General features: G+C 36.0%; 9 protein-coding genes and 1 non-coding gene across 20 annotated transcripts; 5 read left to right on the top strand and 5 right to left on the bottom strand.

Annotated features, from left to right (window-relative positions):
• Positions 1-8,146: 8,146 nt before the first annotated feature.
• LOC115447846 (60S acidic ribosomal protein P0) lies at positions 8,147-12,351 on the bottom strand. Its single transcript, XM_030175086.2, has 7 exons — positions 12,142-12,351; positions 11,883-11,977; positions 11,219-11,455; positions 10,488-10,644; positions 9,887-10,011; positions 8,859-9,095; positions 8,147-8,432 (listed from the first exon to the last, which is right to left on the bottom strand). The coding sequence occupies exons 2-7, from the start codon at positions 11,934-11,936 to the stop codon at positions 8,289-8,291; spliced, it is 954 nt and encodes a 317-aa protein (XP_030030946.1). The 5' UTR covers positions 11,937-11,977; positions 12,142-12,351; the 3' UTR covers positions 8,147-8,288.
• LOC115447861 lies at positions 9,237-9,367 on the bottom strand. Its single transcript, XR_003939048.1, has one exon. It is a non-coding gene; the product is annotated as a small nucleolar RNA SNORA36 family (small nucleolar RNA).
• Positions 12,352-12,764: 413 nt separating the features above from the next.
• On the top strand, positions 12,765-22,428 carry LOC115447851 (PAX3- and PAX7-binding protein 1). Of its 2 annotated transcripts, XM_037444899.1 has the most exons (16): positions 12,765-13,077; positions 14,355-14,482; positions 15,551-15,805; positions 16,461-16,614; positions 16,939-17,043; positions 17,255-17,393; positions 17,764-17,953; positions 18,160-18,283; positions 18,577-18,777; positions 19,037-19,212; positions 19,630-19,694; positions 19,870-20,048; positions 20,204-20,402; positions 20,866-20,999; positions 21,383-21,557; positions 21,813-22,428. In XM_037444899.1, the coding sequence occupies exons 1-16, from the start codon at positions 12,918-12,920 to the stop codon at positions 21,865-21,867; spliced, it is 2,439 nt and encodes an 812-aa protein (XP_037300796.1). In that variant the 5' UTR covers positions 12,765-12,917; the 3' UTR covers positions 21,868-22,428. The 2 variants fall into 2 exon arrangements, with proteins under 2 accessions (XP_037300796.1, XP_030030952.2); XM_030175092.2 differs by lacking the exon at positions 21,813-22,428 and having other exon boundaries at positions 12,766-13,077; positions 20,204-20,406; positions 21,383-21,522.
• Positions 22,429-22,649: 221 nt separating this feature from the next.
• On the bottom strand, positions 22,650-50,497 carry LOC115447844 (E3 ubiquitin-protein ligase RNF13). Of its 6 annotated transcripts, none has more exons than XM_037444904.1 (11): positions 50,317-50,497; positions 46,733-46,917; positions 33,132-33,298; positions 32,640-32,731; positions 29,484-29,586; positions 28,617-28,692; positions 27,687-28,037; positions 27,331-27,426; positions 27,104-27,147; positions 26,527-26,777; positions 22,650-26,139 (listed from the first exon to the last, which is right to left on the bottom strand). In XM_037444904.1, the coding sequence occupies exons 2-11, from the start codon at positions 46,820-46,822 to the stop codon at positions 26,087-26,089; spliced, it is 1,323 nt and encodes a 440-aa protein (XP_037300801.1). In that variant the 5' UTR covers positions 46,823-46,917; positions 50,317-50,497; the 3' UTR covers positions 22,650-26,086. The 6 variants fall into 6 exon arrangements, with proteins under 6 accessions (XP_037300801.1, XP_037300797.1, XP_037300798.1 ...); XM_037444900.1 differs by having other exon boundaries at positions 28,584-28,692; XM_037444901.1 differs by lacking the exon at positions 50,317-50,497 and adding an exon at positions 50,036-50,054 and having other exon boundaries at positions 28,584-28,692.
• Positions 50,498-61,428: 10,931 nt separating this feature from the next.
• On the top strand, positions 61,429-89,510 carry LOC115447847 (solute carrier family 22 member 3). 3 transcript variants are annotated; one of them, XM_030175088.1, is made up of 12 exons: positions 61,429-61,628; positions 78,444-78,667; positions 80,309-80,495; positions 81,544-81,673; positions 82,584-82,712; positions 83,018-83,210; positions 84,506-84,611; positions 84,789-85,021; positions 85,343-85,422; positions 85,736-85,911; positions 86,991-87,145; positions 87,327-89,510. In XM_030175088.1, the coding sequence occupies exons 1-12, from the start codon at positions 61,626-61,628 to the stop codon at positions 87,394-87,396; spliced, it is 1,686 nt and encodes a 561-aa protein (XP_030030948.1). In that variant the 5' UTR covers positions 61,429-61,625; the 3' UTR covers positions 87,397-89,510. The 3 variants fall into 3 exon arrangements, with proteins under 3 accessions (XP_030030948.1, XP_030030947.1, XP_030030949.1); XM_030175087.2 differs by lacking the exon at positions 61,429-61,628 and adding an exon at positions 76,884-76,989; XM_030175089.2 differs by lacking the exon at positions 61,429-61,628 and having other exon boundaries at positions 78,530-78,667; positions 80,296-80,495.
• Positions 89,511-91,477: 1,967 nt separating this feature from the next.
• On the top strand, positions 91,478-102,189 carry LOC115447859 (solute carrier family 22 member 3-like). 2 transcript variants are annotated; one of them, XM_030175102.2, is made up of 12 exons: positions 91,478-91,550; positions 92,332-92,555; positions 94,515-94,701; positions 95,611-95,740; positions 96,824-96,952; positions 97,269-97,461; positions 98,697-98,802; positions 98,964-99,196; positions 99,553-99,632; positions 99,955-100,130; positions 100,497-100,651; positions 100,837-102,189. In XM_030175102.2, the coding sequence occupies exons 1-12, from the start codon at positions 91,527-91,529 to the stop codon at positions 100,904-100,906; spliced, it is 1,707 nt and encodes a 568-aa protein (XP_030030962.1). In that variant the 5' UTR covers positions 91,478-91,526; the 3' UTR covers positions 100,907-102,189. The 2 variants fall into 2 exon arrangements, with proteins under 2 accessions (XP_030030962.1, XP_030030963.1); XM_030175103.2 differs by lacking the exon at positions 91,478-91,550 and having other exon boundaries at positions 92,417-92,555; positions 94,502-94,701.
• A 3,201-nt stretch (positions 102,190-105,390) lies between these two features.
• LOC115447854 (general transcription factor IIF subunit 1) lies at positions 105,391-112,384 on the bottom strand. Of its 2 annotated transcripts, none has more exons than XM_037444542.1 (13): positions 112,155-112,384; positions 111,905-112,080; positions 110,363-110,497; positions 109,848-109,949; positions 109,452-109,520; positions 109,048-109,166; positions 108,718-108,834; positions 108,050-108,155; positions 107,629-107,694; positions 107,347-107,492; positions 106,964-107,086; positions 105,855-105,999; positions 105,391-105,629 (listed from the first exon to the last, which is right to left on the bottom strand). In XM_037444542.1, exons 1-13 carry the CDS (start codon positions 112,173-112,175, stop codon positions 105,428-105,430), a joined length of 1,527 nt encoding a protein of 508 aa, XP_037300439.1. In that variant the 5' UTR covers positions 112,176-112,384; the 3' UTR covers positions 105,391-105,427. The 2 variants fall into 2 exon arrangements, with proteins under 2 accessions (XP_037300439.1, XP_037300438.1); XM_037444541.1 differs by having other exon boundaries at positions 111,905-112,083; positions 112,155-112,299.
• Positions 112,385-112,624: 240 nt separating this feature from the next.
• Positions 112,625-117,404, top strand: LOC115447855 (kelch domain-containing protein 4). The gene is given in 9 exon segments (XM_030175097.2): positions 112,625-112,992; positions 113,317-113,490; positions 113,739-113,854; positions 114,025-114,133; positions 114,448-114,675; positions 115,064-115,276; positions 115,496-115,673; positions 115,971-116,186; positions 116,440-117,404. Coding segments are annotated over 9 exon segments (1,479 nt in total). The 5' UTR covers positions 112,625-112,881; the 3' UTR covers positions 116,574-117,404.
• A 233-nt stretch (positions 117,405-117,637) lies between these two features.
• Positions 117,638-218,323, bottom strand: LOC115447853 (glypican-4). The gene is made up of 11 exons (XM_030175094.2): positions 217,891-218,323; positions 148,109-148,261; positions 133,524-133,647; positions 131,893-132,003; positions 127,755-127,911; positions 124,331-124,493; positions 123,601-124,179; positions 123,224-123,380; positions 122,501-122,688; positions 121,842-121,979; positions 117,638-121,531 (listed from the first exon to the last, which is right to left on the bottom strand). Exons 1-11 carry the CDS (start codon positions 218,108-218,110, stop codon positions 121,161-121,163), a joined length of 2,361 nt encoding a protein of 786 aa, XP_030030954.2. The 5' UTR covers positions 218,111-218,323; the 3' UTR covers positions 117,638-121,160.
• Positions 218,324-218,699: 376 nt separating this feature from the next.
• LOC115447842 (probable pseudouridine-5'-phosphatase) lies at positions 218,700-229,137 on the top strand. The gene is made up of 4 exons (XM_030175080.2): positions 218,700-219,013; positions 219,403-219,621; positions 228,140-228,372; positions 228,647-229,137. The coding sequence occupies exons 1-4, from the start codon at positions 218,899-218,901 to the stop codon at positions 228,818-228,820; spliced, it is 741 nt and encodes a 246-aa protein (XP_030030940.1). The 5' UTR covers positions 218,700-218,898; the 3' UTR covers positions 228,821-229,137.
• Positions 229,138-230,065: the final 928 nt, after the last annotated feature.

The following is a 230,065-nucleotide window of genomic DNA, read 5'->3' on the forward strand; positions in this document are numbered from 1 at the left end:
ATGGCGTTGGTGTCACAGAGGTCAAGTTATGTACTTAAGTATTAATATTAAGTTAACAAAATTTATTCATCGTGTATTTATATGATGTAGTAAGTACATCATATAAATACACGATATATATTATATATTACTTATATAGAAACTTGAGACATCAGTCAGAGATATGATGAAGTAACAGATGTAGCCACCACGTTTTTTGTCTGATGAACCACGCACTTACACATCTTGTGTAGGTTAGTTCTAGATGCACTAAAATTGGCAATAACACCATGTTTGAAGTTAACGTTGCATCAGCGAATTTATTATTTCATCTGAAGAGTTCGTATTTATGTTTCGGCAGTCATATGTGTACATGGCGATATTCAATAAATCTCACAAGATGTTATAACACTTGCTACAAAATCTCACAGACTAGAACACAATAGTAACAAAGCCTTAAACGAGACGTTGTTTATTATCAGAGAAAGAAAACAAATACGTAGTTATTTACGAATACAAAAATTATTATATTCACTGGATAATTAGCATCGATACTAACGTTATCAATTTATTTCTAATTGTGATTCTCAAAATTCTCTTAGCCGCTATTTACTATTTATATGATATTCATAGCACGGTGGGCATGGGTAGAGACTTTCCAGCCCTCACACTCACTACTACAAATCCTGTAAGCCAGGATCAGCAGTGGCACGCATTTTATGACACCGAGCACCGATGCTCGGCGAGTCTCAGGGAAAACTAGTATGTCATTATTCCGCAACGAAATTAATTAAATAGAAAGATAGGGAGGAATTGGAAATATTAATTGTCCACTTCCCTCCATAGCAATGCATGTGACAAAGTCATGATCTAAGGAGGCGTTTTAACCTGAAGGATAGAGACGTGGATATGGGTAGTCAACTGGCATACTACTCTACCAGGTATAGTAGATTCAATTCAGCATTTCTCTACTGAATGTTATTACACATTGTGTTATTTTACATTGGTTTAGTTAGTAACCAGTTAATGCTATACTGTACTAGTGTGCCATACTCTAGCCGTGTACAGCGGGCTTATTATTTATAATTGTTTTCAGCAAAAGCAAAGCGAATGCAATTACAGATTTTCTATGAATGGATTATGGATAGCAATGATCGCTTACCGACGTCTTACCGGAGGCGATATTTCATCATTTTTTTAAAAATACATGATAAGTACAATACAATGTCTTGTAGCGGGAATGGCTTTTAACGTCAGCCAAGCCGCGAGTAACACCTAGTTTATGTAAAGAAAGACGTTCAATATATTATGTAGGTGTATGTTGCAATTTCACGACTAATATACTGAATCAGTTTTGAAGACAATATTTGGGACGAAGTAAATTTGATCCTCAAGAAAGGATAATACCTACGATAGGATATATACCTAGTCTTGCCATAAATATTGTAATAAAGAAAAAAGAAAATTGTTAACTGCAAATAACATTTATTACTTTTACAGTGTGTCAGTTTAATACATAAATATAAAACAATTAAAAATATAAAAAGCTTATTCGAAGTGGTCTCCATTGGCTGCAATACAGTCCTTTAAACGATGAGGCCAGTTATCAATAGAAGCACGCACTCTTTCCATGGGAAAATTCTTCACTGCCAATCGTATAGATTGTTTTAGGGACTCCAAATTATCATGGCGTTTAGAGCAAGCTGTACTCTCTAAAACTGACCACAAATCATAATCCAGCGGATTAAGATCGGGACTAGACGACGGCCAGTCTTCAGCTCTGATGAAGTCCGAAACGTTCGATTCCAACCAAGACTGCGTGGACCGAGCTTTATGACCCGGCGCCGAGTCTTGCTGGAAGGACCATACTTGGTTATTGAACATGGTGATGTTAAGGGGCTTAACTACCTTCTCAAGAATGGTATCTTGATACACTTGTGCCGATGTTTTGATACCTTTTTCACAAAAATATGGCTCAGTCACTCCTTCATAGCTAACACCCCACCAAACCATCACTGAAGTCGGATAATGTCCACGTTGCACTCTGTCGACTAATTGGGAAGCTTCCTTAGAGCTTTGAGCATAAATACGGTCATTTTGTTTGTTAAAATGTTGCTCAATTGTAAAAATTTTCTCATCCGTAAACAAAATTTTTCTGTGACCTCCCTTTGCGTACCGCTTCAGTAGTTGTTTCGATTTTACCACCCTATTCTTCTTTAAATTATCAGTTAAGAAATGGCCAGTGCGTCTCTTATAGGCTGCAAGTCCTAAGTCATCTTTTAAAATACGCGACATGGTTCTAGGTGCTATCTTCATTTCCCGAGATAAAATCTTTTGCTTTCGGACAGGATTTCTTCGAATTCTTTCCCTTACTGCTTTGACCACCTTTTTCGTACGAACACTACGTGGACGGCCAGATCTTTTTCTGTCACAAACAGAGGAGGTCTCATTGTACCTATTAATAGCCCGGTACACAAACATTTTACTAATACCAAGTGTATGGAGAGTTTTAAAAATTGCATTTGGCTCCATACCTACTTTGTGTAATGCTATCACAGCGATTCGGTTCTCTTTATCACCCCACACCATTTTAATATCGCAAAATATTTTACAATGTATTGGCGCCAAAATGAGAAAACACAATGAACAATCGTATAAAAATGACAGATTCGAAATTCAAATGTAATATTTTTTTATAATTAAGTGTAACAGTATTTATGGCCAGACTAAGTAGATAAGAATAATACACATTCTTCTTTCTTACGAACCGAATTCAATGTATGAAACTTTCAACGATGTCGCGAGCAAATGCTAGTATGTTATAGTTCAGAATTCAAGTATCTAAGTACGCCTAATAAAAAGAACCTTATACTGGAACATTATAATCACAACAAAATGTAAAGTAGAGGGGGGACGAACTACGTATCAAATAGGGGAACCTCGCCCAACCCCAACCCCTCCCCCTCACCCCCTGTGAGACATAATTGTCACATATTGATATTAAAGCCCATTTCGAATCATTAGAAAAAAAAATCTACAAAAACTTACGCGTCTGAGTGAACAATTTTGGTTAAATATATTTTAAACAAAGCCAATCAACTATGCTCTGGCCTCTACCGTTCGATCGATGACGGTGATCAAAAGTTAAAAAAGTAAGTATTTTGTATTAACTAAATATATATAAAAAAGTACATAAGTATTTTAAATAAAATATCTAATGCGTCTTTAGAAAAAGCATTTAGATGCCAAATAGAAATATATGGGTATAAGTAATGCATTTACTATTTTAAAAACAATTATTTCACATATTAAGTACATCTCTGAATTGAAACAAAGGCTTTTCTTTATATTTTTTATGAAACTATTTTATGAAGGTTTATACTCAATTATGTGGACCTTAAAAGGTTCCTTTACCTTATTACTTATAAGGTGAAGTAAGGTATGTCTATCATGTACAAGTAACGATGCGTGACGATTTGATACTTATTACTAAATGTTTTTTTTATACAAATAAATGACAAGAATAACAAGCTGTCCGTATAAAAATTAGTATTGTAATCGCCCATAAACAGTACCAAGCAAGTTCACCTGAACAGTGGACTACAACCTAAATGACAATGTACTACCTTAGCTCCTCTCAGACTTAGGGAGGTATGTAGCCAAATGATAGATCTTGTAATGCCCAATATTTATATTGTCCATGTTATATGGTGGCCGTGCCTGACAAAAACAGTGTTCAGTACCTATTTATAAACTGCTTCGAGGGTAAGTAAATCTATCTGCCATAGATTTGTTACCAGTTCTTGGCTACATCCACATCAGAGTCTAGCCCTGAAATAAGTAGACTGATACTCGGGTAATTATAATGTATCTTCTTATCAATGAAAGAATTGTTAGAACCGAATCAGTAGGTTTATAGATCCTTCCCCCTAGCTATTTAAATAATATGAATAATAAATATATTTCAATTTCATGTTAATAAAAGATAAAAGACTAAAACAAGCTAGTGTCCACAGAAAGCTCATTACCTACATCCGTACCTATCTATATTCTAGGATATCCGCTCGAGTTCGGTCTCATTTAATTTATTAAATTCCCTGCAGCCAGTCTGGACTATAAATCAATAGTTACACGCATGTGTAATGTCTCGTAGCTATAACAGAGTGTATTATGCAATAAGTGCAGCTGCAGGGCTAGTGCAGACGCGCAACGCTTCCCGCGCAGGGGACGCGTAGAGGTCAACAGGTATTGATGAGATGCACCCAAACTACTGATATCATACCTGTGAAGCACATCGAAATATGCCATGTAACCTTTGACCTATAGATTTATCATTTACAGGCATCATTCTGTGTATTCGCTTAGTACAAGTATTTTTCAAACATCCTAAATTTCAAAGGAGTTTTTAACATCAGATTTAGTTTCGAGGAAGTTTTTATTTCATTTATATACTTAAGTATAAGTTGTTTAGACGGATAAGTTAGTTTCAATATCTAATATGGCACATAAAAGGACGTACGAAACTTACATATTATAAGAAAATGAATTTTACAATTATAAAAAGACCTAAAAGGAGACCTAGGTGGTTTTAGCATTTGAAGAGGATGGATGATAGGAGACTGACAAAAGGGATATATATATAAGGCGAAGTAGAATATATAAGGGTCGACCGCACCGAACTTTCGAATGTCAGATATCTGATATTCTTAGAAAGGCCAGGTCAAAAGTACCCTAAACCGGCGGGAATGCATGAAAAGATTGATGGACGTGAAGGAAGCGAAAAAAGTAAGTATGCCAGAATAATACAAAGTGGCAATCCATAGTCTCTGCCTACCTCCTATGCGATAGAGGCTTGATACTATGCGTGTATATAGGTATTTATAAAAGGACCTATTGCGCCTGAAATATTTATTTTTAAGCAGGCTCGATAATCTTTACATTTGCAATCAAGTTGGAAACTTCGAAATAATACTAAACATAATTAATTAGACACACGAAAATATCTATTGCAATAATAAGCTGTAATAACTGTAGGTATGGGGTTATTATGGTTATTCTGAACTTAGTATCAACACACGCAAGTTCATCTCTTCTCTATACATCAATATGTGTGCCTTTCGGCATATTAGGCAAGAGTTGCAATTTCATGCAACTCACATGGGCCTCGCCAGGGGGAAGCAGAAGCTAGCACTTCCCCCTGGATTCAACATAAGTAATATATACTTCAGTATCTATTTGTGTTGCATTATTGCTAAAATTTCCGCTGTGACACAGCCCTAGATCAAAATTTAGCATTTGTCCCTCTTCCTCCAATTTGAAAACTGGCGATGCCCGTGATAAAGCATCTATAACAAATCGGAAATCACAATTTAACTGCCATACCTAGGTATCGACAGGTGTGGCAGGTCAATTAATTATTTATATTTTTCAGCATTTAAACTAATCATATAAATTACTTATATTACGATTAATTAACAATGACCTAACTATAAATATCAGACTATATTAACAAGCTACAGTATAGATGGAGTACCCGTGGGTTGGCATTTAAATATTTAAGAGGTCTGTAAGAGGTGTATGGATATTAGCGGCGGTAAGTAAATTTAAGGCCTATGACGTGGCCGGACATTACGGAATTGTGGATTAGGTATGCCTATAGAAGATCTATTCCAAAACAAATGAATCATTAACAAGACCGTATAACTAAGGGTGAAAATATGTGCCTTGGAAGAAATGACGACGAATTTCCAGCAATCTATATAAAATCATACCGAAAATGTAGGTAGTACCTAAGTATTTATATTATAGTTTTTATAGTCAAAGAAAAGCTTTTTGTATTGATTCAGTAATACTCAGGTACGACTTTTGGTGTGGATTCCATAAATAGGCGTTACATTTAAGTAGGTACGAACAAAGCAGTGAACAATACAAAGAGAACCTCCGTAACTAAAGTATTGAGATTGTCTTATAATTCTAAGGGACTGCCTGGTTTACTCGCATAGTCAAAAAATGTGATGAGTAAAACTAAGATGTTTTGTAAAACGCCATTGGAATAAATAAGGAATGTGCTCACAGCCTTAATTCCCATAACAATTTATGAAATATTCATTGTCAAGTTACATCTAGTCAACATTTATAAACATGAATAAACGATTTATCCATTTAGGTTCAGGTGATATAAAATTCTACAACGTTACACACTTTCAAAATAAGGCAGAACTATTGGGCGTGGCCGGGCGGGATAATTCTCGAATGTACCTCAGTGGGTTAAATGGAAGATAGAATTTATTTTTATTACAAACTGTATAGTTAGGTGATTTATAATTTTCATCTCGTAATGAAAGTGGGATTTCAATAATAATATAAGTACAAAAAAACTGAAACCCGACTACGGAAAAAAGCAAGAAAAGACACGAAATGAGACAATAATGTCTAAGGTAAAACTTAATAATAGTTGCAATTCGCATGCCGGTGTGCTCGAGAGTAACATAGTTTGTAAGTGCTTACTTACATTATTAAATTAGTTGTTTATAGCCCCATGCGAGTACGGTTTTGTCGTACCCTGAACAATAGGTATTGTTTTATGTTTTATTTTGCTATTACTTTGTTCCGTAGTAGGATTTCAGTTTTTATAACTTAATTTTAATTTTCTCTGTTGGTCTTTACAAAAATGCTGTAGGTAATGCCCTAAGAGGCCGTTCAAGTATTATGTAGCGCAATTTTTGCAAATTTTTGACCCCCCGCCTCCCATGTATCGCGCTGTAATGTTTTCCTTACGCCCCCGCCCCCTCTCCAAAAGTTATGTAATTCTAGTTACAAATTTATTTCTAATATTTACAATTATTTTACGCAAAATACCGGAAAGTCGCTAAAATACCTTTGTTATTGTTTTAAAATAAAAAAAATCAATGTTACATAACGCTTTGTACGAAACGCCTCTCCCGCCCCTGTAACGCATCGTAACGTTTTACAAGACCCCCCCTCCACCCCAAATTGCGTTACGTAATACTTGAACGGCCCCTAATACTTTTACGATAAGTGCTTAAAAATCTGTCGAATTGGGAAAGTCTTCCATATATCAAATCGGTAAAAATATATAGCCTACGTATCAAACTAACGATCTCAAATCAATACACATTCGTCAAAATCAGCCTACTAGACGCGACACTTGCGGAACATAAAATGGTTACCTATATCTTTAGTTTGTTAAAATCATTATCTCGCTACACCGTAGTCGGGAAAAAGGAAATGTTCCGCAAATGTAATATTGTTTTTAGAGCTTAGTATTTTACTAAATGTACGATTACCGTGTCGAAATCAAAAACTTTTTGAGGGCCAAATTATTTTGTCTACGCGATGATCACAGATAAGCTGCACAAATTACAGAATAGGAAAAATTTTGGTGCATGAAGAGCACTAGGAATAAAGTTAAAATGACGTCACGTGACTTCGCCTAGTTTACGCTGGGAGATCCGATATCGATTCCCAGGTTAGATGTGGCCAACGATTCTTCCATTGGATCCTTTATGGGAAGCTTGTCAGACAGGGGTGCAATGTGTAAAATGACAACAAAACGTATGGTGCGCCTATCTTTGAAGATAAAATCATATAATAGTTAAATGTTATGATTAGACATGGCATACCTATTTCTTGTATAAAAAAACTTCTTAAAAGTAATTTGTTAATGTAGATTTGTATGTTGAAATTTTATATTTTGAACTCGTAAAAACTCCTGATACATACATATTTTAAAACATAAGATAGTCAAAGTATAGAATTTTAAGTGGGTGCTATTTTATGTTTTTACGGCACATAACATTACCGAAAATATATTTACTATAAGTAATTCTATAAAAAATCGCAATGCTGTCATGAGCATTTCCATCGCTAAGCAATAATCTACTAATTCAAATGATGATGTGAAGCATAATTAAATTGCAGCCGAGAGTATATCAAATATGGCTGCGTGTGTACTTACTAACTTATGAATGGAAATATACAGCAGTGTAGGCTCAATATGAAATAAGGGGCGAAAAAAATTTAAGCTAGATGTCATATACAAATAGAATTGATTTATTTTGATTTTTTTCACCCCTTGCATCTCAGTGTTCATATTTCGCAGTTTTGTTTGTAAAGCGGACGCAATTATACAAATAAAACAAGCAAGTATTATCAAGTGGCTTTATTGCAAGCACGCGATGCTACAGACGTTGTCAGCCGCCATATGGGTTGTCCGTCCCGGCGGCGTTGACGTGCCCGTCACAGCGAGTGCGAGACGCGGCCACGGGGCTCAACCGGCGATTGCTGGTTTAGTCAAAGAGACCGAAACCCATGTCGTCATCGCTCTCAGACTCCTCTTTCTCTTCCTTCTTCTCCTCGGCTTTCTTGTCAGCAGCCGGCGCGGCGGCGGCGGGGGCAGCTGCTGCGGCCACCGCGGCGAACTTGGACGGGTCCTAATGAAAATACACTCATTTAGCATTGAACTTCATAATATATTTATACAATTTGGAGATTCAGGATACAACTGTGCCTTCAAAATGCCAGTGCAATATGTATAAACAAAATCACACTAGGATAAATTTGAAGACTGATGTAGTCTGAAAGCGATGCCAGAGAACTTAGGGTGAGTATCTCTGGTATTAGAACAGACATTAATTAAAATTTTACCCTTAAGTATAATAAAAAAGGGTATAATGTATTATTAGATGTTCTATAATGGAAACATCCTATCTAATTTAGCATTATTAATATTCATACATATAACTGTTTATCAATATTAGGCATGCTTTGATGAGTCAACTGAAACAGTTTTGTCAATCAGAGAGAAACTTCTGTATATATATATAAGCTAGCTCAGTACATGACACAACAATACCAACCTTGATGAACTCCTTGATGGTAGTGGCCTCCTTGAATTCCACTTCTGTAACGGCTGCAATGGCCAGCAGGTTCTTGAATCCGTTGGCAATGGAGTGAGGTGCAGAAGCCACGGTCGGGTATCCGATGGACAGCGACAGAGCCGCCACATTAGCCACTCCAGCCAAGAACTTCTCACGAAGGTCCTCAGGCTTGATGTCCAGGATGGCCGGCGCGAAGATGGTGCCAGAGTCGTACACCTAAGAGGGTAGTGTTAAGAATTATTTACTGCTAAAAATGCTGTTATTGTTTGTATAGTGTGTAGTAATATGTTGGCTTTGAAGATTTTTTCTTTATTAATGTTGTTGCTTTTAAATAGAATATGGTCTATAAGAAATTTTATTTGTATGCTATGAGCAAACAATATTAGCACAATGAAGGCTAATATATATTGCTGCATAACAAATTATTTACCAAAGGTAAATTATCAGTTTGCATTTATTTTATGCAAGCTGTACTCAACACTTTGGCTTTTAATGAGTGTTAGACCATTTTTATTAAAATGCAATAATGCTCAAAATAGTACTCCTGTACCCTATATTTCTTTAAACACACATGATATTGGTCTTGCACCTCAAAAATACAATATTTGTGTGCTTACAAAATATTTTTATAAATCCTTGGTATAAATCACTGGTCATCAAAATATTAATCATATTTTTCAGTCAAAGAAAAAAGAAACATTCATACATACACGCCACTTATCCCTGAAGGGGTAGACAGGCGCATAATTTGTGTTCTTTCTGTTCCAGGTACAAATTTCAGCCTCCAGGCTGATACTGATTAACCAAACCCAATATAACTTTGCCTCATCCGGGGATGGAACCAGAAACTTCAGCATTGCAGTCATACCATAATACAACTACATCATGAGACAATCTCAGTAAAGAAAATCCTACACTTATATACATTAAATAGTTTCTCTTGAAGTCTCTTGCATTTGAAGAGCAACAGGACTAATTTGATTGATAATAAAAGTTATTTGGCTCACCTGCTTGACGACAAGACCGTACGAGAAGGGTGAGATGTTCAACATGTTGAGAAGGGTGGCCTCAGAGGCGCCCACCTTGTCGCCAGGCTTCAAGATGTGCACATCGTTGATGATTTCAATAGTACCTAGAATGCAAACATAGTCCAGTATTAGAGATATGTCTGATAAACATTTATTCCACTTTTATTGATAAAAAAAAAGATGAATGAAATTGGTTAAGTCATTCTGAAATTATGGCATGACCAAGAGAAAAATATATTATTGAAAAATTTACAAACATGTAACTTCAAAATGCCAGTGCAATACACATGGTGTATGCCATCACACTAGGATAAATTTGAAGTGTTTACTGTAGTCTGAAAGCGAAGCCAGAAAAAATTTAGAACATTTCCCTGGTATTAGAACAGACATGATTTAAGTCTTGTAAGTAAGTAAAATGAGTAAAATTGTATTTTATAATCAAGTACTTGGTTCTCTATAATCAATATAATGCATGATGGATGAAAAACAACTATTAGGATTGTATATCGGAAAACCCAACATAAAATATAATAAAACCCTGTTGATATTGTACAAGTCTAATATTAATAATGTATCTCACCCTTGGAAATCTTGGTTGGGATGGAGAGAGCCTGGAAGAAGGAGGTCTTCTCAGGACCCAGGCCGGTGTTGTGGGCCGGGATGACGACAGACAGAGGGGCGATGGCGCCAGGACGGGCTGGAGCCTGCACTTTGTTCTCCAGCAGCTTGTCACGCACCTGGGGGTACACAATCATTGATATTGAATGATCTGGATGTAATTAACACGTTCGCAGACGCTACCACATGAGTCAGCGTTCTAGATTGACACAGTAAAGTGCGGGTGTACATACCCATTACCGCACACTATCATCTGCCCTCATTCGAAATGGTTTAAAACTTGCTTATGTGACAGTAGAGTCTCGGGTATTTCACATGTTGTGACACAAGGTACATCCAAAAGGATTTTAGCTTGAAAGTGCATCAGAAATGAACATTCTGTCATAAATAATTTCATTCAAACGTCTTTGTATATTGCGTCATATCAAAATTTCAAATTGTGATGTATAATCACATTCTGTCCTCGAATGTGTTAAGGTAGTAGTAAATAAATATCAGAATAAGAAAATATGGGTGGTCTCATTTGTTGCCACAATAGTCATTTAGCAACAAATGAGCTATGATAGGAATTCATAGCTCATTTGTAACTTTTCCAGGAAATCAACAATGTTGTTAAATGCATATTACAATGAAAAAAATAATTGCATACTTATTGCTGAGAATCAAGTATGATAAACATCAATAGTTACTCACATCAACAAGGTCTCCACGGGTGAAGACAAAGCCAACATTGCCCTTGATGTGCGGCAACAGCTTCTCAAGAGCTGGGTTGTTGTCCAGGTGGTCCTTAATGGCCTTGCGCATCATGGTGTTCTTGCCCATGAGCACAATGCTGTGCCCGCGCAGCGAGATACGGATCTGCTGCATCTGCTGCGAGCCCACGTTGTCTGCACCCACTATGAAGCATTTTGGGTACTCGTCTAACAATTGCTGTGGAAAATTTACATTGGAAAGTTAGTTTATTGCCGATAGTGCATCAGCATTTCGTAGTGCTTAGTTCCTACGTTAGCACAAGATAAAATGTTCATGGCTATTCAAGCTCATATTCATGTTCGGGGGAAATCACGTGTTCTTAATAGCGAAACAATCAAAACAGTCAAGGAGTTGAGAGTTTTTAGCAAGGAGTTGGAGTTTTTAAGCTGCGTTTTTAAAAAATGAGATTATTTGAGGTTAACTATCACGAACATCCTATGAGTCATATAAAAAATGTATAATATTAATAGTTATTAAGCACGTTTCTTTAAGTTAGTTATTTTATTTATCTGAATTAACGGCCCTTATGTTGATTATTACGGCTAAGTTGATAACCACTCTGATAATAGGTTAGGAAATTCAAATGCAAATATGGAATACTTACGATGATCTTGGTGAAGTAGTTAGTCTTCCAAGTAGCCTTGTCCTCCCTACCCATCTTGAATTGAGTGGCGTAGGGACTTCGAAGAAATTTAAGGACTGCAATATGAAAGATGCGTCGTCAACAAATCATGTTTGGTATTTGTACGAAAATATAACACGCAAACGATTATTAAATATCATTTCCATAAACAACGATAAAATATTTAATGTAAAAATCATGATTGATTCGATAAATTTAGATGTATTTTAGAAAAACTTACCAAGACCAAACGCACAACTTTCTGTGCGGGACAAAAATGGCAGATATAGTGATGTCCGAATCGGAATTAATGAATAAGGATGCACACTGTCATTCGATTTCTTATAATTGTTACAAATGTAATCAGAAGTCGTAGTATGACCCCTTACTTAGATTTTTAAACACAAATCATACATTAGTCATTAAAGTATGCAGTATTAGGTCACATAAGGGGTGGAATAACGTAATTTATTTGTATGTATTGGCTATCATAATTATTGAATATATTATGATTAGATCTGTAAAAGGATTTCAGGCCGTATTTATTAAAACTATTAGGTGCAGTCTGAAGTATTGTGGATGATATTGAAACCATAATAAATATCGATATTAATTGTATTTTTATAAAACACACATATACTATTTGGATACAGATTGGAAAAATTACTAACATGAAATACAAGATTTTCAAATTCAAATTATATTTATTGTGGTACATAGGTAGGATTAAAGTGTATGTATTATACGTTTATATTATAGTACAGCTATGACCGCTATAATGGCATACAACAATTTAACTCGAGAATACAGCAAATATTCTATACATTAATCGATTAATTCAATAAGTCACCACAACACTCAGAAGTCATAACGTACTTGGTACTTGTCTATATGATAGTAGAAAAAAAATCAACTTTTGACAGATATTTCACATTTTATTTAGCTAGATTTTTCAAAATAATAGTAACATATCGAAATTACATAAAACTATCCTTTTAGTGTACGAGAGCCTGTAAAATGTTTTCGTTTCGTAAACCAAAGCGGATCCAGCGGCGTGTGGCTTGTGCTGATGATGACGAAGACGCGGAACCCGAGGCGCCACCACCGCCGATCATCAGCCACGAGAAAAAGGAAAAACCTGTGAAAACCACTTCTTTATTAAGCTTTGTTGATGAAGGTAGGCCTAGACGTAGCCAAGCCCTAGGGCAAATTAGCATAGCCTTGATGCTTTATTAGTCTTTTCCGGAGTGGGTTTCATTAGATGTTTATTGGGACCGATTTAACGCGAAATTTTTTCTCATCGAGTATCTTATTTTTAGATACACACAATTTAAATCTTTATTAGAAAACATATCACTCTTAAAACTAAAACAAATCTTTTTATTTAGTGCATAAAAGTAGTCGACTAAGATTAGGGTACTAGTCGTATTCTCGAGAAAAATATTTTTTTATTTTATAGTTTTCAATATACTGGCTATAATACACCTCTAAGGTATTTACCATGTTGACATAGTAAATAAAAATAAATACCAACTAGCAAAGAGCTTGTGTGGTTCACTAGAATTAAACATTTTCTTTGAAAATAATACAGAGAGGACTCTTTTTTACAGTAGGACATCATGCTTGACAAAATTTGTATTGGTGTCCTGAGATGATTCAAAAAATAATTTAAATATAAGCATTGTGTAGTAAAATAATTTTATAAGTTCTATTTACGTAACAAGTTTATTTCTGTGACCTTTTTGTGTTGGAGTCTGTAGACATACCTACACCATTAACCTTCAAACTATTTGCAAACATTAGATAGTTATATATAGGCTATTTATAAAAATAATAACTAGTATTTTTCAATACAATGTAATTAATATATTATACATTATGTAGAACATCTAATTCTATTGTTTTTGAAATGTAATGTGATGCAATAAAAAAGCAGCATGACTTGTTATATATTGATAGAATTACACATTTTTTTTTAAATTGCAATGAAAATTTGTATGTATTGCTAACTATATTTACAAAATAAATTGATAACATCTCAGGCATAAGCTCAAACATATTTGTATTATCATATTTACAGTGGAAATTTCAAATGTCATCAGGGGCAATTAGGAACTTTAAAGGAAAACTAAAAGAAAATATATTTCTTTTTCCTATTACTTTCTAGACTGATACTTATAAAATTTGTGGACATAATGGAAAGTAAAATAAGTTGTATACTTAAAAACTTCTGACATAATAACTTGACTTATATGACTCAAAGTTTTCTAACTGTATGTGTTTTCTACATAACTAATTTGATGTTATAGCCCCTTCATTTTAAGAAATATCAAAATTTTTGAACATTCATATTGATGGAAAATAAAATGTCCAGTTCAACAGTAAAAAATGACTCTCATGAAATTTTCACTGTTGATATACTGTTATCTGTTTATAATATTATTTTATACACAGAAGAGGAAGAAGAAGTTTTCAAGGTAAAGAAGTCATCACAGAGCAAAAGGCTGGCCAAGCGCAGAGAGAAGGAGAGACGGAAAGTCCCAGATGGTGATAGTAACAAATATGACAATAACATCAATGAGGTGAGGTATTCAAAAAAGTAACATTAAGATGACATAACAGTCACATCCATGGCAATAAAACATTTTGAAGAATTTTTTTTAGGAATCATCAAACTATTTTTTCAAAATGCAAAATATTTTACTTCAGATTTGTCTTAGAGTATGTTCAAAATGCTTGGGTTAAATTCAGTTATTTTCTTGTATTGAAAAAGACTTTAAATGCTCAGAAGTTTAGCTGTAGCAAATTTACATCTGTCTTTTAATTTTACCCCAACTGGAAATTTATATGAGTATGTCAGATAATTTAAGAGATGCTTGTATGCAACACAATAAAGTATACATTAGTGTTAGTATCCTATATTTTCCTTGTGGTTTCTTATCTGTTGAAGGCATAAATGATAAATTACACCACTACTACAGACATCCATATCAATACAATGATTATTAATACTGTATACTCTGAACAAGCAATTGGTATCACAATAATAAATATTAGCTTTCAAGGCCATGATCTCCAAAAAATTTCAGTAGAACAAACCTGATTATTAAAATTGTTATCACATTTTCTATTTTCTGAGATTGGTAAGTATAAATTGGTGCCATGTTTTCAAAGTGGGAAATCAACTGAAACCTTTTATGAAAGCAGGACACTTTAAGAGCAAAAGGTTTATTTATTTTAATTATTTGCATGGTGTTAATAAAGTTTGATGGTAGAAACCTTTTTCTGTTATTTATATTGGCATTGGCATAATAGGCGCATTTATAGTCCTGAACTAACATAAAGTATAGGTGATGTCATGCATGTTAGGAACTGCAAAGGATTCCATGATCCATCTTACAACACATGGAATCTGATAATTACTCAGTGTGGCCACTAAACTTATTAGCTGCTGTTTCATGACTGGGTAGTCAGGTTGTTCCGCGAAGATAGAAAAATCTCTTATCAATGTTTCCCAAACTCCAAGATACCAATGTGAGATACACATAAAACAATTTCAAAAACTCATCGCGTTTCTATTCTGTTCGTTAACTGTGATTGAGCGTAAGCATATAATGTAAAATAAAACTTCACTCGCAATTAACCAATAGGATAACAGCAACCACATGGACGTGGATGAAGAACCGCCCAAACCGAAGAAGAAAGTGACGCTCGAGGGTTTGATACTGTCGGGGCGGGAGGCTCTCGCGGCGGACGGCGCGGGTGACATCTCGGAGGAGGAAGACGACGAAGAGGACAGGGGGTTCCACCGGTACCGCGCGGAGTCGGTCAGGGCCGCGCTGGCCGTGCCCGGCGCCATTCCCGACGCGGCGCTCATCCACGCCGCGCGCAAAACGCGACAGCAGGTATGAGAGGTGAGGGACCAGTGATGCCGCCGACGACTGCTGCGTGTAGGCTGGCAGGCAGATTATGTGGAAATGGGATGTGGAACATCGGCTCGGAAAAGTTACAGTAGATTGGGGTTATGCCGAAAGTTTTAATGAAAAAAAGTTGAAAATATCGCGCATCGACGTTTTAGTTTTTACTTTACCCCTGTGAGTGGGAAACTGTTTATTTGAAAACCAGTCTAAGCTTTGCGTGTTTCATCGATCACTCACATGATTCTAAACCTCGCACGTCGCTCACTTCAGTCACAAATCGGCCTGAAAAAGGTATCGTTTTATCTATAAGTATTTGTTTATTTATGAAAATAATATTCATGCCATTATTATTTGTAAAAACGTGTTCATAGCTGCAGCACGGGAAAGTTGCCATTCTTTTTTATCTTATTTTCATTTACGTAACATATCATAGATATTTATAAAAAATATATTTTTTCAAATTAAATTTTATAAAAAACTTAAAAGAAAAACATACTTTACATTTTTCGCGCAATTCCCATATTCACACTGAGTTTTTTTTATATTCGAATCTCTTACGTTTTCTTTATTATGAGTCCCTGGCGTCTTCCCAGGCTGCACAGCATACAATACAAACCATCCAATAGCAATACATTTTCAGGCGCGCGAGCTCGGCGCTGACTTCATTCCTGTGCCTTCGGAGGCGCCGGCCGGCTCGCGACTAGTGAGAGACGACGACGGATCCGCCGACGAGGATGACGACGAGGGAAGGATCCACGTCAGAGGCCTCGACTTACCCAGTGATAAGCCTAAACGTTAGTTGCTTAGTTTATCAGTGTATATTCTAAAATTGTTATTAAATGGTGGCTTTACTATTCCTTATCGTACAGTTAGTAAGATTGCCAGACACAAGATTAATTTCTCTTCTTATTGGACAGGAATACGTCTCCGTAATGAAAGCTGTAATGATCGAATACCCACTTCATTTAAGTTGCATACATTTCGGTTTTTTTAAAAAAAGGTTGAACGTTAAAAATGTTTGTAGATTAGTAAATCAGACAGCAACAATTTATTGATAAAAGAATATGGCAGCTGATGTAATTAACATGATTACATGACGTGTATCCTGTTGTTGGCAGGTGGCACGGCGGCTGCGTCGCCTGATGAAGAAATTAACAGCGATGTAGAAGAATGGGAGGAGCAGCAGATGCAGAAGGCGATGCCAGCCATTGTTGATATATCAGGTTAGTTATAGATCCAGTTTTATATAGAGTAACTGTTCAGTAGACTGGTTTTAGTTTCACCTCATGGCCCTATTGTCACGCAGTCAGTACGAATAATTACTGATCTGATTCTACGGGTGTTGGGTATGTTTATGGGTGCAGTAATCACTCAACCACATGAGCAACTAGTCCGATGTTCGTTTCGAGTCTGAGAGTGTTGCGTGTGTTGCAGAGAGCGCGGTGGAGCTGAACCCGTTCGCGACGGCGTGCGCGCCGGTGTCGCTGGGCGCGGTGACGCAGCCGCACCTGCGCCCGCTCGCCGCCACGCCGCCCAACACTGCGCACGATCTTGTCGTCGCGCTCAGGCAAAGGTGAGCGGTCATGTACTTACAGTAGTTGTGATGATAAAAAATCATTGTAGGTCAGGGGGGCGTATTCCGTCTATGGCCGAATTTCTGCAAATAGGCTCGTTGTGATCGAAGGACAGTTTTGATAGCCGTATAGGTAAATAGGAGATTTTTTTAGGGTTACCTGTGCCCATGTGGACATATTAGGGTCACATGACCATATTTTTCATTATTTTTCATCATGTATTGCCTAATGATACCTATCCACAAACATTACGTAAATACTTCATATGTTTGCATGATTGAGTTACAATCATCCATGTTTTTAGTTTTTAATGTGATTTTGTAAATACTGTGTATAATATATTTATTGACTAACTAATAAATTGTACAGACTAGAAGAGCTAAAAATGGAGCGCAACAAAACAGCGGAGAAGCGCGAGGAAGTGATGACTCGGCTGCAGCAGTCGGCGCGCGTGCGCGTGAGTGCGTCGGAGCGGTGCTCGACGCTCGGCGCCGCGTACAAGCGGGCGCAGGCCGCGCGCGGGTACCTCACCGACCTCGTCGAGTGTCTGGACGAGAAGGTATCTACTGCTCGTCTTTGGTTACGTTTTGTTTTTATTAGGGAATGGTTAAGAATGATGTGCATAATTGTTTTTAAGTAGGTTTTCTTCATCTGCCTAAATACTTTTCATTTGCTCTTTGTTTTGAAGCTATCACGTTTGTTTTGTTTATTTAAATATTATTAGGTATATAGGCGCTATTTTTGTAACAAAATATTTTTTGTCAGATGCCACAACTGGAGGCATTAGAGAGTCGCGCGTTAGCGATGCATCGGCGTCGCTGCGAGTTCCTCGTGGAGAGACGCCGCGCCGACGTCCGCGACCAGGCGCAGGACGTGCTAGCCATGGGAGGTCAGTACATAATGTGTAATATTTATTAGAAGGTACAACTGGAATATTGTAACAGTCTGACCATATACATACATGCGATAGTATCGTGCGTTGTTCACGCCATTTTATAAGTGATTTTTATTGAATAACCACATCTTGCACCATCTATAAATTATTCCCGTTATGTGTTGTGTGGAGCCAGAATGCTGAAGAGTTACAAGTTTCACCTAATGGAGCGCAAATATGCAATTTAAGCCATTTTTACTGTCCTGTTTGTGTTACAATAATAATATGTAATCGTTGTGCATCCTCAGCGCGTGCGGGGTCGGTGAAGCCTGTGGATACGGAGGAGAAGGTGCGGCGCACGGCGGAGCGCGAGGGGCGGCGGCGCGCGCGCAGGCTCAAGCGCGAGGCCGCCGCCGCCGCCTCGGGCGCCGCGCTCCACCACCGCGACGGCGACTCCAGCGACGACGAGCTGCCGCCGCGCGAGCTGCACCACTACCGCGCCGAGAGAGGTCTGCAGCGGTCACATTCAATTATTTTATTATTATTACTCTACATATTATTAAAGTAACATGAGGGTTTTATACAGCTTGAAGTTATTTTGATAGGTTTTGATGGTGAAAAGTTTTTTAATTTAATTAGATTGTAATACACCACCCGTAAGCCGATTGTACGGCAAATTTGCCGATATTTATTCATATGGCCTGTCTCTTATATGATACAAATTGATGTGTAGTGAATATTTGTGAATGTTTGTTGTTGCGCCACCAGAGGCGATCGCGGCGGAGGCTTGCGCGCTGTTCGCGGACGCGCTGGGCGCGTGGCGCTCGGCGGCGGGCGTGTGCGCGCGCGTGGCGCGCTGGCGGCGGCGCGACCCGGCGCTGTACGCGCGCGCCTTCCTGCCCGCCGCGCTGCCGCGCCTGCTCGCGCCCTATGTCAGGCACCAGGTAACGACATTGGTGCATATTACTCGCGGCTTTGGCCGCTTCAATAACCTTTCCTACAAAAGTCACTAAATCACTGCAGCCGTCCATAGTGCTATTTGTACGACGCCAGTGGCATTTATTTCAACATAAGACTGAAAAAGCCAAATATAATCCCATGAGATAGAATAATCGTCATAGAAATGTAATGGACCTAGCCTATATATGACATAATAATCTAGGTCGTAGTCTAACGAATCGAATCAAATATAGCATTTTCATTTATATTATTAGTAACTAGTAAAATAAAATACGCATTATTTGTCAAAACTGAAAGCTTTACAGTCACAAAATGCTTTATAAGTTTTTCAAATAACTATATTTCATATGAATTATGTACGACTTTAACACTATATCGAAATTGTTTTTTTTTTATTGCAGTTGATACTATGGAACCCTTTAGCGGATGAAGACAATGATGATTACGAGAAGATGGACTGGTACAAGTGAGTAGGAAACATGGTTTTATGTTATATCTATAAGACATATTATATAACGGCTTAAGGAATCCGTTGCACCAGATCCGAAAGAAACACGCGGATTTAAATTCATAAATGATTGTTATCTAAAACTTCGAAAATTGATCCTTAACATTTCAAAACATGAATATTCAAAATTCAGGTCCCTGATGATGTATGGTGTCCGCTGCGAGAAGGCAGCGAGTGGCTCGTCGGGTTCAGACTCCGAAGAAGGCGAGGAGGACGGACCTGTCGTTGTGACTGAAGACTCAGTACGCGACGACGTGGATCTCCTGCTAGTACCTACTATCGTCAACAAGGTTGTGCTGCCCAAACTTGTCGGTGAGATATTGCTTACAATTATTTTTTTTAACCCGGAAACACATTTTTCGTATTGCTTGTTGCACAGGTGGAAACCGAAGGCTACGGCAATTTTTTTTTTCATTTATTAAATAGGTAATTAAATAATAACAACAATGTCTTTTTTTCTATTGCAGAACTAGTGGAGCATGCTTGGGACCCGATGTGCGTGCGCGCATGTGTGCGCCTGCGTCAGCTGCTGCTGCGCGCGGCGACGGGCGCGGCGGGCGGGGGCGCGGGCGGCGCGGCGGCGCTGCGCGTGCTGGCGACCGCGGTGGCGACGCGACTCGCCGCCGCACACAACGCAGACGTCTTCCTGCCCGCGCTGCCGCCACAGTCGGTTCAGATACACCTGTTTACTATTCGCGATGGCTCTGTCGTATATTTTAAAATTGTTGGCTGCTTCTTTCGTACTTGCAAGATAGAAGGGTTTATAAAATTTATCGATAATTATCAAATTGTTGAAATTATTACAAGTGGCAAACGCCATTCAATGATAATCTTTTTGTTAAGCTGAGAGATACTTTCTTTGTATTTTATTCATTGTTTGATGAAATTGATAGTAATTGACGTGTATTAATAATTGGCATATACTCCAAGTCCTCGATCCGACTGCACATATACCTAAGGAATAGCCAATGGTTTTTTGTGCACTGTATTAGGATTATATACAGGAATTAGGTCTTTTGTTTAAACTTGTCACCACATTATACTTTACAGTAACACCACATACCACATGTTTGATGGGATGTTAAATATTTGAAGAGAAATGTTAATGTGTACGTTGCGTGTTGTGCAGCGTGGCGGAGGGTCCTGGCGGTCCGTTCTGGCGCCGCTGCGTGGGCGCGGGCGTGCGGCTGCTGCGCGCCACGCTGGCCCTCGCCGCGCCGCCCGCGCTGCTGCAGGCTGACCACAGGGTGCTTGCGCTCATCGGTAACAGATCTTTTATTATCTTTTTTATTCTGTTCGCAACGAGCTGGCGCTGTTCAGTTTGCATTTATTATCGCAAACTTGAAGGTATCACATGATGTTGCGGGAATGTTGCGATACCGCAGTAAATTCATTGTATACCCGTGACGAGCTTCACTTTATTAATTGCCTCACTGTGTCATAGTGAAAAGAGAGTGAACACCCATTAAAAGCAGACGTATGGAGCGTCATGATCGTAAAATTACAACCAAGCTCCGCAAGCAATTAAAATAAAAAGTAACAGGCTTGCATATCACCAATGTGATGAGGCGTTTAGCATAAGCGTATAGATATAGAAGTTTATTTGTATTTATCTATAAATAAAAATGCATTGTGTGTGTGTGTAGAAACGCTGTGCATGGCGGCGGGCGCGGCGCCGCCGTGCCTGATGTGTGCGGCGGGCGCGGCGCTGGCGGACACGCTGCCGCGCACCGGACCGTTGCGCCGCGCCGCGCTGCAGCGTCTCGCGGCGCTTGCGCAGCTCGCGCTCAGCCGCCTGCACTCCGACAACCCCTTGCACATGTCAGTAAACTCACATCTCTAAAATGCTCAACATTTTAAAATTTTATACATGTAAAGTCTTATTCTTCGATCCACCTTGTCTCATGCGGCAACTGCACTTTGTAGATCCTCTCCGTCCCATCAAAGTATAAAGTAATTTATAGATAGACCCTCGCTTGTAACTATATATTCAATATTTTTATGAAGCGGAGGTATGAAGCTTAAAATCAACTATTGTATTACTTTCTACGTTTTCACATGTATTTTTCATTTCAGAAAAGCGTTGGAGCAAGCGCGTGCGATCATAGCAGACGCGCGCGCAGCGGAATGACACCCCTGGTATCTGCCCGCGCTGGTTAATTACAAAGTTGTCTACAAACTCGACTCCAACCGCTATGCAACCATGCCTTACGAAACCAATGCTCTGGAGAAATTATAATCTGAACAAAATAAAGAAAAATTTGTTCTCTATATAGACACGAACAATTAAGTTATTACCCAATTATATGTTAAGAATGGATTTTGATGCATTCCTTGGAAGGCAAAATGCAGTAATTATGAAAATAAATGTTGATTCCACGATTAATTGATCGAAATACTATTGTGTCGTATGTCATGAAAGACTTAGTAAAGACGTGATAACACGCCGTAACGTGTAATTTGTCTACCTAACACGACCAATCACCAGCACTGAAAATAAGCTTCCAAAAGAAATATGATTTGTTCAAACTAACACCTGCAGGAGGCTTCAAATATCTATTATTTTTGTAAGGTATTCACGTAGTCGTGCATTTTGGTGACATTGTCATCCAAACGCGTTTAATAATTGTAAACGCTGTTGTGTATAGACATGGTGTACTGAGATATATAAATAAATGTGAGTGAAATAACATTTTTATTTTATTCCATTAACTCTAGGACTACTTTGTGTTTTGAAATATTTTACGTGAGTCGTAGTCAACGTGTTAAACCAATATGGCTGTAAACTTTCAGAGGTTTCATTTTGTATATGCTGAGGTCGGCTGGGCCGGAGATAGTGAGTTGGAACCTCTTTTGGACTAAAAAGGCATCCATGAGGGATTTTTTCATGCGAAAAGGTTAAGTCAAACAAAATTAAAGTCAAATGATTTTTATTTCTTTGGAGTGTTCGAATAAAGAAGCGCATGCGCCACGTACCCGCGCAATGATCTTTATACAATACACAAAACTAACCGAAACGAGACAAATCAACTGTGTCAATACATAAAATTATTCTATACATATCACAAAGAACGTAAAGCTTATATATTATTTACAGCTGATGCCAATCTTAACGTTTGGTCTGAAGTTAACAATGAACCCATATGCAACTGCGACACCGCTTCTGACTAACTTCATGCCGGCGATAAACATTGGCATTAACTGCATGTACTTTATAAACATCTTTTAACTAAATTTCGAAAATACACAAGAACAGCAAGCGATAAATAAAAATTTTTTGGTAAACTAAATGTGACGGCGCTAGATGTCAAACAATGTTTCACAATGATAGCAAACAATGAACAATAAGAACATAATACTATTGTTAATAAATCCTTAAGTATAATATAAAGCGAAAAATAATTACAGTGCCGTCAATGTATTAGAAGCCAAACCATCACTGGCGAACTAGTCATCACAATAGACACTTCAATAATGCATCCTTGCCAAATGTAAATATAAAAATAATTTTAATATTCCAATACAAATCGGTGCGCTTTTAGTTACAAACATTATTATGGCATTAATGTATACAATTTACTACACCTTGCTTTATAACTATAAAATATATACATACATTAACTTTTTACAAATAAACAATTATCTCTGGATCGAACTACGAGGCATGATATTTTATTTACTTCAGGGGTTAAGACTGTGGTATGTTAACGATACTTTGAGGTAAAAATCTACAAATCTGTAATGCCATGTCCACACTAATTCGATGTTGGCTTACTGAGGTTTCTACATGCCTGTGTCGCATCAAAAACGCAAATCCAAGTTGCAATGTGTGAACATAGCTTAACGTAGTTTTATTCAGAATTTTGAATACAATTAACCTCTTGTAATAAATCTAATCATAAACCTATTAAACCTAAAATATTACATTAACCTACAGTAACACCTCTACAATTGTTACAATATATTAATTTCAAGTACACTGACGTAAGGTTGGTCATCCATCGTGATCATGAGTTCCAAATATTTTATCGATTATTAGCATGAAATAAAGTATATTATTGTTTGAGGATCGTATCTAAAATCTTCTCGATATATTCTTCAGATAGAATAAAACGGGGGTGGATTATAATGGATATATTTGTTTACCTTCACATTACACATAAATCACATACTCGATATAAAAATACGTTCAACCAAGGTAATATACCATTCAAAATACTTGACACAGGTCACGGTAGATGACCAGCCCAGCATGGTATTCGATCTGGGTACTGCTATAGCCGCCTGCTCACAACCCGTCACCAAACACGCAGTCACAGACTAGTAAATATCAGAAGTATAAAGATCGTTAAAATTATAAGATAGCCTAATGTACACTAATTGTAATTTTAGGGTCTGTTTCACAATTTTTGAGTGCTACTAGTCACATAAATGTATAACCCGACTGATTATAAAAGTCCCAATCTAATCAATACTTCCAAATAAATGGTAACAAAATGAGTACTATCTACATTAGCTGTATACAATAACAGTCAAATAAAATTTACTTAAAACTTGTGAAACAGGCCCTTGGAGTTGTACATCTTGCGCATCTCGCAAACATCGTACAGATACGCGTGTGCACGTGCGTATACGCACGTATTTCGCGAGTGACTAATACAAACTTTGAACGCAATCTGTAACCGCCGTTAATAATTTGTTTAATAGACGGGAATTGCATTTTTTTAAGTCGATAGAATTTGTATCGACTCTTTGTTCTTGCAAACATAACTTCGAGACAATAATTGTTTCTAATTATGTTCTTTGTGAAAACGACCATACACGTACCTCTGTTATACGAGTTTAAAACTCCATGCCTTCAGTTCCCTTTACTTATATTTATTGCACCCTATTTAAATTTTGTCCCAAACCCTTTATTCGAAATAATATAATAGTCGATCTCCTGACAATTTAGATGTTTTTTCAAATACTTCAGGTAAAGAATTAATTAACTTTTTAAACCATCGAAATGTACCAATAACGTTATAATTTTGAAATATCGATTCAACTAAATGGTCCCAGAGATCAACTTTATCGACAGTCAAATGTGGTCAGTCTATGAAATATTGAGATAATAAAAATTGTATCCTAGGTGGGTATTGTAAGGTTTATATCAGAAGAAAACAGAAAACCAAAAATATTCCTTATAACTTACTTCGATATTTTACGTCAATGGTTAGGAAAACAAATTCGCATAATCTGCTTCTATAAACGAGATATCATGTGTTAAAATGAAGGATCAAATTAAACCAATAGGGCCACGCTCATTGTAAATACAGGCCATGAGAGAATAAAGTAGAATTTTTTGCAAGTCTATTTTAATTTTTAATAATATATCCTTAGCGTTCATATTCTATTGAAAAATTATCTTTTGACAATACGGAATGTGAACCCTAAGATCTTGAATTAAAATTTAAAATGACATATAAATGTACTTTATGTCTGTCATGACCCATGTTAGTAAAAGTTGGCCTCAATTCAATGAACTAATAAATTAATACTCGCTTTAATTTTTTAGAGTTGTCAATAATCAATAAATTCACACACCGCCGCAATGTTTTTTTATTAAATAGTTTATGAAAGTGTTTTTAATAATTATAGCGACTCCGTACATATACCCACTTTTTAAAACATTCAAATTTATTCGATACGTGTAGCTGCACATAATTGTCCCTAGCACAAATTTAAACGTTATAGTATATTAACATAAAGGTATCGTTTAAATATTTTTGTATGGATATTATAACAGCGCCCGTGAGAGTATTTGAAACTAAAATACTATAGTGTGAACATATAGCACACCTTGTTAACGGTAAAATTAAAATGTATGGGAATCGGCAGTACCATTTTTTTTTTGATATTTATTATTGTCAAACAACTAATCTAAATTCAAATAACTCGTCATTCAAAGCAATGAAAAAAATATCGAAAAATATGTAAACGTTATCTTCATACGGATACTCTACGATAACGCGTAAATTCCTGCTAAGGGTACTGTCATACACAAAATATTATGAAAAATTTAGTACAGTCTCGGTGTAAAGTGAGCTAACATCTTTAAAACCTTTACTACGGGCCTCTGGTACTCCCTGCAGATCTACATACCAACACAATGATAAAATAATGGATAAAGTCCACGTGTATTTCAATTCCTCTGCTACACATTTATAGACAAAACCGATAATTTTGGTGTATCTTAACACTATAGTCGTATCGTGGTTTCGCGGCAGTGTGTGCGCAGGCTCGATGCAGTGAGTAGTCGAGCGCATTGGGACACTTAACTAGCAATAATGTTATATGACGTGGACCGTTCATAAGTTGACGTGTTGTGACGTCGCTTCTGACGCAGGTAGGGCAGCTACACCTGTCGATACATACAATTAAAGAAATATTAGTTACATAATTTCGGAATCGTGTTTTGTGAAGTTTTATACGAGATTGTTATCTGGTAAGGTAGAATTAGTTTGAATTTTTTCATGAAAAAAAAAGCGGTACCATTACTTGATTAGTGTCAGTGCGCAGTTGGTTAATACGCATACGGCTTCTATATTAAATCACTTGCTATTCACTAGTCCCTAAAAAATATTTTGTCGCTTCACATGACCATGTTCAAAGCCGTCAACTCGATGCCAGCGTTGTATGTTCATTGTTCATATAAATATTTAATATAGTATAACCGCACAAGCGACTAATTTATATGGGACGGGGGTGTTGGTACTTTATGCATATCGCATGATTATATTTGAATTACCGATATCGCCGGTGTCTGGTTCGCGTTGCGAGTTGATGGAGGCGACGTCGGGCGCGAGCGCGGCGGGCGCGTGCGCGACGGGTGCGGGCGCGGGCGGGGCGGGTGCGGGCGCGGGCGGGGCGGGTGCGGGCGCAGGCGCGGCGGAGGCGGGCGCGGTGGCTTGCGCGTGCGCAGGGGAGGCGCGGGAGCGTGCGCGGCGCGCCCGACGCTCCGACACGGCGCGCACCAACGGCTGTCTGTCCGACGACGTGCTGATGACGGGACATCAGTTTTATTACTCTATATTGTAACGTGCACTTTATCTATATAACTTTAACAAGCAATAAATAAATAAAAGTATTTACGCTAATTATTGGAAAAGATGCAACCGGTACCTACACTGTTGGATTAGGTACAACTGTGTTTTATATCGCCATATTAAACACATTTCCAGCCCATGAAATAATTCTCTCGTAAATATCGATTCATCTTACTCTTACTCAAAAATCGATTGCAGTAGGGGCATCTAATAGACAGACTGTTAGACCGAAGTTACAAGGAGGCGACAGATATGTAGGCCACATTAAAAACAACTCACTTCTCCTCGGGGGCCTCGTGTTCCTCCGACTGTGTAGATGGTTCCTGTAAAGAGAAACACAGAAATAGGTTATTCTCCAACAATCGACATTGTAAGTATATTTAACTTAAGACACTGTATAGATTTAAAACTATATTATGATTATTTAGTATATTTGGTGATAGGTAACCTCATAGGTAATGTTAAGGATAGTCGTTTTGTCATCCAGATGTAAAATAATGAAATACCTCGGCGTTCTCCTGTGGCCGCTCGCGTCGCAGCCGCGCCATGAACCGAGCCGCGCGGGTGAACGGGTTCTCGCGCTGCTCCTCGAACGTACCGCCCTGCGGATTCAGCACATTTCACTGATTTTAAAAACTTGTTCTACCGCCTTTTTTAATAAACGATCCCAATCTCTTTTTTGACCATTCGCGAAATTGGACCAATCAGAACAAAGCTTTTTTTTCTATTTATTTTGATTGGTTTATTATCAGACCTGGATCAAAGATTGGGTGCGTTTATTGAAAACGACCCTTAATGATAACATAAATTATTTCGACATATAATTGTTTTATCGATTTCGATATCGATAAAGCCGTCATACCTGCGTCGGCTGCGGCCTGGTGGGCTCCGGCAGCAGCGGCTCCGTGTCCGAGTCGGAGTCGGAGTTGGAATGCGTAGTGACGCGCCGCTCGCCGGCCGCCAGCACGCGCCGCTTGCACACGGGACACACGCGCTTGTTCTGCGTGAGCCACGGGTCGATGCACACCGCGTGGTACGCATGCGCGCACGGCAGCACGCGCAGCCGCTCGCCCTCCTTGTAGTCGTCGAGGCAGATGGCGCACGTGTCGTAGGGGTCGCCCTTGCTGAACTTGCACGTGGGTATCTTGGCCAGCGAGCGCGGCGGCAGGCGGTGCCGGCGCGCGCGGCGACGGTCCTTTATGCACTTCACTATCTGGAAAAACGGAATGCTACACTGTTTTATTGTGTCATTTAAGCGTAAAAAAAGGTGAACGACATCAACTATTGACAGAAAATAGTGTATGTCCAAATATGGTGAATAAATGGCAAGCGAGACATTCGCAAACATCGACAACTGTTCTTGCGCATCTTTACTCGATATTTTTCAGGCGCGTACACAGGGCGCTAACCTCTCGCGCGCATGCCTCTTCATTAGGCTCTTTATAAACATTATCGTAAGGTTGCCTTTCAAGTGTCACGATAACGCAGGTCGCGTACGTGTAGACGACGCGACGCCCGACCAATTCACGTACGCGCAACTTGCAAACCATCTTGCCGCCACGAGTATTTGTCAGATTTGGACACACCCATATGTATAGAGATTCCTTCACGTTGATCTCCTTCACCTTTAAAGCGAGAGACGCGAATAACTTCGTAAAGTCACAAGTTGCGTGTCCTGGGGCATGAGATAGAATCCGCTTCGGCAATCTACTCCACTCGAAGCTATCGCTGCTCAATAAAATATGTTTCAGAAACTGACCAGAAATATGAGAATGGCGAGGAGACACAGTACCACGACCACGGCGAAGGGGAGCAACAGATGCGTGTTTATGTTGAACGGCAGGTCATCGTTCACCATTATATAGAAACTGGAAATAAAATAAAAATATGTTAGAATGTTATAAGACAGAGTTCCTGACAATATGGACTATCGAAGGCATGGCGAACCAATGGCACAGGTAACAGCAGTGGTGGCACATGGCAAATTAATTCGGGCACGTAGTAATATGTATCTTTCTTTGGACTTCATTTCGCTTAACATCAGTTGCAGTAAAGTCAATTTGACGAGCACCGTTAAAAAAAATCTGTTAGGTCATAAAAAGGGACACTTGTATAGATAAAGCTGTCCTGGATGATACGTCACAAGTCATATATATTTTTTAATAAATAATTGCACTTTAACCACTATAGGTTCACCATTACTGGACTATCGTATACGTAGTGAATATCTTGCCATGGTAACAGCTGACGGCGATTCACCTCCCGAGGTCAGCCGAAGTAAAACCAGAAAGGTAGGCCGACATAATTCTGATGTACATTGAGTTAGACAACATTGTATTCCAATTGCAATCTAATAACATTGGGTAGTTGTAAATAATAATGGCGTACTTGGCAAAAACTTTAGTAAATTTTATGTACTGTTTAGACAAGTCGACTCGACCCGCTGATACTACTTAACGTTCACTAAGAAATTCGTTTGCTTTTTTGGAATTGCATTTCGTACAATCAGTTAGATATCTAAAATATTTAAATCTAGCACGAATTACAATATAATGATTGATCTCTAACTGAAACAAAATGAGACATATGTAGAATATTAGTAACAGCTGTAAATCCAATATGGCGTCTATTCTTTCACATTTAAATATTTCATACTCACCCTTGATTGTACAGATACTCGTCACCTAATAAATACCCGGTCAAGTCACTCACGAACACTGAAGGTATGATTATTCCCGCGGGGTCCTTTGCTGACATAGTCTCTGCAAACAATCATACAAGATACATTTTCTATTTATTTTTATTGCTTTGAATGACGAAACGAGCTTGCCGTTCACCTCACGATAAATGCTACGACCGCCCATTACAGAGGAAACACCATCTAACACCTTGAATTACAAAGTATTGTTTGGTATTCCACTGCGCCAGCCCGCCTGAGACATGAGATGTTACGTCTTATTATGTCCAGTAGTTACACTGGCTATAATGTAATAATAATTATATATAATAGTATTAGCCCTGTATTGTATACTGTCCCACTGTTGGGCACAGGCCTCTACTACTGAGAGGCCTTTAATCCACCACGCCGGCCTAGTGCGGGTTCGTAGACTTTACACATCCTCGAAAATTCCCAATAGAGAATTTCTCAGGTATGCAGGTTTCCTCACGATGTTTTCCTTCACTGTTAAAGCAAGCGATAATTCACAAAGATGTATGTAATCTAATAATTATTGTATTTGCACATAAATGTCCCAATGTTGGGCAAGAATCTTCCTTCACATTCTAAGATTAGAAGAAGTCAGTACACGGAATAGCGTCTACCATCGTGGTAATTGGATCAGTACAAAGGTGGTAGTTCACGCCACATCTGGGGCCTTATTCTCTATCCCGCACGTTATTTTACCAGTGTGTAACAAGCACGTAACACAACGCATTAAATTCACGTCTAGTTAGTGATTAGTTCTCGCAGTTGAAAGAAAAACGTAAAAATAATTAATATGCATGGATATTTCGGCCTTTAAAATTTCGTCGTATTAAATTCTTTACTTGTCAATACTTGTTTAGTTACCCAGATTAAAGGTGAAACAAAATGTATGAAAATGGACCTTAAGCTATAACCTTAAATGGCATTGGAATGCTTGGAATCCAGACTACATCGCCAACCTAACAGTGGCGAAAAGTCCATATAACTCTATTCTTCTCTCCCTTTCGAAACTTGTGTAAAATCTAATTATCAATTAACGATTTTCAAAACACATTTATGTATATAAGTAGTACCTATATGTTGTGTCGAGTTCCTTTTAGGAAAACGTCAGCCTTCGCCACTGCAACCTAATGACAATGCGCGAGAACAACAAATTAATACGTAAGCTAACCTACAGATCTTGTCTGGTGAGGACCCGATAACGAATTCAGAGCTTTCCTTCTTTGTAATTGACCAATATGGTTAAAAATTAAGCAATACCTTAGTCACATTCCATATCATCGCGGCAATAATTAAGGTATTTTTCTATTGTGCGGATAAGACGGTGATATACTATCTAGCATTTAAAAAAAAAAAACTATCAATACAAACACATTGCATTGTCCCGATTGGATTTAATTACTTAGCGGAAGATAGTAATAAAATTCATTTCTTTGTCATCGAGTTGTGCGTGGAAAGCGTTTATGAATTTTTTTTATTTTTAAATCACTTCAAATGATACGTCGTCTGTCATTCCGTAGTTAGAACATTATTAAGTAGCTATTTGTACCATGTTAGATGGAGGTATAATGCACGCAGTCATTGTTCGTTTATTCACTGCAATCCACCCACAAACAGCACTACACGCAAACAAGAATTATCGCAAACTGCTGTGCCACGCAGATAAATACGAGTGCTTATTATTATTTGTTAGGGATGGCAGGTGAGATACTAAAAAAATCTTTTGTTTATAGTACAAACAAAAAAAATACGCCTGTATAGGATAAGTGTGGCGCTAAATATACCACTTTGCATGATTCTGGCACACTACTATTGCCTCTTCCACCTTCATTAATATTGGTTTAAAGAACATCTAATTACGCACAGTTTAATATGACAAGTATTTAATATGATATTCGTATTGCACTTATCAATTTCCATTCCCCCTGGCTTAGCAGTCAGAAAAACCAATACGAAGTGTTGTTCAACAAGAGTCTCAAAACCATGAATTAACTGTCCACCTCATCTTCACGCGAATTATTTACATGTAAATTTTAAATTAAACGCGTGACAACCTTGTTTTATCTATGGATATAAATGCAGGAACATATTTATATACAGAATTTTATATTATACTTCATTTAAACTGAGATAAATAAGAAATAAAATTAAATATTGTTTTGTACAGAACTGATTAACTATCACAACGGAAAGTATAAAAATATATACCAGAACGAAGCACTTTGTTTATAGTTACAAAAATAAATCATAAACAAGTTTTCTCTCAGCTGGACAATTTAGTTAGCTATTAGAAGGATATGAATCAAAATGTACCACAGTGACCAAGAGTCCATATAGCGTACGGCTTCGGTTCGTACCGGCTTCCCTTTCGTAATTTATGTAAAATCTACCTATCATTAGACCGATTTGTAAACCTCATTTATATATTATTAATAACTATAAGTTACATCTTGCGGCGATAGCCTTGTTGGGTGTGGAACGGACTGCCAAGACGAATGTCCGCAGGTTCAAATCCCAAGGGCACACACCTCTGACTTTTCTAAAATCATGTGTGTATTCTTTGTGAATTTATCGTTCGCTTTAACGGTGAAGGAAAACATCGTGAGGAAACCTGCACATCTGAGAAGTTCTCTATAGGAATTTCGAAGGTGTGTGAAGTCTATCAGTCCGCACTAGGCCAGCGTGGTGGACTAAGGCCTAATCCCTCTCAGTAGTAGAGGAGGTCCGTGCTCAGCAGTGGGCGAGTATTTAATACAGGGCTGATATTATTATATTTATATTATATAAGTTACATGGGGTTTCCTTTCGGAAAATTTCACCCTTCGCCACTGGCTATTCGACTATAATACATTCGTTTAGCCGTTCTAGAATTTAAAAATAACCGCAATAGTTTTATAATAATAACACTAATACTGTTTTATATACATGCAATCCCACTGCTGAGAAAGATCTTCTACAGAGAGGGTTCAAGCGTGAGTCCACCATCGAACAATCCTTAAGCCAACGACAAAAAGAAACGAATAATGGGCATAAATAAAACTCATTCCATAAATAATCGTAAGCTAACGGCATAAGGATAAAAGTAGGTTTAAGTTAAAACTGGAAACTCACCTAAGTCACTAGAGTTGACGTTGTGCACGATGGCGCAATCGTAGCCGGCGAGTTGAGCATTACGCACTTTTATCTCGAAGCTGCAGTTGTATCTGTGTACAGACAGCAAATAAATTAACGCGATAACAAGTAGGATACGATTGTGCCGGTATTGAATTTGAGGTTTGATAGTTCTAGCGTCGATAAACAATTCTGTATTCGGTACTAATGTACTCATAGGAAGGAGTACAGAAAAAACATTGCCGATAAGACTGACCGGCTCGCATAGTTTTTTGACGAATACAGAAGTCTTGTTACTAACAAAAAAAAAAAAAGAAAGCTTATTTTAGATCAATGCCCCATCCATAAAATTACAAAATTCCTCTATCTCCGCTTCCCACAGACTGACTCACCGAAGATATATACAGAATTATCAACGTCTCCGCAATGGCGATGACGATATTCGCCCCATGAGGAAAACTCCTCTTACGACGCCGAGGTTAAAGCCCTCACCTGGCGACGAGCACGATCCACTTGCCAGTGAAGTTGTCAACGACGGGCGGCTTGACGAGCGCTGAACACCCGTCCGCCGGCTCACCAGCAACCAGCAGCCCGCGCAGACCTTCAGGCGGCAAGTCGCCGCCGAAGCTCGCCGGGATGTCCAGGAACTCCTGCATGATCTATTGGCAACGTGAAGGAATTTGAATTAATTTATGCTTGAGCGGATTAAAGGCATTTCTAGAGCTTTCCTGATGCATATTGAAATATAAAATAACGCGGCCAGTTTTTAGTCTTGGGCGTATAGTCATTTTCAAAGCAGGAAAACTTAAAATAAATGCCGTATTAAACCCAATATTGGTACTGCTAGACCCTGCAGCCAAATTAGAACCACCCACAGTGTCTCTTATTATGTAGACCATAAGATAATAAAATATTGAGGACTGGAAAAGGACATTTATATTTCAACTTGGAAGCCTTAATGATTGCAGACCACTTGCAAATAAATTACCTAACACGAAAATATCGGCATTGTAAAGTTGTGTCTGAAGGACAAGGCAAAAGTCTCACATTGCAATATTTAGTTTAGTTCTTATACTGGACAAGGTGTTAGTGGAAGCTCAATTAATAAAATCTTACAAGCAGCATGGTGGCTGCAATTCTTAAACGAATCAAATGTAGCACAGATCTCTACCATTGAGAGGTTTTGCCTTTCCTCCACCATCTGACCTAAGCAGCTGTAATAAACTCGATTGTTGTAAAACCGGAACAATGATAAAAAAAAAAAAAAATATTTTGACAAGGGAGAACGAGTTTTATAACGAACCATTTAGATCCTGATTTAAATTTAATTAAATCAGGTTTCTTAGATGTTTATTTATTTACATGTTATTAGAGTTCTGTAAATGCAAAGTAAAATCTGTACAGTGATGTTGCTTGTCGTACATAATTTTATCAAGCGAGAAAATGAGATCAACAATTCTCTTGTTTAATGGTAAATGTCACATTTTACCTAAATTGTAACAACATAACTCGGCACTCTCACTTTTACGTCTAAGATTAAATTTCCTCAGGAAATAGTTCATAGCACATAGCTCGTATGCACATCATGGTACTATCTTACTGAACAAACATGGAAACTCTATGAACGGCTGCACTCGACCACTCCGCTGCAGACACCATGGTTTGGGACTAGGGAAGTATCAAGGGCGTTATAAAAATAGTAATGTCCTTTCTAAAGTAATATCTTAACATAGAAACCATCCCCAAAGGTCCGCAGAATTCCATTGATATCGTTAGTTTTCATGAGTGAAAGGTCTTACCATCGTAAGTAGTTCTTTTAATGCTAAAAAAATACTAACGAAATGTTGCATTCCAACAATGTACATCACACGAATTGCATTTATCGCCAGTTGGGCCGCCATTTTCGCACACAGACGAATCGAGTTTAAGGAACGATCGAATGAACGATTGGATACACCAACGAACGAATGATTCCCGACGGATCAACGCAACAATCACATTCTTAGTCACAGAAGGTCAATTATTCAGCCAATACCGCATCTGCTTTGGCACAACGTTCCCACTGTGTTCATGTATGATCACTACACTTCACTCACTTTGGTTCAGTTGAATATTTAGAACTGGTAAAAGGGAAACAAAATCATTTTATATATAAAAATCATGTCTTCAAACTTAGTACCGCACAAAATCTGAATTATCGAAAATCCGCTAAGGGATGGGTATTGTTATGTTTCTATTTAGTTATACTAAAACTATTGTGTCATTATTTTCGTGTATCAAATTAATGATATAAATATTTTGATTAAAAAAAAACAAACATGTACATTATTTATCTATGCAGATTTTAGTATGTGAGATGTTGGGACCTGATAAATGGTTTTCTTTTTACAATTTTGACCTTTAAATAGTTGTACTTTGGTCATATTAAACGACCAGAGTAAAATGTTGAATTGTATTACACAATATTTAATAACATATTTCGGCGTGATATAGTATACTATACTTTATAGTAAGTGAAAAAAGACGAGGAAGCTATTCACATTCGAGAATGAATCAACCGAGTACTGTGTCAATACAGAGTTGTTCACGTGATTGATTGTTTAAAATAGTATATATTATGTAATTACTTGACGTTTTCTGTGGTAGGGAAAGAGTTAAAATTGAAAGTAACTAAATATGCAATCTGGATTCTATAAAATAATAAAATTTTTGTTTAATAAATTTGTTAGCATGAACCTGGTCTAGCAGCATATGCCTTTTGTTTTGTGACATCATTCAGTATGTGAGTTATTTAAATAACACTCGATTATGTAATCATTATTTATTTACATTTGAATAATTATTTCATAATAATTCATCCACGCCACGATTTCATTAAAAGCCGTTGTTTTTATTTATTTCTGAGCATCGGAACGAGTAGATATTAAAACCACAATTCTTGAGTGCCTAAAGCGATTTTGCGAAAACTAAATTGCATCATGTTTTGAATTGAATACATTTTTGTACTACCGACAGTACTTTATTTTTCCCGGCCATCCGGTTTGGAACAGGCCGGCGCTGGCGGAGAATAATCATTACTCATCGCTCGTCAATTGATACTGTCTGTATTGATAGTCATTTAACATCAGTTCCTTGCCCCTTTAGAATGTCCCAAAAAAAACGCGTAAGTCGATGTTTAGTTTTGACGCTTTTGATTGATCGAGAGACCGATGCGTCAGTCATGTGTGTCTCTCAACCAATCCAAATAAAACGACACGGAGTCGTGTTGTTTTCTTACCACATTCTAAGCCCATTGATTCTCTATGCCACACGTTATTTTGATAGTTCATAACAACCACGTAATGCAACTCATCGCGTTTATAACAATTTTTGCCCGATATGGCGATAGACACGCCCTCTATCACATCATGGGACGGAACACACTTGGCGACAAGTGGTTGCCCTGGTTGGGCCCCTGCATACTCCTTCGGGTATAAATGCGTGATGTGAGTTTATTTGTTTCGAAATTGGCATACAGAATACCATTCCACGCTAGAATCATGAAGATAACGTAACACAGCCGTATTTCAAGTTGCCATAGAGAATGAGGCCCCTGTTCAGTGCAGTCACTACCTACTGAGCCCGTATAAAAATAAAACTATAATAAATATGTTGAAATATATCCCCGCAACATAATAACGTTTCAGATTATCTTTCATGGAATCTTTTGTGGTATAAATAGTTAGAGATAATGTATGTATGAAATACACCTAGATTAAACTGTAATTTCAAACGACGCAGTAATCAACGATAATCGAGTTTACAGAGACTACGACTTGGTTTATCACTGTTGCAAGAATTATGAATGATACTATATAAAGCAGGAAAAAAACTGGATGTCTGTGTGGAATATAATGATTCTCTTTAATACAGACAATTATTATAGAGGAAAAAATGTGACCGTTTATATAAGCAGGACCTTTGATTCACATCTTGAGATGTTTCCTAAACGATTTGTGAAATAATAAAAATAAAGTATGGCAGGGTGAATAACACGAAATGATAATTTAATTTACATAAATAAACCGAATGCATTAAATGATTGCCTTCAAACTTTACCGACTCTCCTAATCCTTATTTATACCTGATACGAAATAAAAGACACACATATTTACAACATCAAAAAATATCCAAATCGCAAAAAAGTATTAAGAATTACGGTGGATTTTCATCCCAAACCCAGAAACAATATAAGATACCAACTTAGATAAAGTTAAAAATATTTCTACAATTTTCCCTTTTACCAGCTCAAACAAACTGCACTGTGTTGTAACACTGAAGACGCGGGCGCAACTACACGTTTCATGATCGACTGGTGGCCATCATTTAGTGGAAATACTCCATGCCAGCGATAAGATAATCAACAAGTGTTTACAATGTTTACTCGACTAGGAATACAAATTTACGAATGCGGCTAATAACGAGTTTAATTAGAATTATAATAACTTGAAGCAGAAACATCGATCTGTCGTTCTGCGGCTTCGGCCAAAGGTAGTTTATTGAAATAGGAATATAGCTATTGACAAATTATATTGTTGTCATTAGTGGAGGTGCCCCTGAAGCCATGTGTGAACCTAGGTCTTTCCGCTCCATCACATTTGCTGATAAGTCAGTTCTTGCTGGCACTGCAAGATTTTTTTTGCAGGTGAATGACGAAACTAGCATGCTGCTCACCCGATGGTAAGCGATACGGCTGCGCTTAAACAGTAGCAACAACATACAGAACTTTGAAACACAAAGTGCTGAGTGGCATTCCACTGTGCTCAACATCCTGAGCCAAAAGGTTACAAGCAAGGGTAGCATTAACCATCAAGATAAGAATATTGTCGACATTAGCTGCATCGTACTACACTGTTTAAAATATAAATAAAAAAAATATTCTAGAACTTTGATAGAACCAATAGTGTCATAGACAAGCTGTCATTAATGATTAAATAGCTTTTTTTTCATATCGTTATGTACTAATGCATAATTCATTTGTTATTAGCGTTACCGGAAAATTAAAAGCAAGGACAAGGTCAAAGACGCTGCACATTAATGACATACAACTTAATGGATTAATGCTATTTTCGTATGCCATATATTATAAAGGGATACTAGAATGTTTTATGTTTGGTAAAACGTAAGCTGGCATCAGATGTAATGACTCGTTATTCCGCAGGTGTACCTGTTTGGATAAAAAAAGCAACGTTCTTTTTGGATTCTGATAATTACTGGACAGTTGAAATATCGAATAAATCCTTTATTATTTAACTGCTTTAATAACACAGGGGGCAATGAGCCGAATCTGAAGCCGCAGGCCATGGCTTCGAAGCCCGCAATAATACAACTACAACGATATACCGTTTTAGTTTAGAATGCTTATGGTCTTCAGTTGTCCAAAAAACATGACATCGGCATAATCATTAACAAAATGACTACCCTACCACACATCACCCTGTATTCTTCATCTCCACTTAAATACTTCTTTGTAAAGCCTACCCCACTACACTAACTGTGCCGAGGTAAAAATATATCATCCATCATATCAGTGAAGAGGTTTCTGCCTCGATGGTCAGAAACACTATCAAGGTGTCTTGGAATGTTAAACTCCAGATAACGCAGTGCACTCCACTTAATCGCTTTATATATAGAAATGAGCGATTCATTGACCTTCTTGTCGTTATCTTTATTTCGGGCCAGTGGGCGGGATGGCACGTCAGTATGTCAACATCTTTAAACAGACCCAAGTTTCCTTTTGTTTCGGTTTAATGCCCCAATTCCACTTTTTTTTTTTACGTGGACTGCAAAATAACCTCACAGCACCTGATGATAAGTGGAGTGGGCTCCAATAGAATGTCGACTGACGAGAAATGATTACCTCTCGGCTGTCGATACAATTATACCGTCCTGTTCGAACCAGATATACACAGGCTAATCTACCACCGCGACAGACTTACTATGGTGGGTTTTAACACCTTATGTACGGTGTTCGCTATCCGAGTGGATATAAAAATATCCTACCACCAGCATTATGGTTAATTTAGAGCAAGCAGAAACCAAATTGCCGTTCGTAAGTAGGCGTTACAGTAAATTTTCACCAAAGCCTCGTTTGTTCCGCTGAATGCACGATGCGTCAGCGAATGGAATCAACACACATAGCATTTTTGTAATAAGTAACAAAAATATTAAGATCCCTTATCGAATGAAACATATTCGGATGTCAAATTGATTGACATTACAATTATTGACGATCTACAGAACGCTTTAGAAATTAGGCGTCTAGCATCGGAGTAGTGCCGGCGCGTACTTTAAATATTACCAAAGCAACCTTGAACCATGGCAATGAACAATTTCTTATAATCAAGGTCTCCGCCCACTGCAACGAGTCATACTTTGACCCAGCCGTATCGACACGAGTAAAAAATCACACATTTGACATTCATTGTTTGGTTAATAGTGCAAACTAGTGGGCGACATGGTTTTAAACCCAGCTACTCATAAGTCACATCGTATGACCCGCATTATACTATATTTATATTACAGAATTACTAGCAGACAATATGGGTTGTTATTTAACATTATAGATAAAAACTACACAGTGCGAATGATTCTTTGAAGAGCACAAATGAAATAGATCACTTCGACTTATGATTAATTCCTAACGGTTCCATGAAGCGGTTTCTAGCCGTTTATCAATGCATTGTATTTTGTGCAATGAATGGATCCTAACATAGCATTGTTTGTTTAAATTAGTTTTTCCTTGTCTTTATATTGTAAAGACTATACGTTTTTATTCGACACAAACCTTTTCCTCACACTTGCTACCTTCCTTCTAGTTTGTAGTGCATCTAACGTATGGCAGTTCTTTTCCTCACTACATTATACTTTTTCGGGCTAAAATTATCTTTTATATATCCATATTCCAAATCCGTATGAAAACAAAGCCGTCTATTTATTGTCGCTTCAAGACCCCTGGACCGAGCCTTCAGATTAAACGATGCAAGTATCACACCCGTCGAGTGAGCCCCTATCTCTCTCTTCAGTCGGCCTCATTACTGAGGATCGTGATCCCGTCCAAGGTCATTCAGCCATCTTCTCCACGAAGCGCGATCTTCGGCTAGGTGCCCGCTACGCTCATTAGCATAATTAGGGAGTTGGCGACCTGGCCCGACCAGCCCTTCGGATTACTTGGTCGCTTATCTTCGAGCTTGCCGGTGACCACCAATTCCCCCAGGTTTTCTGGTTTCCGTCGCGCTATATATCCAAAATATTTAAACATACGACTCAGACAGACTGAGGATGTCCTCTGTTGACGTGTGAACCCCTATACCGTAGATAAAACTGCTGCAAACACTAGTTATGTAACAGAAAATATAAAACAATGCCATCGGGTACGAGTAAATAGATTAATTAGATGTAAACAAAACACGATAAGGTGCACACGCTGCACCCGTAGTTATCTCGAACTTATTATGTCATTACGACACTCAACAAAGTATGTAATAAGCATTTTCGTGTAAACTTTCCTTAATTTTAGCATAATATAACAGTTTCTTTTTACTAAAGAGAAAAACTGCCTGTATGGTGTAACTACCCGAGCTTGTTTTTACGCTTAAAATCTTGTAACTATGCTTCTTCTCCTTCGTTAGCCTTTTTCAACCTTCTCGGTGTAGGCTTCCTTTAACATTTTCCATTTACTGCGGCATTGAGCTCTTTTAATCCAGTTCGTTCGGGCGACTTTCTTCACGTCGCCTTTCCTCGGGCGATTTTTCCCTAACATTATGTAACTATGCAAAACAGTTAAATTGTTGATATCAATAGTATCATGTTCAAAACAATATCTCTTAATAACGAAGTTGGTCTCAAAAATGCATTAACTAAAACGCACCTAAATTCGTCTGCACACATCAATGCCAAATGCCAACCCCGATATTTAGGCAAGCGTATCAGAGAGCTAAAGGTTCGATACCTTCTTAAATTACAAACAGATCAAGAAGAGAGGTTTTATACTAGCAGTAGAATGTTAAATTAACCAAAAATATTGTATTTTAATGTGGGTTTAAGTAAGCTGAATTCTGTGAACTCAGTTTATGGACATCGCATGATACTGATAGGAGATTTATTCCAGACATGTCATTAACGTTAGATAATATTAATTATAATGTAAACTCAATGAATGCTGCCTCAGCTTGCTACAAATGAGATATGACCTCTATGGCACAAAGAGTCGACAAATTGTGAATCAAGGTATGCATTTTGGTACTTTAGTTTTGGTAAATCCGTATAATATTCTTATAGTTGCTAGAGACCATCGTAGTCCATAATAATCTCGGCAAGCACATATATGCAGTGGTATACACCCTCTATTCTATTTACATGTATTAAAAAAACGTCGTTTAATAAAAATAGATTTTTGACTCGAGTTTGATTGATTTACGTGAGATGTATCCCTCTGATTAATAGACGATACACCCGACAACACTACGTGATGGATTGTGGTCCAAAAATGTAAGAAGTACCGTTAAAGGACCGTAGAATATTCTGCCGAATCTGGTCTAATGGCCAGTTAGAGACATTCCAATATAAGGAAGTTAAAAAAAACAGTATCAGCCCTGAGTCTGGAATTTGTGCCCAATATGAAAAGCACGTGCATCTTTGAGTGCGCGTATGTTTTATATATGTGTGTGTGTCTAAGTTAAATAACATAAGGTATAAAAAAACAAAGATTCACTGTCAATTATTGTGGTTAAAATTAGAAAGGCTCAGGATTTGAGATTATATTAAGAACTCTTCACAGTTCTGTGCGGTTACAAGGTTATTTTGCGGTCAGCATTAGATTCGTATTGAAAGAGTGTATTGATTCAGGTGTAGTAGATATTTTTTAAATTTTTCAGCTATTTTAGCAACTCGGGATTCGATACTGACTGTGTTTTAGACGCCTTAGAAAACCCTAATCAGCACAATATACGGCGAGACTGGTACTTAACACGAGGTTTTCTGTGGACCTATACAATCTTACTTAAAAACTTGTTTTAGCGTTAAGAAGGTGTTAAGGTGTGTTAAGGTGGTTAAGAATTGCTTAAATAGCTGTCAAAAAAATCACCGGTTTTTTTCGTAGTTTAAACCTTATTAAGAGGCAGGATGGCGGGTTTTGACTTACAGCTGATTGAGTAAATTTGTATTTTAACTAAGCATAGCTTTGCGAATTTTTTATTAGTAAGACTGTTATAGTCTAACACATTTCTGATAAAAATTCTGACAGGTACGTCTGGAAATGTTTAGCGCCTATTTTCAGAAGTGGACTTCGTGAGGCTAACGATAGATTAGAAAACGCCCAAACCTGGCCTTGCAAAATGCAGTCCAAAGATATCGATCAACTTGTGACGTCGTGTTCCTCGGCGATGCTTCTATTTATACTAGTAATAGCCATGTATTATATACTGTCTAACTGTCCCACAGTTGGGCACGGGCGTCCTCTAATACTGAGAGGAATTAGGCCTTAGTCCACCACGCTGGCCTAGTGCAGATTCGTAGACTTCACTCACCCTCGGAATTCTTATAGTGACTTCTCAGGTATGCAGGTTTCCTCACGATGTTTTCTTTCACCGTTAAGAGCACCGTTAAGTCACAAAGAATACACACAATATTTAAAAAAGTCAGAAGTGTGTGCCCTTGGGTTTCGAACCTGCGCACATTCGTCTCGGCAGTCCGTTCCACAACCAACTAGGCTATCGCCGCTTCTATTTACATATTATAAAATTATTAATAATCAATTTATATCATAATGTACATAATATTAATAATTTATGGTCATTGCATGGAATAATTAGTTTCAAATTACATAAAATATGTGTATGAGATGCACAAAACGTAATATTATAAAGACATTCCCACGATTGTAGTCAATGTCAAGAAAACATTTTATAAATACCGTGAGACAATAATCTTATCAAATATTTTCGTATCAAAGACCCAATACTTCAATGACCTAGTATAGTAATCTAGAGATATTGATAAAATAGTGTCGGTCTGTTTTTCAAATCTATTATTATAAAACTATTTTTAAAATTGTAAAGCCAGACTGTTGACATATTCGCTTACAGCATGAACTCGATCGGGGCAGCCGGCATAACAGCGCCATGGTCACGCTTTTTCAGTACATATTATCTATTCCGTTTGTTCGATTTGCCCACATAAACAATATCCATTCTCCTAGAAAATGTAGGTTAAACGTATATTGTCTTCGTATTTCATAAGACTTTTTTTTAATGAATAAAATGAAGAGCATGGTAGTTTACGTTATACCACGATGTAGCAATATTTATGACTTGGAAATCGCATACAGAATTTCATGGCTCAAAGCCTAAGTACGCAGGTGTTAGACTTTATTAGGTAGCAAGTCTCTACTCTCTAGTGTGTCGGAGTCCGTCGTTACTTGGGTATGGTAACTACCATTGAGTTAGAGGGGCGAGCTACGTATAAAATAGAGTATTAGTACGTACTTAAATATATAAAAGCATTTGTGTATCATAAATAAAAAAACTACCATCAGATTTGATTTCTTTTTTTTATATTGCTTTGAATGACGAGACGAGCTTGACGTTCGCTTGATGGAAAGCGATACGTCCGCCCATAAACAGTAGAAACACCATCCAACACCTTGATTTACAAAGTATTGTTTGGTATTTCACTGCGCTCGCCACCCTGGGACATGAGGTGTTAAGTCTTATTATGCGCAGTAGTTACGCTGGCTACAATGTTCTTGAAACCGGAACGCAACAGTGACTACACATTGCTGCTTGGCGGCTGAAATAGACATTGCGGTGGTACCTACCCAGGCGTACTCTAACATATGACAGACCTACCACCAGTACAGTAGTTGTGTATTTTTACTACTAAGCAGTGATCTGCAATCACTTAAATTGCAATGCAGTTAAGGCCACTTGCGCGCCTTTTCTTTCATTTGTAAAAAAAAGGGTGATTCAGACCATATAATATGAAATGTTGGGGGACAGTAATTTATAATAAATTCACACGAAACAATCAAGCAACCCTAACTACCAGGCAACAAGACCCCAACGTTATCAATATACTAATCATAAATTTAAGGGCGGAGGTAGGATTTTATAATAAAAATTTTCAGATGGTTTTACCTTGAGCGTGCAGGTCGTTAACTCCGTATAATGAAGGTGCCTTTGTAAAACGAGTAGTTTACGGATGATTAACTCCCGCATATGCTTATTAAAGCATATTTGACATGTATTATTTTCTGGAAAATGTTGCATCACCAGGACATTGGATGTAAATGATAATGCAAGAATTAAACTAAAATGGCCTTCTAATCTATACTATCTATACTATTATATAAAGCTGAAGAGTTTGTTTGTTTGTTTGAACGCGTTAATCTCAGGAACTACCGGTTCAAACTGAAATTTTTTTTTTGTGTTGGATAGCCCTTTGTTCGTGGAGTGCTATAGGCTATATATCATCACGCTATACCCAATAGGAGCGGAGCAGTAATGGCTAATCTCAGAAACTACCTGTTCAAACTGAATAATTATTTTTGTGTTGGATAGCCCTTTGTTTGTGGAGTGCTATAGGCTATATATCATCACGCTATTCCCAATAGGAGCGGAGCAGTAATGGCTAATCTCAGGAAGTACCGGTTCGAACTGAAAAATTCTTTTTCAGAGAGACTTCAGAGACTTCACGATCAAGTGTATAATACACGCATCAAACAACCACGCCGTACTCTGTTTGGCTAATAGATGTGGTCGGTTGGCCACCTATATTTCCGTCCCAAGATAAGGAATCAGCTTATCGACTTATCGGCTTATGGCCTGCAGTGCATCATGCATTTTATGGTTTCTGCGAATCTTATACGCACAAATTATTGAATTTATCAACATAATATAAGTGCGTTTGGAGATTTGGCCTTAATTTATTTTACACATAACCACGCATTTATCCCCGAAGGGGTATGCAGAGGCGCAACCAGGGCATCCACTTTTGCCAAGTGTGATTCGTCCCGTCATGTGATAGTGGGCGAGCCTATTGCCATATCGGGCACAAATTCCAGACTCCGGGTTGATACTGAGCAGATAAACCCAAAAGTGCTTTGCCCGATCCGGGATTCGAACCCAGAACCTCAGAGCGCTGCCGTACCGCTCATGTAGTACAACTACGCCGCCGAGCCAGTCCAATTTATTTTACCGGTCCAAATAATTGAGATTGTTGATATCCTATTATTATTGCCAAATAAAAATATATAAGATTTTTAATATACAAAACGCAGTGGTCAGGTGTGGCCTTCACCAACCTCTAATTGCTGCGGTTAATATATGTAATGATAGAAACATCCACATGGTATTTATTATTATAAAGTGAAGAGAAAACATTGGACCTTCTTTTAAGCACCTTTAGGAGAAATAAATCATGGCAAATCTCCCATGGTTAAAACGCATATAGAGAAGGAGTGTTGGAAAACAAAATTTATGTTATGTGTTACAAATACATTGAATTCGACGGTCAAATTTCGACACTGGATAACCACTAGTAATCTTAAAATGTTGACTGAGTGATACAACAAGGTCAAATGTGTTTATTTTTAATGTGTTTATTATTTGTATAAAACCTGTCAGTTTTGTACGTGGACTCAGTCATGTTCGATATACCTATTTAATGGCATGTAAGCTGTGACTCACAAATGAACTGCGAACTATCGTTGCATTAGAATGAGTTCATCAGCGGAAAACAAATGTGCGTGATGTATCTGAATGAAATGTATCGCGGTTAGGGACCATTATCCAAACGGCATTTTTTTTTAATCTTGCACAAAAGTGACCCCACTGCACCTGATGGTAAGTGGAGTGGGGTCCAATAGAATGTCGACTGACAACAGATGATTAGCTCTTGGCAGGCGATACAATTATGCCGGGCTTGTTGGAACTGGATATACATAGGCTAAGTAGCATAGTGGAGTGTATTATTCTGGTGGTGGGATATTTGCATCCGCCCGGACGGCGAGGGATAATCCTCTCTCGTCATTTGATACTTTATCTGAGGCAGGCCGTAGCCATGATGTCTTTATACATTCGTTAACGCTAATAGAAAACAAAAATAATGACAACTCTACCGCAAGAATATGTCAATACCATACATAACTGGCTACGGTCTCCAAACGCTATTCCACTTACTATTACTTGCAGTGGAATCACTTGTTCTGCCCTTTTCAAAAATATCCTATTACATAAAGCTTAGGAGTTTGTTTGAACGCGCTAATCTCAGGAACAACTGGTTCGAATTGAAAAAATATTTTAGTGTTGGACAGCCCATTTCTTGAGGAAGGCTATAAAACATCACGCTATGACCAATAGGAGCGCAGCATCAAATAAATATTGCAATAAAAATATAGGAAAACCTTTTATTTATGTTTATTTATCAGCCCGTGAGAGTTTCTACCTGCCTTCATATGAAGCCTGCTTATTAGCATATGTATGTGCACCGAGGTATCGTACAATCGCGGTAAATCCCTTTAAAACCTATGACGCGGAAATCGGATTAAACGTATTACTGTGTTGAGTATTTTTCTATAGGCAATATGAAATAAATCTCCGTTCTTCACGCCGAGTCTGTATAGGACCAAAAATGGTTTTCATATTCTTAGACATAAATTGGTCTGCAACACGAAAACATCAACACAAGTGGGATGAATCTGGGATTTCCCAGTGTCAATTGTATCAACTTAAAAAGTTGTTTTTATTTACTTGAAACTTGGTGATTAAAATATATTTTTCTTGTATTTTTGTTTACGGTAGGATCTTATATTTCGTAGAAGAGTAGTATTTAGCTTTATAACTGTTGGGCTTATATCGAGAACCAACGTAATTCGTTAGTCAACGTTCAATCTTAAATTCAAAATTATGTATACAGCACGAATAAAGCATAGACGTCAACGGACATGCGTGCATGTCAACAGGCGCTTTGACACAAACAAATACATGGCGTGATTTAAAAAATACCTCTAAAGTAGTCCTATGTGTATAAGCAATAATATATTTATGGTGACTTACCGAATGCGGCTTCTCCTGAGTGTAGACAACCAAATTGCCATACACGGAGGCTACCAGGCCTAGCAGGCCTATGACCACTGCGCACAACATGGCGCAGTGCGTGACACAACTCCACTACAGTACACTCACATTTCACGCACTCGCGGATTCGGAGTCGGGTGAGGTATCATTATTACACTTTACACCTGCAGACAAAAGAAAATAGAGATAAAATATCACAAATTCTGAATTTATATCACCGATAGGTGCGACATAAATCGGACGTGGTATGTAAGTTTCGATTGTGATTTTTATGGGGGAATGATGTAAAATACATGCGCTTGCGCAACAGAAGAATGCGGTAAAGGATTAAAAAGAAAAAGCGAGCCCTGCGTGGCGAACATTGCGAGACGTCATCAAAGTTTTGTTTGACTTGATATTAAATGAGACAGCAGACAGACTTTTATTTCAATCGAACTAAAAGGACTTTCTAATTGAATATGTTTAATATGGAACTCACTTTATTCCACCGAATGCTAGCTAGTAATTACTAATTAACGTAATATGTTTTTTACAAAAAAGACAATCTATTGCGTTAAACCAGTTTTATTGTAACATGGACTATATTTTAGGAACAGTATTCACAAGACTGGTTTTTGATAAAACTAGAATTTTAACACTGATGTTTTATATTTATTTATTGGTTATCATTATTAAATATTTGGAGAAAAAACGCAGGTTGTAATGTTAACATATTATGATGAAATTATGGATGGGTAATTGTTTTGGTGCAAAATATAATCTATTTTTTACATTTCATTTTTATTTATAACATGTAAATGTATTATAGTTATATTTTAAAATTTTGTCACAAACAAATCTTTCATCAGCTGAGATCTCCACTGCTCATCAACACAATAACATTAGGAAAACATGAATGCTCTGCTGATCTTAAACGAAAGATTTAGAGGTGGATATGAGGGGGGGGGGGGGTTGCTTGTGCTTTATAAAAAACAATAACATGCAGTCATTTTACACTGGTTGTTTTGTGAGAATGATACCATCCTGGGCCTGCATGCATAGCATTGCTGTACTACTCATATAAAAACATGAGCATAATCTATATTACAGCAGCAAAATTAATAAATAAGATAATGTTTTGTAGCTTCTATTACCTTATGAAATCTCAATAGTTTTGTTTCATTCCCAGATTTCTAGTTCTCAAAATATTTAACCCATGTTTTACACCACTTTCTAAGAAGCTTGGTAAAGCTAATAATATTTACGCAATGCTAAATACCACTAAATGACTATTGAAAACATTTAGTATCCAACATGGTGAGTTTATACAGCCATATTTTTTTGTTATTGTGTTAGCTGTTGTTTCTTATCTTATTTATTTTTTATTTTACAAGATACACCTTTCATAGTGTAAACAATAAACATTTTATAAATAGTAATCTATTGTTTGTCATATTTCCTCAATAAATATAGATAATATACTGGTATTCAAAGAATGACTTTTCTATTTCAAACAATAAACATCATTAAGCTACCATTGACCAATATATTTTGCATCTTTAGCTTCTTCTTGGATACTAGTTTATTGACAAATAATTGTTTCGTCACACATTTATTCTATTTATTCTTTCAGGATAAAAATCAGTCCAGATATTAATACTGAACTTGCATTACTTGAGCAAGAAATTTCTTTTTAATAATATAATATGAGTTATTGGCCAACAAACTTCAAAAGAAAAACCTTTGTTGAAAATAGTAGCACTTAATGAAATGCATTTCAAGTTTACAAATATCTAGTTAACAGCATACCACCTGAACTGAGCACATAGGCAATGTAAGCATTACTCATAGCTACATATTGTAAATGTTACTTTGACTTTGACCTGTGAACCTGGTGATGTATGTTTTAACTAGTAGTTGATAACCACTTGTACAAATGATATAACATTGTCAATTTATTATCTGAATACTTTTTCGTTATATCTATGGGTCTTATAAAAACCACATATGTAACATCTATAAGTAATTCTTTGGAAAGGTAAGCAGAGACGTTAATATATTCCCAATTTTCTATGCTTATTTTTGTACTATGTGCTCCTTATTACAATTATGATATAGCTCATTGTTTTATATCTATAATTTGTATTATTTTAATTGATTGGTGTTGAATATATACACTACTAGATGTACCATCTGGCATCGCCTGCGATGAAAACCTTTCCTGCTATGAAACTGAATGAACAATGCATAACACCATCTATAAGGCGTTAGGTCCATCTACTTAAAAAGCTTTATTTCCCAGGAGAGCAAATTACAGGGATAAAAAGTAGTCCGGTGTCTAACTGTGTGCCAAATTTAGACCGAACCCATCCAATTCAGCTGTGGCCAAATTTACTTGTAACAAACATTGAAATACCCAAGAATTCTCACAAACATTCAAATTCATAATAATAGTAAGATATGTAGATAATTCCATTGATTTTGTCTTTAACATGTGATGGTGATCTCTTCCTACTATTCGCTATCTAACTTGCTTGTATGTCTTTTCTTTGGTAATGAAATATGCAAAATATAAACAAACTTTAGATAAAAATGAAATTAATTAAGATTAGTGTTTAAACTAAGGAATTAAAGTGGTATATCATAATATTGTTTAACATATTTTATTCAATATTCATTTTAATGTTTATTTAAATTTATATGTATTTCAGTTTTATATTATTATATAAATATATTCAAGTGTTATTTCATGGAACAGGTGTTAACAGTGCATTATAATTATATTTTACATTTCCTTTAATAATCTCATTTAAATGGTTTTACCAATAACAAGGTCACTTTTTGTAGTAAACGTTGAAGGGTCACAGCAATTACATGAAAAAGTATTTTTAACCATCTTTCTTTGGCAATATATGAAATCATGCTAATTTACATTGTCAATGTGTTAACACAAACCAAGTTGGATGATCAAATCTTACAAATCACAAATATATTATTTGTTATTGGAGTTGCAAACAAACAGTGATTATATATTTTTGAATGATTTTTATTGTGTTATTGAACAACATTATTTAAAATGGTACAATATAGTTATCATACTTTGATGACAAGCCTTAGGATCCCATTTTCTGTTTCGGTGACATACTAAATGTTGTTTAAGTAGTAAAGTGATGTTGATGGACCAATGATTTTTCATTTGATGTAACAATCACATCCCCTGTCTGACAAGTCAATGACCTACTCTATCATCAATTTTATCAATAGACAAGCTTCACAAATGTGTTGTATGAGTTAAATACTTACAAATACACATTTCTCCACAAAGGAAATGCTTCAGTTGATAACAAAGCCGTTTCGTAATCATAACAATACATCTAACTTAGGTAGATTCTATATTTCTGCCTCCAGTAATTTTGAAAAACAGTCTTAAATTAATTCAATTAAAATGCAACCACAAGTGGCCTTGGATCACGTGTGTATCGACAACAATAATTTCCTCTGAATCTCTGTCTACAGACCTAAATTGCAAATATTACATGTTCGAAGATAAAAACAAATTTTACAGCCGACTAAATATTACTTACTAGTAATTATGTAGTGATGATTTCCGTTTGTTTGTCAAGATACGTAATTTTCGTCACTAACACTTTTTTCACGGCTAGTTCTAAGCAAACAAAATTTCAAAAATAAATTACGACTAATTCATTCCGTTTCTGCTGCATGAAAAATTGAGAATTGTCAAATGTAGTGCGTTCCGAACCATAATGTAATATTTTATGTATATAAACAAATCAAAAATCTTTCGGAACATCAAAATTATTCTTGGAATAAATATTGAATCAACTTTGGGTAAAATATCTTTATATGATTGGCTAATTAAAATACATAAAAATAATTCGGAAAAGTTCATAACATAATAGAAAATGCTATGAAAATATTGAATAATTATAATTTTGTGTTGAGGTATATTTCAGAACGTGACAACAATTTTCTTGTTTGTTTTTATTGGACATAATTCTGAATTCTTAAAAATATTTAATTCCAACCTTACATTATTAAAAATATTTATGTTCAATAAATTATTAGAATATTAACAGGATACCAATTTCACATTTTCTTTTATTTGGTAAATATTGTTTATGGGCAGATGACAGTTCGTGCGACCGTCCCGTGTATGACCTGTCTTACAGTCGACTCAATTGAGGTCTAAATATTTTACTAATAGATTTTTAAATGGTTAGCTGTGATTTTTTAATTTATAACAGATAAGAATAACTTATACGTGAAATTTAATTATGTATGGAAGCGTCGAATAAGATTCTTGGCTCATAACAATAACAAGTATTGGTCGGATATAAGCTATATGTATTATAAAAAAATGTCATTGGTGTGTTTCGTTTTTGCCAATGATAAAAGAGTATAGAGGATGAGTGATATGGTCACGTGACATGCGGCACATTTAATGCATAAAATGGCGCCGACTCCGCCCCTTACAATAGTGATATGCTAGTACCGAATTTTGTATAGACATCGAAGAATTAAAAGAGAGACAAACAAGCCCAAAAAAGATCAAATACGAAAGGGGTTAGGTTCTACCATAATATAAATATAACAAACCATAATATAAACAAACAAACTGAAACTGATTTATAAGTAACAATTGTTAAAGAAAGCAGTACCTGTTGTGACAAACATCCAGTTGTGTTTGATCTATATTTGTATGTTGCACTATTCCTTGCTAAAAATTTAAGTTACAGATTAAGATATTTACTTAATACATGATAAATGGAATAAGATAGCGTAGCCAGCAATTATTTGGTTGGTTTTATTTTATGTTATTATTATGCTCTTTGATCGAGAAACATAACTATGTTTCAGCAAACTAAAATCAATGAGCGTAAAGATGGTGGATAAGATAATCAATTATAATAATTATTTGCAATAACAACAATATGATTATGTATCTATTTCCGTGCATGCAAAGGTTGCTCGAAACATAAGACCGCCAATTGTAAAAATATATCTTACATTTCATCTTTATGTTGTTTCTTTTATGTTTATCTATTCTTTTATGTAACAATTCTAATTTTATTCATAGCAATATATTAAAGTAATATTAGGTGAAGTATAATAATCATTGAAATTAAACTAATTTTCCGGATTCTATCGCGGTTTTTTGTTTTTTATTTTTCTCCCGACGTTTCGAAGACTTTGCAGCCTTTATGGTCACGGGGGGGGGGGGCTGAGGTGTTGTTCATCCGCAAAGTCAAAGTTAAAATATCTATCTACATTTTACAATTATACAACCTTTTTAAAATTTTAGCTGTTGGTGGTCCGATCTACGCAGAATGAGCTCACAGTGTCTTGAAGTCTGGCAGCCGGTCTTTTGGGTTCCGATTTAATTAAGGTGGTAGCTCAAGGTCCATTTTCATACATTTTGTTTCGGCTTTAATCTGGGTAACTAAACAAGTATTGGCAAGTAAAGAATTTAAATTCACGTCTAGTTAGTGATTAGTTCTCGCAGTTGAAAGAAAAATGTAAAAATAATTAATAATCATGGATATTTCGGCCTTTAAAATTTAATATGACAAAATTTTAAAGGCAGAAATATCCATGATTATTAATTATTTTTACATTTTTCTTTCAACTGCGAGAACTAATCACTAACTAGACGTGAATTTAAATTCTTTACTTGCCAATACTTGTTTAGTTACCCAGATTAAAGCCGAAACAAAATGTATGAAAATGGACCTTGAGCTACCACCTTAAATGTAGAACTGGATCCCAGGCTTGTGCAAGCTTCCAACCATCTTCCCTATTGAAATTAGGATGTTTTTTAATTTCAATAGCCTCGCGAATCATCATGGGCAGGAATCGGTGTCCTTTGGCGAGGATTTGTGGCTTATCTAGTGGCAGATAATGATTGGCGCCTCCTTCAGAGTGTTCAGCGATTGCAGACTTCGTCGAGCGTCGGTGTGTCACGTCAGCTATATGTTCTTTTACGCGGGTCCCTATATTTCTTTTTATTTGCCCGATATAAGAGAGGCCACAGTAGCAATCTATTTTGTATACTCCCGGTTCTTGTAGAGGTATATGACACTTGACAGGTGGTAAAAATTGACTGATCTTCTTTGGCGGCTTAAAATAAGTTTTTATGGAAGCACGCTTCAGGATGTAGCCAATCTTGTCGGTGACTCCTCTTATATATGGTAATACAACCGGAACACGTTCAACTGTGGCTGGTTTCACTCGGTCTCTGTGACGGCGGCGTGGAATTTGGAGCTTGTTGTCTCGCAGTACTTGCTTGACATGTTGCAGCTCAGCGGCCAGGTGTTTCTCGTCACAGATTCCTTGTGCTCTCTGAAACAAAGATTTGCCCACGGTAGCTAACTGTTTTGGATGGTGATGAGATTCACCGTTCAGATATTTATCAGGATGGGTCTGTTTCCGATACACAGTATGACTTAAGGTCTGATTAGGATTACGTATGATTAAAACATCTAAGTAAGCAAGAGATTTATTGTGTTCTAACTCCATAGTAAATTGGATTTCATTGTTGATGGAGTTAAGGTGATTTAAAAATGCAGTTACTTTATCAGATGGTAAAATTGTGAAAGTATCGTCTACGTACCGTTTATAAAACCTTGGAGTGACCGGGGCTTTACTCAGGGCTGTCTCCTCGAAGTCCTCCATAAATATATCGGCGACTACCGGAGATACAGGGGAGCCCATCGCTACCCCCTCAACTTGTACATAGAACTGATTATTCCACAACATATAGCCAGATGTAAGGCAATGTTGGAGTAGTTCTCTAACGATACTTTCACAATTTTACCATCTGATAAATTTTGACTTTGCGGATGAACAACACCTCAGTCCCCCCGTGACCATGAAGGCTGCAAAGTCTTCGAAACGTCGGGAGAAAAATAAAAAACAAAAAACCGCGATAGAATCCCGAAAATTAGTTTAATTTCAATGTCTAACATTCGCGTAAACATAAGAAATCATTATATAATAATCATTACTATTTTACTTATCGGGAATATAGTTATCTTTTACTCGCGTTAATTAAACGTGTGGTTTGTGCATTTTTTCTCAAAATGTAAAGAACGAATATATGTATTTGGTGTTCCTACACCAGATTTAGATTCCAATCACGTCGCCAAATATTTTCAATTCATTTTGCCATGGTTTTTAATTTTTTTGGTAATCTAAAAAAATATTCTAATTTCACTTAGTTTGTCGTTCTGGATAATACAATATTGATGTGTGCTCTAACATTCTTTCAAAGACAAAAACCGTAACTGATAAACGGGCGTCTGTTAAAAATCGATATCAATAATTTTTAAACAAATCCACCCACCCCTAAGCTCGTGTGTAAACAAACATAATGATTTTAATGGATATAAATCACGCCTAAAAGGGTTCAAAGCTTATCAAACAAGATCCACATATAATTTTAATTGATAAAAACACATCTAAAAAGTAATTATACAAAGATATTTGCTAATTTTCGGTAAAAACAGTTACTAACCTATGAAAAGATATTTCGGGGTCTTTCTTGCGTGAATTCGAATTGCATCCTTTCACTCAACACTGAGTCATTTTCGAAACTTAACAAATACACTAATAAACAATCTAAACAATTGAGAATATGATATTACTTTTAATTCAATATTTATGAAAATTTGTTTACATCGTCTGACACTACATGTACTTGCTGACTGGGCTGCAATAAATGGCGTTTCTGCCGCAAGGCGGTCCCAGTGTGTTGAAGTAAACGAAATAGTGCCATATTCGAAGAAAGCAATTATTTTTGTCTCTTTTTGTTGCGTTCCAAATAAGCTTTGAGTAAAAGAGATAGACATATATATTGACAATTCTGCGTTGATTTCCCTAACATAAACATAACTTATTCATATAGCTAACTTTTGAGGCCTGTCCTCTTTATATTTAGTCATTGGTTTTTGCTAAAGATGCACATAGAGCTAATAATCATTGTTATAGTAATCCAATAGGAAATCTTTGGGAGAGGCCCACGTTCAGCAGTGGACATCTTGCGGCTGATGATTATCTATGCAATATATTATGTAAATCGCTTAACGTTAAATCCAATGTAAAAATAATGAGAATAATAATTCATATACTTAATTGAAAACATAAAAGTACTCGATAACATTTAAAACAAAACGGCGCGGCGCGACGGGTGTACTCTCTAAGAGTCTGAGTTACGAGTGTTATCTTTCCCTGATCTCACTTAGCCATTAAAAGATTTTGATATTAAAATAGTAGTAATACTTAGTTCGCGTAATATTTACTGTCGAGTTGAGAGAGCAAACTCCAGTTAAATGTTAGTAAGTTATTGAGACCGGATGTTAGATAATGAAAAGGGCACTAATTTTAAAATCAATATTCAAGCAATGTCTTTGATTTTGCATGTACGTAACAAGATCATTTTAGACAATATTTATAAGTTTAACGACTGTTTAGTTGTTGCAAGTATATAATACCTACTCTTTATACAGGGATTTTATAAAATCATTAAGAGATTTCACAATGAATCGTGGTGACGTAAACTGTAAAGGAAGTGCATTCGATGCCTGCATTTGGCCTTACATAAAGAGCGAGAAAATTTGAGACAGAAAGTTGAAAAAGATATTACTGGTTACCTGACAAGTTATGCATAGACACAAGCTCAGAGGGACTGTCATACTCCACGCGTTCCTATCCTTTAGTTATTGTATTCATATCGGTGGTTATAAATTAAATTGAATATCAATCAGTCTTTTGCATAGATTACATTATGATTGCGTCTAATAGTTAACTGTAATGACACATCTGATTTATTTCTACTACTAAATCACGAGACTCACAACGATTTGCCTGATGATGTGCTCTCGACAACCGTAGGAGGATAAAATGCAGACATTACTTCGAACAAATAAATAGATAAAGCGGTGGTATTAACTTTTCCGGAATCTCGAATACATCATTTTTAAGTCTTTCAACTTAGGTAGGGATGCTAATACTTAGTTGCTATAATATAACTGGCGAATATCATTTTTTTATCACTATTCTTAGATGCTGAGAGAATCCATAGATCTACCTGTTTACTTTTTCTACGGGTGACCATGAATTCTGAACCCTTGGAAAACAGCTTCGTATTTTAAAATGATGCAGTCAAACTTATGCATATAGGTATATCAGTCTGTCTTAATCTATAACCTTACGTTTATTATTTTTTTCTGGTAGTATATTATGTATTCGCCCGGATAGCGACCACCGTACACAAGGTGTTAAAACCCGCCATAATGGTCCATGCAAATGTGTCGCGTTCTGGGATTAGACTGTGTTTATTCGGTTTAACAGGCCGGCATAATTGTGTTGAATGTCGAGAGATAATCATTTCGCGTCAGTCGACATTCTATATGGATCCCACTTTGCTTACCATCAGACGCAGTATAAAAATAAAAGTAAGATGTGTTCCGGCAATTATTTTCAAAAATTAGTTAAGTACTTAATCTGTTTTTATGTCACTGACTACTAATGATATTCGAACATTAGACATTGGTCTTTACTGGGTTGAGTTTTTTGTTTTCTATAAATTATCTGTTACCTATTTAACTATTGACCTAATTAAATCACCTCTATATTTAGCTTAATATTAACAAGACCGTAAATGTAATGGGTGTTATTTGGATATTATGAGTTGTAAAAAACACCAACACTTTTAATCAGCCTAATCAGTCACAGTCGGCATTAATTATATGGCTTGTTATCCGAGTTTATTTCGGCAAGTTTACTTAACGGGTCATTCTTGTTAGGTAAAAGGTTAGATAACTGTAAGCGGAAAGTTACCCGCGTTCACTTGATTTTTGTACATAAATACTTAAAAAATTGATAATTATTGGTAGAGGCACGCTGTAGACATACATATCTAGAGAATCAATATTGTTTTTGAGTTCGTAAACCCATTAATTGTTATTTACTTATTAATACTCACAGAATTATTTTTTTATTACATCCGAAATGTCGAGGATTCAAGTTTGATCTTCATCATGTAAGCTGATCATCAGACAAGGGCATAGGCAGGTGAGAGGAGGGCGTAAGAAGCGCGTAGGCCCTCAGATTCAACATATCTGCATACTTTTATACTTAAATATTGTGTTCAATTATTGAGATTACCTACATCGCTTTGGTGTTCCCTCTGAATCAAAGTTTTACATATAGTCCCCATCCCTTCCTCTCCAAATTGAACGTTGGCTAACGCTCTTGTCTTTAAATAGCACCTTTATTAATGTTGCAATGACAATGTATTTCGATATCAGTGACTTGAAGCCTGACCTGTCGGTATAGAACTTTTATATAAGAAAACCTCTATTAGGTCTCAACATGACAAGTTCTGTTCCCTTCTTTCTATTTCTCGGGAATGATAATGGTCTAGATAGAATATAGTCCACACAGGTACTCTAAATAAGGCATATAATATATGGAATTGTCTTCTCTGTGAATGTCATCGATTAATAAAAAAAAAATACTTTATTTGGTACAAAACATACATGAAAGGTACGATAGATAGTTGCTAACTGCAGTAGTTGTTTAGTTAATCTAACTGTCGCACCTCCGGGTAGTGTTATAGTTATAAAAGTTTAGGAAAAAAAAAAACAAGTTAAAAGCAAATACATAGCTGAAATAATTAATTAAAAGGAGGTAAATGTTATATTGAGATGGTGTTTTGCGTTTAGTTACGTCTTCAGAATCATGTCCGAGCAAGTATTTATAGAAAACCTGCTATAACTACTGACGGATTTTTTTTAAAATACTTATAAAAACTCTCAGTAAAAATAGGAAGCTATTAATACAAATCTAAACATAGGACAGTTCTTCTCTAAGTGTGATGAACGAGGCCATGATGTCGCGACGTTACAAGCGATATGGGCGGCGAGCCGCGATCTATCGCTAATAGGTAATACAAATATTAAAAATACTCTAAACTCTCCCTTATCGTTGAGTCGCAATAATTGATACAATAATTCAAGGCGAGTATAATTGTATAAGTATTGGTAACAACAAAAAAGTTGGATTATTGAACTATGCCTAGCAACGTAATCTAGACTCTAGGATTTAAGTAGTCATTCTGAATATATTTACCAATAGCCACGGTGACCTGGTATCTATTATATTATTTTCTTAATTCTTAAGATCTCGGTATAAACACGGCCAAAATGAGATGACTTATGCGTGTTTTTAATACGCGCGTACTTCGGCTTCTGCGCACCCTTAACATAAATTATATAGGTACTGATTATTATGAAGTGTGCCAAGGCAATTGCAGACAAAGGTTGCAGTTCTCGACTGAATTGTGTTTATTGCGGATGATTTTTATTAAAATTTACACCCATTACACTTATTTCGTAATAATTTTACCATTTGCTTATAGACCTTTTTGCGCGTATAAGTCAGTATTCGAGTAAATGACCAGGAAGTAGCACGTGGTATTTTCTATTTATAATAATTATTTAGCGTTAAACGAATTATATAGGTCATGCAGGACAAGGCCGTACGGTTTACGTCAAAGCGTGCGAATGTAGATAATAACCAGGCAAATGTATTTTGATCCACCGTAAACTTAAAAAGGTAGTCTGATTGGTCATGACCTATTTAACATCAAGGACTTAAAAAAAAACTTGGAAATATATATTATCACTTGGAAAGAAACTGGTCAACACGAAACGAGCGTTTTATTTAATTGTGTTTTCATCATCCACCTTATATTGCGTCAGCGTCTACAGTTATTTACTAAAAGTTTGTCTCCTTCAATTCGTTCATATACCTATTTTATCATTGATTATTAATAAAAACACACAATTTGTTTGTACAAGATTATCTGGAAGCGTAACGCGCACGTTACTCTACTTTGAGTAGATACCAGCCGTCAAGGATTTAATGAAGTGTCCATTTTATTTATATACGTATACCTTTTTACATTGAATTATATCTACCAGCAAACAGCACTCTAGAGGGACTCTTGCATTCCTATGTTCATGACATAGCAGTCAATGCGGGTACTAAATAACTCTACAACTTATGCCTTGGTTCTTCAGCGCAATGTAATGCTGTCATTAAATTTTAGTTGATAGTATTGATGGGAAGGCGTTTATTACCAATTGTAGGACGTACTTTGTAGTTAAATATTAAATCAACAGTAAAGGAAATCGGACACAATTACCTTTTTTTTTATTGATGTAGAGTTATTGTTTATGCAGTTAGTTCGCAAATTCGTTCAATACAATGTCAACAACGATGTTAGCTCGCCATGAAGCTGAGAAACCTTTGATGCAGCATATCTATATATAGCAGATTGTGTAGAAAGGATATATTAATATTCAAAATAATAAGTATAAAAATACATTTTACTTTCAATGGTCATGGGACTCTACTACAGAGCGAACTTTTTAGAAATATGTGAGACAATGAGATAAAAAGTTTAGGTTTCAGAATAGTAAAACAAGATACATTTTCTTGTTGATTCCCATGAGTACATTAGCAATTCTAGCATATGTGACTAGCTCAAAGTTCACTGCCTAACTGACACAGTTATTTGAATGCTATTGACTCCATACGCCACTCTGTACCGTAGTCCGTAACCAATTGTAAATTTATATTATCCATTTGGTACATACTTAATTTTTTTCGCCTTTATTGTGAGGGAATATTCCGGTCATGCATCAGTTACACCTTGGAACGTTGAGGTTAATAGAGTTCAAGATTTTAATAAAACAATACGCAGTATTAAACATTTATAACTTGCTTTGATAATTTTGCGATGAATTTACATGTAAGTCACAAATACTTCATTGCTGAGAAGGGTGCGTATGCAGATTCTATTTTCGCGGAACTAATTTACTAACGGTCGATATGAATAAATGATCCCAATCGCTGTCCTTGGACCGATCAATGAAACGGATTAATCAGAATAAAGTTTGTTTGACTTGTTTATAGTATCGGCTGTAGAGTTACGATAGAGAAAGTCCATTTAGTTTTTTACTTATAAAATTTTTGACACAGTTAAGGTCAGTCGGGGTAAGTGCGCCATAAAATTATCATAGCTGGATTCAATGCAAAATAATTTCTTTTTGTGCTGACTTAAGAATGTAATTTTATTAATTTAAGAATATTTGGTATTTTGTGATAACGACCTATAGCCATTCAAGGAAATCAGACAATAATTTAATAATATTTTGCTCAAAGTAAAAAAAGATGGTAGTAGGCGCACTTGCCTCCGGATATGGGGTAAGTGCGCCTATGTAATAAAAACGTCAATAATAAACATTATAAAGAAAACACTCATTTTAGTCCATAGAAAAATAAGTTTTACCCGCATTGCTCTTGGATAATTTTTTATAACTCAACATTATAACAAACTATGGCTGTCAAATCAAATTCGGGGCAAGTGCGCCATATATTTGTAAATCAGGGCTTCAAAACATTTTACCCATGTTTTTTTGCTATATTTAGGTATTAATATTAGAGTTTTATGTCCGGATATGTTGTTATAAAGAAATGGTAGCTTTAATACGAAATCCATTTTATTTCTAAAAACTAAAAAAAAACATACAATTATGTAGGAATTAACATTTTTGAATGCGTTATAACTCAAAAACTTAGAATTTGGCCTTATAAAATTTTTCATTTCTGCTTTTGTAAAAACGAACCATTTAAAACAAACAAATATCCGACGAATTAACTAATACAGTTTTTATTTAAGTCGGTTCAAAACAAAATACCTTGAGTACAAAAAATGATGCTGTTACATTTTAATAATAAGTAATAAATCATATTAGTAAAACTTATTTTCAAAAAAAGGTTGGTAATATATGGTTTAGGGGTAAGTGCGCCATACGACTATTAACTGTGGCGCACTTGCCCTACTCGACAATTTTGAGGTGCATTTTTTCGCATTGCTAAAAAAACCTTTATTTTAGTATATATAGATAAAATTCGGGCAGGAAGTTAAAAGAAAAGGTTTAAACTATGGACTCACCTTACTGGTTTACAGAAATATGTTAAATATCTTGAAATATTTGATTTTATCTTTCACGGGGTCATCTCTGTTTACAGGTCTAAATGACACTTAAAACAAAATGGCGAATAAATCGTATTAAAATTAACAGAGCCATTTGTGTTTTTTAGTGGAGCTGCATTTCAGTTAGAAGCATAGATATAAAATTGCGATAATTGTATAACATCAATAGTGTTCGATTTTTTTAGGGCAGGTGCACTTACCCCGTCGGCGCACTTGCCCCACCTGACCTTACATTATAATGTATGAAATAGAGTGTAAGGAAACTAAAAAAAACATGTAAATAATCTCTAGGTTTGTGAGAGTAAGAAGCACCTGAGGTCTTGAATATTTATTTACAATCAGTATAAAATATGTACGTGTTCCTGACTGATTATTGGTCGATGAACTTGGTAACCTTTATCCTATTGGTCAATATCCTCATGCCGCACTGCGCCGTCTGCTTCCAAACTTTCTTTAGTTTAGAAACCAAAAAAGCTGCGTACTTTCTACAGTCCATTCGAATTGAAACTTTATACCACTCGTAATTAAGTAGGAATTAATATAGTAAGCTAGAGTTCTACCGCAGTCATTCATGTGTATTTGTGCCATCTCACATCAGCCAGTACACACTTGTTATACTATGGAGTGGTCGCGCCGTACAATTTTGTATTTTTAAACTTCGCACGCGTATTTATTGCTTTTATTTTTTTATTTGTTATTGTGGCCAACGGTAATAATAAACAATATTACTAGTGATTTTTATTGGAATGAAATAGTGAAACTTCAAAGGAGGTTTAATTCTATAATTACCCAGCATATTGTTTTGAAATGGTAAGTTGGCACATGTTCCAGTTTTGTTTCCCTACGGCCTACAATTTCAGTGCTTGTAAATCAACAAAGGTGACGCGACGCACGATACGTTATCTACATTTTTATTTCATTATCAATTATATGGTATTTTTATGGTTGCCTACACATCCAGGTATAATTTAAAATTAATGCTTAGATTTATTAAACGAGGTTTGGGAAGTTATAAATAAACCCTTTGGCGTGGCACCCTTTGCCTTTCTTATAAGGAAGTCGATAATAGATTGGAAAGACTTTTCTGCTCTAAAATAATCTTTAATGTACCAGTAAATATAATTAAATAAAAATTAACAAGCTAAGTAATCACTGATTTGATTTAATTATATACTAGGAGCTTATTTCGGCTAAATAAGGTCTCTTTAGTTTTTTCGAGTAATTATAAATAATACTTATGTGTGATTTAAACTAAAGAATACAAGTAAGTTGTTCAAAGTTGAAATTTTCAACCGGCGGCGTGGGGCAATGTGCTTCCCTTATCATGTCGCGTGACCAAAACACGTTTGGCATATCAACAGTTATTCGTCCCTGCCTACCTCATAGTCGATAAGGAGTTATGCTTATAACATATATGTACATTGATCGCCATCAAATCTTATCTCTAGATTTAAGTAGACATAAAAAAAGATTATAATTGAATGGACAAATAATTAGATCCCGCTCTAACAATACCGCTACCTTACATCGGGTACAATATGAGTCACCGAAGAAAGTATTATGAAGTAGAAGGCTATTATCAAATTTAGTGATTGTATTTATCACTTATCGCCTAGTTAAGGACATTATGAATAAACCGTTACTATGTTGACAATAAACAGTAGGTACATATTTTTTGTGTAATCGTTTTCTTTATCAGGTGAAGGAATACCTAATTTTAGTTATTTTTCAAACGTTTAAACAATAAGACAAGTTATGTTACGTTTTTGCAGTTATAAGCGTGGAGTTATTTCTCCATCACACAATAGCTGTGAGGTTTTTTATACGTTACCACCCGCTGACTCATGCGGAACATCATATTAATTTTAAGTATGGTGAACCAATTTATTTAAACGCACAGGAAGATTAGAAGTTTATAAATTTAATGTTTACGTGCTATTATAAGGTATCAAAACCATTGTTAATGTAAGCTAAAACTGTGGATTAAATATTTATTGTAGCACATTTACGTACTTAGGTACATATTGTACTTGTTATCGTATATATTGTTGAAACGTTTTAGGTAATAGAAAACTTAAACAAAATATGAATGAAACCTGTTAAGTTTTTCTCAAGTTATAGTGTCACCAAGGGAAATAGAGAATATAAATATTATACATATAGATAGATTTTATTTGATAAATTATATATATTATACTCAAATTTATGACTAATGTGAATATTGCTTAATATAATATGCATGCAATGCATCGTCGTACATTTCCAAATTTTATTCCTTAATTTTTAAAATGTGTGGTCAATCACTTGATTATGTTCGCTTTGTTTTTAAATAACTACAAAAATAAAATCATGATAATATTATGAATATGGAATAATAATAAATGTTCACTCAGGTAGCATTTCCAAGTTTCAAACCTAAGATGTTTTTGTAAAACGTCATCTTTTCAAACTACATATAACGGGGTGAAGGTAAAAAATTACGCCCATCTTGTTCAGGTAGCAATGACCGTTGTGTTTCGTCCTTTTTTTGGGGGCTAGTACCTATTTACCGGAGTGCCAAACTAAGTATGAAGTTACTTGTTATACCTATACATATATATATACATATATAATAAGATACGTTTTATATAGTAAATAGATATTTGAACGGGTGATTGGCATTAGCCAATCCCGCCAATTATAGCGTAAGCGTAATTTTTGCGACATTGAGTTTTAAAATATAAAATTAATAATAATATATATTATATAATTTAAAAAACTCTTTTATATATGGTTTTTGAATCTATCGTTGGGTGAATTAGGTTTTTACCCATCGATATGTAGCGTGTCATGAGTATTGTAGGTTGATTGTTGGGAGCATACTAAACGTGTACCTACACCCACGTTTGACGTGTGATACAACATTATATCTCTTTCAACTCGTGTCTAACTCTTATATAAGTGGGTAAAAGGCAAAAAAAAAAAATGTTAAAATATATTAACTTTTGCTTGAGGCTGGAATCACGCGTAATATTTTTTCTTTTGATTATTCGCCACTAGTCAAGTATTGTGTTTCATGCTGGGCGAAAGTAAATTGAAATGCAACAAAAATTTACAACTGCTGAGTAAAGAAGAAATAGAATGTTATGTATTCGAAACGTTATCTGTAGGTAGGTATAAAGCTGTTATGAATTCGTGGAAAGTCGGTGGATAGAACTTCTTAAATATTTAATTAATAACGGAGGGCAAAACGACCGCTTACTTCCCCAATCTCTAATCTTTACTGTCCTTTAAACCATGAACGCATTCGTAATTGTAGTATCCTGAATGTTTATAATACAATTGACTTATCTATCGGGTAACGCATGTGCCCGTTTGCGAGTGCACGCTATGAAAAATATTTTCATTACATTTTATATATTACTTTTCAACAAAAACATACATCTTGACATAAAACATCTACGCTGTCCTGATGTAATAAGTAAAAATAAAAAAAAAACAAACTCATCACGCCTTTAACGCCGAAAGGGTAGGCAGAGGTGTAATCATGTCATCTACGTTTCGGCATCTGTGTTCAGTCACAACGAAAATTATGTATTATGAATGTCAGAAACTACGAAAAATTTCAGTCTTGCGACACAAAATAAATGTTTGCGGGTCATACATACAGCTATCGTCAATATTTTGCCGGGCATGAGTCACTTGTCGCGCCTTGGACCTCCTGTAAATGCTTAATCTCCGAAATTTTCGATGCCACTAGAGACTAACTTCATACCAGCCCAATCATGCTAATACATACATTGGTCCCGGAAAGCAAATGATCATTTTTAACTATAACATATCAATGATTCTTTTGAAATATGTGTGTTAACATCAGTAGATCTATTTGTCTGTTTTTGTCCTGGGGCCTTATTCTCTATCCCGCACGTTATTTAAACAGTATGTAACAAGCACGTAACACAACGCATCATGTTCAGGACTATAGAAATTTGGCTTACAGAATACCATTCCACGCACATTTCTCGAAGATAACATGACACGGCCGCGTTACGCGTTTACACTATCATACAGAATAAGGGCCCTGTGCTGTAAAAAACGGTCCTGTGGCCCTGCTTGCCTACATACTTAATAGACTCTAGGAAGGTCTGCATAAAAATTACCAAAAAGAGTTATGTGTGCTGAATTCTTTCCTTAAAACTAAAAGTTTTCCTTTTTCGACGTAGTTGTTTAATTTTCCTTCTATGTACAGGTACAGTCAGCTACAAAATAAGCTGAATGAATTTAGAATTTCAAATCCCGGTAAAACACCTGTGTCCATAAAAATATTCATTTTTCTTCTCTAAAATAAATTTCAAAGGGTTTTACTTTATTTTAGATAAAGAAAAAATAATATTTCAATAGAAGATGGTGATGCATTTTGTAGTTTTTAATTTGTTAAGCTATTTTTATGGCTGACTGTACATAATTTATTTAAATATATTTAAAATCGTGTAAAGGCACGTGGGGCTCTTCAAAATCCTTTTGCGCGCGGAATGTAGTTCAACAACTTTACCTCAAAGCTGACTCTCATTAGAAAACCACTCGTACACGGCGTAGTTTTAAACTTAATTCCCTGAAGTTATTAAGGTTATATTTAACTCAGACAGAAATTCCATAATTATCTTTCATCCCTAGAAATTTCGCATGTAGCTAGAGACCACCTTTATATTTTATCCCCACAGCATTTATTGTACGTTTCCTAAAAATACTAAGCAGAATATAGAATATTATGATTACTTATATATGAATTAATGTACATAATCGACATTGTGATTTTAATATCTCTTAATCATAATTGCAATAAAACTTAATTAATTAAACATAATCACGAAAAACAACGACAAACTAACTGAAAACCATGAAATATGCAGGTATCTAATATCTCAATCAGAAATCATTATTTGATTATGTATTATGATTGATGATATGAATATATCATGAGCATATTCATTGACGCATAACGATTGTAAGTACCAAATTACATAAATATGAAAATATACTAGTTATAAGCCAAGAACCGTAAGGCAATCGCTTGAAAGGCGGTGTATCTAAGCGACAATCAGTAAATTTTTGAGTAGACTGCTTTAAAATTTTGATTTTAATATGAAAATTCATATTAATTAAACTTTTTATTTTTTAAAGATATAGTTTAATGATATTCAAATGGACCTAGACCTACAAAACCTAGATCAAATGGTGTAGAAAAATTTGGCGATTCTAAATATTTACATAATTCATTTTCGGTATATTTGTCGCTTAGATATGATTGCCTTTTAAGCCTCGGTATTAATTAACCTATCTCATCTTTGAGTAGTTATTTTAAGTACTTAACTATTTAATTAATAAAACTTGAGCTGTCGTTTAAGTGCCTGTTGTCAAGGAGTTATCGAGGGAACTTGCATGACTACTATTGTCTGGTATTTGTCTTTGAGTAGTGGTATTTGACTATTTGTCCAAGTTTGTACTAATGTGTGAGGACTCTAACTACAAGGCTAAGACGTCGCACGGACGCTGTCAACTTGTTGCCGAGCAACACTACAATGAGAGTGAAGGTTGCTAATACTGTTTAAATTTTATTTTGGGCAACAATTAATTGACTTGTCAAATAAAATAAATTCGAATGTGACACTGTAAACTCTAATGCGCCACAATCATTTAAAATGACGATGTCCTCAGGAAATAATAAAGATTTCCCCTTAACAAAGAATCGCAATCATTTTACAAAGCGTGTTTGTAAACGACACTAAAATTGTTTTGTGTTACAGGTTAAGAAGGTTTAAAATGTTCTAAAGACGAATAATGTTCAAAAACTTTACTCCCTAAATAAATATGTACAAAACATCCAGCTTTAACAATCTATAACTAGCGACGAATTCCAGCGTAAAATCCTGAATTCCTCAAATCAAGCTTATGTTATTATTATGCATTCTTCCCATAAAGGGTACGCCAATAACGAGTGACACAATAGTAATTTAAATGGGCACAACGATGCAGCCAGCCCAATTAACTTCACGGTCGATGATCTATTTATGCGCATGCGTTAAAGCCCACTGCACAACAGCTGACTGCATATCATTATTTAAATTAGATAATTTTTTCAAAATGCGTATGCGCCGTACAGGTATGGTGCAGTCCGGGATTTGTAAACAGGCCGTATAGGCCGCGGCTTATGGGCGAAAGCCTCTTAGTGGCGGCAGATTTCGAGGACGCTCCCTCGATTTAATTAATCATTCGTTTATTTAACTTTAATGCCTTCCATAATACAAGCAAATAGAAAAATATTTACTTTAGAAACCTACATGGGGCGGCGCGGCGGAAATAAAATGACCTACACTCATAAAAAATATAAATCCGGCTCTGGTATGGGGGATATTTCAACAATACTCTATAGCGTGCTGAGTGACAACTTCCTGACAACCATCGCAGTACTTACCTTGTGATATTTAATGATTATTACCTTTAAATACACATTTTATAGTAATTTCCACAGAAACTAGGAACAAAATAAAGATATAGATACATAGATTGAGAATATAGAGCCAAAATACTCTATATTTTCAATCTATGTACTAAGTGTGCATAATTATGCTATCTCATTACTACGAAATATTATGATGGTATTAATATGTGTGGTTACCGTAGTATCGTAGTCATAAACTTGTGACACCGTATTTCTTTGAAAGTACATGTCGTCTCTATTTGAAAGGGTTATAAATTTTGACCCTACTCAACTTTTTATTGCAAAGACCGTTCGGGATAGTCGATTTATCGTCTATCTTTGTAGATCTATCCGTTCGATACACTTTCATATTCATTATCGATCACGTGGCAGTGTATTTGCCAATAATTTTACTAATATATAAAGTTGAAAAGTTTGTTTGTTTGAACATGTTAATCTCAGCACCTACAAAATCAATTTGGATTTTTTTTCATCAAAGGTTACATTACTCCTGAATGCTATAGGAATATTTTTTACTCCGAGAAAATACATAACCTGGAAAATCTTTGGACGCGGGCAGTGCTCTAGGCAAAAGCTAGTTTTGTATAATATGCATTATCTTCTATATTTAAACATGTGTACCATCATCAATATTCTATACAATAAATCTGAACAAAACACAAATAGGTAGCTAGTATAGAAATGTTTTTACAATGCCCCAAACTTCACTGAAAAAATAGCACAGCAGCCAACTTATAAAATTATGTATAGTCAGCCACGAAAGTAGTTAAAAAAATTCAAAACTTCAAACCGCATACACGTTCAGTTGAATTAATAATTTGTTATCTTTGTGTGAAATAAAGTTAATACACTAATTTCGTTTTGGGACTTTTAAAAAAAATGGTAAGATCACAAAAGGTTAATGACATATTTAAATAGTTTGAATGTTGTATATATGTATTGGGGATTGATATTTTCATATTATCTCAAAAGAGTCGGGCAGACGCTCAAGACCTTATTCTCAGGATCAATGATACGGCACTAACCAGTCTATAATATTTCAAAGTTACGTGTGTTATCAGGGAATTATCGCCCTCTTCAACGGCGAAGGGAACATTGTACGAACAAGCATTCTTTAAATGTACCTTTGCATGTAATTAGGCCATTGTATTGACGAAATAGTTTGTCCCGATTTTTTAATTTTGAATGACGTGACGAACTTGCCTTTCGCCTGATGGTAAGCGATACGACCGCTTATAAACAATAGAAACACCATCTAACATCTTGAATTACATATCGTTTGGTATTCGACTAAGCTCGAAAACTTAAACACTCGTAAGCCAATTCATTTTTTTGCAATTACAGAACGTTTATCATATTCTCCCAAACTTAACTTCAATTAGATAGTAGTAATAGTTTGCAGTATATTGTTTTATTAACATTAATTTGTCGGTTATTGGATACACCACTGTTATCACACAATGTTATAAAAATTACAAATTTAATATACTTGTAGTGATTGATTTCAGATCTAAAATCAAGTTGCTTATCAACGCTACTGGTAACACTAAAATGCTTAAATAAGAAAAGACAAGACGGTAGTGTAGTCCTTTATCCGTTTTCAAGGCACAACCATTATCCAAATCACGATATTTATATCGTTTTAAAAGTTGTTTGAAAGCAAACAGCCAGCTTGATAAACAACTTTTTTTATTTCGATGCGTACTTATTGCGTACAATTACTGTTATACGCGACCCTGATCTTCTCCTGGTTAAAATTACGCCGCATTGAACTTTCATTGAATTTACATCTTTATCCATACTATTAAAAATATGAGAATTTGTTATAAGTTTCAATTAATTTAATAGATATAGAGATATAGATCGTAGGAAAAAGAGGTATGTTTCTATTAAGCTCAAATAAAGACTATTAAACGGATGCAGCTGTGAGTAAAAATTATTTTATTGTATTTTACATTAGTAAGCCTAAAGTAAAGATCGCTATGTACATGTGTAAATTTTTTTTGAAATTGACAACATTTGCCTCGTTTATTTTTAAATCAGATTTATTTTTAGATTGGTTTTTAATGTAAGCTTCCATATTTACTGATATAAAGACTTATATGGATCAGGGCTAAACGTTTAACTGCTGTTTTAATTTATAGTTTGTTATTGCTACGGAAATATTTTTTATCAAGAACTTTATGCGGTATTCGAATCGCTTTGCAGGAAAAATGCATTTCTTGCGATACATCCTGCTTACCTCGTAATATCAGAGTTGTAATAAAAAGGATGAAATTTACCTTAGACAACAATTTCCCTTGAAACTTGGCCAAGAGAATAAAAATGCATTTCGATTCAATGTTTTCTTAAGGCTCTATGTTCAAAGAGGATGTGAGTAATATAAATAAATTTTACAAATTACTTTAAAATTTAATATTACATATCATAATTACATTTATTAACTTCTAGATATTCATTAGAATATTGTAGTTCCAATCAATTAGCTACATAGGTGGTTTTTAAAAATAACCACTACAAACCAGATTAGGCTACTACACCCTTTGACTAGCTAAACTATAGTGGTGCCATCGTCTTATAGAAAATTTGTTTTAATAAAGCTTTTTTCCAATTATTCTTCGATAAAGATTGGCTACACAGAAATTCACAAAAAATCCTACGGCACTATATAGCCAGAACAAAATCGAATCTACCACGTACAAGTCTTCTAAAAATAAATTTCACTTTGCTATTCTATATCCATTAAATTTGGTTGCCTCGCTTGAAGATTTATTCTCCCATTATTGTTATTTACTGCGCCTTAAACCCCGTCTGTAGCAGGTGTATTTACAATCATACGCCTCGCACTGTGCCAAGGTAATGTGAGAGATCATAGTTCCTGTCGTTTGTGGCAGCCATTGTGTATTCAACGCTTATTATTAATGTTTTATATAAAACTGTGTTTAATAAAATAAAGAATACACTGATTTGTAATAAAACTATTTTATGGATTTTATTGCGTTTTTTTTATTATATTTTTTTTCCGACGCGACGTTTCGAAGACTTTGCAGCCTTCATGGTCACGGGGGGAATTAAGTGTTGGTCACCCGAAAAGGCAAAACAAAGAATTTGTTAATAAAAACCCAATGGTGGTTTAATGTTGTTTAATTTTTGAGTGAGAGGCTTAAGCAGTTGTTTAAATTTTAAAAACTTTAATGGCTAAATGACCCTTATTACAAGGGAAAAAGAAATGCGTGGAGATGTAGAGAGTAGAGAGTAATAAATTGTTGTTTCTTCACCTTCAGTGGCAATTATTATAACATATAGCAAAAGTTTATATTATTAATTTTATCTAAAGATTTTGTTTTAGATTCGCGAGCCGGAAAATATTCAAGGATTTTAGAATTTCCAATCACCAAAGATAATGTATAACACATAGGTACAAATTGTATTTCAAACAATAGATTATGATCAATTGATTACAATGACTAAATGATGTAACTAATTTTTTATTGCAAATTTATTTAAAATTTACACGGTTATTATAGAATAGATCACGGATGTGATTTTTGACATCATAAGAATGTTTTTTAAATAATATTACAACAAAAAATCTATTCAACAAGTACACTCTGTGAATGATTTTCATAACAGTTGGAAGAATCGTTGTAAACTTGCGTTTTTTGCTATGAACATGATGTTTTTGTAGCTATTTATATGATCTTTGTACTGGGTTTGCTGACCCTAATTTTATTTTATCTTTCTTCATATTACAATGCGGAAGTTTGTCTAATTGTTTGGATATTTGTATGTGTTGTTAACTTGTTAAAGAAGTAAACGACAAAGCAACTGAACGAATTTAGATGAAATTTGGCACACAGGTAGACCATATCCTGGGTTAACATATAGACTACTCTTTATCTGGGTAATTTGTTCTACTGAGAAATAATTGATTTTATCAATTTGATTTTTTTAAATAGATGGCGCTGACGTTACGATGCTAGTGTTTTAGGGACTTTTGTAGCGAGAAAGGCTTTTTACGCGGGCGAAGTCGTGAGCAACACCTAGTTCAAAATATTTCTTACATGTTTCATATTAAGCAAAGGCACCATTTTCCTCTGAAAACAATCACATATTCTTGTAATCATGTTTACAATAAAGGCGCATGTAATTAATGTAACCAATTTCATGATTGGTCGAAATTACACGTCAATCATTTTATGTCATTGGAATTCAAAGATTGAAAAAAATAACGGTCTAATCTTACTCATGTACCTATATTTATTGGGGTTTGGTGAATAGATGTCGCAATAAACAGTGTTTATTGCTAAACTGGGTTCGTTTACACCGAATCTAATTTGGCAGGAATTATATTAGTATTACTAGTTTTTATTGACTGTCTTGGTGGCGTAGTTGTACTGCATGCGCGGTACGACAGCGCTCTGAGGTCCTGGATTCGAATCCCGGGTCGGGTAAAGTGATGTTTGGGTTTTCCTGCTCAGTTCCAGCCCGGAGTCTGGAATTTGTGCCCGATATGGCGATAGGCCCGCCCCCTATTACAACATGGGACGGAACACACTTGGCGAAAATTGGGTGCCCTAGGTTGCGCCTCTGTATATCCCCGCGGGGATAAAATGTGTGATGTTGTGTGTAATTTTTACTCACGATTCCTCATGCGTAAAAATTCTTTTTCTATTTTTTTTGTACAATAATAAAAATATCTTGTTTTGAGCATTAACCATGAGTACATCATAAGTAATGAAACTTTCCATTCTACTAAAATAGTATTCCTTCTTTCACGAAACATCACGGTCGTTGTCGGGCTATGCATAACAAACAGTTAACTAGGTATGTAACCTGTTTACTCATATTATTATATGATTTTTGGAAAATACAATTCTAAATTAAATTTGTTTCAGCATCTACTGCTGTAATTTTTATAGCCTGTAAATAAAAAAATGTGTACGTTCCCTATTGACTCCAAAACGGCTGCAGCGAATATAATGACATTTTTAGATAATCATCAGACTAGCCCAGCCGTTGAACTTGTGAAATTTGGTAAGAATCCGATCTATTTTTTATTTCAACAATTTCATGTCATTATCGGCATCTGTCTATAGATTACAGCTAGCGATACTCGAGTGAAGCCGGGGCAGATCGCTAGTTGCGTAACATTTGTCAGCAACAAGTTCATAGAGTATGTGCGACATCTCTGGATATGTCTAAGCTATTTAAGATGGCTATTATGTACTAAGCAATAATTCTAAAGAAAACAATACAGAAGCCAATAGGCATCCAAGGGACGTTTCAAAGAAACAAAAGGGTAATAATTATAACAAGTAAGCTTGTATTGTTGAAGAAAATTATTTTATAAATGGTACATGTTATTGTAAAGATGATGTCAACTAAAAACATAAAACAATTGCAATTAACCGACGTATGCAGTTAAATCTTAATGTGGTTTTCATGCTTGTTAACTGATATGACTTAACTAGTATTCCACACGTTAATGCAAACTTGTTAGGTACCTACGTCTTGTTATATATTTAAGACTTATTATTTAATTGGCTTATGAATTATGTAGTACATTCAAAACGATGCTATGTTGTATACATTCCTATAAACACCAACAATAGCAGAAGAATATTAAAAGCTGGTCGACGTTTTGAAAATCACACATAGTCATACGAAACGCAGCAGCAAATACTTACTTTATTTTGATTTTCTGTGAGACAGTAGTCTTAACTCGGTCAAATAAGTCCACTCATGCTGTAAACAAAATCTAGACTGTTACTCTATAACTTTAAAACCTGCGGCGATTCCAATTTCCAACACAAAATAGACCATATTTTGTATACGGAATGCTATTACATATTTTTATCATTGAATGTTCCTTGACATGCTCTAAGTGCCTCATTATATTTATGTGGTTAGTTCTTGAAAATCATTGCTTAAGGGATAATAAAATGTAACTAATCGTTATTTTTATGAAGTGTGCGTTCTTGTCTTTTGCCTACTTATATCCTAAGTTATTGTGAGTGTTAATTGTGGGCAAAATAAACATTTTCTCTATTTATGCAAACCATGCCGTACATGTTTGTGTTTATGGAATATGCGCTGTAATCAAATTACTTCACGTCATCAATTACGTTGTACTATATGTAATCCAACGCCATACATTTTAATTATTTTTAGCTGTATGCACGCTGCTTCTCTTCGCATATCATAAGATTATTTTATCGATTTGTTTGTCGAATTACGCAAGTAACTTCAGGGTCTATTGAGTAGTGCTTATTCATAGCTATAAGCTATAGGCACAAGTGCATCTGTGCATGTCGACCGGACGTCACACTTATCAACCGGTCAGCAGACGTTGACAAAAATCAAAACAATTTTTTCTCAAGGAATCTTTAAGATTACTCGAAGACTTATCGATATTTAGGAAATGATCAATATGAGAAAAAATACCAAGAAAATATCTTAACTGACGGCCGTCAAAGAAGTAATAAATATATTACATTAACCCACTAATATTGTAATGCAAAAGTTCGTGAAAATATTTGCATGTTTCTTAGGAGTAAACGGAGAAACAACTGAGTGGATTTGGATGGAGTTTGGCACACGGGTAGTCCATGCCCTAGGCTATAATTTAACCATTTTATCCAGTTGACATTATATACGTTATGCCAAAAATTTCTACCAAAGTCCAATTGTTCAACTAAACGACGTCACGGCTCAAGACAGATAACATTATCGAATAAGGCGAAGCCGCGAGCGGATTGCAGTCTTAAAATTGATAATCTCTTGAGTTATTAGTGTCAAAACATCTGTGTTCACATGTATCAAAATTCAAATTAATATTTGTATCGTAAAATAATTTACATACATTTGCTTATATTTACTGCAATAATTGAAAGGTTTACTATACATATAAGTAAGTAATTAAAACATGTTAAAACGCGAAGACGTATAAAAAAAGCTTATCTTATGCTTATGACATAGTAGACGAAGTAGCGTCTCTGCAAACCTAGAATGGTAAAGGCATTAATTATGATGATTTGAGCGTGTGTAATATTTATTATCTGTGTCTGGAAACTATCACACCCTTGACTTAACCATTGGATAGACCCTCCCCCCTCTTCCCTCCCTTGAGGCAATTGTGCATTCGATCTCGACACCGAATGAACGCCCATACTCGGGGGACATTTGTCGCTATCTTAGCACACAATAAGTGTGTACACCTCATGGTGTAGGTTGCCAATTCACATTGAGGCCTCTTCTCCCATCCTAAGAGGGTTTCATCTACTTCTCCTACATTTTCTTCCCCAGATATCCACTCTCAGCTCTCCTCCAGGTGCCTACAACCGATAAGCCGAGAGATTCAGTATCCCATTCGCAGGTTCCCCCGGTGCTGAGTGCGAGTTCCGATACAAAAAAGAAAAAAACAAAAAAACAGGAGGAGGAACAATTTTGAAAATATAAAACTTCTTTTTTATTTTCGCCCCTGTATGACCTAACGAGTGGACGCCTTAATGCATGACATTAAAATTAATTATATTTTGTAAATATATTAATATTGCTGAAAATGAAAGGCAAAGAAGATTAGACATAATTTAACATTAGAAGATAACTTCTGAAAATGTTATTAGTTGTAGTCTTAAGCATTAAGGTACGTATCGTCAAGACAAGATACCCAAAACCGACGTGGTATACGACCATCAAGCATAGCCCCAAATTGGTCACACTCTGGGTTCTCGGAAAACTTTACAAATAAGTTGTTAATTATATCCGTTTGCTAGTTAATTGCGTTTGGGTGACGAATTTGATTCGCTCATGCGACAAACCGTACTTTTATAAATTAGCAAAATTTTTTCTCGTTATAGATGTTTCTAGAAACGGTGGTATTAAAGATTTATCTCCTTCATATTAAAGAAGGTTCATGTGGTGCGCTAATGCTTCTAGTTCTACTTTAAACACATTTTTAAACAAAGGCGAACTTTATTATAGATGTTGAAAAATATATTTTCTATAAGATATTTGAGCTACCAATAAACTATACTGCCATGTACCTCTTAGGTTGCCTTTATTTTTTATGATTATTTTTTTTATACTAGCTCGGCAAAGTGACTCCACCACACCTGATGATCAGTGAGGTCCTATAGAATGTCGACTGACAAGAGATGATTACCCGCGACAGTCGACATAATTATACCGGCCTCTTGGAACCGGATAGAAAATTTCTTGGCAATATTTTACGATGCTGCCGAAAGTGTTGTTATTAATTATGATGAATTAATTATTATAACACCCTTGACGGCTGCTTTTTCTTCCTACAGCTGTTTCCCGGAAATTAATTTTGATCATCAGTCCGGCGGGATTGTCTCCAACGAGTATAGATAGGGGTGATCTCTAATAGTACATAATAATTGAACCCTAATAGATAATAGAGCGGCCTACGAGGGCATTTATAATCAACGCTTAGCTGTTCTTGGTTTTTCGGCGGGTTCTGTTTGACACTTTACAGTAATTTATTAATTATATTTATTATAATCTTATAATAGGTATAACTAGAAAAGTGCAATAGATTTTTGTTATTGCTTGACGCACTTCAATAACTAATTAACAGAACATGATTTATGTAATGATGACTGGCAATAATATTATAGATAAGTTTTTATTCGTGTGATTTTTAATAAGCTTTTTTGATTAAATTTCACCAAACATTGGTGACGTCACACAGAATAGCAACCAATTAAACGTCGCGATATCTATTGCACTAAGGGTGCGTCGAAATCTCCAAGTTCCAAAGCAATCAAATAAAGATGTGCGCGAATAATTGCAGTAGGTAACCGCACGAGAGAGGCGCGCGTGCAGGACATTAGGAAGCTCTCTATTTAGAGTTGCGCTGAACTGCCTCAGCGCGCTGCGGCTTTGCGACCCCTCACTTTTGAAACAGGATCAACTGCCACAAAAACACACCGAAGAAAACTCTTAGTGTCAACAATAGAGTGGGACCAACAACCTAGTCTTTTTCTGGTCTTTTTCTAATTTTGAAGTAGATAAACGGCTAGACCTCCTCTACTTGGCTTGCAAACTCTAAAATTCCGGTTAGTTTCCTTCTACGACAGCAGGACGATGATACAAGGCGAAGTAGCAGCTTTGTTGGTTTCTTTTAACTAGGCTTTGCTCGAAGCTCCGCCGGCGTGAAATTATTTTCCCGCTCCAAAAGTAAATAGAGCCACTTATACAATGTCACCGGTATTTATTTAAAAGTCAGAATACAAATCTTGAATTTTTTCCCATGGGAGAAAATTATGAGGTTAAGAGGTCTAATTTACTATCCGTGAGCCACCGTTTATCGAAAGCCGTTCAACTGTTTCACGTTTACTCAAATAAACATCCAAAAATCTAAATATTTTCACAGTTATAATATTAGTTAGACGAGTTTCATATTAAACTTCGGCTCATGGTTCTGACGTCCTCGTGTCTCAGTAACAAAGGTACCGATTTGTTATTAATCGCAATTTGACGTGCCGATTCTGAATGTTCAGCCGAATATCCGTCGCCGAAACCGATAACAATGCTCTATCTAAAATGTATATATATACGGGTACAAAGATTACGAATTGGTAGTAGTGTTCGTACACACAGCGTGGACACGTGCTCTCTGTTGGGGATAACACGTCGAAAATGAACAGCGAAACGGATAAGCAGGTTAAAACTTTAATATTTACATTTCATTTTCCATAAATTAAATTAGTTCCAGCTCTTACAGTTTACTTAACTCTTAATTTCGTGATTGTATTGTGAGGTTGACAAAGTTGTTAGTAGTTTTACATACCTAACTCTGATTTGTTTTATTGGGTTTATTCTGTTATGATGAAATGTTATATCGCATTGTTATCATTTAGGAAAATACACAAATTGTTTTTTATTTTTATAATTGTATTTAACGTGTTTTGAAACGAGTTTCTTTGATCGTGGTTACATTGCGGTGAGAAATACGAATTGTATAAGCTTGAGTACAAATCTTTGTTTTGTTTATGTAAAGTACGTGCGCCATACATGGACCAACATAAGGTTATTCTTAAATAAAACTACGAATTTTAAACTTATACCAGCCTTTTTTAAAAAAAAATCTTTTTAAAGTTTTTTCTAACCTCATCAATTTTATAGTTATTTGGCATCTTACGGGAGGACTAGTGGCGATAACCTAAATAAATAAATTACTGTCTTAAAAATTATTTACATCTTCTAAAATATATAATATTTAAGATTTTTCAAAAACTAAACAATATGGAGCACATAATTACAAAAAGGGACAATGGTGAATTTTATTCAAAAAAATATTTAAAGATAATGTTAAAATTGATTAATCAATTCCAATTATATATTTCTTTCCTAGTTTAACACAATTTACTCTCCAGTAATATTTAGTGAAGAGATGAACCGAGAAAGCAAGTTAATTATACTTATATCGCGAAATTGCGAAATAGAAAAACAGTCTTGCTGAATATGTTCGATAGGCGTTAAGTTACTTGAGGGCAAACGACTAGCCATGGCAGCTTGTGAGCACGAACAAACATATACTGCTGGTCATAGACTTTATACAAAAAGCGCTTTTTGAGAAATATTTCAAGTCAATTAAAGGTATGGTCCATAGATGGCGTGCTTACTCTAATGTTTTCAATCGTGTTCACGATGCGGGAGTCCATTTGCGGCTGCCGTACATGTTAGTTTCATAAACAATATGCTTCCACGCTGTACAATGTTGTATTACGCGGTGACAATCCAAAATACCTGTAAACGTAAAATATAGTTTATAGACTATGATTTACATACGTGATACGGGAATAAATTCTAAGGAAACTAAGTTATCAGTTCCTCATCTCTGATGATACTCTTTGGCAACGAGTATGATGCTCTTCGAATTTAATAAAAATCAAGTCACCGGTGGGGGCATTTAAAGCTAATCAAGTTTTTATTATGAAAAACGCTCTTACTCCAAACTCAAACAAAACATTTGCCAAACTTAAGTAAATATTATGTTTCTATGAAGTTCAATGTTATAAGTGACTTACTACTTGGTTATTCAACAGTTTGATTAACTATAACTACTCAAATGATTTTGTGATAAATTTTTCTTCTATTCAACGGTTTTTCTCCAGGAAAGCAAAGAGCTGAAGCCGAAAAATGGAGATTCGGACGCTTTGGAGACAGTGCTGCACCACGTGGGCGGTATGGGCCGATATCAGCGGTTCCTATTCGCCGCCATGATGCCTTTTGGACTGTCGTTCGCGTTCATCTACTTCGTACAGATGTTTATAGCTGCCACTCCTCAGCGGCACTGGTGTATCGTACCGGAGCTCCAACATTTGGACATGGAATTGAGGTAAGCGGGGATCGATCATATATGGAACAGCAAAGCGAAACTGCATTAAGGTTAAAATAGTGTGCCCATGGTAACTACTGGGTAGCACTTTAGTATATGATCTTAAGTAAGTGTAGATGCTATTGATTTGTTAATTTTTCTGCCAAGCATGAGAATATGTGAGTATACCGGTTGAAGAACATTATAGTTAGTATTATAGATGCAACACCACACGTAACTTTAAACAGAATTGCTTGCAACTATTTATATTTATTTTTTTACGTAACACAAATAATATGAAATATATTCTATAAAATATATTAATATAATTACACTATTGGATATAATAACACTATTGGTAATTACCTTCTATCGCCGAAAAAGTGACGCTCTTTAAAAATATTCTAAAACGTCATAATCATATTTTCGCGGCGATCCCAAACTATCGATAAAACAATGCATCATTATTATAATAAATTGCCGATAATCAGTTGAAGTTTCGTAATGTTTATTGTAGATAACATTGAATGAGCATGTGATAAGGTTACTGGGACAGCCCAAAAATCACGTAATGTTGATTACACTATTACTCGAAAATTATCAACTTCGAATCAATCGGGTAATGACAACTCTTTCTAGTGTGAAACTGAGAATAAATACGAAATATTTAAAGTAAGTTTATACATATAAAATACTTGAGTGATTAAAGGATTTTCTGTAATCTGATTTTGGTTTCCGAAAATCTTTCAAATAGCCTAAATAAACAAAACCCAGAGCGAGACAAATATTTGCAGATAGCATAAACATTCGTTCGGATTTTCGCAGCGCTATGTTTCAATTTAAAATTTCATCACTGATATATCATAGCGGTTGTTTCATGTATTATCAATACCCTATATTTATACTTTATTATTTATAATACAACGCGTGCGTGTGAATTTATTATCCAAGTATTTCTAAGACTTGTGCGTCATATTCTTTACTGTGAAGTAGTTAAAATGCACGCCTGAGTGCTCGCTTCGTTCACAATTTCCAATGAATCTATTCTGTACAATATAACTAATAATATAATTTAATAAGGCTTTTAACGTAGAAACTAATGGTTAAGTCTTGTGCTGGTGCGGTTATCGTTACACATAAAGTCGATACGGGGAACGCTGCGCCCTAGGGCAATATTACCACGACATCTATGAATATATGTAGATGTGCCTCATTTTGACGCATTCAGCGGCGCAACAATGAGTTGCTAACTCAAGGCTAGAAAACAGAATTATGGGTTTGATTGATACAAACATCGTGTCACTCGCAAATATTTGTCCCGATCCTATAAATTTGTGCAGTCAAGATTAGGCATACATATTATGGATAATTAATGGATAATTAATTAATGGATCATACATAAGAATGAACAGCACATTAATTACAACATATCGGTTAGATTACGTTTGCGCTATTACAGTGATTCAAAGCACCTGGAAGATAACTATTATATTTCCACACTCACAAAAATTGGGACTAATTAAGTATACCTCCAAACTCCAATTTACGTATAAAGAAAAGTATCAAGAACCGTTGCAAAAAAAATACCGCAATTCAATTTACATTCGCAAAAACCACTACATTCGCGAACAATAAGACTTTAAGTTCAGTGGACTATTTCAGACGTAACTTATCGGCGCCAGGGGCGGCGGCAGGCGGCGAGTGGGACCGCTGCGCCACCTACCAGACGAACTGGACGCGCGTGCTGGAGACCATGACCCCACCGGACCCGAGCACGCCCACAGTGTCGTGTCAGAATGGATGGGAGTTCGAGCTGACAGACATTCCTTACCACACTGTTATTAGTGAGGTAAGTTTTGTGCATAATGCACATAGGGATTAGGTATACGTAAGCAAACGTACCTAAGTGTATTGAAAGTATTTACTCAGATAGCTGAATTAGATAGGTTCTACAAAAGTTGATTACAGTAGAAATGATGGCGATGTAGATTAATCACGCCCTCTGTCTATCACACTTGTCCCTTGTCCTTAGAATGTACAATGTCAACATGCTTATTTTTGCTTCCAACTTCCAATATTTATAGTGTCAAGTCTTCAGACGTTGAACCGATATACATGTAATGTAATCATGTAATTATCTGCGGATAAATCCAGTCGTACTTGTTTGATTGAAGATTCAATAGCCTGCGCTCGATTCCGTCTAAGCAATTTCTTAAGCGTTTCCTAAAGTCAACGAGTCTGGGATACACGACCTCCCTCTATAGCCTTCTTTCGCCTCGTTTATAGGAGGATTTTCAACAAATATCCAAAAAACTTCAGATATTGATTGTTGTCATCGAGCGTTAGTAAATATTTATGATGATATATTTTTTATACGTTAGTTCTCGTTAGTTGTACCTATTAGTCGATGGCGTCACAGTAATTTTATCTTATGTTAAACAATTTTTAGCTTCTCATTGCAAGAAGAGCCATGAATGATTATATATCAATATGAGTATTATCTTAGGAAAAATAAATCGCAAAGTACAAATGACTTTTTATGGCTATGGTGGGTACTGATAATGACTATATGATGAAAATCAATCGCAGTTACTCATTAACACTAGTCACTCAATGGAATTTTGATAATAAGGGAATAACTGGTACGTTGACAATTCGGGCAAGCTTTTAATAAGAAATCATACTCATAGAATTTAGTTTTAGTCATATTTTTGAGCCCACAAATAACAATCTTGTTACCCGTTAACCTCGCCTGGTCTCTATATTATATCCGAAGTCCCCTACAATTTTTGATATTAACCAAACCATAGCTAAGCGAAAGATGCCTGAGTATTTACCTAAGTACGTCACTGTTAGGTCTACTATATGTTTACTTAATATCCTTGTTTATTCTATAGAGAGGATGGGTGTGCGAGAACTCTGGATACGCGCCGACCGCGCAAGCGCTGTTCTTCGCCGGCTCCTTCATCGGAGGAATATTCTTCGGCTGGCTGGCTGATAACTTCGGCAGGTTACCCGCCCTTGTTGGTAAGAATAACAACTCAACTTAGTTCATATCTTCCATTGCGTTATCTACTACTACTATTACTTCATCATCGAAACACGTTCTTGCAATTGACGCCTATATTCTTTAAACTCTTAGGCCTTTTTGTAATGGCCGCTTGTCTATCAGTAGCTAATATTGGTTACCTACCAGTTTGTAGTGGTACCAGTTAGTTTCTTGTTTTTATCGCATTATTATCGAAGGTATTGGTATTTTATAATTCTAAGGATTAATAAGACAATGCGGACTGAGATAACACTGGAAAGCATTGTGTATCTATCCATTATCTTGTATTTCGCCAAAGTTTAATGCTTCCCGTCAATATTGCCATAAATCTCGTGACTAAAAATATTTGGCAATTGGGTAGGTGGAAAACCAACTAAAGTATGATAATCGCAAAAACATGGAGTAAATATTAACATTTATACTTCACTGCCTCAAAAACGAACAGCGCGTTATTGACCTTTGCGATAGTACGAACAGAATATGTTTTATCAAACATTAACGACTTTACTGCTAAAATACCTACAAATTTAAAAACAAGCAAATTGATTGTGTCTCTTCGCGTGTTAAAATTGGGACGAACAATTAAAAATACAAGTTCCCGTCTAATATGAATTATACAAAATGTGTCAAAAGCCGACATTTTAGATGCGGGGCCAAAATTTTAGTCCGAAAGTATTATTAAATCATTTAACCTGGAAAACCGATAGACGTTATTTATTAGCCAAGTATTAGAATGGCGATCCTGTATCAATTTTTTTTTATCTTTGTGATTAGTGAGATTTGAGCTGGATCAACGCTTCTCACTTTCATATCTTCACCAATAAGTACGACTCCATCGAGCTTACCAGCTTAGTAAGCTGTGAACACCATTTATTCTGTGTTTTCCAGGCGCCAACTTAATAGGTGGTATTGGAGGTATCGCAACCGTATATACTACAGGCCTGTGGGACTTCATATTCTGCAGGCTGCTCGTGGGAATGGCGTGCGACAACGTTTTCATGATGATGTATATATTAGGTAAGTCAATCGACAAATGCAACATTGAACCAGTACACTGTAAAGTTTCTTCTACCCCGAGCATTCCAGCCACGTCATATGTATACATTCTAAGTATTTATATTTTTCGTGACATCAAGCAACACATTTATAACAAATCTCTTAATAAAAAAGTCGTATAAGAAATAAAATATTTGGTTCTGGTTTTAATATATCAAGTCTTTGGTGCTTTCTACACTATTATACAATAATTTAAGAATTCCTATGTAATATCGCCTTCATTAATACATGAAATATGTACCAAGTATATAACATTTCACCCACAGCACTAGAATACGTAGGCCCAAAGCACCGCACTTGGGTGGCGAACATGTCCATAGCGTTGTTCTTCGGCGGCGGCTGCCTTATCCTGCCGTGGCTGGCGATCTGGTTCGCCGATTGGAGAAAGCTGTTGTGGGTCACATCCATACCCATGCTGCTGTGTGTCTTCGCGCCTTTTGTCATACCTGAAAGTGCTAGGTTAGTAGAAGAATCGAGTTGTCTCACAGTCAACTCAAGAAACTTTTGTTTGCGGCTTCGCGTAGGTGAAAGGTCTTTTCCGAAAAAAACCCCACTGGTTTTCCGGTCTAAAAAAAATAACTGTTATGAATTCCAAGACTTCATTTATCTGAGTGGCAAACGTCTATCAAATCTGTTAAGCAGTTTCTGAGTTTATTTTCAAAAGCATTTCAAGTATCTTAACAAAGTTTAAAATTTATAATATAAGTAATAAGTTTAAATGTCTATAATTATACAATTTCATAAAAGCCTCGATTTTGATGAGTACTCAGGCTAACTAAGTACGATAAGCACTCCGAAGTCGTGGGTTCAAATCCCGGGTCCAGCAAAACGATATTGGATTTTTTGGGAGTAAAGCCCAATTTGGCAATATGTTCGCCACATATCACATCATGGGTTAGAACATACAAGGCGAATATTGGGTGCCCTAGTTGCCTCTCGTACATACAGACGTGATTGATGTTTTCATTTTTGTTCATAAAAGTATTTTATTTCAAACATGTACGACAAAGTGTCCCTACTGCACCTGTTGGTGATTGGGGTGGAGTGTAATAATATCGATTGACGAGAGGTGATTACCCCTCGGCAGTCGACAATTATGCCGGCCTGTTGGTACCGGATATATACAGGCTGATCCCGGGACGCGACACACTTACGTGGCCACTATGCCGGATTTTAACACCTTGTGTACGGTGGTCACTATCCGAACGGATATAAAATATATCTTACCACCAGTAAATTTAATACGCAGTTATAATCATTATATCATTTATACAGGAAAGACTTTTTAATTATGTTTCGCCGTCAGGTAGGCCGATAACAGTTATCGATCAGCTGACAAATTTAAGACCATACATACTCAAACTAAATGTTTTGAATGATTAAAATAATGATAAGGTACAATCGTTATTAGTTTATCGTTGTGCGAAATTATTCAAATATTAAGGAAAATACGTTATGTGGTTGAATGAAACAATCGCTGTGTAATAATGACGTGTTTGAAGTATGGTCCATAATATCGTGTCCTATAATTGATGCAAGATTCACATTGGAGTAACTACACTGTAAAGAGGTCGTGGTAAATTAATCTTATGGGGCCCATTATGCCCATTACATCATAGAAGACTTTAATATGTAAGTTATTCGTCTTAGAGAATCCTGTTCAACAAGTTTAAATATTGTAATGCTATATTTCATAATAGTATGTTAGGTTATAACCGCTCCTTGCAAGAAATAAAGTAAAATTTCATGTTCAGATGGCTGGTAACACGCGGGCGCGTGAACAAAGCTGTGGAAGTGTTGCGGAAGTTTGAAAGGGTCAACGGCACCAAAATACCTGACGATGTCATGGACGACTTTATTGTAAGTTTGTATATACGTTTTAGTAAAATAATATACAAATTATAACGTTCAGGATTCTCTACAGCCATGCTATAAAACACACTGAAATAAAGATCATAAATAATTATAAACGACAACAATTAATTAAAAACGATTACAATATGTAATTTAGAAGAATAATGAACCTTTTAATTGCAGGTATCCTCCCGTCACACCAAAGAAGAGAAAGAGTCGATGATCTTCCTGGCTAAGAGTGCACCACTCCGAACCACTATGGCACTCATGCTGATCGTGTACATATGTTGTGCTGTCATCTTCGACGGCCTGGTGCGGCTGTCTGACGCCTTCGGGCTTGACTTCTTCATCACATTCACCCTGACTTCAGCTACGGAGATACCATCTGTGACTTTGGTGGCTATAGTTCTGGACAGGTTAGTTTTTGACCTATCAAATTAGTTAAATATCTGACCAATGTTCCGCGATCGCCTAATATAGTCAGCAGTTACCTTAGAACTATATTATCCATATTGGCCAGACAGATGCAACGGTCAGTATCCCTTGATCATGTTATTGATGATAAGTACAAAACTTTTAATAATTATCGAGTAGTTGTTGGATGTGATTAATACTAGGCAACGACACTGAGCTGGCCAGCGGACATTCACATCGGTTGTTTGAGAACCAATCGTTGACTCTTAGAATGCATCGCTTCGTATTTTATATATTTATAATATAACATATATTTGTTTCAGGTGGGGTCGTAGACTTCTTACTTGCGGACCGATGGGAATTTCAGGACTTTTGATCCTCATAGCTACGTTTATGCCGAAAGGTAAACGATCATTGTGCTTATCTACTCCGTGGCTTGTTTGTATTCTACGCAATGGTCATGGAACTCAAGATTCGATGACAAACTTGACCTAGTTTAAAATGTCGTTCATCTCGTAAAGCTTTAACTTCCTCTATTTTAGCTCAACTAGAGGTGACTATCTCTCAAGCTGGAACGCTTACTGTGAGAGTTTCATCCTAAAAAAATATTATATTTGAAGACGCAATTTAAACCTAGTGATATAAGATGACCCGGCCCTACCAATGCTCGAGCCCTTATTCTACTGCATTATAATATAATAACATGATTTGTCCAGGCATGGCGCAAGCGGGTCTGGCGATAATGGCGCGGTTCTGCATCAACATGTCGTACAACGCGACGATGCAGTGGGCGACGGAGCTGCTGCCCACCGGCGTACGCGCCTTTGGTTCCTCGCTGCTGCACGTGAGCGGGTTTCTCGCCACGGCGCTCTCACCATTCATCGTCTACTCGGTATATTATTTCAAATCAATTATAACCAACTAATTGTGACTAGAACTGAGACTTTAGACAATATTTAAAAACTGTTCAACAGTTTAAAAAACAATAAGTCGTGTTTAACTTTATCAAAAACTTTGCTGATATCGGTGTAAATGACATACGTTTAAATACGACGATCTATGTAGTCATAAACGTTTGAACATAGTCGATCAAATTCGTGTTTGTGGAGGGGTTTCGTATAAAGAAATGTTGGCTACTTGACAGTTAATGACTTAAATGCTTGTACTGGATATATATATATAATACTTTCAAATACTTCTGAGAAAATTTACAAAAGAGGTATTGGCCTATAATTCTTCATATCGGTTTTAGAACCACTTTTTTTAGCATTTTTTAAATAACAGAAAACCGCCAGTTTTGCGTGATTTGTTGAATATTCAAGTTAGGGGCACACATAGCTTTAGAGCAACAACACGGTTAAAAATAAATAAATTTAACTTTTCTTTGCAGTCATCATATGACTTTATAATTTTGAAAAACATTGATAGCTCGATTTTTGATTTTTATGGCACAATTTTCTTTTTGGCTTGACCTCGTAGAGGAACCTTGAGAAGGAAGACAGTAATTTTCTTCCTCCGCATCGGTAACCGGGATTAAGTTTTTTCAAATTTTGGACTCTGTGATCTCGCTATCATAGTGATAATTTAAGATTCCTTTCACAGTCATTTATCAATTTGACAATAAATAAAAGAAAACACGCTTGGTACGAAACCGGTCTTATTACCATTCAGGCGACTCATAGCGTGTTTTATACTTCCCCATACATTTGTTCTTGCCACTCACGCCGCATTAAGTCGCACCTGAGAGCGGCAACTTTGTGTGGCGGACCCTAGACTTTTATGCTACTTATCGGACACAATATTTACAACGTTAGCGCTTTTCTGTAAACACAGTAGCGCATATTTACATTTATTACTAGAGAATATTTTAATATATTATCATGTGTGCTATCTCTACGCATGACTAAGTTCCAGATAACCAGAGAGTATACATGATACGGCTATTTATGTACTTCATATTTTATTATTTAGGAGAGAATATGGACTCTATTGCCTCTGGTGATCCTGAGCGTGTTGGCGGCGCTGGGTAGCTCCATCGCCATCATTCTACCCGAAACTAAAGGCAAACCGATGCCTCAAACCATAGAAGACGGAGAAAAACTGGTCCTGGAACATTCTATATGCGGGTAAGTTATTCCAAATTCAAATGTGTTGGAATTGCGATCAAAATTGAGGATCAGAAAGGAGCAGTAAGAATTATGTTACGAACGTAGTTGCTCCCAGACATGTAAGCCTGGGCCGGCGTTCATGGAGGTTTGGAGCCCCCAAAATTGTTTTTATACACCAAATATCTCTTAATTGTTTCAGAAAACGAGAACCAGAGAGTTTGGAAGTCGTTGAATGGAAATCGGAAAAAGAAAAAGCTCTCATCATGTAGTATTATAGTTCTGTGTGACATTACATGCCACATTAGGTCCAATATGGCCTAAAACTTTGTTGCATATAGTAACACAAATGTCACATTCGGGTATTATACTATTCCTAGAAAATATCGTTCAAGTCGATAGTAAAATAGGACCATTTACTGGCTGTCCGTGTGAGGTATTAGTCAATTTAATGACTATCGTTGTTAAAGAGGTGGTAACCACGATCATGCGGTTGTGTTTATCCATAATATTATGTTTATTTAAAATTCTAATATGAGTGTTTTTGTAGAGCTACGTGCTTTAATTGTTTATTACATTTTAATGGTTATAAGGGGTTTTAGCGCCCAAATATTTTGTTTGTAATTTCTCTTAAATATGAAGATTTTAAATATACAACACAATGAGACTTAATATAATATTGAAATAATTAAGAAAAAGAGAGATGTTTAACAATTTGCTCAGTAAACAAGTCAATTAACAAATAAGTGGCACCTTAATTAAATTAGGCATATCACTTATACTCAGAGTATTTGATGATTATAATTATTGTATTTATTACCTATGTGCTAAAGATAATACTTAAGTATAATTATTGTAGGTGTTATGATAAAAACCATGTGAGATAACTCACCCTGACGAGTTCCAATAAAGATAGTCGATAAAACTTTACTCACAAAGAGTACTACCGCTAGACGTTACTGTTACATAGATTTTCACCCGCACAACAAGTATTTACGAGATATGTTAATATTTGTGACGTCTCCTCTCTTTTTCACCAAGTATCCTAAATAATTTTGTGCTAATCTCTTGCCTTAAAGTTTTTTTAGTTGTATTTTTATGGCCATTGTTGTACATGCCTTAAAGTTATTGGATAAATAAAGTTTACATCACGTGTTTTGAGCGTTCATTAGCAATGCTCTATGGTAGAGTTGTTTCTATAGAAAAAATTATTCAGTTTTTTGGTATGAAACGTTTGTATGTAAGAAGATATTTCTCATAATCCTGAACTGCACGTATTAAAAAAATAATTTATAGCATTTTAACTTTTTTATGGACACCTTTGCCTAAGATAATAACTTTAATTAAACCATTCTTTTGAATAATTTTTATCACTTTTACTGTTGTAATCGGATGTAAGAATGTTTCTAAATAAACTGATTTAGATTTATTAACAAGCTATCAGAGGCTAACAGCAAGTTTTGATTATCAAGAAGAGAAAAGAGACGAATTAGAGGTAATAGAGTACTTAGTTTTATCGTAAGAAAAGGGCAAGTGAATGTTAGCATTTACGATTCTTTTTTTAAGTAAAGCTTATAATTTAACTGCGCTTTACATTTTGACTAATATATACTAATATATGAAGATGAAGAGTTTGTTTGTTTGAACTCATTTATATCAGGAACTATTAAACCGATTTTTAATTATTTTACTAATAGAAAGCCACGTTACTCCTGAGTGAAGCTACTTATTAAAAAAAATAAAATACGTAAAACCTTTTTCACAAAATAATTATTATACTAAGCGTTTTTGAATAGTGGTTTGTTTTTTAGACTCCATGCTAAATTTTAGGTAAACTTAACTTAGTTATTGACGATAATATGAAATGTAGAATGTTACCGGCAACTAGTAGCACAAACTAACTGTGATACTCAACATGAATTTAATTTCTAAGTTCATTGTTATTATTAATAGATCTTCCAGAAGACGTAACAAGAATAAAGTAATGACATTACCGTATGCTCTCTATGACACGAGCTGAATGTACCATAGAGCTCGGTGTATTCAATAATTAATACTACTTGTGTCGATAAATATGTTTCTTCACTGATTTTAAGACACATTTATTTAAAATTTTAATTGCCGCCTTCAACAATGGCGGGCCGAGTATGCGCAGCGCAAGCTTCTATGCATATTTTTGTTTTTCAATAAATAAATATACACATACTACCTACATGTACGGTACAATGTGTGAATTTTGTTTATGTGGAGATTTCTAAAGGAATAATTACTTAAGCATTACTGAGTATAGGTGACTTAATAAAAAAGTCTGAATGAATGTTTATTAAAATAAAACTGTATGTACACCATTTATAAAAAAAAGAATACAAATTGATATAGTCGCTTATTTGACGTTTTATTTCAAGATTCTACCCTAATATTTCGTTATATTCATTAATAGAATTTTTGTGCGACCCTTTATAAATTCCATTTTATTATACCCATTTCAATGAATTTAATCTGTTGGGCGATCCGTTGATTCATTTGATACCGCGAGGCTAATTTTTATTACTATAATTAGATTTTGCTCTATGTTCTTCATATGTGAAAAAACTTTTCCTATTTTTTGCACTATATTAAAAATGATTTATTTTTGAGCATTCTAAACTTCATGCATAATAAGTTATATTAACCCCTTAAACTTTCTATATTACCAAAATAGTAAATCCTTCTTTCACGAAAGATCATGGTCGCTGTCCGGTTATGCGTAACGCAAAGTTTACTGGGTACAATATGTAACCAACATAACCGCTCAGTCGTCCCCCGCGAAGGCTGGGCGGTAGTAATAATACTTTTTCTCCGCGAAACGAAAATAAATGGTATGTAACCAGTTTACTCATGTTATTAATATTATTATATGATTTTTGGGAAATACAATTCCGAATCAAATTAGTTTCAGATTCTTTTGCGGTAATTTTTATAATGTATGAATACACTAAATGTGTGTATGTATGTTCTCTGTGGACTCCAAAACTGCTGTAGCGATTTTAATGTAATTTTAAATAATCTTCAGATTAGTCCAGCAGGAGAACTTGTGAAATTTGGTAGAAAACGGATATCTTTTTTCTTTTTGACAATTCTGTGTGATCGCTAGTTGTGAAAAAATTGTCAGCAATAAATTCATAGAATATGAGGTGAATCTTGTAATTAGGAAAAAATGATCAAAAATCACCCTAGATGGCGATTGACAATCCTGAATTGCGGTAGCGGCATTTGCGAGACGCACAGTATATATTACATCACCTTGGAATAGGAACCGTCGGAGGGGCCGCGGCTGGTTAGGCACAACATTCGTTTGACTGGAATCTTTCCCTTCCATAGAGGAACGTAACCATCTATTCCTCTACAGTGGCGGCAACGTACAAGCCGCTACAAGAACGATGACGGTCCATTTTCCAGTTGCCCAGGTTTTTGGTAATTTTGTCTTTTCAGATACCTGCTCATATTTTTGTATTAAAATACGATGTATTGAGAAATCATGTCGGCTACCTCCAATTTAAAATCATCAAAAGACACAAGAAAAATTAAAATTACAAGTAGAATCGTCCCTACTAGGCTAGACCTATTCATTAAAATCCTATAATTGCTGGACGCACTTGTATAACTAATTAACAGAATATGATTTATGTAATGATGACTGGTATCTAATAATATTATAGATAAGTATTTATTCGTGTGGTTTTAGATAAGCCTTTTTGATTAAACATCACCAAACAGGTGATATCTCACAGAACAGTAACCAACTAACCCTCGCAATATCCTATTGCGCTAAGGGTGCATCCAAATCTCCAAACTAAATCCATCAAATAAAGATGCGAGCGAATAACTGCAGTAGCTAGCCGCACGTGGGACGCGCTCGTACAGCACATTAGAAAGCACTCTATTTAGAGTTGCGCTGAACTGCCTCAGCGCGCTGCGGCTTTGCGGCTCTTCACTTTCGAAACAGGATCAACTGCCACAAAAATACACCGAAGAGTGTGGATTTGTGGCAAGTCCATCCCAGTGATTGTCTATCCGTGAGCCAAATTTCATCCAAATCCGTGCAGCTGTTCCTGCGTTTACTTTTAATAAACATCCAAAAATCTAAATATTTTCACATTTATAATATTAGTTAGGCGAGTTTCATATTAAACTTCGGCTCATGGTTCTGACGTCCTCGTGTCTCAGTAACAAAGGTGCCGATTTGTTATTAATCGCAATTTGACGTGCTGATTCTGAATGTTTAGCTGAAAAGCCGTCGCTGAAAGCGATAACAATGCTCTATCTAATATGTATATATACACGATTACAAAGATTAATTTGGTAGTAGTTTTCGTACACACAGGGTGGACACGTGCTCTCTGTTGGGGATAATACGTGGAAAATGAATAGCAAAACGGATAAGCAGGTTAAAACTATAATATTTATATTTCGTTTCCTATAAATGAAGTTCAATTAGTTCCACCTCTTACCTTTTACATAACTCTTATTTTCGTTGAAATTAAACTTATGTCCGTGTTTGTATTATGACGGTTGACAAAGTTGTTATTATATAAACCTCATATAAACATATCTACCTTTGATTTGCTTTATGAGGTTTATACTCTTATATCATAATGAAACAAATCAAAATGTAATATCTAAATGTCATCGTTTATAAAACTACACAGATGTTTTCCATTCTAACAATTAAATTAGTTTAATGTGCTTCAAAAGAAGTTTCGTTGATCGTGGTTACTTTCCGGTGGTAAATATTTGTTTAAGTCTTGCGTACAAATCTTTGTTTTGTTTATTAATGTAGAGTACGTGTGCATTATAATATGGAAAAACATAAGGATATTCTTAAAGAATATTACGACCTTTTTAATTTAATTATCCTTTTCTAACTAAACCATTTCTATAGTTATTTAGTATTATATAGGAGTAGGACTTATTATCATCTTCAATAAAATTACTATCTTAAAAATAACCTATTTTGTATGAAATATATTATTTCAAGATTTATCAGTAACTAAACACAATGTGGACCACATAATTTCCAATAGGAACAATGGTAAACTTACTAAAAAAAATGGGGTTTTTGATGTGAGTTTAATATGTGACTTACTAGTTATTTAAAAGAGTTTCATTTACAACAATTCAAATTATTGTGACTTATATTTTACTTCTATTCCTCAATATTTCTCCAGGAGAGCAAAAAGCTGAAGCCGACAAATGGAGATACGGATGCTTTGGGGATGGTGCTGCACCACGTGGGCGGTATGGGCCGATACCAGCGGTTTCTGTTCGTCGCTATGATGCCATTTGGACTGTCGATAGCGTTCATCTATTTTGTACAGATGTTCATAGCTGCCACTCCTCAGCGGCACTGGTGTATCGTGCCAGAACTCCAGCATTTGGACATGGAGTTGAGGTGAGTGAGGGTTGATCGTGTACATTTATTTATTTTTGCTGTCACATGAGAATATGTGAGTATTCCCGTTTGAATAACATTATAAAAGCAACACCACGCATAACTTTGGATAGGATTGCCTTTTTATTATTACAGGTAACATAAAAAATATGAAAAATGTTCTGCGAGATATAGCAGCATATGTAGATAGCAATTATAAACTGTAACAATATTGGTAAATACCTTCTATAGTCCAAAAAGTGACGCTCATTCATAGATCTTCAAAAACGCCATAATCTTATTTTCACGTGGATTCAAAACTACCGATAATACAATGTATAATTAAATTATAAATTGCCGATAATCAGTTGAAGTTTCGCAATGTTTATTGTAGATATCAATAGATGAGCATGTGATAAGTTTACTGGGAAAGCCCAATAATCACGTGACATTGATTACACTATCACTTGCAAATTACCGAGATCGAATCAGTTGTGCTGCCTTGTGCAATATGATGAGTAATATCAACACTTTCTAGTGTCAAACTAAGAATAAGTATCCCGAATAGTCAAAGTAAGTCTACACAATCTAAGATGTTTTTATTACGTAGATACGTTGTCCGAGCTCTATACTGGCAAGACGAAAACAAGGTAATTGCCCGACATTCACTTAGTTAATCTTCAACCACTGTCGCGGCTAGTCGGCTTACAAATTTTTTGTATTTTTATAAATTAAATGCCTTTCTGTGTTTTTAGACGATGTACAAATTATATTCCAACTGTGAATAAAAAAACGTTTCATTTCATACGTTAGTAATAAGTACACACTATTTAACTTATTTGTTAACTAATAAAAAGCATTTAACGAGTGTCATGGCGACGGGACGGTCGACGCTCGGGCCCAATCGGGCCCACTGGAGCCATATCTGCTAGGACTGTATTATGTGACTATAATACATACTGCGCTGTTTTCACGTGCAATTTTCTTAGTCTATGATGCTTCAATAAAATTAAAGTGATTAAAGGTTTTTTTCCCCACTGCATTTGTTGATAAGTGGAATGGGTTCCAACAAAATGTCGATCGACGAGAGATGAGTACCCTTCGACAGCCGACACAATTATGCCGGCTTGTTGGGATCGGATATACACAGGTTGATCCCGGAATGCGACACACTTACGTGAGCCACTATAGCGGGTGTACGGTGGTCGCTATCCAGGCGGATATAAAATATATCTTATCACCAGTATATCTATAATCTGATTTTCGATTTCGAAAATCTTTCCGATTGCTAAATCTAATAATAATAATCATCTAGGCTATTTAAAAGATTTTTAGTACCACAGTGCTCGCTTCGTTAACATTTACTAATGAACTATTTTATCTGATAATAAGAAAAAAGATCTTAAGGCTTGAATAAACATGTTTAATTTTAACGTCAAAACAAACACTTTTTAGCCTTATATAAAATCGATATGGGATAACACTACGCTCTGGGGCAATTTTACCACGGGGTCTATGAATATAGGTGCTTTATTTTGACAGATTCAGCGGCGCAACAATAGTTACTAACTCAAGGCTAGGAAACAGATGTTGAGGGTTACATGGATACAAACATCGTGTCAGTCGCAAATATTTGTGTCGATCTCACAATATTTTGTGGAGCCAAGACTATACATATAGTTAGTGATTCATACATAAGAATAAACAAAACATTTATTATAACAACATATCGGTTAGATTCCGTTTGCGATTTTACGGTGATTCAAAGTATCTGGTAGTTAGCTATTGTACTGTGTTCGATAGTTCCACACTCACAAAAGTTAGGACTAAATAAGTAGAGCTCCAAACTGCAATTTTGGTACAAAGTAAACTATCAAGAATGGTTACAATTAAAAAAAAAATACCGCAATTCAATTTACATGCGCAAAAACCAGTACATTCGCGAACAATACGACTTTCAAGTTCAGTGGATTATTGCAGACGTAACTTATCGGCGCCAGGGGCGGCGGCAGGCGGCGAGTGGGACCGCTGCGCCACCTACCAGACGAACTGGACGCGCGTGCTGGAGACCATGACCCCACCGGACCCGAGCACGCCCACAGTGTCGTGTCAGAATGGATGGGAGTTCGAGCTGACAGACATTCCTTACCACACTGTTATTAGTGAGGTAAGTTTTATGTGTATAGGAAGTAGGTATAAGTAAGTATACGCACTTGTCTTTAGAATGTAGTCGTCTGCAGACATCGAACCGACATAATAGGGTTATCTGAAATATAAACGGGTCCACACCCAAAGAGGATTGTGTGTCCTCAACCATAATTACTCCCCAATAATCAAATTCATGTAATTATCTGCGGATAACTCCAGCAGTACTATTCTGATTAAGATTCAAAAGCCTGGTCCAGGCCAAGTAGTTTCTTGATCGTTTCAAAAGTGAAGGTATCTGGGATAAATACTCTCGCCCTTGTTTCCTTCTTCGCCCCGTTTATAGGATGATTTTCAACAGATGTCTAAAAAACTTCAGATGATTTCGTCGGGCGATAGTTAATTTTTAAGATAACATATTTTTTATTCTCGTTGATTGTACCTTTTTGTCGATGGCATCATAGTAATTATACATCTCTTTTGTAAGACAATATTTAGCCTCTCTTTACAAGAAGGCCATGACTAATTTATATTTCAATATGAGTATTATCTGAAGAATAATTAGTCGCAAAGTACGAATGACATTTTTATAGTTGTGATGGCTACTGATAATGACTACCTGATGATATCTGATGACCTGATGATCGCAGTTACTCATTACCACTAGTCACTTAATGGAATTTTGATGCGTTCACAATTCGGGTAAGCTTTTTATTCAATACGAACTTATACTCATAGAACTTAGTTTTAGTCTTATTTTTTAAGCTTATAAATAACAAGGTGCGCTGGTCGCTAAATTATACCCGAAGTCTCCTACAATTTTTGATAATAACCAGACCATATTTAAAAGAAAGTTCCATGAGTATAAACCTAAGTGCGTAACTGTTAGGTCTATTATATATTTACTTTAATATCCTTGTTTATCCTGAAGCGAGGATGGGTGTGCGAGAACTCTGGGTACGCGCCTACTGCGCAAGCGCTGTTCTTCGCCGGCTCCTTCATCGGAGGTATATTCTTCGGCTGGCTGGCTGATAACTTCGGCAGGTTACCCGCTCTTTTTGGTAAGGCTAACAACTTAACTTACTTCATTACCTTCAAGGGTTCATTGCGTCATCTATTACTATTACTTCATCATCGAAGCACGTTCTTTCAATTGACGCCTATACACTTCAAAGTCTTACCCGTTTTCTAATTGCCACTCGTGTTTCAGTTGGAAATATTGGTTACCAACCACTCTGTGGGATTAGTTTATTGTTTGTATATTGGATAGATATTGGTATTTTATACCTCTAAAAATAATAAGAATACGGGCTAAAATAGCACTGGGATGCAAGATAAATAATGATGTATCTATCCATTATCTTCCATTTTGCTACTATCTAATGTTCCCCGTCAATATTATCTTAAATCTCGTGACTAAAAAATATTTATGTAAGCGGAGTACAAACCAAAGTATGATAATCGCAAGAACATGGAGTAAATATTAATTTTTATTATTAATTTACATTTATTATTTATTGCCTTAAAAACTAACAGCGCGCTATTGATTACTTTTTATATATTTTTTTATTTCTTTGAATGACGAGACGAGTTTTCTGTCCGCCTGATACGGTAAGCGATACGACCGCCCATAAACTGTAGAAACACCATCCAACACCTTGAATTACAAAGTATTCCTTGGTATTGCACTGCGCTCGCCATTCTGAGACATAAGATTTAAATCTTATTGTGTCCACTGCCTACAATGTTCTTCAAACTGGAACTCAACAGTGTCTAAACACTGCTGCTTGGCGGCAAAAATAGACATTGCGGTGGTACCTACCTAAGCGAACACTCACATATGAGAGATCTACCACCAATATACCCACCAGTATAATAAAGTAGCAAAAGCCGGCATTTCAGATGCGAGGTCAAAAATAAAGTCTAAAAAATATTTTTAAACCATTTAAGATAAGCTGGGCGGCTGACAGACATTATTTATTGGCCAAGCTTTGGAACGCCGATCCAGTACCATTTTTTTTAACCATTAATTGTGATTTGTGTATTTTGAGCTGGATCAACGTTTCTCACTCTCGTATCACCACCCTAAAGTCCAACTCAAGAAACTGATAAGTTGTGAACATCCTTTATTTTGCGTTTTCCAGGCGCAAACTTAATAGGCGCTATTGGAGGTATCGCAACCGTGTATACTACAGGCCTGTGGGACTTCATATTCTGCAGGCTACTCGTTGGAATGGCGTGTGACAACGCTTTCATGATGATGTATATATTAGGTAAGACAATCGACAATTGTAACATTGAACCAGTACACTGTAAAATTTCTCCGATCCCTAGAATCTTGGTCACGTCGTACATGTTTTAAGAATTTATATTTTTCTCAAAATCAGGCATGACGTTTATAATAAGTCTGTTGCTAAAATAGTCGTCCGACAAATAAAATATTTGATTCTGGCTTGACGTGTTATTTTTTTTTATATATCCAATATTTTTTAATTACAATTATACATTCATTTGTGTTCTCCTAGAGTAATAATTGCCATAAATAATACATGAAATATGTACTAATGTGTATATACATTTCACCCACAGCACTAGAATACGTAGGCCCAAAACACCGCACTTGGGTGGCGAACATGTCCATAGGATTGTTCGTCGGCATCGGCTCTATTATCCTGCCGTGGCTCGCGATCTGGCTCGCTGATTGGAGGATGCTGTTGTGGGTCACTTCCATGCCCATGCTGCTGTGTGTCTTCGTACCTTTTGTCATACCTGAAAGTGTTAGGTTAGTAGAAAAACCGAGTTGTCTCTCAGTCAGAATAATATAAGTATTAATTTTATTTGCGGCTTCGTGCAGATGAAAGATCTATCGCGAAAAAAGTCCCACTACTTTTCTGGGCTAAAAATACCCTTTATGTACGACTATGACTTGATCTATCTGCGTGGTAAAGTCTATTAAATCTGTTAAGCAGTTTCTGAGTTTATTTTTAACAGTATTCCAGATATCTTCACAAAGTTTTAAGTTTATAATATTGGTAAGAAGATAAAATAACTATTATTATAAAAAATTATAAAAGCCCTTGATTTTTATGAGGGTCTAGGCTGCCTTAGTACGATCACCGCTCTGAGGTCTCGGGTTCGGCAAAATGACATGGGTTTTTCTAGTCGAGTTTTCGCCCGGAATTTGCGAGTAACATCTGATTTATTCCGTGCCATGACGTGATAGGTACGCCACCTATCACATCATGGCATGGAACAAACAAGACGAAAATTGGATGCCCTAGTTGCATCTCTGTCAACCCTCTCGGGAATAAAGGTCTAGTAAGGATAGTGTTTTCATTTTTGTTCATGAAAGTCTTGTTTATTATTATTAATTTTATATGTTGGTATAATAATCATATCAGTTATACAAAGGAAGCCTTTAATTATATTTCGGAATCAGGTAGGCCGATAAGAATTATCGATCAGCTGACAAATTTAAAACCATACATACCCAAACTAAATGTTTTGAATGATTAAAATAATGATAAGGTGCAATCATTATTGGTTTATCGTTACGTGAAATTATTCAAATATTGAGGAAAATACTTTATCTGATTGAATGAAAGAATTGCTGTGTAATAATGATGTGTTTGAAGTATGATCTATAATATCGTGTCCTATAATTGATGCAAGATTCACATTGGAGTAACTACACGAGGTCGTGGTAAATTAATCTTGTGGGGCCCTTCTAAGATAAAAATGAAGTAAAAAATAATCTATATATTTTATTCCAGTGATCTTTGTTTTTAAGGTCCCAATACACTAAAATCTTATTAAATTTTAAAAGGGTTTAGGGTCACCTGCCGCGTGACAATTTACCCATTACACCCTTAAAGACTTTTTTTATATAAGTTATCCGTCTTAGAGAATCCTTTTCAACAACTTTAAATATAATATAAATAGTGCTATAATATCTCATAATATTATGTTAGGTTATAACCGCTTCTGGCAAACAATAAAGTTGAATTTCATGTTCAGATGGCTGGTAACACGCGGTCGCGTGAACAAAGCTGTGGAGGTGTTGCGGAAGTTTGAAAAGGTCAACGGCACCAAAATACCTGACGATGTCATGGAGGACTTTATTGTAAGTTTGTATTAATATTGTAGCTAAATAATGCACAAGCACTGATGTACAGTATCTCTCCAATTACGCTACCAAACCATGCTGAATAATGATTATAAATAAGTATAAACGACAACATTACAATATGTAATTTAGAAGAATAATGGACCTTTTAATTGCAGGTATCCTCCCGTCATACCAAAGGAGAGAATGAGTCGATCCTCACCCTGGCTAAGAGTGCACCACTCCGAACCACTATGGCACTCATGTTGATCGTGTACATATGTTGTGCTGTCATCTTCGACGGCCTGGTGCGGCTGTCTGACGCCTTCGGGCTTGACTTCTTCATCACATTCACCCTGACTTCAGCTACGGAGATACCATCTGTGACTTTGGTGGCTATAGTTCTGGACAGGTTAGTTTTTGACCTATCAAATTCTTTTAAAATCAATCTGATGCACATCGGTTGCAATTTTTATTATTATTTAAATTAGCTGTATAATTCCGCAATCCTCCGCGATCGTTTGATATGGCCACGTTACAACTATATTATCTGTATAAGGCCTGACAGATGCAGTGCTCAGTACTATCCCATGATCATATTATTGATGATAAATACAAAATTTTAAGCAATAATCGAGCAGTTGTTGCATGTGATCAACAACAATGAGCAGACCAGCGGAACTTCACGTCGGTTGTTTGAGAAACAATCGTTGACTCTTAGAATACATTGTTAAATATTTATAACATTATAACATTTATTTCTTCCAGATGGGGCCGTAGACTTCTTACTTGCGGTCCGATGGGAATTTCAGGAATTTTGATCCTCATAGCTACGTTCATGCCGAAAGGTAAACCATCATTGTGCTATATATATATTCCGTGGTTTGTTTGTATTCTACGCGATGGATTCGAGGATAAACTTGACCTACCTTAAAATGTGTTACATTGTAAAGCTTTAATTTCCTCTATCTTAGCTCAACTAGTAGTGACTATCTCTTATGCCGGTAAAGTTAACTCTGGGGTTTTGTCCTGGGAACTTTCCTAGGTGAACTACTACATGAACTACCTAGTTCACGTGAAAACGCAAACTAAACCTAGTTATATAAGAAACCCAGCCCTACCAATGCCCGAGTCCTTGTTCTGCTGCTGATATAATATGAATTTGTCCAGGCATGGCGCAAGCGGGTCTGGCGATAATGGCGCGGTTCTGCATCAACATGTCGTACAACGCGGCGATGCAGTGGGCGACGGAGCTGCTGCCCACCGGCGTGCGCGCCTTTGGTTCCTCGCTACTGCACATGATCGGGTTCCTCGCCACCGCGCTCTCGCCATTCATTGTCTACTCGGTATTTTATCTCAACTGAATTCTATCCAACTAATTAAAACTAGAACCGAAACTATAGACAGTATTTTTGTAACAAAAAGTTAATAAATTCCAGTGTTTTTTTAGTGTTTCGCGCTCCTTACCGCGCTGCACTAAGTCGCAGCTGAAAGTGGCAACTTCGTTTGGCGGAGCTTAGACTTTTATGCTACTTATTGGTTAATTTGAAACTTTAGCAATTCTTTGCCAACACAGTATGCGCATACTTACAATTATTTCTCAAAAATATTTAAATATATCATGTGTGCTACCTCAACGCAGAGCAAAGTTCCAGATAACCAGAGAATATATATGATACGGCTATTTATGTACTTAATATTTTATTATTTAGGAGAGATTATGGACTCTGCTGCCTCTGGTGATCCTGGCCGTGTTGGCGGCGCTGGGTAGTTCCATTGCCATCATTCTACCCGAGACTAAAGGCAAACAGATGCCTCAAACCATAGAAGATGGGGAGAAGCTGGTCCTGGAACACTCTATATGCGGGTAAGTTATTCCAAATTCAAATGTGTTGGAATTGTGGTCACAATTGAGGATCAGAAAGGAGCAATAAGAATTATATTACGCACGTAGTAGTTGGTCCTAGTCATGGACGCCTGAGGGAATTTAAGCCCTCGAAATCGGTTATATACACTGAATATTTCTTAATATTTTATTTAAATTGTTTCCAGAAAACGAGAACCAGAGAGTTTGGAAGTCGTCGAGTGGAAATCAGAAAAAGAGAAAGCTCTCATCATGTAGTATTAAGGTTCTGTGTGATTAGTGATATGCCATATTAGGTCCAATATGGGCTAGAACTTTGTTGCATATAACAACACAAATGTCGGATTCGGGCATTATACTATGCCGAGAGAATATCGTTCCAGTCGATAGTATAATAGGATCACTGACATGAGACACAGACTTAGTAATATTAATTATTATTATTACTAAGTAAATAAAATATAAATAACTAAATAAAATTATTTTTCGATAAAATCCGTAAAATATTAATTTATAGAATTTCACTTTTTTATGGACCTTTGCCTAAAATTATAAACTTTAAGTAATTAAATAACTATTTTGAATTGTTTTTAACACTTTTACTGTTGTAATATAATTTAAGAATTATTACAAACAAAAATTGATTTAGAAAACTTCAAACAGCTTTTATACGCTAATATGTTTCGGTTATCAAAAACAAAAAATAAACGAATAAATTAGAGGCGAACTTAGATTTATCAAAAGAAAAGTGCAACGGCATGTTACCATTTACGATTCTTTTTTTAAGTTAAGCTTTTAAATTTCGCTGCGTTTTATATTTTGACTAATGTATAAAGCTGAAGAATTTGTTTGTTTGCTTAAACGCGCTAATTTGAGGAACTACTAAATCGTCAATCAATCAGGCTGCTTTAGAAAAAAAAATATCACGTAATAACTTATACACGCACGCGGAGCTGCAGACAAAAACTATTTAATAATAATTGTTAAACAAAGTTGTTATAAAAGGCGTTTTTGAAAGGAAGTTTGTTTCTTCAGATTCCATGTTAAATTATTAGGTAAACTAATATTTACGATAATAAGAGATGAAGTGTTACCGGTACCTAGTAGCACAAACTGTGATACTCAACATGAATATAATTTTTATAAATAACAAGAGCTTATTGGTATATATGTATAGCTCGGTGTATTTAATTTAATACTATTTGTGTGGATAAGTATGGTTTGTCACTGATTCTATTTATTGAAGTTGCCGCCTTTAACAATGGCGGGCCGAACATGCGCAGCAAGGACTTCTATGCATGTTATTGATTCTTTGTAATAAATAAGTATATATACTACATGTACGATTTTTAAAAATACAAATTAAGTACAATGTGTGATTTCTGTTTAAGTGGAGATTCCTAAAAGAATAGATTCTTAACCATTAAGAATTTTATTGAGTGTGGGTAACTTAATAAAAAGTTTGAATTCATGTTTATTAAAATAAAATGTTATGTACACCATTTATAAAAAAAAAGAATACAAATTTAATTTGGCGCTTATTTGACATTTTATTTCAAGATTCAACCCTAATATTTCGTCGTATTCATTGATAGAACTTTTGTGCGACCCCTTATAAATTCTTGTTTCATTATGCTCATTATAAAGAAATGCATAGGTCGGGCGATCTGAAATGACCCGTAGATTCAATTGGTACCCTGAGGGTGTCGAAGCTCGGTTGTTTGCGCGCAGGTTGATAAATCGCGACGTAAAGCAACGGTAAAGCGCGGTCAGTGCCGTGATGGGTGACCGCAGTGGCGCACATCTGACACCCTCCGTGCCTCGGAGAGCACGTTAAGCCGTCGGTCCCGGTTGCTGTGTTAAGCAGCAGTCGTTAAGCCAGGCCGGAAACCTTCTGGGTGGTTTGAAAATTCCGGCATCGGACTTTGCCACTAGTCTGAAACGTCCGCCAACTCGCATTGGGCCAGCGCGGCGGACTATGGCCCAAACCTGCTCACGTAGAGGGGAAGCCTACCTTGAATAAAGGGATCCGTAAGGCTACAAAAACGTTTTGCTTCCTAATTATTAAGGAATTAATTTGGAATTAAGAGTTAATATTCTAATGAAAATTGTAGAGGTTTTGTAAAAATTTAGCAAAAGATTGGAGGTTTTGTTCGTCTAAAATTAGAACACAGGTACACGCTTTAAAGATGAGTAAATAAAAACATAACATACAGTAACAGTTAGGATATTTGCATAGTCTCATAATATTTCTAAGTTCAAGTAGTTTTTTTATTTTAATTTATTGCATTTTATAATCTATTTTTAAAAATAATTATTAAAACTTAAAATGGAGATTTCCATTCACTTAAAAAGCTTTTTATTATATTCGTAAATAAAAATTAAACTTTTTTATTGAATTGAGTTCAATTTTTGATTCCAATAAATAATTTTATAAATTGATTCCAATAAATATTTAGTTTTTTTGGTTAAAAAAAATGACATCTAAAACACAAAAAAACCGTGAAAATTGCGTTATATTGAAAATAATTAATAATGACATCCAATCATATAACCACACCATACAGGGTGCGTGGCAAAATAATCCCTTCCGAATATAAAAAATCAATACATAAAAAAAATACAAAAATAAAAATGTTTTCAATGCAGGTCAGAAAAATTTCAAGTGGGTTAAAGATCCATACACCATACACCAAAAAAATATTGGATTCATTCCAGATCTTAAATAAAAAGAATGAGGATATTATAAATTTAATTATTTTAACAATGGCTCCGCGAAATCCAAAATCTAATCTACCAAAGAAGTATGGTTATTCTAAGATAGCGAGGTGAATTAAAATTCTGTAAAAAAATATAAAAATGAGCGCCATCTATATTTCCTCTCTGCTACTACTTTTTGGGGTTACAAGGATTTATAGGCAAGCTAGGGTTTAAATTTTGCCCTAAAGTTAGCCTATTAGCATAAACCGTTAGCCTAAAACTCTGTAGATGTCACTACCTTTATGATTTTTGAATATGTTACATACATTAGCGAATTTTGATACAACTATAAAAATCTTTTTGTTTTCTTAAGGCGATACCTCAAGGTCCATTTTCATACATTTTGTTTCGGCTTTAATCTGGTTAACTAAACAAGTATTGGCAAGTAAAGAATTTAAATTCACGTCTAGTTAGTGATTAGTTCTCGCAGTTGAAAGAAAAACGTAAAAATAATTAATAATCATGGATATTTCGGCCTTTAAAATTTAATATGACGAAAATTTCGTCATATTAAATTTTAAAGGTTTACTTGCCAATACTTGTTTAGCTACCCAGATTAAAGCCGAAACAAAATGTATGAAAATGGACCTTGAGGTATCGCCTTAAGGGGCTGTTCAAGTAATACTTAACGCAATTTGGAGGGGAGTGGGTCTTGTAAAATGTTACGATGCGTTACAGGGGCGGGAGGGAGCCTCGTACAACGCGTTATGTAAAATTTGTTATGTTTTAAAACAATTACAAAGGTATTTTAACTACTTTCCGGTAATTTGCGTAACATAATTGTAAATATTAGAAATAAATGTCACTTTAGAGTTACATAACTTGTTACGGGGGGCTGGGGGCGTACAGGAAAACGTTACGGCGCGTTACATGGGCGGAGCGGTTGTTAGGCCCAAAAATGTTCAAAAATGAAGGGGGTCGTCGGCGGGCAGCAGGGGGCTGTCCGCCCTAGTGCATTTTTGTGCATCCTTGCACATTTTTCGGTTGACCCCCGGGATGGACGGCAGTGTGTAGTTGGCCTCATGCTGCCGTAGACGCCGAGGGCGTCCTTCGGTGCGTAGGGCTTCTGAGCCCCCCCCATAGGGAGACGGGCCGTAAGGCGGCACCGCGCAGGGGCGGCTGCGGACGAATACTTAGACACTTCCGTCAGAGGAAGCCCGCAGCCGTCCCTAATGCGCCGAAGAGGGCCACCGCGGAGTTTTAGCTGGTAGGCCGTGCATAGGCCCAAAAATGTTCAAACATTGCGTTACGTAATACTTAAACGGTTCCTAAGGGTTCAAATGACAAATCAGACATAGTGGTTGACTGTAAACTATTAAGGGTTTAAAATCAATTTTCTTAAACGTATCGTATCTGACTCGACGGACCATTTTTCCCGTGGGACTAAAATTGTTGCTCACTACCTACCTTTATGGGCCTTAATCTAATCCTAGGATTTCTATTAAAACAGGAGGTAAGCATCTAGCCGACTTAATAATTTAACATCTTAGGTGCATATAATCCGGATCGAAGGACCGTTTGAGAAATAAAAGGAAATTTATTATATTATTATTTTGATTATCAAAATCATCATAAGTACTTGGTAGTAAGGAACATATGCTTACGCTTGTGAAATTTAAATTAAATTTAATCAATCAATGCTTTGGCGGTGACCAATAAATTTAAAGGACAAACATCAATGCAAAATTCTTACAACCAGAAGTAGTACCGAAAAAACAACCACAATTACTTCACAGAGAAAGTATGACACATTTATTATTTTATAAAGATTTCAAGGACTATCTCTAACTAACCCAATGGTACTAGAGCGAATGAACAAGTGGTTTCCGCTGCCCCCATACTCGTTATTTTTTTTTAGACAAAATGTAGGTCATATCACGAATACTCTAATATATTTTTTTTATTCTTACAATCTTAACCTTTGTAATTATTTTGGCGCATCATATCCGGCTCGAAGGACCATTTCTCAGAACAAAACACAATTATCCATGTAACATTATATTTAATATATCACAATATTCACTTGATACTAAGATACATTTTGCCATTAATATTTTGCTTGAGGGGGTTGATTCTCTTGAGGATCTGCGTCATCGTCTCGACCAATCGCTCACTGCTCACCCCCGTGCGCTTCGACTTGAACTTAGTGAGGAGTTCGGTGGTAGTCATAGGTTTACGGGCCAGGTATCGGCGTACTGCCTCTTCTGTTACGCCGCACTCGCTGCAAACAATAGATTGTAAAGAGCTGGTCTACTACACAACATAACACATAACCTGCTGGTGAGGAGCATTAACGTTTTAAATTTTAATTATTATATCTTTTATGATGCTTTATTATGTGGTAATTGATCACTGGATAATAGGTTGGCCTGTAAGCTAAGCAACGTTAGTGAACGGGCCTACGCAATGCTAATAGAAGTATTTAGTTGGTGGAATGTGTACATACGTGTAGGAGGGGTCGAGTTTGTGGCGCTTGGCGGGCGGCGCGTTGGCGGCGGCGTTGGCGGCGGCCACGGCGGCGGCGGCGGCGGACACGGGCGGCGCCGGCGAGCCCGCGCGCGACGTGGCCGCGCTGCCCGGCAGGCTCGCTCCTGCGCGCACGCACCGACCGGTTACTTTTTATTTTCATTTTATTTTATATTGGTTCACAAACTAGTTTCTTTAGTATCGGAAACAAACCCATACTGATAAATATCTGAACGGTGAATGTCATCACCATCCAAAACAGTTAGCTATCGTGGGCAAATCTTTGTTTCAGAGAGCACGAGGAATCTGTGACGAGAAACCTGGCCGCTGAGCTGCAACATGTCAAGCAAGTACTGCAAGACAATAAGCTTCAAATTCCACGCCGCCGTCACAGAAACCGAGTAAAACCAGCCACAGTTGAACGTGTACGGGTTGTACTACCATATGTGAGAGGAGTCACCGACAAGATTGGCAATATCCTGAAGCGTGCTTCCATAGAAACATATTTTAAACCGCCTAAGACGATTAGTCAATTTTTACCACCTGTCAAGTGCCATATACCTGTACCAGAACCGGGAGTATACAAAATAAATTGCAATTGTGGCCTCTCTTATATAGGCCAAACAAGAAGAAATATAGGGACCCACGTAAAAGAACATATAGCTGACGTGAAGCACCAACGCTCTACGAAGTCTGCAGTCGGCGCCAATCATTATCTGCGACTAGACAAGCCACAAATCCTCGCCAAAGAACACTGATTCCTGCCTAGGATGATCCGCGAGGCCATTGAAATTAAAAAACATCTTAATTTCAATAGGGAAGATGGTTGGAAACTTGCACAAGCCTGGGATCCAGTTCTACATTTAATTAAATCTGAACCCAAAACACCGGCTGCCAGACTTCAAGACACTGTGAGCACATTCTGCGATCGGACCACCAACAGCTAAAATTTTAAAAAGTTGTATAATTGTTAAATGTACGTAGATATTGTAGATGCAGGCTGCAGTCTTCGAAACGTCGGGAGAAAACTAAAATATAAAAAACCGCGATAGAATCCGAAAAGTAGTTTAATTTCAAAACATAATCTACCTGAAGTGCTTGGAACAGGCGCATTCTTTTCACTAGAGTTTGCATTTTTAGATTTCTTGGGTTTCTTAGTGCCACCGCTCTCGGGATCGGTGTCCGAGTCCGAACTGAGCTCGCTGCTCGAATCTAAAATTTTAAAAATTATGCAAATAAAATAAAGTGTAAAAAAAATACTGTCGAATTGAGAACCTGCACCTTTTTTTAAGTCGGTTAAAATAGTAATATTTTCTACAACAAACTGTGCCTATCATTAATAATTACTTTTTACTATAATTATTCTCGTTTGATTTATCGTCAAACTTAAAAGTGTTTTTAAAGCTAGGACTTGCATGTTTAGGATAATGACAACAGATTCTGAAACTACAGTATGCAGTCGCAAGCCCCACCTTTTTTGTTCTCGTCAGTCTTCTTCTTTTTCTTGGTGAGTTTGCTTGCGCGCTCCTCGCCCTCCTTGGTGGGCTCGTCCTCTTGCTCGGACTCCTGCTTCTGCTCCTGCTCCTCTTCAGAGTCCTCATCGGAGGTCAGCAGTTTCCTGTAAGATACATTGCTTTCATAACATCGCAGGTAGTACATCTAGGTTATCTTTAAAAGTAAATATTTTTACTATAATTCAAACACTCAAAAGCCATTTCTAAAACTATAGCCAATTTATTTAGTGTATTAAATACCTGAGCGCATCCTCTTCAGCGACGCCTTTGAGTTCTTTATTCGCTTTGGCCTCGTGATCTGAATCACTGAAACAAAAATATTTTTAGTCTTCATTCATTTAAACGTATTACCATCAGGGAGCATCACAATATAGTAAATAAATTCACATTCAACAGACTTTTTTTGTCTGTAGTCGCTTTTATTTTAAAAAATAATGACTGACACAAATAATAACAGATAATTTGTCATCATTTTATTTGTACATTTCCATGTTATGACATCAATGAGTTTAAATTATGTGCTTTAGTTTTCCTTAGTTTTTTTTCCCTGAGACTCACCGAGCTTCACTGCTCGGTCTCATAAAATGCATCCCACTGCTGATCCCGGGTTACAGGAGATGTAGTAGTGGGTGTGAAGGCGGGAAAGTCTCTAAAAGTGTACCTGTCAGACGAGTCGGATATGTAGTCCTTCTCCCTGCCCTCCTCGTCGCCGTCGTCGCTCTCCTCAAAAGCCTCATCCTCCACTTTCCGTTTCTTCTTAGGGGGAGCTAATTAAATAAATGAGATTAATTATAAATATTATATTTTAGTTATAATATATTGTCTTACAACATTAGACAACAGGCCGGCACAATTATATCGACTGACAAGGAATTATCATGTCGCCTTCATAAGTGGCCTCATCCTATCGAGGGTAGGGATTCCAGTTACCTTCAGGTGCAGTGGGGACACTTTGCCGTACTCCATACCAACAAGAGGGAACAGTTATATAAATAAAATAAAATACTTTATTTATCACGTAGGCGAACAAAGTTGCACTTATGATGCGTCATCACATCACCGTTAACATGGGATAAGATGAAATCCAATCGACTAAACCTGGAGCGGCATAAAATAAAATTAGCGATAGCAAATAAAAGAGAACATAGATTCATACTTAAATAATGGCGTACAGCGTGCATTCGCCTACATTTACAATCATAGTTTTCAATCATTAATAAGAAAAAAAAATTGTGATATTATATGATAATGCAATGCTAATATTTTTATCGTTGATACATGGACATTACTACACCACTCTTAAAACTAATTTGCATGTTCGTTATTTACCTTTCTTCTTCTTCTTTTTTACGCCGGAGTCACTGTCGTTGTCCTTTTCGCCGTTTTCCGAATCCATCGAGTCGTCGTCGGAGTCGGCCCATTCGTCCATCTCTGATATCTTCAGATCTGGAATTTTACATTTATCAAAGATATGATTATGTGTGGGCAACTTGGTGGATCTTAAACTCTACACCTGGCCGTAAACAATATCATCTAATATTACAAAATAATTTATTGTACTTGTCAATCTTAATCTTTAGATAACTAATAATTGCATTGACGGCAAAAATCTTCAAATAGAATAAGAATCGAAGATAACATAATATAAAAATCTGTTACCCTTCTTGGCTTTGCCTTTGGTTTTCTTCTCGTCAGGGTCCTCGCCATCATCAGCACCATCCTCGCCACGCATACGCTTCCGGAACATCAGCGAAAAGTAGTTGATAACCTTGTTGCGCCTGTGTGCGGTAACCGATGCATATCAGTTTAGCGCTAAATTGAGACTAGCAAGTTCAAATATCAATATATTGCGCAAGATCTTTCAGATCTATTTACATTAGACAAGTCGCCGCAAATCCTCCAAGATTTAAAATTTGGAGAAGTCGGCTTGCCGTAATTGTTCACAGAGTAAAAATGCCTTGCGGAAGTCAACTTCTGCAAGTTTTTTAGCTAATCTAAACCCTGCTTTATGGTGATGAAGCCACATGATTAGCAAGGAGTGATTAAGTTTAGCCAGCACTTACCTGCCAAACTCTTGTTCCGCCTCCTCGGCAGATAAAGCTTTGTACCGTTGAATGGGTTGGAAATTGTACCTGTAACAAAAAGGTGTGTGTAAAAACACATTTTAAATGTTGCCTTAGCATCAGTAAAGCCACGGCACAAGACCTGATGGTGAATAGAAAATTATACAAACATAAAATCAGCCAATAAGAGATACTATGTTCATTGACATTTGCCAGAACTATGTCAGACTGTCTTTCGAATTGTACGCAACCTAGAATGCTCATAGTCGTAACAAGCCAATATGGGAGGTGCCATCCCATTTTTATGGGTCTCTAGTTGTCAACAACTTTTTTTCCATATCTTTCCAATAGCTTTTTTAACATTAACTAGTCATGGAAACAGTTTTTAGCACCCACCATTCCTGCAGTGGATAAGCATCGATGGCACCATCTGCCGCGTGCGTGAATACATAGTAGGCAGCATTCTCTGATACGCCACCCTCACGAATTCCTTTAAATCTGAAAGAAAAGTTACTAATAGTAGTTCATCTGCACATTACTAATTTAATGTGAATAGGTTATGCCAATAAATAAATTGGAAGCTCATGTTATGTTGAGACACAATCATACTAATGAAGACCTGCAATGTTGTAAAAATAAGATAATTATAAAGAACCTTTAAAAACCATGTAGACCCAGATTATCAGTGATTCTTATTTTTTTATTAATATATTTTTCTCTGTACCAAAATGAGAAATTTATTTTTAATCATACTTTTCATTATAGCTGTTAGAGGTTGTGCAAGCAATGTCAGATATAAATATGTGCTGAATGTGCTTATGGGTCCAGCACATATTTATTATACTTTAAATATTAAATATAACTAACATTCATAAAGAAATTATAAATAAATCATTTTAATATGTATTTACTTTTTTCCAGTCTTGCCTCCAACTTTGAGGATCCACGGCTGGTCCTCAGGTTTGTACTTGCGTGCCACTATGCCAAACTTTTTGCGCCGAGCTTCCTCCCTTATCTCACGGCCATATTCAGATCCAGCACCAAATCTATACAAATATACTTAAATTAATTACGCCAATTATTTTAGTAATCTGTAACTTGTGTTGCTGCAGCTCAAAATAATTTCCTATGCTAATCCCACCAGGTGTGTTGTCCCATACTCAAAGAATACCAGTGTAGCAGCACACAATTAACATGTGGAATTGAGCACTAGGAACATATGGCTAATGCCTAATAGAACCATTTCCCCCAGGGCAATTCTTGTGCGCTCTGTCTTCTCCCCAAATACACACTCTTGCACTGGGGGACATTTGCTGCGGCCCTAGGCTCATAGTTCAATGTGTATAGCTCTTGGTTGTAAATTCACATTGAAGCCTATAAAGGTTTGCAAACATTTCCCTTCCTTCTCTCACCTCCCTAAAGAAGGTTCTTGTTCTTCCCCCACTCTCCCCTCTCCCAAATTTCCTCCCAATTTTTCCAATAGTGCTCCACCACTCTCACCATTGTACTATGGGGGGTAGGGCGGCCTTGGTGAGCAACATATCACATTGTGGACCTTGCACACACTACACAAAACAAAGCTCTCATTTCAATATGCTATATACATAGTACATACATACTCCCATATTCTTATACTGATTTTTTTAAACCACACCTGGAGATTAGCACCCTATATGTGTTCCATGGTTTAAAACAAGTAAAATGAAATATTTACAGCAGATTATAAAATCAGTAAACAAGAATCAGAAAATATCAATCTAGTCACAAACAGATAAATAATGTTAGGTGACAACTGATAAGTATTTTAACAAGATTCAAAAAGGGAAGCTAAAGATAACCATATCAGGTGATCTATATGTACACGCAATAGCTGCACATATAGTTTAAGTAACAAAATCCAACACTAATCTTATGCTGCAGACATAAGGAAGTTTTAATTCCTTATGTGTGATGACTCAACAACAAATGGTTATAAACCACACTTTAATTTCTATACACAGATAGCAATATTGGGTCGAGGGTTATCCGTAATAATAGCTATGTGTTAAGTCTATGTTTTGCTGTAAGCGAGGCTGAGCACAGGCCTCCTCTACTACTGAGAGGGATTAGGCCTTAGTCCACCACGCTGGCCTAATGCGGATTGGTAGACTTCACACACCTTCGAAATTCCTATAGAGAACTTCTCAGATTTCCAGGTTTCCTCACAATGTTTTCCTTCACCATTAAAGCTAACGATAGATTCACAAAGAATACACACATGATTTTTTTAGAAAAGTCTTGGGATTTGAACCTGCGGACATTCGTCTCGGCAGTCCGTTCCACACCCAACTAGGCTATCGCCGCTTTAGGAAGGTATACAGATGGTTTAAAAATTCTCCTAATCAAAGAATGTCAATCAAGTAAATGAGTTCATGTTGGATCCCTTGTTAATGTAAGATACGTAAACAACTTACTTGGGCATTTCTTCGTCAGCTCCTTTGAATTCTTTAATGTTGTTCTCTCGTTCCATTTTGACGTGCGTCCATTTTGCAAAGTCTACGTTCAGAGTTGCATTGAATCTCATTACATGGTATTTCTTCCTGACATTCTTGGGAACACGGATCGAAAACTCTTGAACGTTAGCCGAAGACTGCTAAACATTTACGAATACAATGAACATGTATAATTTTTAATTAACATTTCATATTTATCAAAAATACATACCGATGAACCTGGAGTCGTCATTTTCGTAGATTTAAGTATACTTAATGAAAATATTTACTATAAACTCACGAAATAGTCCTTATCATCTTGTTTTACACCAGATTATTAAGGTTTAACACAAAAAAATATAGAGGAAATCATAAGACAGAAAAACATAAGTACCAGAGTTATCACTCAACCTAACCAAAATAATTAGCTAATGCCAAGGTGACAAAATACGTTTTGTTTCTACTGATAAAATAGGAACTATTGCTTATTTTAAACGTAAGTGATAAAATAAATATTATGTAAAAGTGGAAACAAAATTATAGAATGTATGTAATTATAACCTTTCTAATATTGATGTAACATTTTTATTATTAAGGAATATAAATTCGGTTTCAAATTTTATTACAATCAATAATAAAACGCATGATCAGCTGTCAAATTATGGAAATTTAGTTCAGAAGTCAGAACTAAGACAGGCAGTATGGTCGAAAGATAAAGACCCTAGGACGAACAATTAAATATGTAACGTAATATAATTAGTTTTAAATGAAATTATTAAATAATTATTCAGTGGTAAAAACAAAACATTAATGAAAAATTTGCAATTTTACCAAAAGGCAGGAGATGAATCATTATGTCAAGTCTCGAGATCTAGATTCTAAACGCCCTAACCTGTACGAGTGTTTTTATTTTTGTTGTCTAGGTTTTCTATATTTTAAAAGAGATTTGTGAAACAAATATGGGTAAGAAGAAAAATAAGAATAAGCTGAGCGGTGCTGTGAAAACCGCCGCAAAAACTGAGAAAAAGTTGGCCAACAAACTGAAAAAAGAACTCGCAAACTTAGGCGAGGTTAGTGCATTGACCATACTTGCTATATTAAAATAAACTGTTCTTAATAGTCGCTGAAAAACTGTGTTTCGCTACTTTTAGTGTAATATAATAATTGTTATTATTAACGGAATAATTTGTTTTAAAAACAAATATATTCTTATAAACATGCAATCTGCGGTGTACACACGGTAAATTTTCAAGTATTGTGCTAATATATTTATATTTCCACTTTTTAATCGTGCATTTACAGATAACGGTAAATTTCCAAAAAAAAAATTTCAATTACTGATCAACAATTAAACGGTAATTTGTAAGTTTCAATTTATAACCAACATATTTCAGGAGGATATAGCAAAAGTAATAGCTCAGATTGAGCGCGAGGAAGCGAAGAGAGCGGCAGCGACAGACAAGACACTGCCAGGGCCTCCGTCCCCACGAGCATATGCCTCCCTGACTTCACACCCCACAAACAATGAACTTATTATGTTTGGTGGAGAGTACCATAATGGGCAGAAGGTAATTGTTTTATTGCATTAATTTTATTTTAATCTTCATTTAGATACTTAATAAATGCTAAATTGGGACAAAGTAAATAAAAAAAAAATGGTTGCATTAAATTAGTATCTACTATATTATTCTTCGCCCACATGTCTCATATTTATCTTGACATCAACAATTAAGTCAGGACAGGCCTAATATATTTCGTTTAGTAATAACATGCTATTTATTTATCATTATGTTAAAACTATCAATATTTTTGACAGACAGAGACATATAATGAGTTGTTATTCTACAACCCCGCTAACAACACATGGCGGCAGTGAGGCGCCGCGCCGCCGCCACGCAGCGCTCACCAGGCGGTCGCCACACCAGCCAATAAGTAAAAACTTGTTTTGTGAATGTCATATTAGTATTCATAGCTTCAGAAAGAAGTGATAAAAAAGCTACTTTGATAACAATTTAACTTAATGTTTTCCTCTTGCTGAAATTTTCTTTAACTGAAGTATATGTTGTTCCCCATTCAATTTCAAATATCAAAATTGTTCACAGAGGAGAACTATGGGTGTTTGGTGGAGAGTTCACAAGCCCATCAGAGACACAGTTTTACCACTACAAAGATCTTTGGTGCTTCTCACTAGCTGAGAAGAAATGGGAAAAGGTAATAGGTAGTTTACAAATTTAAAGTTGAGCATTCACATTGAATTTTATTTGCCCTATTTATTGCATGTAGAAATACAGATACTAACCTAACCTAACCTTATAAATTTTCAGTGTTTATAGTTTTTTTATTCCTTTGATTGACAAGACGAGCTTGCCGTTCGCCACCCGATACGACCGTCCATTAACAACACCATCCAACACCCTGAATTAAAAAGTATTGTTTGGTATTTCACTGTGCGTGATGTTAAGACCGATTATGTAATTGAACTGATAACTTTTTTGGTAATGTCTACAAGTAATTTTTATTTTCAGGTGGTAGCCCCCAATGGCCCATCTCCACGCTCTGGTCACCGCATGGTGCTCCTCGGGCGCAAGTTGTTCGTGTTCGGCGGCTACGCGGACGACGGCCGCGAGTGTAAATACTTTGACGACGTGTACACATTCTGCCTTGACACTCGCGTATGGACTAAACTCGCGGCCAGTGGGAGAGGACCCTGTGCTAGGTCAGCATGTGTCACTGTTCCGGCTGGGAATGACTCGGTAAGTCAATGATGAGGATGTACTACATGTGTATATCGCCGTGAATGTCAGAATATGGGTCACAGGTATACATATTCGGCAAATAAAATTAATTAAATTACCAATTTGAAGTGCAGTGGTTTACAACAATGTTTACAACTTATAGAGAATTGCTTTGATTGCAATCACTTTCGCTTTTGAATATTATTCTGTAGTGTCATTATTTGCTGTATAAACATGGTTCCAGGAATTTTATTAATTTAGTAAATGTATCAAAATCACAAAATTATTTTTTTCTACTATTTTGAGTGCATAATAAATAATTAGATGATGTGGTAATGAGTGAAGTTAAAGAAAGATGTAAAATTAAATTACATTTCTGTATATAATAAAATATATATGTCGACAGTTGATAGTGTACGGTGGTTTCTCCCGCGTGCGGGAAGGCAAGACCGAGCGCACACACACACACACGGATCTCTTCCGGCTGAGCGAGCGGACGGGCGGCGGCTGGACGTGGCGCAGTCTCACAGGTGGCGCCTTCGCCCCCCCGGCCAGGGCCGGACACGCCGCCGCTGTCAATGTGCACAGTAATAAGGCGTATGTCTTCGGTGGAGTTAGTGTAAGTTTGTAGAAACTGTGTACAAATTTTGTTGAATTATAAAACCAAATTTTTATTTCCTAGTAGAAAATTTACGTCGACTGGAAAATAGGCATCATTGTGACGATTGGCGAGTGATAATTATTATCTCTCGTCTGTATCTTATGGTATGGGTTTATGGTTTCTTTGCCATGCCCCGATTCATGAGAGGTAACAAAAATATAACACTCAACAAATTAGGATGTGGAGGAGACAGAAGAGGAGCTCCGAGGCGAGATGAGCGACGAGCTACTCCTGCTGGACTTGGAGACAGGCAAATGGCACAATGTGCCATTGCGCAGCGAACAAACCAAGCAGATGGAAGAAGTTAAAGAGCCAGTGGAAACTGTAGAAGATGATACAAAGGAGACTGTTACAGGTGAATTATTTCATTATTATAAAGTCAAGGTTTCATATATCTATAATAAGTTTTGGATTCCTTAATTAGAAACTCAAACTAAGACAAGCTATAATCCATGCAAAATGAGAGGATATTTCACGAGCACACTTGATAATAGTTTTGCCCGTGCTATTGAGATAAAATCGACATTTTCTGAACTTGAAGTTACAGTCTTGGATTCATCCATTCATTCATTTTCATTCATTCATAATTCATATTTAAATTACACAGCCTAAAAATATCTTGTAAAAGTATTCGTATAATTTTATCCCCCAGTGGTAACAGACGAAGTATTCACCATGAAGCTGGGCGGCGCCCCGGTCAGTACAGGGTTGGCGGTAGGTGCAACTCCGGTGGGTATCGTCCCCCGAACGGGGCCCACTGCTCGTATGTCCGCCATGATGGCGGTGCAGCGATCCGTACTATACGTGTATGGTGGAGTGTTGGAAAAGGACGATAAACAATTCTATCTTGGAGATATGTATAGTTTAGGTAAGTATTATCAGTATTACAGTTTAAAGTGTTGATCTAGGTCGATAATATCGTCAAATGTGTCATTTGAGAAATTAATAAAAATACAAATTACAATAACGGCTGTACTATAATATCTCTGACTGCAGTCCGCACTTCATAATCTCAAAGATTTATTTAATAGAACTAGGTGCAAGGGTATCAGTCATTTTCTAATTCTCTATTCATTGTGTTATAATTTTCTAAGTTGTTCAAGGTGTAAAACATTTTGCAGATCTGCACAAACTAAGCGAATGGAAAACGATAATAGAGCAGCCGCCGTTGCCGAACTGGCTCGGATCCAGCTCTGAAGACGAGGACGATGATGGTTCCGAAGATGATTCTGACAGCAGCGACGAGTCAGACTAATCTACAATCAACTCTATTGCTTTAGTGTAAGAGATGACTATTGAATGTGTATAAGTTAGTACATAAGAAACAAATGAAATACAAAATATTTCTAGGATAATCTAACATTCAGCTGTATTTTTATAAAAATGGTGAAGATTCTTAACAGCACATTTACCACTTGTTGGTGCTCCATTCAGCAAAAGGGCACGCTAACTGTACTTTTAGGAGCTATCTGTTCGAAATATATAATACATATAGAAAAAAAAACATATTTCAGTAATATGTTATCCTTACTTTGGTTTTGTGTAAATTTTATAATATGGATATAATGTGGATGTTGTTTAACGTCATTCATAATGAAAATGGCATATTTTTTTTATAAGAAATTGTTCCTAAATCTATATATTGCCGCCGGTAACTTGTGCGCCGTAAATGTGTGGAACGTATGCTCAAGACCGCTTGCTCGTGAGAGGCCCTTTAGTGAAGCAACGTGCCCATTGTCCAGAGGTCAGTTTTGGGTATTGTTGTACAAGTCAATGCAACGCATTCGTACTAGTGCATTTACATTATTTTAAACATACTTTGACTTCTGAATTTATTTTAAGTTTATATTATTTTCTATACAAAATAAAAGTACCGAATATGAAAGATTTTTTATCAAATAGTTTTATTATTTATAATAATGTAAAATAATGAAGAAAGATTCCATGTTCCCAAAACTAGTAATTAGGATGTTCCGAAATGCTTAAATCTCAAATATTGGCTGTCTCATAAAAAACACGGTTTCATAGAAATGTTAAACAAAATCCACTTTATACAGAAAATAAATAATACAAGGGTAAAATTTTTAAAAATGTTTCATTTAATTATTCACGGATATAAAACGTAAAATAAACGCTATTAAATAAATACAGACATGATTAGTGTTATATTCAAATGAAAACCAGATTCGATATAATAAAATTATTGAAATACATTATTTCCATATTAATTCATCGATGGAGGTCAGGTTTAATAAAAATAACATGATTTTTAACGATTACAAGCAATGCTTTTATCCTAGTGTTACAAAGATTTGTTCATTTTCAATAGACTATACATACGTACCGATAAATGTATACACGCTGTATTTATTGCAACAATTCAAACATATTTGATATACATTTTTGTCAGTAGTTCATAATCGGTACCCTGTTGCACGATGGCGTTCAACTACGACATTCTAGCAAACTTTATAGACGGGCGGTGCTGATGTGCATCCTATTGCGATTGGATTAAGGTTCATGTTAAATAAATTGTTAGGCTTTAATTTCATATACTGTTAAAAACATGGAAAACGATAGGTGAAATCTAGAAATTGTACTTCGACTTAGGCTAATAAAAACATATATTTATAATTTGAAAGCTATTTTCGTTTGGCGCGTTAAAGCTGTTACGCAAAACGAATTAAACAAATAGCTTTAACAGGCCCAATCTGTATCCATTTTTACCAAGCGTCCCTTAATTTAAAGGCTTAATTTATGGATAATAGACGAAAGTTGCGAGATGCAACATCGACCTTTATGGGACGTCGCACTGCTTCGGTGTATCATTGAGATCCAGAATTGAGGAGACAGTTGAACATTTAACACCAACGCAACCGCCCGCTAACAGAACTTAGTTCAAGATCATTAAGTAACATACTAAACCGATTATTTACAGATACAAAATTCATTCACTCATTCACTCGACACGTTACAGATACAGCAAAGCGTTGGACCGACTCGCCTCCCGTGCGATCGCAAGCTTCACATAGATGGCACATACAGCGATATTTGGTCCCAGTATTTTATGATAAGTTTGGTATATTAAGTACATAGACAATTTTCAGTAGATACCATATTATTTTTAAAATTAATTGAACGCGGAGATAAAGCCGTGTTGCAGTGCATCTAACTTTTGCGATGAATGGTTTGGCATGTGTTGGGGTGAAAGCGACGAAGTAAAACGCTGAACAGCTGCTTATAAAGCAGATTATTAAATGTTAGATGAGTGCCACAAAAAGTTGTAATGGCCGCGTGAAAAGGTGAGCTACATCGCTTGCGCGTCAACATGTGCTTTTCTATGTATACTGCCTAGAATCTTTTATTTATAATGCAGTATCTACTGGAAACAATCTATGGTTAAGTACCAGTAACGATGTCAAGAAATCTTCGAATATATTTTACTATAAATAAGTACGAAATGTATGAATTTTATATTGCTTTAAATAATATTTTCAAACAATTTAAACATCATACATTCGTTCACATTCCGTTGCGTTTATTATCTATGCATTAGGCGCGCATTTTGACAAATGGCCATAGATGATATACAACCAGAATAGCAATATTTCTATTTACAACTGTGTCTCTGGATATGTAAGAGAAAATAATGTGCCAATTCAGGCCATTTCCTTGACCAGCTTGTATAATTTGAAAAGTAAATCTTGCTGAACCAATATTTTCTACGAAGTATTCACAATAATAATTTCCTACATTATCTAAGTGATGAGATAATTTAAATAAGTATAAAATTATTTATAGCAACCATGGAAAGGTATAAGAAATATTTATAGGGCATTTTTATGTGACTAAACTGGGTTTAGCAGGCTGCTAAACATAGAAATTGTAATATGCTGCACAATCAAAATGCTGCACTACTGTCACTCTGAATCATATAATGCCCAGTAATTCTACTTGTTTCAACACATTTTTAAATCATTAGCATATTGTGACCGCAGAAATAATGGAGTGAAGCGTTAATCCCTGATATTTTAAATCGACCGACTATAACTGTTTTTTTTATCGTAGACAAAATACTCTGAGGCTACATCTCTGGCCATTTCAAAACTATAGTTTGGTATAAAAAGCTATCGTAACATTGTGCGTAATACATATCGCAACCATTTAAAAAATTCAAACCATTAATGCTCGACTGATGTTGACAAAGCTCTTTGAATGTGAGGATAAAATTTTCCAAATAACTGCGACACGATCTATACAATAACATTTAGAATACACACTTTAATAACTGTAGATTCTACGTAAACTGGAATAAGGTCGAAATTTGTTTGCACATTTTTCGCTTTTTAAATACATTGGCGAAACGGGTATGTGACGAGAGGAAAGCCGATATTTTTAATTGCTTTACTTACTGCAGTTTACGTAAATCCTTCCATTTTCACTTTCCATACAATAAAATCCTCTACACACATTCGCGACAAAATACATTGAAATACAACTAAGCAAAGTAAAGCTGAAGCCAAATCGATAAATAAAATGTCATATCGAACAAAAAAAATGTGTATCGACAGAGAAAGGGACGGAGAATGTTCTGTCTCGCTCTCATGGCAGTGGAAAAGGATGTTACCTCTCTTCATCTGTCGATACGCGAAATTTAAATCCGAATGTTTTTTTATACTTAAAGGCCAGACAGAGAATTAGTGTGAGTGAATCATGTTACCTAATGTAATTATATTGTTTGATATACATTTTTACATTGATAACAATTGAAATACACTTGTTACACACAGGTATCTTATTGAAACTTAATTTAGAATATTAAGGATGTTTACAAGCTTAAAACAAAAATTATTCTCCGTCTAGTCTCTATTTATAAAGTTAAAAAATAATCCAAAGCAAATCAGTCTCTTAACTTACTTTTAGATACTATGACTAAGATGATATATTTACATTTTTAAACACTTTATAATTTCGACATGACGTGTAACCGCGTCGAATATTTACACGTTTCATGCTTGTGCGCTTTGTAAAAAATGCTGTAATTCATTGCGATAATAAAAATCTGACTTTAGTCAGTGATAATATAGCTTTTAGTACATTTAACATTGACTATACAAATAACTTCTAAAACGATATTACGTATTGAAGTATAATAATTCGAATCGTGACGCAATGTAACGTCAAATGTATTTATAACTTAAAAATAAGTTTCGATTAAAAAACACAGGCGCAAAGCCACGGGACCACACGTCCGACCATACTAGTTAAAATGATAAAAACATACATTTACTATCTAAGTAATTATAATTTACAGGTTATTTACAATAAAAAAGATCATTTCAATAAATACATAATTTGGCTGATTTTTCTTTTATCTATATCGAATTATGTCGCCAAAATGAAATGAAACGTTATTGTCGTTCACTATTTCCGAAATGTTAGAGAACTGAATTTATAAAATAAATAAAACTTACACAATTTGCTGTGTAGTGTTTTTAGTTCATAGTTCGAATTTTCCGTGCGTTGAGTCCACAATATATCACAGTAGCGCATACGCTATAACACGTTCGATCCACGACCGCCACTCGCACTGACTAGGCTATTTACAAAAACGCTTCCTATTTTTTGGCATTATTGCATGACTTTATAGTGTTGGTAGGGTTTTATTTACGAAAATAAGTTATGATAATCATTCCGCCATAAAATTGTGACGTATTTTTACGTCATATTTTATATTCATTTCACGTGCAATTCGACTGTACACAGACGAAATATAAATATGAAATTATTTAATTACAGTCATTTTTACACCCACCACACCGTAAAATCACACTGTGCCATTTTAAAACAAGTCAGTAACTATCGTTCCGAACCACGCGCAGACAACAGGCAGGGCGTACGTAAACAGCGCCTTCTGTAGCGACGGTCTGTCCGCCGCGTCCGCCACCGGCTCCTGCGGCGGCTCGGGGAGGGTCCGGACACTCGTGTCCTCCACCTGCGGGATGATGTCGCTCGTGTCTGGCACTTCTGGCACGCCAGAGAGGTCTGGTGTGTCTGGTAGTGGCACATTTACGTTTTGGCGCACGTTCGGGGTGCCGAGGGGATCCAGAATGCGTGGCACCTCGGGCGTGATTGGAGTGGGAACTGTCTGTGGCGGCTGGTCTGTGTCGATATCCGTCGGGATGTTGTCCTCGGGCGGGAGGGCGCCTGAACCTAGAACGTTACGATAGGGTAATATATTTGCTATAAATAACACTGCCAATATTCAATTTTTATATGCAATAATTAACACTGGATAGAAGAATACCTTGAGAATCAGTCTGCATACTTTTACATAAAGACCTCTACAAAGTTTGTACAGTGCCAAACTTAACCTAAATAATATATTTTGTTTTTGTTATGATGTATTGGTACAGGCTATGTTGACTTCTGATGCCTCCTTTAAGACCTAACCCACCAGTAGTTGTCTTTCCATTCTACCTACTGAAGTCGGTACTGCGTAGTATAATGAATGAAGTATAACCTGTATCATAGTCGTCGTTGTCGCTGTCCTCGTCGTCCGGCGGTCCGATGTCGGGGTCGGTGCCGAAGTCTCCCGAGCCGGAGCCCGACTCCGCGCCCTCTATATCATCCTGTGACGCCGAGCCGCTCGGCTGAAGATCTGTAATACAACCAATAATTATACTGACTACATGGATCAACATTAAGGCTAGGTACAGACCAGACTGGGTGCGAACGAATGGTCCTTTGCTCTGTAGTCTGTACCCCGCATTAAATATAAATCTTGTCCGTGTTAGGGAGCAAACTACATATCAAATAGCGGTCTTCGCCCCCTCTCAATACTCTATTAGGACTCACAAGAATATTTAGTATTAATTGTGACTAAATTATAAGCACCTTTATTGTACTCATTTGGAACAAATTCCTTGTCCGTATCATGGATGATTTACTATCAAAAGATCCCCACGTTAGCCTTTTACAGCTAAGTGTAGGTATAAAAAGTTACTTAAATAATATAATTTTGTAAAATGTGTTATTAAATTCTTTGAATCGTTTTACGAGTATTTGTTTAATACTACCGTGATATCATTTTTGTTTTGATTTATCCGAGTGTCATTTTTTTTGTGGATTAAGCTCCATTGATATTCACTATCTAACTGTTAAAATAAATAATAATCTCACCACTATAACCAGAGCCCGTCCATTCCACCTCGACTCCGTTGAACGCGTCCTTCAGTCTTGCCGTAAGTGTTTTCAGGGTGTCGGTCTGTGCTGTTGCTATGGTAACCGCTGCAGGCACCACGACGCCGCGCACCTCCGGGTTCGAAGCCAGCCCGGCCGTACCCTCGCCAGCTGCGTTTAGTGTATAACTGGAAATAAAAGAGTGCGAATATTGGATTGTGTTTTCGTAATAGCTAAGAAAGGCAAGAAGATCGTCAGAATATTTTTATTATGCGACACCAATACTGTCCAAATATAATCTAGATCAGAGTTTCCCAACCTTTTTAGGCCATGCCCCACCTTAATATTTCTAAGATTTTTATGCCCCCCATACATAATTTTTAACCTTTAAAAATTGTTTTGTTCCCTTAAGAAATATAAATGATTAGGTTTAGGAAGATATTATCATGACATTATTATCAAAACATCGTAACTAAAATTTCAAAACATGTTATGAAAAACTGAAAATTCTGTTTAAATTGCCCCCCTTAATAAAATTGGCCCCCCTTGAGGGGCGTGAGCCCCACATTGGGAAACACTGATCCAGATCTTTGAATGTCATAATCTGATGACACGGAAATTATGTATACAATATTGTATCATACATGCTGTACACCAGCCATGTGGAATTTTCTCGTTGTACAAAGATTATAGATAGAAGAAGAACAAGGCCCCAAGTGTTACCTGGCGACTTCGGTGCCGTTGAAGCAGGGCGCGTTGGGCTGGCTGGCGGCGGTGCACAGCAGCGCGGGCAGGTGGTTCCAGTAGCGCCGCGTGTTGCGCACGCGGATGCGAGTCTCGCGCACCAACTTCTCTAATGCGGGGCCGCCCCACTCTGAACCTGCCGTGGTGGAGATTTATATTAGTAACATTAGCAAATAAATAACTAATAATCCTGTTTAAAACCAGTCAGTTAATTAATATTTTGGTCGTATTCTTATCAGTATTTCTCCATTGAATGATAGGTGTTCGCAGACGCATATAAAGAAATCGTTGTTTCATTGCTGGAATCTGGCTGTCAAGATGACGCTTATTGAATACTTATTTTAATTAAGACTTACCGTGACTATCGTCACTCTTGGCAGCCGGTTTCTTCTTCTTCTGGTTCTTCTTATCAAACTCGTAGGATTTGAAGTTGATGTCGACCTCCCCGGCGGGCGCGGGTTCAGGGTCCGCGTCGCGCTTGCTCCTCTCATGCTTCTCATATTCCTCCAAAGCTATATGTCCTCTCATATAATCGAGGAACTTTTCCCTCAACTTAGCCTGCTCAGCCATTTCAGCCGCCGCTTTCTTTATCTCTTCAGGAGTGCCGAGACTGAGTAGCTGAGGGTCACCGTTCATTAGGCTCTCAAACGTAGTCTCCACTTCGAAGTCTGCGTCTTCATTCGCTTTCTGATTCCAGTCGAAATCTGGAATAGATCGAGGGGATCTCCTCGTCCTGTCGGGAGCGAAGAAGGGTCCTGCACCCCCTCCGCCGCCCAACACCGGTTTCCCACAGCCGGTGAATATCCTCTGGGATATTTCCTGGTTGTGCTCCTGGAAGCTCATGATGGCTTCTGAAATCTTGATATCTATCGGTTCGACGACCATAGCTATGTTGAACGGGCCGAGGAGACGGTCGGCCACTTTATCTACGGCGTCTGAAAGGAGGAAAGACAATTCAATAAGTTTGTAGTGCATAAAATATGTTAAAAATAGAAATTTTATCGTTTTTAGTTGTTTCAATTTTTGATAGTGCACTACGCAAATTTTATTTTTATTAATACGTGTAGACATTAAATATGTACTAACCGACATACGCATCCCAATGTTCTCCGAGATCGGCGTGCGCGGGCAGACAGCCGCGGATGACGTTGTGGCAGTAGCGCGAGCACGCGGGCCGGTCGCTGCCGCCGCACGCGCCGCAGTACCGCAGCCGCGCCCATGACGTCACGCACTCCTGGCTCACGCCCACCTGTTGGCAAACATCTTCATTAATACTACTCGTTATTAATTATAGTTAGTAACCCTCATCCGGTGATTTCGGAAAAATTGATTTCCCACTACCTACATTTCGTGGGAGCGACAGATGGCGTTCTTCATTAATGGCAGTCATCACTAGAAGTTATTCAAGAATTCTTTATAAGATATTCGAAGATGTGTGGAGTGTGCCAACCTCCAATAGGTTTAGGATGTTCGACTAAGAACTAAACCCTCATCATAGTAGAGAAGACTCGTGCCCAGCAGTGGTATGACATATAGGTAATATAGGGCTATTATTATTATAATTAAGTACTGAAGGTTGAAAATGATTTGTGACTTTCAATATATAATTATACCACCCTGTTAGACTGCTGTTTTAAGAATAATGTCATGAATTTTAAAAGTGATACAAAATTATCTCTTTAAACGGTCAATGTCTTATCTGCATTTGTAATCAACAATAAAAAGACGCTAAATAATTAATAATCAGAGGCCCAATTCTCGCAACAACTTATTTCAAAGGGCGTGAATCATTCGAGTTAATTTAAGTGCGATTATTTGCGCGAAGCGACAAACGGAATCCAACACGTGTTAAACACATCGAGATATAAAATATCTGAGTGACAATATCACCCTTACCGTCCTGTACTTAAAGATTATTTGATATACTAGGTAGTGAGACTCGTTCTGGGTAGGCGCCATCGCTTGACCCAAGGAGCAATGTGGGAAGGTACAGTCATAATATATTATTTTGGTATAAACACTATTGTAGCCAATGTACTGGATATTATTTTTAAAGTAACGAGCGCAGTACAATATCATGCAGACTTTTGCAATTCAAAATTTCAGGCGCAGGCGCTCACTATACGGCAAGCACTTATGTAAAAAAAAACACGCATTTATCCCCGAAGGAGTATGCAGAGGCGCAACCAGAGGATCCACTTTTCGCCAAGTGTGTTCCGTCCCATGATGTGATAGGGGGCGAGCCTATCGCCATATCGGGCACAAATTCCAGACTCCGGGCTGATAGCAGAAAAACCCAAATATCACCGCCCGACCCGGAATTCGAACCCAAGACCTCAGAGTGCTGACGTAGCGCATGCAGTACAACATACGCCACCGAGACAGTCTTATCTAGTCTCATTATAAATAAGCTTCACAGAATGCAAAGCAAATCCACCTGCACTAACTACTAATTCGAATAAATCTGAACGTCACCGCGGCGCCGCGCGGGATCAACGATCGCTGCCGCTCGCCGGCGCTAAGTGACTCATTGCAAATGTCGCCTGGACTAACTAGACGGGATAAACGGGACTTAGCTCTAGCTAAAATTAAAGAAAATAAGTGTACAACGACCGCTCGAGGTACGGACAGACAAAGCCGCAATTATACAAAACGTACTAAACAGCAGTTTTTAATTATAAACTTTTAACAAAAAAATATATTAATTGTACGTGTTGGCTGATTTTAGGTTTCATCATTCCGTAGAAAATGGGTGTTTGAGAGTATTTTAGGCAACGATTTCTGACAACATATTTATAATTTATGCATAAATGCGTCATCTGTTATCAAATGTTCAGCGCATTTAGGAACACTCAAACCTATTATTTAATATTTAAGACGCATTTGACATTGTGTTGCAGGGTCATATTCAGTCTGAATTTATAATGTAGCTCATTACGAATGAATTATTGCATGCAAATTATGGTCCTTTGTGTCTGAACTTTGCGGCCGGTAAGTGCAAGATACTGCAAACTAATTGTTAAAACGTTTGCAAGCATTTATTCCCGTTATAAATATTTGTTTGTGCCACTTGTTGCTAGTAGTGGAAACTTAAATTGAATGTTTAAAACGCTTCGAAGCTTCTAGACTTTAGCGTGGATTTAGCTTGTGCAATTTTTTGAATGTATAATCATATTTATGTAAACTAGGAATCATCATAATTTTTCACCGTTAAATTTTACTGAGGAACGTGATTCAACATGACTATAAACGCGATCAAAAATATATGTTTGACTTTACTGTAAATTCTATTGTAAAATATTACGAAAGCGATTACAAAAAACCGAACATAAATACATTACTCAAGGCCTAAACCGCAGTCGCTCTTAGTCAGAGCGTTTCCTCTAACGCCGAAAAGGATGTTTACAATGTTGGACTCAGAAATAAACTCCGGCGTGATATCACGTCCTGGCGAGGTCTCGTTGACGTGTTTGTCCGTTTTTCATTAATTTAAAGAGCTATGGGGTTTGACGGTTCTCTAGTCCATTTCAATGTTGCTTTCGGGCTTGTCTATTATGTGTGTATTTTGATTTTGTAGGTAAATCTTTCTTATAAAGATAGGTGTTATATTATTTAATATTGCTTAAAACAGAGAACCAACAGCACACTCATCAGTATCACGTGTGCCTAACAATAGCAGTACTTAGAACTTTAATATGCCACATAGCGGTATACTGCGTTTGTCACCATGATATATTTGTTAAGCTCAGTAGTGACATGACGTCAATATACATCTAGAACAATATTTACGAAATCTTGATTAGTGGTGGATACCGACCCAGACATGCTCACATACAGAACATATACCCTACATGTCTACTAGGTATTTTTATTTATATTGTTATTTCCTTCAAGGACGTCGATAATTTAGGTTACAGCTGGAACATTGCCAACGTAGTTTTTATACTCTTTGTATCGAGATTATTTCGTCTCGTTTGCTTTTATTTCACACTATGAAATCAGCCAAAACAGTTACAATTGATGTACGTGCTATTTATCTGTTGATACTGGATATTCGGTCCGTTTTGTCTTTTTATGAGGTGTTACGAAATTCTATAAAGATCTATGAGGGTTTAGATTTTTAGTATACTAGATGATGTGATCTAATTACTCGGTAGTAATTGGTAACACTGCTCAGAGCTCATAAATAGAAACCATATCACCTAGAACTTAGAGCTTAGTATAAGATTTATTATACAGGATGACAGCAGCGTTTGCGCATTGCTGGCGACAGAAATAAACAAATTAATGATACTTTCCCAGATGGGCTCATATACTATAGACATGCCACGTAGTCGACGTTTTCACACTTACTAATGAGATTAGTTATTGGACATAGTGTTTTGATATTTGGGGTCAAAGAAAAATATACAGTAATTATAACTCAATTAGCTATTTCTTAGAATTAGACCTTATTTCAAGACCATTTACAGCATAATTTGGTGTTAGCAGCCACTGGCGTGCTCTGTACCTTGATCATCTCTCTGACGACGTCGGCGCCGGCTCGCAGCGCCTTGTGGAAGGTGCGCGTGGCGACCACAGCGCGCCGTAACTGCACCGACAGCTTGTTGGGCACGTCTTCAAACGGCTGGATGTCGCGCATATGCTCGTTTACGCATTTTAAGTACCTGCAATGAAAAGTAAATCGTCAGCGAATGCAATTAGATTCAACTTTGAAGATCTTTTGTAATTAAACTTTTTAATGGACGGTAAGACTTTAATTTCAAAGTTACAAATTCCAAAAGTAATAAGCAATCTTGGAACATTTTATGAAAGACAATTTTTGGTTATTTTTTTAATTAACAAATAGATAAGCAAGTCGCTCCACTGCTTATAATTAAATGTTACATGCTTTGGTTCGATTCAGATCATTCATCATAGCTATTATGATAGTAATAAATGTTTCTACCGTCATTCAAAAGTAATACATTGTTTAATCATTTCTTCGTACAAGATTAATCGTATCAGTAGGTGTCACTTGCATGAATCCTATATTCTTGGACTAATCTTAAATTCTAAGACGTATCGTACATATATTTTCTATCTCATAAAATTATACATTAAATTAACTCGGCAAACATTTTCAACTTTATTACTCAACACATTACTATCACAGAGGTACTAAGCAACAGGCAGCTCGCAAACGCGGCTATAAAACTCAATGTAACATTGTTGCCAGACAAACAAGGGTAGGTACACGTGGGCAGCTGTTGACTCTGCTACTAGGAAAGTGGGTGAGGTGCGGTTCACGGTCGCATAGTAATAATGCTATCAAAACCCCTAGCAGAAGTTTACGCATTATAATATAGTATTCGTATCGAGTAAGTTATCAGACGATATTATAGGTCAATAACCATGCGTGATGCCGTATTCCATACATTTTGAGATATGCTTGTGTATAGTACACGATTTATTATTCGAAGTTTACACGTGAGTAATGTTCACGTTGACTTATTTTAGCTTGAATTACGCTCACGGGAAGCTACCAACATTTCCATTTACTTTAACCAAACCATTATAAACCATAAACTCTTACTAGGGGTACGGTTAAAATTGATAGCGTACCCAGGCTTGGAACAGTGGGATTTTTGAGTTCCGACTCAATACAAGATTAGTATCTATTGAAGGTATTGTTATACTTTGGCATAATATGATGTCTGGTTATCCAGAAATAATCTGCTAACTAGTAACTCAGTACATTTTCTGTGATATGACATCGTTTGAAATTTGTTGTTCGCATCAAAAATCTAATTTAAGAGAGAAAGGGTGTAAGATTGGCATACCCACATACCGCACTATGTTTGCGTCACTTTATCTAAGGAATGGATATTGAACATGATCTCAAAGCAAATAGAAACTTTCTGCAGTAAATAGTCGTTGAGATTTGCATTTATATGAGTACCACTCTAGCCGGTTACGGGCTACAAACTACATTTCCAGAAATAATTACATGTTGACTTTTAAGCCATTTTACAACTAAAATGGCTTAAAAGTCAACATTTTTAATATTTCATATAATAAATGTTTTAAATATGGGGCATTATGTTATGAGATGACTTAGAACAACGTAGGCAAGTAGTGCAAGTGTATAGTGCTTTCAAATTCAAAGTCCTTATTGTTGTATGCGTATGTTTTGTAACATGATCACCAGGGGATCAAGGGGGATCATTTTTAGAATAGCTTTATGATCAGCAGTGGACTTCCAAAGGCTGAAGATGATCATTAGACGAGCTGGTGCATATTGCACACAGCAAGTCACAAAAATCAAGTATCAAACAGTCGTTACTAATCATTAACAGGAAAGCAAATATACCAACAGACAATTAGTTTTTTCCTGTATTTGCTCTCTCAGCTTTTGTAGTGTTAAGACTTGGAGAGTTTTCTCTAATGTAACGAGTATAATTCTCGTAAACAAACGAGATTTCACAAAGTTCATACAAAACTCATCGCCGGTTATCGCATGCTTTCTCTTTCTAGTACATAAAATGTATGACATAGTGAAAATGTGCCTAATGTACGACTCAACTAAGGAAGTTCCACTATCTTATAGAAAAAAAGTAACAGCTATTTGCGTTCCGTAATGCGAGGGAAAAATAACGCCCAAAGATTTCCCTAAACCCAAAAACGTAAGAGTTTAGCGATTAGTTAGATAAAAGTAGTTTTTTAATACTTGCACGGCAAAGTGACCCCAAGGTAGAGTGGGGTCCAATAGAAGGTCGACTGACGAGAGCTGATTACCCCTCGGCAGTCGACACAACTATGAAGCTACAAGTGTCGCTACACTGCCTGGCATTGCCGGTTAATGTAATTACCAACTTCTATCAAGGTGTAATTGTATAACTGCCTCGGTGGCGTAGTTGTATTGCATGTCCGGTACAATAGCGCTTTGAGGTCCTGGGTTCGAATCCCGGGTCGGGCAAAGTGATATTTGGGTTTTTCTGCTCAGTATCAGCCCGGAGTCTGGAATTTATGCCCGATATGGCGATAGGCTCGCCCCCTATCACATCATGGGATGGAACATACTTGGCGAAAAGTGGGTGCCCTAGTTGCGCCTCTGCATACCCCTTCGGGGATAAATGCGTGATGTTATGTATGTATGTATGTATGTATGTATGTAATTGTATAACAGCGAACAGAAAATCTGATGATGGATGCGATCGTGTACGAAATAAAAAAAAATCCAAATCGGTTTATAAATGAGCGAGTTCTGAGGTAACAAACATACAAAAGAAAAAAAATAATTCACGTCGAATTAATAACCTCCTCCTTTTTTTGAAGTCGGTTAAAAATACAGCGATATGCTTTTGTTGCCGAAAGTAAGGTAAAGAAAAACAAAGATTTACTCTATGTATCGTCTACAGTTCCTTTAAACATCGTAAACCAAGTATTAAACACGGAAAACCACTAAGGATCTTTTTACAGTATCCAGGTAGAAGTCATCTGCCGGTTGTCGTACTTAACAGTTAATGTATTTGATTTCTGAGATTAGATTACAATTTATTTGGGAGCATAATTGACAGTGTGACTTTTATATTTGGTCGTCTTATAATATATCCGAACAGTAGTCAATTGATGTGACGTGAATCAATCAATCAAATCAATATCAAAATAGCTTCCCGCTTCATAGCCTAGTGTCAAAACAAAATAGTGGAATACAAAAACTATAATACAATGCTATGAAGTATAATGCTATGACAATTAACAATACCAAATACAAATATACAGGTGGTTTATAGCGACACAGTGTTAATTAAAGGACAGGGGTATGAGCTTTGATAAAATACTATTTATTAATAGTTTTAATTTGTAAGCTATCGGGTACTTTATCGTACCGAGGTTTTGATTTAAATTCCCCGATCTAACAAAGTCTTTGTGACTTATTTCATTCGAAAATGTACGCTAATTGCCTAGTATTGGTATGCTCGACAAGCGAAACTATCACTGTCTCATTATTAGAAGAAAAACCGCGAGGACTACCACTGTCTACTGATATCAATTCCCTTCATAACTAAAACACGCTTATAAGAAATGACAACCCTATAAAATGATTATAGAGAACCCAATAAAATACTTGCACAGGACAGTTTAACTGCAGCACGCACGTTAACACACGATTAACGGCGATAATGGTCTCTTAAGCGCGAGCTCATCGCGATAACATCATAAGCTCTACACCGCGGTGTGTGGCTTTGGAACAGCAGAGTAGAATAGTGGACAAGCCAATTTATACTCGACCACCATAAACATAGTGAATAATATGTCTCACACTGTTGTATTTTGGCAAGTTGAGTCTCTGAGTTAGCCGGCATAGTTCAAAGATTTACTTGACAATAGACGCAACATCTGGTAGTGGTTGGATATATTTTATATCGGATTGCGACCACCGTACACAAGGCGTTAAAACCCAATGGTCTAGGTGTCTCGCGTTCCGGGATCAGCTTGTGTATATTCCGTTCCAAGAGACCAGCATAATTGTGTCGACAGTGAAGGGGTCTCTTCTATTAGACTCCACTCCACTTACAATCATGTGCAGTGATGTCATGTTGCCATGCACGTTAAAAAAAAACACAATTACCTTATAGAAACTGGCATGAATAACATATACTCACTTCTCATCGAAACTGTACTGCGAGTTGAGTACGGTGAACATCTTCTTGTACAGTATCGCGAAGAAGGAGTCCATCATCGCATCAAAGTTTGTGTTGCCGTGCGTGTAGTACCTGCACAGAGAATAACATTAGTGAAATCAGTATATCGAGATGTTTACAAAAGCATATTATTGTAGGAGGAAATTACTGCTAAGGCCAGCATTTCCTAACAAGTACATCATTATATTATAGTATCAATCCTTTGTTTTACCTCACTGCTGGGCACAGGCCTCTCGTAAATACTGAGAGCGATTAGGCCTTAGACTACAACCCTGGTCTAATGCGAATTAGCAAGCTTCACATGCTGTTAAAATTATTGAAGAGAATTTAGATATACAGGTTTGCTCACGATGTTTCCCTTTACCGATTAGCAAGCGATAATTCACAAAGAATACACACATAACTTTCAGTAAAGTTAGAAGTGGCCTTGGGTTTTGAACCTACAGGCAGTCGTTTCGACAGTGCGTTCCACTCCCAATCAGGCCATCGCTACTACTACAGACATCATTACTTGTATTCATTTCATTCTAATAGCAGCCAGACGACTCAAGGAAGATTTCCACAGATTCTTCTATAGATTAACATTAGTTACAAGCATAGTTTAACACAAAAAGTTCTTATGCATGATATGTAATACTTAAACGCCCATTTACAAACGTTACTTAGCTAAGTTAGGAGCAACGATAACAGGTTTTTAAGGCATGACAGGTTTAGGGGCGCTGTGATTGGCTTATATTATGATAGAACTTTACTTAGTTGACTGGTAGCTAAACAAAGCTGAACGAAGCTAAAGAAAACTATGTAATAGTCGACCGGCGTTCGCCATCACTGTGCGTTCTTATTGTTTGTGAATACGAGTATTAGTAGCTTGCGAATTCGATGTTTGAATAACACCAAAGCCTCATTATTTGAAATCCATTTAAAACACCTAAACTGTTATGAATTTAAACTACCTATGAGGTTAAATAACATCGACTAAGCTTATACCATAATTGTAAACTTGTCGAAGCTGCATGCCTGCCACAGTTTATTATCCAATACGTCTGCTATAACAGTTAAAGTAAATATTATTCTTAGCGGGAAAATCTTATGAAGCATTACGTTATATTTTTCCTAGTTAATGTGCCATATGATCGTGCGTGTGATTCGTGCTGCCATAATTTGAGTTTGAGCACGAAATTTAAATTTTCGTTCACTATGTTTACTGATATTTTTTTGGAATACGATAATCGAGCGATGTTATGTTCTCCCGTTTTAAACAAATATAACACTTTTTAGTTATTTTTGTTAAGGTACATTGCTTTGAACTTAATTTAAACAACGAAGAAGGAAAGAAATGAAAAGACACCGAAGATAATTTTTGGATACTAAGTGTTACTCGCGGCTTGGACAGCGTGCTACTCTTTTTTCGCTACAAAAGTCCCTAAAACACTGATCATAAGGCCACTAGAACGACAACAGCACAATCTATTAAAAAAAAATTATTAAGTTCCATTGTCTACCATAGCAACAAATTACGGGAAGAAAACCTAAGTGTTACATATTTTATCGCAGAGGATCGGACTCTTTCAGTCCATCATTAATATATTTACCTTTCTAACTCTTCGAACAGTTTTTCGAAGACATAAGAGTGTTGTTCGTAAATCATGCCGTAAGTTCTCTTGAACATCGCGTGAAACTCCTCGCGGGACAGCTTCAACAGTTTGCGGAAGAACTCTGAAACAATTGAAACGAAACGTTATCATCAAACCAAAAATCATCAAGGGATAAGAGGGAAGAAGAATTGGAGATTAAAAGATACGATGTCGTCAAGGAAGATGTGTTTAAAGACTATTGCAAAGGATGTTAACAATTACACAATTTGGTGATGAAACTGGCACAAGTTAAAAGATCAGTTCCTGTTTCTATAAATGTTCATGACAGATTTCTAAGGCGTAACAGAATTGCCTAAAATGAGAGTAGCCTTTATAATGAAAATTATTTTTTAGGCAAGATATTAAAACCGCATTGCAGTTAATTAAAGAATAAATAAAAGGATCGTTTATTAAGTTTCGTCCACAGAAGCCGTAGACATCGATAACCGCAATGGTTTATCGCCCGCGTTGTCCTGAAGACGTGTCATTATACCCACAAATCCAATTTCCTGCCGCAATGCGTATAGCCATTGCAATACAAACCTTATGGACTCTTGGAAACTCTAATGTACAAAAAGTTATTGTCAAATAGCTGCAGTCGATGCTCATAAGCATGGCGTGTATGTTGATTTAATTTTCAATTGAGTTTGACAATTACTTTTATGTATATGAACAGGCAAGCATTGCAAATGATGGTGTTCTTTTAACATTACTATCAATGGGGATTGTGAGGGTTCACAACCACTTCTTAACGTGCATAGTACAAGAAGAATTAGAAGACAAAATGCATATAAGTTTTTGACTTTCAAAAAGGGGAAATTATTGAAAATTGTGTATACGTGTTCGTACAAAAATACTGAATCCATCAGAATTCTCGGAAATCTTGTCATTGCGATTATAAATATAATCAATTTCACGGAATGTTCAGCTCACGTATATTTTAAACGAGGATAAACGGGTGCTAGATGCCGTTGCGTACAAAAACAATAAACGGATCGTGTCCAGTTTCCGTGAAATGGTCGTGGGTGTGAATGAGTGCGCTTCTTAGAACGCGCTGCAGATTGCACCGGTCTGTCAAAGCTCGTACAGTGTTCCCAGTTTATTTTTAATAAATACCGGGATAAGGAAAGCGAGACATGGATAAAAAAATCAGGATTCTCCAGTCGCAAATTGTGGGTTGTCTGTTATTAGAAAAGCGGCGGCCTTGTGCATCTTGTGCGACTTTCATAGTTACTTTAATATTGTCCTAATATTACATGCTTAGTGGCGATAGCCTAGTTGGGTGTGGAACGGACTGCCGAGACGAATGTCCGCAGGTTCAAATCCCAAGGGCACACACCTCTGACTTTTCTAAAAAATCATGTGTGTATTCTTTGTGAATTTATCGTTCGCTTTAACGGTGAAGGAAAACATCGTGAGGAAACCTGCACATCTGAGAAGTTCTCTATAGGAATTTCGAAGGTGTGTGAAGTCTACCAATCCGCACTAGGCCAGCGTGGTGGACTAAGGCCTAATCCCTCTCAGTAGTAGAGGAGGCCCGTGCTCAGCAGTGGGCAAGTATATAATACAGGGCTGATATTATTATTATTATTACATGCTGATGTAATAGCGGAATTTTAAGCTCAAGATGGTAACGAGACACAATATATATCTGTTGCAGGTTTTAAAAAATGGGACATAAATAGGCCCGTTGGCAACACAACTAGTGGAAAATATATTCGAAAATCACTTTATGAGTAACTTGCGCGCTTCGTGCCAAAAAACCTTTTTGATGTGGTATTGTGGAGTGAAACGAATTATTGTAAAGATTTCGACGAACGCGAATCAGTTAATGAGTATAAAAACAATAATAAAACATTGTATCTGGGCATGTGTGTCAGACTGTCAGCGTGCGTTTGATGTTTCTTACGCCTGTTGAGTATCCTCATTTTTTAGAGGTAAATTTGTCTAGACTTAAATTTTTTCGTCTAATTCAAATGTTAACATCTAAACTTTTTTTTCACTGATCGTATTCAAAGTTTTACAGATTATGCTAAATGTATAATCATTGTCGTATCTCTGTGGCAATATCTTTTTGCGATTTTTATTTGCTTTCCACCTTTACTCAGCTACTTTAGTATTTTTATTTTATTTATGACTTTTGTATATTTCTTTCGTCTACTTTATTGATTCATACATAAAGTTTTCAGTAAAAAGCTATTTTACGGAGCGTTTTAACTTGCAATTAACCCCGATGCGAACAGAAAGAGCTAATCTCTACAATTACAGCAATTGAAGTCACGAACGCTTCGAGTACTCACGACACGTTGCAGTCAATACTCAATGGAGTTTATGGTAATATTATTTAATATTAATATTTTTTTAGGGGTTTTATGTCAAGAAACTTTGTTTACCTCGATAACTTTCCTTTCTCTGTTTAAAGTTAATCTATAAGCAAATTGGTTACTTCGTTTTAACTTACTTACTCATAAATTGTTGCATTTGCGATTCTAATTGTAAGTAAGCGTAACACAAAACACATAGGTATATTTTGGAAGAAATTTAGACCTAAAATTGTTTGATAAATATAAGTAGATGAGTTAGGGAAATATCTATACACTTAAGTCATTAACATTTACTTTTCCCAATCGTGGTGCGCTAAAATTAATGTTTGTATTTTGATGCCATTTGACGACCAGTATTTAATTGTTGTTGTATTTGTTTGGACATAATAAAATAATTAATTACTCTACTTTGCGGTTATGATAACACATTTATAAATAAATTATATTACTTTTCCACGAATAATTGACGTCAGGCGGCTGTAGAAATAAAGGATGATTTGATGATGAGTGTCCAGCACAAGAGACAAAGAAATTGTTTACAAATAACAAATAAGCTGTAATATAAATAGGTTTTATATGCAAACCTAGCCTTTATAAATCTTACTACAGCATAAACATAAATGTGAAAAATGCAAAGTTGGCAAAAAACAATTTGTAAAATGTATTTGGATAAAGGCTTCGCTATTGTAATCCAATTCTGGAAGCAACTATAAAGCCATTTCACTAATTCAGGCTTCTCCTGCATGGAAATCGAATCCACACAAGCACAACCAATGCCTACATCGCATGTCACACGAATACGACATTCTGCCAAAAAAGAAACAAATTAAAACGGGTAAAAATACCATTGATTGCACGTTACATTTCTGCTGACCATAAATGGATACCGAAATCACGTACAAAATACATATCATACTATTACATTTGTAAAAAACACATACGTTTATACATTCTGTACATTCACACGAAAATCAATGATACGTATCAATTAACGCAGATTAAAAAAACTGCTTAGTCGAGGCATCGATCAACAAGAACATACCTCATGTTTTGTACAGAATTAACTGTACGAAAGTGAGGAACAAGGAACGATAAGCATAAGCAAACGGTTATTGATATTTAAGTCTTGGGCACACGTGTTTATAAGTTTGCGACGCTACTAATGTAAAGTAGTCTTCCATTTTCTTTAGGATGTTTCAAGATTTTGATACATCGCGTAGAATTTTGTTCTTTAATAGATTAAAATGCGTAAGTAATTGAAATTTTTGAAAATGTGAAAACGCCTTGTTGGCGTTATTGTGTTACGGTGCTGAGTTCCTGCGTTCAATCCCAGGTCGGGCAGTGATATTGGATTTTTCTACTTAGTATTAGACCAAAGTCTAGAATTTGTGCCTGATATGGGAATATGGGACGGAATGCACAACGCGAAAAGTAGGTGCACCAACAGCGCCTTACCAACCCCTTAGATGATAAAAGTCTTGAGTGTATGTGTATATTACAATTTACAACGTTTTAATTAAAAAAATTAGTTCGATTCTGAGCTTGCTTATGTTTATCATCTCAATTCAACTGCGATTACTCAGCGCTCACTATTTACAGCACATTAAAATGACGTCACAAAGATGTAAAACCCAAATATATCAACGACTAGCTTTTGCCCGCGGCTCCGCCCGCGTTATAAAGTTTTTCAGGCTAAAGTTTTCCGTTATAAAAGTAGTAGTTTCCCGGGAGCCTATGTTCTTCCCAGGGTCTCAAACTGTCTCCATACCAAATTTCATCTTAATACGTTGGGTGTTTTTGAGTTTAACACGTTCAGGCAGACAGATGCAGCGGAGGACTTTGTTTTATAATATATTTTTTAGAACTTTTTAAGAGGAACAATCCCGTCATACATCATTGTTGCATAACTTTAACCGTTTACGCAGCGCACGCAACGGAAGCTCTCAAAACTAATTATTTTTCCCCGTTTTTGCAACATGTTTCATTACTGCTCCGCTCCTATTGGTCATAGCGTGATGATATATAGCCTATAGCACTCCGGGATCAAAGGGCTATCCAACACAAAAATATTTTTTTCAGTTCAAACCGGTAGTTCCTGAGATTAGCCATTACTGCTCCGCTCCTATTGGCCATAGCGTGATGATATATAGCCTATAGTACTCCACGAACAAAGGGCTATCCAACGCAAAAAGATTTTTTCAGTTTGGACCGGTAATTCCTGAGATTAGCCATTACTGCTCCGCTCCTATTGGGTATAGCGTGATGATATATAGCCTATAGCACTCCACAAACAAAGGGCTATCCAACGCAAAAAGAATTTTTCAGTTTGGACCGGTTGTTCCTGAGATTAGCGCGTTCAAACAAACAAACAAACAAACTCTTCAGCTTTATATAATAGTATAGATACGGAATCAATGCGACACGCCCATTACGCTCGTATGTCCATGACCTAACATTACAAAGCATGCACACGTATGTTCTCATTTCTTTCGATCGCGTGCTCACCGGCCGTTTTACTTAAAGCAGTAATGAAGTATTATATGACGCATAAATATTATGCTCAACTATTTATATGCAACACTATGCATCACTTGTTTCGATGTAAACATAGCGCTGCGGTACATGACATTTAAAAAATAGTTGAATAAATGGTACTACTGCTTTGCTGAAAATGTTTTCTAGAATAATGTGAACATATTTATTTATATACATAAATGCGATCTGGAAGTCGTTCTGATGGTAATTAGATTTTACACAAAGGGAAACCAGCATGAATCGGGTTATACTCACCCCTCGCTACTGGAAGTTAGTAGCGTTCTTTAAAACTCTCTAACTGACAAAATGGCACCTCGGCAGATGTAAAAGTAGGTATAAAAAGGTAGGCAGCGTCCGAATAAATTGTATATCCACAATATCTAATCTCATATCTTCTTATAGGACATCGTATTTGCCATTCCCCTGGCAATGTAGATATTCATGTGTCCCGCTGATCCATCTGCTCGATTGTCTACCATACAAGGATACATAACATAATAGGAGTTATATATATTATATACATACACTGTTGTTACTGCTTGAAGGACTTTAAAATCAGTGTAATTATAAAGAATGACGACCTAAACATCTCACATATCAATTAGAGCTATGAAATTTCCACGTCATGTTTAGCATTGTTATTATTGAGTTGTTGTGAGGCCAGCACGGTAGAGCACAATGCTAATCTTTCTGTATAAAACATCTGTCGGTTAGTGTTAACCGTATCACATCCTATTCACGCGTGCTGGCATGCACCTGGGATTATAAGCGAAGTATCTAATACTCCAAGTTACACTCAGATCTTTATTGCGTTACATATCGTTGGCTCTCTATTACAAGTTCCTATGTTAATTTATGTTGGAAAAATTAGATTACACATTTTAATGTTAGTTAAATAGAAAAGATAATAATTCATGGTTCGCTCTTTAATTATCTTTCGGGATTATTAGATTTTTTTACCGAAAAAGTCAGAATTATGTAAAATATTGTTTTAATTAACTATTTTTACTATTGGAATTTGGAACGTGATGTTAACAGCGATAATACATAGTTTATTTTATCTCCCTGCCCACTTTGCACTAAGAATTTTGATGGTAACTTCGCTGGTATGTCTGTTCTTGGGGTATGTGTAGTAAAGTAGAATTGCCGTTAAAGCTCCAAAAATCAGCGCGTTTAAACAAAACATCAATCTTGTGGGCTCTATGCAATAAATTGATATGAGCTCATTCCTCTAGAGCCACGTCTCTCGAGCCTTCGCTAATAGTACAAGTTTTTGTTAATAGCAGTTTTAAGGTGACGCAATACTTCATTGCTTTAAACCCCAATACATTTCCACGTATTGTATTTTTCATTAGAACGCGAATACCGAGTAAACAAAGTAAGATGCGTTTTTAATTACCCAGGCTCCGCGTTTTCATTCTGTGCGGTTGAGAAAAGGGATATTAAAACCATTGTACAATGAGAGCCCGTAGAAAATCTATGCGTATGATAAAACAGTCCGTCTGCTGTCTGTTGATATATACTCGCAGGTACAAAAGGCTAAACTGATTTCGGCTAATTCACTAAGTTGGTATTAGTAAATGTTCGTAATCTTGTAGGGCCTACTTATATTTATACATTGTACTTGCTTAAAACATATGAAAGAGTGATTTACCAAAAATCTGTCAAGTCATGCTAATAATAATATAGTATCAAATTTACATACCATTTCTTTCCGTATAATTTGGAACTTCAAACGATAGTAACACTATACGATACAGAGCGAGACCGTCCCTAGCAATTTATTAGGGGTAATATCGTGTGACGTTTGAGGTTACAGAACAACCCTTCTGGGTCGATAAAAGAACACGTGTAGGACTCTACTCTCGCTTCTTGGTTTTGTGTATATACGAAGGAGGGTTGTGTTTTTAGTTGCATATCTATATACACGTGCATGTGACTATATACAAGATACTGTATAGGAAATATATAGGGTTAGCGACTCGATCATATGCTCGCTCGGATGATGCTATACTCCCGAGTTGCGACATTGGGCGGTAAGACCGGTGAAACCAATTTAACCGTTCCACTGATCCCCGAGTGGTAGTAGCAATAACGCGTTTATAGTCCACGACAAAAAAAAACTTGATCTGGACAATTCCTAGCAGTTCTAGACGGACTGTAAGTACCGCAATTTAATAAGTAAGAACGAGAATTGAGAAGTGAAGAGGAACTTTTAAGGAAGTAAAGGATTGTTAGGCTTCCGAAAAATTCACTGACCGTACAAAACACAATACAAAACTATGTATTATAAACTGCGCGGCCTAACCAGTATCTTCATAGGAACCAGACGCGTAGTTTGAACTTTTATCAACTCAAATTCCATCGAAAGCAGTTAACGCTGTCATTAGCAGAGACGGCCATAAATAGACGAATATTCGGCCGTAACCTTGCCTTCGAATTCACGTCTAACTCGACGGGTAGACGACTGAAATATCTCTTCTATTGACACTAAGACACGAGCTTATGATTATTTTCATTTCACGAAGCATTTTTGTAATATTGCAATATACACAATGGAATTAAAATCACCGTGTTCCCAAAATAACTAATACGTATGTAGTTAATGACAGAATAAATCTACAATCCAAAATACGTATATTAAAAAAATTAATGGCGACATGATGTAAATTTTACATCAGATAAAATCTGACTGCGCTGATAGTTGTAATTTTTTAATTTATATTTCGCTGTCTAAATACCACAAACATGTTCTATATAATTTACTGACAATGTATGTTTTGGAAAACCAAAAATAAAATGACACCCTGTATAAAACCAGAAAACTACATTTAAGTCATCGGTGCTATAACATATTGTTAATTGAGAAAATGTAGATCCCGGATTCGAATTTCACTGTGTTTATCGTTACCCAATCACAATTATCTGTACAGAGAATCAATATTAAAATCTCTCGATCTCGGCGCAGGCGCCGCGCCCGTCGTGGCGCGTCGGTGACCATACATGGGACACTTGTCTGACGGTAAGTAGTGTCGATGTCGCGCGCGGCAATTTACGTTATTGATGGGAGAAATTTATCGCATACTGTAGATAAGGATATACAAAGTTGTTTTTGATGATTAAAAAGGTGAGAGAAATCATCGCACTTTAAAAAAAATATACATTTTCGACTGACGAGAGATGATTACCCCTACAGTGGTCACAATTATTCCTATTGGAACCGGACATGCCGGATACTTATAGTAAGTTAGGTTCTTCCAAATTTCTTGATGACTAGCTGACCCGATAGACGTTGTCCCGTCTTAACTATGAATTTGCAGCGCGCATTCTGTCAATCGCTTAAAATAACTTTTCTTAAATTTTCTAACGTTCCGCTCAACTTACTTAATTTTTTCTTTCATAAGATCCTTCTAACAATAACAAGCACAACAAAAAAAAACAGTGAAATGGGTCCGGCCGTTCACGCGTGATGCGATGACCAAGGGAAATATACATTCATTTTTATATATATATACATTTATGTATGAAAAGTATCTAAAATTAACCGCACAACACGGATATTTATGAAACGAACAAACAAAAATTACTACTACTATAGCAAAAACTAAAATGCTCTAGGTAAATGCCTATTTGCAAGTTTATTTACGTTGCTATTCTCACAGCACCAGACACCCAAAACAGACACCTCGATTACTATAAAACTACTTTATACACCATAAAAATATAGCTATAAAATTAATCGCCGTACAGGTCAATACACTTCCCCAAAAGCACTAACATCACTTGAACGTTGCCCCTACTACGGATCTATTTACAAGTCACCTGTTTGCCTAAACGCATGCTGGAAATAAGCAGCTAAGCACGATGCGGACAAAAACAGATTTTGAATGACCATGAAGTCTAAAATAGGCTATTCTCTGCTGATGCAATGTACGGAACCGCATCGTCAGCAAAGATGGTGTCAATTATGGATTTTAGAAAAAAAACTGTTAAACTGTGCTGTCAAACCTACGCTACTACACACCATAGTATTACACTCTTACCATTCTATCTGATATTTTCGTCTGTTCGCCTAATAAAAGCAGCTGCAGGGCAAAATATGGTCACTATGGCATATAAAATACACTTCTATTATAAAAGTTCCACACGATTTTATTTCAGTAGTAAGGCTTCTGTTTTAGCTTGAATATTAAATCATCGACAGTAATGTCGACTTGTGAAATCGTTAACGTATGTAGTAATTGTTTACTAATCGCTAAGTGCTTTCTGTTTGTTGACTAGAAAATGTTTTTGTAAGAAAAGCTAAATAGGTTATGTTGCAATCTGGGAATCATTTTGTAAGCAATGTTTTGTGTTGTTAGTGTTATCTCGATGTCTGTGAGATAGATAGAATAATTGACACATTTTTTTTACTCATAAAACTTATTACTCAATTAGCAAGGAGGAGAGTGAGTAACTATCACTTTAAAAAATTATGAATCATCCATTCTCGTTTTTAAAAGAAATTTCTTTTTTAAATCAATTCAACTTATAATTCCAAATTTAAAAAACAAACGTATTATGTAATATTGTTGTATCCGAGAGAGCCCATAGTAGTGGTAAATGCAAGTCCAATTATACAGTCGGCCGGTGGCGGTCGACAAATATTGACACTTTCCCAACGTCTCATTCAGGGTACATATCGGCTCTCCCACGATACGCGTTTGATAACTGTCTTAATTATACTTTTGTTGTTTTATTTCATTAGAGATGAAAGTATTATGTCGTCATATGTAATTTTGAAGTGTAAGGAAAAAATGCTCATACTACGATTTGATACGGGATAAAAACGGCGAAGTATACATTTTAAGAATATTATATTCTAATAACTATTATCATTGGTTATGCAGTATAAGTATATGCACGTAATACAACCAAATATTTTAGAACCGAAAAACATACCATAGAGTTTCAATTAAAAACCGTATACATCAACCAAAAGGGCTACTTACTAATCACAACAAAACAAACCATCTATTTCCAGCACAAAGTTAGCCTATTATTCATAACGCGTATAATCCAGTAATTCCATACAGTGTAAACAAACATACTATCACCATAAGTTATTTATACTTGACATATTATATATACGTCACTGGACGTTTTGAGTTTGTTTACTTTAGGCGTAATGAGTGGGTTTTTCTAAGTACGTGTTTCCCGGATCCCTAAAAGCGACTTCACTTCAGGCAGCCGCAAACACTGGTTATTAATCACCGTTATACATCATCATTATTAATAAACCAAGCTTAGGTTCTAACTTAAGAGCTTATAATCAACTGAGTCGGTGTTGTTAATTGGACAAAACTCAACTATCAAAATCCGTCACATATCATAACTTAAGATGTCATTTGAGCTGATGTTAGTTTTATTAAACAGCGAGTATCTTAAGATGCAGCCCTTAATTTTATACCGTCTCAGCGGATATAGTATTTAAGATCAATACCGAGTTGCATTTATCAACACAGGCCTAAATCAGGTTCAGTTGAGTCACTATACTGTGTCGGGATAAAACAACTAAAAATCGCTTCACTGATTCATTTTGCATTTACGTTTGTTTACATCGGGGTGTACGAACAAGTTTGTATAGCACTAGAGCGTTATAACCGGCCCGCCTTCATCGCCATAACAAAACTTAAGACTAAACATCTCAGCGAAAATATATTTGGTCATTGAACTAATATGAAAAATATACTTTTGAAATTGATTGAAACCTGCTTCCCAGACAGTATGACGGCAACAAATTTTTTTTTATAATTATTTCCTTCGTGGTTAATTACCTTTATGGCAATTTTTTCAAATCAGATAAATATCTGTTAAATTGCCTAATAATTTTAATGTCATGCGTGTACAAAATTTGCAAAATTGTACAGTGATATGTCAAAAAAAAAAAATAAGAAAATATGTTTTCGAATGATCTTGAAGAAAATAAACTTTATAATAGCGACAGGGTACGTTTTCCATTACGGATTTGAAAAACTTAATAATATTCTAATAAATATTCCAGACTACACTACTTTAAATTCCAATACATTTTATTCTACTTTACTGTTTAATTCATGAGAACTTTTCATCCTAACTTCTATACCTAAAAAATATGAAATTAATTTTTGATTCAGATTTGAGTATATATCTAGTAATTGTATTGATACTGTATGGAATGAACAGATATTCAGTACACTGACTTCTCAAATCGAAATGAAGCAGTGTGGGCGACAGTACCTAATCATTTAGATCTCTACCCACTAACGGCATAATTCTAGCGATGGATATTCATCAAATAACACTAATTCGGTTAGATTACTTTCATGGTACTGTACAGCAACATGGTGATTTCGCTTCGTCTAATACCTCTGAGTCGTCTACGTCGTCTACCTTAGACTATTGGCGAATTATAATTTGCCGAATATCTTGGCGAATAAATATGACTATAAATTATAAGTAACGAATACATCCGAGTAAACTGTTTGCACACTCGTGTTCGTAACTATTCGTCTGTACTTGGAAAGTATCTAAATCAGTAAGAACAGTATTCTATCTAAAATCACGTGACCAATTGCAGACATTTTGTTTTTCTTTATAGACAAAGGAAAGGGAATATAGATGTAGGAAGCAAGGACTATCCAGTCGAGACTGAAATCCAATTTATAATAATTTCTTTTTGTAACAAGATTTCGTAGAATTTTATACACTGTTATATCGGTTCACATATACCTCTTTTGTTTTGGTTTGTCCGGTTCATGTTTCGGATCTGGCAACACTGTGAATAGTGTGTGGGCGTGCGAAAGTTCGAGTTCATTTATTTGGACGTGCAGTTCATATCACGTGGGTGGCTAATAGACTTTATATACCTAATAGAAGAAATAATAGGGTAATAAATTTTATAGCACTAAATGTAGGGACTGTAAGTAGTGAAATGTATTGTGTAAGAATCTTTTTATATTCATTTATAGCTACACAATCAAAACTTCCATAAGAGAGCGAATCAAAATTGATTATTTATGAGAAAAGACCAAATTATACAATAAGTGTTAAATTATAAAAACGAAAATTAATCGTAAATGTGGTATTACGCCACGATCTTTCTCTGTGGCATCATCGTAAATGGATCATGCAGGATTGTTTGGTAATAATGTTCGTAAACTTTATCATAAAAGTATTTGCACTTTACTTTGCTTTACGTTTTTCTCATATCCACAGTTCAAAAGGATCATGCCCAATACGGAAATGTGTTTTCTCGAACGAAAAGTTACAGACTACAAATTGATAATAAGACTCAAAGGCAGGATACAATAACGTTTTCACCGCGGGCGCAACTCTCCCTCGCGTGGGGTCGGCGTCCTTCTGACAAGTCCTTCTCAGTATACGCCTGAAGGCAAAACCAATATGAGTTTGAATCAACCGTTGAGAGTGAGTTTACATAAACTTTAGGGCGTGCGCGCGAAAAATTAAGCTTTGTTCACAAGGCAACAAACGTAGAACATGTTCCGCAAATGCTCTAAGCAGCGCAATTGCATATTGATATCGGAATAAGAAGTTCGCATTTTAATTATACCATAAAAACTAGCTAAAGTCCCCAGTCCTTGCCTTCGTTGAGCAATTTTGCGCGTCAATTGTTTCCAAGGTTTTTTATTTATGATACGGGGGCAACTAACATACGGTTCAGCTGATGGCAAGTAATCACTATCGCCCATTAACATCTGCAATACCAGGGGGCATAGAGATGCGTTGCTGGCCTTTTAGGTGTTCAAATAAAACAACTCAAATATAAATAAAAAAAGTTGTCAATAAAACATTTTGTACGATGTTGGATTATTAGCATTTATTGAGCTTCGATAATAAGAAAGTTTGGTAGGTGGATCAAATTAACTGACGTCGATTCTACACGACCGCTAGAAGACACCGCTATCATAGAAAACCCATAACTTAGCACACGGTTACCCAATTGCTTTATACTTATACATACAGCCTACATTTGTTTCGGCTATAAACCATCACTAGACAGGGTGTCGATAGGTTAATTACTGCGGTGCCGTTACAGTCATTCAGTAACACGACATGCGCGCTGCCAACTCGACTGTTCGAGTGGTATTCACAAGTGGCATGTTTACAGTGGCGGGAGGCAACGTAAATCGCGACTCGGGAGTGCTCACCGCACTCTTCAGATAAGATTCAATATAATATTTATAATAGGGAACCGGCCTATGTTTGATTTTGTTCATGATTCTGTATGTAATGGTTAATAATACGAAAAAGAATCACTCCTGCGAAAAGTGCATAAAAATTGGTTAAAAAATGGGCTAGTAATTCATATTTCAAATATTGTAACGTGCAGAAGTGGGCGCGTTGTGGGGATATCGCTTCATCTCTTTCTTTCGCACGCGTAGTAATTCCCGATGACGACAAATGTGGGTATTTCGTCTCTTTTCTGATTCTTTTTAATTACCCCTTCCACCGACATTCCAAGACATATCTTATTGATTCTTTACTGGATTTTAATAATTCCTTCTGTGTTATAATTTATATAACGTAAATATTTCATAATAGTAAAGAACAAAAATGAGTCCGGTACCCTATTAAATATTTCGTAAATAATGTGATAATATTATTACGATTGTATGCAAATAAAATATGTAGTAACTGGGTACGTGTATAGTAAAAAAGCACGCAAAATATTTATAATTATTTTGTTACAATTTGTAGTTGTTACAATGTACGCGGGAAGTTGTATATTTATTTATTGAATATTTAGTAAAAGGTAGGGTGATAATGATGGTGCTCAAATAAAGTATGTAGTAACAGTATACGAGTATAATAAAAGGCTTCCAAAACCTTTATAACATTTAGTTAGTCACAACTTACTTGTAGTTTTTACAATGTACGCGGAAAGTCGTATACACTAAGAAATTGGAGTTATGTCCGCTATTAAACTAAGACCCAGTTACAGCTTTCTTTAACATGTTTTCTAGACGAGTTAGACTGGACTGATTTTTAATTTAAAGTATTATCCCAACATAATTATCTCCATAATAAGAAATTGTAAGAAACTAACAAATATTATAGTGTAAATATAATCTGTCATGCTCGCGACATGAGCAATGTACGGTTACTTTTTATCCCGCGTCTTTCACAATGTTCTATATTTATAAGACATTATTACATGAAGCGGTTTATACTGTTGTGTCGTACGGCCTGACTTATTTATTGATACATTGTACATATATACATACATAGTATCATGCCTCTGTCCCATAGGGGTAGGCAGAGACTATCGATTGCCACTTTGCACGATTCTGGCGTACTTCTCGCGCTTCCTCCACCTTCATTAATCTTTTTATGCATTCCCGCCGGTACCGGGTACTTTTGACCTAGCCTTTACTTAGAATATCAGATATCATTGTACAGCTATAATACGAAGAAAAAAAAAACAATTATTAGACGTGACAACCCATGATACCTGGTGCAAACTTGTGAAGAGACCCTATCCTAAATCATGGGAACAGGGTTGGACAAAGAATGTTTATTAATACAGCAAGAATTCTGCTGATGATTTCCCTGATATTGTTGGTATTTATGCAGCACTCATTGCCATCATACTAATTTTCCCATTTGCCTTTCTACTATAAGACATATACAGATAAGACTCACCGTCAAACTTATTGGCCCTGTTGGCGAGCATGTCGGCCAGCTTGGTGAGCTCGGTGCGCAGCGACAGCTCGAGTTGAGTCTTTGCTTGCGGGATGAGCCGTGAGCGCGCGTTCGCGCCGCAACACCCCGGCTTTGCGCACAGCTGATCTGCATCTGTGGGAGATAATCACTATGAAATGTTTATGAAGACATAATTTTGAGGGATATTATACAGGTGTAATTAAGTAATGTTATTAGATAAATATGTTCAGTGATGTGACCTCCGTAGATTCTGCGTTGACTTGGACGTATGTACTTGACGGACTATAAATTCAAGCGTTGTATATCTCAACTTAAACGCAGGTTTAGAGACTTTAATTTCCTTTTTTTTGCTTTATTCAGAGTAGAATTGCTTCGAACGTTCAATAAGCGTATCAAGCGATAAGTCAAGTCTGTTCAAAAACTTAAAATAATACGCAATACGACGTATTTCAATCGTCAAGCCAATATAAATCGTCAACGAGACAGGGGCGTCCAACCCTCGGAGATGGGGGTCGAAAATAAGTTTAAACATCCGCCCAATGGCGCGGGATTATTGCATTACCAGGGGTTCGAGTTTTACCAAGTACTGTGAACATTGGGACAGAATCAATAAAAATACAGTAATAAATGTTTGCAGTCATTTATAAAGTCTTGCGCTGAAAATGTGGAGGATTTTAAATTTACAAATTCATGGCTGCAGCTGGAGTTGCCTTTTATGCAGGTCTTCCTGGTTTTTCCCTTTGATTTGGAGAGTCTTTTCTTTGGTTTTCCAAAAAAAATACAACAAAAAAGTAATTACATCAATCTACATAATCTTAGGCTGTCAACCTTAAAGTTCGGTGTTCAACTGCAACGTCCGGCAATAAAAAGTTACCCAGAATTGGAAATTAAAACTCGATATGGCGATAGGCTCGCCCTGCCTTCATATTTAATATGAATCATAATATTTGAAAAACCGGCAATGTTGTGTCGAACTCATGGTGCTAACCAAATGTAGCGTGCTGTGTGGCATTAAGCACTAAACAAACAAAACAAAGTACACATCACGCCTTCGTCTCCGAAGGGGTAGGCATAAGTGCAAGCACCATGGGCATAAGGGCACCCACTTTTCGCATACTGTTTTCCATCCCATGATATGAAAGTAGGCGATAGTATCGCAATACCAGCCACAAATACCATACTGGGATGATACTGACCAGAAAAACCCTATATCTCTTTGGGCGACGCATTTCACTTTGCTTTAATCACTATAATTATCATTGTAGTATTAAAAATACTATTAAAGCAGATCTTACTTCAATGACAGTAATTACAGTAGTTACCAATGAACATGAAGTCATTGGAACCAAATGGGTTTGTGAGATCATATTTGCAATTCGTTTAGGTCAGCACAATTACGAGAACCTTGCATTAAACAAAACAACATTAAATATTGTAAAGCTTTTATAATATTTATACCGACCTAGATCTTGAATTTTGTTGCAAATTCTACATGGTATTATTGGTTATTAAATATTGATGTAATATTTTAGACAAACGGACACACTTGGAAAAGTTAATTTTTAATTAATTTTTATCATATTATATGTATATTGACGAAAAGAATGTAAATTTTATACTTACTAATAACCGTTTTACACAACCAAAGCATATTCAAATCTTGTTAATAAATAACATTAAATAACCCATATACGGCCAAAATTATAGATAATTAGAAAGCAATAAAATACATATCAAATTCTTGTTGATATGTATGGGGTCCATAAATAAAAAATGTAATAAACCGACTCCATTTACATGAAAGCATTAAGACATCATTCGAATGCGTGATTTGGAAGGCGGCTCCGGGATAAACTTATTAGCATAAGAAATACTGTATTATGAACCTTATGAATGATTGATAAGATATAAAATACCTTTGGCATGGTGATAGAATTAATTTTGTTTAGGAATATATACCTTATAATAACGTCGTAAGGTGTCAAATGTTTTGTGTATTGTAGAAATTAATATTAGACATGGTGCAATTATAAAAGCGTTTGCGAGTTTAAAATTATTGTAAATAACATCGTAGAGTTTAAAGTTCTTAACTGTGAAACTGTAAGAAATACCCGTAAAAAGTTGTCGGGAACAGTTTATTTTAGTAATGAACTACCCTTGACTCTTGTTTTTGTAATGATTATAATTAAAATTCAGATGACAAGTGACGTGTAATATTCTGGTCGCTGACTTAACAAAGTAATTAACGTAACTTATACATAATAAATTATTATCAATGAATTTAAAAAAGTGCGTTCACCTACAAATTATAATATTTAACGTAATTACATCAGCAAGTAACCGTGAAGTTATTATGGTAGTTTGCGTAATTACCTGTGAAATATGCAACTGGTTGATCAATCTGTTGCGTGTCACACGTCACTTGATCATTTATAATTGATTTGTTGACAGTTCTCAGAACTTGAGTTGATGATTTTATAAGAAGCATCTGGTCGATAATACGTATTTTCATAGTTTGTTTTAAATATACAAAAATATAATTATGTACTATATTATAGGTAAAAGGTTATTTTATTTACACGTTAAAATAATTAAATATTGTCGATACACATTTTACGTTAGCAACAGCAATAAAATAAATTGAAACCCGCTTTCCTTTTATAGCTTGTGCCACTAGAGATGTACAGCCTCAAATTGGGGGAGACGTGTATTGACGGGCGATAATGTGAGTCACCGCATCCCTATTTGTTTGCTGTCACATCGTAGGGGAGTGGAGGAGACGGGCCTGCGTGCTCCTGACAAAATGTCTATTAAAATTTAAACCACGGCTTTGCCAATATATTATAGAATTTTAGAGATATTATTTGAATAAATTCAGGATTTCGTCCCATATATAAAGAGCTTAAAATACTGGAGCTGAGTTTTCAAGACTTTGAAAGCATAGATATTTTGCAAAATTTTTGTATGTTATTGTTGCTTACCGGTGTTGTAAACCTTCACAATTCTAGGGAAACTAGAGTAAGTATACGCTAAAGCAGAGCGTATACTTATATTTTTATCCCGTAATCAAGAATCAAACTTTGATTTCACTGGTGATGTATCAATAAATTTAATTGGCAGCTCTCACGTCCACTTTCGGCGCGGTTCAAAAAGCGCAAATATCGTAAACCAGATTTACGTGATTAAAAAATCTTGTAAGGCCTTGTCCACATGAATACAAATTCAAGTGGTTTGTTGAATGCTCTTTAAAATATACAAAGAATGATGAGTTATTGTAAACGACTATCTGTAAACATCTGTTGATCACAACACAAGAACCTCATGAAATTTAAATTTTACATTGAACACTGTGTATTACCATTATAATATACAGTGCAGTCACTGAGCTTCTAATTGAGGGCATAAATAAAATACGTGATAGTACTAAGTACTGCCTTAGCATAGGCTCCCATACAAAAGAGATGAGACAAAGCGAAAAACAAATATTCGTTTATTTGGCTGGCATTAATTGAATGAATGAATTGGAAAAACGTCTGCATTTTCAATATAAACTGATTAAATAGTGTCGAATTTCGAATACAGTTTAGTCTAGCTTTAATCTGAACGCGATGAAAGTGAAATAAACATGAATTCCCCGAACGCTGTATTGTTTGAACAAGCCTCGCCCCTGTTTAGGGCTGTCGCTTGCCATCAAGTTAATATCGACCGAAACGGGTAAATATAATTCCGTACAAGTAAGCCGTAGTATTTCGGCAATGTTGTTTCTGTAGAAGGACCAAATATTCGTTACTAGGTTTAATGTGATATCACATATTAAGGTTATAGCTTAAGGTCCATTTTCATACATTTTGTTTCACCTTTAATCTGGGTAACTAAACAAGTAATGGCAAGTAAAGAATTTAAATTCACGTCTAGTTAGTGATTAGTTCTCGCAGTTGAAAGAAAAACGTAACAATAATTAATATGCATGGATATTTCGGCCTTTAAAATTTAATATGACGAAATTTTTTATATCTGGTTCCAACAGGCCGGCATAATTGTGTCGACTGCCGAGGGGCAATCATTTTTCGTCAGTTGTTATTCTATTGGACACCACTCCGCTTACCATCAGGTGCAGTGAGCTCAGGTTGCCGTACACGTATAAAAAAGTTGAGACTGGAACCTAGCACTTCACAGGAAACAAACGCTGTTGATAAACATGGACGATTAACGCATTCAGTTATTTCAAAAGGTATTGCGAGGATTTCAATATATTTTAGATGATGAATGGAAAGATTTTGTGTATTATGCAGCGTGTTCGACATGCGCTGATGGCTTGTAGAATAGAAATGCTGCCAAATTACGTCATGATTGGATATATTAAAGAAAAACTGGTTTAGAATATTGTTTTTTCTCCAGTCTATAAGTGTTCTACTCTCAGGGGTAGGGTTTGAACTTGTTACGTTTAAATGGCGTTGCGGTTATAATCTACCACGCCAAGTTGCTAATAATTTATGCGCAAGAGCATCGTCAGTAAATAAACAGAAGATCCACTTGGCAGTTAGGCTAATAACTGTAATCCCGACGATGGTGGATAGACCCCTTATAATCCAAGACCTTTAAAAATTTCTAAACACCGCCCATGACATTTGACAGAAACTTTATTATGTCTATAAAACAGCTCACGACTTTTATTTCTCTGCACAGAATTCGTATCAAAATCACGATTACGTGGACAGCCACGCCCAAGCGACTCCAACCGTTCACAAGAACGTATTGCTAATGATAACATAAACCATAATACCGTGGTTTTTTAAATCGGACCATACAATATTCAACGAATTTTAACCACACCAACAATATTAGCTAGCTTTCAAATCATTACAATAATAGTTTTGCAGATTACTTACGTTTATAAACCGGAATGTCGAGTAGTGCCGAGAGGAATATTCCGGTATGCCAGGAGGCGTGACAGCCCTACTCTCTGATCACGGGGGTACGGCTTATGAATATTTTTCTATGCGGAGATTATTATGAAAACGGTCCCGCTGCACCATATTGTGAGGTTTGAATGGCTGTCTGTTTGTATTTTAAATAGATATGAATGTACAAGTTGAAGTATTTAACAATGAAATAAACGGACTGTTTACTGTCGTAAAATCGAGGTTTATTTAAATCTTAAGAGCTCTATACCAATTCCAGTCAGAAAGAATGTAAGGCTAGGCAAATAACTAATTTTAAATATTTTTAATTCCATGCGTCCATCCATTGAAATTCCAGGAGCGATTTATAGATAATTCATTAGGTGGAGAGTAGGACAATGCGCTAGGTGCTGAAGCTGTAAGATCAAAAGCAGTCATGGAACGCTGGGCTGAAGAAAGTTCGAGAAAAATATGCCGACCACCAGATGTAGGAATGTTAGTAACCTTAGTTTTGTTGTTGCTTGCTAACGTAAAAAAAAAATAGTTTAAATGTTACACCCTATTCATTCTTTTTGTTCTTTCCTTGTTAATTTTTCTTTAAATTTGCTAATAATAATTCGATTATTATAATAATTTAAAATACATTTCTATACTGCCGTAATGAACAGACGAATTACCCTCAGATTGATGATATGGAAGTATTCAAAGTTAATTTATTACGTACTCGCAAAATAAAGTTATCTCGTTACCAAAGATAATAACATAATACTACATCATCATTAATACATCAATAACGAAAATTAAACACCATTTTTAATTTATAAAACTTATTTGATCAAAAGGTTTACGGCCGCGTATGTACAAAAATAATGTTGTCAAGGGTTAAAGGTCGGTAAACAAAGTAATCATACGTGGTACATACATCATTATTCCGTAGACAACTCTCTGATCAATCAAATGGAAGCATTTTGATCACTCCATGACTTTGTGAGCGTATCCTTTGACCAGATACGTGAATATACGAAATTCTACTACAAGCGATACTAAATATACAAGAAAAACAGACACAAGCCAATCCATACTAGACTGGCAAATGCATCCCACGAAGCCTGTGCCCAGCAGAAGGTCGTTTTACCAAACAATTTAAATCAATTGTATAACGCTGGAATCCCTAACGACGTACCCAACTTTCTATCCAAAACGATTAATTAATAAATATTAAACAAACATTTTCATTCGGTTTGATAACGGTTAATCCATTACGCGGTGAGCAGCGGTATCGTAAATCATAATTAACTGAGATAACGTCGAAACGCACCCATTTCGCAACCGATCTGGGTCATTGGCGTCACGTGGTTGCCGGCATAGGGATACTACTAACCGTCTTGTCCTTGTTGGCATTTATTGTCATATATGATACAGGCAGGAAGATATGCCATTTAAAAGTCAATATAACGACTGTCAAATCTGTGTTTAAAAGTATCGAAATCTGTAATTTTGGTTCAACATTTCAAACATCGCCACTGTTGCTATGCCTGGAGATCAAGCTCTTGAACTCTTAGCACCCGGTAAGTACGCTGCCCACTACAAAGGTCAAGTGAAAAAGATATACCGAATTGGCAATAAAAACAATTTTGCCGTATTTTTTTAGTAAACAGCAGCTACCTGATCGTAGTTTAAGGAATACTTTAAACTATGATCATTAAAAATAGTAATTTGTATTGCATGTTCTATGGTTTTACTTCACAATAGGCATCATTAGGCGGCCATGTTGAATCGGATATTAAGACAAATTGTCGATTGATAAGTCATTTGTCAAATTATGAAGACGTCTGTTGGACACGCACGGTTTGATATCAAGTGTATATTGCGTTTGCTCAGTTTTTTGCATACATATTCCTCAACATTTTGAAAATGTATTTACAGATGTTTTACTAAAAAAATTAAACTGCATTGACACCTCATGCGATATTACGGCATATCGTGCGAATAAATGTACAATCTCTTCTACCATTTAATTTCTAAATTCGAACTCCAAATCTAATTTCAAGAATTCAAACCTCAAGAATTCAATCTAGATTAAAGTTTGTTTGGATGTAATCAATGGAAACGCAGCGAAGGAGATAGTTAAATCGGGCACAAGTCCGAGTAATCCACGAGGGATTTGCGTGGAAAACTAACCCGTCTCCAGACTCGTGGTGGTGTTGCCAGATATTTAAATTTTACCGCGATGTGTAGTTTTTAATTTTCTCCAAATCCCGGACGAAAGCAATCTATGTCATCCAAATATCTTGCAAGTTATGCTAAATAATAAATTACAAACATAGTAAGAGTGCTGCGGTTGAAAGCCGATGTTTTATTCCTCAATACAGCTTTTATTTCAAATTAGGCATTTGGAAAATAGCTCTGGCAACACCAGTTCTCGGCTTAATCAAAAGTAACGGAGACGGCTTAACCCTCCCGACGTTTGCCTCAACACGAGATTGGATGTGCCTTTAGAATTCTTAGACGAAAAATGTACCTAGATTGAAGCTGTATAGGATCAACATTGTTGTAATTTGTTTGTCTGCGAAGGCCAGGGGAATGTGTTTTGGAATCAGCTGAATGTACGGGCTAAATGAAACTGTTTCTATAGTACTAGGCTGGTAAGCGAGTGAGTGGATTGGATTACCCGTAAGTGATTACTAGCGGCCATGGAAATCTGTGTCAGAGGAATCGTAGAATTATAAAGTAGTGGAGTTTGTGGGGCAGGTAGAATGATCTTTACTGCAACAAGAATCATCTAGCTCATATCATCGATGGTATTTTTTTAAAATAGGAAAAATTCTCAGTAGACAGGGCCGCGGGCTAGAATGTAATCCGTAATTGGTTGGGTCGGGATGTTGTTCCGAAATTGTCTCGTTTCTAATCTAGAGCGTGTAACTTGTATCTGTTGGGTTATGGCTATATTAGAGTAAAATTGAGTAAGATTTCTTGAATATATATTTATTAGTTGATACGGTAAACGAACTGTTCAATACATATTTTGACACACGGAAGACAACAACGCTACTCGGCGGATATCAAAAGAAACAATATAATATGTTTACGAAGACACCTTTAAATGTACTATACTTAGTCTGGCCATAAATACTGTTACACTTAATTATAAAAAAATATTACATTTGAATTTCGAATCTGTCATTTTTATACGATTGTTCATTGTGTTTTCTCATTTTGGCGCCAATACATTGTAAAATATTTTGCGATATTAAAATGGTGTGGGGTGATAAAGAGAACCGAATCGCTGTGATAGCATTACACAAAGTAGGTATGGAGCCAAATGCAATTTTTAAAACTCTCCATACACTTGGTATTAGTAAAATGTTTGTGTACCGGGCTATTAATAGGTACAATGAGACCTCCTCTGTTTGTGACAGAAAAGATCTGGCCGTCCACGTAGTGTTCGTACGAAAAAGGTGGTCAAAGCAGTAAGGGAAAGAATTCGAAGAAATCCTGTCCGAAAGCAAAGATTTTATCTCGGGAAATGAAGATAGCACCTAGAACCATGTCGCGTATTTTAAAAGATGACTTAGGACTTGCAGCCTATAAGAGACGCACTGGCCATTTCTTAACTGATAATTTAAAGAAGAATAGGGTGGTAAAATCGAAACAACTACTGAAGCGGTACGCAAGGGAGGTCACAGAAAAATTTTGTTTACGGATGAGAAAATTTTTACAATTGAGCAACATTTTAACAAACAAAATGACCGTATTTATGCTCAAAGCTCTAAGGAAGCTTCCCAATTAGTCGACAGAGTGCAACGTGGACATTATCCGACTTCAGTGATGGTTTGGTGGGGTGTTAGCTATGAAGGAGTGACTGAGCCATATTTTTGTGAAAAGGTATCAAAACATCGGCACAAGTGTATCAAGATACCATTCTTGAGAAGGTAGTTAAGCCCCTTAACATCACCATGTTCAATAACCAAGTATGGTCCTTCCAGCAAGACTCGGCGCCGGGTCATAAAGCTCGGTCCACGCAGTCTTGGTTGGAATCGAACGTTTCGGACTTCATCAGAGCTGAAGACTGGCCGTCGTCTAGTCCCGATCTTAATCCGCTGGATTATGATTTGTGGTCAGTTTTAGAGAGTACAGCTTGCTCTAAACGCCATGATAATTTGGAGTCCCTAAAACAATCTATACGATTGGCAGTGAAGAATTTTCCCATGGAAAGAGTGCGTGCTTCTATTGATAACTGGCCTCATCGTTTAAAGGACTGTATTGCAGCCAATGGAGACCACTTCGAATAAGCTTTTTTATATTTTTAATTGTTTTATATTTATGTATTAAACTGACACACTGTAAAAGTAATAAATGTTATTTGCAGTTAACAATTTTCTTTTTTCTTTATTACAATATTTATGGCAAGACTAGGTATATATAAAATACGTTTACAAAGACATTGTCCAACCTTTAAATTTATCTTTATTCAACAGTATCTTTATGTGGGGTCAGGATTTACCCGTGTGTGTAAATGTTGGGTGTAGTTGTATTTTGAATAAGAATTTATCGTTACTACCATGTCTATTTATATAAAGGCCAATTTGGTGATAGCAAGTTTAATTTACTGCAACTTTTGCCTAAATTATAACGCTTGTATTATGGCAACAATTATGCTTTTTACTTTAGCTGTCTCATTTACAGCTTAACTGGCATTAAAACAACAAATCCTATTAACTAGATTCTATTCGATAACAGATGAATTTCCAAATTCGTGTGTATTGCTCCCGGCGCTTCTGGCATGCGACGCCCGCATGCATGACAATGGGACGAGGGAATTTGTCTGTACGTGACGCGCCTGGCAAGTCGTGAACATGTACACTTCACACTTTCTGGAAACAGATCACGATAACGGATCACTAGCGTTTGGATTATTTTTTGTGATGGATTCTTTATGGAACGGTTTTTGATTATCATCAGTTTTTACGTGATTCGTGATTTGGGAGAGAATAGCTCTTAGACATTTATATCTAACTAGCTTTTTTCCGTGGCTCCGCCCGCGTGAAAAAGTTTTTTCGCGATAAATATTTACCCGGTATAAAAAGTAGTATATAGCACTCAGGAGTTAATTCAGTACAAACCTACAAACAAACTCAGAAACACTATTTTTTTATAATATTAGTATAAATGTTAACATATCACTGACTTAAGGTTTATACTCTGAAGGCATGGGCCGCGGTACAATTAATGCTCAAAACCTCTGAGCCTATTTACTTCGCATGTTATAGCGGGTGCCTATCACACTCACCAATTTTAGGTACGACTACCTACTTTATTTATCATAATAAGTGTAGATTACGTACAAAACTGTCATGGTTCGAAGAATTTATTTTGCCCAGGTATTTCTACTAATACTTTAAAACTCTCCGATCCGTTACATACCAATGCGCGTGTTAATACAAATGAACAGGTATAATGACGGGAGAAAAATGATCGAAGTCAAGTCCGAGTATAAATCCAGAGGGCCGCGCCTGCCAACTGCGCGGATATATCGCGAACTTAAACTGTGCAGGGCTGTCCTAAACACTGCGTTTTTGTCAAAAATGAGTGCGTGTAAAGCATAAAGTATTATATTGTACCTATTTGCAAATAAATTAAAATATTTTGCTTGGATGTTACAGTCCGCGAAATCACATTTTCTCCCTTTGATAATCATTTTCGTAGTGTATTCAGATTTTTTGGATCAGCGTTCTTGTAATTTCCTAGCCTAGAATGAATTTTTGAAAACTCCTCCAAAATACATTATATTTCCATCAGTCTTCTACATTGCATTAAAACAGTTTGTAGAAGAAAATAAGTAAAATTCGCTTCCATCTTTTTAAATAGAAGGCAATCCGCAATACTCACCCATCCATATTATGTTAATTGCAAATCTATACGAATACAACAGTGCCAACCCTACACGCACAGTTCGATACCGCATTAACTTGGGAATGAAATAAAAATACTAACCTTTTTTAACGGGCCCGCATATTTAACAGCTTTGAGCGCCGTCGAATTTATTAATATGACGGTGAAATAACACGGCGAGGATAATGACTACAAATAAAATTTTGTTAGACATTCCTTATCTTAACTGCAATCTGACTACGGAGCGGACGCAACGGGACGGAATAAACTGGCGTGCAGGGAATTCTTTTATTGTGTTTAGGGCTGTATTGAATAAACATGTTTATGCAAGTAAGTGACGAGATGAACGGGTCGCTCATCTGATGATAAGCGATGGCTCATTGTTGTAGCAGTTCTCCAGAAATTTAATTTATGAAGGTTTGCATGTCTATATAATGCGTTCATCTGGCATTTCCAGAGAAGATTAGAAGTCAGCTAAGTATCTCTGCTGCTTGACGACAAAGTACACAAAGTTCTGTATCCTCCGCAGGTGGAGTTCCAGGTACGACCTCGCGAGGTTTGGATTAAATAATTTTGACGGTTTATTATTTCTACCACCCTGTAAAGCGCGACTCTATGTAGTTAAGAGCAGTATGAAAAAATCGATGGAAAAAATTAAATTAGAGATCGAGTTAGTATAATTTTTAAATTAATTCCATTTTTAAAAACAAATCATAAACAGCCAGTATGTAAAACAAAACCTTTTTAGAATTCATTTGTAAAAAAAATATGTTGGTTCCCAGGCCCTTGATACATTTTTACTCAATTCATTTGCCATAAACCCGAAGCGGCAACGCGACCGGAATATATTTTATTTTTAAAATTGTCTATGATACTATAAAACGTCAACCCATCTATCAAACGGGCAGTTACGAATTCCGCAATACCCAAGGAATTATTAAAAACTTCCTTATTGGTATCGTATTCATAAATATTATATCATTCGTTTGGAATTGTGTTTTTTCTTCTTTTATCATAAATTCTATTATAGCCCTTTACAACTGCTGCTACTGCTTTAAAGAATTTATTGTGCGCCCTAATAACTTGCAAAAGGAGACAATAGGATTTGCTTATTTAATTCCGAACGGACAGACTCCAAAGATCTCGTATAAAACGTACCATGAAAAACCATACAAAAAATTTCGAGGTATAACCTATAAAGTCAGTTAAACAATTTATCAGAGAAAGTTCATACCCGTTCGCGAAACTGAAGAGCACATTAAACTATCCATAACCTATTTCGAAACACTGCAAGCGGGAATGCGCCCGAGCGCCTTTAATAACAAGCCGCCGGTCGTTTTGTCCGTTTTTTGGTTTCGCAAGTGGCTGGCCAGATTCCCGCCAGATAAATAAAGGATGACGCACTCGCAAATTCTTTTATAATTAGACAATCCGGCCGTGTGATGTGTTCCGAGGTACTGGACGGCCGAAGGGCGTATTTAGGGATGCTTTGGGGGGTTAAATATAAGAATACCGCTGACAGGCGGATTTTGATATCAAATAATTGTGGTTTAAATTGTTTAATTACATTTAAAAATTATATGAAGAATATAACAAACAGAAGACCAAATATACCTAAATCATTAATCATTCTAAACTATAAATATTGCGGTTATGAAAAGGGCTATAACGCACTTTTATAAAATTAATATCGCATTGTTTCAATTCACGCGTCACTTAAGTATAACTTATGTTCCAGAATAGGCATTATTTTCATATTATGTTGGCATTACAATGCGGCTACGTAAGTTGTCGGCGTATAATAATTGAGTTTATAAAGTAGTCACATATTTTAATCATAAATCGTGCAGCATAACATAAATATTTATACTGAATTACAGATATAAATGTTGTTTAAAAATAATAGAAATAACTTGGCGTTTAATGATATCATTGAATAAACAAATATAAAAATGAATCACGAACATGTTATAATGGTGACTTATCCTACATTCCACGAGTTTTTGGGGTCCCGCAGGCCCTACAACTATGCCTTGAATGTTTCCCTGGTCGGATGGACCGGAGCCGGTGCCGCGTCGGGAAGATTGATTGCTAAGAGAGTCTGAACGGGTTAATTACGGGCCTTTGGTGGAAATCCAAGTTTGTAAGGCAACCATGGCGTGTTTAACTTTTGAACGGTAATTTCTGTAATTGGAAATAAATTTCGGATGTACTGTGAAAGCGCAGTGGATGCTTTGGCTTCAAAATAAATAAAAAAATATGATTTATTGTTGCGGGAGTGAGACAGAGAATTTGTTTTTTACACATAAATGACTCCTGTAGGCGTCAAGACCTGCACGTTCCGAGTATGACCCTGTACACTTAAACCTAGATCTACTTTGAAAATCAAAGGAAGCAGTATATTTTATTAGTCACCGTCATACGCTTACTTCAATACTACGCTAAAATTTAAATTTTAACACGTCGTCGATCCCTAGATCTTAGCTTTCGATACTACAACCATCCTCAAAAGTCAAAACAAAATATATTTGTGAATCACAACATCATATTGTCTCGTATAGATGGGTCCCATTGGTTACTACGTCAGTAAATTATGGACACTATATAACTATAATTATTATGCTTAATCCTTTATTTATTGTTAAGGAACTCGAAGTGTGTCGTGTTTTCGAATATGCATGATGTAATTAATATTCAATATAATGTGACAGGAACTGAAATCGACGGAAAGCGAAGATATCGATCGATATACGGTGTGGGAATGTTCGACTCGGCAACGGCACAAAAATAAAGTATTTTAAAACAATTTGTACAATCCCGATGAAAAGTTGTCTACTACCTTATAATAAAATAAGGATGTGCCGTGAGAATAGCAAAATACTTCGATAGATGTTATATTTTCATTACATTTTTCTTAGTTTTTAATTTTTAGAAAAGTGAGTGTCCTGTTTGCGCCTCTGTATACCCCTTTAGGGATAAATTCGTGATGTGTGTGTAGTTTTTAATAACACTAAATATAACTTTTTCGCAATTATTATAATATTAAGCTTGTATATATATTTATCATAGACATATTTAATAAAATTATTTTATTTATATATTTTTTTACTTTTATAGGTAAATGCATGTTGTGTTCACTTCAAGAAGGTTGTTCACTTTTGTTAATGAACATAATGTAATATTTCTTATCTTGAACTCTGTTTACCGTGTACAACCAGTTTTGTGAACCTAATAAAAAAAAAAAAAAAGAATGTACTGTTTTATTGACGTAAACCTTTTATGTTCTATCTCTGCAACACCTCAGGTTGAGAATGCCTCTGGCGTTAAGTCCACCTTCACATATTTTGTATGAAGTGCAATAAAATTAAAAAAAAAAATAAGTTCACAATCATAGTGCGCGTTCCTCAGTCCACATGTCTCGGTGGTCTCGTCCAAGTGCGAAGTAATCGAGAGGCACATGTCAAGCTATTAAACTCCTACAACAGTCCGTTGTTCTCACCGGAAAGAGGAATCGCTCCAACAGCTCGTCACACACCACTAACTCTTCCTGGGCGAGAAAGTATCGCGATTCGGAATTCGAATAATCGATTATGATTGACGCGTTTAATCGATTCTGTTTTTATGGTATTATGATGATATGGATATTATTACAGGGAAGTATTTATAATAAATTAAACAGAATTTAATATTACGTCTACGATTTGTACTTTAACCATGACGGAAATAAAAAATTGTATAGCACATAAAAGGGTGAAATGGATGGGAAGAGGTCGATTAACTGAATCTCTGGTAATATCTACTGAAACTATTGAAACTACTATGTCGCGGCTTCTGTAGGCAAAACTATTCATAGCGAGTCAAGTACAAAAACAATTTATCCAATGTCATGTTAAAATAAAACTACTTTTCCGAACACATGCGGCGGATACAAATGGTGCGAGATCATGCCCGCAATAACGACAAATATACACTCAGAATGTGTTAAAAACCCAACACACTAAAAATCGAGTATTGTTAAAATGTATTATCTCTTAAGTAACATTAATTTGCGGCTTTACTTTTAACTAAACGGGTGAATGCACTTATGCCGATAAGCTTTATTGCAACAGCTAACGAGTCCGACCTTACTTCAAATTAACAACTGATTATAGGTGTTAAGTTCGTACAATGTAGCTGATTCAAGGTCACATTCGCTCTAAATACTGTAGAGGATAAACTATGTTTTATATCTGTAAAATCAAATCATCATTCACTCACTAATTACAATATTTATTACCATCGACTTATCACAGAATGTAGTCTCCGTTGAATAGATTTTTGCGTAATCCATTCCGATGACATGTAATAGAGATTAAATTCACACCAAATCGACATGAGCGTAATGTACCTTTTAACGAATAAATATTTACATTTTATTTTTAAAAGTTATAGCTAAGTCAACAGGAGACCGCCTGCCGAGACGAAGATCCCGCGATCGATCCCATCTCGTCACTCGCTTCGTGATTTTTCAAAGTTATGTTTTCATTTAATGTCCAATATCGTTCAAATTGGTAGTGTAGGTCCAGCCCCAAACACAGACTTAACATTACATAATATTAAATTTTAGAAATTGGTTCAAAATAATAACCATAGTTAAATCTATCAAGATACAGTACATCACAGATATTGTCATACTCATAAACATTTTAAAACTTCAATTCTAATAGCCAATATATTAAGATCGGCCGCGGCGCTTTGATGGCTTCATTTACTCGATTATTATTTATCATACAAAAAGAGAGGTCTCGCGGGTGGTCCATATGATTACAACTTCTATCCCGTTCGCACTAGACACCGTACTATTATAACTCATCTGTAAACGTAATCCGTTAAGATACGTGCGAGTAAACAGTGAGTTTGTAGATTATCTTGAGTTTTATTACCGGCACTCATTTTGGATGAGTGTGTGTTAATCTTTTTAACGATTGACTATATTTAATGTATAACGTGTACAAAAAAATTAGCAGCATGCTATTTGAACAATGAACAATTTCTAATATAAGACTGAAACAAGTTTGTATATTTAATCGTTCGTAATATCTATACGTGTTAGTAAAGTAGAATCAACATAAAAATCCTGAGTTATACAATAGTTAAGCATCATTTGACATATCTGTCCATGTATAATTTTGTGGTTCGCTGACGGCGGGTATTTTTCGACTTAATCTATTTCCACGCCGGTGGTCGGACGGTAGATCATTGTCTCCACAAATAAATGCTCATTACACACATTCTTTGACGAATTAAATTGCACGCTTACTTAATAAGAAACAAAAATAAGATTGAAGGGAGATGATCTGTTGCAAATATTTCGGTTTCGCTTGTGGATCGAGAGCTACATTTTTTTATTATGCTGCTTATCTCCGTAGCGAAATAGGCTGATGATAATGACTCGTAATTTTACTTAGCTGTAAGTGTTTTTAATTGAATTTTTTGGTTACTTTTTGTAAGCATGAGAATTGCATTTATCGATTATTTTAATTTAAAAAAATATCTAATCTTAAATAAGGACATTTAAAAAAGGCTTCGATAAGTCAGTAATAGAATTCATTCACTTTCAGTTCAAACCTACGTATATCCCCGTACGAGCATACGGAGATTACTAATAGTAATAATGATGGAGTATATTTGTCAATGTAGATAGTAGACACAATGGCATTTCATTAATATTTATATCGAAATCCTGAACAAAACATTGAATACAAATTCAGTCGACATCAGGTCCCGTTCTTGGGAACGACAATCTCATTTCCCTAGGCGCAATTACCAACATCATTAAGGTGCGTAATCAAAAGCCCTTAATAAGGGCCCTTTGGCAGTGTTTCGGGCCTGTTTTAAATCTCGATTTGTAAAGAGGGTGGGCAGAGGCGAAAATATTAACGCGTCGGTAAGTGGCCGGGGTGCCGTGAAATGATTGGCTCACTTTACTTTGCGATAACGACTCCCCTTGGGTTTGAATTTGACAGGTTTTTTATGCTTCCGTTGTAGAAATGGGACTGTCGGAATTGTACTGTTACGGTGGCATTTGTTGATTTGTTAATTTGTGTTGCCGCTTTCGTCAAGAAGTTCTTTTTTAAGTAAGTGTAATTTTTTCGTAAAATACTGATACATCTATGGGTCGTAATTCCAATTAATAATGTAATCTTATACTTAGCAACATCCGAGGTTGACAATGGCTTTTAATATTGCCACCTGCTGCTATGCTTTCCTTTCAATATTCCTGTTTTATGCTAGAGCCTTATTTAACATCTTCCGCTTCGCCTGGTTGTCACGGTCCTTTGTAAAATGGCTTTGCCACAATTTTTTCTCTAGTGACATCAAAAAATAAAAAAAAAAACCTATCCAAATGAAATCGAGAGCGCTAAAACAAATTGAAGCCGGCACTAGAATTCCAATATCAATGAAACCGTCGTTCACGCAATCGAAACCGAGCGAGAGTCGCGTGTCGACGCGCTATAAATCATCAGATTATCATAACTTTGAACGTGTCGCGTCTAATTATGAATTCAAATATCACGAACCGCTAGTAGGGGCTAAAGTGTGGAAAACAATTAATTCTTGGAACTTCATTTAATTGCGATTCGCTGTTTATAATTTAAATGATTGATTTTAACGTAAATATATACAAATAACCTTTTTTAACGAAAAATTTATTATTTTTTGCGAAATCGAACCTACGACCTCATAGACTTCACATAAATAGGCGGCTTTTGGGCCAATGGCGTTGTATTTGCTCTGCAAAATTTTGTTAACAATTGTTCTCACAGACCAATTAATCGCCACATTTCGGTCATCGCCAAAAGAACCAATTAGCCAGTTCATCCGATTAAATGCTTTTCGATGCGGATTTGTTTCGGTCCAGATGCTTTTGTTGTTATTTGTTGTTTGGCCCAGATGGTTATAAAAACTTTTAGATTAACAAATTCATAAACGATTGGATCATTACCCTCGGTATTTCTATTTCTGTTTCTCACGCAGGTATGTATTGTTATTTAAGTGAAAGTAAATTATTGCAATAAAATCTGAAATGATATAAACCATAAATTATTAACGAGTGTGTGTCACAAGTAGATATTAAAGAAAATTAAACCTTATTAACATTGCATAATGCAAGTTATAATTAAATTGAACCCCGCATTTTGCGCATTACTTATTCAAAGCGTTTTATTTGTTTACACACTCAAACAACCCTCACTAAAGGGTACTTTTGCGGTTTTGAAACATCAGATCCGATCCACATGTTCAAACTGTTTTTTGACCCTTGAGACTTGAGCAAAAAATGTATCGTAAGCTATTAACGAATGGCGTTAAATTTTATATTTTTCGGAATCCATCGCGTGACTCCACACTTTTATTTTTAAAATCTTGACCTTTTAAATTATAATTAGGGTCGTTGACGTCAGAAACGTTATTTAAAATTAGAGTACCTTCGGGTTGATAATTCTTGCAATTCGCAAATGTCAAATATTTTTCTTAGACTTCTTTGAACCACAGAACAATGACAAGCCTTTGAAATAATTGCGTAGAGCGCAATGGGCCTAGACCATTTATATTAATGCATAGTTTAAACGTACTCACGAGGGTAATTTGTAAAAGTGATTCAGTTAATTTATTTATTATAATGCCCTACCACAACAGACCGAATATCTGGTACGTTTGAAAAGAATTTAAGGCATCATAAAAATAAACTTTAACCTAAGAACAGCGATCGATAATTCCAAACACTTAAACAATATTAAACTGGCCATTAAGAGGGTTATTGTTTTATAAATATGTTTACTGTTAGTACATCGGCTGTTTGGGATCAATAGATCCATAAAGATAAACTATAAAACTATTATAGCGGTCAATATGGTGAACATTTATATACTAGACTAACTTTTGCCCGCGGCTCCGCAATCGTATAAAATTTTCGGGTATAAAAACACTCAGCAGCAATGTATCTATTAATGATAGATTTTTCAAAATCGGTCCAGTATTTCTAGATATTAACTCTTAGAAACACCTACAAACAAATGTTTCCTCTTTATAATATTAGTATAGATTATAGGTTTCAGTGAATCCGTATGAATAGATATTGCCGTTTTTCTTTTCTATAGCCAAGCAGCATAATCAAAGTGTATTATAATATATATAGAAAAGGATAACTGCCTTCGCACTGTTATTTGAATAATATTGAAGCTAGTGTCATTTCGGAAAACATGAAACATCTGTCTCAGGGTGACGAGCGTAGTGTGATGTCATGCTTTATGGTTGAAAGTTATGACTAGTGATGGTGTTACGTTTAAATATATATTGATATATGTGTATATAAAAATAATATTAGTTACATAGCATTTCGGAGTTATTATTTTTCCTATGATATGAACATGGATTGTTCTGATATGAGCTCTTGAAAAGCGGTTTCTGACAACCTATTATCACGCAGGTAATAGTACTAGAATCCGTGTGTTTTTTTTTTCACAAAATGTAAATCTATACCGGCCTATTCTTTAAAAGGGCACAATAACCTCTAAAACCACTGTAACTAAGACAAAAATGCCAAGAATTCCCGTTTTCTCAAATATGTAACCCCATTGACACTCAACTTTTAATTAATGTAACGAACTGGAACCATACGTTCTACGGGGAATATTAAATAATAATTTTATATCCGTTTCTTGTCGAGATTGTAAGGACTTAATGTCGCAATTATTTTAGATTCGACTCGGTCGCAACATCACTGCTCACTAATGGCAAATGAAGCTGCCAATCCAACGACGGGGAATAAAATAAAATGTTATCTATGCGACAAACACGATAATATTTTTAAAAGTATGCCCAAGCAAAGAATACTCACATGTGAGGAGCGTGGCAATCTTTTACCTTTCTAAAATTAATTTGGGTGATTTTTTCTATCAGTGGGTCTATAAAAAGGATTTAAAGATTAATTTCATAATTGAGTACATTCAATATTTAGCATTTTAGTTGCTTATTTTAAGGACTCGTTAGTAATAAGACAAGAAAAGTAACCATTTGAATGCCCTTCAATCGTTATACAAATAATATGTCAAAACAGAACATTTTGTTTAGCCAACAAAACAACTGAAACTGTTAAGTTACAATATGTGAATAAACAATAAACGATTACAATTACAACAAAACTTTCGCTTTCAATAGACAATGAGTGCTCAAACAGAAAGACCGCACTTCATACATGTAAATGTAAATGTTATAACAAAAACTAAACGTGTGCGCTAATACAATAGATTTTCTGCTAAACGGGCTCGAAAAAAAACTTCAAACAGAATAAAACGTAGCACGGCACAGCGGAAAATATACAGAATACTCACAAATTAAATAAACATGATAAATTATTGTTTGGATTACCTATAAAAAGAACTGAAACGGATAAACACCTTCGTATTAACTGCTAATGAGTTCTTTAAGAATTGCAGATGTAAAAAGGAGTTCAAATAAGTTTATGACTACATAAGATTATGAACATAATAACCTGTGAAATCATAAATTCCACCAATAACAATCGCCTCAACACTGCACAGATCATCAACAACGACCCAGCCTGACTCACGAATCACGACACTATAACAATGATTGCAATTATTTCAAGGTCGCCATCCAAAGATAGATACGAGTGCAAAAAACCTATAAATGTGAATACTCGGCCATTAATTTCGGCGACGCTTCTGTCGTGGGTACAGTCGGCAAACGTTTTATCTACTATTGTTATTCATGTAGAATGCGGAGCCAGACTATAATTTGCATTTTACACTCAGCGCTTACACGCAGTCGTAAAAATTCTTGGTGTATGAACACTTTTAATACCTAGACTGACATCACTGGAAGATCAAAGAGTACAAGCTCTTTGCGACCAAATTTAATATTTCTACTTCGTGTTCGCAGTCATTTCGTGCATTTTATTACGTTAAGAACTTTGTTGCTGTAGTTTAAAATGTGGATCAACCTATTCTTTTATGTAGCAATGAAGCATTATTGTTTTGGGTTATGACTATAAAGTTCATCACAATGTAATATGTATAATTTGCAAAAGCGAAAACAACAGTCTAATGTTGAGGACGTAAAAATATTGAATTTGACGTTGAAAGGTCGTCTTCAGCCTTAAAATGTAATCGAGTTTAATATGGAATTAATGAATTAAATTATCAGCGACTTGCACTCATAGCGATGCGATTGGTATTTTTAACAACTCCCAAATCCCAAACTAAATACCGAACAATAACGTTTAGGTAACATCAAGGCGCTCAGTCAAGTACTAACGAGTAATGCCCTTTTCGTCTTCTAGACGTCCCAATCAATCAATACGAACAGACGTTGCAAAAAATATACATTTGACCTTTCAACTTGAAGCTGTGCACCGAAATCTTTGGATATAGGACCGAAATAAGTGCTTTATTTGTAAATAAAAATATAATTTACATAGGGCAACCTTGCAGATGTAAGTAAAAGTTAAAAGTGTAGGCAGAAGAACGAGGCTAGTATAATAAGTTAATATTTTATTGTAAATAGTAATATAAAATATAAATAATATTATATCTGTGTATACTTAATATTGGATGCTATCAGCACAAAAAAATAGTGTAGTGTAAAATAAATGTAAAAATGAATTCGCATCTTACCTATAAAACCTTTCAAACACCTCGTTAATATGATCTTGGACACTTTCAATAAATTACAATACCCGCATCCGTGGTCCCACCCTTCTGTACAACATTGTGACTTCGTCGGGAAGCGACATCGACGGGACGTGTCAATCGACTATCTCGTTACCGGCATATCTCTGTCTTGGGATAGATTTCTGGATACTTATCTAATTATATATTTGTAACTAATTCTAAAAATCTACTTACAAATATATATTTTTTGTAAATAAAATTGGTTACTATATAAAACTTAAATTCATTGAAGTTGAAAAAAGCACTAGTTTTAGGGAAATTGTATTTTAAGAGTCAAGACAAAAGGTTCATTTGGTATTTTATTTGACATGTCGAAAGTCGCATACATTGAACAAACGCCATACAAAATAAAATACTTTAAAACAGATATTTACCTGGTAAAATCACGACAAATATCCATTCAACGATAATTAACGTAGATATTAAAACTTCAATAAAAACCTACTTCAACTTAAAGTGTATAACATAATTTCTACCTGGTTTCAACTTATCATCTGGATAACGGTATTGAAGTTAAATGGAAATAGTTCAGCACATTCCCGACATGGCGGCGAGCGCATAGTTACGTCTTCCCGGAACTTTCTCGACTTCGAGTTCGGAAATGACGGGTTATCTGCACATGGGAAAACTGAATAGTTATCTTAAAATAATCGTGTTTAATTTGGCAGTGAAGGGTTAAAATGGCCACGATGTTTGGTAGGAGAGTTTTAGAAGTTTTGCAGAAGTCATTTTTGCACGCCAGGAATATTAATAAATATGTCGTTTTATGGTAAATTACGCAATTTTTTATGCGATGTTTAGAGCTGTTAATAAAAAAAATATACATGTGCATCAAGGTGTAATTTTATAAAGACAAATCTAGTAGATTTTTTTCAGCAAAAATTCGTCACTTCGTCTGACGGTAGATGCTGCGGCTACTATAGAGTATTTGCAACAACCAAATCTTGAAATTACAAAACACTGGATGATTTAACACTCTTCGCCTGAGATAAATTTGAATGCGAATAATTCTACAATATTCTTTTATAATGCAAATTGTAAAGTGATTAATTTAACAGCAGCCGCATGACCTGATAGTGTTTGTGGCGACGTGACCCAGTTGCTTTGTGGCAGGTGGTACAATGGCTTGTCGAGGGCTCTCCACGGATGCATCGACCTGATGCCTATCTATGTAACACAGTAAATAAGCTATTTTTTTTTTCATGTGGTTTTTCTGACGGAACTTCCATATGTAATGTTGCACATTTTTGTAGTAAAAATACATTGTAGCCAGTATAAATAGCTCGGTGCAGTCATGTAGTGCTTTCAAATTCATGCTTCGGAGGGCGTTTTACACTATAAGCACAGGTGAGATGCTCTCGTCGATAGCATGCCTTTAGCAAATACAATGATAGTATATATATAGTATAGTGAATACCTTACTCCTACCAAGTTGATCAAATAGCCCAAACAAAAAAACGGTTAGTCAACGCCGGCTTAGTCCAAAGCCTACCCACAAAGCACAATGGCGAAAAAAAATATTTAAATCAATTCTTCCCAGTATAGACAGAAATTCCTCAGTCACACGAATTCCTAGTGTGGGGTCAGGCCTATGTATATTTTTTTTTGTTGAAGCGTAATTCTTTCGATGTACATGTGATTGTTCCGTGTCTCTCGTCAGCAGGGGTGTTTGTTTATACGCTTACTACGCGTACTAGCTGCATTTATATAAATATTTGGTATTATATTTATAGTAGCGATTGTCTCGCGTCCCTGGGGGATTATGATTTTAGAGGGCGAAATGTTAACTCGCGAGCCAGTTATTTTTTCCATGTAATAAGCGTTAGATTACTACCATTAGTAAATGGAGTAAGTAGGTTGGTTAATAAAGTAGGCGTGGTTAGCAAAAACAATCTACGAAACGTTAGATACAAACATCGAAATAAATAAGTTCAGAACATGAATGCAATATTTACTAAATACCTTTTCTGAATGAAAATTATTGATATTGTCATGATTTACAAATTATAGCTCTCTATATTTTAAGTTTTTAAGCATGTACGGCCAACATTCAACAATGAATAGGCGCTTGCAGACGAAAAAGGCATGTTCTTCGACTTGACTACCACAAAACTGTAAAATTTTACACCCAGCTTCGGTTCTCAGGAACAAAACTGTCAACGGTCATACATCCGGAATTTCCAAGATGCCTAAACGTCTAGGCAGACTAAATTTAACAGACTCTAGCCCGGGCCTCCCGCAATGCGTTCCACTGTTTACATTATGTTCGGATTGAATCATAGCGTCTGGTCGGTGCATGGTTTACCTGTCTGCTGTGGTAAAAATATTCTTTGTTTTACTTTGAAGAGTTATTGAATCACCTTATATAATACTATTAAGCCGATTGAGCAGAGAGCATCACGGATTTATTGTGAACAGGCTTTATTCCCAAACCAGGATAGCTTCGATGAACGTTAAAATTATTGTCATCGTTAGTGTATGAAAGTTATATAATTTTTGATACAAGACGAGGAAGTGTCTATGACATGAAATAGAAAAGCATACCTTTGAGTGTAAGAACAATGATAAGACTAAACAAGACGAGTATAAATCTATACTGATTTCTAACGCTGAAGAGTTTGTTTGAAGGCTCTTATCTAAAAAATCTACTAAACAGATTTTGAATTTACATTAGTCATCACTTCTGAGTGCTATAGGTTAATTGTTTATCCCGGAAAATCATTTTCACGAGTGTGGAAACGCAGGTAATACCTAGTTTACATAATAACAACCATTGAGTGTCGTGATTGTTCCGTGAAAGCTATGTAGTTTCAAAGTTCAATAGTAATAATCTCTTTGCAGATTGTTTTTAGTTTCTAATCTAATCTATTAACGCAATGCCTCATTTTCGACGTCATAATGACGTCAACAGGTCTGCCTCTATTTCTGAATTTATGCACGATAAGAATCGAACCTATCATTGATGATATATGAGTATTATCAGGATTTACGCGCATAGCACGGCACATCTACCTCGGCGACCTATAAAAAAGCGCTTTAAGCAATGGTCCTCCATTTTCAATTTATTCAATCTCGGACAATCTCGAGTATTGCCTTTTACCTTTGAAGATGTGTATTGAAGAGGTCTCTTGAAGATTTTACCTGAAAATAAAAAAAAGTCTTTATTACATTTGACAATTGAAGTCCTTTGGATTTCGGCGGATTAAAGGCTGGTTATCTGATGTTTCAATAAACTATTATCTAAGAATTTCTATTGAAGTGCGCATGTGCGGAACTTTAGCAAATATTTACGTGAGGATTGTGTACAGTCAACTACACAGATCATTCGTAAGAGATTTTTATTTATTATTAAGACTATTTTTGGTACTGATATAATACTGAATCGTTCACAGTTACCTGTTACACATATTACTGTGAAAACAACATGTCATTAAAGTCAGGTTTATAATCATAGCGATCATAATAAGACTATAAAAAGATTGGGATCACAGGACTTGTTTCATTCACAGCATTTCATGACGTCAGTGGAAAATATTGGGGTAATGTGTTGACACCTTTATTTTATGATACCTGTACTAGTTTGAACTTCGAAGGGCAATGTACACAGCTTCGTCACATTAACTTTTACCAGTGGCGAAGTGCGACATTTTCTGAAAGTGTACCCGACACAACATATAGGTACTACTAACATGCATAAATGCGATTTGCAAAACGTTCCAATGATAATTAGATTTTACATAAGTTACGAAAGGGAAGCTGATCGGAATCGGGTTATATGGACCTTTCGCCATTAACGTTTACCCAGTCTTGAACTCCAAAGGTCCTTCGCCAACGTGGCTACTATCTGAACATAGTGTAATTGTTTTCCGACTATTTAAGAGCAAGTGTTAGGATACGCGTACGAAACTTCGAGTCGCTTGTCAGTAACCCCCTCGGCGCAGAATCTTAGAACTAAGAACAAATTTAGAGACACTTAACTAATAAATTTTTGTCTGTCAAATAAAACTGCATCAGTATTCTGCCTGTGCCAGTGCTTTATAACAACATAATACCTTTATTAGCAATCCGAGCATTCTCAAAAACTTCAAAAGGTTGTTTTATTCGCAAATCCGTAAATGGGCGGTATGCAACAGAATTATTTGCGCAAAAAAAACCTGTGAATGAATTAACCACGGTTTACGACTCGAGAAATGTTACACCGGATTTGGAAAAAACTTGTGATATTTGATGTGTAATCAGTAAATCTTTATAGTTTACGCTATTCAGATTGTAGATAGCATGTTTGTTAAGCTGACATTTAAACTGCATTCTTGTATATATTTTGTGATGTTTGAAGATACATTTGTTGATGTATATGGTTCACGTAGTTTACATAATGTATTTTTATGTATGTTTTAATGCTATTGTAAGGGCCTTTATAAAGAAAATAGGTACTTAAAGTCTTGGAGAATCAGTGACCTGAGTGCCTTCTCTAATAAAAAATGTTCGGATTAATTGCGCTATAAAAGAAGCGCCCATTCTTATATGGTAATTAAAACTACAATTAATCGCGTTATTTTTCATAGCTGTAATTTTGACTATCACGCAGATGGGTAAACTACATTGGACGACAGACAAAACATAAAATTATGCAACTTTGGTCCTTACCGCCTAATATGCCTGGCTCATACATCAACTCCAGAGCGGAATTAATATTTTACCGTAATAAAAAACATCGCGAGGAAATTTGTTTCGGAATACGAAGGTATATAAGCTAAGACAAGCTGCATTCATCTGGTGACGAAACGAAAAGTTTCCTAACTTAATTAATCATAGACAAAAAAAAATAGAATAGCAAAAAACAACACTAAAATTTTATAACATTAGATTATATCATTCAAACCCACTTGATGTCTTTACTAGGTAATCTTCATTAACATAAATCAAAACCGCAGGCCATTCATAAAATCACCTTAATTAATAACACAATTTCCTGTACATAATGAATTGAGGATAAAAACACCGTACCGCCCTTGTTTATTACGAGCCATAACCACAGAGGTAGAACTTGGTCGATTTAAGCTCAGTATTCAATAGGCGAGGTGGCAACGTGCATGTTTACCAAAGCGCGCGTGATGTTCATCGTATTTTGTGTGACGTCATCAAAATGTCGTCGATTGTCAACTATTTATTGTATATTCAAGACAAGGCTCCCAAAATTCAAACTCACCTCTGTACGTGAGGATAATGGATGATGTTTAAAGCAGCATTGAAGTAAATGTATGCCTTATTGTGAATAAACTTATTAATGTATTTTTGTCACATGCTTCATACGTTAAATAATTTCACAGTAAATAAGATAAAATGCAGATAAAAATTGTATTTAAATTTTTCAGAACAGAACCCAACAGTTTTACTTACAATTTATTCTAACGCATAAAACCTATTTTATAATTTGCGTTGGAGTCGTATAATATCAACACATTACGAAATAAAGCAAATAAAATAATTCCAAATGGGAGAAGTTAGTTTAAAAAAAACTGTGTTAACGATTCTGTTACCACTGTTTTAAATGTTGATAATATGTAATACATTATTACACATAAATAGAAACAATATTACAATTTTGTAGTCTGTCCGTATGTCGGGTCTTTTTAATAAAAAATATATTCATTGACGTCCGGTTAACGCGCGTACCAAACACATTATAGGAGAAACAGTATGGCATATTGTAGAAATGTGTAGAGAACAAGTTTGAATTCAACTTTAATACAATGTAGTAGAGTTAAATTTAGATATAAAAGTAATATTTACGCGGATAACGAAGCTTACTCGCTAGTCATTCCGACGATTTTTTAATATCTTGACTATAGATATACAGTCTTACTTGTAAACTTGTTTTAGCGTTAAGAGGTGGCTAAGAATTGTTTAAATAGCTGTCAAAAACATCACTGGTTTCCTAGTTTAAACGTTATTAAGAGGCAAGATTGCGAGTTTTGACTTACAGGTGATCGAGTAAATTTGTGTTTTAACAAAGCATTTGCGAATTTTTTATAAGTAAGACTGATAATATCTAGCTTGATGACTTCTTTCTTCATTCACTATATTGAGCAGGGATCCAGCTCATTGCACATAAACTCCAAACAGGAGAGACGCATAGTGCTTTCCTCATTCGTTCAGAAAATTCAGCATTTCTCAAATACAAAATCACAATGTCTCAGCAACACCTTTAAATTCTAACCAAAACACGTCCGTACAGTGCACTCTGTGTATAACGCGGGCACTATGTTTAGCCGACGGTGATGCGCGCACGTAAACAAAGGTGGCTGGCGGCGCGGTCAATATCCTACCGCAAATAGACACCGGTTACGTACCGGGAACCGGCACCGGGGAACTGGGAACGGAATTTTGGGTCACATTGACAACTTATGTAAAATTTTATCTTTATTGATGAACGTTTGGATTTTTTTTTATAAATCTATAAGAAACATTATGATACTTTTGAATCTTTTACTTTCTAAACACGCCCTAAATGAAGCGCTGCTTGGCTTTATATTTCTATTTCGATATTTTCTCATAATTTTTTTTTTGTTAATTTAGAATGTTGTTATAATAATTTTGTCGATTTGAGTATAGAGAGACTTAAACTAAATTCATAATCCTGAACGGTTTTTATTACTAATATTTCCTATAAGGTTATGCTAAGGTGGTGGGCATTTGGAGAGGATGGATAATAGGAGACTGGCAAAGAGGATATTTAATAACGCGAATGTGGATGGAAGAGCCCGTAGAGGTCGACCACACCGAACCTACAAATGTCAGATATCTGACATTCTTAGTAAAGGCCAGATAAAAAGTACCCTGAAACGGCGGTAAAGCTGATAGAACCCTTGATTATTAGTTTCGAAGGCAGCTTTCTCCCTAGTCCACAAAATTTTATCTATCTCAGTGGCGAAGGCTGAAATTTTCCGAAACGGAAGCCACACCTTATAGGTACTAATAATATGCATAAATACAGTCTGCAAATCGTTTTAATGATGATATATATTATAAATATTAGATTTAACACAAATTACGAAAGGGAAGCCAGCAGGAATTGGATTATATGGAGCCTTCACCATTGATCTATTCAAAAAAGGAAATGAAATTTTATTCAGTTAAAAAAAATACGTTATACCTCTAATATCTATTATGATATCACAGGCAAAATGAGATGAAAATGGAACCACCACCACCACCTATGAAAATGGAAATAATATGACGGTATGTGTAAAAAAAACAAAATGAGATATACTAAACTGACCAAAGCATTCCACAATACAATAAATATTCTGATAAGATAGCGCCGCCAAAGCACAGAGTAAACTGTAAACGCGGCATTGTCTCTGGTTTAACTGAACAAACCATTGCATAAGAGACCTCCCCGCGTCCTCATTCACATTATTTGCTTTGTGTTAATTGCAGCGGAATTTGTATGTAGCTTTATAGCACCGCTGTATGCCAGGCAGTACGCATGAAAAAGTTCTGGAATTTTCTGAATTGTATTACAGAACGACTGCAGCGCTGTCTCAGGTTCGATGCCCAGCTTGCTAAATATCAGCCCGGAGTCTAGAATTAAAATATCACTGTATCTCATCACATATTTAAACGGAATACACACGGCGGATTGTGGGTACATCAGTTGCGCCTCTGCCTACCCCTTCGGGGATAAAAGGCGCAAGCGTGTGGGTATCTCTGATCGTTGTTAATATCCCCTTCAGGACTTAGTTTGACCGAAGAACGTTTATACTAATTACGGTATCAGTTTATGCGTAGTTAAAACTGAAATATTGTAAACTATTGGAACATTACTTACTACTTCATATTACATCTGCCTCGATGGAAATAACATTAAACTTTAAGGCCAATCAACGGCATGCCAATACTCGAACTTATTCTCAATTTGTAGATACCAGCTGTAAACTCTAATTACTTCCTATATATTCTCGCATATATTTATAATGAACCATAACATAAGCAATCATTATGAACTGACATCGATTTTATTTATTTTATAGCATGCCGTAATACTTGTTCCGCGCAATTCGGAATGTCAGGAATCTAGCCGCGGCGCCGTTTGATATCGTAATGAAACAAACGTTAAATTAACCTTAGGAATGTTGTCTATAGTTTATAATTTTAATTGATTGACTATTCGTAATATAGACACTCTTATATACCAAAACGTTGAGGTTATGTTTAACAAGCAATAAACTCTATCTGAATTAAAACGAATAACCGCCGTTTTTAATAAATGATCCCAATCGCTTTTTTCGATCTCATAAATGGACCAATCAGAACAAAGTATTTTTGTCATGCTTACAAATTACTTATTTTAATTTGTTCATTCTCGGAATCGGATTGAAAATTGGCTTTGTGATCGTTTTTTGAAAATGGCTGTACGTCGCTCGATAGTGATACAATAAGCAACAATGTGCCTGTTCAATATTTCTTTCCGGTTGACATTACATACAGTGTATTTATTCGACATAATGCTTTATAGTGTGGTGTCTCTTGTAGGCGCGCAGGCAGCGAGGTGGAAACGCAATGCTTTATACTTGAGGCTCCTGTATTAGAACTGTTTAATACAAGCATAGCGCATATTACCATCAGGCAACCTACGCCTTCACATTTGGTTGTCCAAAACCCCTGGCTACTGTTCACCTAGCACATTCTCTCCTGCACAAAAGAGGACATTCGTCACACTATCTCAGCATACCAGCCTCCAGACGTGACAAACGATTCGTTACGTACCACTTGGACAAATAATTAGTAAGTTATGCTGGATGTTTGCTCTTTTGTGTCCTGTGTGGCTCAACAGGTCCCTGACCCTAGGAAACATTTGATCAAACATTTGTTGTTCGATGCGATGTGTCGTTGTAGTATCAGGTTAAGTACTTATTACTGATTGAATGAGGAATTAGTCGCTCACATCATAGTCATCACTAAACAATAGTAATATTACCAAGAACTTTGAATATAATTGTTATGCAAATACAACTTGTAAGGCACTTCACCCTAAGACACTAGATGATAAGTCTCATAATGCCCAGTAAATACAGCTACTACTAGTTCTGTAAACCATAATGATTTTGAATACTATCTATTGTTGGGAAGCAGAGATATAGACAAAACTTTGGTATAAATATAATCCCTAAATAATAAGTAATCATTATAATATTCCTCAAAATACTTTGCATAAAAAAATTAAACTAGTTTTCACACCCTAACACGATTTTAGTTCGTGACCCTAAATGTTCTATTGAAATTGCTATATGTAAACCAATTAGCAATCGCATTAATCATCAAGTAAAACGTGCGGAAACCGCGCCTGTATTCTCATTAATAGATGGTGTCGGACCGCAAGCGTCGTGCGTTGCGGTCGCGATCCGCGTAAACAATCCCGCGGCAGTCGCTAGTGTCCCATTACATACATACCATCACGCATTGTTCCCGCATTAGGGGTAGATAAAGTTATAGAGTTATTTACCGAGCACAATTCCAGGTATTGGCCTGAAACTGAACATAAAAACCCCATACTAGACCAGAGGAACTAAATCTCACTTTACGCCATCTGGAAGCGAAGCCATCGAGACATTGAGGTGTTACATTTTTTTATTATTAAAATTTACATTGTCGCCATCACTGCATGTTATCCCCAAAGGGGTAGCAACCAGTGCACCACATTTCATCGAGTTTTTCCGCTGGGTGCTATGATGGCGCGCCACACATTTTAATCCTGGCAAGTCGCGTAGTTTTCGAATGAAAATATTTTACGTGATTTGATTAAAAATATTTAAATCCTCGGTATTAAAACAAGATTTTCACCGATGACATCTATGCATATTATAAAACAAAGTCCTCTTTTCTGTCTGTCTGTATGTTATCGATTTTTTGAAAATCTACTGAACGCATATTTATGAAATTTGGTATGAAGATAGTTTAAGACCCTGGGAAGGTTATAGGCTAGTTATATCCTGGGAAAATATATAGCGGGACTTTTATTCCGGAAAACTCCTTCACGCGGGCGAAGCCGCCAGAAAAAGCTATTCATTTGTAATGTAAAATAACTGTTAAGGAATGGATTTGAATTTAGTTTCGCACCTAATTGATCGAACGAATATACTTTAATTCATAAAAAGCGTTAAGACAACTGTACATGCGTATTTTCTGGAATTATCTGCGACATATGAATGGTCCAAAAAAAACGCAGATTTGAACTTTATTTACACACATAAAGACAAATAGTGTTAACGTTTAAGATCTTAAGTGTTGAATTGAATGAAAACAAGTTTTCCACGACTACTGTGTTACGCGATAAAAGAACAAAATTATATTTAGATTGCTATCTTCTTGTTTTATTGATACTAGTCTTTATGATTTCAAATGTTTTTACTATCCATTCAGAACTTGCGAACACACAATGTTGTGGGTTATTTTTTTAATTCGATTCACTTAAGATAGAGTTAATAAAGATTTGAAGTTCATGCTACATGGTTTCCAGTTGCTATGTCACGATGAAATCCTAAAATTATAATCGATAAAAGTCTGTATATTATTACTTATATACAGCCAACCAAGAAAAGCAGTAAGAGTAGAGAGTAACTATTCTCACCGTAGAAAGTGAAAAAGAATTTACACACAAAAATGATGTTTCTGTCAACTAAGTGAAAGCAATACTAAATGTCAATGAAATAATCATAAAAAATGTACACGAACAAGTCTTGAATCCGCTCAATTACGACTTGCTAATAACGGTTAACGCTCGTAAACAGTATATCTGATGATACAAGCGGGTGTGCTCGATGCTAATTACCTGTCGAAAGCGGATTATCTTTGCTATTCACGATTGAGAGCAATTTTCCGAGTAACTTTTGCAATGAGAATAAAAAATGAGAAAGTGAGATAGAGATCGATAGTTATGAATTAGTCTAAACTATTTGAGTCACTATTGCAGTCGATTACTGCATGTCAATATTGAGGTTAAATCGATAGTCGACATCATTGAGGTTATAGCATAAAGAGAGGCTTTCCACCTCCAAGACTTTGAGGAAATGCTTATAGCCCAATCTGACGGAGAGAACCCTCACAGGGTTATGGTTCATATGTCGGTAAATTGCATACAGTGTTACGAAATTCATCGAGGTTTTTGTCGTTTGAATCCCTTAGATATACTTATGTAGCCTTACTTGGTGATTCGGAATAGAATGCTAAGACCTGACCTGACCTTTAAGACCTGTAAATTTTACACAACCATTCAGTATTCCCACGATTACGATACGATTCTTGTGACATTATATAATAGGAGTGGTATTTAATTACCATCTCCACCCCCACGTGTTCCTTTATCAACATTGTGTGATTAAATAATATATTTGTACTTCTCGACATTTATCTCCATTTAAAAACTGAGAAACCCAACATCGATAAACAACAATCTCTTTTTAGACACAATATTGTGAATTCTGTGCAACGGCATTTTTTCTTTATGCATCGCGCCTCAAAACGGCGCCACAAAATGATAATAAATCACAACCTTACACCATAACTTCGACTAAAGAGTAAGCATTGCTGCTTCGCAACATACTGACATTTAGTTTCTCGAACATCCGAAGCGATGGATGTTGAAGTAAAGTGGAAGATGTGATGAGTCATCACTACCTGCGACACTTGGCAACCGTGAGATACAAAAGATAAACCGCACACCTTTTTGTGTTTATAAAAAGTTTTGTTAAACAAGCTCTGACCCGATGTCTCGTGGTGAATCTCGTTTCAACCTGCTCGATAGGTAGGCAATGTTCTGTTTTGTGTCGTGTGGAGACGGCATAGGGTAAGTCTTTGGTTAAACGGTAACCAAGGGACCTGGTGTTGGAGCCATAACATGCTATTACTTAATAAAAACAAATAGGTATGCTTTATACGATGGCCACCGCATATCACGTGTATGGACTTCGGGTGTATAGTATTGGCTCGTTCATATACATATTTATATAACTGCATCCACTCTTATTATGCATAAGTAGCCGTATTGTCTGATTTAAGTCGTTACCTTCAAACAAACAAGATTTAACTCAAACCTACAGTAAATTTTAAAACATTGTTGCCTACCGCCCACGACACGAATTCCTATCCGGGTAGGTAGACATTATCTGATGATACAGATGTGTGAACAATCGCCGCGCAGTTAAATAACGTTCTGTATGAACAAGTGTTTGAAGACATTAAACGCAGAACAAGGGAAACAGTTGGTAAAGTTCTATGCTCTCATTGGTCTTATTTTATACTTTTACACTGATCACGTTTTTATATTTTAGGTAGTGGTGCCATCAGGGCGCGTACTTTTCGTCTGTGTGTTCTGTCCCTGTAATGAGGGACAAGGCTATCGCCATATCGAGCACAAATTCCAGACTCTAGCCTGGTATTGAGCAGAAAAACCCAATATCACTTTGCCCGACCTATGAATCGAACCCAAGACCTCAGAGCGATGTCGTACCGGGGGCGCAATACAACTACGTATCCAAGGTAGTCATCAGAATATTTAACTTCTGAAGTTAGGCAACCGAAAGCGTTTTTGCAGTCACCAGCTTATTTAAACTCTGAAGGGAATATAATAATAGTTTCTGTGGTTAACTTCAGCTTCGAAAACCGAATATGTTTCTGGATAGACAAGTTGCGCGAGATTAAGATTTATGCCGACACGGTGATTTGATACGATTGCTCAGATTACTATGAAGCCCACGGCGCTCACAATGTGGGTGCTAATTGCTTCTTGCACCTTTCAGGAGAAAAGGAGACGCTTGATTCTTGTTATTTACAAGTTAGAATTATTACGTAGCGCTGCATATACACACAAATCAAATACACACACCTATAAGTGCTCTTGCTCATCTTTTCGGCGAAGGGCCACGGTGATTGGACGCAGCATTACGTACATTTTAACCGCAGAGAAGACTTTCTTAGTGCTAGTAATTATAATAATTTATTTTAAAAATTACTTTGTATGTCATATGACATATTTTGCCATGTCATATGCGTGTGCACAAGTACACTCACCTTCTCTTATGAACTTTTCGTGAATAGATAAGCAATAAAGATGACAAGTTTCGCATATCCGTTAGTAATATTGTAATTAGATATTCTGCGAGTGCCGTTTTGTATCCGGCGACAGATGACTCACAATGTATGACGCGATCATTCACATCCTGTGCTATTGGAATATTAAGGGAATCAGGAATACAAGGAAACGTGGCCAGTGTGTGTTCAACTTAACATATGCACAGCATTAAGTAGGCAGGTAAAAAATTAAGTAATACTTTAAAAAAGTATTATGAAAAGAGTTTTAAATTTAATTTCCATCGCGTAGAGATTGATTTATAAAAAAAAAGGATGTATTCAATAAATACTTCTTTTTACTATGTAATTGCTAAGAACTAAATTTAGACACTATAAACGGTCCTCTTCAATCCAGGAATCAGGCTGATGTCACTTCAGTATAATGATTATAAAACATACATACATGAATGACTTACAAGCCCTCCATTAAAATTACATCAAACTGATTTCAACAACGGTCGCTGGACGTCTGAACATCATGATGTCACCATAGGCGCCGCATATATATATAGGTCATTCATAGGTCACCATGTTAATATCATAAAGATAAATTCTACTGAGGGTGAAACATTCGGTATTATAAAGGTTTTCGGTATTATTATTATTGACGGTAAAAACTATTAAGGTTATATTGAATAGAATAGACATCATCATCTTATAATGAAAAGGTTGCAACAGTATTTAGCATTCGATCCGATTGACGTTATTGTTTAGTGCAACCATAAAATATTCTGACATGAGACATGGGACCCTTGCAAAGATTTGTTTTATTTTTCTTATTGCCAAGTAGGCAAACGAGCAAGCGGTCCGCCTGATGGTAGGCGGCACGCGCCGCCTATAGACTTATGCAAATGCCAGGGATACAACCAAGCCGCTGCCTACAAAATATTATACGGCACCTAGCATAGCTGGCGAATGTGGATAAAAAAACCCAAGGCAGAAAACTAGACTCCAGACTACGTTTGTATATGGGGCCAAGCGGTTCTTATAGCTCTTAATAAATGGCATAAAAAATATCAGTGTGATGATTATGCGCGACAGAGAAGTGTCCTTGCATTTTAACAAAGTTAAACCCATCAGTGCAGTAAATTTATACAGTCTGGAATATTTGCTGACAATTTGTATTTACCCCGCTGTGCCACTGAGGTCGTAACCCTTTGAAGCACATAATCGCAGCTATTAAACAACATTTTAACCGCGACTTCGTCTACATTTTTTTCAGTCTGCAGCCATTTTAAAACTTAAGTATACCTTAGCCGAATGTTGATAATAAAACGGATTATACATGTTACTTATCGGTCTATAAATTTGTCAGTAACATTAATGTATTTATTGTATGTATTAAATTCTATTGGGAATTAAAGGTTCATCAAAAGCTATTTTTTTTCTAATTTCCGTGCTATTCCACATAATCGCAACTCACAGGAATAGCACATCGTCATTAATAGAGAAAAAAACAATCAATAGAAACTGTATACTGTCACCGCAGCCGCTCATTAGAAAGGTCCAGATCAATTGGCGGCGTTCGAGCACAATTACACAGCAATCGGACTAACTGCGTCTGCAATTAAACGAGATTATCCCGGGGAATACAAACGCAAGCGCAATACTGAACAAACGTTTCATTAATGCTATTGTGGATATATAGAAAGAGAAAATTAAATTAGACAATCAAAACGATAAAACGATGGTGTCCGGTGATTTGGTAGAAGGGCTGAATGGATTTGAATTCAGATTTCGCTGTTACGTTTAACGAAACTTCAGAAGCAGGCTATAATAGATTCAAGGGATGAGGGTAATACAGCAAGGGATATATAAATACTACTGGACTAATAACTGAACCATATATCAAGTGCCAGGACCTTGCCAAGATAAAAACAATTAACGATCTGGAGTTTTTGTTTAGCATATATACAGATACAAAATACGACGCGCGCCATGAATCGCAACATCTGGCTGGTTGCTTGCAAACATCTAACCAATTAGTAACTCTACGCGTAATCAAAGCCGTTAATAGGCACAATAGACAATGTCAGTCCTCAAGTGTAATGTATAGAAATGTCAAATAGATGTTCAGTTTTATCATTATTTGTCCACGTATGTTTGTTAAGAATTTTTAGGTCACCGATAGTGTCTTAATTTGTTTGTATGACGAGACTGACGTAATAACTAATAGCGGAATCTTCATATAGGTTAATGGTTACTCGTATAAAATTAGAGTAAAGAATTTGCGAAGCTAAGGCGTTGGATTTGAGCTAAAATTTATTTCATCTATTACTAACCATTTTGAGACTTCACATAATTCTAAGATAAATAAGCGCAATAACACACAGAACTTTGCTTTTTCAAAGATCTGGATAGTGTCGTTACTACTATGAGCCAGGTCTGCAAAATGCAAGTTACGACATTCATGCAAATAAAAAATATTACATACCATTTATATAAACAATAAAAATATCATTAAGCCTATCTAAAACATCAGAAAAGCCGGAAACTATCCCACAAACCCACAATCATACAAACTGGTTGATTTTTGGATTTACGTTCGTAAACGTTAACCAGTCGCGATCGGCACGAAACAGATGTAGCAAACAATTATATATACTTTTATCTTTACTGCATTAATAAAAACGATCAAAGGGAACGTTAGCAGACGTTCTAATGTGCAACGAACATGTTTTGTACGTTCGGTGTTGAATTTTATACTTTTGGATTATGCACGTGGAAAATTTTAATCTAATCGTTATAAGGCAAAGATTTTTAATGCTGCTTACATCAAATTCGGCAAAGCAACGCGACAATCGCTGATTGCCGTCACTGGGAGTTATTTGTTGTCGATTGGATTAATAGTTACTTACCGATAAACTGGTAGGTATGAAGATTATCTTAATGCCCTTTAACATTTTACGACTATTAATTTGCTAAATCCCATAAACTGTATTGGCTCTTTCATACCTGTAACAAAAAAAACAAAAATAATGCATAAAATTGGCAATACAAACAAATTCACGACTAGCCAATTACGATGTGGAAGCCCGACTGACTCAAAGCAATGGAACCGGTTTGTATCATTAGTTACTATCACCATCGTGCTGTAACATAATTACATATTATTACCGAAATTACGTGGTATTAGACGTGCACGACTAACTAGTCGACTCAACTTGGTATGCTGTGAACTGACTATGAGGAATGTCTTAGTGTATCGTTTTCATATTATATTTTCAAGAGATTGTTTAGTTTGAAGACGAATGCAAGTTGCTTTCTATGTAATATTAGCTCTTTAAAATGTTGAAATACCCTTCAAAGCTTTAAATTCTGTTTTTACTACTATAACCTTGTAACCCAGAGACATTAGACGTGGACCTTGAACAACTAAATTAGTTGCATTGTCTGCATGAAATTGATGAAGTTTACAATTAATGACGACATTGAATAACGAGTTCCCTACTTATAAATCAGGAGTCACCACTCATGACATCATTTCATAAAAGCAATTCAATTGTTAGATATGATAAGTTGTCGCACGACATTCTATTATAAAATGTGTATTAATAACAGCTGTAATGTAAACTAACCACGCAATCGCAGATTCAGAAAAAAGAATATAACGTTTGAGCGGTAATGACTCAGGAAAAACAAAGAATGCTGTGAAATTTTACGTTTTTGCATGTAAAGCGACTACACCAAAGTTATTCACCTTGGAAAATTTATTTTTTAAGTGAAAAAAATATTGAACACAATGTTGCCGTCAATAAATAACCGGGCAAGTGCGAGTTGGACTCGCGCATTGAGGGTTCCGTACAAACTCGTAGGTAAAGTAAAATTTAAACTTGACAAATGTAACTACATCTTAGATCTCTAGACACGGTTATTGGACTAATTGCAAATAATCATTTTGTTATAGTAAATTCGCTGTTTTGTTATTAAAATACATATTTACGGTTTTAATTTATTTTACTTTACATATTGTGATGACGATGAGATTTAGAGTAAGTACCCTATAAGTTTTGTTTCCCTTATGAAATCGACAAAATTTAAGCAGCTAAATACAAATTTCAGCTTGATACACGTCGAGACGCATTCTTCAGAAAAATGGTTTGGTAGAGACGGAAGGCGGACAAGTGATCTTATAATTGTTCCTTTTGACGTACGGAACCCTAAAAAGTAAAATAATTTATTCTATTGTTTATTTTGTTTAAATATATTCGATAGAATTTGCAGACAGCAATGGGAAACATTTTATTATAAAATAAGTCACTGAATTTTATATTTCAACAATAGTTTTAATCTGAGTGAATTATGTACGTTATGCATAAAAACCGCAAAGTTCAGTCTATTGACACATTCTGCATGCAATATTGTAAAATATTTAACCTACTTTAATACTTTTCCTCTTATAACTTGGCATCATTAGGTAAAGCTATATATAAATCATTTATTGTAATTATAATTTCGAATGTGGCAGAGAGTGTGCAGGAGTCTCACCGGGTTTGTACCAATTTATTGACATCTATCACCAAGTAGCATTATAGTATAAGAATGGTTGGGTCCTCAGTCAATTATGAAACGACATTAGGAGACTAATATCTTAAACGACGCGACGTGCTCAGTAGAATCCTGCGCAACCAGTAATTAAAACTTCTGAAAGTTGTTTTCACTGTTTGTGAGTTTAAACGTGGGGCGATTTAATTGGTCCTCTTGCCAGTTAATTGTATCAAAATTTGTCTTATATACAAAATTCATTTAAATTGACTCTCAATGCAGACCATAAACACATAAGTATGCTAATAAAAATATCCAGCACAAGCCGTATATGTACTGAAAGCTTGTAAAAGAGAAAGTTGACAATGCAACGCAATGTCGTGTGATTAAAATCGTGTTGCAACGAAAATGTACGAGTGAATCTTGTGAACATATTTAATCGTAAATGATTGAGGTAATGCACGTCATTATGATTAAAACTAATATTAAAACAAACCAACTGCCAACTAAAATGCGACATCACTGGTAAGTTGTTCCGACATCGTCTAATTAATATTTAAACCCTTATTATATTTTAGTTAACTGCATTTATTGTAAAGTTTATTTATATTTGCACAAGAATAGTTTAGGCCCTATTGGCGAATAATAATGTGCAAGTAATGTAATGAAAAATTCATTAGTATACAAAATAACTCCAGCGTAAATATCAAATCTAATATTAGAACTAAAAGATAACGATAAATGTTACGTTATATACGTATTTCTGTATCTTATCTAATGTGCGCCATTTATATAAACAGTTATAAAATACATTTTGGCACACGTATAGCTATTTCATCTTTTCGTTTAAACGTAATTTTACTATTTTTTCGACAATGCAAAACCATACTTTACCATTTAACCATGCTTTAAACTTTAGGGCTTACAGTCATTTATTAACCGCCTTTAAAAGAGGAAGTTATCAATTCGACGTGAATTTTTTTATGTTTACTCAGAACTCGTTGATTTATGAACCGAATTAGAATATATTTATTATTTTTTTTATTTCTTTGAATGACGAGACGTGCTCGCCGTTCGCCTGACGGTAAGCGATACGACAGCCCACAAACAGTAGAAACACCATCTTAACACCTAGATTTAAAAGTATAGTTAGGTATTCCACAACGCTCGCCATCCTGAGACATGAGGTCTTAGTCCTAGTTACACTGGCTACAGTGAATTCATTATTTATTTTTGAATATTAATTTAAATTTGAAACCATTTTTAAATGTTTTTCCCCTTGACAAATTTGAGGCATCTTATGTCACAATAATAACATAACTTAATTACGTAAAGTCCAATAATAACATAAAATCACGTTGTTCTTCCTTAAAGTGTACGCAGTCATGTCTCAGAATGGAAAACGTTTTTTTTTAATAAATGAATACATTTTAAGTTTCCAAAGATTAAGACGAAAGGCCTATTCCCAGTAAACGATGTTCATTGCCGATTAGATAAATTATACATAATTTTCGGTTGATTCATTCATATTCGTTCATTGAATGTTTGTTTTAGTCTATATTCTTCGACACAGATTAGAGTTAAACATATAAATGTTGGGTGATCTGAAACTCACGCACTTGCGAGTAACAGCTAACACCGAAATAGCTCTCTTATGTAGGTCGGTCTAGCCGCTAGATATGGACACTGGTGTAGGAGCTAGCGACACGCGTTACTGCAAGACGTAAAAAAAAAAATATTATTTTTTGTAAAACCCGCCTAACGCAGAATATAACTATTTTAATATATATTATAGTTAGAAACAAATTTTATGTGTATAATAATTATACTTTGCTTTTACAGATAAAAGAACCGTAAACTTTTTTTGTTATCTAAAAAGTTTCCAGTTAAAACTGTTTTAAGTTACATTATATTTTCTTTTATTAAATGTGCATAACGAGTAAATGGATGCCCAGATAGTAACTGATCGCAGCTATCTATATCAGAGGAATTTTATGTGTCTTGCCGACCTTTCAAGAAAGGATTGGGTCATGAGCCTCCGGCAATCTCGCTGCCCTTACGGACCACAGCAACTAAGATTTGCTTCGGTTTTCCATAGAAATATTATAAATTGTAGTTTTCGTGTCATGGATATTTACGTAAGTAGTAACATTTTCGTGAATTATGTTTCCATCAGGTTATCGAAAATTATCTTTTCGAATAATCAGAGATACACTTAAAATAGCATTATTGTCTCCTTCCACATGGGACAGACGGCAGCTGGTGTGATCTAATCCACCACAAACTAGATTTTATTGGAGAAGTAATAAATAAGATAATTCTGACTCCTAAACTTCAACCCGTCCGTCATTTCGGCGCCTCAGATATCGGGTCGTACCCTTAATTATAACTTATGTACTATTTGTCACTTCTAATGAATCAACATCTTGTTCATACGAAAATAGCCTTTAAATTATTCGTATTTAGCTTAATGAGGTACATTTTCGGGCGTTGTCTTTCGAATTTAAACTTTATGTTCGAAGATTTAGGTGTGTATTCGTAAAGCAAAATATCGGGAACCGTTAATAATCTCCATAAGTAGGCATTAGATTTTGACAAGGGACACATCAGGCGGTTATTTCAGTGCGTTGAGTGAAAGGAGTTAGAAGTTAATTATAAATTTAGTTTATGAATCATAACATATTTAGTACGTCTGGGTTAAGCCAGGAACATTTTAATAATTCTAACACAACGCCTTTTATCACGCGATATTAATAAGGCACTAACTCGTTCTTATTTTGTTGTAAGAAAAGCCTAATTTCCTGTAGTTCTGGTTCCGAGCCGCCATCAAATATTGTGTCTTTCTAGCGCCAAGCTCTGATACATTTCAGTTACGACATTGTAGCCGGTACTATCAGTGTACATTATGAAAACATCTCATATCTCAAGTGTGAATGCAGTGTTATGCTAAACTTTATAAAGCAACTAGCGACCCGAGCCGGCTTCGCACGGATGCAATATTTCTCCACTATTTAATGGATGTTATTATACATATAAACCTTCCTCTTGAATCACTCTATCTATTAAAAAAAACCGCATCAAAATCCGTTGCGTAGTTTTAAAGATTTAAGCACACATAGGGACAGAGAAAGCGACTTTGTTTTATAATATGTAGTGAAGTTTGAAGTTCCGTTCATACCTTTTATGCTAGGTGGGCAACTAGACCTCATTAAACAAAAACGTAACGTAAGTCTAATACAAATAAAAATTAGTTTTCTCCCTCATTTAACCATAAACGGTCGAGTTTGTCCGCGGCGTGTTTATCCGTTAGCCTAATTGATAATGTCGGCATTCCTATTCCCTTTATTGGTATCATTCGGATCAGGGCAATATGAAAAGGAATTTTTATAACAAACCCATGGGTTTCGGGGTCGGTAAATGTTTTAATTTGTGTGATGTATGGGATATTTTGTTAGTATTTTAGCATTAAATTGTGTTAATATGTACGGAATATTTAAATAAAATGTGTCATTTAGTTTTTTTTTTTCGGTATTGGCAATCGTCCCGTTTATTGGGCAAATAACTTGCTGATCTCGGCAACATGTTATAAAAAATCTTAGTTTAATTAATTTACAAGGTGCTAATATTTTGTAATTCGAAATTTTAGGACCACCTATACCCGACCTTACCAAAAACAATGTTACATTTATCTTATATATGCTATTTTTTATCGAATGTTTGAATATATTTCTAAACAACGCATTCTCGCAAAGCACCGGCGTAAAAAGCACTTTATTTTCACTCGCATTAAGAATGTTGTATTCTTTTTATGTACTTTCATAGATCGCAGCCTAAGTATATTCCACGATAAAACATCATACATGCAGGATGCCACATTCCTACTGCGACATTCCCCCACATTACGACACAAGTGACATAAGCGGGATCATTTTGCATCCATCATCGCTCGTTGCATGCCATTTATGATGTTTATTTGTAAGCACGACAAAAGCAACAATATAACTTTTGTAATACCACACCGTTACTTGACCATCTCTGTTCCCACTCAAAATTGCACTGTATTGACTATCGCATAAAACACATTTTTAACTGTGTCGCTGAGTGTACAGAATCCCTACTAAGCCCAGATAGTTTAAACTATAATGCACTGTGTTAAGGTGTAACTTCGGTTGCACGAAAGCACGAGGCGGTCTCTTTGAGGAGAGATAAAATCTACAAGGAACAGGTAGGCAGTATCGCTCGGTCGCTCGCTGTACCAACAATGTTGACGTGTTACATTTCACGCGAGAATTGACGATTTTGGACGCTTTAGACGTTTCTCGTGTTGTATGAATGAAATCTAGATGTTCACTTAAAAAAATATGGGAATTTATTACGATTTGTTATTAAGATATTGCGAAGACATTAAATTAATTCCCCATTCAATTCTCGTAACCAAGGAACAGAAGAACAAATAATAGAAAAAAAAATAGACAAAGTTGCAATAAAAACCAAGATACGCAAAGAAGAAATTAATGACCTGCTTAATGTAATAGCGATGGAATGTTGACGGAACCTGTCAATTGCGATGCAAATAACTGTAAAAAATATGACTGTTTTAAATTATTGGTAATAAAATTTTTAATGGTTCAATATATCCATCGGCTGTAAACGCAAGGCGAGAGGCAACGGTTGACACAAACAGGGCTCGCAATAGCATATGGGATAAAATACCGAAACTATAAAACAATGAATTAAAGCTATAACAGATCCTAGCTATGTGATTTGAGCCTATATTAAAATTGTGCTTAACAGCAATCAATTTCGGTGTTTAGGGGTTTAGAATAAAGTCAATATTAGGACGTGTAAGAATAAAATTCCTCGAAATGTCTTCAATAACATCTACTAATAAGTTGTCTTAAGTCTTTTCATCGAAGTAAACTCAATCTTTGTCATTTATTTAATTAGCTAGCAATCTTCTAAATTCCATTAGTTCAGCCAAACGGATTAACTACTTTTTAAACTTAGTAACCGTTGTCAGTAGCCGTTCGGAGTCCCACGGCCAATGTTTGCGAAGTTAGCGGTACATCTCATGCCGCTTTAGCATGCTGCTCATGACGGCCTGCGAGTTCTCACTGGTATTAGCTACTGAATATGAACATGGGATTCGCACTACCTGTAGTTGACGAAACTACTAGAAGAATTTGTTGATAGTTTGATTGAGAAGTAGTGATTTAAGCTATTGGTTTAGCAAAGTAAAACATACATGAATATTAAGTAATAGAATGTTCCTAGATAATAAACCAAGAAGAAAATGCATTAATACGCGTGCCTATCGCGATATTACATGTATAAATAATTCTAAACCTGGCATTCCAAATGTGATTTTCAAAATGAAAAGTTTCGAACGCCTGTGGCTCAAACTTAGGGTCCCGGCGCAAAATGTCACTAGGCCAACGAAGAATGCTTAGGCAATTAGAATTGGAAATCAGCACAGTTTGTTAATAGTTGGCGCCGTTTGTATGTTCGCAGATTGCAAGATTTAGTTACGATCTGGCAGTTAAAGTTTATATCACTGCCAACATCCCAAATGGTTTACGTCTGATGATGACGAGCCCATCGATAAAAGCAATGCGAGTTGCATAGTAACATGCTAGAAAAGCAAATAACGCATGACGTAACTTTCATAGTCTGTTGTAGGTATCGTTCAATAATTCAAAAAAAGCCTACCTAATCCTTATTTACAGAGTTGAAAACAACTTCATCCATAACGTGCGGATAAACTCACGTTATACCACCAGAACAGAAAATTGACGTCAACACCGGATAGCATGTGCATTTGGTATGCATTGCCATGTTTGAAAACTTAAATTCCAAAATTAATTCTTGTGTAACTAACTCCTTAATAGTAATCAGTATCCACGATTCTCCCGAAATGTTAAGTGCTCCAGGACATTGATCATTTCCATTCTTGACCAGCTAGTGTTCATCTCTTATAAAAAGTAACCACAAACGACATCCGTGATCAATATCTTCAACCTTCAACTACCGAACCCCTTATTGTACCACAGCGCTCCAATTGGTCGCGGTCGGTGCGCAGGCGCCGCAATGCGTCACATTCCTAGCTTTGTCATGTTAACCACTCATTATGCTGGTATTTTAACATTCCGTGGCGGAGGGGCGTTTGTGGGGTGGACTGTTTGTTGTAACAACCTGCTGGAATAAGGTAATGAAATGATTGTTTAATACGTAAATGGCATGGAGTTCAGGGCAAAATAGAGCTTTGTTGAAGTATAGACCTGATGAGCTATTTACAATTTCATAAATTTATATTAACACTAATTTTGGGAGGGAAATATATGAAATCATAAAAATTAAGAAAACAGAAATCAGAGGTCACAAGGACGATATACTAAAAGCAACGTTATTGTTCTTTATCCCCCTATTCTTTAAAATCGACACGCGTAATAAATAGCCTGATGCGACCGGACCCCGCTATGGTTTTTTCTAACAAGTATCGCCCACTGGAGTTTTTGGAATTCCGATCGGCTCAGGTCCGAACCGCCGCCCCCGCGCCTCGAGCCCTAGCGCCGCGCCGCCGCGGCCGATTCATTCATAACATGTCCAAAAGAATTCATTCGATTGCTAGATGTGCTCGGAATATTGAGTTTTGTTTCTATAGTATAAAAAGAAAAAGAAAATTTTGCTTTTATACTATAGAAACAAAATTTGTGGATATTTGGCGTGAGAAGGCCGACTCTGCACATAGAAAAAAACAATGTTCTTATATTCTGCATTTTTTAAATGTTATTTAACCCTAGCTTAATGTTAAGCGCAACAATTGCTCTTATGCCTTAGGAATCCCACCTAGAACTTTTCAATACGTACCACATGGAGCTACACTACGGCTATCTAATAATGTGACTGCCTCAGTGGCGTTGTACTGCATGCGCGGTATGACAGCGCTCTGAGATCCTGGTTTCGAATCCCGGGTCGGGCAAAGTAATATTTGGGTTTATCTGCTCAGTACTAGCCCGGAGTCTAGAATTTGAGACCGATATGGCGATAGGCTTGCCTCCTATCACATCATGGGCTGGAACACATTTGGCGAAAAGTGGGTGCCCTGGTTGCGGCTCTGCATACCCCTTCGGGGATAAATGCGTGATGATGTGTGTATCTAATAATGTCTCCTCGAGTGTTAGATTTCATAATACCAGTAATTATAATGTAAATAATTGCTATTTCTTGGTAAGATTGAGTGCCTAGGCAATATTCAAATTCCTTACATTCATAGAACCGAGCGTTCACTGCATTGCATCGGCGCGAGATAATAGATAATAATATCTATAATATTCTTCACTTATATTAAAATACCATAAAGTGAGTATGTTTGCATATAGAGATTAATTCCGTACAATTTAGTTCCGAAAGCACTTTTCATAGGCTGATTTTTAACCCACAAATGCACTTTAGCAAGTACAAATTCGCGAATAAGTCTCATTTCAAAAACGCACACTGAAATGCAAGTATACGCAGATGTCCCATTCACCAATCTCAGTGTTACGAACCCTTAAAAAACTAACAACAATAAAATTCGCGTAAAAGCCCACACTATATTAAGCAGTCAATGTTGCCATCAACACGTGTCCGAAACCGGAAACGAGAACTAAAACAAAGACACCGAGTTGTTTTCTTAAGTCGTGTTTGATTTATGCCCGGGGATAAAGAACCACCAACGTCGAACGTTTAAATAGAAAAATGTTGTAAAAAAATGACTTTTTGGGCAATTACTGTTTAATAAATAATAAAGTAAAATGATTGTCAATGAGCCCGTAGAGGCAAAAGAGTCAAAAGACTCACATTAAATGCCAGAAAAACTTAAAATTATAACCGAAACATCAATATCGCAGTTTAATATTTTTCCTTCACTTATATCAATTAATCCTTGAAAAACACTGATTGTCTATTTAGAGGGCGTCTTAAGTACAATGAGCCAGTTATTAACAAGCTTATCGATATACGTTATCAAATGAATTGATGGCAATTGTTATCTAAAGAAATAATTTTTAATTGCAATATGAATTTTATAATGTAAAGTTGTATTGGCAGCTTACTTTATTCAGGGAATTCTGAATGTCACCTTCAGTTGGCGAAATCAAAATTTGTTTTTAAACACTTGACTAGCTTGGGATCTGACTTTGTCATCATTATGATAGCCTCTACCTACCCCTTCGTAACTGACGGCCTCTCCCCTCCCGCTGGGCAATTCTCATGCCCTCGGACTCCACACCGTATGCACGAGGGGACATTTACCGTGGCCCTAGGCACACATCCAGTATGTATATGTCATATTTACATTCAGGCCTATAAGGGCTCGCGAACATTTCCTGACCTCTCCTCCGCCCATTCTAAGAAGGTTCCTTTTTCTTTTACATTTCCCTTCCCCATTTATCCCCTTCCAACTTTCCTTCAGAACCCTGCAGTAGCCAAGGGATACCAGTATTCCATTTTCAGGTTTCCCTCAGTGTTGATAACAAGAACGCCTACTCAAAAAAACGCTTCGTGAATACAGCCGTGTGCTTATAACACGAGAAAACGTAAATTATGTTTAACACAAATAAACAAACGATACGAAAATACGTCATCAAAAAATTCTCTAATGGTCCGTCGCCCGCACTAACGCTATTAAGAATGGTAACCGCAGTTCATTAAATCTTAACTTATCCACTGACTGTTTTATTGCATCAATGTGGGTCACTGATAAAACCGAGGATTAAAACTACTGAGGGAATTTTCAAGGCATAGCAAATAAACTTGTTTGACCGTAGGATGTCGAGATGCCTATAACCTTTAAGGGCTATCTAGCCTGTATGTGCAAGGCAAAGTGATCCCACTGCACCTGATGGCAAGTGGTTTGGAGTCCAATAGAATGTCGACTGACGAGTGATGATTATGCCTCGGCAGTCGACATTATTATGCCGGCCTATTGGAACTGAATATACACAGGCTAATCCCGGAACGTGACACACTTACGTGGCCCCTATGGCCGGTTTTAATACCTTGTGTATGGTGGTCGCTATTTGAGCGGATATAAAATATAGCCTACCACGAGAAAAACTTTTCTGCTAAATCCTACTCTCAATTAAAGTTAATAAAGCTCTATTTTGTGTACCCATTTATTATTAAGCTATGGACTCTACTAATGAACACCTATTACATTGGTTTTCTAGATGACTAAAACATCAAATTAATCTTTCCGAGACTTCAACATTCTATACTTTTTAAAGCCTGTGAGGAGGACCTCTATAAGACCTAAAATAGGTCATTAATTATTATATCTGTTAATAAGCTAATGCCTACCACTCAGACTGAAACCGAGATCTCCATTAGCCTAAGAGTTAACAATTAGTAGTCCATCCATCATCTGACACAAGTTACAAGTTAATTTAGTTTGTACTAAAATGTAAATTTGTAGTTTTGCTAAGTTAATTTCTTAACCCCGCCCTTTTAGATCATTAGTCCTGTTCAGTGACAAAGGGTCCATAACCCAATTCCTGCTGGCTTCCCTTTGGTAATTTTTGTAAAATCTAATTATCATTAGAACAATTTCCAGACCGTATTTATGCATATTATTAGAAAGTATGAGTTATTCTCTGTTGAAAAATTTTATCGTTCGCCCCAAGTCTTGTTACGTTAAGTTCTCCACTAATCTCTTTTCCTTACTTTATGGACGTTAAGTCCTTATGTCAATAAACCTTAATAATTAAGTCACAAGATATCAGATAAACAGAATGTAAAGGACTAAGAAATAAACAGACTATTCCAAATACAACTTATAATTACAATATCTACATGCGAGGGTTGATGTTCAGTTAAATATGCGCCATTTCACAACACTATCTGGTTATTAATTTATCTATACTAGTATATAACTAAAGATTTTTTTTGTTTGTTTAAACGCGGTAATCTCAGGAACTATTAAATCGATTTTTAAAATTGTTTCCAAAATAGAAAGCTACATTATCCCTGAGCGTTATAGGTTTCTTTTTACCCGGGGAAAATATAAAGCGGCCTTTTATCACAGGCAAATTACTTCATGCGTGCGGAGTCTCAAACGAAAGCTAGTGTCTCATAATGGTTAGGTAATACCTGTACTGGCAGAATTGGCTACTTTAAACCAGATTATTCAAACATCATCACGCATACAAGAGATTTATCATACGAGAGTTTGACTTGATAGGGAATTTCTTTAGAAAAGTAATTGCTACGAGCATTTCTCTTCAAATATTTCTATAAACGAGAATATCTAGAATGGCCAGCATCGCAAGTGGACTAGAAATTATTTTTTTACAATGACAGCGCAATTTGCGTTGGTCATTAAAACAATGCTCAGTAGCGATATTGTGCTGGGGTGATCGGCCGTGCATGCGACGCAGGGGCGAAACAAGTAAAGGGGGCATTGGGCCACGTGTTAATTATTTAAAACAGAATCTATTAGGGCCCCACTCCTTGGTACTGAGTTCGAACCCATCATTTTATTGTTTAGTCAGTATCAACATTGGTAAAGTTATCCTTGGTTTCCAATATTATTAAATCCGTTAAATGTTTCATTCAACAACTTTAATATTGCAAGAATTTAACCAGGTTAATTATAATTTGTAAGTGATTTCAAGAAACTACCCTTTTTTGTTGTAGTATATAAAATTGTTCGAACAAAGTGTAACAAAAATGTACGCCATTTTGACATACATTTTTTAATATTTCTATCATCGGGGTTGACCCCCAAATCAACCTTTTCCGAGCCTGAACACATAATTACGGGGCGCGGTTACCACTCGGTCGCAGTTTATGGTCCGAGTGTGCGCCGGCGCAGCCTGCCCCGCTCCCCTTACCCTACGCCCCCTCCAGCGGTCCGATGCCCGCCGGACCGCATTCCGCTCCCATGCGACCGTGTCCTGCCTCCCGTAGGACTCTCCAAAATGTCATGTTTTTATTAATTTCGCCGATATCAAGACGCGCCGGTTAATTGGCAGTTTGCATCGATAACCCGTGATCGTATTTTTTTTTTCACTTGCTTTGTCCCCTAATGTAATTATGTACATACCGCCACGACTGCACCTCAATGGCTGGTAAAGAAGCGACACGTAAATCTACATTTTAGTGATAGTTTTTCCTCCCATATCAACATACATGCCGAGATTACAGCAACAGAACAAACCGAAGAGTATTTTTTTCACACCTAAGATACCTATATTACAAAAAAGTTTTTCATGCCGCAACCATGTCAGTACATTTCATTATGATATTGTAGTACACGTGCCCGAGATTGCTAATTGATGTAGGTATAGTGAATTATGTCTGTCATACAAAATTTTAGTGCTGTAGCAGGCAATCTTGAAATCGAACCAATGATGGCCGATGTAACGTTTTTAAGTACCTATGTTATATTTAGAAAACAGTAATAGCCTCTATTACTACTTTACTAGTGCTCACAAATTACTTCGTGTATTATAATTTTATAGGCTGCCGTTAATATAAGTACTGGAAATTGCGTTTAATAACAACGAACATGCCACAGTAAGTAAAATTGTGTTGCTCTTTTGAAATTATATCAATTTATATTCTCGCGAGATGATGTTATAAGGTAACGCATAATTTCAATTTTGAAATTTAATATTAACCACTTAGTGTTGAAATTGTTTTATACGTGGTAGGTCTCACGTGCGTGAGATTCCGTAATCCGTGGACCTTATGAAAACGACTAGGTGCCTCTGCTTGTTTAAGTCTACCTATGCTCAGCAAGGTGCTATGGACTGCCAAGACGAATGTCTGCAGGTTCAAATCCCAATCGCATGCACCTCAGACATTTATAAATTTATGTGTGTATTCTTTGGGAATTATAGCTTGCTTTTACGGTGCAGGAAAACATCGTGAAGGAACCTACATACCTGAGAAGTTCTCTATAGGAATTTTGGGGGTGTGTGAAGTCTACCAATTGGCACTAGGCCAGGATGGTGGACTAAAGCCTAATTCCTCTCAGTAATAGAAGCGCGTGCTCAGCAGTGGGACAGTATATAATACAGGGCTGATATTATTTATTTATTATTATTACAGCAAGATACAAATACAATTGAACTCCAGAAAGACAGCGTAATTTCTGAATGTTATGAGACAAAATTTCTCAGAACGGCAAGCGTTACACGATGTTGTGCAATGTTTGATGTTGTATGAAATTAACAAATCTGGGTGGTTCTATTATTCATGAGGAATCGGATCGTTTACCTCCAGGCAGGCGACCTCTTGGTATTTTGGTTAAATACAAAACCACCACGCAAGTTATTATAAATCCTAACAAAGGAACATCGTGATAAAGTTAATAAGTCTAGATTTTTATTTGAAACTAAAGATAGACAAAACCAGTTTCTAAACCAAAAATCCTAAATAAACCAAAGTACCTCAAAACATTCGTATTCTGTAAACCTATAATACTCCGCATTTCACACGGCCATCGTATATTCCATTAACTAAATCGAACGATGACGAATCGACCACTAAATAGAGATTACAATCATTACACGTTGCATTCTTAGATGTATCTGTGAACCGTCGGAATGCACGAAATCGATTCTCAACTTGTTTTATTTTCGCCACGTCATTCGATATCGAATTCTCGGCTGTCCGTGCCCATTGAATAACACCGTGTAAGACTTGTTTTGTTTGGAAATTTGATTTTAGTTTTAAATAATTGGAGATAAGTTGTTTGACGATACTTGTAAATGTATTCATTGTTTGATAATTCTATATATGATTAAAACCATTCAGCAGTGCCGTACATTATGAATGTAGATCTGAATTACTGAATCCTCAATGTGTGTTCTTTGTAACAAAAAACCTTGGTATTTATAAACACTGGTTGTGTCATTACTTCGTCCGTATATCATTTTAGTTGCTTTAATAAATAATAGGTCTGACGTCGTTTCCCTTCTTTTTTTATTTTGATAGCCTACATTTTTACTAGTATCACTCAACTAATGAAACTTGGTCTAAAATACGATCAGCTGGTTCTAAACAGTTTAACAGACAGACTGGCAGACACTGGCATTTTATTGTACGTGTAGATATAGTTTGTTTACCGTCTGGGAGTTTTGTTGAATAATACTGTACAGGTGTATCGGCAAGGTAAAAGTTTCATCTTTAACACCAAGAACATTCATTCGTTCATTTTATTTATGAACAATAATTTATTAGTCCTAAATAAGATACTTCAAAGTATTCTTTTATTTTTATGGTGAAAGAATAGCATCAAGTAAATCACAAGGACAAGTTTAATGTGTCCGCGTCAACGCTATGAAAATGTAACATAAAGAATGTGAGGTGTCCCGAGATTCAATCTACGCCCAATAGGTTGCAATTAATGCATTAATATAATATTGCTTACACTGTAAATATAACAAAACATAAACCAAAATTTAACAAATGAAAGTTTTAATACCAATCCAATCACATAATATTTTATTGTTTAAACATATCACAGCATAAACACTAAATATTATGACCTTCAAGTCTGATATTGCGTAATCGCCATTCTAGTATCTAGACTACACGGCGATAAAAAATAACTTGTTTGCGCGCCGCGTGAAACCATCAAACATTTATAGAATTTATTGAAGGATATTGAAATATTAACTGCACATAAACTGCTAACATAAACACCGGCTTGTGAATGCAATCGATAGGTGGACGTTGACTCTTACGGCGCCTGCACACTTGCCACTTAGACGCGCGATAGCTTATCGGGCAGATATTGCGTGTAAGTGCTGCTTGTACCGCTGTCATCTCTTTGATTCCATATTTAGATATCTGACGCATGTGACCTAATTTGTTTTCTTGGTGAAATAATTAGTTATACACGATGTTTGTTGCACACTTAACTGACATACCGCGTGTATTTATAGCTAGGTAAGCAATATAAGTTTAGCAAATCATGTTATTGAACTTTACACAGTAATATAAACATTAAACATAAGTTACCCACTATGAATTTACTTTAATGGATTGAAGATACCAAACCGCAAACACATTTATCTATAGAAGATTATTACTAGTCGTCTCTGTAGATGTCCATATCTCGGACATTTAGCCTTGATTATCACTATCTGGTTCCACAGTATCTATGAGAGTTCTAGAGGATATTTATGAATCGCGATACGCGCGTCAACGACGCCGTTGTACAGGCCATATAAAGCGCCACTTAATGGACCAGATAGTTGCTTTTTGATAGACTAAAGCACTTGCTTTGCGACTTCGCTCGTATTAGCGTTTACTTGCGGGTACTTCCGCATGTGAATTTGTGCCATGTTGACACGACATTAAGTGCTACAGTACTTGCTTTGGTCTCGCGACAGTGTAACTGTAACAGATGTAAATTATTTAAATTGTGTGGAAATAATGTATTTTCCTTTCAAAATAGCATTTTAATAAATTCCTTTGGCTATAAAGTAGGTAGTTTTTAACTGCATACGGAACACGTACCTGCGTGTGACTTGTGATAGATAGAATGATTTAACATTGCAATGAAGCCTAGCAAGGAACGAGTATATACCTATTCTCTATAAAAAAAAATAATGTATCTGGACATTTACATATAGGTCAGATTAGTTGCAAATAGATCCGATTCCTTAAATTCGTAAAGGAGGAAACATGACATACAGCACAATACATTATACATACAAAATACTTTTACAACTTTCTATGAATAAACCTCATCAACAAAACTACAGAACGATCAAATTTAATACCATAATGGTCAGCCGACAAAGTGGTGATGTTAGATAAATGTCGATTATCGCAAGTGGCCCGATAGTGTATTTAAGATAACATCTGAATAATTTATTCAGCAATGGCGCTTGGCATAAATTACTGCCACCGTAGACAACGGCTTCACGCTTGAATTATGTATAAGGCAAATCTACGGTTTCCGAATGGCAACGATAATTGAGAATACGATTAACAATGAAAGTTCATGCTTGCATCCATAAAATTTAGGCAGGTAGAACTAGTGCATGTACTATGGGACGAGTATAGTACTGAGTTACGATCACAGAATCTATCGTCATAACGAGCAGTACATAATATTGTCTTAGGCAACAATATCTGCCGCACTCTGAGCTTAGACTTTTCAGCTTCAAGCGGTGCGTGCTAATGATGGACTACAATGATTATAAACGATAGAATTTATTTCAAGGAAATGAAGAATTCCAATATGCTGTATATTTCTCAATCTGATGAAAAAAAAATGAAACTAGATAAGTCGTTGTTCCTATTTTATAAGAGCCTATAATTGCGTGCAATATCTATAATAAATATACAATGTCCTATAACTTGTAACACATTACTGATTCAAGTCTGTGTACTTGTAATAGATGAAGCGGTACCTATTCATCCGTATAACATCATGATGCTATTTTTATTCCATCGCAAGGGTGGCCAAGTGGCAACTTAACCGCATATTACGCGATTAAAATAATAAAGCAGAAAATATAAATCACTTTACAGTTATTGACAGGCCGTTATTTATTATAATTAATTTGAATGGCTAGGGCGTATCCTTTGATGTTTCATTTTAATTATATTTTTTGCTCATTGAGTAAATATGGCAATAACCGTTTATTGAAAGTAATTAAACTGTCACATTCATTTCTAGAGCTTTATAAGACTTTATTAATAATCTTTTTCTGATACAGCTTCATGACTTGCTTGCCAGATATAGTCGGCGCCCACGACTATGCCTAATTATGTATAAACGGTTGCATTGCTAGAATTTAAAACTTCAAAAGACTATCACTAACTAGTCTCTAGCAGTACGTCGTTCAGACGCACAAAAAATCTTATATATTTGAATTCTTAATAAGCTATATTTGCATCTAGCCCATTATGTTCGCATACGATAAGGCATTTAATATCAATACTGGCACATTAGTAACATCGGCTCCACCGGTTTTTAAATACCGAACGCTTTGTTTTTTTTTTTGCGGGCAGTGACCACGGCGGCCGGTCTGCCGGCGCGGCGCGCGACCGGTCCAACCGATAGCGACAGGTCGGCACCTGCCGGCCTCAGGAATGTCCGGTCGCGAATAGCCCCCACGGTTCGCGAACGATGTTCCGGATTAAACGGCGCCGCGGCGCGAACTTGGCTCCCTTTTCACTTTTTTTGACCTTTAGACAGTGGAAGGAAAGATCACTATTATTGGCTGAGGCATAGTTGGCATTCACGCAAATGTAAATTATTTTACAATTTAAAAATTACTTGTTTTCCGAGTCCCTTTGGTGGATTAAATCAACGTGTGATTATTCGCACAAAATAAATACCTACGTAACTACGTCAGGAACATTCAATGCAGGCATACCATTTAACATTACATTATAATATTATTATACATCAAGAAACAGAATATGAAATAGCTGTCACCAAGAAAGATGTTATTTATACGCGACCACTTAGAGAAACGCCTTATAACATATATTATTCACCGTGTTCCTTTATGATTATAGAATTGGTAATGCAATGATCTATTTCTAATATTGTAATAATAACGTAACAAATTACGGTAGTTATAAATGTCGATATATATACCTATATATACTTTAGATAATTGTTTAGATATGACAGTAACATGAAGAGGAAAAACATATCTGAAAAATTTTCGAGGTCAAGACTCGATCCCAGCGAAGACATAAATAAAAGGGTGGACAGTAATGAGATTACTATAGGCGACGATAGTTCCCAATAGCATAGTTAAGAAGAGATCCATCCAATATAATTAGCCAACAACGCAAAGAGAATGATCTAACTACAAGTACCAACTGCAACTAAATCTCTATTGGTTTTATGTTTAAAGGTTGACCCACATCAATCGCAGATGTCTATAAAATTTATAACTCTAAAAAGGTTTTTATCATCATTCCGATTATATTTACATATAAATATATTTTATATCTGTTGGAATGGCGGAGTTTTTATTATATTAAATTAGGCCTTTAGTAATTTAATTAAATTTATTTACTACAATATAACTTTAACACAATACATCATCTTAGTAGGAAGTCAGTGACAGTTGGGGAAGGAGCAGAAACTTACCTTAAAAAGTCAATAGATGTTAAGTAAGTGTGGTATGATGAAGATCAAAAAAATAATATTTACCTCAGATTACAACATATTCAACTAAACCTCCTTAAATCAATACTAAATACCCTATTTGGCGATAAAATTGACAAATATTACTTCACGCCTTTATCCTCATACAGTTGACAAAACGCACAAATAGGTCACTCACATTTCACCTAATATCGATCTCTTGTTACGTGATAATATAGTCAACAGCCGTGATATTTGGTTCACAAGGTGTTACAACCCACCATAGTGGCACACGTAAGAGTATATCGTTCCGGGATCGAACTGTCTATATCCTGTTCAATCAGGCCGGCATAATTGTCTGGCGAGGGTCATCTCTCATCAGTACATTCCATCTGTACCCTACTCCGCCTACCTTCAAGCACTGGGGTCACTTTGTCGCACACGTATAAAAAATAGTCCAAGTACGCTGCCACTAGTCGAATGAGGTGATAAGTGTGCGTCGACCTTTAACATTGAAATGGGGACACAAATACATTCGTGCTGCTCCCTATTGACTGATGCTATCTAAACAATTAAACGACTTTAATTGCTCACGTTCCCAATAATTTGTAAGACATTTTGTTATTTACGCATAATTAATTACTAATTGAAATTATTGTATGGAATATTGCGTGTGTTAAATATATCACCATAACGGACTTACGATCCATCCATCACATTTCCTTACACATCTAAATTCTTCAATAAACTAACTGTCAATCGGAAGTCTTTACAACCGAAAGCCGCAATACGAGCTAATGATTAGCGTTGTCTAATATATTTCTCAGCATGCATGTAAAAATGTAAACTATGCCGTTGCCATAACCATCAATTTTACGTAACCTGCCCTTCATGCAACCACGGAGGTCTTTATACGTCACAATGTCATGTAATCTTGAGCTAATGGTAACCAAATGGTGTCCAACTGCGGCAGCTATTGCGATCATTATGCCATTACGCCAACTATGAAACAGTTCGAGGTCGCCCCTGACGTAGCTGAACGTATAGCCGTTTTACGGCTCCTGTCCGCTGGATGTGTACAGTTGCCGAAACTTTATTTTAGTGCCAAAAACTATTTATATGTTTTTTGATTCGCGTGGTGTAGGAAAATATTGGCTTATGTGATATATACTTTGGGTGGTAAGCAAATGGCACGTGCCAAGTTGCAACTCCTAGGTAAATCCTTAGTAATATTTATTTATTTATTTATTCAATAGTTACACCAGCACGTCGGTTTACCACTATAACCTTACAACTAATACAATGAATTTTCTTATACTAGGTGATAAACCTTTGCAGGTGTATAATATTGTATACACCTTTAAAGTATGTAAAATATGTAATGTAGTATGTCTGTACTACCATCGCCTTAAACTCTTCAGATTTTAATTATTATCAATATTATTAATTAGACCATGTCCAAAAAAGGTACGAATCACCTCACTTTGAACGAAATCAATTGAGAATCGAGATGTGACTTCAAGTGGCATCCGAGGGCACACGGAAGCGGCCGTGACTTTGTTTACAGTTCTCAACATCACACCTACGCGAACAGGGCCTGCAGACTGATAAATTAGTACTTACGCGAATATTTATTTATTAAATACATACAGAGTACCACGCCTCTATCCCATAGGGGTAGGCAAAGACTATAGATTGCCACTTTGCATGATGCTGGCATATTTCTCTCACTTCCTCCACCTTCATCAATCTTTTCATGCGTTCCCGCCGGTTCCGGGTACTTTTGACCTGGCCTTTTCTAAGAATGTCTGCTTTTTATTAGATACATCATTATATGTAACTCTTAGTGCCTCATGGTTCCTGGTGACTGCAAAGCTATTGTCAAAGATTAAAATCTATGTGATATCAATATAGATGATCAAAGTGAATGTGTCCAAGACGAATCTTTGGGGGCTTCATATTTCCTATTCACATGAAATATATACTCTGGCTGGGAACACTTATCACTTCCTGGCTCATAGTTGCCATGTAATGGTCTGCTTCAACGACGTAATATTAAGCCATACGCGGTACAAGTACGACTACTGCGGTGAGATCCAGGGTTTGGTTTCCGGGTCCGATTAAAAATAATTGAAACTGGGTTTCCAACTTAAAAATTACTCAGTCGCAGATTGGAGTTTACGAATTGGAGGTGCGACACCCTTGTGCCTCAGCAAGAACGCAAAGCCGTTGGTCCTGCGCCTATCTCTCTCCGGTCATGTCAGATTGGCATCTCATCGGACTATGAGAGTGTAAAAACTAACCCCCTTATTCATAAACGTTTTTTATCTAAGGACGGAGTAAAGCTGTGATAACAAGCCTGTTTCTCAGTGCCCAACGGCACTGAGAAATAGACATAGGGCCGTTGTGATTGGTTATTATTGTTGTATTTCAATATTAGCCAATCACAACGGCCCTACGTCTACGCACTGCGAAGACTGCCATGCTGTCAGCACTGAGAAACAGACTTGTTATCACAGCCTTACTCGGTCGTTAGATAAAAAACGTCTATGAACAAGGGGGTAAGTAATACGCACCACTTAGGCACTATAATATATTGGCCGCCATGGCCGAAATTCGGCTAGAAGGGGTTCATAATGGATCCGACATTGAAATAGTTCATGTGTTATTGAAAACATTCAGTTAGATCTAGGTCAGAGAGTGCGAATGCTTTCCGCGTTGGAATTTCCATTCATGAAATACCACTGTCCTTGATTTCTACCGATTAATAGCAGCTATTAACTTCGTCTGGTTAACATCACTCCGGCTGTATAAAGTGGCGGCAACTTTTATAGTACTATCTGAAATTATCTCCGTTGCCATGGAAAGAATATCAATCTATACACGAAATCCATGACTCATCCACAAGACATTTGTATTGATTTATGGCATAACAAATCAGACAAAAGCACTCAAACATCAAAAAAATGCAATGAAAAACTTATAATAAGCGGCATCCTGTTACGCTCGGAATCCGCGAACCTAATTACAGCACAAGAGGTTCATAAAGGGCCTGTGACTGATGGGGTCCTATTCACGTAACTTGATTGAAAGGGTACTCTCTGTGTACGCGTATAATGGTATTTCGTACACAGGTATGTGCTAATTTTCCCATGAAAAAGGTTTTATTTCAATTTTATACCTTGTTGTCGCGGATATGTTTATTCTTTTTAATCAACTGGCAAGCTATAAAAAGATCGTAAAGTTAATTGAAACGTCAATTATAACACTGGCCGGTGACAGTAATAAAATGTGACGTTGAAAGCCGTTAAAAATTCGAATCGATGCGTTCCGATTGGATATTTATATCGATGTACCGATAGCAAAATTCACTATCAATTTCCCGTGAAATCCGTTATTAAAGATTCTCGATGGGGCGTGAACTGATAAATTAGTAATCATTCGGACTTTAATCAATAACGCTGAGCGTCGTAGGGTTGTCGACCTTTCTCGTGTTTACTCAACACTCGGCCGGGCTGTCAACCAGTCCACCCAATGGATCATTTTGTATGTCATACCAAACATTCATTATAGCTGAGAGTTCTTCCGCACTCAGTAGCCACTAACTCACGAGCTTTAAAAAAACGTATACAACATTGATGAATTAAAGCCGGCATGGCCGATTAAATCGAGAGAAACCTCTTACGTATAATTGAATCATTAAAATTGACCATAAAAAATCGAACATTCCGTTTGTAAAAGTAAACTATACATACAAGAAGCAATCATTATTGCTATACAAAATATTGCTGATGCACATACATAAATGAACATATTGATTATCCAAAACAAGCAAAATATTTTAAAAAATTACAATAACATATCTATACTCTGGAAAACATTCAGACATCTTCAAGCGGTAATTATCACACAATACTTTATAACCCAAAATTATGTGTGGTGTGGCTTTTGTGATGCACGTGTGGCCCTTATCAGCGAGCGATCTGTTCCTCCCATTGAGTAGAAAAAAAATTACCCTCGGAAAATGTCTCGTTATTAACAAGCTCTGCTTTCCCGTCGGTACTTGTTATCTATAAGTATGCTCCTATGACAGCTATGATAGATCGGTTGGTGTACGTGTAGAAAGTGCCTAACCAAACAGGATACTCGAGATAACGATTTCCATCCTGACAACTCTAAGGAATGTTTACGGGAAGACGCGAGCTTCGTTTTCTAAATCGATATTTAAAATCGATTAATAGTAGAATATTTTCAAAATAGCCGATACTTTTAGTTTTATTGTATTGCTGCAATGCAATTATTTTATATCGATATCGAAATATCGATGTTGAAATAATTTTAGTGTCCGTTATGTTATAAAGTTAACGACGTGAATTCGCCCACCGTCCATCGATATACAATTACTACATTAAGAAACAGTTGAATGACATACATATTTTATTGTTTAAAGTAATGATCGTAAAAGTATCGTAAGTTAAATCGATATTCAATTACATTAAATTTTATAACGGTTACGTAGCATTTGTAATGTGTTAATTCGATACAACGATGTCAGTGGAGCTTGCTTAATAATCACAGATTCAGTCTTTGAAAAATGAGATGGCAGTGTTCTTGGATTAAGGGCGGATCCAGCATTCAAGTCAGGTCATATAGTCGATGCCAATTCAAAAAGGACTTTAAATCGATTACAATAATAAATCAAATTCCAAAAAAATAAATGTTATTGTTAAACGTCAAAATAATTATAATGAAATTCCTCTGAACATAAATAAAATAACAGCATAGTATAATGCGTGTTATTCACGTGTATTTGGTATCTTACAAAATAGTTATCTTATTTAACTAATTAAAAAATTATCAGTTATCACTTAGATTCAGCCAGCGAGGGAGGGAGGCGGGGCAAGGACCCCTCTGGCTTAGGAGCCAGAGGGGTCCTTGCCCCCCCCCCCCTCTAGTCTTGTGCGACAAAAAGGTCCTGTCTATCAGTCCGAAATGAAAATTTAAGACCATACTAAATTTATATTACAAAGGACCATATGAATGTATTGAGCCTACAGCTGGAATTCAAGCTATTTGCTTTACTTTAGAATTGAATGCACATGAAAAAGGGGTAATTTAATCTACCCTTAAATGTCTTGTAAATAACTTTACCTTTCGAAAAAGCAATTTTTCTTCTTCTTTGCGTAATAATTTCATCATTTTAAAGTCAATGACAAAAAGATAAGATGCTGATATTTTTTTATTGGTTAGAACTACGATATCAAATATGATACAGTAAGTTTCACTAACAAAACCAACAATTTACAGGGACAAAACATTCAAATAATTAATTTTTAAATTCTTCAAAGTTTTAAGGAGTTAATCTCAGAAACTAATAACTAAATAAAATAAAACAATCCACGAATAGGAAGCTACATTATCCCTGAACCTTATATCCTACTATTTAAGTCGACAATATTTTTTTCGAACCCGAGACCAACGCACATTTACATTTACATGAATGGATCTACACAAAAGCCGGTAGCGTCGCCGACTGGCGCGAGTCGCGACGCATGCTAAACATGCTAAACAGAGGTCTGTGCTATCTGTAAGCATCTATTACTTAAAACAAATCAGTCAGTGGCAGAGTTAAATTTTCCGAAAAGGAAGCCGATATACATGTATAAATACATATAAATGATAGATATAATGAAAGGATTAATGAAGGTTGAGGAAGCGCGAGAAGTATGCCAGGACCGTGCAAAGTGGCAATCTATAGTCTCTGCCTACCCCTATGGGATAAAGGCGTGATACTATGTATGTATGTATGTAAATTACGAAAAGGAAGCCGTCACTAATTATATGAACCCTTCGCTACTAGTAGGGACAAGATATAGATGTACATAGCACCATGTTTGTGCACTTTTCCACAGTCGGAACGATGCATCTACACGCCCACCTTATTCGTTGTGCTAGATCCCTATCGGATGACTTGGGCATATAATAGTCATTTCTCGGGATGAGTTACGTATAATCAAATTAAATACTAATATTCACAGACAAAAGACTACTATTATACGGACAGTAATAAAATATTTTTCAACAAATCTTATAGGCAACATTTAAATATTTTACCATACGCTTCCATTCAATCGTGATCTCGGGAAATCTTTCCATTGCATACTTAAACATAATAAATCCCAAACATTTATACATAGTTCTCTGCAAGTTCTATTGATATACTGCAGGTTATGTTCCCGGAGGAGACAAAAGCCTGTAGCCCGCCGCCGAGAGTCGCGGCGCATGCTAATGCAACACTCCGGTACGACTTTATGGTTCTTGCTTTGATCGTGTTTTTCTTACGTCGTAATGATAAGTGCAGTGAAGATCTGCATCATATAGCTATAGCTTTAAGAGCCATGAGATGCGCTAGAAATGTTTCAATGTGTAATTCGTTTTTGCTGACGTGAGATAATATATTCCTTTTTTGCCTGTAAGTTATGCATGTGAAATGTATAAAGTTTTTACGGTCTATATATTATTTATTATCAAATACATTTTACTTCAAGTGAATTGAAGGATCGTTATGTTATTTGAAATAGTATCTGTTATCGTCATATTCATTGATTATAATTTATCACCGGGTACGGATTTTTTATTATTATTATTTACATCAAACAGCATGTACAATACAATTCGGTCGCGGTTGCGGACGCATCGTATCAGAAACACGCATCAACCTGGGCCCTTATTCTGTATGATAGTGAAAACGCATAACGCGGCCGTGTCATGTTATCTTCGTGAAATGTGCGTGGAATGGTATTCTGTAAGCCAATTTCTATAGTCCAAAACATGATGCGTTGTGTTACGTGCTTGTTACACACTGTTAAAATAACGTGCGGGATAGAGAATAAGGTCCCTGTACAATACATAGTTTAAACCGACCGGTCGGGTGCCCATCTCTGGGCGACGAATAAAATTTGCGTACAAATTGCTAGTTATAATTAAAAAGTAGACAGATTTGTCATAGCCGTGCGCGATCCGTGCCGTGACAGAGCCTTGCAACTTTTAATTCAAACTGACAGATGCAGCCCGTAAGTTGACAATGGAAATAGGCCCGCCTCCTACAAGAGACCTAACAGCTGGCGACTATAATCTTATTCCTTCCCCTTGTCATTCCCTGCAATCGTAATGGCGCTATGTGGCTGGTTGAACATTGCAATATTCCAATGACAAAAATAACGGTTTTATATACATACATATATACCTATAGTATCACTATTCTATCGGTAAATAACGGTTTTATATACTACTAGCTTTTGCCCGCGGCTCCGCCCGCGTTATAAAGTTTTTCAGGCTAAAGTTTTCCGTTATAAAAGTAGTAGTTTCCCGGGAGCCTATGTTCTTCCCAGGGTCTCAAACTGTCTCCATACCAAATTTCATCTTAATACGTTGGGTAGTTTTTGAGTTTAACACGTTCAGGCAGACAGATGCAGCGGGGGACTTTGTTTTATAATATATTTTTTAGAACTTTTTAAGTGGAACAATCCCGTCATACATCATTGTTGCATAACTTTAACCGTTTACGCAGCGCAGGCAACGGAAGCTCTCAAAACTAATAATTTTCCCCGTTTTTGCAACATGTTTCATTACTGCTCCGCTCCTATTGGTCATAACGTGATGATATATAGCCTATAGCACTCCAGGAACAAAGGGCTATCCAACGCAAAAATATTTTTTCAGTTTGGACCGGTAGTTCCTGAGATTAGCTATTACTGCTCCGCTCCTATTGGGTATAGCGTGATGATATATAGCCTATAGCACTCCACGAACAAAGGGCTATCCAACGCAAAAATATTTTTTCAGTTTGGACCGGTAGTTCCTGAGATTAGCTATTACTGCTCCGCTCCTATGGGGTATAGCGTGATGATATATAGCATATAGCATTCCACGAACTAAGTACTATCCAACGCAAAAAGAATTTTTCAGTTTGGACCGGTAGTTCCTGAGATCAGCCATTACTGCTCCGCTCCTATTGGGTATAGCGTGATGATATATAGCCTATAGCACTCCACGAACAAAGGGCTATCCAATGCAAAAAGAATTTTTCGGATTGGACCGGTAGTTCCTGAGATTAGCGCGTTCAAACAAACAAACAAACAAACAAACAAACTCTTCAGCTTTATATAATAGTATAGATTCATTATAAACTCCTAAAGATGCACGGTCACCGCACTGCCCCTACACGGCTATGTGTGGTCAAACCCTTATTCAATTGGTTACATAGAATTAATGATGCATAGACAGGATGGGTTGGGCGTCTATTCTTCTAAGGATGTCGGGTGTCTACGCATAAAATTATTGTTAAGAATCTAGTTTGAATATTCAGAAGCGTGTATTGTGTCGCGTCGTGATAAAATAAACATTATTTATCGTGTTATAAGGTTTAGTTTTGGCCAACACGTTTTGTCCTTGCAAATTAAAAAACATACTCTTAGAAAAGGGTCACTTTCTTGTTATATACTCGGTTGAAAATTTCTGTACACTAGATGTTAAGTATATTTGGTCTGTTAATGACCAGAAATAATTACTTCAGTCTTCAATTAAAAGTAGCGAATGCCGTGGATTATAATTTTGGCTTTTGGTTTGTTATTACTTATCAACACAAGCACAAAATAAATAAGTTGAACAAAATCAAATGATTAATTCTAGATATAACAACATAGATACGCTTTACTCAGTAACCATTTAAATTCAATGTTAACTGAACTAAAATTGACACTTGAATGTAAGGCTCACTCCACCCTAAACCGTTTACAAGGTGGTAGGAGGCGAAATCTCAGCCTCGAGAGCTTAGCACCGTCGCATCAAATTTTATGGTCATACTCAGCAATTTTAGATCGAGTGAAAACACATTTTAGATTTTACGACCTCTTTGCCTCGGGGAAAATGAATTGTAAGTTATTCGATACCGTTTTTATTGTTAAGAGGTTCAGATTTCCGTTGTTATAATCTTACTACAATAAATGTAAAAGTGAGTAAAGATGTGTGAATATTTATTGAACTTAATGCAGAACCTGATAAATGGATTGATATGAAATTTGACACACAGATAGATATATTTTGGTAGATTGTCCAAATTTTTATAAACTTACGGGCTATTTTTTACACTAGTGCAATAAAAGGGATTTTTATTGGATTAGAAGATAACCTGGATGAAGCCGCTACCATTAGCATTTTTTTGTATGAAGCGCATAGTCGTTCACGGAATGGTTGTGGATGGACTAGTCGGCGTAAAATTAAATTCTAAATTTAAAGCGATAAATGCTCCCCAGTTCAACTAAAGTAAAAAAACGTCTTCAGTCATGCACATCGGTAGTTCGTAACTCATGACGATTATGCCTTCCCACGCATAAGTTTATTGCGACCATCGACGAAAATTCAAGGCGATAGACAAAGGTAGAGGAGAGTCATTAAAGAGTATATAAAGATTAAAATGATGATATGAAATTAGAAGTTAGGGACTAGGTTTGAACTCCTAACGGCGCCCGGAGACATGTCAATAAAACTTGAATAAAATATATTACGTCGCTCTCCATCTTGTGAAGAGCGTAAGTTCAATGTAAAGATCGTTTACAAGCATCAAATCAGGGTAATAATTTATTTTATAGTACTCTCTATACGCTTTTCAACTGGTTTTTAAACACATAAGAAAGTTCACGTTTACAATTTCTTATAACAGAAGGGTAAATGAACAAGTATGTCACCTGATGGTAACTGGTCAGTAGATAACCTCAAGAACGTGGTAATCGCTCGACCCGAAGGCACACCTACATTGTTATGTTTAATTTCCAGATAATTTCAAAGATCGTAACGATCTCCGGCCAAAGAAGGAAAGCATAATGACTGATTGTCCGAACCCGTCCGTGTCATTTTAGGCAATGCTTTTAAAATTCAGCTTATTTACATTCTTGTATGGAAAACTGAATATCTTTTTAATTGAACAAAATACTTTTGCGTAAGGAAAAATATTATTAAACGTTATAAATGTTGAAATGGGTATTGATTGATTTAATTGCGTATGTCGAAACGATTTATATTTCTTTAAAAGTTAAAGAAACTAGTGAAGTAGTAAAGTTGGAGGAGATATAAAATAATATTTTAAAAAATAACCCGTATCACGTATATTGTCTGCGAATAAATTGGCTCTTATCTATCACTGCTTACTGCAGCAGTTTAGCAACCCGGCCTGCATCAAACGATCCACAAAACGTAATCCAAAACCACATCAAATCTGTCGAATCTCAATCGCCTACGCGCATTCCTGCCCACTGGCCATGCTTTTTATCACAAACTAAAACAGACTCTAAATTTACTGTCATACAGCTTAATTTAATGTATAGTAAACTTTCGCAGAACTAAGGAGTTTTGTAATGCATTTCCTAACTACGCCCACGGGGGCAACTACCTACATAGTGGCTTTTTGGGCATATTCCTCGTACAAGGTTATTGTGAAGTTACTTAGAAGGTCACGTATGTTTGACTACACAATACCAACTGTTGGTCTTTACTTGAAACTTTTATGTGTGAACTTTGACGTAATAGATGTGTCCATTTGTACGTATTTTATTATCTTATTTAATTACCAAGGCTAGCATGACGAAAACTCGTGAAATAGACAAAATGTGAATTATTTTATTTATATCATGTAACCATAATAATGTGACTTTTTATTGCTAAAAAATAAACGCGTTAATTGATAGTGAAAATATAATAATTATTAAACAGGGAAAGCTTCATAAATCGTGATACATTTGCAGTGTTAAATATTCATATCAATAATTATAAGTCTAACTCCAGCGCAAAGAATCCGTGGGCTGAATTCTGTAACAAGTACGCTATAAGCCTAAGCGTATGCTAAGATACTGCTAAACAAAAAGAGCAGTAATTTTTTGCTTACTATGTCACTCACAACTGTATATCAGGTGCAAAGCCTTTGTAAACTATTTTTTATACAAATTATAATAGACTTCAAAATATAATTTATAATTTGACAATAAAGACGTTAAATTATAAATTATATTTTATAGAAAAGTAATTATTGTGTGATGCCGGCGAATACTTGTAAACCGTAAGCACTTTCAAACATCCAGAACACCTTCTGCTACGATTGGTTGTTCTTACTCAAGCACTCTTTACAGAGAAGTTGTGGTTGTCAGCCTCGTTAGCCATCTCGAGGATGTTCGCAAGTCTGCTAATGCTTCATTTGCCAGTAGCGCTGCGTGTACACTCTGCCATAAAGGAATTTGTTGCATTTTGATCAAATCACTACAGCGAAGAAGGGATCTACCTCTAGTTTATTTCCTTCTACCTATCCTTGGACAATCTGTTTTTCCATACTCTTCGTTTTTGGAAGTGTGATCGAAGAACAATTTTTTAAAATGTCAAATCCTTCGTCAGCATCGAACGCAATGCTGTTTGTCTTTATATTGTTGTACAACACACGCTGTCCTATGGAGCGCTATGCGGTGTTGTCTGCGCGTCAATGTGTTCTCAGCCTTATGATCAAACATGATAAATTTCGCGCTTTTCGTGTAGCGCTAATAAACTAATAGATTGACAGCAAACATTTAACATAAAGCTTTTAACTATTATCAGCAATAACACGATGTGAAATACTTTATTGCTAAATCACACCCACATAGAACCACAGGTATAAGAATCTTTCGAGAGCTATACTACAAGGGAAAAAACGGTTTTGCCGTAGATCCTCGATACGAAATAGTGCAATAGTGGTGGAAGGTAAAATTTTCCGAAAGGAACCCGACACAACATAAGTTTGCAAAATGTTCTAATGATAGTTACATTTGACATAAATTACGAAAGGACAGCTGACAGGAATTGGGTTATACATCATCAAATATTGTGGGTAATAGGTAGTTGCCAATAAAATATTTATTCAATGTTTATTTAGAAAAATGTATACTTGTAGATTTTAAGTAAGTATCTAGAAACAATAATATTAAACTCATCTTTTGGTATCTTAAGCAACAGTAATGGTTATAAGGGATGCATTAATACCAATTACAACTAAATTATAATGTGTCCATTACTTACTATTATCATGCGAAAGTTAACGATATTGTTCATATTCATACAAAATTAAATACGTATCTCAATTTTCGTTCTAGATTATATGTCATTATTGAACCACATGGTTCTTACTGCGGCAACCATTATGTGACTTTTCACTGCGTAGTTATTATCTGGTAGTCGCGTCGCAAGGGGGCGAGAGCACATCGTCTCGAGGAATCCTTCCGTCGCCACTCAACTTGCCATGTGAGAGTATGCGTTCTGTACACGGTTTATGCCTCTGTCACCTCTTTTTTCTTTCATTTTAAAAAGTTATGCGCCTTCCAACGGTGTTATTATACTTATTTTACTCAATCTAAGAAACAATATCGGTTTATCTTCATTTACACAATACATCTTTGTTAACGAACTGGCTACCACGCTATTTCAATAAAACAGGTAAAGAATAAAACCGGTGGGATTTTAAATTTCGAACCGAGGTAAATCTCATCGGTGACGGGCCATTGTCATTGGGCGCAGGTAAAAATTAGCCGCTTTTTAATACTCGTCATACCGAATGTTTCTTTTCAATATTATTAAAACCGTTTTCTATATTTGTTTTCACGATTTAAAAGTTAGTTACCGACGTTAATTAATATTTGTTTCTGTAGGTAGATAATTCCTTCTCACAAAAATCTGATTAAGAAAACATAAGAGACCGGCTAACACTATTACATGATTTAAAATCTACTCCAGAGAGATAAAAGGCTTAACTACATCTGTAATTTTTTGCTGGAATATGCGGTTGCGTAGTGGCAGCATTTAAAAACGCAACTCTTAGTTACAATCATTTACAGTTATCGACATGATAGGAGTCTAGGGTCGCCGGTCAGGTGGGTCGGCCACTGCTCTGGTACATTTTGGGGCACTTAACGATACGGGTAGATAACCAACCCGCATTTGGTCAGTGTGGTTACTTACTTGCTAAACGTCTTTTAAAAGTATGCTCTTCTAGCTTAAGCACACTGGTGCCTAATGCTTATGTATTGAGTTGTCGTTGCATAGAGATAAAAGCCAAGAAGCAAATAACACTCCCAAATTACATTCGATTCACGTTCAAGTTTCCCTCACGATGTTTTCCTTTGTGGTTAGCGATGTAAATATATGCTCAACTTGAACCAGCGGTGCTCGCCAAGATCTCAACCCACGCCTTTCCTTACGCTCAACAGTCTCCGGTTGTGTATTATTCTAAAGCGTCTATTTTAATTGCGAAAAAATAAGACGTTGCCCCACTTTATTTCTTGACAAGCGATAAAAATAAACTAACGTACTTTTCGAAGGTGTGTATATTCGCTTATGTGATAGGTGAGCGCGTGTGGTGATACTTTTCCAATATATCGCACATTATCATTTATCATTATCGGCTACAGCTGTTAAATACCTCGTGATTCGTACCTGAGTTTGGTTCCGCCTGCAGGTCCACCATCAACAACATTCCTTTCTTTTCAAACAAGCTTTTCACATTTGCACAAGATACTTCGGCGTCGGCAGCCGCCGTTACCGCCAACAAACTCGTAGCCACCAATAAATACAATATTTGGCTACTCATTCTCGATCCGAAAATCGATTTTTTGTTAGGCGACAGTTTTACACTACAACACTCGTTCACAGCCATGTTCGCGGTATTATAAATTTTATTGATGTAAACAAAATACACTTTTATGTACAGTCCATAAATAAAATTATAGTTAAATATGATTTTTTATTTACAATTAACTTGCGGTACTGTTAACGCCACACGCACAATTCGCGGCGACTCAACTGCGTTCCATGATGGTCGCAGCACGACTATGCCGAATTGGTGCCGAAATCCGAATGCTGTGAAGTGAGCCGAAAGCGAACCGGCGCGGTAGCAGCATTGCCAGCTCAGTATAATGTTATAATTTTTTTATTCTTTATAAATCAAGTGCGACGCGAAATTATCAGTATATAAATCAATCATAAATTAAGAATTATATTTTAAAGTAGTCCAATATTTTTGATACAAATAAGTTGTAACTTATTTAATATACGCCATCTATTTTGTACTAAGTAAAACTTTGTATTGATATGTGATTGGCTTTTATTAGTCACTTCTTGTATTAGCCAATACTAGAGCAGCTATTCAAGAATGCTATCCTCTGGTTGGTTTATTCCTTAACAATCCTGCTCCATTGATTAGTATTTGTTTTTGTACAGTGATAAAGTTTTTGGTTCACTATTTCATTCAATCATTCTTCTGTTTTGAGTTTTACCATTTTGACGTTTACGTAAGTTGACGAAAATATCGTGAAGAAATACATGCAGCCAGTATCATTTTTGGCACTTTTACAACATTAGGTTTGTGATAAAAACGTTTAATAAACAGTAAATACAAGCCCTATTGTTGTTTATCATTGAACATTTTACATAACCGGTGCAGCCATGAGGATTTATCTGTTAAAAAGTGTATCGAAAGTGATTAGTACGAGATTTTACTCAACGAAAAATTTCAAAAAAGTTACCCATTGTATATTTGATATGGATGGATTGTTACTAGGTAAGTTATACGAAGTAGTGAACGACCTTTTCTATAGTGGTCAATGTTAATGACCAACAAGGTTATATTTACATTCGGACTTTTACATAATTCATACAATATGGCATCGGTACGTGAATAATATATTAAAACATTGTATTTTATTTCGGTATAAAACTATAATCGCGTGAGTTGTTTTGTTAAATACATAAATATACATAGACTATTAAAAAATTTCGAGATCAAAATATATTAAAGTAGGTAAAGGTATTGGATTTTATATATAAATGACTAAAAAAGTAACTTTTGCATGCCTTTCTTTTTACTTCTTACTATCTATATTATACCACAGGAATATCTATATAAAAATATTTATTATTACATAAATAACCAAAATAAAAAAATTGCAGACACAGAACAAGTATACAAGAAAATGATCACACAGCTCTGTGCTAACTATGGTCACAAATACACTGATGAGTTGATGATGAAAGTACTCGGTGGAACGGAGCAGAGGCTCTCAGAGATCCTGTGTAAGGAGCTGAACCTGCCCGTGACTCCAAAAGAGTTTAGAGACCAACTCCTGGAATTGGGCGATACTATGTTAGCAGGAACACCTCTTTTGGATGGTAAGTTTTTACATGTTTATAAAGTTCATATTTATTATTATTTTTTTTTTATAAAATTAATATTTTATTATTATTTTTTTTTTTGATATAAAATATAATATCTTTGTAACTGGCTGAATGGATTGTTTTCTGTTTTTAATTTAATACATATCACACATATCTCCAATAATGTCAATTATAATATTATGTATACTAACTGCGTGAATGTCTTTTCTCAGAGCAGTAGCCTCACTAGGCACCAGTGGCGAAGCGTCCATACAAGCCGATTCCCACCGGCTTCCCTTTTAGGTTTTCGGTGATACTAAACAATATATTTAATAGGCAAATATAAATTTACAACATATCAGACAATGGACAATAATTATAATAGCTTAACTTAATAATTATAATTGATAACTTAATAATGACATCTATCGGCCATTAGCCCGTTATTTGTTAATTTAATCGATATCAATTACTTATTTTAAATGACGTTAGATGGCGCACCTTGTATTTAGTTCCCCAGAAATTCCGTTACCTAAGTGAAATTGTGACGCCACAGGCAAAGGTAACCCGCTGTCAAGCGGCTTAATGTCGTAGTATGTTTTTAATATAGATGGCAGCACTTTCTATGAGTTTCTATGCCAGTGTTTGTCGAAATCGCGCGGAAGATATGGGCAAAGGTAACCCGAGCTAGTTCGGCTTCACGTTAACCGACTTTGTATAGTTGTCGCTTTTTAGGTCCTTCAAACGTCATAATTTATTATGCTACCAATTTGCGGTGTTTGTAAATTGTCATATTCATTTTATTTTTTGATAGTTATGTGATATTTAATTACCAGCGCTTTGTTAATTTAGAAACTACAAATAAAAGTGTATTATAATGGAAATAACTACCTGTGATCAGTTTAATGTCTACCTTTACGTAAGTATGTTATTAGTCGGTGATTTCACATATTAATATTTAGATGGTAAAATATTTGAAGAAGATCTGAAAGTTTTTGATTTTAGACACAAAATGTTTGTTAGAAGAAAATAAATATGATATTATACTGAATTAAAAGTAGCACCACGATACAATCAAAAGTTAACGAATAACCTTTCTTGATTATAATTTAAATTAATAATTATATAAGTTTATCATGTAGGTATACTTAAACTGTTCGTCTGTTTGGCGATCGTGATACCTATTTCTATTACATTTATAGTTTTAATTTGAAAATAAACATACTTTTAGTGTAGTGTGGTTATAATTTTAATACTTACTTTTGTTGCTGTTATAACTAATTAATAGGTAAGTACGTATATTTTGATTAATGGATCGAGAATTATCTTCGTTTATTGTTCGATTTTATGAATCTTTCAATTATTTACGCATAATAGGTAATTTAGTATGTATGTCAACGTTTGTTGATTTCGAATCAAGACTAATCCGTTGTCTTAGTTTTTGTTTGCCGATAAATTGCCCCGATATCTTAACTGACGCCAATTTTTTTTACACCGGGTTACCTTTTGAAAAATTTCACCCTTCGCCACTGCTAGGCACTATTCTGGGATACAATAAATTTTAGTGCCCCTTGGTAGGTTTTTTGAACACATTTATCAACTTCTAACAAGTATCCAAACATACAAGTTTTTCATATTTATGATATTATTAAATATTATATGAAAATTTTAATTGCCATCCCCAAATGAAATACAAGATGACACTTCTTGTTATGATAACCCCCTTATTTAGTACATATTCTAGAGTTAGAATCTAGAGTGTTGACAACTTGGGTAGTATCACCAGGATTACTAATACGAATAATATGTTTTGATTCGAAATAGCTTCTTACAATTAGATTGAGGGTATGTTAAATTCACCTTCATCTGTTTCTTCAGGATTGTAGATCTGTGAGCGAGGTAATTAAATAGGAGTTCTAGTTATGGCGCGACCAAACTTCGTCGCTAAAATCCCGCGCAATTGAGTCAGAAGTGTCAGTCGATATCCTCCCCCTAAAAACGCAAAAAAAAAAACGCTTGGTCATGTAAAGTATAAAAAATACATTCAAATAAAATACTTTTTTTTAGGATTCCGTACCTCAAAAGGAAAAACGGAACCCTTATAGGATCACTTTGTTGTCCGTCCGTACGTCCGTCTGTCAAGACCCTTTTTCTCAGGAACGCGTGGAGGTATTAAGTTGAATTTTATATGAAATACTCTGGCCTACTGTCCCTTGGAGCTGTGAAAAAATCAAACTTCTAAGCCAACGCAATCAAAAGATACAGCCGTTTATATCGCCAATTTTCGAAACTCGCAAGGGAATCAAAACCTACAGGGTACTTCTCGTGAACTCAGAATCTTGAAATTTGGTACGAAGCAACTTCTTTTAGTAGAAATAAAGTAAAAATTGCGAAAACTGTAAATTTTTAGTTACATAATATAATAAAAATAATTTAATAATTTTAAAGTTACTACCCCTTTCCTCATGAACGCGTAAAGGTATTAAATTGAAATTCATATCAAATGCTCAAGTCCATAATACCTTTAAGCTGTAAAAAAATCAAACTTATATGTCAACGCAATCAAAAGAAACAGCAATTAAAGTCGCATATTTTCAAAGTCGCAACTACTCGCAAGGGAATCAAAACCTAAAAGGTACTTCCAATCGACCTAGAATGAAAAATTCCGAAAACCTTAAATTTTTAGACCTATGTCTTTAATTTATGCTCCTCCAGGTTTCCATATTGTAATGTTATGGATTTCATTTTGCAATAAAAATACCATAACTATGATTCGATTGTCGCGATGAGTGAACTTTTACTTATATATCTACAGGTTTGTACGGAACCCTCGGTGCGCGAGTCCGACTCGCACTCGGCCGGTTTTTTCTTCTGAAAAAGTCGAGCATAATAGATATCGCGCTATTTAAAGTTATGGGTCTAGACTCTAGAATAATCTTAACTCTAAATTAGGAAATTTGACAATATAGTCCCATAACTATAAAGGTCAACATGTCAGTACCTTGGGTTTGTAACGACATACCACGGGGCGGCATGTACACGACCGCCATACGATAAAATGATATGTAATCTGTTGAGGTTTGCATAGCCAAATACAAAGCCTTTTTAATAATGTTATGTAAACTGGCCGTGTAACAGTATGTATCTTTTGAATTATTGTATTTGGAATGAAATAACAATGTACTGTTACTAAGCAATGTGTGCTAGTCTAATACGGTTGTCTAATGTGTTCACTCTATTGAAAATATAAGTTCCTATTCAACGGAAAACCTGGTTTACTTTTAACACTTACTCTGCAAGGGCGATTCGAAGCCCAACATAATCCAATTATCGTTTACGATCTGCAGAGATGTGAATTATTTGCAATACAAATACCAAATGCAAAATACCTATTTTTATTTCACATTTTAAATTTTTTTTTCGAAATTTATTTGAAATACTTTATATGAATCTATACTATTATATAAAGCTGAAGAGTTTGTTTGTTTGTTTGTTTGTTTGTTTGAACGCGCTAATCTCAGGAACTACCGGTCCAAACTGAAAAATTCTTTTTGCGTTGGATAGCCCTATGTTCGTGGAGTGCTATAGGCTATATATCATCACGCTATACCCAATAGGAGCGGAGCAGTAATGCCTAATCTCAGGAACTACCAGTCCGAACTGAAAAAATCTTTTTGCGTTGGATAGCCCTTTGTTCGTGGAGTGCTATAGGCTATATATCATCACGCTATACCCAATAGGAGAGGAGCAGTAATGGCTAATCTCAGGAACTACCGGTCCGAACTGAAAAATTCTTTTTGCGTTGGATAGCCCTTTGTTCGTGGAGTGCTATAGGCTATATATCATCACGCTATACCCAATAGGAGCAGAGCAGTAATGGCTAATCTCAGGAACTACCGGTTCGAACTAAAAAAATAATTTTGTATTGGATAGCCCTTTGTTCGTGAAGTGCTATAGGCTATATATATCATCACGCTATGCCCAATAGGAGCGGAGCAGTAATGGCTAATCTCAGGAACTACCGGTCCAAACTGAAAAATTCTTTTTGCGTTAGATAGCCCTTTGTTTGTGGAGTGCTATAGGCTACATATCATCACGCTATGACCAATAGGAGCGGAGCAGTAATGAAACATGTTGCAAACACGGGGAAAAATTATTAGTTTTGAGAGCTTCCGTTGCGTGCGCTGCGTAAACGGTTAAAGTTATGCAATAATGATGTATGACGGGATTGTTCCTCTTAAAAAGTTCTAAAAATATATATTATAAAACAAAGTCCCTCGCTGCATCTGTCTGCCTGAACGTGTTAAACTCAAAAACTACCCAACGTATTAAGATGAAATTTGGTATGGAAACAGTTTAAGACCCTGGGAAGAACAAAGGCTCCCGGGAAACTACTACTTTTATAACGCAAAACTTTAGCCTGAAAAACTTTATAACGCGGGCGGAGCCGCGGGCAAAAGCTAGTATTTTATATTTGTAAGATACAAAATAGTTTTGTTACATTTTTAATTCATTGTTTTAATTTTTCATTCTTAAAATCCAAAATTAGTTTATTTTTGAACGTACTGATTGTGATCCTTACTGTGGTCACCATTGTCACCAAGAAAAATATTATGTCAACATTGCGCCTCAAAAAAATGTGAGGTCAATGGCAATGACTACATTAGATCTGGAAACAGTACAATATTTAAAAGATGAAGACAATGCTTTAGGATCTTTGTACAAATATCCAAATGGAAACAAAATTAATATTATGAAGTTCTGCATCTTTGAACAAATACTAGTATTAAAATCACTTAAATAAGTACTAAGCTATTTTATTTGGAAAACCTTTATTGAAATTACGTATTTTGCATTTTGTATTTAAATACTTTTATTTAAAACTATTTTGTATTTCTATTTTAAATAGTAAAATAACAATGCATTTTGTATTTAAATACTTTTATTAAAATATTTTTCACATCTCTGACGATCTGATAACATTTATTACGAATACAATTTGCATAGAATCAGATAATGAGTTGAAAGGTGTTTGGGAACTCTTCGAAGTATAATCTTATTACATGTAACAGAAACATAATATACTTAGTAACATATACATTATAGGTATCTCGTATATGAGTTTGAAATGCAGATGACCACTTTATACATATCTGTGATAAAAACTGTTCATATATAAATTGAAATTGCATAGTAGAAAATACATTGTGATAAGCTACTTTAAGGCTGACAAATTAGTAACGCGAGTATAAAAATCGTCTCAAACAAAGTTCTGGAGGTTTTATACGCTGGCAAATGATCAAGTGGGTCATCGAGTTATTTTAATGAAAGTCGTTACTTTTGCTGATGATGATGCCCCTGATTGCTCTATCATGTAAGCGACATGATCATCTCGTGATTAAAAAAATAAAAATACACAAAATACTTTATTTATCACATAGGCGAACAAAGTTGCACTTATGATACGTCAAAACAATGTATAAGAATAATAATTATTATCTCTAAATAACAATTAAAATTACTTATATTACTATGGACATTTTAAATCGGTATTCAGGGGTAATTCGGAGATTCAGTTGTATTTACAAAAAAAGAAACAAAAATTTTGAAGGGAAATAGCGATACACACATATGGCTTTTGTTATTTATTAAGTAATTTACCGTAATACGTGATATATTTAAGACAGATTTGCAACGAAACCTCGACAAAAACTTTTGATTGATAAATATCTCTAAAATTGATATAATCCACCATTAGGAAATACTTCTGAAATGTTTCATATATTTTTATTTGCAATTTGGTAAGAAGTTTCATATTTATCTGAAGTGTTATGATATACTTAATGCAAAGTAAAAACTCGTCTAAGAAGTATGAACGTATCTCAACACATACTTATATTAGCTCAAATTAGGGTGTCATCATCCAAGTGGCGACTGCGAGGGCGAGTCTCTGGATACTCAGTTATATATATTTCTTCCGCCAAGCAGCAGTGTGTAGTCACTGTTATGTTCCGGTTTGAAGGGCATTGTAGCCGGTGTAACTACTGGACATAATAAGACTTAATATCTCATGTCATAGAATGGCGAGCGCAGTGGAATATCAAACAATACTTTGTAATTCAAGGAGTTGGATGGTGTTTCTACTGTTTATGGGCGGTCGTATCGCTTACCACCGGGCAAACGGCAAGCTCGTCTCGTCATTCAAAGCCTCAGATTCAAAGCAATAAACAAAAACAGACAGTAAACTTTCTAACGTCATAGATACTAAGATTTAGATACGCCAGGATAAATAAATGTTTTGGCTATATTTTTACGAACGAAAACAGTAAATGTTCTTTGGATTATGTGTGAATTAACACGTTTCAATCCCCATCTAAAGTAAACTTACATATGCGTCTAAAGGCACGTCCGAGACGTGAGCATTTCTGTCGCTCGAATATCGCAAATATCACATTTTTTAAGAACAAAAATTCAATGGTTAACTGGCACTTGTTAAAATATTTTAATGAGTTACTTATAATTTTTATTCATAAAATCTTGTTATGCCATAATTTAATAAGGTTCTTCAATTCTCCAGCATTAATCATTAAAAAGGAATATTTCCAATTTCGCGAATAGAAGGTCAAGATCCACTTTGGGACCCTAAGCCCGCCTTATTGTGCATTGAATAAAGTGGCCTTCAAACCTTAAGGTGTCTACACACTAAAGCCACCGGGCCCAACGGTTTATCGAGTTGGACCGCCGCGCCAACTTAATTTTGGGGCGATCATGCCGGCAGATTGTGTCCCTGCGTTATCCTCGACGGGGCATGCCACCGGGTCGCGTCTTCATGTCCTAGTGACGTCCTGTGAACAACAGTATTCAACAATATTTGATCAAGTCATAAACCTTTATTTAACCTCTATTCAAAGCTTCACTGTAGTAGAGAAGGCCAGTGTCGAGCAGTAGGAAGTATAGTTGGTATTGTTAGTGTATTTAAAGTTTGTGCAGGTCAATGACATAAAGGTTTTAATAGAAATATACCAATAAAATCAAGATATCTGCTCTTAAAGCTCCTAATTGTGTACTAGCACTATATTCAGGCCAAACCCAACCATAATAATTCCACAAAATGCAATTATTATATCACAGTTATCGTTCTCTGTCATAATGTTAATACTTTAAATGCATCACTAGTATCAAAACAGTCAAATTGGAACATCTATCATACTGGTATAAGGTATAACAAAAAAAACTCCAATTTAACCAGCAAATTTTTATACCACCAGTCTAACCCGCTGGGTCCCGGGCAGTCAGCTTATGTGTGTAGACACCTTAATACCTACTCTCAAGATTTCCTGCTTTAAATTATTTATAATGTTACCTTATACCGCACGGATGCATACCTTGGTCTTAGAATTAAAACCGCTTCATTTGCAAAAATATGTCGTTATTTAATCCTTGATCTGTCTTCAACGCAATTCTGACTTTATTATTTACGTCATTGCATCTGAACGACTGGTCAGATTTTTGTCGGCTTAAAATGTTAAAAGATGTTTGTGAATTAGTTGGTTATTTTATCGAGTTTCTTTGAGTATATCATTGTTATTTTATGTTTTCAATAGTTGATGTTCTTAAATAGTTAACAATTTTTAGCCACACAGTTAGTTTGGTACCTTGTAAGTATAATTAGGTCCCTTAGTAAGAGTTGTGTGGTCGGAAGATTTACTGAACCCTTTAAAGTATTTCTACACAGTTCAATGTATGAACTCAGTACATTGCGAGAGTGAATTTTAGACTCATTGTTTTACGAGCGGCGAGCAGAATGCGTCATTTAATTTAGCTTTTAATAGACTCAAATATATTAGGGTCATTATACCGTTCCGCAAATAGACAAATTAACTAGTTATGCGTTAAAAGTATGACAAAATGTTTATGTCATTGTTTTTTACATAGATTATATTATTAATATTCGTATTTTTTTTAAAAGGGAAAAGTAACGGAAAATGCGCTGAGATGCGCATGGCTAAACGGTCAATCGTAAAGTGTTGCCAGGTCTGATTTGTTTTAAATCGGGGTAGAAGGTAAAACAAATCAGGATATAGGGTTGTAGATCGGATTACAATATTTTTAAACGCATGTCGCTCTCAAAATAATGATGAAAACCGTACCTTATGTATTTTTTTGTTATAATAATGGTTTTTAATAACTTTATTGATTTATTGGAACATTTAGTTTCCCGATCAGGTGCAAATCGGAGTACATCTCCAGAACTCTGAAAATCGGGACGTCCTACACAAATCGGGACACCTGGCAACACCAATAGTAAATCTTGTAATCGATTCGGAACATGTTACAATCTGATAATACCATCATTGCCCACAGCGTACAAAAACACTTGAGACAAACTGATACAGGACTCTTGTCGCAGTGAGAACCATTCCACAATCTACTGATCGCTTACAAGCTGGAGTTAGTACTCTACAGTAGCCCAATAGCAAAGAGTCTCGGTGATACTGCAGTCGTGCCACAAAACAATACTTATCGCTTCCAGGAGCGGAGAAACTGATCAGACACCTTCACAAAACCAAAGTGCCTTTCGCCCTTGCCACGTCGTCAAGCGCACGATCAGTGGAGACCAAGGTCGCCGCCCACAAGGAGCTGTTCAGCTACTTCCATCACATGGTCATGGGGAGTACGGACAAGGAGGTGAAGTACGGGAAACCTCACCCGGACATATTCCTGGTAGCCGCCGCCAGGTTCCCTGATAAGCCTGATCCTTCTAAGGTGAGTTAGCAATAATGCGAATAATGTTTTAAAATACTTGGTTAAATTGGACTCGTCTGTTTTAGCTTTCAGCCAGTCAAATAATACGTTAAGTCGGCCTATTTATAAAATTAAAGAAAACATGCTGGCTGGCAAAAAACATGACAACACGAGCCACGATATTTTTTTTTTCTATATACGGAATGGCCTATAAATAAGCAGATTATTTCATGATAAGTAATCCTTAATGATGTTGCACGAATTTTTCTACTAAAATAAATTTTACTTTCTCCAGTGCTTAGTATTCGAAGACTCGCCACACGGCGTGACAGCGGGCGTATCCGCAGGCATGCAGGTGGTCATGGTACCCGACCCCCACCTCGACAAACGACTCACGACCCACGCCACCATCGTCCTGCCCACGTTAGCCAAATTCCAACCAGAATTATTCGGACTACCGCCTTTCTAGCAGCAACTTGATAAGTAAATTTTTGAACCTAGTGTTGTTTTGTAGTGTGTAGTTAATGGTTAGTCGGTTTGTATGGTTAATGAGAGCCACAATAGTAATTAATATTATTGATAAGTACAGTTGAATATTCATATTTTATTTCTCGTCTGTTACCTTGCCTGTGTCATGTAGGTCTTATTACATTATAAAAAAGAGGTAGACCGTCATTTTTCTCCATAACTTTCATCGTATTGAAATGTCTGTGAGATTGTACCTATTCTCTTCGCAGAGTTAAACCGCTTAATGATAAAATCTCGAAAAACAGAAATTTTGAATTATTTCGTTGTTTTATTAAACGTGCGAAAAGTTAGACAATGTTATCACCATTTGGTATGAATAGACGATCAACATTGTTAAATGGTTTCCACACCGCTGCTTCCAGTGTTTGGCTATATTATGTTGAGAAACATAGTTTTTTGATATCTAATGAAAACAATGCTTAGAAATAGCTTATAAGGGTGTCCTTAGAAATCATGGTCAATCTCGTATATATCTATACTATTATATAAAGCTGAAGAGTTTGTTTGTTTGTTTGAACGCGCTAATCTCAGGAACTACCGGTCCAATCCGAAAAATTATTTTTGCATTGGATAGCCCTTTATTCGTGGAGTGCTATAGGCTATATATCATCACGATATACCCAATAGGAGCGGAGCAGTAATGGCTAATCTCAGGAACTACCGATTCGAACTAAAAAAATATTTTTGTGTTGAATAGTCCTTTATTTGTGAAGTGCTCAAAGTTATATATCATCACGCTATGACCAATAGGAGCGGAGCAGTAATGGCTAATCTCAGAAACTACTGATTCTAACTGAAAAATTCTTTTTGTGTTGAATAGTCTTTTATTTGTGGAGTGCTCAAAGTTATATATCATCACGCTATGACCAATAGGAGCGGAGCAGTAATGGCTAATCTCAGGAACTAACGGTTTCAACTGAAAAATTCGTTTTGTGTTGGATAGCCCTTTATTTGTGGACCGCTATAGGCTATATATCATCACGCTATGACCAATAGGAGCGGAGCAGTAATGGCTAATCTCAGGAACTACTGGTTTGAACTGAAAAAATCTTTTTTGTGTTGGATAGCCCTTTGTTCCTGGAGTGCTATAGGCTATATATCATCACGCTATGACCAATAGGAGCGGAGCAGTAATGAAACATGTTTCAAAAACGGGGAAAATTATTAGTTTTGAGAGCTTCCGTTG

The sequence above is a fragment of the Manduca sexta genome, chromosome 28 (genome assembly GCF_014839805.1).
Source record: "Manduca sexta isolate Smith_Timp_Sample1 chromosome 28, JHU_Msex_v1.0, whole genome shotgun sequence".
In the NCBI taxonomy this organism is placed as follows: Eukaryota; Metazoa; Arthropoda; class Insecta; order Lepidoptera; family Sphingidae; genus Manduca; species Manduca sexta.

Bases quoted from the DNA above. Each gene is read 5' to 3' on its own strand.
- LOC115447842 (XM_030175080.2), top strand. From the start codon at position 218,899: ATGAGGATTTATCTGTTAAAAAGTGTATCGAAAGTGATTAGTACGAGA. The intron at 219,014-219,402 runs GTAAGTTATACG...AAAAAATTGCAG, and splicing joins TATGGATGGATTGTTACTAG to ACACAGAACAAGTATACAAG. The intron at 219,622-228,139 runs GTAAGTTTTTAC...TATCGCTTCCAG, and splicing joins AGGAACACCTCTTTTGGATG to GAGCGGAGAAACTGATCAGA.
- LOC115447859 (XM_030175102.2), top strand. From the start codon at position 91,527: ATGAATAGCAAAACGGATAAGCAG. The intron at 92,556-94,514 runs GTGAGTGAGGGT...GGATTATTGCAG, and splicing joins CATTTGGACATGGAGTTGAG to ACGTAACTTATCGGCGCCAG. The intron at 96,953-97,268 runs GTAAGACAATCG...TTTCACCCACAG, and splicing joins CATGATGATGTATATATTAG to CACTAGAATACGTAGGCCCA.
- LOC115447854 (XM_037444541.1), bottom strand. From the start codon at position 112,175: ATGACGACTCCAGGTTCATCG. The intron at 109,950-110,362 runs GTAAATACATAT...CTTTTCTTTCAG, and splicing joins GGAGGCAAGACTGGAAAAAA to ATTTAAAGGAATTCGTGAGG. The intron at 108,835-109,047 runs GTAACAGATTTT...GTAAAATTCCAG, and splicing joins CAAAGGCAAAGCCAAGAAGG to ATCTGAAGATATCAGAGATG.
- LOC115447851 (XM_037444899.1), top strand. From the start codon at position 12,918: ATGTTTTCGTTTCGTAAACCAAAGCGGATCCAGCGGCGTGTGGCTTGT. The intron at 19,695-19,869 runs GTGAGTAGGAAA...TTCAAAATTCAG, and splicing joins GAGAAGATGGACTGGTACAA to GTCCCTGATGATGTATGGTG. The intron at 20,049-20,203 runs GTGAGATATTGC...TTTCTATTGCAG, and splicing joins TGTGCTGCCCAAACTTGTCG to AACTAGTGGAGCATGCTTGG.
- LOC115447844 (XM_037444900.1), bottom strand. From the start codon at position 46,822: ATGTTGTGCGCAGTGGTCATAGGCCTGCTAGGCCTGGTAGCCTCCGTG. The intron at 28,693-29,483 runs GTGAGTATGAAA...TTTTATTTCCAG, and splicing joins GAGTATCTGTACAATCAAGG to TTTCTATATAATGGTGAACG. The intron at 27,148-27,330 runs GTATTTCATTAT...TTCTCTTTACAG, and splicing joins GGCCACAGGAGAACGCCGAG to GAACCATCTACACAGTCGGA.
- LOC115447853 (XM_030175094.2), bottom strand. From the start codon at position 218,110: ATGGCTGTGAACGAGTGTTGTAGTGTAAAACTGTCGCCTAACAAAAAA. The intron at 148,262-217,890 runs GTACGAATCACG...TATCTCCCACAG, and splicing joins GCAGGCGGAACCAAACTCAG to ATGCAGATCAGCTGTGCGCA. The intron at 121,532-121,841 runs GTTATACTTCAT...GTAACGTTCTAG, and splicing joins CAACGACGACTATGATACAG to GTTCAGGCGCCCTCCCGCCC.
- LOC115447846 (XM_030175086.2), bottom strand. From the start codon at position 11,936: ATGGGTAGGGAGGACAAGGCTACTTGGAAGACTAACTACTTCACCAAG. The intron at 11,456-11,882 runs GTAAGTATTCCA...AATTTTCCACAG, and splicing joins ACTACTTCACCAAGATCATC to CAATTGTTAGACGAGTACCC. The intron at 10,645-11,218 runs GTGAGTAACTAT...GTGTACCCCCAG, and splicing joins CCCGTGGAGACCTTGTTGAT to GTGCGTGACAAGCTGCTGGA.
- LOC115447847 (XM_030175087.2), top strand. From the start codon at position 76,966: ATGAACAGCGAAACGGATAAGCAG. The intron at 81,674-82,583 runs GTAAGAATAACA...TGTGTTTTCCAG, and splicing joins CAGGTTACCCGCCCTTGTTG to GCGCCAACTTAATAGGTGGT. The intron at 87,146-87,326 runs GTAAGTTATTCC...TAATTGTTTCAG, and splicing joins CTGGAACATTCTATATGCGG to AAAACGAGAACCAGAGAGTT.